Below are 257,235 nucleotides of genomic sequence, written 5' to 3' on the forward strand. Positions count from 1 at the left end.
CATTTTTACTTGGGGGCACTATTAAGTGATTGAACCCAGGATCTCACTCATGCTTGGGCTTTTCTGACTGATTATATCCCCAGACCCAGACTTCCACTCCCTTTTTCTAAAACAGGGCCTCAATAATTTAGCAAGGCTACCCAGAACTCTCAATCTCTATGAAGCATCCGTTGATATTTTTCTTTTCTGTTTCTTCTATAAACATGAGCAATTCAGGCATGCTCTTCTAAAAGAACTATTCTGCCTTCATCTAATTTTTTTTGCAAGTCCTAGAACTTGAACTCAGGGTTTGGGCGCTGTCCCTTATCTTCTTTTGCTCAAGGCTAGCACTCTGCCACTTGAGCTACAGCACCACTTCTGGCTTTTTCTGTTTATGTGGTACTGAGGAATTGAACCCAGGGCTTCATGTATGCAAGGCAAACACTCTACCACTAAGCCATATCCCCAGCCCCTATTTTTTTTTTTTTTTGGTGGTGTTGGGGTTTGAACTCAGCTGCATACTTGCTAGGTGGGCTACCTACCCCTAGAGCCACTCTACAAGGCCTTTTGGGAGTTAATGGTATTTGATATTGGGTCTCACATGAAGCCTATGCTGGCCTGGACTGCAATCCTCCTATTTGTGTTTTCCTATGTCACCAAAATGGCAAGTGCATGCCACCATGAGCATCCATTGATCAAAATGAAGCAAACCTTTTTTTTTTTTTTCCTATACTGGCCTCAAACTACTATCCCCTAATGTCCACCTCTCAAGTAGCTAGGATTATAGGTTGGAGCTACCTGGCCTAGCTAATTTTTCCTTTACAAGATAGACCATTATTTTTTCCTCACTGTTTCCATCAGTGAGAATCATTAAAATTTGGAGTGAAAATTAAGAGAACCCTGAAGCAAATGGGTCTCTTTCTTTAGTGTAATCCTAAACAGAAGATAGAAAGTAAATAAAACTAGACTGTAGGGGCTGGGAATATGGCCTAGTGGCAAGAGTGCTTGCCTCGTATACATGAGGCCCTGGGTTCGATTCCTCAGCACCACATATACAGAAAATGGCCAGAAGTGGCGCTGTGGCTCAAGTGGCAGAGTGCTAGCCTTGAGCAAAAAAGAAGCCAGGGACAGTGCTCAGGCCCTGAGTTCACAGCCTAGGACTGGCCAAAAAAATAAAAAATAAACTAGGCTGTAAAAGGAATACTTAAGCTGGGTGTCAGTGGTTCACTTTTGCAACCCTAGCTACATAGGAGACTGAGATCTGGTGTTCACAGTTTGAAGCTAGCCTGGTCAGAAAAGTCCATGAGACTCTTCTCTCCAATCAAGTACCAACAAAGCCAGGAGTGGAGCTGTGGCAGAAGTGATGAAAGTGCTAGCCTTGAGCAAAAAGCTCAGGGACAGGGCCTGGGCCCTGAGTTCAAGCCCCAGGCTTGTTACAAGAATGAAAAATAAAAGCTGAGCAGTGGTGGTTCACAACTGTAATCCTAGCTACTCAGGAGGCTGAGGTCTGAAGATTGTTTCAAAGCCAGCCTGGGCAGAAAAGTCCACGAGACTCTGATCTCCAATTAACCACTAGAAAACTGGAAGTGGTAGAATACTTACCTTAAGCACAAAGAAGCTCAAGAACAGTGCCCAGTCCCTGAGTTCAAGCCTCAGGATCAGGAAAAAAAAAAAAAAAAAAAAAACAGAAAAGAGGAAGAGGGGCTGGGAATGTGGCCTAGTGGTGAAGTGCTTGTCTTGTATACGTGAAGCCCTGGGTTCGACTCCTAAGCACCACATATATACAAAATGGTGCTGTGGCTCAAGTGGCAGAGTGCTAGCTCTGAGCAAAAAAGAAGCCAAGGACAGTGCTCAAGCCCTAAGTTCAAGACTGGCAAAAAAAAAAAAAAAAAAAGAGGGAAGAGATAAAGGAGGGGAGAGGGTGTAGAGAACAGAGGGGAGGGGGATAGGAAGAGACCAGAGAAGAGACAGGGAGGGAGAAGGGAAGGGGAGGGACAGGAAATGGGGAAGGGAGGAGGGAAAGGAAGCTGAGGGGGAAGGGCAGGAACCGGGAAAAGGAGAGGGAAGGAAAAAGAGGGAGGGGAAGGAGGGAGAGAAAAGAGAAGGAAGAAGAGATGAAGGAGAGAGAGGGAGGAGGAGGGAGGGAGGGAGAAAAGAAAGGGCAGGGAATGAGAGGGATTGAGAGAAGGGGAGAAAGCAGGAAATGGAGGGGGAAAGGGAGGGGTGGGGAGGGGAAAAGAGGAAGGAAATGGGGGGGAAGAGGAAAGGGGAGGAGGGAGAAGCTTGGAGAAGGGAGGGGGAGGGATGGAGGGAAAGGGGCGGGGAAACAAAGGAAAGGGAGAGGGAGGAGGAAGGAGAAGGGAGGGGGATGGAGAAGAGAGGGAGGAAGAGGAAACAAGAGAAAAGGGGAGGAGGAAGGAGGGGGAAGGGAGAGGGGAGGGGAGGGAAGGGCCAGGAAATGCCAGGGAAAAAGAGGAGAGGGGAAGAGAAGGGAAAAAGACTCCTTTAAGATGGACTCTGCTCTCCTTTTGGCATTAAAATCTAACAAGAACTTCTTATTTTCATGCCTAATACTAGTGTTTTATTTCTTCGCAGGGACGCATCCTCCTCTTTGCACAGTGTATGTATACTATTTTTTTTTTTTTGGCCAGTCCTGGGCCTTGGACTCAGGGCCTGAGCACTGTCCCTGGCTTCTTTTTGCTCAAGGCTAGCACTCTGCCACTTGAGCCACAGCGCCGCTTCTGGCCGTTTTCTGTATATGTGGTGCTGGGGAATCGAACCTAGGGCCTCGTGTATCCGAGGCAGGCACTCTTGCCACTAGGCTATATCCCCAGCCCCTGCTATTTTTTTTTAATCCCAACCAATTTTATAAAACATATTTTCAAGTAAGTCCAGGGGCTCTTGACTGCCCACCACAAACCCTGTTCACCCTCAGAAGTGCCCACATGAACTAAATATTCCGCCAAGGCTTATGCGTACACACTCAGAGAAAACTACAGCTTGGGGGGAGGGGGTTGGGAGGGCCAAGAAAGAACCCCCAAGTTCTGTGTCCAAACCCAATAGTTTTCCATCATGGCTGCCCTCGTTCATAAGGCCACAAATGCGGCCGCGGGTGCCCCCACTGTCACATTTCAAATTAACCTTGGGGGTGGGCCCCCCCCAAACCTGCCCTCCGTCCTCCCTGCAATGAGGGGGCTTAACACTGCAGAGTACCCACCTCTCCCCAGGCCGGCCCCCCCCCCGCCGGCCCCCCCCTCCGTCCCCCGCAGCCACTTCTCTTCAGGACAGCCACCCCGGGCCAAGGCCTTGGGCGCCCTGTCGGTGGACGCCCTGTTGGTGGACGCCGACTCCCGAGCCTCGCTTCCCCTGCGCTCCAGCCCAGGGTCCCGGAACCTCGCCCCCCACCCACCCACCCCCCGGGCTCCAATCATCATTTCCCATCCCACTATCCATCTTTTTTTTTTGGGGGGGGGGGGTCTGGGGGTGACGGCACTCCCCTCCAGAGGAGGCAGGGTGAAGTGGCCTGGAGATTCTGAGGTGAAATCTAGGTCGTCCTTCTGAGGAGAAAGTTTTTTTTTCCACAGCCGACAAGTACCGAGACTGGTCGCGTCCACTACTTTCGTCTGCTGCCGAGGGGAAAAAAAAAACAAGTCAGCTACCTTCTGGGGCCAGCCGGGAACTTAAAGGCGAGGAGCAGCCATACCGCAAAGCTCTGCAACCTCGACCTGCTTTTTCCCGCCACTAGGCGAAGGCGCGAGGTCGCGGTAAGCTCCGCCCCCTAGCGGCGAGCTTTCCGCCCCCCCCTTCCAGGACAAGGGCGCATGCGCAGATGGCCGCCCTTCGGCATTTACGCGGCTCCCGTATTTCCACCATCTTCCAAACGAATGCCCGGAGAACTACAAGTCCCATGATCCTCGCTCGCGTCACTTTCATCAGGCGGCAGCAATGCGCCCGATTGTTTATTATAGCACATCTTTCAAACTCTTCTGTCCTCGACTGCCTTTTCCTTACACTCTTTGCATACCGTATTCGTGTTTCTAGCTTTCTTCACGCCTTTCATATTTCGAGACTACCCTGAGCCCTACTTTAGCCGCCACCGGCCCTCAGCCAATCTGTTGCAGGGAGACCTAGCAACTCATCACCCTGGGGAAACCAAGGAAGTCCTGTTTCTTTCTAAGGACCCAAAGCTAGCCGAAGGCCTTTCCCTGCCCATGTGTGATTTGTTTTTTGTTTTTTTTTTCATGAGGCCGCCCAAGGCCGCAGCAGTGTGGATGGAGAAGGGCCAGCAGCTATAGCCCAGGGCAGTGGACGTAGAGGGCCCAGCGGGACTGGGCACGCCAACCGCGCAGGCGCCTGGAGTGGGGCGGGGTGTGGAGGGGGGGAAGAGGCGTGGCGTGTCCAGGTGATCGCAAATAGGGGAAGGCTGAGGAGGGAGAGGACTCGGCCATTTCGGAGGAAGAGGAAGTTGGGCAGTCTCAGCTGCTTTAGTGCTTTTTGTTTTTTTCCAGCAGAGAATATTCTCGAGAAACGGGTGTGTGTTTAAGTGACCTATCGGATTTTACTAGGGACAGCTCGTGGGAAGTCGACTGGTCTCCTTCCCTCTCCCCAACGTGAAGGGTTTTTCCGCTTTCCCAGTAGCCCTCCCAAGTAGGTGGGAGGAGGAGGAAGCGAGCACGCCTCATGAATAATTCACAAGACCCGCCCCTTTCGCGGTGGGGCCGCGCCCCACTGGTCTTGCTGACGCACTCTGCGTGTGTCTAACCTGAGGAAACGACGTCACAGCCCCCGCCCCTCGGACGGAGGGCGGGGTATCATCCTCAACACGTGCTGCATCTACCCGCGCAAGCCTAAAAGGGTGTGCGCAGGCGCTACCCAGTAGGGGGAGGCTGGAGGCGGGGTAGGGAGGTTGTTGGGTTTAGAGCCGGGCGGAGACCGCTGAGACTCATTCCTCAGGAACAAGGGTCGGGTGTCAAGGAGACCTTTTCACACCAGCTCCCCGTCCTTCGCCAACGGTGGGTGGGAACGTGCGGCCGAGACAAAGGATATCAGTAGGGCCGGACCTAGCAGCGGAGGGAAGTAGGTGTCCGTTTGGGGTGGTGGGCTTCTTGGGGGGTAGGGGGGCTTGAGATGGGGGGCCTATATTTAAACTCCCGGAGCCGTTAAGTTGGTTCGTACTCCGATGCGCGCGCAGCCAGGGTGGCGGCAGAGTACGCATGCGTGGCTGCGAGCTGAGCGGAACGCGCGCCGGCCGTGCGCGCTCGCGACGGAGAGGTAGTGGTGGCGGAGAAAGGGGTCGGCGCACGCGCGGTTGAGTCCTCGGCTTGCCCGGGTCTCGCGGGCATCTTGTTTTGGTCTCGCGGGCGAGGGGGACGCGCTTCGGGAGGAGGGGGGCGGGAGGCGCTCGGGCTCGAGGCGAGCGGAGCGGAGCTGCGCGCGCACTCGGGGAGGGGGTGGGGAGGGAGCAGGGTTTAGGAAGGAAGCGGGGAGCCAAACCCCCTGATCCCCCGTCGGTACCCTCGGCCGGGACGCAATAAGGGGAGGAAATGATCGAGATGGCGGCGGAGAAGGAGCCGTTTCTGGTGCCGGCCCCGCCGCCGCCGCTCAAAGATGAGTCGGGCGGAGGGGGCGGCCCCGCGGTGCAGCTGCACCGGGAGACGGTGTCCCGGGAGCTCCGCGGCGGGGAGCGCGGGCCGGGGCCTGGCGGGCTCGCGGCGGGGGCCCCGGCGGCGGGGACCACGGCCGGCCCTCGAGGGGGCGGCCCGGCCCCGGCGGCGTCGCACGGGGAGGCCCGCTCGTCGGAGCCCCCGGGGCGGGCCGCTCCCCAGGACGTGGGGGAGGAGCGCCGGGCAGGGGGCGGGACGGAGCTGGGGCCCCCGGCCCCTCCGCGCCCTCGCAATGGCTACCAGCCCCACCGGCCCCCGGGGGGAGGCGGGGGCAAGAGGAGAAACAGCTGTAACGTGGGGGGCGGTGGGGGGGGCTTCAAACACCCAGCCTTCAAGAGGCGCCGGCGCGTGAACTCGGACTGTGACTCTGTGTTACCCTCCAACTTTCTTCTGGGGGGCAATATCTTTGATCCACTGAACCTGAATAGCCTCCTGGATGAGGAAGTGAGTCGTGCACTCAATGCGGAGACCCCCAAGTCCTCCCCACTTCCGGCCAAGGGGAGAGATCCTGTGGAGATCCTCATCCCCAAAGATATCACTGACCCGCTCAGTCTCAATACTTGCACTGATGAGGCCCAAGTAGTTCTTGCTTCGCCACTCAAGACTGGTCGCAAGCGGCATAGACACCGGGGACAGCACCACCAGCAGCAGCAGCAGGCATCCGGAGGGAACGATAGCCACGCCGCGCTGCCCACAGCCCCCCTCACCCCCTCATTCCACGGGGAGGGCGCCACACAGCAGCAGCGGCAGAAGGGCCAGAACCGCGATGCCCCCCAACCCTATGAACTCAACACAGCCATCAACTGCAGGGATGAGGTCGTGTCTCCCCTTCCATCTGCCCTGCAGGGTTCCTCAGGCTCCCTTTCAGCCCCTTCAGCTGCCTCAGTTACCTCTGCACCCTCGTCTTCCTCCTCCCGACATCGCAAACGTCGCAGGACTTCCAGCAAGTCGGAGGCAGGGGCTAGGGGTGGAGGTCAGGGTTCCAAGGAAAAGGGTCGAGGGAGTGGGGGAGGCCGCCACCACCATCACCCGCTACCTGCAGCGGGCTTCAAAAAGCAACATCGCAAGTTCCAATATGGGAATTATTGCAAGTACTATGGGTACCGCAATCCTTCCTGTGATGATGGGCGCCTGCGGGTGCTGAAGCCTGAATGGTTTAAGGGCCGGGACATCCTAGATCTGGGCTGCAATGTGGGGCATCTGACCCTAAGTATTGCCTGCAAGTGGGGCCCATCGCGCATGGTGGGACTGGATATTGATGCCCGGTTGATACACGCAGCCCGTCAAAATATCCGACACTACCTGTCCGAGGAGCTGCGTCTCCCACCCCAGACTTCTGAGGGGGATACAGGGGCAGAGGGTGAGGAAGGGACTGCCACCATCCGAAAGAGAAGCTGCTTCCCAGCCTCGCTGCCAGCCAGCCGGGGTCCTATTGCTGCACCCCAAGTGCCCTTGGATGGAGCGGACACCTCTGTCTTCCCCAACAATGTTGTCTTCGTCACGGTAAGGATGTCAGAAGGCTGTTGGAATAGGGGCCAGGTATGAAAATGCAGTGAAGTAGAGAAATGTGTCAGGGAAAGGTCAGGACCCAGAGGCATTTCTCTGCACCCACTCCTCAGCAACAGATGGAGAATCTCTGCTGGGTAGATTGCCCTTTCTATAACCTGGACAGGCAGGGTTCATCTCTATCCCAGGTCTTTCCTCATGACCTCAAGGGTAGGGGCTGACTCCTGTTGCCTGTTCCAGCAAGGATTGCAATCCAGGTTGGTCCACTTTCTCTTAAGGGTAACCTGCCACTACTAGGAGATTCGGTCCTGATGGAACCCTAACCTCAAACCAGCTGAAGGAACATGAGACTGTTAGGGAATGTCTTGGGGGAGAGGAAACTCCAGAGGTAGACGAGTATTTGAAGTTTCAGTCCTTTGATAGGGCCTATTTGCATCAGTTGCTTCTATTTCCTTAGATACAGAGTTGATGAGTCAGGGGCCAGGAACCGATCTGCTCAGCATTAGGTCTTCTCCACATTGCCTCTGGGTAGTGGGAGGGAGAAACACAGACTTTTCTTCAGGGAGGGAGAGTGTGTCCCTGACTCTATGTCTCTGGCTGCACACAGCTCCCCCATTAAACTGTCATTGGGCTGGCTGCAGTAATGTTCTCTGCTAGGTCGGGTTAAGCCTGACTTTACAGAAGACAGTGAGGAGCATATCTTCTAGAAAAGGTTTCCTAAGGGGATATGGCTCTTGATTTCTCTAGGAGAAAGGAAAAAAATGGGCCTGACATTTTGCCAGCCCTTCGCTACAGGGGAGGACCCATGGGTCTCCTTGTATAATATTGCATCCCTGACCCATGTCCAGGAGTCCTCCAGCATTTGCTCACTGACAGTTTTGGTGCCAAGTGGGAAAATCTCCTGGTTAATTTACTCAGTTTTAAAATAAAGGCTCCCTTTTTAAGTTTGACTCTACCATAGGAAGAAGCAGGGGCAAGAAGGGAAAAGACTGAAAGGATCTGAGGAGTGGCAGAGAATAAATGTGGGACATGGTCACAAAGCCTCCAGAGCAGTCATGGAGACATGGTTCTTTATATCTTGTTGACCTCATCACTGATTCTTACTCTCAGGGTAACTACGTGCTGGATCGAGATGAGCTAGTGGAGGCCCAAACACCAGAGTATGATGTGGTGCTCTGCCTCAGCCTCACCAAGTGGGTGCATCTGAACTGGGGAGATGAGGGGCTGAAGCGAATGTTTCGCCGGATCTACCGGCACCTACGCCCTGGGGGCATCTTGATCTTGGAGCCCCAACCATGGTCCTCCTACGGCAAGAGAAAGACTCTCACGGTGGGTTTCTGTGGAAATGAAATGTGAATCGTTCTTTGGTTGAGGCAAGACAGACTTTTTTTCTGGTCATGGGACTTGAACTCGGGGCCTACGTGCTATCTCTAAGCTGTTTTGCTCAAGGCCAGCACTTTGGTAGCACTTTGAGCCACAGTGCCACTTCTGGTTTTCTGGTGGTTAATTGGAGATGAGTCTCTCAGACTTTCCTGCCCACGCTGGCTTTGAACTGAAATCCTCAGATCTCAGCCCCCTGAGTAGCTAGACTGATAGCACCACCAGCACTAGCCACCAGCAAGAAAAACATTTTGAGCAGAGGGAAAAGAACCCCCCAGTTGGGCATCATTGGCCAGGGGAGGAGGCAGCAAGCTGATGTATTCCTCTGCCTTTCTCGCCAGGAATCAATCTACAAGAACTACTATCGAATCCAGCTGAAGCCAGAACAGTTCAGTTCGTACCTGACATCCCCAGAGGTGGGCTTTTCCAGCTATGAGCTTGTGGCCACACCCCACAATACCTCCAAAGGTAAGCCTGGCTCATTATTGGGGAGACTGGTCCTAGCTGAGGGTGGAGAGTCCAGAGGGCCTGCCAACCTGCCTCCTTTGTGCTCTTTCCACAGGCTTCCAGCGTCCTGTATACCTGTTCCACAAGGCCCGTTCCCCCAGCCACTAAGTGGCCCCCTAAACAGAAAACACAAAGAGGCTGCCCTTGCTGCTCCTGAAGACCTGGGTGAAAAGGTTTTTTTCCTTCCTAACTCCAAAGTTTCCTTTCCTTGGGTCTGCAAAGAAGGCTTAAGTTGCTGCCCCAGCCTCCTCCCTATCTCCTGCACCTGAGCAGCAAGCCCAGCTGTGCTGGAGTTACTGTCATCTTTCTCTCCCCCAGCCTGCTAGGCTGGATAGCATGGACTGTTTTGCTGACTTCTGTTCTCCATGGGAAGTGGGGGAAGGGGTCGAATTCTCTAGCCCCTTCCTCCTGTTCTCCCAGGAAGATTCCCACTTCTCAGCCTTTGTCCCTAGCTGCATTTCAGTGGACCACAGATACATGGACTAAGGGTTTGAGGGGGAGCTTGGCAGGGAGGCACACAGATAAGATAAAAATTCCTCCTGCTGCTGTCCCCCAGTGGGAGAGGGGACTGGGTTTGGAATGTAAGAACAGCACAATAAACTTGATACCTAGGGCAGTGGCCCCCATACCCTTGTCTGACACTTTCTAGCTGGGGAAGGGATGGTACCTCAGTAGAACCTGTGCTTGCATCCTTGCCCAATCTAGAGTTTCACAGAAGAGGGCAATTTTTTCAGTGATTGAGAAAACTGCTAATGAAATCTATATACAGTAGGTTACACAGAACCCTGATTTATTTTGGTGGCACTGGGAATTGAACCCAGGGCTTTGAGCATACTATAGGCAGTGTATTTTTACCATTTTAGCCTCACCAAAGCAAATTCTGGTATGCAATGTGATTACCAACTTCCTTCCCTGGAAAAAAGAGACTTCACAATTCTTTTTTTTTTTTTTTTTTTTTTTTTTGGCCAGTCTTGGGCTTTGGACTCAGGGCCTGAGCACTGTCCCTGGCTTCTTCCCGCTCAAGGCCAGCACTCTGCCACTTGAGCCACAGCGCCGCTTCTGGCCGTTTTCTGTATATGTGGTGCTGGGGAATCGAACCTAGGGCCTCGTGTATCCGAGGCAGGCACTCTTGCCACTAGGCTATATCCCCAGCCCCACAATTCTTTTTGGATGTTGGTGGTGAACTTTTAAGACAGAGACCTTAGTAAAGTTGCATTTAAGAGCTTAAAAAAATAGGTCCAGAGCCACCAACCTGCTTAGGAGACCCTCCACTCTTCTGTGCTGTGAGATGACTTCAGTGGTATGTGTAGGGTTACTGGAAACCTTTAGCATTTGATAATTACTGAGCAAGCCAGACACTGGTTGGTTCACACCTATAGTCCTAGCTATTCAAGATGCTGAGGACTGTGGTTCAAAGGCAGCCTGGGCAGGAAGGGCCATGAAACTTATCTTTATTTAACCACCAGAAAACCAAAGTGGCACTGTAGCTCAGTGGTAGGGCTCTAGCCTTGAAGAGCTCAGAGACAGCCCAGGCTGACAGTCCAAGCCCCACAACTGACAAAAACTGAGCAATCTCGAGTTATTAACAAGGTGAGCAAGGCCTTTAAAGTGAAAACAAGAAGTAATTTTGTTAACTCAGTACAAGCATTGTCTTACAGACTCCTAGACTCAAGTAATCGCCACATTTGGGGATGGGGTAAGGTGGAGGTTTTTTTTAAGCTTTAGTAAGCACATCATAACAATGGATTGATGGGGTTGTAGCTCAGTAGTAAAGCACCTAGCTAGCATGTGCAAGTCCCTACGTTCCCAGCAACACACATACAAATAGTACATATCAAGTGGAAATCCAAAGGACTTTCAGCTTTTTGTGCTGTAGACTGGATTGGCTTTGTACATGTTAAGCTCACACAGCTCATCTGCCTAGCCTGAGACTTCTTTTTTGGTGTTGGTTCTGGACCTTGAGCTCTCACCCAAGTACTGTCCCTGAGCTTTTGTGCACAAGACTAGCACTCTACCATTTGAGCTACAGCTCTACTTCTGGCTATGTGTGTTTGTGTAATTAATTGGAGGTAAGAATCTCACGAACTTTCCCACCCTGGCTGGCTTTGAGCCACAGTCCTCAGATCTCAGCCTCCTTAGGATAGCTAACCAGAGTAAGCTACCTGCATCCTGCCGATACTTTTATTCTTGCTTCTGGTTTTTTTTTTTTTTTTTTTTTTTTGAGTCTTGCTATGTAATAGCCCAGGTAAGGGCCAAAAAGTTCATCTGGCAGTTTCCAACCTGGGAAGGCCCCTTGGAGCAGTTTTAGTTATGCTTGTGGCTCCCAAAAACAGTCCCATTACCTAACAACCACTTTATTCTGTAAAACGGTTTTAACACAAAAATGTCAAATGGCAATCCAGAGAGCTATGAAGTCTATGCCTCCCACCGCCTCAACGTCCGGTGCATGAGGAAGGTGTCCTCCGAAGGGCGAGGCCGGGCTTGGAGTCGGAGAGGGGGCAGCCCGTCCTGGCTCAGGTGGGGAGATTCGTAGCACAGTGTGTCTAGGTCGCACAGGACGGTCATGTCTGGCCCTAGCCCGGAGGGCTCCTGTTGAAGTTGGGCCCCAAAAGTAAGCTTACACTCTGGGAGGGGGCCAATCCGCGACGGACACGCGCTTGGGGACACGAGGCGGCAGGGCCCCGTCCCTCACCTTCGGGGGCGGAGCTTGAGCCTGCGGCGGCAAGAGCGCCAGCTTCTCCCGCAGCGCCGCGCCGAGAACCTGTTCCTCCGGCACCTGCAAGCTCACCAGGTCTCGGAAGAGCCGCTTGGAGCGCGGCACGTTCAGCCCTGAGAGCGCGGGAGGGGCTGGGGTGAGCAGCTCCGCCTGGCCCGGGACCCCCGCCCGACGGGCCGCTCGCCCCCCTCACCCTCGGCCACGCTCTCCCCCAGGCCGCAGCGGGTCTGGAAGGACTTTCTCAGCTGCTCCTCCACGGCCTTCGCGGCATCAAACTGCCCCGAGGCTGTGGCCCGGGCCGCCTGCAACTCGGCGCTCAAGGCCAGGCTGCTCCGCGGCGCGGGCGCCTCCAGCTCGTGCGCCTCGCTCGGGGCGGCGGCGGCGGCGGCGGCGGCGGCGGCGGCGGTGGCGGCTGCTGCGACGGGCGGCTCGGGGCGGGTTGGGAAGGGCGGCGCCAGGCGGAAGCGGACCTGGAGACACATGGCCGGGCAGTGAGCGGCCGCGCTCAGGGCCGTCCGGGTCCTCCGGGCAGCTCCGGACCCCAGCTCACCTGTCGCCCTCTGCGGGCCGCGCCCCGCCGCCCCGCCCGTCCCTTCCGCCGCCCGGGGCTGGGGCTCCGCGGGTCGGGGCTCACGGATTGCGGGCTCAGGCTCAAGTCTAGACCGGGCTCGGGCACTGGGACGAGAGGTTCCGGGGCTCGGGGCTCTGGGGGTGGTCCCGGGGCCGCCAGGGCATCTCCGCCTCCCAGGGACTCCAGCTCCGACTCCCCGCAGTCCATCATCGCGGTACCAGCGGGAGTGCGAGCGACAAGGCTCACCGCACACGGCCTCGCCCCCACTCCCCCCCCCCCCCAGTCCGGAGCCCCCGACCGGAAACCGTTATCCCTCACCCCGCCAGTGGGGGCTGGGGCCGCCTCTTCCTGCTTCTCCTGACGTCACTTCCTGCCGCGCCCCCAGCTTCCGCTCCACAACTTGGCACCGCCCCGAAGGCCGGTGCAGTACTCCTAAGGGTCCCGTGAGGACCGATTTTCCTTTAGAAATCCCGATATGACGTCCTCGTCCTCGCCGGTGCGGGTCTGAGGGCCTCGGGGTTTTCGTTTTCTGTCTGGAACTCTCAACAGCAAAGCTTTGGCTCAACACTCAGTGTCACCCAAACTTCCCGATTGAGGTGCTTCCGCGGCATTTTCGGGGTTTTCACCATCACAGCCCAGGCTCCCTCCTGGGAGCCAGCCAATCCGGCAGCCTCTTGTGATTTGTTACCTGTGAGAGTTCCCAAGAAGTATTACTAGGTAGAAGTCTAGATGCCTGTATGCTAAGTACAATGTAAGATCGCGGAACTGAGGTGAGACGCACGGGCTCACATGGAAGCCAAGGCTCTGGAGAACCCTGTCGTGGATGGAGATAAGCCAGGACACCGGGCACGAAGGATAGGTTTCCTTAGAGGCATCAACTTTCCCTCCCTTCTCCACCCTCAGGCCAGGGATTGGAGCCCAGGCCTTCCCCGTTGCAGACTTGATGTCCTCTGTTCCTGCCTTGCTCCACTTCCAGTAAATTGGTCCTCTCCCAACCCCATGCCAGCTTCTACCACCCCATCATCAATCTGTCCCAACCTGGTGCTAGAGCCACCCATGAGTGAGTCTGGTGCCCCAGATCCTGCTCCTCACCCCGCCCATTTTCCAGCCCTACAGAATGCCCCTTGTGTTTCTGATCTTCCTTTCAGCCTTTGTGTAGTGTCAGCTTGATTGGATGGATGTGCCACAGGCTGGGAAGGGTCTCCTATGTGGTCTGCTTCACATGGTTCCTCCACCCACTCATGCATCACAAGAATCCCACCGGGAAAATTTCGCGTGCAGGTCCACTCACTCTCTAGAGGAAATCTGATTATTGGACCAGGCTTTATGAGGCAGTGTGGAATCACAACACCAGATTACCAAGGAGAGGAGGAAACATGGGAAGATGCCAGGAAAGCTGCTTTGAGCAAACTAGAAAATATGCTTCTTTCTCAAAGCCCTTTACTGCCATCCAATGGAAAATTGTCCTCATGGTTCTCTGAAGTCCCCATAGTGTGAAGAAAACAACCTTAGAATAAGATAATTGACCTTAGAATAAATCGAAATCCCTTCAGAAGGAATTTGAGGCTCCACCTTTTCTAATGTCGCATTCCTTAAACATCCAAAAGGCAACCTTAACATCCCAAGGCTGGAGCCTCCTGAGCCCCCAGGTGCTTCCATGACATTCCCTCAGTACAGTGCTATAAAATACACAAAGTCTATATTCTTGGTTGAAATATAGATCCCTCCCTACCTCACCCCCAATATCTGGTTTTGCGGCCAGTAATTCTGTGTGTGTGTGTGTGTGTGTGTGTGTGTGTGTGTGTGTGTGTGTTTGTGAGAGAGAGAGAGAGCGATTTTAACTCAGCCTCACATTTCTTCAGCTTACCCAGCTGGCATCCTACTACCTAAACAACACCTCCAGCCTTCCTGGTTTTTATTATTTTTTTATTCCCATACTGGGGCTTGAGCACCAAGTGTGGGTGCCATCCCTTAGCTTTTTTGCTCAGGGCTGGCACTTTACTGCTTGAGACACAGCCCCATCTCCAGCTTTTTGCTGGTTAACTGAAAAAAATCTTATGGACTTTTTTTTTTTTTTTTTTTTTTTTAACCTGAGCTGGTTTTTAACCTCAGTCCTCAGATCTCAGCCTCCTGAGTAGCTGGGATTACAGAGGCATGAGCCACCAATGCCTAACTTAGCCTTGCTTCTTGCTGGTTATTTTGGAGACGGGATCTAGTGCTGGAATCAAACCACAATCCTGTCTCCTAAGTAGCTAGGATTGCAGGCATGAGCCACCAGTACCCAGCTAGAAATACATATTTTTAACAAGCTTGTAGCCAACTGTGATATGGCCTGGCTTTCAAATCCTGACAGTCCACATTCCCATGCAATGTGGCAGTGGGTCGAAAACTTCATTGGGCCTGTTAAAACAGATGTTTGGCTGGGCCCCACCCAAGTCTCTGATCCAGGAGATTTGAGGCACCAATCCTGAGAGTTTTGCATTTCCATGAATCTCCAGAAGATATTGCTACTACCTAGGGACTGCACCCTGAGGCTTTCTTCGTTAGTAATATATGTAACTGGGGGTATGGCTCAAGTGGCAGGATACTTGCATGGAGGCTCTGAGTTCAATCATCAGTACCACAAAAACAAACATGTAGAAACTAGGCACTGCCAGTGGCTCACACCTAGCTACCCAGAAGGCTCCCTACTTAGGAGACAGATCCAGGGATTGTGGTTTGAGGCCAACCTGGATATAAAAGCTCACTAGATTGCATCTCAAACCAGTGACATGCCTGTTCTCCCAACTAGGAGAAAAGCACAATGGCTAGGTGCTAGTGCACCTGTCACCCTTAGGGAGCACAAGAAAAAGAGGAGGATCAAACCCCAGGCTGACTAGGCATAAAGCAAACCCCTCTCTCAGAAACCACCAATGTAGTCTGACGTCAGTGGCTTATACCTGTAATCCTATCTACTCAGGAGGCTGAGACAGGAAGATTGTGGTTTGAAGCCAGCCTGGGCAGGAAAGTCTATGACTCTTTATTTCCACTTAACCCCCCAAAAAACAGAGGTGTGCTTCAAGAGGTAGAATACCAGCCTTAAACTAAAGAAGCTAAGCAAGAACATGAGGCTCTGAGTTCAAGTCTCAGTACTGGTACAAAAGGGGTAGAAAAAGGAAAAGATCAACACAAGTAACTCCATTTTTATTCCAGCAACTTTCACATTTTATACAAATAAGTAAATGAAAGATAATCATATCAGCTACCATTTACTACCATGAAAAAACAAAGCATGGAAAGATGTAAGGTTCAAGGAGGGTTTTCCCCATCTCTGAGTCACATAATCTGGGGAAAGTTCATGAAGAAATGATATGCTCAGAAGCTTCATGGACAAAGAGCACATCATGCCAAATCTGAACAGAATTTCTTGTTTGTCTTTGTGCCTGTCCTGGGGCTTGAAATCAGATCTGAGCACTGTCCCTCAGCTTTTTTGCTCAAAGCTAGTGCTTTACCACATGAGCCACAGCTCCACTTCCAGTTTTTTGGTGGTTGATTGGAGATAAGAATCTCACAGACTTTCCTGCCCCAGATAACTTCAAAGGGATCTTCAGATCTCAAAGCCCTCTAAGTAGTTAGGATTACAGATGTGAGCCACTGGTGTATGGCTTTTTTTTTTTTAACAATGTCTCTGTAGCCCATGCTGACCTTGAACTTGCAGTTCTCCTGCCTCCACTTCCTGAGTGCTGAGTACTGTTTCCTTCCCACCCCGGGAGACTCCACATGTTTTCCTCCTGTCTGGCAGTATCTTCTCTTGCCGCCCCAAAGTCCTTCTCCTGAGCTCTTGGCTGAGATTCCCCAGGACGAGTCAGGAAGGAGGCCAACTAGTTAGACAGTTCCATTCAGCTACCTTTGCCCTCCTACAAGTTTTCCTTCAATTTCCTGGGCCAAGCCCAGACAGGACTGGAGGAGAAGAGAGATGGGATGTACCAGTGGCTCCCTGTGGCTGCTGGCTGAACTCATGCTCCTCTTTCCACATCCCACTGCTATGACGTTGAAAAAGCTAAGGAAAAATGAGAGCAGGATTCCTTTCCATTTGCCCATAGCCTCAGGCCTGGCTGTTTCCTGGGCCTGTAGCTACCTGCAAGATTATTTACCAGAGACCATGCTTTGACCTTCCCAATCCTCTCACTGAAACCTGAGGTTCTCAGTGAACAGGAGCCCATTTCTAAACTTGGAGGCTAATCCTGAATCTCTGATGGTGATAGTGGATGCTACTCCAAGAGTCCCAGGATCTGTTTTACCTCCAGGCTTCCTGGGCCCATCACCAATGCTGTTTGACCCCTGAATGGGTCCTGGCATACACTGGAAATGTAGCAAATGACTGGCAGTTGGAAACTCCAAAATTGAGCCACTATGCACAAATCTACCTTGTAAGGCCTCCCTCTCCTGAAAACCTAATAACAGAAGTTATATTATAATTCATGCCTCTAATCTCAGGATCAAAATTCAAAGCCAGCCAGGGCAGGAAAGTCCATGAGACCCTTAGCTCCAAATAAGCACCACAAAAAGCAGGAAGTAGAGTTGTAGCTCAAGTGGTAGAAAACAACACCGAGCCTTGAGCAAAAAACTTAAGGGACAGTGCCCAGGCCCTAAGTTCAAGCCCCAGGACCATCAGGGAAAAAACTCAGCATCACTCCTACATATAACAGGATTTCCAAACTGGAGTGCCCCATCCTGGCCCACCCAAAGCTCTTCCATTCACAAGCTCACTCATCTACTCAGAAATATCTGATATTTATTAATCAATACTTTGATAATCTTTTTTACAACTTGAATAAACAGAGAAGGGGAATAGGTGGGACTCCCAGGCCTGGCCTTGGGGCTCCCAATGGGAGTTAACTGCATGAAAAATGTCTCCTTACCCACAACTTCTGGCCTGTTGTCCTGACCCCTCTTTATCCACCTTACGTAAGAGTGAGGTGGGGATTTCTGAGGTTCTGGGGCTCCCCCCACCTAGAGGGGACTTTGGGCATCTTGCTTCAGGCCTGGCACCGGGTCAGTGGGGGGAGATGTGTGGGTCCGGATATGATGTCGCCTGCGCCGCTCCTGTCTGCGGGACAGCCGTCGTAGTTGTTTCCGAATGGCCCACAGCACAAGGTATACCTCTCGCAGCATTTCAGCCTCTGGTGTATCCAAGGGGGACCGGACCCTCATTTGAGAGGTAATTGAGGAAGAACTTACAGACTGCAAGAGAAAGAGGTGACATGCATGCAGGCGTGCAAATCCCTAGGTAAGGGTTAAGCTCATTCTGCCTCCTCCATCAGACTCGTTCAAATATACTCCCTCCAAAAAGCCTGCTTTGGTCTGTTTACACTCTCTACTATCTGCCCCACAGTGCCACATGTTATGCACTGTTTATTCCAAAGACTTCTGTTTTGCCACTCATGGAAAATAGCTACCTTTGAATCCCTACTCAAACCTTTGAATTTCATGGGTAATATGTTAAATATAAGATGATAGCTGGAAGTTGATGGCTTATGCCTGTAATCATAGCTACTCAGGAGGCCAAGATCTAAGAACCATAGTTCAAAGCCAACCCCAGGCAAGAAAGTCTATGAGACTCTTATTCCCAATTAAGCAGCAAAAAGCTATAAGTGGAGCTATGACTCAAGTTGTACAGTGCTAGCCTTGAGTGCAAAAACTCAAGGATAGTGCTGGGGCCCTGGGTTCAAGTCCCAGTACCAGCACAAAAAAGAAAAATCTGAAAATGGCTGCTTTTATCAATCACTAGGGTTTGAAACAAGGCCCGTCATCTTTAGTACTTGGTGAAGCAAATGAGTATGGCAAGAGAGAGAGAGAGAGAGAGAGAGAGAGAGAGAGAGAGCTCAACTTATTTGGGCATAGGCACTGCTGGCTCATGCCACCTATCTACTCTCAGGAGGCTGAAATCTGAGGATGGCAGTTTGTTTTGTTTTGTTTTGGTTTGGTTTTTTTTGGCCAGTCCTGGGGCTTGGACTCAGGGCCTGAGCACTGTCCCTGGCTTCCCCCTGCTCAAGGCTAGCACTCTGCCACCTGAGCCACAGCGCCACTTCTGGCCACCTTTTGTGTACGTGGTGCTGGGGAATTGAACCCAGGGCCCCATGTATACGAGGCAAGCACTCTTGCCACTAGGCCACATCCCCAGCCTGAGGATGGCAGTTTGAAGCCAACCTGGGGAAGAAAAGTCTGAGGCACTATTATCTCCAGTTAACCATCAAAAAGCCAGAAGTAGAGCTGCGGTTCAAGTGGTAGAGCTAGCCTTGAGCAAAAAGGCCAAGCAAAAAGCTCAAGCCCAGAACAGATGCAACAACAACAAACAGTCAAATTGTATAACTTGATCATCCACCAGCTTTGTATGAGTTGTCTCTGGGCTCTGGGATTGCTCCACACCTCCCAGACCCCACAGGCCACCTCTGTTCACACCTGCAATTCGCTCTTCCTGGGCCTTCCCTCCCTTTGCTTCCACCTCCCTTTAGCCCCTTCCCAATTCAAATGAAGAAAACTCTTTTATTTCACTTTTTTTTTTTCTGTCCGTTGCAGGGGCTTGAACTCAAGGCCTGGGCATTGTCCCTGAGCTTTTTCATTCAAGGCTAGCACTCTATCACTTTGAGCCACTGCATCATGTTGGGTTTTCTGGTAGCTAATTTGCCCAGGCTGGCTTTGAACCACAATCCTCAGATCTCAGCCACATGAGTAGCTAGGATTATAGATGTGAGCAACAAGTACCTGGCTCACCCTCTCTTCTAAGAGGGCATTCTCTGTGTCCCCAAGTCTGTATGAAGTGTCCCTATCCAAGCACTCCCAGCTCCCTCTACCTCTCACAATACATCCATCTTGAGATACAGAACCAACAAGGCCTCTTATCCTGTCCTTGATAAACCCTGTTCATCATCATCTTTCAGTGTCTGGCAACCCAAGGGGAACAGGAAAGAATTTCTGGACAAATGAATAGAGGGAGAAATGAGTCACTGGAGATTGGGAGGTGGAAAAGTACTCACCTTCCACCTACACATTTGCCAACCAGACTGCAGGGTAGACAACATGAGCGAGGAGATGGACCGGACAGCTGTGCGGGACAGCTGCATGAAGGAGCGGTTCCCATGGCCTCTCCGTGGCTGTTCTGTGGTAGTGGCCAATGCACAGGGTTCAAGCACCTTGGCACACGCATTCCGACTGGGGGTCTCGACAAATTTTGATGTTGAAAGCTCCATGGGAGTCTTCTCTATCTTCTTCGGCACCAGTTTCTTGGAGCTAGATCGTTCCAATAGCATTGACTCAGGTTTGTGTCTCCAGGAGAAAACCTACAAAACAGAACACAGAAAAGGGGTAGCTGTCAGCAACAGCAAGCAGAAGTCCCTAAATCTGACTCACACCTGAAATCCCAGCTATTCAGAAGGCTGAGATCTGATCATGGTTCAAAGCCAGCCATGAGACTTTGGTCTCCAATTAACTACCAACTGGGAATGGAGGTGTGCCTCAAGTGGTAGAGCACCAGCCTTAACAAAAAGCTAAGGGGCAGTACCCAGGCCCTGAGTTCAAGCTATAATCACACACACACACACACACACACACACACACACACACACACACACATACACACACACAGAGGTAACTTTCACTGGCCTCCTCCCCAAATGTCCTCCTGCAGCCCTTTTAATCCTCCCTGCCTCCTATCCTGTCTTGTTTATTCCCAAGAGGCCAAGGGTGAAGGGACATAGGACAGATGTCACTGGCCAAAGCTCTTATCCAAGGCAATGTATGAAACTCACCCAACTGTTCATCTTTTGCCAAACACGCCTAACCCATCTGAAGAACCTAAAGGCCATGACTGGATATAGAGTTGAAAGTAGGGGCAAAGACAGCTCTCGGAGCAGGGAAGGGACAGGCTGCAAGCCAATGGCTGCCAGTGGAAGGGGGCTTGTGGAAGCTGAGGAGCTTCAAATAGAACAGTGAAGGAAGACCCAGGAAATACAAGGGGGAAACTCTTTCCTAGTGACTCGTCCCAGGCTCTTCCTCCCCTCCCTGAGGCAGGGAGAGGAGTCCAAGTGGATGAGAACCTACAGTAAAGGAGAATTCTAGCCCATTGTGAGAGCTGCCAGGACCTGGCCCCAACCCCCACGACCCTTCTAGCAGCCACAGAGCCAGTCATCCATTGCTTTGACTTTACCAACCCCAAATCCAAGAGAAGAAAACAGTAACTGAGCGCTTGTGCCAGGCCTTTCCCATGGATTGATTATACCATGTAAGTTCCCATCAAGGTATGTTTTATGCTCAGTGCCCTCCTACCCATGAGGTGACTAAAAGAATAATCTAAGTTCAGCCAGGTACCATGGCTCACTCCTGAAATCCTACTCAGAAAGTTGAGATCTGAGGATCATGGTTCGAAGCCAGCCCTGGCAGGAAAGTCTGTAAGACTCTTATCTCCAATTAACCACCAGAAAATAGGAAGTGGAACTGTGGCTCAAAGTGGTAGAGTGCTAGCCTTAAGCACAAAAGCTCAGGAACAGTGCCCAGGCCCTGAGGTTCAAGCCTCATGACTGGCAAAAAAAAAGAAAAAGAAAAGAAAAAGCACAGAATTTCCCCCAAGTCACATATCTAAAGACCTGGAAAAAGCTCCAACCCAGGTTGCCCACCAAATACCAGTATCTGAAAAATTCCTCCAGGTCCCCGGAAGCCCTGCTGCTTCTCCCACAGTCCCCTTCCTCCCACTAGATGGCGACCTTCCTGAGTGTCTAGGACCAGAGCCCAGGCTGCCAGGAGGGGCCTGCTCACCCACAGGGCTCATCAGCCAGCTGAGGGATGGGGGGGGGGGGGGGAAGCGGAGAGGGAGCCACAGCAGCAGCCAGCCAGGCCTGGCAAGGGCACCATGTGCTAAGGAGTCTGGCCTACACCCAGACTGGAGACAAGGGGCCCATTCAGGGTCCTCCACCCCACCCCCAAGCCTGCAGAAGGGACACACTGGGAAGCTGGGGGGGGGGGGGGGGTAGATCCTGTACTCTCACCAAAGGCCTCATTGTGTCTCTTTCCCCCATTAGCACGTGGGCAGATGCTGCCCTCACCACACTTTTCTCTGCCTGGCCTGCCTGCCCTTCTTCCCAGGATCCGGTACTAAACCTCTCTGGACCCACTCTGCTTCCACCAACCCTCCCCCTTCACCCCCACCACAGAATGGACGAGATCTTCAGGGAAGTTCACCCTGGCCGGCAAGCAATTCTATACCAACCTCCAAATTCAAGTTTCTTCAGAATTTTTTAATTATAATTCTTACTTTAATAACCACGTGAATCCCAGAACTTCCAGATAGTGTCCATAGTGCCCTCCCCTGGGCAATGGAGAGGTGGGAGATCTTTGAGGGAACAAGGTGTAAGGGGTATCTGCTAAGGAGCCTCCAACTCCTCCTCTCAAGCCATCTACTGGGGGGGGGGGTCCCAGAACACTGATACCTAGGGAGGGACAGGGGCTGGGATCCCTTGTAGAGGTGGGGGCTCCATCTAACACTCTGTTCTGAGCCTTCCTTCCTCCACCAAGGTCTGGGGGACTAAGGGGAAGACTGGGTAGGGAAGGGGGAACAGGCCAACACTGAGCCTTGAACCCCCAGTTTCAGGGATTTGGGGAGGGGGACATTAAAGCTGCATAGAAAGAGGGGGCAGGCGGTTGTGGCAGCCCCCCCACAAAGGCACATTATGAGGGAAAGGAGGCTCAGACAGAGGGCCCGTTGGGGGCAGGGGGCCCAAGCCGAGGGAGCCCCGAAGAAGGCAGCTGGGCCAGCTGCTCAGGGCTGGCCAGGGCTCGTAGCAGTCCGTTCTCCTGCTCCAGTGCTGCGTTCCGCTCTGCCAAATCACGGATCTGTTCCTTCAGCACCTCTACCTCCTCCCGAACTGCAAACATGAGGTGGGACTTCACCAAGTCCTAGGGAGCAAGGAGACAGGCAAAAAAAAAGGTCACAACTATTGGACTACCCCGACTGCATCCTTTACCCCAGTGCCTTGCGAGATGCTTTTGGACATTCCAAAATAGGAGGGGACATGAGGGAGGGGTGCAAGGATGCAGGACCGGGGATGGGGGGCGGGGGTTTAAAGGACCAGGGAGTGGGATTAAGGGGCTGGGTTAGTATTCCCAAGCAATGGGATACACAGAAGTGGACAGAGACTACATTTCCTCTTACCATGGCTTGTTCAATTTTGTTATCAATGCCAACCAGGCTTCCGGAACCACTGGAGAGACACAGGGAGGTGACAGTTGAGAAAGAGGAGGAGCCAGGTGTCCCTACAGCCCAGCTTTCCCTGGAGCAGCCTCCAGCCTGCACCCCATATTACCTGTGGCAGTAGAGAATCAGGGGGAGGAGGCTTTTGTCCATCCCCCGACAGGGTGAGGATCGTTGCCCCAGCCCCCCACGGCCTCGATGGGATGGGGGGCCAGGTGCCCCTCGGATGGGAGAAGCTCCACGTGGGGAGCATGGGGAGGAGACACAGCCCCTTTTCCGGGGTGGCCCTGGAGCCATCCCTACTACTCGGGTCTCATAAGAGGACACCAGAGACTTGACAGAAACCCCTGGCTGAGCCATCCCTGAGGACCAAAGGTCCTCAACCCTCCCTTTAGTATCAGAGCCAGTGCCTGGGGGGCTCGGAGCCCCCCTAGGCAGAGCGGGATTTCACTGGTACCAGGCAGGCAGAGTGGAGACAGGACCTACAGGGTGCTGGCCTGGAAGATATACACTGCCCCCCCCCCAGCCCCAAGGGAAGGTCTGGCTGCTATTGGCTCCCCAGGGACACGGGGACCCCCTCCTCTGGCTCCACGGTGGGCGGGAATTCCCAGACACACACAGTCTGTGCCAGTGTCCCCTTTTCACCCTGGCACCAATCCCAGAAAGGAGGGGAGGGGATAACAGAGGGAAGTCAGCTGGTAGCCTGAGACAGGGGAGGAGCTGAAGGGTAAGAGGTCTGGCTTGGAGAGAGGCAGCAAGGTGAGGCATAAGACAGCCTCTTCTAACCTCTGACCTGCCTGCCTGCTCTGAGCTAACACCAGCCTCTCTCAAGGCCTCAAGAAAGAATGGGAAGGGGAGGCTCTGATGAGAACCCTCCAAAACACAAAGCCTGCATTATGGATGACCCTCTAGGACCAGAGTCATAGAGGGTGTCTCCCTCTCTCCCACCACAAAGGAGAGGAATGGAAATGGTTACCATAGCAACAGAGCCCTGTACATCAAAGACAGCCTGGTAGATCTGAGGCCTGAATCAAGGGTCTTGGAAGGGTTCCAGAACTTTAAGGAGAAGGTCTCAGGACTTTAAGGAGAGGGTAAAAAAGTGAGGCTGGATGTGGGACATTGGGAAGCCCAAGAGAGCATTGAACAGAGCTGGGAGGGGGACAAAAGGGAGTCAAACCAGGAGCAGGTCAGGATGTTTGTTAAATGACCACCAGAGGGCAACACAGGCCTGGCTCAGCATTCCCCACGGCTAGGCTCCCAGCTGGCCCAGGAACACCCAGCTCTGGGTCTCAGAACCTGGCCTTTTCTCAAGCCCCCTGGGACTTGCACCGGCCCACTTGACCTGTCTCACCTCTAAGGCTGTCTCTTGCACACCCAGGTCCCCTGCCCCTCCTTCTGGTCCACCACCCAGCCCAGCCCCCCCAGCGTGGGGACCTTCCACCTTGCTTTTCAGCAAGGTGACAGGCCCTGCCTGCCAGAACAGCCTCAGAGCCCCAGTCCCACCAGCAATGCCCAGCTGCTCCCGGGGGCCCCTCCCTCCTGGCGGTCAGCTCTAGCCAGTCTCCCCGCAGGGGGATCAGCCCTCAGTCCAAGGTGACCCTTGTTGAGGCTCTGCCACTAGGAAGGGAGCGTGAGAGAGCTGGGGATTTTCCATTTCCTGTCCAAGCGTGGGGTGCAAAAGGCACTGACAGGTAGAGCAACCAATGGGGTGACTAGCCCTGAGAGAGCAGAGTGAAGAAGGACACCTGGGCCCAGAGATCTGTCAGAGTGGAGGGCGGGACAGTGTGTATAAAAGATGCCTGTAATCCTATCTACTCAGGAGGCTGAGAGCTGAAATTCAGCTCAAAGCCAGTCCAGGCAGAAAAGTTCATGAGACTCTGTTGTTGGTGATTATGGGGTTTTAACTCAGGCCTGGGCCCTATCCCTGAGTTTCTGTGCTCAAGGCTAGCACTCTCGCACTTTGAACCAGAGCACCACTTCTGGTTTCCTGGTAGTTAACTGGAGTTAAGAGTCTCACAGACTTTCCTTCCTGCATGGGCGGTCTTTGAACCATGATCCTCACATCTCAGCCTCTGGAGTAGCTAGGATTAGTGTGAGCCACTGGTGCCCAGCTTCATAAGTTTCTTGTTTGTTTTTTGTTTGCCAGTCCTTGGCCTTGTACTCAGGGCCTGAGCACTGTCTTCTTTTTGCTCAAGGCTAGCACTCTGCCACTTGAGCCACAGTGCCCCTTCTGGCCATTTTCTGTATACATGGTGCTGGGGAATCGAACCTAGGGCTTCATGTATGGGAGGCAAGCTCTCTTGCCACTAGGCCATATCCCCAGCCCCATAAGTGTCTTATCTCCAATTAACCACTAGAAAACCAGAATTGGGGGCTGGGAATATGGCCTAGTGGCAAGAGTGCTTGCCTGTATACATGAAGCCCTGGGTTCGGTTCCCCAGCACCACATATATAGAAAATGGCCAGAAGTGGTGCTATAGCTCAAGTGGCAGAGTGCTAGCCTTGAGCAAAAAGAAGCCAGGGACAGAGACAGTGCTCAGGCCCTGAGTCCAAGGCCCAGGACTGGCCACACAAAAAACCCAAAAAACAGAAGTGGAGCTGTGGCTCTAAGTGGTAGAGAGTGCTAGCCTTGAGTGAAAGAGCTCAAGGCCCTCAGTGCCTAGGCCCTCAGGTCAAGCCACACAACCAATACCCTTCCCTCCCCCCCCCCCCAAAAAAGCCATCTTCCAGCTATTCTAATCCAGGACACCTGGGTGGAGACTAAGACCACCACAAGAAAACTCAGTGGGGCAGGTGCTGGTGGCTCATGCCTGTAATCCTAGCTACTCAAGAGGCTGAGATCTGAGGATAACAGTTTAAAGCCAGCCTGGGCAGGAAAGTCTAATGATACTCTCATCTTCAGTTAATCTCCAAAAAAGCCTTAAGCAGAGCTGTGACTCAAGTGGTAAAGTGCTAGCCTTGAGCAAAAATGCTCAGAGACAGCGCCCAGGCCCTGAGTTTCAAGACCCAGGACCAGCACAAAACAAAACAAACCCTGAAACCTCCCTACCCCACCACACACACACTAAAGAGGGACCAGCACACGAGGAACACAGGCCCTGCCTCTGGCAGACACTGGGGCAAAGATGCCAAATAAGTTCTTCATCCTTGCCAGAAATAAGGAAGAATACAACAATAAACATTAGTTGGCTGACAGATAACTATCTCCTGTTTGTCTAGCACTGGAGAGTTTTGACAGCACTTACCTTGTGACATTCTAGCATTAACACTTCAAAGCACCAGGACTCCAACAACCCAAGCCTGCCCTTTAAGAACTCAGGAAACTAGCTAGCTACTCAGGAGACTGGGATTTGAGGATCAGGACTTGAAGCCAGTACAGGCAGACAAATCTGAAACTCTTACTTCTAACTAGTAAAATGCCAGAAATAGAAGTATGGTTCAAAGGGTAAGAGCACCAACCTGGAGCAAAAAGGCTGAGAAAGCCCAAGGCTCAGAGTTCAAGCCCCAGTACTAGCACAAAAACAAAACCCACTAGAGGTTTCAGATACAGCACCATACCCCCTGGAATGGTGCCGTGTGGAGCATACAACAGGGAAGTCAGCTCTGCAGGGTTCTTGGGCTCAGGGTGGAGGACAGTCCTACAGGCTGGTCAAATAAAGGTCAAATAAAACAGTTTCCATTTGAAGATCAGATAAAGATGTAGAACTTCTGGGAGAAGTAGGGAGGTTCAGAACTTGAGGACAGGGGTCAGCCCAGCTCCCAAGATGTGTTCTCTGAGCCCCCAGGGAATGGGCTGGAGGCCAAGAAAGTAGCATTCACACTCCCAGTCTACACGCCCTCCCGGATCTGTGGAGCCTGGGAGGCGGAGCCAGGCCAAGAAGGGGGAGGGGCTGGCTTCCAGCCACTCTTGGGTGAGCTGTCTTAGCCTGGCCTGGAAGAAGACATACTAGCCACTGTCTTCCTATCCCAACTGAGAAAAAGTATGGCAGGGGTGGAGTCAGGCTCAGATTTCCTTTGCACTCTAGGGCATTTATGGCTGAGTGACCTTGGACACATCTTTCTAAAACTCTGGAGTCTGTTCTTTTTGTTTTGTTTATCTGGAAGAGAATCCTGTGACTGTTTTTAGAGTTGCTTGAGATTAAGTAGCATCTGACCCCAAGGAAAGCACCAGATAAGAGAAATCTCCCAGGTGATCCATACTATAAAAGCAGGGACCTCCCCGCCCCACAGCCAAGGCCAGTCATATTCTAGGTCATACCTTAACCCTCCCAGCCTCCCATAGGGGTATAGGGAACAGCCTACAGGGACAGTCTGAATTCACCAGGCATCCTAGTCCCCATCCCAGATTTAAGGACTTGGTAAGGTACCCCCAGTTCCCTGGGTACCTCTGGCCCACCTTCCCTCTTACACATTTTTTTTTTTTTTTTTGGCCAGTCCTGGTGCTTGGACTCAGGGCCTGAGCACTGTCCCTGGCTTCCTTTTGCTCAAGGCTAGCACTCTGCCACTTGAGCCACAGCGCCATTTCTGGCCGTTTTCCATATATGTGGTACTGGGGAATTAATTGAACCCAGGGCTTCACATATACGAGGCAGGCTCTCTTGCCAGTAGGCCATATTCCCAGCCCCCACCTTCCCTCTTATATGGGGGAGGGGGGTCCCATGCCATTTGAACCCTGGTCTCCATCCAGCTCCAGCCACAGAAGACAGGTGATATGGGGGCTCCATACTCCATCCCTGGGGTCAGGGGGTGGCCCAACCCAAACCCACAAGCCTAGCAGGGTGGGGCCTGAGCCCCAAAGCTTTAGAACAGGGCAGCCTCAAGTGGAGGCTGGGAGCCGGACCGGTCAGACTAGGGTGTGCAGAGGGGGTGAAGCAAAGGGAGGGAGGGAGGGAGAGAGGGAGGGAGGGAGGGAGGGAGGGAGGGAGGGAGGGAGGGAGGGAAGGGAAGAAAGGAGGGGACAAGCCTAAAGAACAGAGCAGAGGCCTCAGGAGGCAGAACTCTTAAGAGAAAGCTGGGCTGTGAACTCAGGGTGGAGGAGGGGCAGGACATTCTTGGGCCAGGGAACCTCCCAGATGGAAGGGGGTGTGGGTGGGGAGCGCTGAGAATAGCAGCCATGGGGGGGGGGGGGCAGGTGACTCTCCAGGCCCTGGCCCTGGCCGACCTCACACCTCACACATTCCTGGGAGCCAGCTGGGAGGGAGCTCAAAAGCCACCCTGCCCTGCCCTGCCCTGTCCTGTCTGGCACCAGACCCTTGCTCTTCATCCCATGGGCCCCTGGCTTCCCCCTTCTCCTTCCTCCATAGGTACCCACTGTCCCCAGTGCCTGTCCCTTTCCTTTCATTCATGGGCCTCAGTCCTGATTCTAAGGGTGGCACCACTTAGGAGGAGACAGGAGTGACACCCCCCCCACACACACACACCTGGAATGGGGCCCTCCAGCACCCACTCACCACTCAAGAAGCCCCACCCCTTCTTTCCTTGGAAACAGGAAGTCCCTCCCCTCCCAGGCCTCCCACAGGAAGTTCACTGCTCCCTCCCACAGAAGTACTGGCTCCCTCTCCTATCAGTCCACAGCCCGCAACCAGAAGCCTCAAGATTTTGTTCCTCCCTTGTTAGCAGGCTGACATTCCTATGCATGTGGAAACTGTAGCCCTTGAAACAGAAAAGTCCTGCCCACCCTGCCACCCAAAGGGGCAAAGCCAGTAAGTCCTGTCCTTCCGGGCCACCCTGGTGCCCAATGAATGGCTCAGCCCCTATGGTATTCCTAGCCAGGTCTGTGCTCACCACATCCCCTGGGGAACAGAATTTTAGAGCAATACTTTCTTGGTACTAGATGTCCTTCAGCCCTAAAGGAGTCTATGTAGACTATAAAGATGACAACTCACAGCCCATGAAAACCTTAAAGGGTAGGGGCAGAGAGAAAGACAAAGCTGGGAGGAGAGCAATCAATTCTCTATTCTAACACACATGCCCAGTGGGTTCCTAGAGTTGGCTTAAGTGACCTCTCAATCTACAAGAGCTCTGGGAATCAGATAACAATGAGTCCCTTCAAACTCTAAAAAAGCCTCTGGCTTGACAGCCAGGGCAGTCCCACCCAGCTCTTCCCACAGAAAGGGAGTGGGTCCCAAGTCAACGTGGCCCAGTGACTATGTGCCAGCCAAGTCTCGAGTTTCTGAGGTCCTTTCCAAGTTCACCTGGGGGGCAGGGAGCACACCTGCCAGGCAGTGTCAAGCCCATCCCAGGTGTTGACCACATGGACCCAACCCATCTACCTACCTATCGTCATCACTGTCCAGGTGACCACTGATGGCCAGCATGGAACGGGCCAGGCTGAGGCTCTGGGCTGCAGCTGCTCCAAAAGGATCCGGAGATTTGTGAACCAAGCTGGCATCGAAGTAGAGGGCTGGGGAGCTGGGTCGAGAGTCAAGTGGGTGTACCTGGAGGCAGATTGAAAATCATCATATAAAGAGAGAGAGAAAGAGAGAGAGAGAGAGAGATCAAAAGGGGTAGGGGGGCTGGTGGCTCATGTCTGTAATCCTAACTACTCAAGAGGCTGAGATCTGAGGATCATGGTTTGACACCAGCTCAGGGAAGGAAAGTCCCTGAGACTTTTTTTTTTTTTGCCATGGGGCTTGAACTCTGGGCTTGGGTACTGTTACTAAGCTCTTCAGCTCAAAGCTAGCACTCTACCACTTAAGCCACAGTGCCACTTCCGCTTTTCTGGTGGTTAATTGGAAATGAGAGTCTCACGGACTTTTCTACCTGGGCTGGCTTTGAACCATGATCCTCAGATCTCAGCCTCCTGAGTAGCTAGACTTACAGGCGTGAGCCACCTACACCCAGTCCTGAGACTCTTATTTCCAGTCAATCACAAGAAAAGCTCCAAGTAGTACTATAGCTCAAGTAGAAGAGTGCTGGCCTTGAGCAAAAGCAACTTAGGGATGGCGACCAGGCCCAGAGTTCAAGGCCCAGGACCAGCAAAAACAAAAGGGGGGGGGCAGAAAAAGAGAATGCAGCAGCCACCTTACAACTTGCCTAAGCCATCTTCTCTACCACTCCCCCTTCTTCAACTTCCAAGCCACCTCAGAAGTCCCCCCTCCAAGTCCTGTCTTCAGTCCTACTAAAAGCAATGAGCAGATTCTGTGGTGTCATCCTGAGTACTGGGGTTTCAGAAAGGGGCTTCAGTCTGGTAGCCTTCCTTCATCTCAGCCAGGGATCCTAAATTAAAGATTATTCAAAAGCTTATCTGTGCCTTTTTAAGGACGTTCAAATGTCACCTCCTTACAAAGGCAATTCCCTACTCCTTGGTCATCCACTGAACTGTTTTGTTTTGTTTTTTTCTTTTACAGCACCGAATACTAAGTGACTTAAAAGTATTTATTGTATCTCCCATGCTAGAAGGTAAAGTTTGTTCTGTGGCTATTTGGAGAATGAATGAATCTTCAGAAACTGGCCCCCAAGTCCCCTCTCATTCTAAGTCTCTTCTTAAACTTGTCTGGGTTTCAGGTGAAAATTTCAGCACCGGGCTTTGGGGGTGGGGTGCTGTGAAGCTGGAGGAGGGGGCATGAGGCAGAGTTTGGGCGTGGACCCACACAGCCCAACAGGCGCTGGGGGCGCTGCAAAAGGGCGGGGGCGACAGGAACAAGACAAGCCGCCTCTGTGAGGCCCAGGAGGCCCCAGAGGCCCCTGTTTCTCGGAAAGCAGGGAACGGAGAGTCCAGGTTGACTTAGAGAAACAGAGCAAGGGAGGGGGCCCCAGGTGGTGGTCCCAGCTCACCATCAATCCCCCAACCCCGCTCAGGGGAAATTAGAGAATCAAAAACTTTTAGGCCAAGAGAAATAGTGGCATTGCACACAGAGCAGAGCACGCACTGTAGGGGCTGCAGTGGGCCACTGGGTCTGTGGACCCAAGGCGAGACCAAAATGTTAGCGAAGGGGGCTTGCTCTGGAAGGGTCTGAGGACAGGCCCTAGGAAACCACAGCTTCTTGCTTTTAGGTTAGGGACTGAATGGAAACAGTTCCCAAAAAGTGGGGGCAGGGGGCAAGCGAAGAGAACTGGGAGCCAGGAGCCGGTGGGAGAGCCGGTCCTGACCAGTCCTGACAGGGTCCAGACATCCAGGCTCAAGATATTTTTATACTGTGGTTTATGCCCATGGCCAGGAAGGGGGAAGAACCCTCATCCTCACACTGCCTGCCTTCCTCCAGCAGCCAAGGTGTTATTTTCTCTTCCAGGGCAAAAGTATCCAACCCTCAGATCCCTGGCTGTCCCCCTCCCCCCAGCCTACCCCATCCCACCCCAGGGACCCAGGCATCCTGCCCCCAGCCCAGACTTGTTCCTCTTTTGGAGACAGGAAGCAGAAAAAGCAGAGAATTTAACCCCTTCCCTTCTGCTTCTCAGTTTTCTCCTTCACTGAAGTGAGTTCACCCCAGCAGCTAGCAATCCTGAAGAGAGGCCCAGGAGTAGAGGGGTAGAGGGTAAAAGGACGAACCAGCCAAACTACCTCATACCCCCAGGCCTTGTAATGTGTACCCCCCCACACACACACCCAATTTCTCAGTTCCTCAGAGAAACCTGGCTTTGTAACAAACTAGAGATGGAGCAGGGATGGTAGCTGATGGAAGAATGAAGACCACCCCCCTTCCCAGCCTTCGGACAAGGCTGTAAGGCAGAGACTAGCAGTGGGATGCCTACCTTTTATGGCCACTCCCAAACACTGGCAACTCCTCCCCCAGGGGGCCCAGCCAGCCACCCATTGGGGCCTTCAACCTCAGCACCTGAGGGACTGAGACTGAGAGGGAGGCAGAAGGTAAAGGTTGTGGTGGGCAGGCCTTATAAACTACAGACATCATGGAAAGAGTCAAGGCCAAAAGCAACAACTGAAAGGCCAAAGAGGAAGAAAGAAGGTGTAACTGGCACTAGTACCTGGGCGCCTGTAATCCTAGCTACTTATGAGGCTGAGATCTGAGGACCATGGTTTGAAGCCAGCCCAAGCACGGATATCCATGAGATTCATTATCTCCAAATACCCAATAAAATGCCAAAAGTGGATGTGTGGCTCAAGCAGTGGAGTGCCAATATAGAGCAAAAAAAGCTAAAGGAGAGTAACCTGAGTAACCTGGTCCTGAGTTCAAGCCCCAGTACGGATCAGGCATGCATGGGGGCATGCGCACAGGCATGCGCACATGTATGCACACGTGTGTACACACGTGTACACACACACAAAATACAGAATGAAGGGAAGGAGCCAGTCAGCTAAACCAATGGAAGCATACAAGAACAGAGAGAGAAGCCAGGCCCTGTTGGCTCATGCTTATAATCCTAGCTACTCAGGAGGCTGAGATCTGAGAATCAAAGGTAACCCCAGGCAAGTCCATGAGACTTTTTTTTTGCCAGTCCAGAGGCTTGACTAGGGGCCTGGGTGCTGTCCCTGAGCCTCTTTGTGCTCAAAGCTACTCTCTCCCACTTGAGCCACTTCCAGCTTTTTCTGTTTATGTGGTACAGAGGAATCAAACCCAGGGCTTCATGCATGCTAGGCAAGCACTCTACCACTAAGCCACATTCCTAGCCCTCTATGAAACTCTGATCTCCAACTAACCATTAGAAAACCAGAGGTGGAGCTGTGGCACAAAGTGGTAGAGCACTAGCTTTGAGTAAAAAAAAGCTCCGAACAGTGCCCAGGCCCTGAGTTCAAGCCCCACAACATACCAAAAAAGAAAAAAGAACAACAACAACAACAACCAGGGAGAAAAAAAAGTGGGGACTGCGTGACCCACCAGACAGGTAAGTGACAATGGAGGCAGGGAGGACAGAATGGAGGTGGAGGCAAGAAGACCCAGGGCAGGGTTAGACCTCAGACCAAGACTGAAAAGGTGAAGCACAGCCCACCAGGATTCTCCTTGTCCCTCCAATTCCATCAACCTGAAATCCTAATTCTTACCTGTCCTGTCTCCTCCGGGGCAAGCAATTCCACTCTCAGCCGCATGGGTCCATCCTTCCTCCGGGACAATGGAGGGGTGCCCAATGCTGAGCCCCCAGCCTCCATGTCCACCCTCAAGGAGGGCAGGGGTGTGGCTGCCAGGGATATGCCCAAGCTATCACCAATGCCAGACTCTGGGGGGCGCTGCTGGGGTGGGGAGGCAGATAGAAGGGATGTCTCAGCTTTGGCTTTGTTGGCAGGCACAGCCAGCTGGCCCAGCCCCCCAGTGAAGGAGCGGGCTTGAGGTCCAGGGGAGGTGGGAGGTGGACGGAGCCAGGAGGTGGGGCCCTGAGACAGGCCTGGTTGAGGGATTGGGGTGCCCAAGCCCAAGCTGGCCAGTTCCAACCTAGAATCTAAAGATCTGCCCCCAGTGCCCCCTGAGGCCCCTCTAATTCCTTCCAGGAGCCGCCCAAAGCTGGGGGGCTCTAGATCTCTCTCATACACATCCACACAAGTCCACCGGCCACGGCGATAAGGCTCTCCCAGGCCGTGAGGCAGCTTCACCACCCGGAACCGAGAGGCAGGGGCCCCAGGTGGTGGAGAGCCATTCCGGGGGGTGCCTCGGCCCCCAGAATCTGGGCTAGGCTCCCCATTGGGAAGGCGGGGTGCAGATCCGGTAGGGGGATCTGAAGCCACCGGGCTCCCTGGACCCTCATAGTCTGTCGTGACACTGGTGATCTGGAAACTACTCTTCTTCTTGCCCCCACTCATGGTCTCTGGGGCACAGGACTGGGCTGGGGCAGGGTGGGGGGAGGGGCTGGGGTTGTGGAAGGGGTTCAGGCACCCCTGGAACAAGGGGGCCACATGATGGGGACATCAGGACCCCTGGCAGCGTCTGGGTCCGACATGGCAGGTGAAGCCTTCTGAGAGCTGGGGGCGTCTCCGGGCTGGTGACAGGACTGAACAGGGGAGGGGAGGCAGCCAGAGGAGGTGGGGGCCGGGGCAGGTTTTTCCTGCTGCTGTCGCTGCCGAAATCCAGAGCTGAGTTTGCAAACTAGAAAGAGAGAGAGAGAGAGAGAGGGTGAGAGAGGGGTGTGTTGTATCCCAGTCACCAAGGTGGGACTCATAGCCAGACCTGTGGTGTTTTATCACAAATTCAAAGGAGATTCCAAGACACTCAGTTATAGGATTTTATTATCCGCATAGTGTCTGCACTCCGCCCTTCGGGGAGCGATGTGCAGCCCTGAGCTTCAGTAGGCCTGGGTTTTTAGGGGTGAGAACCACATGCTGGTGGTCGAGCAAGTTAAGCAAAGCAAGCAAATACACATACAGAAGCAGAATTGGCGGTTAATGGTTGCATATGATTACAATTCTGATAAACAAGGTAATATTGACCAGAACACATTCCAGGTTTTCCTTTTTGTATCTAAGACCAGACCACACCGGGCCTTTTGTGGGGCGTAATCATAGTCTGGATGTCACAGGAGAGAGAGACAGACAGAGACAGAGACAGAGAAAGGCAGAGAGAGAGACAGAGAGACAGAGAGAGCGCGAAAGAGCAGAGGCCACCTCCGGGCTTCCTCTCAGGGGAGCAGAATAGGGAGGAAGGGGAAACCACCAGAGACCCAGAGACAAAGAGACAAGCGACAGAGATGACAGACATCAGGACGGAGGAGACAGCAGGCACAGAGGGCAGCACAGGACCGGAAGTGGCAGCTAAGACCCAACAACTTTGGGCATCGCTTGCCTGGGACTCAAACTCCCCAGGTCAGAATTGTCCCGGAGCGCACAACTCCAGGGCCTGGTGAACCTGGCTGGCCGGGCTACCCCGAAGGTTCTATGGGGCCTGCAGGGTCCCCCACTTACACCCCGGCTCCCCCACGTCCACGGGGGCAGGCCCCGCCCAGCCCCCGTCTTACCTCTCGGGCCTCGGCGCCGCTCCGAGCCAGGGGAGGGTCCGGGGACCAAGATGTCCGGCTGTACTTTTCCGGGGCCTCCCGAGTCCGGGCCACTGAGGCAGCGGGTCAGGGGCTCTCCAGGCTTCTCCGAGGGCCGCCTCCCGCCCTGCTGGGCATCTCCGTGGAAAAGCTTAATATCCAAAATTAAAAAAAAAAAAAAAAAAGGAGCCCGCGCTTCCCCAGTGGCGGCCCGCGCGCGGCCTCGCACCCGCCGGGTCGCCCGCGGCCGGGCTGGGCGCGGCCCCGAGGTGCGGGCGCGGAGTGGAGTGCGGACTGCGGGGCTGCTCCCGCGTGGCCGCGCAGGGTCGGGGTCGGGCGCTCCGCAGCTCGGCTCGGTTCTGTCTTTTCTCTTTCGGGGCTGTTGACAACCCCCACACCAGGAAGTCCTGCCTCCGAGGGCCGCGCGCCGCTCTCTTCCTCCTCCTCCGCCTCCTCCTCCTCCTCCGCCTCCTCCTCCTCCGGCGGCTGCTGCGGCGGCAGCGGCGGCTGCGGCCCCGCTTCCCCGCCCTCCCGCGCTCCGCCCTCCCGCGCTCCGCCCCGCCCCCCGCGCTCCGCCCCGCCCCCGCGCCCCGCCCCGCTCAGGCTCCGCCCCTCCCGTCCGGGCTCCGTCCCCAACCCTCCGGCCCGGGCTCTGCGCCACCTGGCCCCCAGCCAGGCCGATCCCCAATCGCGGCCTTCACCCCGAGCCTGCCTGCCGGCCGCGCCGGACTTCCCGGGAGGGGGGGAACGGGGGAGGGAGGGGGCGTGGCCCGCGGGGGCCCGGGGATTCCCTGACGTTCCCCAACCCGGGGGCCTGGTGCTGGGTATCTGGTTTTTCGTGGTGACTGCATGAGAATGGTACGATCCCCCCCAAAAAACATTCTATTCTATGGTTTTATTGTTGGTGGTACTAGGATTTGAACTCAGGGCCTCCAGCTGAGGCAAGTGCCACTTGAAACACCATTTATCCCCTGCCCTCCCACCCCCCTAACTCCTCAATCATTTTACATTATTTTTCATTAATTTATTTTAATTTATTTTTATTATTTTTTATGCCAGTTCTGGGGCTGGAACTCAGGGCCTGAGCACTGTCCCTGGCTTCTTTTTGCTCAAGGCTAGCACTCTACCACTTGAGCCACAGAACCACTTCCGGCTTTTTCTGTATATGTGGTGCTGAGGAATGGAACCTAGGGCTTCATGTATAGGAGACAAGCACTCTGCCACTAGGCCATATTCCCAGCCCCTTATTATTCTATTATTATTTTTTTGTTTGTTTGCCAGTCCTGGGGCTTGGACTCAGGGCCTGAGCACTGTCCCTGGCTTCTTTTTGCTCAAGGCTAGCACTCTACCACTTGAGCCACAGGGCCACTTCCGTCCTCTGTGTAGGTGGTGCTAAGGTATCCAACCTGGGGCTTCCTGCATGCTAGGCAACACTCTACCACTAAGCCACATTCCCAGCCTTTTTTTTTTGGCCAGTCCTGGGCTTGGACTCAGGGCCATAGCACTGTTCCTGGCTTCTTTTTGCTCAAGGCTAGCACTCTGCCACTTGAGCCACAGCGCCACTTCTGGCCATTTTCTGTATATGTGGTGCTGGGGAATTGAACCCAGGGCCTCATGTATACGAGGCAAGCACTTTTGCCACTAGGCCATATCCCCAGCCCCCCAGCCTTTATTTTTTAATTTGCTTTTTAAAATTCATTTATTTTGGAGGTATGCAGGAAACTGGGGGCTTACACTCTGGCTCCTCAGCCTTTTCTGCTTAAAAATGGCACTCTACCATTTAAGCCACACCTCCACTTCTGTATTTTTTTTTTTTTTGCTGGCTATAAGCTAGATCTAAAATATTATCAATAATTCATGATAACCTATACAAGACACAATGCATTTACACACAAACAAGCTGACTCAAGGAGCTTGTTTAGGGGTGGGTTGGGAGGGATGGGTGAGAATGTTGAAAGGGGTAGTTAGTCAAGACACACTGTACTGATAAACTGCATTGTTCAATGGCAACTCCCCTTACAGCTACTTAAAGCTAATAAAAATATTTTAAAAAATAAAACGGGGCTGGGGATATGGCCTAGTGGCAAGAGTGCCTGCCTCGGATACACGAGGCTCTGGGTTCGCACCACATATACAGAAAACGGCCAGAAGCGGCGCTGTGGCTCAAGTGGCAGAGTGCTAGCCTTGAGCGGGAAGAAGCCAGGGACAGTGCTCAGGCCCTGAGTCCAAGGCCCAGGACTGGCCAAAATAAATAAATAAATAAATAAATAAATAAATAAATAAATAAATAAATAAAATAAAGAAGGAGGGGGCTGGGGATATGGCCTAGTGGCAAGAGTGCTTGCCTTGTACACATGAGGCCCTGGGTTCAATTCCCCAGCACCACATATACAGAAAATGGCCAGAAGTGGCGCTGTGGCTCAAGTGGCAGAGTGCTAGCCTTGAGTAAAAAAAAAAAAAAAAAAAGAAGAAAAGAAAAAGAAAAAGAGGGCTGGGGATATGGCCTAGTGGCAAGAGAGCTTGCCTCGTATACATGAGGCCCTGGGTTCAATTCCCCAGCACCACATATACAGAAAACTGCCAGAAGTGGCGCTGTGGCTCAAGTGGCAGAGTGCTAGCCTTGAGCAAAAGGAAGCCAGGGACAGTGCTCAGGCCCTGAGTCCAAGCCCCAGGACTGGCCAAAAAAAAAGAAGCCAGGGACAGTGCTCAGGCCCTGAGTCCAAGCCGCAGGACTGGCCAAAAAAAATAATAATAATAAATAAAATAAAGAAGGAAGGGGTGCCAGGTCCTAGTGGCTCATGTCTGTAATCCTAGCTACTTAGGAAACTGAGATGAGGATTGAGGTTCAAAGCCAACCAGGACAGGAAAGTTCCTGAGACTCTTTTATCTCCAATTAATCACAGAAAAAAGCTGAAAGTGGTGCTGTGACTCAGTGGTAGAGTGCTAGCCTTGAGCATATGGGACAACATCCCCACCCAGAGTTCAAGCCCCAAGACCAGCATGCATTCATACATACATACATACATGGAGGGTATACTTAGGTATACAAAACAAAGGCATAACTACTCTGAACAATTATTGAATACGAGGGAGTGAAAACATATTTGGGGTGGTGCAACGGAGGGGCACAGGAATGGAGGAAGGAAAGATGGGCAAATGTCATTATATTCAATGTACAGTATGTAAAAAATCAACTATGTAACTTGAGGGTAGGAACCAGAGGGGGAATGGGGAAGAAGGATCAAGAAGCATTGTACTCACAACTAAACTTAAGGAATTGTAATCTCTTTGTACAACAGCTTAATAATAAATAAACAAATAAATAATAAGTTAAAGAGTCTCATAGGCTTTTCTGCTCTATTTGGCTTCAAGCCATACTCCTCTGATCTTAGCCTCCTGGTTTGCTAGAATTAAAGGTGTAAGCCACAAGCTGCCAGTGCCCACACCTCATTCCTTTCAAAAAAGTAAAAGAGTCAGGCATCAGTGGCTCACACCTGTAATCCTAGAGGCTGAGATCTGAAGATCATGGTTCAAAGCCAACCTGGGCAGAAAAGTCCCTGTAAGACTCTTATCTCCAGTTAACCACTCAAAGACCAGAAGTGGCTCTGTGGCTCAAGTAGTAGAGTGCTAGCCTCAAGCACAAAGAGGCTCAGGGACAGCACCCAGACCCTGAGTTCAAGCCCCACAACTAACAACAAGAAGAGCAAATAAGTGGGCTGGGAATATGGCCTAGTGGTAAAGTGCTCCTCGTATACATGAAGCCCTGGGTTGATTCCTCAGCATCACATATATAGAAAAAAGCCAGAAGTGGTGCTGTGGCTTAAGAGGTGGAATGCTAGCCTTGAGCAAAAAGCCAGGGACAGCGCTCATGCCCTGAGTCCATGCCCCAGGACTGGGAACAAAAACAAAACAAAACAAACAGCAAAAAAGTGAGGAGCTGGGTGTTGGTGGCTCACACTTGTTTGTTTTTGTTTTTTTTTTTTTGGCCAGTCCTGGGCCTTGGACTCAGGGCCTAAGCACTGTCCCTGGCTTCTTCCCGCTCAAGGAAGGCTAGCACTCTGCCACTTGAGCCACAGCGCCGCTTCTGGCTGTTTTCTGTATATGTGGTGCTGGGGAATCGAACCTAGGGCCTCGGGTATACCGAGACAGGCACTCTTGCCACTAGGCTATATCCCCAGCCCTTTTTTTTTTTTTCTTTTTTTGGCCAGTCCTGGGGGCTTGGACTCAGGGTCTGAGCACTGTCCCTGGCTTCTTCTTGCTCAAGGCTAGCACTCTGCCACTTGAGCCACAGCGCCACTTCTGGCCATTTTCTGTATATGTGGTGCTGGGGAATTGAACCCTGGGCTTCATGTATACGAGGCGAGCACTCTTGCCACTAGGCCATATCCCCAGCCTGGTGGCACACACTTGTAATCCTAGCTAATCAGGTGGCTGAGATATGAGATATGCCAGCCCAGGCAGGAGAGTTTATAAGACTCTTACCTCCAATTAAACACCAGTGGAGCTGTGGTCCATATGGTAGAGCATTAGCCTTAACCACAAAAGTTCAAGGACAGCACCCAGGCCGACTTCAAGCCCCAGGATCAGTACCAAAAAAAACAAAAAATCTTTTTGCTATGGAATTTGAAATTAAATCCAAAACATACTTAGATGTTAATTTAATTACATCTTTAGACGTGGAAATTGGGATACAGAAAATCACAAATGTTAGTAGTAAAACAGGAAGATTTTGTAGTTCTTGTCAGATAAAGGGGTGATGTGAGTGAACATGCGTGAGGGTGTGAGCGTACACACGCCAGTACTAGAGCTTGAACTCAGGGATTCTTTCTTTCTATCTTCCATCAGGCTTTTTGCTGCTAAATTGAAGATAAGGATATCAGTTTCACAGTGATCCTCAGATCTCAGCCCCCTCACAGCTAGGATTATAGGTGTGAGCCACCATTACCCAGACATTTTCCCTTCCTTTTGGCACCCCCACTGCAACATTTTGAAGGGAGACTCTTAGCCAGAGCAGAATCTAGCAGGAATGAAGAAGCTATTTTTCTGGCAAGGTCCATTTGTATAGTTATAGCACCATTATGGGCCATCCAGGCATACCGCAAGCATGAGAGAAACTTGGGAGCAGAGTGCTGGTGGCTCACACCTGTAATCCTAGCTACTCAAGAGGCTGAAATCTGAGGATCGTGGTTCAAAGCCAGCCTAGGTAGGAAAGTCTGTGAGACTCTTACCTCCAATAAAACACCAGAAAACCAGAAATGGTGCTGTGGCTGTGGCTGTAGTACAGTGCTAGCCTTGAGCTGAAGAGCTCAGGAACAGTGCCCAGGCCCAGAGTTCAAGCCCCACAACCGACTAGAGACAGACAGACAGACAGACATAGGAGTCTATACTATCATGTACCAAATGGTTTCTTGGGTCTTATACAGCTGCAGCCCAAATATTCTTCATCTCAAAAAGTCTGCATCGGCCTTCACTCCCAAGCTCAGAAGGAGACAGGTTCTAATTAGTTTTCTGTCAAATGGAACAACTTGGGAGTATATTAAAAAGTCCTCAGCTAGGAGCCATTGTGTCATGCCTGTAATCCTAACTCCTCAGGAGTCTATGGATTGAGGTTAGAAGCCAGGCAAGCAGAAAAGTCTATGAGACTCTTACCTCACAATTAACCAGCAAAAAGTCAAGTGGAGCTGTGGCTCAAGTGGTAGAATGACAGACAGCCTTGAGCAGAAAAGCCAAGCGAGAGTGTGAGGTCTTGAGTTAAAGCCCCAGTACTAGCAGCACTCACACAGAAATTCCTCACCTTATCTCATGAGGAAGCCAAGAGGATGGAGCTGTCATTGGAGAAACTGAGGCTTGAAGGTATCCTGTTATTTGCCCAAGGCCTCAGTGCTGGTATTTGGTCTAGTCTACAGCCTTCCCCTCTCCCTTACAGCCCCTACTTAAGCTCAAGGAAATTTCTAACCACTCTTTTATATGTTTGTCCTTTATCTCTGTTAACACTAGAGAGCGGCCTCCCCCTCCAGAAGCCACTCCTCTGCCCATCCCCCTTGCGAAACCATCTCCCCCTCACCCAAGTACTCTCAGGAAGCTCCTCACCCCTACTTCCCAGACTCTACTTCCTTGGTGTTGAATCCTTCAGACTTTCTGAAGGAATGTTTACAGCTGTCCTTTCTCTGCCCCAGACATGGACATGCGGATTTCTCCATATCTGGAGTCTCGGGATGCTGGGTGGGTGCCTGGAGAAATGTTTGTTGAATGAACACGGGGTACATTAATTCACACTCAAGTGTAAACCTGAAAGCCAAGAGACTGGTCTGGGCAACAGCAATCCTGCTATGGTAGTGTGTCCCACGGGCAGTGTGACAGGCCCTGGCCCTCAGCGGGGGGCCTGGGATGCTCCGGGACTGCAGCCCCGCTGCCCGGCCACCGGCCGGCCAGGACCCCACAGCGAGGCCGCCGCCGGGGCCGGGGGCCGTGCGGGCCTGGCTCCGGGGACCCCGCGCGCAGCCACCGCGGCCACAGTCGAGGTCTCCCACGTGCCCTGGGGCCGAGCCGCCTGCCGACGGGATTTTAAGGCTCGGGATTTCTCGGAGCGCGGGTGAGGAAGGTCAAGGGGCGCAGGGGTGGAAGTCAAGGTCAGAGGGGCCGGCCGTGGGGGTCCCGCCAGGCGACGCCCGGCCGCGCGCGGAGCGAAAGTCGCGGATGATTCGGGCCGCCGGGACGGACGCGCGGTTGACTTCGAGCCCGGGCACCTGAACAAGGTCTGGGGACCGGGGAGGCCGGGCCCCGGAGCCGCCCCGCACCTGGGGGCGCGGCCCGGGCCGGGCGGTTGTCGGGGCGCTCCGGGGCGCCGGACCCGCCGAGCAGCCCCCCCTGCCGGCCGCGCGGCCTCACTGCACGCGGGGGCCCCGCAGCCGCAGCCTGGGCCCCGGCCCGACGCAGGGTGCGGGTCGGTTCGGCGGGGCTGGCGCGCGGCCGCGGGCTGCCGCCGGGGGGCGCCGACGCGCTCCGCTACGCTGGGCTCGGCGCGGGGCCTCGGAGACCCAGCCCGGGCCGGGGAGGGGGCGCGGGGCGCGGGCGCGGCGCGGGGGAAGAGCGCACGCGGGCCCCGGCGCCCCGCCAGCTCCCTCCGGCCTCCCGCGCGGGCCTCGGGCGCGCCCCGCAGCCCCCCGCGGCGCCCCGCTCCCGCGCTGTCCTCCGAGGGTGTGGAAGGGTGGGCCGGGGGCCGGGGCGGGCCCGGGGGCGGGCCCGGAGGCGGGGCCGTCGCTGCGGCAGGGCCCGGCTCGCTCCCCTCCGTCTCTCTGTCTCTCCTCCTCCCTCCTCCTGCTCCGGGCGGAGCCCGGCATGGGGGGGCCCGCGCCCGGCAGGCCAGGTACGGTGATGTGGGACCGGGGGGCTCAGCGCGGGGCGGCGGCGACGGGGCGGCGGGGGCTGGCGAGGCCGGCCGGGCGTGGGGCGGAGAAGCCCGGGGTGGCAGGACAAGGGGAAGAGGAGGGGCGCGGAAACCCGGGCCCCTCGGATGGAGAGTGGGGGGGGGGGGGGAGGACGAAGCAGGCCAGGTTTGGAACAAACAGGGGAGAGGGGCGCGTGGCTGTGGGGAGGAGCGCCTGGGGGACGGGAGGCTAGGGCGAAAAGGAACAGTGTGTTTTGGACGCCAGAGCAGGTTTGGAGGCCGCTGCTCAGAAGGTTGTTATGGGGCCGTAACACTGGAGACACCCCCCTTCCCCTCCTCCCTCCCGCCCTCCTGGTGGGATTCAGGGGCGGGACTGGAAGGGGGAAGCCCCGGGTCTCCCTGATCCTGGAGGAAGAAGAAGGTGATTTGAGCCGTCAGCGAGGGAGGGAGGTGGAGGTCTTTGCTGGGGGGGGGGGTGATAGAGAGAATAGAGGTGGACCGAGGCCCAGGACTGGAAAAGAGGAGACGCCAGGGGAGGGGAATGGATGGATGGGTGGGATTCTAGATGCCCAGGTGGCCCTCCTTCTTTCAGCGTCCCCACCCTGTCCTCATAACCCCACCACCACCAAGCCTCAGGGCGTAAGAGGGGGTGGCAGACTGACCACCTCCCCACTTCCCTAGCCGGGTGCAATGTATGCAAGTAGGCCCGGGGCACAACTCCTGGTCTGTAGGTGTGTCCAGTTCTGTAGCAGATTTGTGTGTGTCTGGAGGTCTGTGTGTGCCTGTGGGTGTGTCGGTGGTGTTTGTGTCTCTGTGTGTGTTTGCTGATCCTAGGTTTATGTTTACCCATGCCTCAGTATATGTCTGGTTCTCTGTTTGTAGATATGGGTCTGTGGTTGGGTGGTTTTATGCATCTCAATGTGTGTCTGTGTGGCTTTGGTTGCTCTGTGTTAGTGGGGCTTGTCCGTGTGTGATGAATAAGGATGTATTTACACAGTATGAGAATCTGTGTCAGTCTGCTCTCTCCAGAATGTATATGTACCTCTGAACACCTTTGTCAGGGTGTGTGGCTCTGAGTACACACGGAGGCTATGTCTGTCTTTCTGTCTTGTCTTGGGGGGGTGGGGTGTCCTAGAGGCTCTGTTGGGTTTTCTCTGTCTGTTTTCTTCTCTGAAGCCCCAAGTCATTTCTACTCCTTTTCCCCCCTCTCATTCATTCCTGATCCCCACCCACCCCCATATCTTCCTTTATCTTCTTACCCATCCCCCCCTTAAAGTGGATCCGGGACCCAGGGAGGGCCGCCCCCCGGGCCTGGTGGCACTGAGCAGGGCCCCCCAGCCCCCACCTCTTGCCCCACGACATGAACCTCCTGTATCGGAAAACCAAGCTGGAGTGGAGACAGCACAAGGAAGAGGAGGCCAAAAGGAGGTAAGGCTGGGCCCTAGGCTGTCCCGGGCCCTGTCCCCTCCTGGGCCTGCACACCAGCCCTGTTCTAACTGCAATTCCTGATCTCAGACTCTGTGCTTAATATAGAATGGCTGGAATCACACACATCTGGATCCAGTCCTTGCTCCTGGTCTCCTGGGCAGGTTGGGGGGGGGGGGTCTGGATCTTGAGTACCTTTTCCCCCAGGCCCTAAGGACCCAGATCACTCCTTGACTCACTGCTTGCCTGTGGTGGTCTTCTCCTTTCTATGATTCTGCTGGCTGCTCTGTCACCTGACTTTGTAAGAGGCAGGCCCCACTGTCCTGACAGGTTCAAGGGATGGGGTCACTTCAGAGGCCTCAGAGAGCATGCAGGAGGTCCCCTGGGGAAGGAAGGTAAATGGCCAAGAAGAACAGTCAGGGTTGAGCCAGACTCTGGTGACTCACACCTGTAAGCCTAGTTACTCAAGAAGCTGAGATCTGAGGATCACAGTTCAAAACTAACCTGGTCAGGAAAAGCTGTGGGATTCTTATCTCCAAGTAGTCACCAAAAAAAATAAAAATGGAAGTGTGGTTGTGGCTCAAGTGGTATAGCACCAATCTTAAACAAAAAAGCTAAGACAGTGCCCAGGCCCTGAGTTCAAGCCCCAGGACACACACCAAATAAATAAATAAATAAATAAATAAATAACAGAGTTGGGGACCCTCTAGTCCGCTACTCCTACATCCTTGCTGGCCCTCACTGCCTGCCCTCCCAGGGACCCACTCCTGGTGTCCCCCATTCTTGGGTCATTGTGCTCTTTTCATTGACAACAGAGCCTCTCAGAGCCTGAGTCAGAGCCTCCTCCTGGCTCCGTTCACCCTCCTCACAACTGTGGAGTTTAATTCTTGTTGTTAATTAGATTAATCAGAGCGATCGCTGCAGCGATCTCTCCCTAATGAAGGGTTAGTAGACAAGGCCTTAATGAAAGCCCACCCCATAGCAGCTCTCCTCTCTTCCCTGCCAGCCCTGCCCCCCCTTCACTTGGGACTGTGGAAGGGAATGGGTGAGCCTGGGAGGCTGACAGGGAGGACAGCATGAAGGGAGAAGGAGAAAGGGAGGTAAAAGGATCAGCTGGAAGAGGCTGCTCTGCAGGCAGCACCCCTGCTGCTGGAAGAGGGGGCTACTGGGAAAGGAGGCCTGGGGGAGTGTGCAGGCCACTAGAGTTGGATGATGGGAGGCTAGAGGCTAGATAGGGGCCAGCAGCTGCAGGGCCTAGTGGCAGGTGTGTATGTGTGTTTTATCTGTAAGGTGGCTTTGCCTGAGTTTTTAATCTCCCTCTCCATACTAGTCTGTGCGCTAGATAGGCCCAGGCTGAGATCTGCCAGCCCCAGGGACACTCTTACTGGGTGTTCCTTCTTTCATTTCTGTTCCCCCTACACACACACACACACACACACACACACACACACACACACACACACACACACACACACACAAAACAGCCTGATCTTTTTTTTTTTTTTTTTGCCAGTATTGGGGCTTGAACTCAGGGCCTTACAGTCTCCTTGGCTTTTTCACTCAAGGCTGCTATTCTAATCACTTAAGCCACACCTCCGCTTCCTGCTTTTTGCTGATTAATTGGAGATGAGTCTCAGGGATTTGTCTGCCTGGGGTGGCTTCAAAGTGTGATCCTCAGATCTCAGCCTCCTGAGTAGCTAGGATGACAAGTGTGAGCCACCAGCTCCTGCGTGGTCATTTGTGGCCTGGGGATTCTGCCTGAACCCCTTAACATTTCTGCTTCAGACCTTTCAGGGATTTCTTACTCTAAGCCCTTTCCTCTTGGGGGGAGGGTAGGGATAAGGGGTGGCTACCAGCAGCTTTGAGAGGGCTACCTCCTCTTGGGGACAAAAAGGGAACACTCCGACCTGAATCTTGACCTATTCCATTTGGGGCTTCTTTCCACAGCTCCAGTAAGGAGGTGGCCCCTTCAGGCCCGGCGGGGCCTGGGGCTGGCCCAGGGCCTGGGGTCCGAGTGAGGGACATCTCCTCACTACGCCGCTCCCTCAGAATGGGGTTCATGACAATGCCTGCCTCCCAGGAGCATACCCCTCACCCCTGCCGCAGTGCCATGGCCCCACGCTCCCTCTCTTGCCACTCGGTGGGCAGCATGGACAGTGGAGGGGGAGGGCCTGGGGGGAGTGGTGGGGGCCTCACAGAAGACAGCAGCAGCCGAAGACCCCCAGCCAAGCCCCAGAGACACCCCAGCACCAAGCTCAGCATGGCAGGATCAGGGGTGGAGACACCCCCCAGCAAGAAGGCAGGTGAGATACCTCCCTTACCAGCTTCCTGGGGATGGGGTGGGGCTGGAGGAGCTGGGAAAATCCATTGCAGGCCAAGGGGAGGCATCCAGGAGAGTTCATTCAGGGAAGTGCCAGGGAAGTGGAAGGTTCCATTCCCCAAAGGAATGGGGGGGTTCCTTTAGGACAGACCTCAGATGAACCATTCAAGGGCAGGGTATGCTCCCCAAAGACTTCTTAGGAAAGAGATAAGAAGATTCTGGGGGGAGAGGGCACATGCCAGAAATTTGAGAGCTATCTGTCAGTTGAGAGGCTTGGGAAAAAGTGAAGATGTAGCTACTTCTCCATGAAAAGCTCTGATTATTATTAGTTTATTTATTTTTGCCTGTCCTGGGGCTTGCCCCTGAGATTCTCAGGCTCAAGGTTAGTGTTCTACCATTAGAGCCACAGTGCAACTACTGGCTTTTACTGAGTAGTTTCTTTCTTTCTTTCTTTCTTTTTTTTTGCCAGTCCTGGGGCTTGGACTCAGGGCCTGAGCACTGTCCCTGGCTTCTTCCTGCTCAAGGCTAGCACTCTGCCGCCTGAGCCACAGTGCCCCTTCTGGCCGTTTTCCATATACGTGGTGCTGGGGAATCGAACCGAGAGCTTCATGTGTAGGCGGCAAGCACTCTTGCCACTAGGCCATATTCCCAGCCCTCTGAGTAGTTTCTTAGAGATAAGTCTCATAGACTTTCCTGCCCAAGCTGGCTTTGAACTGGGATCCTCAGATCTCAGCCTCCTTAGTAGCTAGGAACATAGGTGTGAGTCACCAGCACCTGGTTCTGGTCATTGTTGTTATTATTATTTTCTCCTTTCTGGCCTGCCTAGGTTCACAAAAGCCAACCTCAGAGGGCCGAGACGCCAGCCGGAAGGTCCCGCCGCAGAAGCCGAGGCGAAGCCCACATACCCAGCTCTCTGTCTCCTCCGATGAGACCTGCCCCTCAGCCCCCTCAAGTCGAGGGGGGAACCTGCCCCTGCAGCGCCTCAGCCGGGGGTCCCGAGTAGCTGGGGACCCTGATGCCGGTGCCCAGGAAGAAGAGCCTGTTTACATCGAGATGGTGGGAGATGTCTTCAAGGGGGGAGGAGGACGCAGTGGAGGGGTCCTGACAGGGACCCCCCTCGGGGGTGGGGGCCCAACCCCTCCAGCTGGTGCAGACTCAGACTCTGATGACAGCGAGGCCATTTATGAGGAGATGAAGTACCCCCTTTCCGAAGAGGTAGCAGAAGGCCGGGCCAATGGGGCCCCCCCACTGATGGCCACCTCCCCCCCACCCCAGCCCCATGCCCACCGCCGGCCAGCATCGGCCCTCCCCAGCCGGAGGGATGGGACCCCCACCAAGACCACTCCTTGTGAAATCCCCCCACCCTTCCCTAACCTCCTTCAGCACCGGCCTCCCCTCCTGGCCTTCCCCCAAGCCAAGTCCGCTACCCGAACCCCTGGTGATGGGGTCTCCAGGCTGCCTGTCCTCTGCCACTCCAAGGAGCCAGCAGGTTCCACCCCAGCCCCCCAAGTGCCTGCACGAGAGCGGGAGACGCCTCCCCTGCCGCCTCCTCCTCCAGCTGCCAACCTCCTCCTGCTGGGACCCTCAGGCCGAGCCCGGAGCCACTCAACGCCCTTGCCACCCCAGGGCTCCGGCCAGCCCCGGGGAGAGCGGGAGCTCCCCAGCTCCCACAGCATGATCTGCCCCAAGGCGGTGGGGGCGCCGGCAGCCCCCCCTGGTCCCTCCAAGGACAAAGCCGTGTCTTACACCATGGTGTACTCAGCAGTCAAGGTGACGACGCACTCTGTCCTGCCAGCCGGCCCACCCCTGGGTGTCGGGGAGCCAAAGACGGAGAAGGAGATCTCAGTCCTTCATGGGATGCTGTGTACCAGCTCGAGGCCTCCCATACCGGGGAAATCCAGCCCCCACAGCGGGGTGATGGGTGTAGCCCCTGGGGTCCTTCATCACCGTGGCTGCCTGGCTTCTCCCCACGGCCTCCCGGACCCAACTGCAACCCCCCTGACCCCTCTCTGGACCTACCCAGCCACAGCTGCTGGGCTCAAGAGACCCCCTGCCTATGAGAGTCTCAAGGCTGGGGGGGTGCTGAATAAGGGCTGTGGGGTGGGGGCTCCGTCCCCCATGGTGAAGATCCAGCTGCAGGAGCAAGGGACTGAAGGGGGTGCCTTTGCCAGCATCTCCTGCGCCCACGTCATTGCCAGTGCAGGGACGCCAGAGGAAGAAGAGGAGATGGGGGCCACGTTTGGGGCAGGCTGGGCTCTGCAGAGGAAGGTTCTCTATGGAGGGCGGAAGGCAAAGGAGCTGGACAGTGAGTGAGGGAGAGAAATGGGGGATTCTGGGGAAGGTAGGGGTATGGAGATGTTAGAGAGGGGTTTCTTGGAATCTACCACCCATTGTCCTGAAATGGGAAGTTTCCTGGGAGACCAGAAAGATAGAGCTGGGTTAGGGGAATGAAGTAATGGCGGGGGGGGGGGGGGGGAGGGCGGGGAGCTCCCTGTGAGTGTGCCAGGGGGACCAGATGTGAGTGGAGACACAGGTAGACTGCCCACACCTCTCTGCTGTACTCCCTGTCCTTCCCTTCCCCTGGCTGCAGGAATGTGTGTGTGTGTGTGTGTGTGTGTGTGTGTGTTGTGAGTATGCGCACACTAGGAGCTAAACACAGCTGCCTCCCAGCTATCACCATGGCAACCCATCCAGACAGGAGGGAGAGGAGAGGGAGGCCCCTACCGTTGCCTGGTAACACAATGCTCTGCCAGGCCTACTCAGAGATGAGCTTTAGTTCACATGCAGCCCTACCACACACACCCCCAGCCCATTTCCCCCTTTCCAGGCTCAGGATTTGGGATTTTTTTTTCTCCCTATTAGGGCACAGTATTCCTGATTTCTAGGTGTTTGTTCTGGCCAACTGGACATAGTAGGGTTTAGAAGCTAAAGCTAGGGTAGAGGAGGCTCCTCTGAGTAGGGGAAAGGGTTTGGAAGCCACAAATATGTATGCTGCTCAGCCCCAGAGGTTACCAGTGGGCAAAAGGGAAGGTAGCAAAGCTGGGTCCCTCCTATGTGTGTGTCTCATGGAGGAGTGAGAGGTAGCGTCCTTCTGATCTCTGCTGTCATCCAAGCAGAACTGTGTGTGGCTGAACAAGGGGACCCCTCCCACACACAGACACTAAGCTCTCTTTGTCATCCTAGCAGAGGTTGAAGACAGTGCCCGGGCCTGGAACGGCAGTGCTGAGGGTCCAGGCAAGGTGGAGCGTGAGGACCGGAGTCCTATGGCCTCGGGAATCCCTGTGAGGAGCCAGGGGGCAGAGGGCCTGCTGGCCAGGATCCACCACCACAGAGGCGGAAGCCGTACAGCGCTGCCCATACCCTGCCAGACCTTCCCGGCCTGCCACCGAAATGGAGGTGATACCCTACCCACATACCCTGAAAAGAGGGGGAGAAAGATGGGGAATCTCCCAAGGTCCACAAGTGCTGTTCCATCCATGTCCTAGGCTCCTCTAAGCCTCTCCCCACACCTGACACTTCCAATACCCCATACCCAGGTGCTGGGGATAGAGCCCAGGACCTCACACATGCTAAGCAAGTGCTCTACCATGGGCTTACATCCCTAATGCACAGTCCTAAATCTTTGTGTATGTGCGTATGTGTGTGTCTGTGCACACACCAACACTTGGGCTTGAACTCAGGACCTTGTGTTCTTGCTCAAAGGTGGTACTATACAATGTGAGCCCACACCTCCACTTCCAGCTTTCTGCAGATAAATCAGAAATGAGTCTCCTGGATTTGCCTGCTCTTCTGGATTTAAACTTTGGTTCTTATACCACAGCCTCCTGAGTATCTAGGGTTGTAAGCATGAGACTTGGCACTTGGCAGAGCCCCTTAACACTGCATCCCTGTTCTCTTTGTTGTTTATTTGTCCGTCATGAGACTTGAACTCAGGGCCTGGGCACTGTTCCTGAGCTCTTTGGCTCAAGGCTATAGCACTTTGCCACTTTAAGCCACAGTGCCTCTCCCGGTTTTCTGGTGGTTAATTGGAAGATAAGAGTTTCACTGACTTTCCTGCCTGGTCTGGCTTTGAACCATGATCCTCAGATCTATCAGCCTTCTAAGTAGCTAGGTTTACAGGTATGGCCACCAGCACCCAGCTTCTGTTCTTTTTACTCTGATGAGTGAGGGGGAAGGCTAGCTATGACTTTCTCAGGGAACTGGGGGACAGGGGCCCCTGTAGACCCCCTCCTCATTCCTGGTTCTTTTACTTAAGACTTCACAGGAGGCTACCGCCTGGGTCGCTCTGCCTCTACTTCTGGAGTCCGGCAGGCCGCGCTCCATACACCTCGGCCCTGCAGCCAGCCTAGGGATGCCCTGAGCCAGGTAAGGCTTGGTTTATCTCTTATCTGGGTAGGAACAGGTAGAAAAGAAAGGCAGGAAAATGCTGGGTACAGTGGCATGTCTAACTGGTACAAAGGGTACAAAGCTAGCCTGGGCTATAATAGCAAAGATCTTGTCTCAAAGAAACAAAAAAACAAAGCTGGCGCAGGTTGCTCACACCTGTTATCCTAGCTACTCAAGAGGCTGACATCTGAGGATTGTGGTTCGAAGGCAGCCAGGGCAGAACAGTCCATGAAATTCTTATCTCCAGTAAACTACTCAGAAAAAGCCAGAAGTGGCGCTGTAGCTCAAGTGGTAGAGGGCTAGCCTTAAGCACAAATCGACTCAGGGACAGCACCCAGGCCTTGAGTTCAAGCCCCAGGACGGGGGTGGGGGGGAGAAAAACAAAAAGGAAAAGGAGGAGCAGGGCACAAGTGGGATGGGTGGGGGCTGCGCCAGCAGATGAATGGGGACCTGGGACTGAGGGTGTAGGTGTGGGGGGCATTTTCTCAGTAGGGCTGCTTAGGATGGGCAGCAAGGTGGGCACTGTGTGGTTACTTGGGGTCACTGTTGGCCTACAGTGCACGTTTGGAGATTTAGAAAAAGGACAAAAAACAAAGCTGGGCGCAGGTTGCTCACACCTGCCATCCTAGCTACTCAGGAGGCTGACATCTAAGGATTAGGGTTCAAAGCCCCTGGGCGAGGGGAGGAAAGACCCTTGACCCCGCCCCGCCCTGTCTTTTCTTCCCCTCCTGCCGGCCCAGATGCACCCCGAGCTGCCGCTGCCGCTGCCCCTGCCACCCCCGCCGGCCCGCGAGCGCGACGGCAAGCTGCTGGAGGTGATCGAGCGCAAGCGCTGCGTGTGCAAGGAGATCAAGGCCCGCCACCGCCCCGACCGCGGCCTCTGCAAGCAGGAGAGCATGCCCATCCTCCCCAGCTGGCGGCGGGGGCCCGAGCCCCGCAAGTCCGGCACCCCGCCCTGCCGCCGGCAGCACACCGTGCTCTGGGACACCGCCATCTGAGGGGGCGGGGCCCCGCCGGGTCACCGGACCGGAAGGGGCGGGGCCCTGGCGTGAGTGACAGGTGGGCCAGGGGCCACCTGACCCTCCCTCCCAGGGCCCTGGGAACTAGGGACTGCCAGGCCCATCGGTACTTTGGGGTACTGCGCCTACCCCAAGCCATTTGGAGGAAGAGGGTTTGCTGGTGGTGAGAAGGGGGTCTGAGACCCTCTTCTTTTTTAAGAGGATGGAGACCAAGGTGGGAAGGAGGGGAGGGTCGAAGGAAGATGGGGGCGGGTCAAATGAAAGACTGGGATTAGCACCGAGGAGTTGACTGAGAGGGAGGAGAGCCGGGAGTGGGGAGGGCTATTTATTTTATTTATTTCTTAGACAACTCTGGGCCCTTCTGATCTACACCCGAGCAGGGAGTGGAGAATGGAGATCACCCTCTCCCCATGCCTAAATGCCCCCATCCTTCATCTGTGCCCACCCGCAGGGAGGGAGGGATTTTCCTGGGGACTGGCTGTCTGAGGAGAGGAGCACTGGCTGCTTACAGTATTTACAGTTTTGTCAGAATTTGGTAGTGAGCGTGGCCTGCTCTGAAACAGGCGTGTTTCCTTTAGTTCTGGGGTGAGGGTCTAGCCAGGGATGGGTGGGATGATGGGGCAGGAGGGAAATTTTAGTGGGTGTGTGGGGGAGTGGGTGGGCAGGGTATTTATTTAAATTAAAAAACAAAACAAAACACGAGCTGTCAGGAACTTCTTTTTAAAATTTCTTTCTTTTCAGAATGATATATTAAAAGACAAATGGTCCTGCAGCTGACTTCTTAAATTTCCAGGGTCTTCTCTGTTCCTCTTCCTCTCCTCTCTCCTCTCCTTCCTTCCTTCCCTCCTTCTCTTCTTCCTCCCTCCTCTTTCCTCCTCCTCCTCATTCTTTCCTTCCTCCACCCCTTCCTCTTCTTCCTGCTCTTTTTCTTAATATTCCTTTTTCTCCTTTTTTTCTTTCTCCTTCCTGTTCCTCCTATTCTTCCCTCCCCCTCCTCCTTGCCCTTCCTTCCGCCCTTCCTTTCTTCTTTTTCTCCCCCCCCTTTTCTTCCTTCTTTTTCCTCTTCCTCCTCCTCTTTCCCCTAATATTCCTTTTTCTCCTTTTATTCTTTCTCCCTCCTCTTCTTCCCCATCCTTTTTCTCCTCCTCCTCCTTTTCCCTGTTACTTTTTCCTTGTTATCCTGGGTGGGTGGGAGTTGAAGGTTGTTTGAGAAGAAGGTTGTTTATGGCTGTGGTTTGTCACAGGAAGTTACATCATTGAACTAGCACTGTGTAGTGGGCCACAGGCATTTATTGAGGTCCTACTGTGTTCTTGGCCATGTACTTATGGAGAAGGCAGGGAAGTTCAGTAGGTCACACCTGTAATCCTAGCTATTTAGGGGACTGAAAATCAGAGGATTGAGATTCCACATCAGCCTAGGCCAAAAAAGCTCTTGAGAGCCCTTCGAAACCCATACCTGGTACAGTGGTATGCACCAGTCATCACAAGCAATGTGGAAGACGGGGTTAGGAGGATCACAGTTCTAGCCCAACCTGGGAAGAAAAAGTCTGTAAGACTCCATCTCTACAGAAGGAAGCTGGATGTGATGGCAAACACCTGTGACCACAACTCTAGAACCTGAAGTGGGTCTATCAAGACTCAGGTGAGCGCTGGGATGTATGTAGCTCAGTGGCAAAGCTCTTATTTAGCAAGTGCACTGTCCTGGGTTCAGTCCCCAGTACCAAAAAAGAAAAGACAAGGACAAGATTTGGGCTAGGAATATGGCCTAGTGGTAAAGTGCTTGCCTCATATACATGAAGCCCTGGGTTCGATTCCTCAGCACCACATATATAGAAAAAGCCAGAAGTGGCGCTGTGGCTCAAGTTGGCAGAGTGCTAGCCTTGAGCAAAAAGAAGCCAGGGACAGTGCTCAGGCCCTGATTTCAAGGCCCAGGACTGGCAAACAAAACAAAACAAAACAAGACTCAGGTGCATGTCAGGCAGGAAGTGAGACCCTAATTACCAGTAAAAAACAAAACAAAACCAAGGCTGGAGGTATGGCTCTGCAGCGTTGTACCAGCCTAGCATATGAGAGGCTCTGAGTTCAAACTTCTAACAAAGAAACTGGTAACAAAGAGAGGTACCCTTTGGTAACAAAGGGTGGAAAGAAAGCTGTAGGATGGGGCACTCGAATGTTGGGAAGGAGGGGCAAGAAGTATGTTTAAGTGACTAGAAATGAGATATGGAGCCACTACGAGGCAAATGCAGAAAAAAAAATCAGCCTTACCCGGGCGTCTGTGACTGACACCTATAGTACTAACTACTTGGGAGGCTTAGATCTGAGGATACTGGTTCAAAGCCAACCTGGCAGGAAAGTCTGTGAAACTCTTAGGTCCAACTAACTAGCAAAAAGCCATTTGTGGAGGTGTGTCTCAAGTGGTAGAGCACCAGTCTTGAGTAGAAAAAGCTGACAGTGCCTAGGCCCTGGGTTCAAGGCCCAGGATTATCACGTGTTATCATGAGTGCGCGCACACGCGTGCGCACGCGCACACACACACACAGCAGGTGCCAATGGCTCACACTTTCTTCTCAGGAGGATTTCAGTTCAAAGCCAGTCCAGGCAGGAAAGTTCATGAAACTCTTATTAACTACCAAAAATAGCTGGAAATAGAGCTGCTGCACATGTAGTAAAACAAAATAGCTCAAGGACAGTGGCCAAACCCTGAATTCAAGCTCCAGGACTGGCAACAACAACAGCAACAAAAAAATTACCCAGGCGCTGGTGGTGGCTCACACCTGTAATCCTAGGTACCCAAAGGCTGAGATCTGAGGATTGTGGTTCAAAGCCAGGCAGGAAAGTACATGGGATTCTTCAATGAACCAGCAGAAAACTAACAGTGGTACTGTGGCTCAAGAGCTGAGGGACCCCATGACCAACAAAAATAAATAAAAATAGTAAATTAATTTCAAAAAAAAAATCCAAGGCTTGAGAGTGGCTTAACAACAATGGTGAACATTTATGCAGGATGGAAAATGTGTTACATGCTAGAACAGAGTTTTAATACATAGGGGATTTTACAAGAGATGTTTTCAAGTGATATTAACAGCTTTTAAAAACTTTAATAGTTTTGTATTGTTTTATTCATCAGAGAAAAATCATAGTACATAAAAGTGTACATCATACAAACATATATAATAATCTTATGTTGTTAACTGTAAATAACTGTTACATTGTTAATCTTTACTGTACAAATTCAGGTTAAATTTGTTTGTTTGTTTATTTCTTTCTTTGGTTGGTTGTCAAGCTTAAACTCAGGGCCTGGGTGCTGTCCCTGAACATTTTACTCAAGGCTAGCGTTCTATCATTTGAGCCACAGCTCTAGTTCTGGCTTTTTGCTAGTTAATAGGAGATAAGAGTCTCAGGGACTTTTCTGTGTAGGGTGGCTTTGAACTGTAATCCTTACATCTCAGCTTCCTGAATATCTAAGATTACAGGCATGAGCCACCAGTGGCCCAGCTAAATTTGTTTCTTTGGCTTATTTCTTGTTTGTATCCCAGATTTAAATTCCTGGGCTTAATCAATGATCCCACCTCAGTTTCCAACTGGTTGAGATTACAGATGTATGTCACTGTGTCTAGTGAAATTTAATTGTGTGTGTGTGTGTGTGTGTGTGTGTGTGTGTGTGCTTCAACTGGGGGCCATATGCTCTCACTCTCCTTTTCTTGTGAGACATGCCTGTTATCCCAGCACTTGGGAGACTGAGGCAGGAGAATACCAAGTTTGAGGCTGACAGAGTTCTGAGATCTTAAGAGAGAGAGGGATACAGAGAAGAGAATGAGGAAAACGAAAAGAGGAAGAAGAAAGAGGAGAAGAAATAAGAAATAGTTTTCAACTGGACAGCAATGGCTCATGCCTGAAATCCTTGCTACTCAGGAGGCTGAGATCTGAAGAAATGAGATTTGAGGATAGCCAAGTCTGCGAGACTTCATCTCCAAATTAACCAGAAAAAAGCTGGGTTGGAGGCATGCTTTATAGAGTGCCAGGCATGAGCAAGAAAGCTGAATGAGAGCATGAAGCTCTGCCTGAGTTCAGGCTCTAGTACCAGCATGTGCACAAGCGCGTGCGCGCGCACACACACACACAATATTAAATTAATTTGAGCTGGGAATAGTAGCATACAGCTGTAGTACCAGCTATAGGTGGCTCTGGTGAACTCAATATGGCTGGATTTAAGAATTAGGAAGAAAATGTAAACAAGTAGTAGCTTAGTATTTTTCAAAAGAAAACTAAGGAAAGGATGTGTAAGAGCAACAATAACCATAGCATATCTAAGAATAACTTTTAACAAGAAATATATAGGACCTATGTTAGAGAGGACTGCAGACTGGCTGGGGCACAGCTCATGGCTACAGTGCTTGCCTGTATTTATTTATTTATTGCCAGTTCTGGGGCTTGAACTCAGGGCCTGAGCACTGTCCCTGGTTTCTTCTTGCTCAAGGCTAGCACTCTGCCACTTGAGCCACAGCGCCACTTCTGGCCATTTTCTGTATATGTGGTGCTGGGGATTCGAACCCAGGGCCTCATGTATACGAGGTAAGCACTCTTGCCACTAGGCCATATCCCCAGCCCCACGTCTGGCTTTTTCTCTATATGTGGTGCTGAGGAATCGAACCCAGGGCTTCATGCATGCGAGGCAAGCGGCCCACCACTAGGCTATATGCCCAGCCCCTGGCCTGTATTTTTATTCCCCCACCCCACCCTGTGCAGGGTCTGAGCCTTGTCCCTGAGCTTTTTTGCTCAAGGCTGGCTAATACTCTACCACTTGAGCCACAGCTCCACTTCTGGATTTTGCAGGTTAATTCTACATAAAAGTCTCAGGGACTTTCCTGCCTGGACTGGCTTTAACACCATCCTCAGACCTCAGTCTCCTGAATAGCGAGGATTACAGATATGAGCCACTGGTGCCCAGCTTTGCTTAGTATTCTTTTCTTGTTGGTTGTGGGGCTTAAACTCCAGGCCTGGTCACTGTTCCTGAGCTTTTGTGCTCAAGGATAGCACTCTACCACTTTGAGCCAAAGCTCCACTTCCAGTTTTCTGATGGTTCAATCTGAGCTTTCCTGCTTCAAACCTCAATCCTCAGATCTCAGCTTCGTGAGTCGCTAGGATTACAGGTGTGAGTTACCAGTGCTGGGTTGTTCAGTATTCTTAAAGCCCTGGGTTTGAGTTCCAAAGCCACACAAATAAAAAATAAAAAGAAGGAGGTTTGAATAAATAGTAATAACCTGTCCTTAGATAAGATATTCAATATAAGAAGATGTCAGTTTTTCCATAAAATTCAACACACAGTCTCAAATTCCCAAGAGGGTTATCTGAGGAAAGTTGATTTAAAAAAAATTTTTTTGAGAATTCATCCAGAATGATAATGGGAAAAACCAGAACATTCCAAAACAGGAGAATAACAGATGACCTGCCTTATCAAATATGAGACAAAACCAGACCATCGTGGTCCTAGCATAGGACTTATATAAGTCTGTCAGAATAAGAGTGCAGAAATAGCCCCCTGTGCTCATGGGAACCGAATACTTCTGTGATAGAGATGCTATTATTTATTTTATTAAAAAATTTTGGGGGGGCCAATCTTGGAGATTGAACTCATGGCCTGGGCACTGTCCCTGAGCCTCTCTGTGCTCAAGACTAGCACTTTAGGACTGGGAATATGGCCTAGTGGCAAGACTGCTTGCCTTGTATACATGAAGTCCTGGGTTCGATTCCTCAGCACCATGTATATAGAAAATGGCCAGAAGTGGCGCTGTGGCTCAAGTGGCAGAGTGCTAGCCTTGAGCAAAAAGAGCCAGGGACAGTGCTCAGGCCCTGAGTCTAAGGACTGGCACTCTACCACTTGAGCCACAGCACCACTTCAGTCTTTTTCTTTCTTTTCTTTTTTATTTATTAATTTGTTTTTTGCTGGTCATGGGGCTTGAATTCTGAGCCTGGGCACTGTCTCTGAGCTCTTCAGCTCGAAGCTAATGCTCTACCACTTGAGCCATAGCACTACTTAAGTTCTCTGGTGATTAATTGGAGATAAGAGTCTCAAGGAGGGGCTGGGGATATAGCCTAGTGGCAAGAGTGCCTGCCTTGGATACGCGAGGCCCTAGGTTCGATTTCCCCAGCACCACATATACAGAAAACGGCCAGAAGCGGCGCTGTGGCTCAAGTGGCAGAGTGCTAGCCTTGAGCGGGAAGAAGCCAGGGACAGTGCTCAGGCCCTGAGTCCAAGGCCCAGGACTGGCAAAAAAAAAAAAAAAAAAAGAGTCTCAAGGACTTTCCTGCCATGGCTGGCTTTGAACTGTAATCCTCAGATCTCAGCTTCCTGAGTAGCTAGGATTACAGGCATTAGCCACTGACATCCAGCCAGGCTTTTACTGAGTAGTTTTTTGGACATAAGAATCTCAGAGGAAGTGGAGCTCTGGCTTTAGTGATAGAGCACTAGCCTTGAACAAAAAGTTCAGGGACAGGCTCTCAGTTCAAGTCCCATGACTAACACATACATACAAAAAAAAAAAATAAAAGGGCTGGGAATATGGCCTAGTGGCAAGAGCGCTTGCCTCATATACATGAAGCCCTGGGTTCGATTCCCCAGCACCACATATATAGAAAATGGCCAGAAGTGGCGCTGTGGCTCAAGTGGCAGAGTGCTAGCCCTGAGCAAAAAAGGAAGCCAGGGACACTGCTCAGGCCTTGAGTCCAAGGCCCAGGACTGGCCACAAAAAAAAAAAAAAAAAAGAATCTCAGAGACTTTTCTGTCCAGTCTGGCTTCCAAATACAATCCTCAGATCTCAGCCTCCTGAGTAACTAGGATTACAGGTGTGAGCCGTTGATGCCTGGCAAGAGAGATACTGTTGTAAACAGCCTGAAAAAGATTATTCAAGAGGCTACGAATGTGACTTAGTGGTAGAGTGCTTGCCTAGCATGCATGAAGCCCTGGGTTTGATTCCTTGGTACCACATAAACAGAAAAAGCTGGAAGTGGTGCTGTGGATGAAGTAGTAGAGCACTAACCTTGAGTACAAAGAGGCTTGGAGACAGAGCCCTAGCCCTGAGTTCAAGTCCCAGAGAGGCTTGGGGACTGGGCCCTGGCCCTGAGTTCAAGTCCCAGAACCTCAGGGGTGAGGGGGAATCATTTAAGCCCAAGGGGCTGGGACCACAGTCTAAGTAAGTGGACCAGGTGCCACCATGTCCAGATTGGATTTTGTTGTTTGAGATGAAGGTCTCAGTAACTTTGCCTGGGCTGGCTCTAACCAAAATCTACCTATCTCCAACTCCTGTGTACCAAGGATTACAAGTGTGCTTGAAATCAGGATCTGGGTGCTGTCCCTGAACTTGCTGTGTGTGTGTGTGTGTGTGTGTGCGCACGTTTGTGTGCACGCCTGCACACATGCATGCGTGCAGTCAAGGTTAGTGCTCTAGTGCTTGAGCCACAGCTCCACTTCTGGCTTTTGTTGTTGTTGTTATTGGTGTTTTTCAGATAAGAGTCTCCTGTGGCTCAAGTGGTTGAACACTAGCCTTGAGTTGAAGAGCTCAGGGACAGCGCCCAAGCCCCATGACCAACAAAAATAAAATAAAGATTTAATAAATAACTGGGTGCAGGTGACTCACACCTGAAATCCTAGCAACTCAAGAGGCTGAGATCTGAGGACTGCAGTTCAAAGCCAGGCTCTTATCTCTAATTAACCACCAAAAATCTTAAAGTAGAGCTTGTGGCTCAAGTGGTAGAGAATCAGCTTTGAGTGGAAAGGCTAAGGGACAGTGCCTGGGCCCTGAATTTGAGCCCCAGTACTGGTACCACACACAACACACACAAAAGGCCAAAAATGAAATATCACCACCAGATACAGTGGCTTTTGTAGATAATCTCAACTATAGAAGTATAGGTAAGAGAATTGTCATCTGAGGCAGGTCCAGGTAAAAACTTGCTAGTCTAACTGAAAAAAAAAACACAAACAAACAAATAACCAACTAACTAAATAAATAAAGCAAAGGGGAGAGACTTTTTTTTTTTGCCAGTCCTGAGGCTTGAACTCAGGGGGGCCTGAGCACTGTCCCTGAGCTGTTTTTGCTTAAGGCTAGCACTCTCTTTTTTTGTTTGTTTGTTTTTTGCCAGGCCTGGGCCTTGAAATCAGGGCCTGAGCACTGTCCCTGGCTTCTTTTTGCTCAAGGCCAGCACTCTACCTCTTTAGCCACAGCACCTTTTTTCTATATTATGGTGCTGAGGAATCGAACCCAGAGCTTCATGTGTACGAGGCGAGCATTTTACCACTAGGCCATATTCCCAGCCCAGCAGTCTACCTCTTGAGCCACAGCACCACTTGTGGCTTTTTCCTGTGTATGTGGTACTCAGGAATCGAACCCAGGGCTTCATGCATGCTAGGCAAGCACTCTACCACTAAGCCACATTCGCAGCCCTGGGAAGACTATGTTGTAGAGCTGACTCCATCTTGATTGGGGAAACATGGTAGGAAATGTTGGGGAGAATAGAGCTGATTCCATCTTGATTATTAGGTCAACCTGACCCCAAAATTTTGCTTCTGTAAGTGGCTCGCTTAACTTGTTATTTGCTCTACCCCCTGCTTCAACCTCTTACCTCTGTGAACTTACTGTGTGCTCTACCCCATGTCTGTGCTATGCTTTTACCTTTATAAACCCCAGTTTGAGGACTGCTTGGAGCATGGTGGCAGCTCTCGAGTCTGCCCTGTGTCCCTGGCCAGTCAGCCTACTTTTCAGGAGAGTAGTTTCAGCTCCTGAGTCCATGCTGTGTCCCTAGCCGGGCAGTTTGCTTTTTGCTTCACCAATAAACCCATCTTTTTGCTTGAGACTGTCTCTCAGTGGTGGACCTTTGGGGGACATGGAACCTCCCCGCCCCCAGACCCCATAACGTTACCAGGTGCTGAGTTCAATTCACATTATAGCTAAAGAAAAACAATCCCTCAAACAAATCATATATTATTGATAGCAATCTGTGGAGTTTATTTGGATCCTGATTCAATAAAACTCCTTTAAAAATTCCTTTATTATGTTTATGAGACAACTGGGAATATGACCACTGATTGAGTATTTGAAGAAATTAGCAGTTACTATTAATTTTCAGACAAGATAATGCATTGTGGGGGTCTGGGGATATGGCCTAGTGGCAAGAGTGCTTGCCTCATATACATGAGGCCCTGGGTTCAATTCCTCAGCACCACATATACAGAAAATGGCCAGAAGTGGTGCTGTGGCTCAAGTGGCAGGGTGCTAGCCTTGAGCAAAATGAAGCCAGGGACAGTGCCTCAGGTGCTGAGTCCAAGTCCCAGGACTGGCCAAAAATAATAATAGTAATAAAACAAAATAAATATTGTGGTTAATTTTTAAGAATTCTTAAAAAGAGAATACTGAGCCAGGCACGCCTGTAATCTAGCTGCTCTAGAGGCTGAGATCTGAGGATCTTGGATTCAATCTTGCTCAGGCAGGAGAGTTTGAGACTCTTATCTCCAACTACCAAAAACCAGAAGTAGAGAGGAAGAGAAAAGCACAATGCTTTTGTACATCTGATATATGAAATAATATTTATCGAAATGAACTGCAGGACATGAAAGTAAGAGGCCTTTTCTTTTTGGTGTGTTTGTTTTCTTTTTTTCTTTCTGCTTGTTTATATGTTTTGGGGAAGATATGGGGTAGGGGAGGCACAGAAATGGAAGGACAAAGGGTAAACAAAGGAGTGGTGGTGCTCACTAGACCCTATGTTGAAAATGAGCTAATACAACTTGTGGATAAGGTTAGGAAGGAAAAACCGGGAGAGAGCAAGGGAAGGGGTGACATTTTTCAAAAAGAAACGTACCCTTAGCTGGCCACCAGTGGCTCCTGCCTGTAATCCTAGTTACTCACGGAGGCTGAGATCTGAGGATCGTGGTTCAAAGCCAGCTGGGGCAGAAAAGTCCCCATGAGACACTTGTCTCCAATGAACCACCAGAAACAAAGTGGCACTGTGGCTCCAGGGGCAAAGCACTAGCCTTGAGCACAAAGAGGCTTAGAGACAGTGCCCATGCCCTGGAGTCAAGCTCCACAACCAACAAAATTAAATAAATGTAGCCTTTACCTGACTCACGTAACTGTAACCCCTCTGTACTTCACCTTTATAATAAAAAATTCATTACATAATTGTTACAAACAAAAAGAAGCTCGAAATGGACTTGTGACTCAAGTGGTAGAGTGCTAGAGTTAAGTACAAAAGCTCAGGGACAGAGCCCAGAGAGAGAGAGAGAGAGAGAGAGAGAGAGAGAGAGAGAGAGAGAGAGAGAGAGAGAGAGAGAGAGAATACTGAAATATCAATGAAAGAAATTGCCTGAGATCTTTTATTTATCTTTGAGCTGGTACTGGGACTTGAACTCAGTGCCTCTCACATTGGTGTTTTTTTTCACTCATAGTTGGGACTCCAAAACCTGAGCCATGCCTTCAGTCTAGCATTTTATTTGTTTCATTTTCTTTTTTTATTTATTTTGCTGATTAGTTGGTGACAGTCACTTGTTCTTTCTTGCCGAAGTTGACTTTGAACTGTGTTCCTCAAATCTCAGCCTCCTGAGTGAGCCACCAGTGCCTAGATAGCTGAGCTTTTGGACTTGCTTCAAATAAAATGGGAAGGAGAAGAAGCACGGGGGTGGGGGAGGGAGTGGGGGAAAGCCATGCATTAATCATGTGCTGCTCACAAAAGTGGGATGATGGGATATGCCTGTTGGTTAATAGCGTTTTTGCAGGCACATGAGTCTGTTTGAAATTTTCCATGATAAAAAGTAGTTTGGAGCCAGGTGTATGCACTTGCACAGAGGTGGCCCACCCTGAGGTCCGACTCCCATCACTCTACTGTTATCTCCCAACCACTCCCAAGAGAAGGGAAGAGGGACATGGTGTATGGGACTGAGTTAACATGACCTATGCCACCGCCTTGGGGCAATCTTTCCTTGCCAAAAATGGCTGAGAGCCAGAAACCACAGGCTGGAAATACCAGTGATGGTATCACCACCATTTAAAAACTTTTCCACTGACCAAATAGTGACCTTAAGCTAATTGGGTTTGATAGTCCTGCTTTAAAGCCAATGATGGGTGGCCAGGCACTATGTACACATTCCAGAAATTTCAGAGCAATGAGGGGAAACCTGGAAAAATTAGAATGAACAGGGAAAAAAATTAAATACACTCATTATTATTTTCATCCACCGTGAAGATCTTCGGTTACTTTGTTAATCAAGTACCAGGAAATGCATCTTTGCATTTGGGTTATAAACTGCCATGGTTGGTCTGCTTTGAGATGGAAGAGGTTGGGCTGGGTGAATTAAAGTGTTTAGGGGCTGGGAAGATGGCCTAGTGGCAAGACTGCTTGCCTTGTATACATGAAGCCCTGGGTTCGATTCCTCAGCACCACATATATAGAAAAAAGCTGGAAGTGGTGCTGTGCCTCAAGTGGCAGAGTGCTAGCCTTGAGCAAAAAGAAGCCAGGGACAGTGCTCAGGCCCTGAGTTCAAGCCCCAGGACTGGCAAAAACAACAACAACAACAAAACAAATAAAAGTCATCTGGGCTGGGGATATGGCCTAGTGGCAAGAGTGCTTGCCTTGTCTAGTGTTTAGGGCGAGGCAAGTGCCAGTAGCGCATGCCTTTAACCTACCAGCTACTCAGGAGGCTGAGATCTGAGGATCATGGTTCACAGGCAGCCTGAGATAGGAAGTGCATGAGACTCTTATCTTCAGTAAGCCACCAAAATGCTGGAAGTGGGTTTATGACTCAAGTGGTGGGATGGTAGCCTTGAACAAAAGCTCAGGGCTAGCACTCTACCTTAGGAAACACCAATCAACCAACCAAACAACCAAACAAACCAACATATTTAGCAGGGCATCAATGTGCAGCAATCTGGAGGCATGAGGATCATACATTTGAGCTTTCCCCCACCCCCCACATACTGAAATTTTGTCTCAAACAAAAACAAGCACAACTTTGGCATACCCCCTGTGGTCACTGTATGTGATTTTAGTACACTGGATATTGTATATATGCTTATCTGAACTAGGGAAGGGAAAGAAAAATGAGGGGGGGGTAACAAATAAGATAAGAAATGTACTCACTACCTTATTATGTAACTGTACTCCCTCTGTACATCACCTCATCAATAACATTTAATTTTTAAAAAAGATATAAAGGAAACATCATACACACACACACACACACACACACACACACACTCAAAACCAAGCATAAGAAAAGAAAAGAGCAGTTTGGTAGAAAAATACCATTAGCATGAAGCTAACAGTACCTGACTGTTCTAGAAGCTCTAAACTCTCAGACTGGAAAGTCAACTTGAACGTGGTACATTCTGCCTCTCCAGCAAGTGAACAGGCTTGCTTCTCCTTCGGGGACATGGCATACCCCAGCCAGACTATTATCGCATTACAAGACAGAACCCAATTGTTTCGTTTATCTCCCTAACCAGACTTGTGCTCCAGCTGTAGGGCGTAGAATGAAAAATGAAATAAAAATAAAAGGTTACATAAAGGTGCTGGAATTATAATCAAGCCTTGAAGAATGGAGATAATAGATAATTTCAACCGTTCTTCTGGATGCGGAGGCTGAGAGAACTGCAAAGGGGAGGAACAGGGTGATGGGAAAGGGGGGATATAGGGCAAGATCACAGATGCCTGGTCCCCCATGGAGCAAAGGACTTGCATGCATGCCCAGATCAAGCCCCAGAAGTGGGGGCGGATGGGATGTAAACACATGTCACTAGCCAGTGTTTGGAAACCATTAAAAAAGAGTCAATAGGGCACTGTTATGAACAATTGTAATCCAAACTAGTCAGGAAGCTGAGATCTCAGGATTATGGTTTGAAACCAACCTGGGATAGAAAGTCCATGAGACTCTTATCTCCAGATAACCAGCAAAAAGCCAGAAGTGGACCTGTGGCTCGAGTGGTAGAGCACTAGCTTTGAGCAAAAGAAGCTCAGGGAAAGCATCCGGGCCTTGAGTTTCAAGTCCCAGGAACAGAAAGAAGAAGAAAGAAAGAAAGAAAGAAAGAAAGAAAGAAAGAAAGAAAGAGAAGAAAGAAAGAAAGAAAGAAAGAAAGAAAGAAAGAAAGAAAGAAGAGAGAGAGAGAGAGAGAGAGAGAAAGAAAGAGAGAGAGAGAGAAAGAAAGAAAGAAAGAAAGAAAGAAAGAAAGGAAAGAAAGAAAGAAAGAAAGAAAGAAAGAAAGAAAGAAGAAAGGAAGAAAGGAAGAAAGGAAGGAAGGAAGGAAGGAAGGAAGGAAGGAAGGAAGGAAGGAAGGACTAAAATGAATATTCATTACATTGTTCTTTTTTTTTGTCTTTTCTTTTTTGGTACTGGGGATCAAACCCAGGACGTTGCACTTGCTAGGCAAGTACTTTGCCACTGAGCTACATCTCAGCACCACATTCTACTTATTGACTGGTGGATTTGCCAGTGTTTATCCTTGGGCATTGTAATTAATATGCAAAAGATATAATATATATATCTCTTTTCAGCTATGTTATTAAAGTTTTATGCCAGATATTTTATAATACAAAAATACTAGTTGTCAACCCATAGCTTTAGCTACATTCACAACTGTGCTGAATTTCTATGGTTAAAATTAAGGTCTTGATTACCAAATACTGAAATCCTGGCAGTTGGAACAACAATGTCTTTTGAGAATGGGGCTCCTCCAATTCTTTGTACACCCATCTAATTTCTACTGTATTCCCCATTGCCAACCAAAAGTGCTGAATCACCTCAAAATTAGGAACATTTGGTCACAGGAGTTTGGAAATAGCAGGAAACCAAGAGTAATGAGAAAAATCCAGTCGGAGGAAAATAGACTTTGAGGCAATTTTTTCTAGAAAGTTTTTTTTTTGGGGGGGGGGGCAGTTCTGAGGCTTGAACTCAGGGCCTGAGCACTGTCCCTGGCTTCTTTTTGCTCAAGACTAGCACTCCACCACTTGAGCCACAGCGCCACTTCTGGCTTTTTCTGTTTATGTGGTGCTGAGGAATTGAACCCAGAGCTTCATGCATGCTAGGCAAGCACTCTACTGTTAAGCTATGTTTGCAGCCCCTAGAAAGTGTGTGTGTGTGTGTGTGTGTGTGTGTGTGTGTGTGTGTGTGTGTGTGTGTGTGTGTGTGTGTGTGTGTGTGTGTTGGTCTTGGGGCTTGGACTCAGGGCCTGAGCACTGTCCCTGGCTTCTTTTTTCTCAAGGCTAGCACTCTGCCACTTCTGGCCGTTTTCTATATACGTGGTGCTAAGGAATTGAACCTAGGGCTTCCTGTATATGAGGCAAGCACTCTTGCCACTAGGGCATATTCCCAGCCCCAGCTGCCTTTGAACTGCAATTCTCAGATCTCAGCCTCTTGAGTAGCTAGTATTACAGTCATGAGCCACTGGCACCTGGCACAAAATTTTTTAAGAACCCCACTTCTACCTGTATGCCTCTAAGCCACTAGGCCTCCCTCTCATTCAGCAACTACAAGGTTAATGCTTAGAGCAGTTGTTGATCTCCAACTTGGGGCTAACATGGTGTCTGTTCTGATTGGCTGGTAGCCATATGGAAAGCAGCTGTTTATTATTTTGAATATCACCCTAAGCTGTGGCCACAAAAAAAGAAAAGAAAAGCCAAGTAGGTGTGGCATATTCATTGCAAGAAATGGCCTAAGTGCTGAGTTGAGGTTTTTGGTTTCTGCCTGAAGTGTTGGCAAGAACTGCACAGATCTGTGAACCTGGGTTCTGCTTCATTTAAGACAGCAAAATAATGCGTTAGCTTAATGAACAATGACCTAACTTAAGCTGGTGCACTACTTAAGGTCTTAGTTACTCTGACTATAGTCATCTCTGAGGAAGACAGGGTAGGACTGTTTACCTTAATGTTCCCTTGTTTCCTTAATTAATTAATTCTTTTGGATTTTACAATTTTTTTTTTTTTTTTGCCAGTCCTGGGCCTTGGACTCAGGGCCTGAGCACCGTCCCTGGCTTCTTCCCGCTCAAGGCTAGCACTCTGCCACTTGAGCCACAGCGCCGCTTCTGGCCGTTTTCTGTATATGTGGTGCTGGGGAATCGAACCTAGGGCCTCGTGTATCCGAGGCAGGCACTCTTGCCACTAGGCCATATCCCCAGCCCTGGATTTTACAATTTTTAAAATTATCTTTAAGTAGTTGTAAAAGGAAGTGCCATGTAACAAAGCAGTTTATCAATACAATACATTCTGATCAGTGTCACCCCTTCAACATTCTCACCTCCTTTCACCCCACCCTTTCCCTTACTTTTCTTAATTTTGTGGTATATACAATGAATTCTTGACTGCAGTCTTCCCTCATCTCCCACTTCATTCATCTACCCCTCTGGGACCCATCCTCACCTCTTTCCTTTATTTATTTGTACCAATACTGGGGCTTGAACTCAGAGCCTGGGAACTGTCCTTTAGCTTTTTTGCTCAATACTAGTGATCTACCCCTTGAACTTTAATACCCATCCTAGCCTTTTGCCTATTGATTGGAGATATAGTCTCTCTGACTTTTCTGCCCCAACTAGCTTTGAACCTTTGACTCTTTTTTTTGACAGTCCTAGGACTTGAACTCAGGGCCTGAGCACTGTCCCTGGATTCTTTTTGAGGCATAGACCCACTTCTGGCTTTTTATGTGTATGTGGTGCTGAGGAATCGAATCCAGGGCTTCATGCATGCTAGGCAAGCACTCTACCACTAAGCCACATTCCCAGCCGGGGAACAACTATTTTCATATCTCAGTTTCTTGAGAAGCTAGGATTACAGGCATGAGCAATCACTGTTCAGTTAGTACTGGGACTTGAACTCAGGGCCTTGTACTTGCTAGGCACTGTACCATGTAAACCATACTCCCAGCCCTATAAGAAACTGTGTGTGTGTGTGTGTGTGTGTGTGTGTGTGTGCCAGTATTGTGGTTTAAACTCCGGGCTTAGGCACTGTCCCTCAGCTTTTTATGTTCAAGGCTGCACTCTACCACTTGAGCCATAGCTTCAGTTCTGGCTTTCTGCTGGCTAATTGGAGATGAAAGTATCATGAGTACCCAGTCGAGGCTGGCATTGAACCAGGATCCTCCAATCTCAGTCTCCTGATAAGCTAAGATTACAAGTGTGAGCCACCAGTGCCTGGCCTCAAGAAACATTTTATTACATTTGCGTTCTCTTTCCAAGATCCACTTTAGACTCATCATCCCTGGAATTACTGAGTCAATTGTCTGCAACCAAGCAAGACTTCTCAGTAACAGGAATAGGATAGCTAGTCAATCATGGGCTGTTATCATATTTCCTATCCCCTAGAAGCAGCTGGCCTTGGAGAACAATGGAATAGTCTCCTGAAAACTGATCTAGCAGTTTCTAGGAGACCACACCTGTGAGCCTGGGAGGCTCCTGTACAGACAGGGAAATGTGATATGAGCAGTGACGGAACCGCAGTGCCGATTCTTCTTCAGCCAGGACAGAGATCCCAGAAACTGAGGGCTAGAGTGCAAAGTGGCATCTCTCATGATCACTATTCTTATTTATTTATTTATTTGCCAGTCTTGGGGCTTTAATTCAGGGCCTGGGCACTGTCCCTGGCTTCTTTTTCCTCAAGGCTAGCACTCTACCACTTGAGCCACAGCACTACTTCTGGCTTTTTCTGTGTATGTAGTACTAAGGAATCGAACCCAGGGCTTCATGCATGCTAGGCAAGCACTCTACCACTAAGCCACATTCCTAGCCCCACTATTCTCTTTTAAAATATTTGCACTGGTAGCTCACACCTATTAACCTAGTTACTCAGGAGGCTGTGATCTGAGGATCAAGATTTTTTTTTTTTTTTTTTGCCAGTCCTGGGGCTTGGACTCAGGGCCTGAGCACTGTCCCTGGCTTCTTTTTGCTCAAGGCTAGCACTCTGCCACTTGAACCACAGCACCACTTCTGGCCGTTTTCTGAATACGTGGTGCTGGGGAATCGAACCCAGGGCCTCATGTATAAGAGGCAAGCACTCTTGCCACTAGGCCATATCCCCAGCCCCAGGATCAAGATTTTCTTTTTTTTCTTTTTGGCCAGTCCTAGGCCGTGAACTCAGGGCCTGAGCACTATCCCTGGCTTCTTTTTTTGCTCAAGGTTAGCACTCTGCCACTTGAGCCACCAGCGCCCCTTCTGGCCATTTTCTGTATATGTGGTGCTGAGGAATCAAACCCAGGGCCTCCTGTATACGAGGCAAGCACTCTTGCCACTAGGCCATATTCCCAGCCCAGGATCAAGATTTTATTATTATTTTTTTTTTGGCCAGTCCTGGGCCTTGGACTCAGGGCCTGAGCACTGTCCCTGGCTTCTTCCCGCTCAAGGCTAGCACTCTGCCACTTGAGCCACAGCGCCGCTTCTGGCCGTTTTCTGTATATGTGGTGCTGGGGAATCGAACCTAGGGCCTCGTGTATCCGAGGCAGGCACTCTTGCCACTAGGCTATATCCCCAGCCCCAGGATCAAGATTTTGAAGCCAGCCCAGGCACGAAAGACCATGAGACTCTTATCTCCAAGTAACCACCCAAAAGCCAGAAGTGGAGCTGTGATTCAAGTGGGAGAACACCAGTGCTGAGTAAAAAACCTAAGGGACTGGGCCCAAACCCTGAGTCCAAGCCCCAGGGCCAGCACCAAACAAAACAAAAACAAAACATTTGCTTTTTATCCCCCAAGTCACTCAGGTTCTGTGACTTAACTGTGAATGGACAAGGTGTCCTCACCAAAGAACACAGCAAGGGCTCCATCTGGCCATCTGGGGCTCCTGTTACTAGAGTAATGGATTTCCCCATGCTGGCCGTGCTCCCTCTGATTATGAGGAAGAAATACAGTTGTTGTCCCTGATATGACCTGGGTGGAACTGACATGGGAGGAGGATGAATCCTTTAGTTTCCCTTGCTGGACCACACCCAGTGACAAAACTACCAGAAAATCTATCAGAGTTTGATGTATATTCTAATTTTTTTTTCATTCACTACTAGTGTTAGGCCAAGCTTTCCAATTTGTTCAGTCTCAAGATGGAAAGAAATAGTCCTTGACTAACAAGGAACTACAGGAGGGATGGGTAGCACTTAGAAGTTGTGAATTCTGAAAAACATTCAGAAGGAATGTTAAAAAATGGGCCAACCTGGGTTCGATTCCTCAGTACCACATATATAGAAAAAGCCAGAAGTGGTGCTGTGGTTCAAGTGGTAGAGTGCTAGCCTTGAGCAAAAAGAAGCCAGGGACAGTGCCTAGACCCTGAGTTCAAGCCCCAGGACTGGCAAAAAAGCAGCGGGGGGGGGGGGGGCGGGTGGCTAAGATGTCCTATTGCATATCTAGATGTCACTTAGAATGACCATCTTTTTTTTTTTTTTTGGCCAATCCTGGGGCTTGGGACTCAGGGCTTGAGCACTGTCCCTGGCTTCTTTTTGCTCAAGGCTAGGACTCTACCACTTGAGCCACAGCACCACTTCCAGCTTTTTCTATACATGTGGTGCTGAGGAATCGAACTCAGGGCTTCATGCATGCTAGGCAAGCACTCTACCACTAAGCCACATTCCCAGCCCCTGGCCATCTTTTTTTTTTTTTTTTTTTTTTTTTGTGTGTGTGTGTGTGTGTGTGTGAGAGAGAGAGAGAGAGAGAGAGAGAGATAACTGAGGCTTGAACTCAGGGCCTTCATGCTCTTGCTTGACTCTTTTATTCAAGTGTAGTGCTCTACCACTTGAGCCACAGCTCCACTTTCAGTTTTCAGGTGATTAATTGGAAGATAAGAGATTCACAGACTTTACTGTCCAAGCTAGCTTTGAACCCAGTTCTCAGCCTCCTAAGTAGGTAGGAGTACAGGTATGAGGCACCCTTGCCCTTGACTCATGCTTCTTTGTTTTCCATCTGCTTCTCTCCTTTAGAATGTCAGTTCCACAAGGGTAAAGACTTTGTTTCCTTGCTTTATTTCTTCTGTCTAGAACATTCCTGAAAAAAAGAAAAGAAAAGCAGATATTCAGAAGAGTCTGTCAAATGAATAACCAATACTATTCTATAACCATGGTGGTTAATAGCAAAGTTTCTAAGATCAGGAGACTCATTAGACCCACTGGCTGAGCCTTGGGTCTAATCTTACTGTAAAAGGAGGATCCCACCTATGGCGTAGGGTAGTAGTAAATGAAATAGAATTTATAAAGACCTCTCTCCTCCTACTTTCTTCCAGTCTATTCTATAGAACAACTTCTGCTGCTTTGGCTGTCAATCTACGCAGTCCACAGTAAGCTTTGAAATTTGGCGGGAATTATCATGGTGGGGGGGGGGGTAGAGCTGCGCATGCGCAGGACACCGCCACTAGCTCGCCCGCTAACTTTGCGGCCTTGACAGCCAATCAGAGTCAGCCTAGGAACCTTGGTGCCTACAAGTCGCCAATTGAAACCAGGGGGTGGGTCGAAGTTGAGTCGGTGGCGAGAGGGGGCGGGGACGAGGAGCGGGCACGCACACTTCTTGCAGCCGGTGTCTCTACCAGCCAATGGGAGAGGTCGAAGCCCTGAAGGCAGTGGGGCGTGGCGCTGGGGGCTCGGGCAACCGGAGGCCGCCCTAGAGAAAGCCAATCAGAGTGAGGAGGTGGGAGAATACTAGCCAATCAGCGTGCAGGACAGGCGAAGCTGGAGGCGGCGGAGGCTCTCGGCGACGCTGCTGGCTCCGGAGCTTCTGTCAGGGTTGCCGGGCGTGCGAAGGCGGCGGAGGCGGGAAGCGGCCGGCGGTTGAAGGGAGCGATTGCGGACTTGGAAAGGGAAGGAGAGAGACTGAGCAGTGATGGTGATGGCGGCCAAGAAGGGCCCAGGCCCAGGTGGCGGGGTCGGCGGGGGCAAGGCGGAGGCCGAGGCGGCCTCGGAGGTGTGGTGTCGCCGCGTGCGGGAGCTGGGCGGCTGCAGCCAGGCCGGGAACCGTCACTGCTTCGAGTGTGCCCAGCGCGGGGTCACCTACGTGGACATCACCGTGGGCAGCTTCGTCTGCACCACCTGCTCCGGCCTCCTGTGAGTGGGCCGCCGCGGGTTGGGGGTGGGGGTCAGTTCGGGAATGGGAGGACAGAGGACGGCATGGGGGTGGGGACGGGCCTCGGAGGATGGGGGTGGGGGCAGGGTCGGAGGGCTGAGGGCGACCAGGGATGTCCATCAGAGAACACCGCACCTGCGGGGATGTCGTGAGGGGAGAGGAGAGGAGAGGAGGACTGGCTGGAGCCATCGCGTTGCAGAGGTGAGGGTAGGGGGTGAGGACAGACACGGCAGACTTCCCGGAAGGAGGCGAGGCCTACTGCAGGTGGGGAGGGAGAAAGTGGGCAAGAATTGAGAGACCCAGGTGGCAATAGACGGATTTAAGGGACACTTTTAAAAGGAACTTCGTGGATATGGAAAGCCAAAAAGGCGAAGAGTTTAGGTTACCTGGGATTATGGTAGAGTGCCTGTTTTCCTTGGGGCCTCACGAGTTGTGTAGTGCAGAAAGCAATGGGAAAATAGGTGAGTTAACCCAGGTTGTTAGCCTGTTAGTGGCAGATCAGGAGCGTAGGTTCAGGTGTAGATACTATTCTTGCACGGCTCTGGAATGCTAGCACGATTATAGACTTCAAGATGTAGAATGATATGAAAACCAATGGATTATTCTGTAGAGAGCTTAGTTTTTCCAAAGGCCTGGGGATTTCAAGGATCCATCATTTTATTTTTCTTTTACTTTTGTGCAGGTACTGAGGCTTGAAGTCAGGGCCAGGGCGCTGTACCTTAGTTTTTTTTTGTTTAAACTCAAGAGCAAAGCCTCTCTCTCTCTCTCTCTCTCACATTGAAGATAAAAATCTAATGGACTTTCCTGCCTGGGTTGGCTTTTTACCACAATCCTCAGATCTCAACCTCCTTGAATAGCTAGGATTACAGGTGTGAGCCATTGGTACCTGTCTATTTATGCCTTTTAGTTTCTCCTTGCCATACTAAGTCTTGGTGGTAGCCTTCTTGTATTATCTGTCTTGTTACCCCTGGCATTGACACTGTATTTGGTCATGCCAGAGCTACTTTGGAGCATTGACTTTAGTTTTATACTTATAAAGTAAGGACCATCTACTTAGGAAATTATTTGATTAGATGCATAGTTTAACATCTGATGTCAAGCCTACATCTTTTTAGAAGTTTGTCTAGGGTGTTTTTTTTTGCCTGTTTTTTAAAGCATTATTTTAATACACCGTTGTTCTGTTTTAACAAGCAAAGCTCCCTTGTTTTTATATGCTTAGGAGCTGAGAAACAAGCAGTATTGTTCTTGTATGACAGATGGGCGAGCAGAAGCAAAGCAAGGTTTAGTAACTTATCCAGTGCCATATGGGGGTTGCTGTTTTCAACATTTGTTGTTTCATATTAGTTATGATTATGGCAGGCCAAAAATGAAGATCCAGGCCTCTTCTAAGGTACAATTTGAGACTCTTTTTTAAAAAATTATTTATTTGCCAGTCCTGGGCCTTGGACTGTTCCTGGCTTCTCTTTGCTCAAGGCTAGCACTCTGCCTCTTGAGCCACAGTGCCACTTCTGGCCGTTTTCTATATATGTGGTGCTGGGGAATCAAACCCAGGGCTTCATGTGTGCTAGACAAGCATCCTACCACTAAGCCACATTCCCAGGCCTTGAGACTATTTCACTACTCAATTTTTACCTACTTTATCCAGTTTCTCTGGGTGTTATGCCAAATTTCCTGATATGTTCTAAGGATGAACTTGATTTTGATCTAAGTAAAAGCCATTGTGGCTCTTGGGACTGGAATTTAGAACACAAACAAGAATGACATAGATGAGACAGAGACTCAGTTGAAGCAAGAAGACTGAGACTAGGGCAATTACTCTGTGCAGAGGAGGAGACATATAGGGTATTTTATAGAGAAAAGTAGAGAATCTGGGAAAGGAAAGCAAAGCAAGAAGCTTACATTGATGGTCTAGCTGAGATAGGGCCTAGGAGGAGAGTATCAGAAAATAGTGTTAATTCATTTCAGTGCAAATCTGGAATGGTGTAAAAGATAAAACTGCCTAAATGGGAAGGGCTGATGTTGTTCTCATTGTTTTCTAGCTCTTGGATAGAGCTCATAAATAACATTTCCTATCTATGAGGAATGTCCTGCAGTCAGTACAGAAGGAAGGCCAAGGGATGTAGGCTATGTTAAAAACCTGATTTATTTTTACCAGCACACAGTTTGCAAAAACCTTATCACTTTTTCCTGGACTCTTGTTGGGTTCATGGACAGAAAGTCAAACGTGTGATCTGAGCCTACACTGGATGGAAGTGGCTGTGCACAAAGATGCATAGTTTTTTAATAAAGAACCCCAAAAGGCCTGGTTCTTTCAGGTGTTTATATCTCAATCTGGGTGGGGCTTAGTTCCTTGGAGCTTCTGTTCCCCTGGTCTGGAGTGAGAGGGATCTGCCAACCCTTTTGAAGCTTCAAAAGGGGTATTTTTGTTTGTTTGTTTTTGTTTTTTTGGCCAGTCCTGGGCCTTGGACTCAGGGCCTGAGCACTGTCCCTGGCTTCTTCCCGCTCAAGGCTAGCACTCTGCCACTTGAGCCACAGCGCCGCTTCTGGCCGTTTTCTGTATATGTGGTGCTGGGGAATCGAACCTAGGGCCTCGTGTATCCGAGGCAGGCACTCTTGCCACTAGGCTATATCCCCAGCCCCCAAAAGGGGTATTTTTTGGCAAAGAATTTTGTTAAAGCATGAAAATTGCTCAGGGGATGATGTTTGAGGTAAGTTTGGGGGGAATTTTATTTTATTTTATTTTTATTTATTTATTTTTTTTGGCCAGTCCTGGGGCTTCAGGGCCTGAGCACTGTCCCTGGCTTCTTTTTTTTTTTTTTTTTTTTTTGCTCAAGGCTAGCACTCTGCCACTTGAGCCACAGCGCCACTTCTGGCCGTTTTCTGTATATGTGGTGCTGGGGAATTGAACCCAGGGCCTCATGTATACGAGGCAAGCACTCTTGCCACTAGGCCATATCCCCAGCCCGGAATTTTATTTTAGTGTTGAGAAAGTGAGAAGTGAAGCCAATCCCTTTTCAGCAGGAAGAACAGTGAAAGGTCACAGGCTAGACCTGTGAGCCGGCATAGTGGCACACACTTGTAATCCCACCACTTGGGATCTGAGACAGGAGAAGTGAGATTTCTAGGCTAGACTGGACTACATAGGGAGACTGTCTTAAAAAAATAAAAAAAGAGTTGGGCCAATGAGAGCGAGGGTTTCCTTGGCTATAATTTGCCTGGGTTCTGGTGGTACTTTTCATTTGCTAATTGGAGTTCTAATTAGCAGGACTAGGAAAAGGAATATAAATCCTTTGGAAGGGTCTTCCAGTGTTACCTCTGTCATTTCTGTGGGGCCTGGAGGAGCTAGTAGCTGGACCACAGGTGGAAGATGTGATGCAGGAGACACTTCTTGCTTGTTGCTAAGTGAAGAGAACACACCCAGTCCTGTGGGCTGATAGAAATCCAGCCCATAGCAGCACATGGACCACTTAGCATCTTTAGTCCACATGGTTGGTTATGCAAAGATTAGGATGGGGAAAGTAAAATGGTGGCAGGCCAACAACCTGTACTAGGATTCATTCAGTCAATCAACAATTTTTTACTCAGCACCTGTCGAGCTGCAGGTTAAGTGTAAGGAACTGGAGATATGGTAGTCATAAATAAAACAAACAGGACACTGGTCCTACAAACAGGACACTGGTCCTAGCTATTCAGGAGGCTGAGATCTGAGGATCCCAATTTGAAGCTAGCCCAGGCAGGAAAGTCTCTTATCACTAATTAAGCAGCAAAAAACTGAAAGTGGAGGTGTGGCTCAAGTGGTAGAGTACCAACCTTGAGGAAAAAAAAAAAGGTCAAGGGCGAGTGGGAGATCCTGAGTTTAAGCCTTAGAAACTGTGTGTACATGTACACATGCACAGGCACGTTAAATCCTTTTGTGTATACTTGTGGATAGTATGATGGAAAGAAATTATCTTTTTGAAAATTTCCCTCAAGCATCTTGAAGGGAAATTTTGAAATCTTATCTCTATAGTCCTAGCCACGGAAAGGAGACCTCTGGAAGGAGACCTCTGGATTGGTTTTGCTTGTTTGCTTGCTTGTTTTTTGCCAGTCCTGAGGCTTGAACTCAGAATTTGGATGCTGTCTCTGAGTTTCTTTTGCTCCAAGATAGTTTTCTATCACTAGCTAAAGCTCTACTTCTAGCTTTTTTGGTAGCTAATTGGGAATAAGAGTGTTATGGACTTTTCTGCCCAGGCTGACGTAGAACCATGATCCTCAGAGTTCAGCCTCCCACTTAACTACCAATACAGGTATAAGCCAGGTATCTGGACCAATCAGCATTATTTTATTTATTTATTTATTTATTTTTGTCGGTCCCGGGGCTTGAACTCAGGGCCTGAGCACTGTCCCTGGCTTCTTTTTGCTCAAGGCTAGCATTTTACCACTTGAGCCACAGCGCCACGTCTGGCTTTTTCTATATATGTGTTGCTGAGGAATTGAACACAGGACTTCATGTATACAAGGCGAGCACTTTACCACTAGGCCACATTCCCAGCCCCTGAGCATTATTTTAAAGGCAAACTTTCTGAGCCAGCATCAATGGCTTATACCTGTAATCCTAGATATTCTGGAGGCTGAGATCTGAGGATATCGGTTCAAAGCAAACCCTGTCATAAAAGTCCGTGAGACTCTTACCTCCAGCTAACCACCAGAAAAACAGAAGTGGTGCTGTGGCTCCAGTGGTAGAGCGCCAGCCTTGAACTGAAGAGCTCAGGGATAGCGCCCAGGCCCAGAGTTCAAGCCTCATGACCAACAAAAATATAAAAAAAAAAAATGCAAACTTTCTGTAGACTGTCTTAAAATGTGTCTGCCTGTGAGATCTGAGGATTACGGTTCAAAGCCAGCATGGGCAGGAAAGTCCATGAGACTCTTACCTCCAGTTAACCACCAGAAAACCGAAAGTTGTGCTGTGGCTCAAATTGGCCTTGAGCAGGAACGCTCAGGGACGGTGCTCAGGCCCTGAATTCAAGCCCCATGATGGACCTAAATGAATGAATGAATGAGTCTGCCTATTAGGGAGGCGTATTCTGGGGGCGAGTATGCAGAGTTGCCAGGTTCCCCAGATAGTTGAATTAACTGGTAGAGAGCAAAGTTAATTGCTCCAGCCAATGGTACATTTCCACGTGTTAATATTGGTGGATGCTGTGAATATGCCTTTATTCTTACATGGATGATTTATTCTCATTTTTTCAGCCTCCCCCCCCCCCCGCCACTTTCTTTTTTAATGAGAAATATTTTCTCAGCTGTAGCAAAAACCTGTAGCGTTGGTGTGAGGGCTGGAGAGAGGCTGCTGGCTGCTGCCGTTTCTAAATTTGCATACATGCTGCCACATTTGTAGGTCCCAAATTTGACCTACTTTTAATTATTTGGTTTTCTTCCAGTACCTAATTTCCTTAACCTGGATTCATATCCTTTTAATTTCCTCCAATATAAGCATATGCTTGTTTGTTTATAGTTTTAACTCATCTAGTGGAGAAAGAAGCTACTATTTGATGCTTAAGATGAGATAAAACAAGCCATTCACAATGGATGCTGGTGGCTCACACTGCCAATCTTAGCTGAGGAGGCTGAGATCTGAGGACCTTGGTTCAAAGCCAGCCTGGGCAGGAAATCTAATAAGACTCCCTTCCTTCCTTCCTTCCTTCCTTCCTTCCTTCCTTCCTTCCTTCCTTCCTTCCTTCCTTCCTTCCATCCTTCCTTCCTTCCTTCTTTTCTTACAGTCCTGGGGCTTGAACTCAGGGCCAGAGCACTGTCCCTGGCTTCTTTTTGCTCAAGGCCAGCACTCTACCACTTGAGCCACTGCACCACTTCTGACTTCTGGTGCTGAGGAATCGAACCCAGAGGTTCATGTATGCAAGGCAAACACTCTATTTCTAACCAGCCAGAGTAGAACTATGGTTCAAGTAGTAGAATGCTAGCCTTGAACAAAAATATTCAGGGACAGCATCTAGGCCCTGAGTTCAAGCCCCAGCTCCAGCACAAACGACAAGAAAAAAACACTAACCACTAAGCACTATCTATTTCCAAAGCGGTGATTTAAATATTCTTTTTTGTTCTGGTTTGCCTGAATAACTCTATAAATCGTCGTTGTTTTGTACCAGTACTGGAGGTTAAACTCAGGTATTGTGTGCTGCCCCTTAATTTTTTCACTCAAGGCTGGCGTTCTACCACTTGAGCCACAGCTCTGGACCAGCTATCAAGAGATATGCTTTTCTTTTGTGACAAGCTCCTATATTACATATATCCTTAGTTTCTCTGTCTGGCTTGCTAGTAGTGATTGCTAGTTAGAGCTTTGTCTCTCTCTTTTTTTTTTTTTTTAAGTTCTTTTTTTTGGCCAGTCCTGGGCTTGGACTCAGGGCCTGAGCACTGTCCCTGTCTTCTTTTGCTCAAGGCTAGCACTCTACCACTTGAGCAACAGCGCCACTTCTGGCCATTTTCTCTATATGGTGCTGGGGAATCGAACCCAGGGCTTTCAGGTATACGAGGCAAGCACTGTTGCCACTAGGCCATATTCCCAGCCCCTAGAGCTTTGTCTCTTTTTGGAGTGGGGTGAGGTGGGTAGTAGTGGGATTTAAATTCAGGACCTCTTACTTGCCAGGCTAGTGCCCTACTAGGGAACTTTAAATTTTTCCCAGGTTGGTCACAAACCTTGATCCTGGAGATCTCAGCCTCCTGAGTAGCTAGGATTATAGGCCTGAGCCACTGGTACCCGGCAAAATTAGGACATTTTTATCTCTGTGGAAGGAAAATATAGTATGTTGCTTTCAATAATTCAGTACTTTTCCATCTTTCTGGATTGGACAGGTACACGTGTAAGTTGTCCTTGTTTAGTCCTGGTCCTTCTTCCTGCTCTCTTAGCTTCCATACTGGGCAGGTAGACTGACAATTACACTAAATACTGATTTAGGCACTTTACTGTAGAGGTTCATGAATAACTCATAAAACTCCTAAGAAAGTAATAAATTACTGAAAGAAATGGAAAGAGGAGCTGGGAATGTGGCTTAGTGGTAGAGTGCTTGCCTAGCATGCATAAAGCCCTGGGTTTGATTCCTCAGTACCACATAAACAGAAAAAGCTGGAGGTGACGTTGTGGCTCAAATGGCAGAGTGCTAGCCTTGAGCAAAAGAAGCCAGGGACAGTGCCCAGGCTCTGAGTTGTCAGGACTGGCAAAAAAAAAGAAAAAAAAGAAAAAACAAACAAACATAAAAAAGGATTGAAATTGAAACTGGAGAGGAAAGTAGCCAGTAATATCAGGCCTGTACTTAGCTCTACCATGATAGGAAGGCTCGAGAAGCATAGGATATAGGGTGAAGCAGAATTTAGGAAGAGGGCTGCTAAACTTAAGTAGAATTGACCTTGAAACAGGATAAAAGGAGAGGTTTCTTATCCCTAATAGAGACTCTTGGTTTGAGTCTGAGAAAAGAGCTAAACAGAGACAGGAGTAGGAGTCCTAGGAGCAGAGACACAACCCACAGTGTATGAATTCCAACACAAATATTCAGAGGCCAGGAATTCCAAGTTCAAATCTGGTACAAATGAAAGAAATTGGGGTACTAGGTGGAACTGGGTTTTTTTCCACTGTTGACCTGGCAGAACATTCTTATCTGAGCAGCTGAGCAGGTTTGATATTTTTATGAAGCAAAATATAGGCCAGCTTGAGGCTAATGACCACAGAAGAGCAAGTATTTGTGGAAATATTTGTGTGCTTAGTAGAACCAAAGGAGAGGGGGAGAGGAAAAGGGAAATGGGCAGATGGAGCAGGTATATGTGCAAATGATTTCATTTGCCAAGAATTTTGGAGCATGTCAGATTTTTTTGTTTGTACTGGGGCTTGATCTTAGGGTCTAGGTGGTATCCCTTAGTCTTTTTTTGCTCAAGGCTGGTGCCCTACCAGTTTAGTCATACCTTCTGGCTTTTTGCTGGTTAACTGAGATAGGAGCCTTATGGATTTTCCTGCCCAGCCTGGACAGAGATTCTCAGATCTCATCTTCTAGCTCCAGACCCTCAGATCTCAACCTCCTGAGTAGCAGGAGCCACCAGTGCCCTGTGAAAAAGAAACTAGAGAAAGACCACGTGACTTGCTTAAGTAATGTCCTTGCTTTCTTTCCACTGGAAAAACTTGCCCTATTCTGGCTGGGCAAATACCTTTATCTTGGTATTTCCCCTAGCACCTCCAGGGTGGAAGTAACTGGAAGGATTTAATGTGATCACTGAAGGGCATTGCCTCTCTAGCTTTCTCCTCTTTGGAAAACCTGAGTTAACAGTTGGGGGACAATGAATACACTTGGTTAGGAGGGTTGGGTCTTGTTTAATTCCAGACCAATGACTCACATCTGGCCCATCACATGATGCTGGACCAGACCCAAGGAAATGCAACACACCTAGACCATTTGCTTTCAGCTGCTGGCAGGAGAGAACTCCTTTCTAAACTGCTTCTCTCAGCCAGCAATGGCCTCCCTATGATTCAGAAAGAAGTACTCTTGACTCTGACTCATAGGCCATGTCACTAGGCCCTGTTCCTGGGCTACACAGTGTTGCCTTGTCAACTTCTCCCAGCCCCCAAACTGTGGCTCAAGTTATACATAATCCATTCCACAGACATCAAGGTCAGAGAAGTGCTTTTTGTACTGTACTGTGGAAACGTCTTGTTCCATCACATTTCATTTGGCCTAGAGCACTTAAATCATTTCTTATTTCTCTGCCTTGCCTTTCCTTCTGTCACCCTCCTCCCCTCCCCAAACACCTCTCCAGTTCCAGCTCAGTTCTGTTGTTCTAAGCATCTGCTTGTGATTGATTCCTAGGTAAGCCCTCCCCCCATCCCCCTAATAAGGAAGCACACTTCTGTGTACACTTTGCTAACAGTTCCTGATTATCCTTTCAGGAAATGTCAATGACTATCTGGTGATAGGTTCAGAGTCTGTTTTTCTAGTGTAAACATAATACCTTTTGCCAATCCCATGACCATTTCTCTTCCATCCCTCCCATTTCTACATCCTAGAGTGCCATTCTGCCTGGTCTATTGGTGACTGACTAAATGGCATCTTACACACACACACACACACACACACACACACACACATACACACATATGCACACATTATACACACATATCCCAGTACCAGATACTGAACTCAGGGCTTAGAGCTTGCTAGGCAAGTGCTCTACCACTTGAGCCATGCCTCCAGTCTTCTTTTTTCCTTTTTTTTTTTTTTTTTTTTGCCAGTCCTGGGGCTTGGCCTCAGGGCCTGAGCCCTGTCCCTGAGCTTCTTTTTGCTCAAGGCTAGCATTTGAGCCACAGTGCCACTTCTGGCTTTTTCTGTTTATGTGGTGCTGAGGAATCAAACCCAAGACTTCATGCATGCAAGGCAAGCATTCTACCGTTAAGCCATATTCCAGCCCCACTTTTTTTTTTTTAAGTTTACTTTTTAGGTAAGAGTCTCATGCTTTTGCTCTGGCTTGCCTCCAACCATGATCTTCCTGCCTCTACTGCCTGAGTAATTGGGATTATAGACATGTGTCACTATGTATCTGGCAAGAAGCCTTCTTGGTCCTTTCCTTAAGCACCTGGTAGTCAGAAACTAGGTCTTACAATTTTTGTACCCTCCTCCCTGCCCCCAGATGCCTTAACATGATGCCTTGTGTTTTAGCAAAGTAAAGATTTGTTAGTGAGAGGTCAAAGAGAGGACTGAAGCAGGGCACCTGTGGCTCATATCTATAATCTTAGCTTCTCAGGAGGCTAACCTCTGAGGATCCAGGTTCAAAGACAGCCCTTGCAGGAAAGTCCTGAGACTCTTTTTGTTATTGTTGTTGTTTGCTTGTTTTTTGTTGGTAGTATCTTGAACTCTTGACTTGAGCGCTGTCCCTGAGTTCTTCAACTCAAGACTAGCACTCTACCACTTGAGTCACAGCGCCACTTTCCAGTTTTCTGGTGGTTAACTGAAGATAAGAGTCTCACGGACTTCCCTGTCCCCTGCTCGGGCTGGCTTTGAACCATGATCCTCAGATCTCAGCCTCCTGACTAGCTAGGATTATAAACGTGAGCCACTGGATCCCTGAGACTCTTTTTTTTTAAAACCAGCCCTGGGGCTTGGACTCAGGGCCTGAGCACTGTCCCTGGCTTCATTTGCTCAAGGCTAGCACTCTGCCACCTGAGCCACAGCATCACTTCTGGCCATTTTCTGTATATGTGGTGCTGAGGAATCGAACCCAGTACTTCATGTATACGAGGCAAGCACTCTTGCCACTAGGCCATATCCCCAGCCCCCCCATCCCCCAGAGAGTCTATCTCTAATTAACCACCATCACCACCACACACAAAAAAGTTAGATGTAGAGGTATGGCTCAAGTAGTAGAGTGCCATCCTTGAAAGAAAAACCTAAAGGACAGCACTCAGGACAGATTGTAGGGACAGTGAAAGCAACTCTAGCCATGCTTCAAGGAGGCCTGGAGGGGCTGGAGGCATGCCACAGGGGCAGAGTTTCACCCAGTGAGGGAAAGGGCCGGGTAGTGAGTTGGAGTTCCTGTCTTGGACCAGAAAAATAAAAAAGCCTAGACTTTTGGGTGAGGAGAGCTTAGGGGCTAAGGTGAGAAAGAGTAATGGAGAGAGCATAATAGCAGGCTGGCTAGAATTAAAAGCCAAACCCAACCCAGCCATTAATGAGATAGGCCTTAGGAGGGAAAACTGGACGGTCTTAGAAATGTGATCCACAGGGCCTTGAAGCAGATCATATTGAAGAGCTATTGTTTGATATATAGAGTCAAAGACTTGCTCTTGGCTTTCCTGCTCTCCCCTTTCCTTCCAGCACCAGCCCCTTTGATAATGCTTATTTTGTGTGAGAACATTTTGACAGCCTATATTTGAAAATCAAACAGCAGACTTGCTGAGAATGACCCAAAGGTAGCCTCCTGTGTCCTGTCCTTTGTGAGAATCCCTTAGTAAGTAGTTGAGCATCCATAAGAACAACCACCCAAGCTAGGTGCCAGTGGTGCATGCCTATAATCCTAGCTGCTCAGGAGGCTGAGATCTGAGGATGGACTCTTATCTCAATTAAACATCAAAAAAGCCAGAAGTGGAACTGTTGTTCAAAGCTCAGGGACAGCACCCAGGCCCTGAGTTCAGGCTCCAGGATTGTACCCCAAAACAAAAGAAAAGAGAAGCCACCCAACTCAATTCACCCTGTACTGTGTCATCTGCCCCTCCCTCCCCCCATCATTTAACACTGACGTATTCACTGCCTGTCTTCCGAATTTGACCAAGTATCCAGACTATGTAGATCGCCATGCGTACAAATAAGTGTTTTGTTTGCTTCTTCTCTCCTCCTTTTCCCTCTGTGTTCCTCAGGACCCTAGTCCAGGTTTATAGCCTTTGTTCCATACCTGGGTGGTTGGTTATAAGAGCACCTCCACATCGCACACCTGCAGATGGCCAAGTCCCTTACCAGCTTTCTGCTACTTGGTCATTCTGTCCTGTCTTTGTTAGTGTTGTGGGGAATCATTGCAGGCCTCCATTTTAGCCTTTTTCTGGTGTGAGGAACCTTGAGATGTGCTACAAAACTAAAACAATGACAAGGCAGGAAATGGAAGGAGGTCATGTGTCTGAATTCCCAGAAGTAGCCACACAGCCTGAACACCGGACACTCGACCTGTGGGGACTGAGCCAGGCTAGTGGGGATGTGTGGATGGCAGGTTCTGCCCCCTTCTCCAGAATCATCAGAGCACAGTATGTTCCTGACTCTCTTCCCTGGGTCTCATTCAAAGTCTCCAGAATATCCTCTTCTTTCTTGGAATCAGGAGGTAGTGTTGAGTAGGAGTCTTTATCCTCCTTTTCCCTACTTTAGGGACAAAACCCAGGTAAGCACCCCATCACTGAGGTGTGTCTCCAGCCTGGGGAAGGGGGCTGGTTCTGTCAGAAACTTTGCTTAGATGCTGTTCTCCCGATCTCCCTCCCTCTGCCCCTTCCCATAAGCAAACCTGCAGTTCTCACTGCATTGTACTTGCTCTGCCTCCCTCAGGAGAGGCCTGAACCCCCCCCATCGCGTTAAGTCCATCTCCATGACAACATTCACGGAGCCTGAAGTGGTGTTCCTGCAGTCCCGTGGAAATGAGGTGAGCTGCCACAGAGGGCGTGGGTGGCCCACTCTCAGAGAAATGATCAAGGCCTGGGGTTGGAAGATCACAGACACACTCCCTGCCAGCCAGGAAAGTTTTACCTGAGCATTGCAGAAAAACAAAACCAAAAAAAGTTTTCTTTTTTTGGGGGGAGGGGTCCACATTTTTTGAGTATGTAAAGTATCTTGTCTTATGTTTAGATGTATATTTATACAGAATCTTTAGGGGTTTTGTTGTTCTTCTTCAGAGTTGGCACTCTGCCATCTGAGTTTCACTTCCAGTTTTTTTTGGTGGTTCATTGGAGATAAGAGTCTCATGGACTTTCCTGCCTGGGCTGGCTTCAAACCACGATCCTCAGATCTCGGCCTCCCGAGGAGTTAGGATTACAGGTGTGAGTCACCAGCACCAGCTGAATTAATTATTATTATTGTTATTATTATTAATCTAAGACTTGACGTCTGTGAAAAGAGGGATCGTGTCTGATTTGTAGGCATACCCAGATCTTAGACCTGTATCCAAATCCGTAACTCTTTATTGATGAAGACATTGAACATGGCACATTGGGAAAGCTACATTTGGAGCATTTTTCATATTCCATGCTTGTGGACCCACTCCCTTCAGGTTTGCAGGAAGATTTGGCTGGGACTCTTCGATGCTCGGACATCCTTAATACCAGATTCTAGGGATCCTCAGAAAGTAAAAGAATTTCTCCAAGAAAAATATGAGAAGAAAAGATGGTAAGTAGGAGGAAGGACATTGCTGTGGTGACATATTGCTAAGACATGCTTCATCTGGCAGTCAAGTTTCCAAAGTAGGATTTGGGCTTCTCTCAGAGGCCAGCTTTAGGTGAAGACTGTTCTACTCAGATTCAATTAGGGCTACATTCTGACTCTAGAAAAACAAATTGACATGAAAGGACCTACTCTTAGCCACTGACTTTGTTGTTTTTGATGTCTATCCTTTAAAGAGACTATGGACTAGAGTACCAAAGTAGACTTGTGCTAACTAGCTTTGTGGGTTTTAAAAAATTGTTGTTGAGTTTTTTGTTTTTTCAAAATGGATGGATCAAACTCAACCTCACATTGATACCACAGTGTAGCCCCCCAACCTTTTTTTTTTTTTTTTTTTTTTTTTTTGGTGCTGGTCTTGGGACAAACTCAGGGTCTAGGCACTTGCTCAAGGTTAGCACTCTACCACTTGAGCCATCAGCACCCAGCTAGCTTTATGCTATTACCCCATCATTCATTCATTGTTTATAGGTAATCTGTTTTATAGGTGAGGAAAAGAGCAGCTCCATTCTCCCTTACCTTTTCTCTCCCAAAGTTTTCCTTCATGTTGTTTGATCTTTGGGCATGCACTGGTAGGGGGAGGCTTGTGACTGTTAGGTGAAGAGAAAAACTGCAGGAATAAGGAGATTGACATAGATAAAACCACATAATGAGTACTCAGTCAGCTTGTCCCAGAATTAAGATGCTTCTAGAATAGGGACCACAGGTGCTTTGGTAACAAGAGGTTTTATCAGAAGCAGCAGGAACTAGAGGACAGGGTAGGTTGGGAGCACTGAGCGGGAGGCGCAGACCCGTTCCAATGCAATGTAGAAGAAAGAACCTGAAGACACACCAGGAGGGAAAAGAACAAAAAGTTAGGAAATCAGCATCATTGCATGTGTTATCACTTCAAATCCTTTTTTTTTTTTTTTTTTGCCAGTCCTGGAGCTTGGACTCATGGCCTAAGCACTGTCTCTGGCTTCTTTTTGCTCAAGCCTAGCACTCTACCACTTGAGCCACAGTAGTACCATGTCTGGCTTTTTCTGTGTATGTGGTGCTAAGGAATCACCCAGGGCTTCATGTATGCGAGGCAAGCACTCTATCATATTCACCCCCCAGATGGTTTTAAAGTAATAGAAAATAGACATAGTAAGATGAGCACCCGTGGCTCATGCTTGTTATCCTAGCTACTCAGGAGGCTGAGATCTGAGGATCTGGATTGAAAACTAAAAGCTAGCCTGGGCAGGAAAACCTGTGAATTCTTATCTCCAGTGAACCACCAAACGGTTGCAAGTGGACGTATGGCTCAAGTAGATCAGCCTTGAACGAAAAAGCTAGGGGATAGCGTCCAGACCCTGAGTTCACACTCCTGTACTGTGCACACACTAAGTAAATACATTAAAATAAAAGTTTAGAGTAGAAAAGAAAAGATACAACACAAACGAACCAAATGTTTCTGTATGAAATGAACATCAAGACATCCAAGGGGGAATTGGGGGCATGGCTCAGTTGTAGAGTGCTCAAGGCCCCAGGTTCAATCCCCAGCACCTCAAAAAGGGAGACAAAGAGAGACACCCAAGAGTCTGCACAAGGAAAACCTTGGTTATGTTGCTAAATTCCCTTACACCTAAAAGACAAGGAGAAAAAAATCCAGGAAAGCTGGGAATGTGGCCTAGTAGTAGAGTGCTTGCCTGGCATGCACAAAGCCACAGATTCGATTCCTCGGCACCACATAAACAGAAAAAGCCAGAAGTAGTGCCATGGCTCAAGTGCTAGAGTGCTAGCCTTGAGCAAGAAGAAGCTCAGGCCCTGAGTCCAAGCCCCAGAACTAGCAAAAAGAAAAAAAGAGAAAAGACTAACGTGTTTTACCAAACAACTAAGCTGATCATGGTCTGAAGTTTTAGCTGTGTCTTTAGCTTAACTGTTCTTTCTCAAAGGTATGTGCCCCCAGACCAAGTCAAGGGGGCTGCTTGCACCAAAGGTGGGGCCCCCACCCCTGTCCAGGGCTCCATCCCTGGAGGAAAACCCTTGCGTACCCTTCTTGGGGATCCTACACCGCCCCTCTCAGATGCTGCCTCCACCTCAAGTCAGGTAACTTTCTTCCTTCCATGTTTCAGTTGTGATTTGGATAAAGAGACACATGTCCCCTGACTAATAAATCAGACACTCTAGGGGAGTGGCAGAGAATAGGGCCAAAGCTGTAGCACCCTACAGCACTTCAGCCCTGCTGTCGCCTCTGGAACTCTGGGAAGAGCACAACAGGAAGTGACATTGAGAAGAGTCATGAGTATCAACTCCAGAGCTAGGTGCTGGGGCTCACCCCTGTAATCCTAGCTACTCAGAAGTATGAGATCTGAGGATCACTGTTAGAAGTCAGCCCCAGCAGAAAGTCCATAAGATTCTTTTTATTTTTAAATTATTTATTTATTTATTTTTATTTTTTGTCATTTGTGGGGCTTGAACTCTAGGCCTGGGCGCTGTCCCTGAGCTCTTCTGCTCAGGGCTAGTGCTCTACCACTTTGAGCCACAGTACCACATCCAGTTTTCTGGTGGTTAATTGGAGATAAGAGTCTAATGGCCTTTCCTGGCAGGGCTGGCTTTGAACCATGATCCTCAGATCTCAGCCTTCTGAGTAGCTGGGATGACAGGCTTGAGCCACAGCACCTGGCCATAAGATTTGTATTTCCAGTTTTTACCAGCAAAAAGCCAGAAGTAGAGGTGTGGTTCAAGTGGTAGAGCACCACACTTGAGTTGAAAAAGCCAGGGGAGAGTAGGAAGCAAAATGTTCAAGCCCCACTACAGGCACATGTGAGCATGCGTGCACACACAGACACACACAGGTATCAACTCCAAGTATGACCATTTTCCTTCAAGGAAGCACAGAAGGGGCTGGGACATTGCCTACCAGGGAATTGGCAGCCATAGAGCAATGCTGGGCTCATCTATCTGTTGCCTTGGCTAATATACTCTAAAATGTGTGGTTCTTGGAGCTGGGGGCAAGGATGAACTGAGTGTGGAGAGATGCTAAGGTACCTTGTGCTTGGGGAACCACTTAGCTGAAGGTAGTTCCTCTCAGTACTCTCCATTTTCCTGGAAGAATTTAGATAAAAGGGTATGTCTGTCTGTCTGTCTGTCTGGGTCATGGCTGGATTCTAAGTGTTGCTTACAATCCTTCTCCCAGTCTGTCAACCAGTCTCAGACCCGGACAGTCCAGGCCCGGGGCTCCCAGCCCCCTCCTCACTCCTCAGCTAAGAAAGCCAGCATGGACCTCCTGGCTGACATTGGTGGAGACCCTTTTGCTGCTCCCCCAGCAGCGCCAGCTTTTGCCGCCTTCCCAACTTTTGGGGGTAAGTGCTGAGAACCTCCCTCCCACACAAACACCTCTGCCACCAGACTTGGTGGCCTTGGGGGCATCCCACCCTCCCCGGCTCTGGATCTCTTGAACATAAGCAGCATGGCTGGAAGCACTGGGGTAGAATAAGATGACCAGGGTTACACAATTCACAATACACAATTCACAATAGCCAAAATTTGGAAACAACCCAGATGCCCCTCCACAGATGAATGGATCCAAAAAATATGGTACTTATACACAATGGAATACTACATAGCGATTAGGAATGGTGAAATATTGTTATTTGCAGGGAAATGGTCAGAACTCGAACAAATAATGTTGAGTGAGACAAGCCTAGAACACAGAAAACAAAGGGGCATGATCTCCCTGATATATGACTGTTAACAAAGGGAGATGGAGAGACAGTAGAGACCAAGTCTGTGAACACTGTATATGTGCTTGATACATTGTATACTGCATATGGGTCTACCTGACCTAGACAAGGGATGGGAAAACAGGTTGTAAGATATCACAAGAAATGTACACAATGCCCTACTATGTAACTGCACCCTCTTTGCACAGCACCTTGTAAAAAAAAAAAAAAATTTATGTTCAATTGATAATAAAAAAAATAAAATAAAAAAAAAAAACAAAAAAAAAAAAAAACAAAAAAATTTTTTTTAATTTTTTTTTGTAATTTAATTTATTTATTAATTGAACACAAATTTTTTGACAAGGTGTTGTGCAAAAAGGGTACAGTTACATAGTAGGGCAGTGTGTACATTTCTTGTGATATCTTACACCCTATTTTTCTTTCCCTTCCCTAGGTCAGGTAGACATATATACCATACACAATGTATCAAGAACATATACAGTATCCACGTGGCCAGGCCCAAAAAAATTCGCCTAGGGCTTTAAATGTAATGTCGATATTAGACAATATGTCGACAGTACAACAGTAGTCTTATATGAACGTACATACATAGCTTTTGGGCTATTGTATTCCACTGAGAGGTCAATTTTTGACCTTTATATGTTGAGTAGTTGTTTGGTTTTAGTTACATAATGTTGGGTTGCTGCCCCAATCCTGTGGGAAATACCATTTGACAAGCAGTTTTTGGTTTCACAGACCTGGTCTCTACTGTCTCTCCGTCACCCTTTCTTAACAGTCATATATCAGGGAGATCATGCCCCTTTGTTTTCTGTGTTCTAGGCTTGTCTCACTCAACATTATTTGTTCAAGATCAGACCATTTCCCTGCGAATAACAATATTTCACCATTCCTAATTGCTATGTAGTATTCCATTGTGTATAGGTACCATATTTTTGGGATCCATTCATCTGTGGAGGGGCATCTGGGTTGTTTCCATATTTTGGCTATTGTGAATTGTGCCGCAATAAACATGGAAGTACAAATGTCTTTTTGATATCTTGGGACCTGCTGTTCAGGATAGATGCCTAGGAGTGGTATGGCTGGGTCATAGGGTGGGTCTATATTGAGCTTTTTGAGAAACCTCCATACTGTTCTCCAAAGTGGTTGTACTAATTTGCACTCCCACCAACAATGGAGAAGGGTTCCTCTTTCCCCGCACTCCCTCCAGCATTTGTTGTTGCCTGAGTTCAGAGTATAGGCCATTCTAACTGGAGTGAGGTGGTATCTCAGGGTTGGTTTTATTTGCAGTTCCTTTACTACCAGGGATGTTGAACATTTCCTCATATGTTTCTTTGCCATTTTTATTTTTTCTCTTGTGAAGTCTCTCTTTAGCTCCTTTGCCCATTTCCTAATTGGTTTATTGGGCTTGGAGGGGCTTAATTTTTTGAGTTCTCTGTAGATGACAGATATTAGGCCTTTGTTGCTGTGCTGGTAAAGATCCTTTCCCATATGGTTGGCTGTCTTTCTGTTTTGGTGGCTATGTCCTTAGCTGTGCAGAAACTTTTTAATTTGTAGTAGTCCCATTTGTTGAGTCTCTCCCCTATTTGTTGTGCCCTGGGACTCTATTCAGGAAGTTCCTTCCTGTGCCTATAAGTTCTAGCGTCTTTCCTACTCTGTCCTTCAGTAGTTTCAAGGATTCAGGTCTGATATTGAGGTCCTTGATCCATTTTGAGTTGATCTTGGTGCATGGTGATAGGCTTGGGTCTACTTTGAGTTTTCTGCATATGGCTGCCCAGCTCTCCCAGCACCAGTAGTTAAAGAGACTATGTTTATCCCATTGTATGTCTTTAGCTCCTTTGTCGAATATCAGCTGACTGTAAGAGTGCGGTTTTATTTCTGGATCTTCAATTCTAATCCATTGGTCTTCCGATCTGTTTTTAATACCAATACCAGGCTGTTTTTGTTATGATGGCCCTGTAGTAGAGCTTGAAGTCTGGTATTGTGATAGCTCCCGCACTGCTTTTTTTGCCTAGAATTGTTTTGGCTATTCTAGGTCTTTTGCTGTTCCATATGAATTTATGGATTGCTTTCTCTATTTCAGTGAAGAATGTGACTGGGATTTTGATAGGGATTGCATTGAATTTGTATAACAATTTGGGCAGTATGGCCATTTTCACTATATTGATTCTGTCTACCCATGAGCATGGGAGGTCTTTCCATCTCCTTGTGTCTTCTTTGATTTCCCTTATTAGATTTTTATAGTTCTCATTAAATAGGTCCATCACATCCTTGGTTAAGTTGATCCCTAGGTACTTTATTCTTTTTTTGGCTACTGTAAATGGAATTGTTTTCATAATTTCCTTTTCTGTTTGTATATTGCTGGTGTACAGAAAAGCTGCTGACTTTTGTGGATTGATTTTGTATCCTGCTACTTTGCCAAAATGGATAAACCAGGTGTAGGAGTTTGGGTACTGAGTTTTTTGGGTCCTTCAGATATAAGATCATGTCCTCTGCGAATAGGGATAACTTGATTTCTTCCTTGCCGATGTGTATCCCTTTGATGTCCTCCTCTTGCCTTATTGCTATGGCTAGGGATTCCAGCACTATGTTGAAAAGAAGTGGGGAGAGTGGGTATCCTTGTCTTGTTCCTGAGTTTAGGGGGAATGATTTAAGTTTCTCTCCATTTAATATGATGTTAGCAGTTGGTCTGTTGTATATGGCTTTTATTGTTTTGAGGAATGTTCCATCCATTCCTGTTCTCTCCAGAGCTTTTAATAAGTATGGATGTTATATTTTGTTTTTTTGGTTTTTTTTTTTTTGGCCAGTCCTGGGGCTTGGACTCAGGGCCTGAGCACTGTCCCTGGCTTCTTTTTGCTCTGCCACTTGAGCCACAGCGTCATTTCTGGCCGTTTTCTGTATATGTGATGCTGGGGAATCGAACCTAGGGCCTCATGTATATGAGGCAGGCACTCTTGCCACTAGGCCATATCCCCAGCCCTGGATGTTGTATTTTGTCAAAGGCTTTTTGGGCATCGACTGAGATAACAATGTGATTCTTGATTTTAGTTCTGTTTATGTGGTGAATTACATTGATTGATTTACGGATGTTGAACCATCCTTGTGACTGTGGGATGAAGCCTACTTGGTCATGATGTATAATTTTCTTGATCAGTTTCTGGATCCTATTAGCTAATATTTTATTGAGGAGCTTTGCGTCTGTGTTCATTAGTGATATTCGTCTGTAGTTCTCTTTTTTTGTTGGGTCTTTGCCTGGTTTGGGAATGAGTATGATATTTGCTTCATAGAATGAGTTTGGGATTTCTCCCTCTGTTTCTATTTCACGGAAGAGTTTGAGGAGTATTGGTATTATTAGCTTCTCACTAAAGGTTTTATAGAATTCATTGGTGAATCCATCTGGGCCTGGGCTTTTCTTTGTTGAGAGGTTCTTGATTACCCCCTGTATCTCGCTGTAAGTTATTGGTTTATTTAGTTGATTTATTTCTTCTTGGTTCAGTTTGGGCAGTTTATACTTCTCTAAGAATTGATCCATTTCTGTAAAATTATTGTTTTTTAGTGAGTAGAGGTTCTGGAAATAGCTCCTTATGATTGTTTAAATATCGTGTGTACTTGTAATTTTTCCGGTGAAGTCCCTGATTTTATGTATATGAGTCTCTTCTCTTCTTTTTTATGTAAGTCTTACGAGGGGTCTGTCAATTTTATTTATTTTCTCAAAGAACCAGCTTTTAGTCTTATTTGTTGAATGGTCTTTCTATTTTCAATCAGATTTATCTCTTCTTTAATCTTTGTGATCTCTCTCCTCCTAGTCATTTTAGATTCAATCATTTCTTGTTTGTCCAGTTGTTTTAGTTTCATCGTGAGGTTATTCACCTGCTCTGCTTCCATTCTTTTAATGTGAGTGCTGTGGGCAATGATCTTGCCCCTCAGTACTGCCTTAGCTGTGTCCCATAGGTTTCTTTGTGATGTATTTTCATTATCATTGTGGCTTATGAATTTGTTAATTTCATCTTTAATTTGGTCTGTGGCCCAAGTGTTGGATAATAGTGTGGGGTTTAGCCTGTTATTGAGGGTTACCTTTAATCCACTGTGGTCAGATATAATACATGGGATGGCATCAATACTTTTGTATTTGCTGAGGTTCTTTGTGTGGGCTATGACATGGTCTATTTTGGAGTATGATCCATGGGCTGCTGAGAAGAAGGTGTATTGTGTCTCTATAGGGTGGAAGATTCTGTATAGATCTGTCAGATCCATTTGGGATATGGTGTTACTTAGGTCTTCAGCTCCTTTGCTGATCCTCTGGGTGTTGGATCTGTCTCTTGGAGGGAGTGGGGTATTAAAGTCACCCACTATGATTGTGTTTGGGTCTATCTTGTTCTGTAGTTCTGTAAGAATTTGCTTGACATATGTAGGGCCTCTTTTGTTCGGTGAGTATACATTTTTCACCGTGATGTCTTTTGTTTTGTTTTGTTTTTTTAACTAGTCCTGGGGCTTGGACTCAGGGCCTGAGCACTGTCCCTGGCTTCCTTTTGCTCAAGGCTAGCACTCTGCCACTTGAGCCACAGCGCCACTTCTGGCCATTTTCTGTATATGTGGTGGTGGGGAATTGAACCCAGGGCCTCATATATACGAGGCAAGCTCTCTTTGCCACTAGGCCATATCCCCAGCCCCTCACCATGATGTCTTGATTCTGGATTTTTCCTTGTATTAAAATGTAGTGTCCTTCTTTGTCTTTTTGAGTTGATTTTAATGAAAAGTCCAGCTTGTCTGAGATCAGGATGGCTACATCTTCCGTTTTGGTAGGTGCGTTTGCTTGGAAGATCTTGCTCTATCCTTTCATTCGGAGCCTGTTTTTGTCCCTTGCTGTAAGGTGGGTCTCTTTTAGACAACAGATGGCAACTTTTTGTTTGCAGATCCATTCTGCCAGTCCACACCTCTTTATCGGAGAGTTTATGCCGTTTATATTCAAAGAGATCAAGGATAAGAGTGTTTTTTCTCCTTCCATTTTCTTATTGAGCTGTTTTTCCTCTTTTTTTTTTTTCTTGTCTTTAGTGAGCTGCTCTTTCTGTTGGGCTCCTGCTATTGTAGTTTCTTTCTGTTTCTGTCTGTGTCCTGTACAATTTCTGTTGGGTGGGATTCCCCTCTTAGAATTCGTTGTAGGGCTGGTTTTTTATTCACATACTCCTTTAGATCCTTTTTGCTATGGAAAGATCTGGTTTTCCCCTCGAATGTGAACTCCAACTTCGCTGGATATTTTATCCTAGGTTGCATGTTGTTGCCCTGTCGAACTTGGATGGTGTTCTTCCACTCTCTTTGTGCGTGGTAGGTTTGTGTGGAGAGGTCTGCTGTTATTCGGATCCTCTTCCCATTGTAGTAAATTTCTTTCTTCGCTTTGGCTGCATTTAAAATTTGCTCTTTGGGGCTGGGGATATAGCCTAGTGGCAAGAGTGCCTGCCTCGGATACACGAGGCCCTAGGTTCTATTCCCCAGCACCACATATACAGAAAACGGCCAGAAGAGGCGCTGTGGCTCAAGTGGCGGAGTGCTAGCCTTGAGCGGGAAGAAGCCAGGGACAGTGCTCAGGCCCTGAGTCCAAGGCCCAGGACTGGCCAAAAAATAAAAAAAAATAAAAAATAAATAAATAAATAATTTGCTCTTTATCCTTGAGATCTGAAGTCTTGAATATTATGTGCTTTGGGGTGGCTTTTCTGGGGTCTGGCCTGCCAGGTGTCCTATAGGCTTCAGTTACCTGGATGGGGTCCCTTGTGAGATTGGGGAAATTTTCTGCAATAACTTTATTGAAAATATGATGAAGCCCTCTGCTCTGGTATTTGCCTCCTTCTTCTATTCCAATTATGCAAAGATTATATCTCTTGTCTTTGTCCACTAGCTCCTGGATTAGTCTGCCCTGAAGCTTCACCGTTTCTTGGAGTGTGGTAATTTTCTGGTTATCGGCTGCATCATCGTCCAAGAGAGAGATTCTGGATTCCATATGGGCAATTCTTTGTGCTGTAGATTCAATTGCGGAGTTTATGGATGTCAGAGAGCTATTTATGGTTGCCAGATCAGCTCTGATCGTGGAAATTTCTTCCTTTAAAGAGTTGCATTTTAAATCTATTTTTTCATGCATTTACTTGTCATGATGTTAAGGTCTTTAAAGGAGGTTTGCATTGTATCCATTTTTGCTTCCATTTCTTTCTTGGCTTCCTGGATGTCCTTCAAGACTTCCACTCTAAACTCCTGGAATTGTTTTCTGATTTTGTTTCTGACACTTTCCATCATTTCTGTTAACATGGCCTCAGTTGTATTTTTATTCTCCATCTCCTCTTCAGTCTTGCTGCTTTTTGGAGCTGGCGAGTTGGCTTGCCCTTTGATGAACTGTGTTATATTTCTTTGTGATTTGCGCATCTGGAGATCTGTGGGTGGCTTCCCTGGTTTGGTTTTGTGCTGGTTCCCGCTGGTCTGTCAGTGGGAGCCTTGTGTCCTGGTGTCCTGGCTCTGGGTTTGGGTTTGGCTGTTGAACCTTGCTTCCCAATGGGTGAGCGTGTCCTTCTCGGTTGTTGCTGAGGTGGTCACCCTCACTGCACTTGGGGGTGGGTAGGTTCTGTGTCTTTCTCTGCGGGACAGTGTCCTGCCGCTGTGTTGTGCTGACCCTAGCGTGCCCCTGGTGGGGGTTTGCTGGTTGCTGATTCAGCGTGGCGTGGAGGTTTATCTCTTCTTTGGTTCTTTTTTACACTCTGTATCTTGGTCAGAGGTGCTCACCTCTCAGGCGGTTCGCCCTCCTGTGTGGACCGCTCCGGGGCTGGTGTTGTTGAGTGGCGGCCCACCCACTTGTGCGAAATGCGCCAAACTGAGTAGGCACGGCCGCTGGAGAGCTCTGCCCTCCTGTGCAGGAGCGCCTACCAGAACGGGCGCTGTTGTCGGGGGCCCCGCCCACCTGTGCGCTGTGCGCCAACTACAACGGGCACTGCCGCTGTGGCCCTGCCCACCTGGGCGGGGTACGCCTACCAGAGCGAGCCCCGGGTTGTTGGGTTGTGCTTGCGCCCTCCCACGAGCCCGCTGTGAGGGTCGGTATGTGTGGGGCCCAGTGGGATCAACTGTCCAGGCGCGGGTTAGCGCCCTCAGACTGCACCTCCGCTGCGAGGGGGGTGCGTGATCAGGCCCAGGTGTCCCTGCTGGGCTGGTATTGCCGACCAGCACCTGTGGCTTTAGTTGAAAAAGTCCACCAGGAGCAGGCCCCTCAGGTGGGGCTTGCACTGCCTGCAGGGGCGGGGCCGGTGCGGCCAGTTCAGGCTCCTCTGCAGCCTTGGCACTGCTCCGCCCTTCCCCTGTTAGCTCCTGTGTCTTCCCAGGGCCTGATGGGACCTTCCCGCCTGATTTGGGGGTTCTTTGTTCTCTCAGGGTGGGGAGGGGGAGGGAGGAAGGTCTAGCTTCTTTGTAGGGTTTGGGTCTCTGATAGCTGGTCTCCCGTTGGGGGAGTAGGTAATGGGGGACTCACTGGTCCTGGATTGTATGTGCGCCCCGCGCCGCCGTTGGTCCTTCCGTGGTGGAGTGCTGTGGTGTGGTGAAAGGTCGTGGTGGCGTCCCTGGCTCTCCCCTTCTGCACCGCTGGCTTCCCCAGCCACTTACGACTGTTCCCGGTGTGGACCCGAACTTCCCGTCGCTGCCATCTCCGTGTGTCTTGGTCCGTGCTCTCCCTGGGGTTCGTGGAGTCCTGCTGTCTGGACTCTGCACTCCCAGTGTGGGTTTTCGGCAGTCGGTCTGCCATTCGCCGGGTCCCCTTTCCCAGCCTGGCCCTGTTTGGGCCAGGGTTGGCTGGTGGGGGGAGGGTACCCCGGAGATTCTCTAGTTCCGTGCAGGTTATAGGCTCTTCTTTTTTGCTCCTTTTTGTTTCCTGTGTTTCTCCACTGCTCCTGGCTGCTGGTTTTGCTGGGTTCTTGATGGGGTGTTGGGTGCTGGAGTTCCCAGCTCGCTATTCAGTTGGAGCGAGTCGGGGTGCCTCCCTACTGTGGCGGCGCCATCTTCCTCTTCCCGGGGTTACAATTTTGAGTGACCCTAAAGCATTACAGCTGTGGGGCTCCTGGCCCTACCTTTTAGAACATGGAAAGAGCCTACTTTACTTAAAACGGGAGGAAGGCTCGGTGCTGGTGGCTCATGCGTATAAATAAGCCTAGCTCCTTAAGAGGCTAGCCTGAGCAGGAAAGTCCATGAGAGTCTTCTCTCCACTTAACTACCAGAAAATAGAAAGTAGCTGTGGCTCAAAGTGGTAGAGCACTAGCCTTGAGCACAAAAGCTCAAGGACAGAGCCCAGGCCCTGAACAAGCCCCACAACTGACAAAATAGACAAGTTTTGAGTAAAATGGTATCTAGTTTATTTTTTATTTTTTGCCAGCAGCTGGATACTGGGCTTAGACTCTGGGCCCTCGGCTCTCACACAGCTTGCTCATCACACCTCCAGTCAGTACCTTTTTGTCTCTTTCAAGCTCTGTCTCCCACAAAACAATCTTTTTTTTTTTTTTTTTTTTTGCCAGTCCTGGGGCTTGAACTCAGGGCCTGGGCACTCTCCCTGAGCTTCTTTTGCTCAAGGCTAGCACTGTACCACTTGAGCCACAGCACCACTTCTGGCTTTTTCTGTTTGTATGATTCTGAAGAATCAAACCCAGGGCTTCATCCATGCTAGGCGGGCACTCTACCACTGAGCCACATTCCCAACCCTTTTTTTTTTTCTTGAGTAATTATCATGTCAACATATCAAGCCCTCACAAAATTCTTTTTGACACAGTTCTGCCCTAAACTAGGCGCTGACAATAATGTTGGTACCACCTAACGTAGGGATAAAGAAAAAGATGGCCAGGAGTGAATCTGCAGGCCTTCAGATGGCTTTTTCCCTGGCATGGATCTGGCTGGCCTCCTTGGGCCATCTTCCTCTGCAGAACCTGTACAAAGGTAACATCCCATTAACAGTGACTTTGGAGCTGGCTGCTGGAGCTCACACATGTAATCCCAGCTACTCAGGAGGCTGAGGTCTGAGGATCACAGTTCCAGGCCAGCCAGGAAAAATCTGAGAGACTGTTATTTCTAATGAAAAAAAGCAGAAATGGAGCTGGGGCTCAAGTGGCAGAATGCTAGCCTGGAGCATAAAAGTTCAAGGCTCATGCCCTGAGTTTAAGCCCCAGGACTGGCGCGCACACACACACACACACACACACACACACACACACACACACACCTCAAAAACCAACCTGTGGTCTTTGGCCCGCGGCCAGTAGTTACGTAGATGTACATATACCTTTTCTTTAACCTTTATTTTTTCTCTGCCTGTAGTCCAGACACCTTCCCATGGGGGCTTTGCCAACTTTGATGCCTTTGGCAGCAGCCCCAGCTCTTCTGCCTTCGGAAGCCTCCCTCCAGCTGGCCAGGCCCCGTTCCAGACCCAGCCAACCCCTGCAGGTAAATCGCCGCTCCCATTTCCATGCTGCCTTCCAGCCTGCCATCCACATCCATGCATGTCCGCGTTGAAATCCAAGCTGACCTAATAACCTTGCAAAGGAGAGGATGCTTCCAGAAAGGGGAGGCAGAGAGGGTGGGGGCACTGGGGTTTATTTATCATTTTAAGGAAAATGGTTGGGCAGGTTCTATACTAGGAAATTTGTGAGTGTGCACCTATCACCCTAACCAGGAATGGAACTGTGACTCAAGGACTAGAGCCTCCGCCTTGAAAGCTAAACCTAAAGGAGAACTCAAAGTTCTCAGTTCAAGCCCCAGCACACAGACACACACACATGCTTATAAACCCATCTTGTATTGTTAAGAAATTGTAAGAGATGCTCTTTTCCCTTTGAAAGCATTCAGTTTCTCCCTCAGCCCCCAGACTTCAGCCTTCATGGTCAGTGCATTCCCCTCCGGTTGTCTCAGATGCGAGGGAGGGCAGCTGGAGGGCTGTGGAGAGGCATGTGCATGTGTAGGGACAGGCCAATGACTCATGCTCTCTCTCTGTCCCTTCCTCTGCCCTCCCTTGCCCTCCTCACACCTTCCCTGCCAGCCAGTCGGATGCTAACTGGGAGTTACAGCTTTGGTAAGTTCTCTTCCCAGCCCACAGCTTACACGGGTTCCTCCCACAACAAAAGTTTTTGAGGTCTGAAAGGATCCCATTAAAATGTATCCAGCACTGCTGTACAGGGTGTGCTTAGATTGTGTGAGAACCCCGGGTTCAGTCTCCAACACCAAATGATACACAGAGGTAGAAAATCGAGCTGTTTTATAGATGAGGCCATAAAGCAAATTCTCAAGTGGTTGGGCCCACAAAATGGCTGAGCTGAGGCTTCTTGACTCTAACCCTTCTCCACAGCCTCCCACTGGGCCCCAGCAAAATGGTGGGTTGTTCTTATTTTGATTTGATTTTATATTTCTTGGTGGAACAAGAAGAGAAATTTTATATTGATTAAAAAAAGTTTAATGGACACAAAGAAGTTCTTGTAATCATGAGCGTAAGGTAACTGACAACATAACCTTGAGATTCGTAAAGAAGCTGTTAGACACAGAATTTAATGGACTAAGAAAGTTCTATAAATGCCCTCACAAGATTCATGATAAGCCAGGCGCTGTGGCTCACATCTGTAATCCTAGCTACTCATGAAGCTGTCATCTGAGGGTTGAGGTTTGAAGCCACCCCAGGCAGGAAAGTCCATGCGACTTTTTTTTTTTTTGCGGGGGGTGGGGGGGGGTTGGTTGTGGGGCTTGAACTTAGGGTCTGGGTGCTGTCCCTGAGCTTCTTTGTGCTCAAGGCTAGCACTCTACCACTTGAGCCACAGTGCCACTTCCAGTGTTTGAGTGGTTAATTGGAGAAAAGAGTCTCACAGGGACTTTTCTGCCCAGGCTGACTTCAAACTGCAATCCTCAGTTCTCAGCCTCTTGAGTAGCTAGAATTACAGGCTTGTCTCCAATTAACCACCAAAAAGCTGGAATGGAACAGTATTGCAAATGGTAAAGTTCCAGCCTTGAGTGCAAAAGTTCAAGCCCCAGTATTAGCACACACACAAAAAAACTCACTATAAAATAAATTGGCAAGCAAACAAAAGGATGATCTGAATAATTGTTTTGTTAAGTTTGAGCTAATAAATATGACTATAACAACTTTGTAACCAATAGACTATGTATTCTTTTCTTTGTCGGTTGAGGGGCTTGAATTCTGGGCCTGGGCGCAGTCCCTGAGCTCTTCAGCTCAAGGTTAGTACTCTGCCATTTGAGCCACAGCACCACTTCTAGTTTTCTGGTGGTTAAGTGGAGATAAGTCTCACAGACTTCCCTGTCTGGGCTGGCTTTGAGCCATGATCCTTAGATCTCAGTCTCTTGAGTAGCTAGTATTATAGGCCTGAGCCACTGACACCTGGCTGGTATTCTTTTTTTTTTTTTGGTGGCCAGTCCTGGGCCTTGAACTCAGGGCCACAGCACTGTCCCTGGCTTACTTTTTGCTCAAGGCTAGTACTCTGCCACTTGAGCCACAGCGCCACTTCTGGCCGTTTTCTGTATATGTGGTGCTAGGGAATCGAACCCAGGGCTTCATGTATATGAGGCAAGCGCTCTTGCCACTAGGCCATATTCCCAGCCCCTGGCTTGTATTCTTTTCTTTTTTTCTTTTTGCCAGCCTGAGGATTGAACCCAGAGCCTCATGATGGGCTAGGTGTGTGTTCTACCACTGAGCTCCATCTCCATCTCAGAATATATTATTTGCAAACATAAAATCTTTTTATGATTTGACACTATAGGAACCAAAATCTCCACAAATTCCAACAACTAAGAATTGCACAAGTCCTGCTTATGTGATAAAAGATATTCTAAGCTAGGTACTAGTGGCTCATACCTATAATCCTACCTACTCAGAAGGCTGAGATCTGAGGATTGTCGTTTAAAGCCATCCCAGACAGATAAAACTGAGAAACTCTCATCTCTAATTAACCAGTAAAAAAACATAAATGGAGTTATGGCTCAAGTGGTAGAGTGCCAGTCTTGAGTAAAAAGACAAGCTAAGAGAGAGAATGAGGACCTGAGTTCAAGTGTCACCACTGGACAAAGGAGTTCTAAATAAAGTTTAAAGTCATAGAACTGATAAGAAGAAGATAGACCATGGAAAACAGACAAACAATGTCTACAAAATATCTGTTAAACTCCCATAGTTAAAGGATAGAATGCCAGGAGTTGATGGCTCACACCTATAATCCTAGCTACTTAGGAGACAGAGATCTGAGAATCTTGGTTCAAAGCCAGCTGGGGCAGGAAAATCCTTAAGACTCTTATCTCAATGAAGCACCAGAAAGCTGGAAGTGGAGCTGTGGCCTAAAGTGGTAGAACACTAACCTTGAGCAAAAGAGCTCAGAGACAGCATCCAGGCTCTGAGTTCAAACCCTATAACCAATTAGAAAAGAAACTATGCTGGAGGCATGACTCAAGTGGTAACATACTAGCTAAAGAAATAGAAGGCCTTAGTTCAAATTCTGGTACTAGCAAAAATAAAAAATTTAAAAACCCTGATACCTTTTTTTTTTTTTTTGCCAGTCCTGGGGCTTGAACTCAGGACCTGAGCACTGTCCCTGGATTCTTTTTGCTCAAGGCTAGCACTCTGCCACTTGAGCCACAGCCCCACTTTTGGCTTTTTCTGTATATGTAGTGCTGAGGAATTGAACCCAGGGCTTCATGCATGCTAGGCAAGCACTCTACCACTACGCCACATTCCTAGCCCCCCCATACCTTCTGAAATGCCTTCTTGGCACAACTGATTAAAGATGGAGTTCATGGGACAGACCCAAAAAGAAGGGAAGACTTCAGTTGCATAGCCAGAAGGCATTAAACTTACTTTATCCAGTGTCTGGTTGTCTCAAAGCAGATCACCCACAGCCAAACCCAGTGGGCCCACAAGAAAAAAAAATTCCACTTTGTCAGTGGAGAAACCAGCTCATCTCACTGGCCAGTTACTTGGCTGATGTCCAAGTAACAGGAGGCTGAGATCTGAGGATTGTGGCCGGAAGCCAGCTCAGGCAGGAAAGTTCATGAGGTTCTTACCTCCAATTAACCAGCAAAAAGCCAGAAATAAAGCTGTGGCTCAGGTAGTAGAACAACAGTCTTCAGTGAAAAAGCCAAGTGAGAATAAGAGGTCCTGAATTTGAATCTCAGAACCAGCAAAAAAAAAAGAAAGAAAGAAAGAAAGAAAAAATAGTGCTGTTAGTGGTAATGGGAAACCCTATCTATCATCCCTACCCACTATGACCAGAAGAATGATCTGAGTGTGGCATAAAGAATGGTTGGGCATCTGGACGGTGGAACACAAGGCCCTGAGTCTGATCCCCAGCACCAAAAAGCAAAACAAACAAAAACAACAAAAGGCTGGGTATAGTTGCTCCTTCCTGTACAGCTACCCAGGAGGCATATTTGGGAGGATTGCAGTCCTAAGCCCCAGAGCAAAGCAAAATATCCCAAAAATACCAGGCAAAAAGGGTTAGAAGTAGGGCTCATGCGGTAGAACACTTGCCTAACCAGTTTAAGGCCCTGAGTTCAAACCCCAGTATTCCCAAAGACAACACCTCCCTCACCCCCCCCCCCAACAACACAACAAACTTAACTGTGTATGAAGTAGGAAAGATTTTGAGAGGCTGTTATCTCTTCCCACAAGCATGGTTTCATGTTTAAATTTCTGAGGAGCGGAGAAGGCAAGGTTTGAGACTGCAGTTACCTCTGAAACCACTCTAAGGCACATATGCAGACCTAGCTGCAGGAGAGAGGGGCTGGAGGTGTGGGTGTCCAGTGTAGATGGCTAGATTAGAAGAGCCATGGTCCTCCTGGGTGGACTCCCTTAGTGAAAACATCCCTGGGCCTGAGACCTGGGCTACTTGAGTTAGAGACAACTCTGCCCTCTGGTGTCCACAGAGAGGTACTGCAGGCCTGGTCAGCAGATGTATACCACCCTGGCCTTAATGTCCTTGTGGGTGAAAGGATGGGGAGCTGGGCATGCATGTGGGAGGGACATAGCACAGGAGGAGAAGATGCTGAGTAAGATAGAGCTGGTCCTCATGACCAGGCAGCAGGAAGCTGAGATTTGAGGATTGTGATTCAAACACTTATCTCCAGTGAACCACCAGAAAACCGGAAGTGGCGTGGTGGCACAAAGTGGCACAGTGTTAGCCTTGAGCAAAAGAGCTCAGGGTCAGCCTTCAAGCCCCATGACTGACAATAAAACAAATAAACAAAAAAACTAGGGTGCTATGAGAGGAAAATTGAAGCCCAATTCACCCTAGGTCAGGGAAGGCTTGAGCAGGGGGTTGCCACGGTTAGGGCTTCTTGCTGAAGAGTAGGACCTTGTTTCCTTGGGTTTTCACACTCAACAGCCCCCACCGTGAGAACTCTGAGGACCCTCGAGCCTGTCTGCTCTCTTGACCCCTCAGAGCCAGAAGGCATGAATTATGCGTCACACCTTGACCTAGATTTCCAAACCCTCTCACCTATCTCAGAAGGGCTTTAGGACAACCTAAGGCAATTAAACAAACAACAACAACAACAAAAAAGATTCAGGACAGGACAACACTGTGTCAGAATCACACAAAGTGGCAGAGCCACAACTGGAGGGCAGTTCAGCCAATAGCTGTGGATCATCGCCCAGTGGGAAACCAAGGCAAAGTTTGTTTCATTCAGTACCGAGTCTTCCAGCTCTCCTGGTCTCCACTGCCTTCCCCAGCAGCCCGGAGTGGCCGCAGCCTTGATAGAGCTGCATCTGACCCACAGATAAGGCACTTTCCAGAGAAATCCGCCTGTGAGATGAGATTGCATGCAGTTCCTACAACTCTTGTCCTAGGGCTGTTGCCTAAGATTTTGCCCCCTGTGCTTTTCCTGTTGCATATGAAGATGGGGAGAAGGGGAGTGGGCAGTTGGCCAGGCCCCATGAGCTGCTCCTCCCCCCCACCCCAAGCTGAGGTGGCTCACACCTATAATCCTAGCTGCGCAGGAAGCTGAGATCAGAGAATTGCAGTGTGAAATCAGCCCAATTCAAAAAGTCTACAAGACCCCTTCTCCAGCTAACCAGCAACAAGCCAAGCTAGAGGTGTGGCTCAAGCAGTAGAGTGCTAGCTGAGCCAATGAACCGAGTGAGCATGAGGTCTTGAGTTCAGGACCTAGGAAGGAAAGGAGGGAGGGAAGGACAGAGTGCTGATGGCTGGAGACTCAGCAGTCCTGTAGTGTGTGTCTGCTGAGCATACTCAGGACTTGCTGTCCCTAATGCCTCTTCTGTCTGTCCGTCTGTCCCTTCCTATGCCATGTCAATAAATACTTGGGACCGTAGCACTCAGGAGAATGAGGCAGGAGGATCTCGAGTTTGGGGCCAGCCTGGGCTGCAGAGCAAGACCCTGTATCCAACAACAAAGCAGCGGGCCCTGTGTAGAGGAAGAGTGACATGGTAACTGAAGGCAGCAGGGGTCACTTGAGGGGGCACCTGCTTTTACCTGTACCCCAAGCTCAGAGCTCAGGGTTGCTGGAGGAAAGGCTGGGAGTACTCAGTGGCTCAGAAGCCTGGGCCACCTCTCCTGCCATAATTCCATTCTTTCTCCACAGCATTCCACCTCCATCTCCTGCTCCCCCCCCCCCCCACTCACCCCAGCCTTCCCCATTTTGTCTCCTGTGGTGCGCAGGGAGCAGCCAGGTGACCCCATTTGGCACTGTGCCGCTGGCCGCTGCCAGCCAGCCCACCAGCCTTCCGGACGTGGGCAGCTTCCTGGGACCCGGGGTGGCAGCTGGAGGGGTTCCCGGCAGGTGGGTGCAGACATGGGGGGGGCTTGCCTTTTGCAGCCTGGTCCCCCTTCCTGGCCTGCTTGCCTCCCTCTTGCTCCCTGGTCCTGGAAGATAGGCACCCCACTTCTCTCCCTGTACTGCAGCATCTTCGGGGTGACAGGCCAGGTTCCCGCACTCCAGTCTGCCCCAGCCGGCAGCTCGGGACTTGCATTTGGAGGTGAGTGCATCCCACGGGGAGATGCCAACAAGAGAGCGGACCCATGGCGGGTGGGGGGGGGGGCGCTCTGGACAGGGAGGGGTGGATCAGGGAGAAGCATGTGCTGTTTCCAGGGGCGTTTGCAGACTTCTCTCTCCTTGTTCTCTGGGCAGCCTTCACCAATCCCTTCACTGCCCCTGCCGCCCAGCCCCAGCTGCCTTCCACCAACCCATTCCAGCCCAATGGTCTGGCCCCAGGTAAGCCACCAGCCCTTCCCCTATCACCAACCCCCCCCCCCCCCACTCACCCTAGCCCCCCTTCCTCCCCACCAGAGGAGCGCCAGCACTCCCTCACTCCTGACTCAGTTCAAGACACAGCCATTTCATTTCCAGGCCATCTAGTGGGTGGAAGTAGAAGCTCCACCTGATGCCAGTGGCTCACACCTATAATCCCAGCTCCTGGAGAGGCTGAGACCTGAGGATCACAGTTCCAGGCCAGCCCAGGCAGGAAAGTCTGTGAGACTCTTATCCCCGTTTAATCACCAAAAAGCAAGAAGTGAAGAAGATGTGGCTCAGGTGGTAAAGTGCTAGCCTTGAGTGAAAAAGCCAAGCAAGAGCACAAGGCCCTGAGTTGGAGCCACCAGTGCAGGCACACAGAGAGAATAAAAGGGGCTGGGAAGGTGGCTTAGTGGGAGAGTGCTCGACTCGCATGCATGATGCCCTGGGTTCAATTCCTCAGCACCACATAAGCAGAAAAAGCCAGAAGTGACACTGTGGCTCAAGTGGTAGAGTGCTAGTCTTGAGCAAAAGAAACTAAGGGACAGTGCCCAGGCCCTGAGTTCAAGCCCCAGGACTGGCAAAAAATAAAACTTATGAAACAACCAGAATTTTATTTGTTTTGTTTTTGTTGCCAGTTCTTGGGTATGGACTCAGGGCCTGAGCACTGTCCCTGGCTTCTTTTTGCTCAAGGCTAGCACTCTACCTCTCGAGCCACAGTCCCACTTCTGGCTTTTTTCTATATATGTGGTGCTGAGGAATTGAACCCAGGGCTTCATGTATACGAGGTGAGCACTTTGCCACTAGGCCATATTCCCAGCCCACAACCAGAATTTTATTTTATTTTTTAAATGCTTTTTTTTAGTCTTTTGTTCATTCTTTATTATTTTTTTATTATCTTAGTAGATGTACAAAGGGATTACTATTTATCCTGTCAGCTTATGATTACAAGGCATACTGATCAGTGTTGTCCCTTTCATCCTCCTTCCACATCCCTCCAAACTCGACCTAGTCCCTCCATTGTCCTAAATTTCACTCATTCTTTGTTTATTTGTTTTGTTTTGTTGCCAGTCTTGGGGCATGGACTCAGGGCCTGAGCACTGTCCTTGGCTTCTTTTTGCTCAAGGCTAGCACTCTACCACTTGAGCCACAGTGCCACTTACAGCTTTTTTCTATATATGTGGTGCTGAGGAATCGAACCCAGGGCTTCATGTATATGAGGCGAGCACTTTACCAGAAGGCCATATTCCCAGTCCACAATCAGAATTTTAAAATCAGAAGAAAAAAAAAAAGACAAGATGGCTCTAGCCCCTTCCTTTCACCTGTCCAGAAGGTTGTTTTTATGTTGCACCACAAGAGTACAGCAGTTCTACCTCCAGACCCATCTAAGTCCCAGTCAGGCCCTCCTGTGCCCTATGCATAAGCAACCAGGGGCCTCCTGTACCTACCCATGCATAAGCATCCAGGGCCTGAGTGAAACCTCAAACCTGTTCCTTGCCCTGGTCAGCAAGGCCTGGCATCTACTCTGCCCAGCCGCCCACAGCCTCTGCTTTGTCTCAGACTGTTGGTTCAGCAAGAGGAGAGCTGGTATGGTGGTGTGTGCCTGTAATTCAGCTACTTAGGAGGCAGAGCATAGGAGGATCTCTAAGGCTGACCTGGGCAAAAATTTGAGACTATTAAAAAAAAATTTTTTAAGCAAAAGGGCCTGGCTCAAGTTGTATAGTGGTTGCCTAGTAAGTGCAAAACCCTGAGTTCCAAAAAAGAAAAAAAAATATTTAAAAAGAAAAAAAGGAAGGGGAGGGAGCTGAGCCCGGTGAGCCTTGCCAGCGTGTTTTCACAGAGGGTTTATGGGATGGGCACTGTGCCTGTCGTAGAGGTGAAAGAATGGGACACAGGGCCACCATGATGCTTGGGTCTCAGCCTCCTGAGCAGCCACCAGCACCCAGCCGTAGCTCCAGGTCTCTGTCATGGCTGTATTCATAGCGACTGCCCTCAGCTCCCTGACAGGCAGGTGGACGGTAGAAAGTAGGAGCCGACCAGCTCCATGGTGTGTTCGGGGTCCTTCTACTGGGGGCCTATTGTTAGGAAGAAATCCTTTATCCCATTTCCCATTGGGAAGGATTTAGGCAGCCCACCTGCCAGACATTTGCCTGAACCTTCCATCTCTTCACAGGGCCCAGCTTTGGGATGAGCAGTGCCGGGCCTGGCTTCCCCCAGCCAGTGCCACCCACCGGGGCCTTTGCCAGTCCCTTTCCCCCACCACTGTACCCAGCACAGACCTCACTGACACAGAAGAATGGTAAGGTGTTTGGTGTGCCCTCCTTACTCCTGGCTCCCCACCTGTGTGTGCAGGGACCCCAGAATCTGTTCAGCTGTATTGTAGAGAGGCTAATGGCAAGAAAAGATCTATATGTAGTAAACACAATTTTTTTTTTTTTTAATCTTCAAACCGTGGTTGGCACCCTCATAGGCCTCTGAGCCAGTTCCCTCTGTGACCAGTAGGGGGAGCAAGGGAGCAGAAGATCTGCCCCTTGACAGCTCCTTATCCTGGCTGTCCTGCTGGACTAAAGCAATGCCTGTACTCCAGGAAGTGGGGTCTGGGGGGGAGGGGGGCAGGTGTTGAAAACAACAGGAGGGGTCCACTATGTCACCCACTTTACTTCTCTGCTCCCCCAGGCTCTTCCTTCGTGGACTTAGGATCCTCAAAGTTGGGGCAGAGGCCACTGAGCCAGCCAGCTGGAATCTCCACCAACCCCTTCATGGTGAGTACCCCAGTGTGTGATGTTGGGGAGAATCCTAGAGGAGGAAGCTGTGAGCTGGAACCCACACCCCTTCCCTTCTTCATGGAGTTCTCCATTGTCCTAGCCAGGGATGAACGGGTCGGTTCTGGGGTGTCAGCTCTGGCGTCGTGTCCCCTACCCCCACCCCTTTCCATATACTTCTCCCCCTCGGTGCCCCTCTTCCTCAGCTTGAAGATTCATTTTTTTGTTTGTTGGCTTCATTTTTGTTTTGTCCTGGTACAAATGGCTACAATGCATGGACTGGCCATTGTCCCTTAGCTTTTTCCCTCAAGGCTAGTGCTCTACCACTTGAACCACAAGCTCTACTTCTAGCTTTTTGCTGGTTAGTTGGAGATAATCTCATGGACTTTCCTGCCCAGACTGTCTTCAAACCACGATCCTAACCATAATCCTAAATAGCTAGGATTACAGGCATGAGCTACAGCACACGGCCAGCGTGTAGTTTTGAGGGGGAAAAGTCCAAAAGGAGTCCAAAGTGTATTTGTTTCTTCACTGCCTCCAGCAAATCTCCACTCATCTAATGATGTTTTGTTGTTTCTTTACAGACTGGATCTTCACCATTTACCTCCAAACCTCCAACCACCAATCCATTCTTGTAGCACTGTGTCCTGTAGGGGCTCTTCCCTGCTTTCTGGGGCTCCTCTGTTCCCTGGAGCTCCGGTGACGACCATTTGCCTGTGGGCGTATCTGTGGGTCTTAGACAATAATGGGCCTGGTTCGAAGGAGTCCTGGGGAATGGTGGAGGTGCTAATGTTTTGCTTAGGGCTTCCAGAAGACTCAAATCCAGAATTTTCCTCGAAGCTGCCTCCCTTCTCCACCAGCCCCCACCCAGAGGGACACTAGGGAGAAGTGAAGGCAGAGCTGGTCTAGAAGAAGTACAGTAGTGTGCTTCTTAGCAAATGATTATTTTTTTTGCTGGTCCTGGGGCTTGAACTCAAGGCCTGGGTGGGCACTGTCCCTTACCTTTTTTGCTCAAGGCAGGCACTCTAACCACTTGAGCCACAGCTCTGCTTCTGGCTTTTTGGTGGTTCATTGGAGATTGAGAGTCTCACAGACTTTCCTGCCAGGGAGGGCCTCAGACTATAATCCTCAGCTCTCAGCCCCCTGAATAGCTGGGATTGCAGAGATAGGCCACCAGTGCCAGGCAATGGTGATAACCCCTGTCTCCTTCCCCTGGCACACACATACATACATGATGCTTTCTTCATTCTGGACCCAGAAGAAGTTGGCATGGCCTGACTGGGCAGGAAAGAGTTCTTCCCAGCCTTCCAACGCTGTTCCCTCAGCCACAAGTACTGGGAAGAAGGTAAAGACAAGACATCACGTTGACATGGACGGCCTTCTCAGCCCCGGTGTCTGGTGCCTTGAGCGCCCAGTTGGGCAGTGCCCTCTTTTCACCCTGTTGTTTTGCTTTGCCAGCTTCCGCCATCCTGGCGCTCTGGATGCCTAGCTTTACCCGAAGATTCCACATGCGGAGCTCCCGCCAAGCACTTTAGTCAGCTATTGGTGTCGTGTTTGGATACCAGTGTTTTATATTTATACATAGAATTTTCTAATATAGCCTATTATATATGCACATATATATATATATATATATACACACACACGCCATTATCTCTCTGTCAGCTGCTGCTTTTTTTTTTTTTTTTGTGCCAGTACTGGGGCTTGAACTCAGGGCCTGGGTGCTATCCTTGAGCTTTCTCTACTCAAGGCTAGCACTCTACCACTTGAGCCACAGGTCCACTTCTGGTTTTCTGGTGTTTAACTGGAAATGAGAGGCATATAGACTTGCCTGCCTTGGCTGGCTTTTGAGCCTCCATCTTCAGATCTTGGCCTCTTGAGTAGCTAGGATGACAAGCGTGAGCCACCAGGGCCCATTTCTGGCTAATTTGTAAACATGGAGAATGGGATGAACCCCTAATCTGTGTCTGGACCATGAAAGTGGAAAGCCCAGGGGTGGGGGAAGGGCAACTATGTATCCTCACCACCCCAGAGCTACTCCAGGGAAAGGTTTGTATAATTGGCTGGGCCCTTTTTTTTTTTTCCTACTTTTTCTACATCTCCCATCTCCCCCATCACCCCTCCCCCCCAAATCTGCACCAAAGCTCGTTGCAGGCAATGTTGAAAAAGAACTACATTTGAAAGAAAAAGTGACTCAGGAGTCCTTCTTGGGGCCACAGGTGGGGTCAGTGTGACTGACCTTTGGCTAAGTCCTGCCAGTCTGGGCAGAGTGGCCAAGGACAGGACCGAGTGAGACCCTGTGAGCTGTGGGCCCTGCAGAGGGAGGGCTGCCCCGCGGGGGTTGCTCCCAGTCCACATGGTGGGTGCTATGTGGGGAGCAGACTGCACAGATGTGTGGATCAACCCCACACATTTCCACCTGACACTTTCAGACAACAGCCAGGTGTCGGGCTGAGTGTAGCCACAAGACAGGTATGAGGCAAATACCTCCACCTCCCCCAGTGGAACTCAGGCCACAGGCCTGGAAAAGGCCCTTCCCTGGCCTTTAGCTGTTCATTCTTGACATTTTTCTGGGCCTCCCATAAAAAACAGCAAAGGAATGTGAAGGCCAGGGCCCTCCATTTCTTTCCTTCACAGACTTCTGGAAAGATCTCTAGCTGCTATTTGGCCAGCCAAGCTTGTGCTTCCCTGACGCCAAGAGTTGTTGCCATCTGGTTCCTGCTCACCCAGCCTCTCCCCTCCCTGTCTCTCCTGCTTGGGGAGGGTCGGGCTGCACCCTTTGTTCTCTGGTTTTCTTTCCTACTCTCTGTTTCCCTTCTGGTATTTTTCTCTGCCATCTGCTCCCCATGTGGTTCTAACCACCTATTTCCCTTCTCTCTCAGGGACTGGAGTGGCCCCTGGTCTGTGCCTGGACCATCTAAGCCAGAATGCCAGGGGTGTGGGAAGGGCAGCCCCATGTCCGCCCCAGAGCCCCCTTCTTCCTTTCCTAACCCAGAGCAGTGAGGCCCATGGGGGTTGGAGCTGAGGCAGCTTTTGCTGTTTCAGTCACACTAGGCCATGTTCCAGAAATGTCTTCCTTCCTAGGACTCCTTGCAGCCTCTAGCCCCTCTATCCGACATGGACTTAGGCTAGCTCACTGGCCACTGGCTCACTGGATGGCCAGTCCTGAGTTGCACTGGATGGGTTTCACAGGGGAGAAGAGTGAAATGTTTCCCTGGGCACCGGCTGAGCTGAACCACAGCTGCCTTGCTTGGCACTAGCAGCCCCAGCTCCCTCTATCTCCACTCCAATCCAGGTCTGAGGCAAAAGAACCAGGAGAAGCCCCTGGCCTGACAAAATGGCTAAAGGGCTGGAATGGGTATTTTCCTGCATGGCCTGGCCTGGGGTTTGCAGATCTAAGCCCACTGTAGATAGGCACATGCACGCCACACCACACTTCTGGCTGCCTTCTCCCCTGGCTAACGCCATGCCCTGCAGATGACAGTCCTCTGGATCGCTTCGACTTCAACGGAGCAGAGTGCAGCCCCAGGATTCTGTCTACACCGCCTGCCAGATCCGATCTGGGAGCCACAGGCAGAGAGGGAGGGCATCACTGTGTGGCTCTGTACTCACGTGCCCTCCACAGAGGAGAGGTCACGTGGGACAGCCCTGACCCGCCCTGTGGCTTCCTACCCCCCCCCCCCACAACATTCTTCTAATGCTAGCCCATGGCTGCCATTGGAGTCATGGCTCACTCCTGTAATCATGTCTATTCAGGAGGCTGAGAGCTGACAATCTTAGTTTGAAACCATCCTGGGCAGACAAATCTGAGACTTATCTCCAATTCACCAGCATGAAACTGCAAGTCGAGCTGTAACTCAAATAGGAGAGCATCAGCCTTGAGCAAAAAAGCCAAGCACTAGGCCCCAGGTTTAAGCCCCAGTTACACATGTGCATGCATGCATGCATGCACACATACACATGCACAAAATTCTTACACTGGGATATAGAATGTATTGCTCTGGACCTCGCACAGGATGCAAAGATAGAAGGGGAGGGGCCTGCTAGCAGAGCTGAGGCACTGACACTTCCTGTCCCCAGGGGACTATGTGAGTTACCAGGACTATTGACTATATAAATCTTGTTGGGGTAGGACCGAGGGCAGTGTTGCTGGGGCAACTGATACAGGCCACTTTTTTCCCTGGTACCTGAAAAGTCACATCACCTGGTTCTGTTTACTATATCCCCCTCCCCACAACTTCTGTTTGTCCACACTCCAGGCACTGGAATTGCTACCGTTTCCTGCTTTATCTTTTACCCAGTACCTCAGGGCAGGATGACACAAAGTTGTTTGCAGCTGTCTCTGACAGCAGCTGTGATTTCACAAGGACAGGTGTTGAAAGATCACCTGGCTGAGGGAAGCAGGAAGAGAAGGCAGGATGAGGCATTTGGCTAGCTTCAAATCAAGCTTGGGGATAATGAGGCTTCCAGCCCCTAGAGCACCAGGCAGGAGCCCGCAGACATCCTGTTCCTTGAGGTAGCGGGGCGGCTTTGCGACTGCAAAAAGGAGGAATGTGCTGACATTTGCACACAGAAGCCCTGGGGCTTTGCGTGTTTGGGTGACTGATTAGGGATGCAGCATATACCTAACACCCACCTCTATACAGTCACCAAGGCCATCCCGAGACTGCCTGGGCTCTGGGTGGTGCTTTGGTTAAGAGGTACTGGGACCAGGCCCTGGGTAACAGACACCCATTCTTGGGGCGCTGGTTGCTTCTGCTCTCAACGTGGCCTTTGGAAAAGTGTTGGAGGATCGCAGAACCCTCAGGCACTAACTTCTCTAGCAGAGGCCACTGCTTGGCCTCTTTAGACGTCTCCCTGCAGGAATCCTGCATGCCATAGGGATGGGTCATGCTGCATGTCCACTGGGGCCTGTCTGGCACGAAGTGTGCCCTGGCTGATGCCACCCCCGTCCCAACTGAGCCAGCATTCCCGGGCTCGGAATGGGGGTGGGAAAATGTCCAGCACTGTCCGTACCGTTCGGGACGCAAGGCGCCCTCCACTGGGAAGTCCACGTTTTGGTTCTCAGAACATAAACGGGTCCCAGGTGATGAGGAGGGGTTGACCCAAAAGTTTGTCTTAAGACACCTCCCCGCACCCAGATTGGGGGAGGGGGGGGTAATGAGCCTGCAACTCCGACGTTAGCCCACCATCCGCAGTCCCCGCTGGCGAGGGGCTGCGGTCAGCGCGGTGGGGGGGGGGGGGGGGACAGTGGCGGGTACGCAGAGCCGCCAACGGAGGCCCAGGGCCGGAGGGGCTGTCACGGTGGCGGCTTGCGTGGCCACCCTCTAATCGCCAGCTCCAATCGTCAGCTCCATCGGCGGGCCGCTCTCCCGGCAGGCGGGGCCCTTCTCCACCCCCGCAGCCCGGCCGCCCATTGGTGGAGATGACCCCGTACTCCCCGCCCCTTCGAAGACTCGGTCCCCAGGGTGCCGGTGGCCCCGCCAGACTCCCGGCCCAGCTGAGGATGGCCCACCAGCAGGGGAAGTGGGGACTGGAGCCGCGGCCTGCCTGAGAGGCCCTGGGCCGGCCTTAGAAGCCCGGGTGTCCGAGGTCCGGGAGGCGCATGCGGTGCTCGGCACTTGGCCTTGACTTCCAGCAGGGGACAGAAGCCGGGCGCCGCGCCCGACGGCACCGCCCCATCGACCCCCGAGCAGCCGCGCACAGCCGCCCTTCCCGGGCCCCTGCTTCATCTGCCGCGGATCCGGGATGAAGCCGGCGAGCGGCCGCCCCGCGTCGCCCCCGGAGCCCATGTGCACGGAGGCGGCCCCAAGCCCGCCGTCCCCGCCCTGCCCGCCCGACGTGCGGCTCTGCGGCCACCTGCGCAAGCAGAAGTCCCAGCGCCTGCGCTTCTTCGTGCTGCGCGCGAACCCGCCGCGCCTCGAGTGCTACGAGAGCGAGAAGAAGTTCCGCGCCGCGGCCGCCGCCCGCCCCGCGCAGCCCCGGCGCTGCGTCAGCCTGGAGGGCGCCTGCACCATCAGCAAGCGCTCGGACGCGCGCCAGCGCCACCTGATCGTCGTCTACACGCGCGACAGCAGCCTGGGCGTGGCGGCGGCCAGCGAGGCCGAGCAGCAGGCGTGGTACAGCGCGTTGCTCCAGGTGCGCGCCGCCGCCAACGCTGCCGGCGTAGCCAGTGCCGACCCGGCCGACAGCGCCGCCGGAGCAGCCAACGCCGCCAGAGCAGCCAGCGCCGCCGGTGAGGCCCGAGGCCGAGGTCCGGACGTGGGGGGGCCGGGTTCGTCCGGAGCCTGACCCTGACCCCGACCCCCCCAAGTCAAAATCCAAGCACTGAACGTCCTCGGCGTCGGTTTTTGGGGTACAGTGGCCCCCACGTCCCTGACCGGCTCGCTGTCTCCCTAGGTCCGGCCGCCGCCCACGAGGACCCCGGGCCCTGGCTCCCCGCGCCGTTCCAGGACGTGTGGCCCGTGACGCTGCGCCCTAAGGGGCTGGGGAGGACGCGGGGCCTGGGCGGCGGCAGCTACCACCTCTGCCTGGGCTCAGGGGCGCTGAGCCTGCTGCGGAAGCCGGGGAGCCGGCGCTCCCGCGACGGCCTCGCCGCGCCGCCCGTCCTGCGCCTGTCCCTGCTCAGCGTGCGGCGCTGCGGCCACGCCGGCGCCTTCTTCTTCCTGGAGCTCGGCCGCTCGGCGCCCACCGGGCCAGGGGAGCTGTGGCTGCAGGCGCCTGACGCCGTGGTGGCCCGGAGCATCCACGACACCGTCCTGGACGCCATGAAGAGACTGGGCGGCGGGGCCGAGCCCCTGCCCTGGGACCTGCCGGCCGGCCCCCGCGCGCCCCTCGCCCCCACGCCCTACGACGCCCCGGCGCCGGCCCCGGCCGCGCGGCCCCGAGGCCTAGGGGAGAAGGCGCAGGCGACGCTCCGGACCCTGGCGAGGCTGATGCCCGCCGCCTCTCGCTCGGGCGCGCTGGGCCGGGCCGAGGCCGGGGCCGCGGGGGTCCGCGTCCGGGCCCCGGACGACTACGTGCACATGGGGGGCGACGATGGGAGCGACTACGTGTGGATGGCGGGCCCGAGCGACGCCGGCGAGGCCCCCCGGCACGCGGCGGGCGCGGAGTACGTGCTCATGAATCCTTTCCCGCCCACGGCCCCCGCCACGCAGCCCCGGGGCCCCCGCCGCGCCGATGGCTGGTCGAGGCTGGTGCGGGAGCCTGGGCGTGCGGGCCCTCAGCCCAAGGCCACGCCGCCCCCCGACAGCTGCCTCAACTACATTGACCTGGACCTGGTCCCTGCCCTGGAGGTCGGCGGAGGTGCCCCTGAGGCCCACACCCACAACTACGTGAGAATCAAGTTCTAGCACCTTCCCGGGCTAACAGGTGAGAAACAGGGCAAATGGACAACAGAGCCAAAATTACCGAAGTGCCCCCAACCTCCAGGCCGGGCCTAGCGCTCCTCCTCCAACTCCTTCCCCCTCCCGCCGCAGGCCTGGGGCTGGCAGGGCGGGGCTGACCCTGACCCGCTGCCCTTCACTTCCTTTCCCTCCAGCAGTGTGGCTTAATTAGGAGAGCCTCAGAATGCCCCCAAAGCCTGATTCTTTCAAAGAAAATTCTCGAACATTTACACCTCTTCCCCTCTCCCCAATAACTTATACAGGTCTGGTGTATCTCAGGCAAAATGCTGATCCTGCTTCCTTGCAGAATTATTACAGAGCCAGTCGCAGGCTGCCTTTGTGACCAAGATATGGACGAAGAACCGCTCCCCCACCCCAAGCTGGACAACGCTGTCCCCACACCCGGCAGCGCCTCCAGTTAGTCTCTGCTCTTCCAGGTGCTGGTGGCTCACGCCTGTGCCCTGTCATCCTGGCTGCTCAGGAGGCTGCGGTCTGAGGATCGTAGGAAGACAGCCTGGCAGAACCGTCTGTGAGACTCTTGTCTGCAGTTTACCAAGAAGCTGGAAGCGGAGGATCAGCTCAGTGGTGGGGTGCCAGCCTTCACAAAAGCTTAGGCCCTGAGCCTGACAGCACCCAGACCCTGAGGTCAAGTCCCAGGACTGGCATTATAAAACCAAACAACACACCTAACCCTCATCCAGTCCTAGCCAGCCTCGAGATTGAACTCCTGGGACCCCAGGGATCTTACCATGAGTGCCCACTCCCCAAAAGCAGCGTGATCCTGAGCCACATGCCCAGGCTCGCCAGGCCTGGCAGAGCTGATCAAGTCCTTGCTTGCTAGAGATTCCACCCCACCTCTGGACTATGGACTGACTGCTCGGCCCAATAAAAGTGCCCCGCTCAGTGGCCGTGTTATCTTTAGATTTCCCACCCCACAGCAAGGGGGCAACCAGTGAGTAAGAAGAGACTGAATCCCTGCCTCCAAGCCCCCTCTGTTATTTGCCACAGGGAGACTTGAATGTGCATTGCTGTTTTACTGTTAATACATCAGGCTAGGCGAGAGGAAACCACACCAACTGGGGGGTAGGGGGGTGGGGATTATGGGCCATGAGAGTCTGGACCCTGAGTGACAGATGGACTGGTGTTGTCACAGCAGCTCTGACCACCACTAGTCTCCTTAGGGTTGGAGTCAGGCTCTGGAAGGCTGGCAGAGGCTGAAGCTGAGGCCGAGGCTGAGGGAGCCTCCAAAGGGCGGTGTCTCTGCTCTCCCTGGCTCATCTGCAGCAGGCCAGTGAGGGCAATCAACTCCGGCCCACTGAGCCAGGCTGTGGTGGAACTGCCCTGGGGTGTGGAGGGCCTGCCCTGGGGTGCAGAGGTGCTGCCCTGGGGTGCGGAGGGGCACACCCAGGGGGTCATGACAGGTGGCAGAACCAGCAACTTCATGGAGCCCATGGCCTGAAAAGAGAGGGGGACATTGGTTCTATGCAGAGGCTGGAGTGTGTGCATGGAGGGAGGGCGTGTCTGGGCAGGAGAGGGGTTCAATCTCACCTGCTGAGGAGGCTCAGCCAGGTACAAAGGAACACGCTGTCCACGTGGCAGCAGAGGATCCAAGAGAAAGAAGTCTTCCCGACACATCACTGGGATTCCTAGGGAGGAGAGCAAGGTGGGTGGGTGGGTGGGTAGCCTGGGGGAACCCACCCCTGGCTCCCACTGGGAGGCATTGCAGTGGAATTTGTGAGCATGGGGGATGGGGAGGGGAGGGAGGGGGAGTACCTGGATCTCTGGGCATTGGTTGTCTGTTGTGAGGATGCCCTCCAGGGGGCGCTGGGTGAGGACCCCCCCTGCCAGCCACCTCATACAAAGTGTAGAAAGAAGGATGATACACGGTCCGGTTAGAGAATGAGCTGCCTGATCCACAGCTGGGCCCCTGTGGAAGGCAGGGAAGGTCACTGGAGCCTCTGCCCCTTCCCAAGACACCCTAAGCCAGAGCCACAAACTCTCTCCAACTTACCCATGTCACATTAGATCTTGTTTTAACCTCGTAGTTAGGATCCCATGGTGACAGAACAGCCATCCTGGAAGGGGTCACCTCCCAAGCCATCTGAGGGGTAGGTGGGACTGGGGGTGGGGAACATGTGAAAAGATCAGAACAGGCCCACCAGCTACAGGTGGGGCTGAAGGGGTGGAACACAGACTTAGCAGGAGTTGGGCCCTGAGTTCCAACTCCCAGTACCACACATTAGGCCCTGTGTTGGTGGCTCACGCCTGTCATCCCAGCTACTCAGAAAGGTACGATCTGAATACAGAAGTTCATAGCCAACCTGGGCAGGAAAGTCAGTGAGACTCATCTCCAAAAAACCACCAAAAAGCCAGAAGTGGAGCTGTGGCTCAAGTGATACAGGACCACTCACTCTCTCTCTCTCTTTTTTTTTTTTTTTTTTTTTTTTGCTAGTCCTGGGGCTTGGACTCAGGGCCTGAGCACTGTCCCTGGCTTCTTTTTGCTCAAGGCTAGCACTCTACCACTTGAGCCACAACGCCACTTCTGGCCATTTTCTGTATATGTAGTGCTGGGAAATCTAATCTAGGGCTTCATGTATAGGAGGTGAGCACTCTGACACTCAGCCATATCCCCAGCCCCCCAGCACCACTCTCAATGGCGGGGGGGGGGGGGGAAGCTTGTGAGGGAAGTCTTTGCGACTCTAATTAGTAAAAAGCCAGAAGTGGAAGTGTTGCTCAAGTGGTAAAGCACCAGCCTTGAGTGGGAAGAGGCTGGGCAGGGGCAGTGCCCAGGACTGGGAAGGAAAGTGTGAGGGTGGATGGGGTGAGGGTGGTGAGGCCTGAGCCTACCTGGGTTTGCAGGGGGCCGCTGGGTCACCAGATGCGGGGGGCAGCGAGGCAGCAGCTCCTGCTGGACCCAGGGCCCGGCCCGTAAGTGCAAGGGGCCGGAGACCTGAAGATGGAGGCTGAGGGAAAGGACAAAATGCTCTGCTGGGGTGCCCACGGCCCCCACCTTCCCGCAGCGCCACCTCAGGCCTCCCCCGTGGGCCTCCCGCGTGGGCATTCCCACTCTGGGCTCCCTCCGTTGGCCTCCCAACGTGGGCACTCCCCCACCATGGGCACTCTCCAGTGGGCCTTCCCCGCGGGTTTCCCCCATGGATCTCCCCACCAGCCTCCCCCTCTTCCGTGGGCATCCTCCCCATGGGCCTCTCCCCCGTGGGCACTCCCCACGGTGGACACTCCCGTGGGCCTCTCCCCATGGGCCTCCCCCCTGCGGGCACTCTCCCGTGGGCCTCTCCCCTGCGGGCCTCCCCCATGGGCCTCCACGCCCCCCCCCCCCGCGGACCTCTCCCCCGTGGGCCTCCACTCCCCCCCGGGGCCTCTCCCCTGTGGGCCGCCACTCTCGCCCCCCGCGGGCCTCCCCCCTCGCAGACCTCTCCCCTGGGGGCCTCCACTACCCCCGTGGGCCTCCCCCTCTCCCGTGGGCGTCCCCCACATGGGCCTCTCCCCCGTGGCACTTCCCACCGTGGACACTCTCCCGTGGGCCTCTCCCCCGTGGGCACTCCCTGCCGTGAGCCTCCACTCCCCCCCGCGGGCCTCCCCCCTTGCGCGCCTCTCCCCTGTGGGCCTCTCCCCCGCTGGCCTCCCCACCAGCACAACCCCCCCCCCCCCGCCTCCCCTGAGAGCCTCGCCCCCTCCTCCCCACGGGCCTCTCCCCCGTGGGCCTCTACTCCCCCCTGCGGGCCTCCCCCATCACAGACCTCTCCCCCGTGGGCCTCTCCCCCGTGGGCCTCACCCCCTGAGGGCCTCTTCCCCCCCCCAGCACAACACCGCCCCCCCACGCCCCCTCAGGCCTCCCCTGCGGGCCTCGCCCTCTCACCCCCACCCCACCCCCCGCAGGCCTCCCTCACGGCAGCGCCTGTCCTCACCTGTCTGGGGTCCATGTTACCCCCGCCAGCTCTCCGGGACACCAGGCCGAGTTCTGCCCGCCGCTCGCACCCAGCTCCTCCGCGGCCTTTCCCTCTGCGGCCTCCTCCATCGGCTCCTCCACGTCCTCCTGGCCCGGCTCCTGCTCCTCCACGTCCTCCTCCTCTCCTGGCTCCTGCTCCTCCACGTCCTCCTCGCCCGGCTCCTCCATGTCCTCTTCGCCCGGCTCCTCCGCGACCGCCCTGCCTCGCTCCTTCATGCCCAGCTCCTCTGTGCCCCCGTCGCCCGCGCCCTCGAGCGCGGACGGCCAGGACAACATGCCGAGTGCGCGTGAGGGAGGCCGGGTCCGCGCGGCCGAGCCCTGCGTCACGTGGCCTCCCTGGCGTCGCCCCCGCCGAAGCCTACGCAGCTCCCACCTCGCATTTCCCGCCAGGGGCGGCTCCCGCCCCCGCCAACTCCAGCGCGCCCCCTGGCCGCAGGGCTGGAAATGCCTGCGACGTGCGTGCATGCGCGCTAGCCTCACGCATTAGAGCACGCACGCGTGGAGCACGCACTCGTGCGGCCTCACTTGCTAGAGCACGCATGCGCACTGGCTCATTCACAGACAAGAGGGCGCACGCGCTGGTCACTCACAGACACGCGCACACCTGAGGGCCGACCCAGGGCCACAGGCCTTTTATTGCGCTCTCGCACCTGCAGGGCTCCCACCCAGGCCCGGCCCAGCCGCACGGCAGCTGAGGGCACAAGGCGTCCCCGCCAAGTCCTGGTTTCGGGCAGAAGCCTGGCATCTTCCATGCCTCCACCCCTAAGGGCTCTCCAGCAGCGCACGGACCATGGCGGCAACGTGGGGGAGGCCCCCGCCCGGGCCCCCCTCATCTTCCAGGATGTGGCGGGGCTGGCACAGGGACTCCTGAGGGGAGGGCCGGGTCAGGTCCGGGTCCCCTGTACGGGGAAGGAGGTCCCGCCAGACATTGCCCCCTAGGGGCCGAGGTACCACACAGCCAATATAGCACGGAGACTACACAGAGGTCAAGGCGGGGACAGGAGGTCAGGGACAGGTCAGGGACAACAGATCGGGACATGGTCGAGGTCAGGCTGGCACATGGATGCCTGGCACAGCAGGAGCAGACGAAAACACACAGCACACAGCTAGTCTGTACAGTTTATACACAGCTAGGGACCCAGCTTGGGCCCCACTGCATCATCTACAAATATAGAATTCTCTCTACAAAACAGATAATTTAGCCCCCCATAGCAGCAAGTGGGGGGAGAGGGAAAGATTCCAGCGCCCCTGGGGGGCAGAGTAGGCGGGGTGGGAGTGGCCATGAAGGCACCATCAGCAGAGACCGGGAGGGGCTACAGGAGGGAGGCCAGAGATTCTGCCCAAGGTCTGGGCACACCAGAGGAGAGGGCTCTGAGGTCAGTGTTCGTGAGCGGGGACACTAGTGTCTTTGGTAGGGTCTGAAGGCACCACCGGTGGGGACAGGGTTGGTAGGAGTCATAAATAGAAGAGGGGGAGAGGAGAGGTGACTTCAGTCCTAGGAACCCAGAAGCCGAGTGTAGACAACATAGAGCAGCAGCATGAAGGCCATGTAGAAGAAGATGAAGCCGCCCAGACCAGAGGGGGGCCAGACAGGCGGAGGGGCCTTGCTCCCCACCCTCAGTGCAGCCTCCAGTGTGGTCTGTAGGCCCTGGACAGTGCCCTGGAGGAGATCCGAGGGCGAGCAGAGGTCAGCCTGGGAAGGGAGGGCAGGACAGATGGACAAGGACAAAGGACAGTCAGCAGCAGCACCCAGACCTCCCTCCCACCCCCTCACATGCCATGGCTAGAGCCACACCAACACAGACATGCAGGGCAGGACACATGCAGACGGAGCATGCAGACATACTTTCTCTAGGAGCAGACACCCCTGTGAACAGAACCCCACCATCCATGCATGGTGCTCAGCTGAACCCAAGAAACCACCACCCTTTAGAGCCAAGATCAGACCCCATACCTCAGGCACCCCCATTTTTCGACAGGCTTCTAAGAAATTCTCCACATTCTTCTGAGACTTGAAGGCACTGAGCTTTGGCTGGAGGTAGGGAAGAAGGGTGAGGAAGAGAACCTGGGAACGTGGGTGCCACCCCCTTCCTCTTCCCTTGGGCCCCAACTGACCACAGCAGGTGAGGGCACATGAATGAAGGGCACAGAGCGGGGCCGCAGCTGGTTGGCCAGCTGACAGAGGATGACCCCATTGGCCAGAGCCTCGGTGAGGTCCTCGGGTAGGGGCTGTTGCAGCCGTGACTCAAGAACCTGGAAACAGGAGAGAGGAGCATGTGGTGTTGGCAGGAAACACGTACCAGGTGGGTGCCAGGTGGAAAAGAGGGTATTGAAGGAGCCCTGATAAAGGGCACTTTATTTTTTTTTACAGTAATTATCTTTATTCTCAATTTGATAAAAGCATTTTATATATACTTTACAGTATAAACAAATTAAGTGCTATATATTTTGTTTATAAAGTGACATAAATTTCAGACATTATATAATTCAATTTGTACAAAAAAGTAAATTTTTAAATAAACTTTGGTTAGTAGAACTGGTTGTATATACTGTCAAATCCATTTCCAAAGTTGTTTAAAAAGACATAAAGGGCACTTTAAGAGGCTGAGTCCAAGTCTGGAGCTGGTAGCTCACGCCTACAATCCTAACTACTCAGGAGGCTGAGACTGGAGGATTGCGATAGCAAGTCGGCCTGGGCAGGAAAATCTAGGAGACTCTTATCTCCAGTTAACTATTAAAAAGCCAGAAGTGGAACTGTGGCTTAAGTAGTAGAATGCTAGCTTTGAGCAAAAAAGCTCAAGGACCACACCCAGGCTCTGAGTTCAAGCTCCAGAACCAGCACAAAAAGAAGAAGAAAAGAGAAGAGGTTAAGCCTATGCCTGGCCCATGCAGACCCCACCCCTGCTTACCTGGCGTAGTTGGGACATTAATTCTTTCTGGTCCATATCTCGGGGCGACGGCCGAAGTCTCACGGCAGAGTCTGGTGAGGACAGGCCTAGTAGGAAGAGGAGGGCATCACTATCTCCCACCCCACGGCATTGATTAGATGGTGCCCACTGCCTGGCACCCTTTGAGGGGGGACCTGGAGAGAAGTGCAGGTGCAGCTGAGGCAGAGCTGGGGAGGGCAGGGAGACCCACCTGGGCCACTCTGAGAGGACGACCGGAAGAGGAAGCTGTTTGGTCTCTGAATGGAGCTGAGTGGCCGGGGAGCAGGTGCTATCCCTTGGTGGGGGGGACAGAACCATGTAAGAAAGAAAGACATCTTCTCCTCTCAGTGTTCCACTTGTCCCCCACAGGCCACCAATCCCACGCACCCCCATCCTTCCCTCCACATCCCCATCCTACCTGGTCCAGCTATGGAAACAGGCTCTGGGGTGAGAGGAGCAGGTACAGGAGCTCCCTGTCCCCCAGATGCTCCCAGCTGGGTAGTGCTGGGTTTGGGGGGGCCACTGAGGAGACAGAGAGAGCATTAGAGGGTGGGTCAAAGGGAAGGGTGGAAAGCGGGATCAGAGAGGAACCTACTTGTAGGCAGCCTGGGTGGACACGAGTGGGGCGGTGCCTCCCCCGGCAGCCCGGAGCCCCAGCTTCAGGAAACTGGAGGAAGCAGGAGAGGCAGAGTCAGTGCCACTGGGCGAGCCACAGACCCACGCAGCCCTCTCTCTCCAGAGGTGCTCTGGGGTCCCAGCCTCCAGCGGGAGTCCCCCAGGGCTCAAGCGCCCTCACCTGTCCTTCCTGGGGGCTCCCCAGCCCCCACTCTGCTGCTGTTGCCGCCGCTCCCGTTCCTGCCACAACTGCAAGGAGTCTGGGCGCCTCCGCTCCTCCCCGGCAGGCTCCTCTCGCCTGAGGGGGATGGGGTAGTTGAGTAAAGAGGGGGGCCAGGGTTGTGTGTACAGGGTCTAAGTGTGGGCTCAGGGTCTGGTGTACCTGCTGCTTAATGCCCTCTCCCCATCCCCTGGCACAGGGCTTAATTCAGGTGTCTGCTGCTCCTAGAGAGAGAACAAGGGCTGAGAAGCCTGGTTCTCCAGGCCTGCACAGGTGCCTCCCCACCCCAACTAGAGCCCTTGCCTTGAGGAGGGGCATGGCAACATCCTCACCTCAGCAGTACCACGATCTTCCTCCCCAGGAACATGGCTGTCAATGAAGTCAATCTGGTCTGGGTCCCCATCCGCTGGAAGGGCCAGGAAGCATACGTGAGCGAGCAATTGGGGGACTTTAGACCCTCTTTCACACCATCCCTTCTTACTCACCAGAACCATCCTCTTTCCGTTCTCTGGGGCCTCGAGACTCCCGGGCCAGCTCGGAGATCCGGAAGGACAGCTCTGAGAATTCATCTGTTGACTATAAAGCCGGGTGTGTGTGTGTGTGTGTGTGTGTGACTGTGCACTGTAGGGGGCTCCTGGGTGGACTGAGATTGGGGCCTGTGGCTGGGGAAGCCCTTCCTGGGACAGAGATGGGGAAGGAGGTTTTCCAGCTCTCAGCCTGAGATTCAGCTGTATCAGGCAGCTGGACGCTGGTGTCTCACACCTGCAATCCTAGCTACTCAGGAAGCTGATCTGAGGATCAAAAGCCAGCCTGCACAGGCTGTGTGTGAGACTCCTCTCCAATGAACCACCAAAAAAGCCGGAAGTAGAGCTGTGGCTCAAGTGGTAGACAGTGCCCAGGCCGAGTTCAAGCCCTAGTACCAACACACACACACACACACCATGCAAAGTCCCCAACACAGATTCTCTTCAGAATGGATGCCTGGGGAAAGGAGACCTTACCTCATTTCCAGACCACCTCTTGCTGCCACTGTCAACGCTGTGGAAGCCTGAGTCCAGCCCACCATCATATCGACGTCCCGGAAATAAATCCTCAGCAGGACTGGAGCGGCCAGAGAAACCCAGTCAGCCCATGCAAGCAGCGCTTACCCCCCCATAGAGACCAAGCAAGGGTCCTTGTGCCAGGAAGGAGCATGAAGAACTTAGGGTGTCCTTCTTTCCCATCAGGACTTACCAGGGACTGAAACTTGGGGGATGGGAAGGGACCAGGTCCCCTAGAGCAGCCCCCCCACGACGCCCTGCCTCTGTGGACAGGTACTTGAAGATGTGAAGTTTCCCCTTCAGGCAGATCTGTGAGAAGAGGGAGGGAGGGAGAAGGTCCCCTAGGTCCTGCTGCCCTAGCAAAGGGATTGCCCCATACTCCTGTGTAATCCCACCCCGGACCCCAGCATCCACCCAGCCCATACCTCACCTGGGCAGGTGGGCTCTGCAGAGGGTTGCTGTCCAGCAGAATGACCTGCAGGTGCCTGAGGCGGCAGAAGGAGACCGGAATGCGGGAGACACGGTTACAGGAGAAATCCAGGCGGACCAGAGGAAGGTCCCCCAGCTCTGGGGGTGGGTGAGGGAAGAGTCAGGAGCAGGCCAGAGCCAGGGGCCCTATCTTCCCTTCCTTGCCTTCTTCTCTGGCCCGCTAGTCACCCCTGGCTCCACCAGGGGCTTGTGTCTCTTGCCAGGAGCTACCTCCCTGCTGTTATTCCCACTCACATCTGCCCCACCTCTGCATAATGCCTATCTGGAAGCAGATGCAATCCTAGCTACTCACGCTAGGAAATCAAAATCAGCCCAGGCAAGAAAATCTGTAAGACTCTAACCTCCAATTAACTACCAAAAAGCTGGAAGTGGAGCTGTGGCTCAAGTTGCAGAACACTAGCCTTGAGGAAAAAAGCTAACAAACAGCACCAGGCCCTGAGTTCAAGCCCGAGTACTGGTGTACATGCATGTGTACATGTACATACACGCATACACACAATAAATAAACACACACAATAAATAAAATAAGTCCATTGGGGCTCCAGCTCCTGCCCACTTCCCTCCTCATCCATCTTGCAAAGATCAGCATGAGACACAAATCAAATCATGACATCCACTGGTCAAACCCTCCCAAGGCCCAACACCTGGGCCTGGGCTGCTGCAGATAGGTGAGCTGTGCTCTGCTCAAGAGGAACCCACAGACTGCAGTCTCCCTGCCCTGTGCTATCCTTGCGGGAGGCTCTGCCTTACTACTGGGAATGTAATTCTTGCTAATTCTCAGGAAGGCAGTCTGGATTTGTGGTTTCCCTAGACACAGAATACAATGGCAGCCCATCTGGGGTCAAAGCTTTTTCCATCTGGCTCCACTCCCATTTTCCCACCGCACCATCTACCCCTTCCAGTCCAGTCCTTCAGTTTCTGCCCTTCCCACATCCTCTTTACTCAGCTGGGAGCAACAAATGGAAATCCAAGCTACGCATCTTTCAAGGTTCCATTCAACATTTATCTCCTCCTCTATGAGTCTTTCCAGAGGCCCCAGAGTCATGGAATTAATTCTTCCCCTGGGTCCCTGGGGCATTTTGTTGGATCACTTTCCATGGCACAGGGAAAGTGTTGATCAAATATCTGTAACCTTACTGTGTGCCAGAAACTCATGCCTGTAATCCTAGCTACTCAGGAGGCTGAGCTGAGGATCGTGGTACAAAGCCAGCCCAGGCAGAAAAGTCTGTGAGACTTTTTTTTTTTTTGGCCAGTCCTTAGCCTTAAACTCAGGGCCTGAGCACTGTCCCTGGCTTCTTTGTTGCTCAAGGCTAGCACTCTGCCACTTGAGCCACAGCGCCACTTCTGGCCATTTTGTATATATGTGGCACTGAGGAATCGAACCCAGGGCTTCATGTAAAGGAGGCAAGCATTCTTGCCACTAGGCCATATTCCCAGCCCTGTGAGACTCTTATCTCCAATTAATTACCAGGAAACCGGAAGTGACCCTGTGGTTCAAGTGGTAGAATGCTAGAGGGAGAGTATCCAGGCCCAGGGTTTAAATCCCAAACCAACAAGATTGTAACCTCTATGATGGTTGAATGTGTCCCCAAATGTCATGTGTTAGAAACTTCATCACCAAATTCATATAGTTCTTAAAATTAGTACATATTAGTTTTACAAAGGGGGTTTTACACCATGTTATTTCAAGACCCAAATTAATAGTTTGGTGTTTGGAGGTGAGAACTACTCTGAGGAATGGCTGAGTCTCTCCTATTGATGCCTCCAATACAGCAAGACAGCCTCACCAGGGGCCCAGAAGATGCTGGCACCATGCCCTTGGGCTTTTCTAACTCCAGACCCAGAGCAAAATAAAATTCTCGCCCCCTCCCCACCTCTCCACTTTGTGCTGGTACTGGGGCTTGAACTCAGGGCCTAGGCACTGTCCCTGAGCTTTTTTGCTCAAGGCTATTGCTCTACCACTTTGAGCCACAGTGCTACTTCAATTTTCTTGTGGTTAACTGGAGTTAAGAGCCTCACAGACTTTTGCCCACGTTGGCTTCAAACCACCATGATCCTCAGATCTCAGCCTCCTGAGTAGCTAGGATTACAGGTATGAGCCACCAGTGCCTGGCATCAATGACTTGTATCTCGCCACAACAGAAATGGACTAAGACACCTGCTAACTCTAAAGGAAAAGAGAGCAAGCTCAGAAACAGGGTGTGGGGAGACAGAGAAACAGGTGATCACCCCACTCTTCTCTAGCTCTTTAAAATTAGGTTCAACTGGGAACCAGTTGAGTGCCACAGTTCAAATCCAAGTACTGGGGGGAAGAAAGATGCCAACTGGGCACTGGTGGCTCACAGCTGTATCCTAGTTACTGAGGAGACTGAGATCTGAGGATCATGGTTCAAAAAACCAACCCAGGTGGAACTGTGGTACAAGTGGTAGAGCACTAGCCTTGAGCAAAAAAAATTAGGGACAGTGCCCAGGGTCCTGAGTTCCAGTCCTAGGCCAGCATAAATAAGTAAAATAAAATAAATAGGACAAGGGATTTCATTGTGCTATATACATATAATTTAATGGTGTTTATCCCTTACCCTCTCCCCTCCTGCTAGCTCCCACCTCCAAATAGCCCCACCCCTACTCTCACTTACACTCTTGTCATCTTTAAGTCTAGATTCTGTTTTGGCTTGCCTTTCTGATTACATCTGTGATGGACATTGCTCCCTCCCACCTCTCTGGAGGTTCCTCTGCCTGAATGAAGGGTGGAAATTTTTCTTTCCAAGTCCAGCTTGTGCTAGGCCAAAACTTCTGAGCAGAGCCCTGTTCCCCTCTGCCTCCCTGCCCTGTTAAAGCTTCCTGAACTAGCAGTTCCCTATACATACCTCTCTCCCCCCATTAAGCCATTAAGCCCTTGAGAATTGGCTCCAGACCTTAATCACATCAGCAACCTCTACTTGGCCCCCACATAGAACAAAGGGGTACACACACACAGTAACAATGCTGGCTGAATACAAGAAGGTGTGCCTACTTCTCAGCAGAGGCTCTCAAATGTTGGTGTGTCACAATTAGCTCACTGAAATGGGACTGTCAGACTGCCACACAAGGCGCCACTGATTCACAGCGCTGGGGAGGAGGAGCAGGATGTCAACTGACTCCAGGTTGGAGAGCTCCTGATGGGGTACATGGTGATACTGGATGACCTTGAAGGGCCCTTCCAACCTTGAGACTGTACAGAGCCACCCTGCTCACCCCTCCTCCTTCCCATGCCCATCTCTGTTTTTTGTAAAACAGAGCTAGTACTCCCTGCCTTCTTAGCCTCAGAGCTCTGCTATGGTCAAGAGCAAATACAAGCATTTACAGTTTACTTTCAATGCTGTAGAGACCCAGGATTCTTTGATGATCCCTTGCCTACAACTTCTCCAACATAGAGGCATTATGTCTATGGGCCTGAGTCCTCCAGATGCACATGTTGGGGGTCGCAACCCGTAAAGGGATGGTATAAGGAGGTAGGGTCTATGGGTGGTTATTAAGGTAATGAAGGTGGATCCCTCAAGAACAGAATTAATGTCTTATATAAAGAGGGCCCAGCCAGGCACTGTGGCTCATGCCAGTCATCCTAGCTACTCAGGAGGCTAAGATCTGAGGATCCTGGTTCAAAGCCAGCCTGGGCAGGAAAGTCCATGAAACTCTTATCTCTAGTTAACCAGTAAAAAGTGGCTCAAGTAGTAGGGCACCAGCCTTGAGTGTAAAAGCAAAGTGAGAGAGCCCAAGCCCTGAGTTCAAACCACAGTGACAGCACACATACACAGAGAGCCCAGAGAAGTCTCTGTGCTACTGAGGACACAAGACGGTGGTCTGCAGAAGAGTGCCCTCACTAAAACCTGGCCACCCTAGTACCCTCATCTTGGTCTCCTAGCTTCTAGAACTCTGAGAAGTAAGTTTTGGTTGTTTATATGCTACCCTGTCTATGGTATCTTTGTTACCACAGCCTGAGCTTGCACACACACAGACACACACACATCCAGGTCTTTGTTTTCCTTACCATCAGGCAGAGTACTAAGCTGGTTCCTGCGAACATTGAGATCGCGCAGGGAACGGAGGCTGCACAGCTCGGCGGGGAGGATCTGTAGCTCATTGCTGCTCACATCCTAGGTTCGAGAAAACAGCCAGAAGAATCCATGAGAACACAATCATGAGAAAGTACCCTCCCATCTGTGTCTGGCTGCTTGCCTTTGGTCCAAGCCTTTCCCAGAGAATGCTTCCTGTCTGTCCCCAGCCTCCCTCCCTCACAGAGGTCAAGGGTCCCTGCTCCCTAGCCTCACAAGCTGCCGCAGGCTTCCCAAGGTGCCGATGTCGGGAGGTAGGGCTCCCAGCTTGTTGTTGCTGACAATGAGCACTCGCAGGGGAAGCTGGCAGATGTAGGGTGGCAAGGATGACAGCTGGTTCCGGCTGTGGAAGGGAGAGGGGCAGCGGGCTCACTCCCTGGGCCTGGCATCCTCACAGGGCCAGGGAGGGAAGCTCCATGCACTGAGGCCTGGAGACTGGTGGGGATGAGCTCCCCTGTTACCTGAGGTTGAGGTAGGTGAGGGCTGTGAGGTTTCCCAAGGCGGGGTTCAGGCATCTCAGGCAGTTGTGGTAGAGGCTCAGGCCTTCCAGGGACACCAGCTGGCATGCTGCCTCGGGTACCTCGGGAAACCGGTTCCGGGACAGGTCTAGGAGAAGCAATTGTCAGAGTTTGCAAAGGCCCTGTCCCGCATGAGGGGCCCCAAATGACCCCTAAGTCAGCTGGTCAGCTCCCTTCCCATAGCTGACTTACAAGAACCAAGCCCAGATATCTGGGCTCCTTAAGGAGACAATGCAGCCTTCTGCTGGATGACCAGAAAGGCAAAGAGAAGGCAAAGGTGTTGGGGTCACTGACTAAGCAGCCATCAGTGAGTGAGAAGCCCACTGGGGAGTGGGGATATATCATGAATGCCACCTTCAAGTTCACAAACGAAGAGCTATCCTGCTAGATCTTGTAACCAGTGGCTCCTTGAGCTCTGGAATGCAAGGGAAGGTAGAAGGCAAAAAAAAAAAAAAAAAAAAAAAAGTCATAATATGGGGCTGCACTCATAGGAAAAGTCAGGTGGGGGTGGAGGGGGCTCAGAGGAAAGCAAATGCTTAGTATGTGCCCTGGTTTAATCCCCAGCATTGAAGAAAAACAAAAGTAAGGTGATAGGATGGGAGGCGTCCAAGAAGGACTTAGGGACTGCTGCAAAAGTCCTTCCTCCCAATTCAATGTTTTCCTCATGGAAGAAGCCAAGGTCATTCACTATATCCTGGTTCTAGAGATTACATAAAGTTCCTAACACTGGACAACATTTTTTTTTCATCAGGCCCCAGGACCAAGGGACTGTGAAGTTCTAGCTTGCCCAGGAGTGGAGGGAAAAGCAGAAGAATGGGCTAGAGCCTGGGGCTAAAGTTCTCAGACCCTTTCCTTCTTGTCTCCCCTGCCCCAGCACTGGCAGCCTTCCTCTGTTTCCTCCAGATTGACCTGGACCACAGAGTTCAGTCCTCTTGCAAGTATCTTGGATGTGACAGGGAGTGGCGAGGAGGCAGACCTAGGGGTCTGAGCTTTAGTTTCTGTTTGCCCAGCTCAGCCTGCACTGGGAGGGGCCCAGGCCTGCTAAGGGAAGTCCCAGGCAACAGGCCTTGGGGGAGCTTCTTGAGGACTTTCCTTGGGGGGGTAGGGGAAAGCAAAAGGCTAAGAGGAGGGGAGGGGGGACTTATTCCCCAAGGAAATGAATCTTGTGACAGGAAATAGAAGTAGAAACAATCCATCAGATCATGGCTGGTAGGATCTGTTTATGCCTACTCCACAGCGCTGCCCCAGTGGACATGGAAGCTGTAGCTAAAAGACAGTTCCGGAGTCCTCCCATATCTACCCACTCCCCAACCAACACCTGCCTGCCTCCTCTGCGCTAGCATATGTGTTTGCATGTGTCTGTGGATGCAGAGGTGGAGAGCAAATTCTCATGGGGTAAGGGTGGCAGGGCACACTCCAGGGGCGGAAGGGAGCCCAGGCTGCAGGAGGCGGGGCTCAGGGGCACAGGATGTGGGCTGTGGGAGAAGGAGCTATATACTTCTCCTTTGCTACAGTAGCCTCGCCCCTGTCCAAAACTCTTCCTACTAGTGGTCCCAGGGAACAAAGTCCTAGTATCTGGAGCCTGAGCAGGGGGAACTTGTTGGGAAGGCTCAGAACTAGCAGGGAGGTCAGGAGGAGAGGAGAAGCAGAGTGTTGAAGTGTTCAATCTAGGTTGAAGGACAAAGAACAGAGGACAGGGTAGGGAGGACTGTTTGACCACTTCCCCTTTATACTCCAAGCTAGGAGCACTCTGCTTGAAGAGAAGGAACAGAGGAGAGTGATCTGTCCACATGGAACCCAACCTGGTGTAGAACTTGGGTTCTGCAAGGATTGGGGAGGGCAAAGAGCAGGGATTTTCCTTGTTCCACCACCCAAGAGAACCCATGGGAACAGGGGCTGCACCCACAGCAGGAATGCTAGGGAGGTGGCTGGGTGGGGGCAGGGGCTAGGAGGCTCGGGGAGTTCTTGGTAGTTTTCCCCAAGAGTCTACTTCACTGAGACAGAGCCCTAAGAAGTAAAGAATAACATTTGGTCTTTGTCCAAAAAAAAAAAAAAGTGAGGGAGAGGGGAGAAGGAACAGACGGCCAATGTCACACAGCTGCTGAGGTCAATCTGGAGCTGGGGGTGGGGGGAGGCTGGAAGGGTTAGGATTGGCTCAAGGGGGTTGTCCATTTTCCAAATTCACTCATTGTATAGTGGGCAAGAAGAACGTAGTGGTTTAAACTGGTTCTCCCCAAAACAGCAAAAAAGTACGCCCCAGTCTATATAGCCTGAGTGGTTGCATGGGTGTGTGTGTGTGAAGGGGAGCTACCTACTGGAAGAGAAATGTATTCTTTCATTCAACCCCATAACCCCAATTCTGAAGCTGGATGAGAAGCAAAAGACTCTTTATACAACAGCCTAGGCTGGGTGGGGCTTGGGGAATGCGGGTGTTCCCCCCTCAGTCTCACCACCCCCCCATCTGACAGCCCAAGGTCAAAGGAGCAGCTGAAGCTTGACTCACCTGTCACAACAGAGTTCCCAGCACACACACACACACACACACACACACACACACACCCCAAACCAACAGGCACCAGAGTGGATGGGACATGATTAGAAGAATCTTGCCAGTTAGTAGGAAACAGAAGGAAAGTCTCCAGAGGAGACCTCCTCTAGCTAGGAGATCGAATTTCCTTCTTCCCAGTAACTGCCTCGAATTCCCCCCACTTCCCCCAAAGGGAAAGCAGAAGCTGCAATGGGAATGGTAGGATTCTTATGAGGTCACAGGCACCAGTGACCTCACAGACGCAGGAAAGAGGAGGAATCTCAGCTATAGGGGCCAAGGATAATGAGAGGAAAAACTCGGGACAAGAGTTCAGGGAGGTAGATTTGCTTCCTTCCCTGGGTTGGCTGGGTGATTAGTGGGGCCTGGCACCAGAGGGGGCGGGGCTACGACCAAGTCAGCAGAAACATCCGGTTGTTAGGGGCGATACATAGTGGAAGTGGGGTAGAAGTTGGAGACGGACGAGGAGGAAGAGATAGAAACGATTTTAGAGTAGCTGGCGGGGTATGACTTGCTTTTGGGCAACGATCTCAGAACCGAGGTGGAAGGGAACATGCAAATGAGCCCACCAGGTGAGGGGCGGGACCACCGTACAGGTGCACGGTATGCAAATAAAGTGGGCTCTCAAACAGCGCCCAGACAGTCACGCTAGGCAAAACGACCAGTGCGCCCATTCATTGTCCCGCGGTTCCCACAATCGGGAGCGGGTGGTCGCAGGCTACGCCAATCAAGGCCCGAGAGCTCCCGGCTGCTAGGTGAAAGGGCGGGCCTCCCCGAGGGCGGGGCCGGGGCGGAACTATGCAAATGAGGGTCGCGGCCTCCTTCCCCCAGCCCCCATGCGCACTCACCTGCCTGAGTGATGTCTGACAGGTCATAGCTACGGGCCGCGCCCCGGGGGAAGTGCTTCAAGCGTCGGTTAGACAAGTTTAGGGTCCCGGTGGCTACGGCCTCCTCTAGGGCTCGCTCTGCACTACGGCTCCCGGGCAGACCCGGAGACCCTGGTACGGAGATCGTGGCTGCTGCCTCTTCACCCCCGGCGGCGAGAGGAGCCGCCACCGCCGCCGCCATCCGCTCCCGGCGGCTCCCGTTGCCTGACTGACGGGACCCGCCGTCTCTCCCTTCCCCTCCCCCGCCCAGGAGCCTCCGTAGTAGCCTCGAGTGGGAGGGAACGGGGTCCCGGACCCAGCGAACCAATCGTAGGCGAGAGACGCGTCGGAAGCGGCTAATCAAAACCCGGCGGAGGGGTGGAGCCTTCGGCGCCCGAGCCCGGCCAGAGAAGGGCGGGGGAAAGAATGGAGCACTCGCCAACGGCCGACGCTCTGGCCGGCCCGCCCCGCGCAGTCACGTCCAATCACAATGCTCACGGCTGGCGGTGGAGCCAATGAGGGACAAGCAGAAGGCGGGGATGCCGGCACGCCACTAGAAGTGCTTGAGAGTTACAAGGCCGCGAGCCGGAGGCGAACACCAATTGCAAATCAGATACAGGCGAGTGACTTGTCAAGATGGCCAATTAGAACCTCGGAGGGCACCTGCCCCGGCCTCTTCTCTGAGGGACGGCTCTACCGACCAATAGCATGGGCGAGAAGGCGTTCCCTTCGCTAAAGAGGAGGCGGGTGAGCTAGAACTTTTGAGACGGAGGTAAAGAGAGCGAGCGGGCGCCGCGGGCCGGTTCACTGCACGGCTGGCTGGGGACGCTGCTTCCAGCTGGCCTCGATGGGAAGCTAGCCAGCGTCGAGGGTGTGGGAGGCCGAGGGGAGCCGGTGCAAGCGGGGTGGTCCTGGTGTCGGGGGCCATTTTCGCTGCGGAGGTTAAAGGCCAAGCGTGGGTCTCGCGAACCCCCTGGTTAGGACCTGGGCTGACGCACCAGAGGAATTTAGAAAGGACATCAGGAAACTGAGGCAGAGTGAAGTTAATGAGTTGCAGCAAGAGCAAACAGCAAGATCCTACCTAGAATCAGGGGCCGGTGGCTTCACGCCTGTAATCCTAGGTACTCAAGAGGATGGGGTTCGAAGCCAGCCTGGACAGGAAAGTCCGTGAGCCTCTTCAATTAACCACCAAAATAGAGCCGGAAGTGGAGCTGTAGCTCCAGTGGTAGAGCGACACCCTTTTGTGAAAAATCTCTGGGACAGTGCTCAAGCCCTGAGTTCGTCAGCACCTGCACCCTGCACAAAGCATAGCAAAAAAATCCTAGTAACTGGCATCAGCCAGAGATTAATCCTCCACACAGAACTCTTTCCCACTTCATCTTTGGAACCTCTTATTTGCTTTTTTTTTGGGGGGGGGGTGAAATGGATAAACGAGTTCCCCAAATGCAAGATGGAACAACATTTTCTGTCCGCTTGGAGAGCCTAAAACCCTTTGTAATGACTTAAGACCCCAGTAGAATCCACTCGTGCTGATAGTTGACCACTAGTAGCTGAAGTTTTCTCTGTTCTAGGTCACATTTGAGATATCCAAATGTTTAAATATTTATTAAATTGTTAGTGCCAGATACTAGTGGCTCACACCTGTAGTCCTAGCTACCCAGGAGGCTGAGATCTGAGGATCCAGGTTCAAAGCCACCTGGGGCAGAAAAGTCCATAAGACTTAGCTCCACTTAGCCAGCAAAAAGCCAGAAGTGGAGCAGTAGTAGAGTGCCAGCCTTGCCCAAAAATGCTTACAGGACAGTGCCCAGTCCCTGAATTGAAACCCTAACACCAACATATACATACACATAAAGAATTACTAACAGTTCCTTCTTAGGTATTTCTGGCTAGTTGCAATAAAGGAGCAGGAGTGTGGGTGGACAGTCCATTCACTGACAGCTACTACAGTCAATGATTAGACCTGTATTGATGAATGAATCTATAATCCTGTGCAGTATGGACTGGTTGTCTCACAGGACTGGGTTCCTTTGAGCCCCTGAAGAAGCGATTCCCTGATTTATTGCTGTAAATAGACATACTCCTTCATACCTGGTTACACAACAACCTTATCTGTTTGTCCTGGTAATTTTCATCCTCCACAAGAAAAGCTGAACAGCTTTTTAGCTTAGGGAGATTCTAAGTTTTCAGAGCAAATCCATTCCTTTCCCTACATTAACAACTTGTTTCTTGTAAATGAAATGATGTTGCTGGTCACCAAGAAAGCAGTATGCTTTCAAATGTGTCGTCATGAGAATTGTACTAAATTATTTCTGCTTTTATCTGATGAATACACAATGGTCCTTTTTCTTTCCAGCAACTGTCAAAACTGAGTTTATACCTTTCTCTTCTTTCCTTTTTATCCCCGGGTTTATACTCAAGCTACAAATCTCTGAAGGCCCTGGTCTGTGAAGGATTCCTCAAGTGGGAAAAATCTACTTCAAAATGGAGGCTTCCTCTATCAGTAGTTCACACTTTCTTTCTTCAGTAACATACATAGCCCTTGGGCCATCTGGTGGCTAGAGGCTAAGCTAGAATCTAGAATCCAGCTCCTGGGCCAAGTTAAGGAAGATAGATCACAGTGAGCTGAACAGTGAGGTCACAGAGAGGTTTGTTTGCCCCAGACTCCATGGGGGAGGGGCTTAGGAGGGAGAGGGGCCCCAGAGGTCCCCCAAGCCCAGGCAGGGACATGGTGTGGGAAAGACAGCAACGGGGACAGGGCCCTGGAGAGATGAGGGCAGGAGAAGGGAGGGGCTGGTCAGGATGGTGAGGAGAAACTGGAGACAGAAGCCGCAAATATTGACTGGGCTGTGCACATGGGAGGAGGGGCGCAGGGTGAGGGGGTGTCCAGGCAAGGGAAGGGCAGGAAGCTGAGAGCATTCAGAGAGAGATCTGGGGGTGGGCCAGAGGACAGGCAGGCAAACAGGGAGGGAAGGCCCTGGGATCTGGAAGGAGGGAGGACCCAACAGCACACAGCTGCTGCAATTAGATAAGCAGCTAGACAGGAGTTCAGGAAAGACTGATTGACAGCACAGAACAAGAGAGGCGGGATGCACCAAACCCCCATGCTCTCCCTTCTCCTCCCATAGGTAAAGCGGACCTGCCCTTCTTGTGGCCCAGAGCCTAGAGGTGAAGAAAAGAAGGGGAGAGGGAACCCTATTTCTGTTCAGTTGTTCCCCCCAGAGCTGGTGAGTCTTTCATGGGCAAGTATTAAGAATGGAGGGGCAGGGCTGGGGTTATAGCCTAGTGGCAAGAGTGCCTGCCTCGGATACATGAGGCCCTAGGTTCGATTCCCCAGCACCACATATACAGAAAACGGCCAGAAGCGGCGCTGTGGCTCAAGTGGCAGAGTGCTAGCCTTGAGCGGGAAGAAGCCAGGGACAGTGCTCAGGCCCTGAGTCCAAGGCCCAGGACTGGCCAAAAAAAAAAAAAAAAAAAGAATGGAGGGGCAGACTGGGTGCCGGTGGCTCTCGCCTGTAAATCTTAGCTAAGCAACTCAGGAGGCTAAAATCTAAGGATCACACTTCAAAGCTAGCCCAGCAAGAATGTCCATGAGACTCTTACATCCAATTATCCACCAAAAAAAAAGCCAGATTTGGAGCTGTGGCTCAAGTGATTGAGCTTTGAGCAAACAAGTTCAGCGACAGTGCCCAAGCCCTGAGTTCAAAGCCACAAGACCAGAAAAACAACAACAAAAAAGGCAGACCACAGGAGGGACTGCCAGTGACTCCTGCTTCCCCCTCTTGTCCCTTCCCACTAGGTGGAACACATCATTTCATTTCTTCCAGTCAGAGATGTGGTCGCCCTTGGCCAGACGTGCCGCTACTTCCACGAAGTGTGCGACGCTGAGGGCGTGTGGAGACGCATCTGCCGCCGGCTCAGTCCGCGCCTCCGAGAGCAGAGTTCTGGGGTCCGGCCCTGGAAGAGAGCTGCCATTCTGAACTGTACACCTTCCCCAGCACCTCCTCCTCTCCTTGCCTCTGTCCTTTCCTTCCTGGGGGCACTTCCTGCTCTAGAGTTAGTGGATCACCTCTGTGCCAACCTCCAGATTCAAACATTCTTCCACACGCTAAGACTGATGACAGACATGCCACCCACAGCCCTCGTGTTATCCCTCCACACACCAGCTCCTCCAGATCTCACACACAGCACCCCTATTCCACAGTACCACGAGTGTTCCCTTCTCTAAACCAGAGTTTCCAAGCTTCACCATCTTTAACAAGAAAGATCGGTGGCAGGGCGATCTGAGGCATTGTGAGATGGTCAGCAGCTAACAGCTCCTTCTCTAGTTGTGACAGCAAAGCTTAAGACCCTTACTCTAAAATCCTTTTCAGCGGGGCTGGGAATGTGGCCTAGTGGCAAGAGTGCTTGCCTCCTATACATGAGGCCCTGGGTTTGATTCCTCAGCACCACATATACAGAAAATGGCCAGAAGTGGTGCTGTGGCTCAAGTGGCAGAGTACTAGCCTTGAGCAAAAAAGAAGCCAGGGACAGTGCTCAGGCCCTGAGTTCACGGCCTAGGACCGGCCCAAAAAAAAAAAGAAAAAAAGCCTTTTCAGCCAGGTGCCGGTGGCTCGTGCCTGTCATCCTAGCTACTCAGGCTGAGATCTGCCACCTTGGGCAGGAAAGTCCTTGAGACTCTTATCTCCAATGAGCCACCAGAAAACCAGAAGTGGCACTGTGGTTCAAAGTGGTAGAGCATTAGCCTTGAGCAAAAACAGCTCAGAGACAGCACATTCAAGCCCCATAACTAACTTACTTCTACTCCAGAGAGCTCTAACCCCATTACTTCTTTCACAAACAGGGAAATTAGGGAAGAAGACCCACCCACAAAGCAGATCCTCAGCTGGGGGTGAGGGGAGGTTCCTGACCTTTCCAGGTCATTCTTTTCTTCTTTCTGCCTCTCTTTATTTATTCTTATATTTCCTTGATGTCTTGGATGCATGGTTGCACTAAAGAGATGCTAAGAAGCCTGTGGCTGGCCCTTGGCTGAGGTGGGGGCAGATCTAAGCTTTCCACAGCTACTTAGTCCTGGGGATAGGGTAAAAATGCTGAACACCAGTGTGTCTGAAAAATCTAGCTTGCCCCAAGCCCTGAACCTTTGCCCTCATGTCAACTGGCATCCCTTAAACCTTCCATCTCCTTCCATTCCCCAGACACCAAGGGCCTGTATTTCCAAGCATTTGGAGGCCGCCGCCGATGTCTCAGCAAGAGTGTGGCACCCCTGCTAGCCCATGGCTACCGCCGCTTCTTGCCTACGAAGGACCATGTGTTCATCCTTGACTACGTAGGAACTCTCTTCTTCCTCAAAAATGCCCTGGTCTCCTCCACCCTTGGCCAGATCCAGTGGAAACGGGCCTGCCACTACGTTGTGTTGTGTCGAGGAGCCAAAGATGTAAGCAGCTGAGAGCCAACTCCCTCTTGCAGAGCCCAGTCCCTAGGGCCTTCCTTAGGAGAGGTGTCAGCACATGTGCCCTCTCCTGCCAAGAACCTAAAAACAAGGACCCAAGTCTCCCAGCTCCTACTCCAGGATTCACCTTCCTTCCTCCCTCATGTTGGCCCTTGCTCTCACCTCTGGCCTTTCTCCACAGTTTGCTTCAGACCCAAGGTGTGACACTGTTTACCGTAAATACCTGTACGTCTTGGCTACTCGTGAGCAGCCAGCTGTGGTAGGCTCAACTGGCAGCCAAGCCTGTGACTGTGTTGAGGTCTACCTGCAGTCCAGTGGGCAGAGAGTCTTCAAGATGACATTCCACCACTCCATGAGCTTCAAACAGATTGTGCTGGTTGGTCAGGAGACCCATCGTGCCCTACTGCTGCTCACAGGTATGGTACAGAAGCAGTGGTTGGCAAAAGTTTCCAGCAGATTCCTCAAGGCAGGCTGTGTGGTAGAGAGGAGGGCCATTTGGGGTTCTGTGTCTAAACATAAACAGTCTGCCACTGCTGGTGTGTGTGTGTGTGTGTGTGTGTTGGTCCTAAGACTTGAACTCAGGGCTTGGATGCTGTCCCTGAGCTTTTACACTCATAGCTAGTTCTCTAGCACTTGAGCCTACAACTGTACTAATGGCTCTTTGGTAGTTCATTGGAGACCAGAGTCTCATGGACTTGCTCCTGCCCAGACTAGCTTCAAACTGTGATCCTCAGTTCTCAGCCTCCTGAGTAGCTAGAATTAGAAGCATGAGCCACTAGCATCCAGCTAGTTCTGCTTCTATCCATCTCCCAGCCTAGAATTCTGAATTTGAAGAATCCCTGCTACAGGGCTGGGGATATAGCCTAGTGGCAAGAGTGCCTGCCTCGGATACACGAGGCCCTAGGTTCGATTCCCCAGCACCACATATACAGAAAACGGCCAGAAGCGGCGCTGTGGCTCAAGTGGCAGAGTGCTAGCCTTGAGCGGGAAGAAGCCAGGGACAGTGCTCAGGCCCTGAGTCCAAGGCCCAGGACTGGCCAAAAAAAAAAAAAAGAATCCCTGCTACAAACAAACAAAAAACAGTTTGGAAACCACTGCTCTCATAAAAGCCTGATTTTTAAAAAATTCTAAATCTCCCAGCCTCTATGCCAGGTACCTCACTTTGTACCCTAGACTGCCTCTCAGTTTCCCAGTATCCTTTCCATCAGCTTACACCCCCAAGGCTTGAGAGCCTCTGGCCTTCTGAATGCCACATGGATTCACCCTGAATTCTCAACACCTTTATTAGACAGCTACTGTTTCTCTCCACCACCTCTCACATGGAAGTACTTCCTTGGTTTAGTTGGGAGCCCAGGGAACCCTTTTTCTTCCAACCTCCCTTTAGCTGTCAATGCTTCATCCTCTGTAGCATGGGAAGGAAAGGGTGAGTGACTTTAACACAGATATTGTCCCCTTCCCCAAATGCCTGCCCCCTCTTGTCCCCAGAGGAAGGAAAGATCTACTCTCTGGTAGTGAACGAGACGCAGCTGGACCAGCCACGTTCCTACACAGTCCAGCTGGCACTCAGGAAGGTGTCTCGCTGCCTGCCCCACCTGCGGGTAACCTGCATGGCTTCCAACCAGAGCAGCACCCTCTACATCACCGGTAAGATGGGCCTCGCTGCCTCTTAAGACCCCATGTCCATGTCCCGGGGAGGGGGGGGCATGGACAGACCTTCCAAATGGTGACACCCCTTGCCCTTATTCTAGCTCCAAAGTGGGAAGTCCTTATGGGATCCTAGTGAAGAGATGGCGGTAGGCTCCCCGGGGTGGGGGTGGGGGGGACAGAGCTGCTATCTCTCTCATCCTATGTGTTGAGACGCCTTGAATCTCACAGCTTTCATCCCAGGTGGGGGCTTGTGCTTAGGAAATGGGTGCCCAAAGCTGCTGAGCTGAGGGCTCCCAATCCCCCCAGACCAGGGGGGAGTATATTTTGAGGTGCACACCCCAGGGGTGTATCGTGATCTCTTTGGGACCCTTCAAGCCTTTGATCCCCTGGACCAGCAGATGCCGCTTGCTCTTTCACTGCCTGCCAAGGTAAGGTGCTGGGGGTACAGGCAGAAGGGGTGGAGCCTGAACCAGGGGTGGGAATCAGTTGATCTGGGTCGAGGAGGAGAGCAGGTGAGAGGAAATCAGCTGGGGGAGATGGGGTGGGGATGGAAGATTCCCAGTTGGTTGGGTCAGGAACTCCAGCATTGCTTTAAAGGAAACCGAGTGCCCACTGATCCTCCTGTCTCCCCTCCTAGATCCTATTCTGTGCTCTTGGCTACAATCACGTTGGCCTGGTGGATGAATTTGGCCGAATTTTTATGCAGGGAAATAATAGATATGGGCAGCTGGGGACAGGGGACAAGATGGACCGAGGAGAACCCACCCAGGTAAGAAAGGCTCTCTCCGCTCTTTACTTTTCCAGTCTCTGTGGAGCACTTTTGTCTCCTCTGTGTGCCAGGCCCTCAGGCAGGGCTGACACTAAGGAGGCCCGTTCTGTGGTTCTGTGCATTCTACATCGTGTTCACAGTGGGGATGTATGGGGGGGCGTGGCCAGAGTAACAACAAGACATGGGCAGGGCCTGGTGGGTTACACAGGATTCAGGTAGGGCTAGGTAGGGAAGGGTGTCTATGCTGTGAGGATGGGGTTGGTTGGTTGAAGCTTGCTTGTGGCTGCCTGGCTGGAAGCAGAGGATCCCTGGAGATGGGTGAGATGGGGGTTCACAAGCCAGGAGCCATAGTGATCTCTCATGGGTGACGGAGCAGGTCAGCTGGTCCTCGGGCACAGGAGGCTGGTGAAGGCCAGGGGCTGATACGTGGCAGTGAGAATGGAAAAGAGTGGCTTTAGGACAAGGTTGAGGGGAAAATAAACAGGCCCCTCCAGACTAATTACTGGCTTGAAGAAGAGGAAAGAGTGGGAATTTGACCTTTTTTTTTTTTTTTCTGACAGTGAGAGAGAGTAAAGGGCTAACTTGGAAACTGCCTAGCTGGCACTTCAAGTCCAAGGTGGGACAAGATTGAAATGACAAAAGCAGAGACAGAGGGGCAACAGGGGCCATAGCCACCATGGTCAGCAAGGGACAGGTATCATGACTGTCCATAGTGTATTCCAGAAGCTATGGATGGAAGGGGGGACAGTGTAGGGGATAGTGGTGGCAGTGTGAAAATGGAGAAGTGACGTAGTTTTATCTTGTTTAGGTGTGCGTGTGTGTGTGTGTGTGTGTGTGTGTGTGTGTGTGTATGCTGGTACTGGGGCTTGAACTCAGGACCCTGGCACTGTCTCTTAGCCTTATCTCTCAAGGGTAGCATTCTACCACTTGAACCACAGCTCTACTTCTCTTGCCTGTGTCTTTGGAACTGGAGTGCCCGTACACTTGAGAGAATAATCACAGAGCAAAGGCTCTGGAAGTTGGCAGCTGGGTAACCAGATACCTTCGGATTGAGCATGTCAGGAGTGTGCTAGGAGAAAAGCCACATCACAGAGAGCTTCAGGAAGGACTGGCTGTTGCAGGGAACAAGAGTACAGTCAAATCTGGGTGCCAATGGCACATACTATAATCCTAGCTACTCAGGAGGCTGAGATCTGATCAAGGTTTGAAGCCAGCTGGGACAGGAAAGTCCATGAGACTCTGAACTCCAATTAGCCACCAAAAATCTGGAAGTGGGGCTGAAACTCAAGTGGTAGGGCGCTAGCCTTGAGCAAAAGAGCTCAAAGACAGTGTCCAGGCCCTGAGTTCAAGCCCCAGGACCAGCACATAAATAAATATATCCAGGGACTGGGAATGTGACCTAGTGGAAGAATGTTGCCTAGCATGCATGAAGCCCTGGGTTTGATTCCTCAGCACCACATACATAGAAAAAGCCAGAAGTGGCTCTGTGGCTCAAGTGGTAGAGTGCTAGCCTTGAGCAAAAAGAAGCCAGGGACAGTGCTCAGGCCCTGAGTTCAAACCCCAGGACTGGCAATAAGTAAATAAATCCATACATACATAAATAAGGATAGATTGAGGGAGTCTGCATCCTGCAGGTACCCATGTCTTCCTTCCATTACACTCTGCCCTAAGCTTCTGTCAACCCTCTCTGACTGAGGAGTCACCTGGTGCTCCCTGCTCAAGGCTGCTTCCATGTGTCTGCAGGTACATTACCTGCAGCGCCCCATTGCCCTGTGGTGCGGCCTCAACCATTCCCTGGTGCTGAGCCAGGGCTTGGACTTCAGCAAGGAGCTGCTGGGCTGTGGCTGCGGGGCCGGAGGCCGCCTCCCCGGTTGGCCAAAAGGAAGTGCCTCCTTCGTCAAGCTCCATGTCAAGGTCAGAGCCAGGGTCATGCAACAGGGCCCCTGGGGAGGGAAACAATGCATGGCCCCAAGGACTGCAGCTAGCATTCCTTCCCTTTCTGTTGCTCCCTTTTCTTTCTCACTTTATAGACCAGGCTGGTCTCAAAACTTGATCCTCTACCTGGCTCACCAGACTGAGACTCCTGCCGGGACCCAGAGGTTCCATTTCTCTAGGACCACACCTCTCTTCTCTTCCTGCCAGGCACATAGATACCCTTGGCTCTCCCTTAGCAGACCCCTTGTTAGACCTTACCCAGCCCTGGCACCTAGCCAGGTAGAGCTCACTTGCTGTCCCAGGGCTGATCTGAGAAGGGACCCACATAACAGTTGGATTCAGCTGGGCACTTGTGGCTCGCACCTGTCATCCTAGCCACTCAGGACACTGAGATCTGAGGATCCTGATTCAAAGCCAGGCAGCAGAAATCCATCTCCAATGAATGATCAAAAAGCTGAAAGTGGAGCTGCTTTTCAAATGGTTGATCACCAGCTGTGAACAAAAGAAAGAGAGAAAGAAGGGACCCCCTCCCCCCAAAAAAGAAAGAAAGAAAAGGAAAGATGGCAGCTGGATCGCTTCTTGGGACCCTTGCAGCTTGATCCCCTCAGCCTTCCTCCTTCTCTCCTCCCAGGTCCCCCTGTGTGCCTGTTCTCTCTGCTCTACCCGGGAATGCCTCTACATGCTGGCCAGCCATGACATCGAGCACGGCCCTGCCTATCGGGACCTACCACCTAGCAAGGCAGTGGGGAGCCCGGAGCCAAGCCTGGGGGCTGGAGCTCTACAGGACCCCGGGGGGACAGCCCGGGCCTGTGAGGAGTACCTCAGCCAGATCCACAGGTGCCCTACATTGCAGGACCGCATGGAGAAGATGAAGGAGATCGTGGGATGGATGCCCTTGATGGCGGCACAGAAGGACTTCTTCTGGGAGGCCCTGGACATGCTGCAGAGGGCTGCTGGCGGGGCTGTGTCAGACCCCTCGACCCCCGAGAGCTGACCCCCTCCCTAAGCCTCAGCCCTGGAGGAGAGATGGTGCGGTAGCATGGACACTGTGGGTGCCTGTGGGAAGGGGCTACGGGGTGGGAGGGGTTGGAGATGGGGACTCTTTTGTAAAAGGTTCAGGGGCTGCCCAGCCTGACTATCATGGACAAGAGATTTGATGGACAAATAGAATAAAAGGCTGAAGTGAGGCCTGCTTTGGAGCCCTGGGGCCTGGAAGGATGGGGGTAGGAGATGGGGGTACAATGACTGTCCCAGTGGATGAAGGAGCACTCAGGCTCTTAGATGAGTGCTGAGCCCCCCAACTCACTTTCCCTTCCCAACTCCTAAAACCTGTTTTGTGTTGTTTTCCTCAGTGTGGGGCTTGAACTCAGGGCCTGTGTGCTGTCCCTGAGCTTTTTTTTTTTTTTTTTGCTCAAGGCCAGTACTCTTAACACTTGAACCACAGCTCCACTTCTGGCTTTTTGGTGGCTCATTGGAGCTGAGTCTCACAGACTTTCCTGCCCAGGCTGGCTTTGAACTGTGATCCTCAGATCTCAATGTCAGATACTGAGATCTCCTGAGTAACTAGGATGACAGTTTGTGGGCCAGTCTTTTTGGCTTGGGAGCCCTGGCCCCTCTTTCTGGAACAATTCATCACATGTACTACTTGGCTCCCCAGTTTGAGTCCTCTCAACACGTCTCATCCTGATAGGCCACTGCCTCCTGACTCTAGAAAGCTCCATGCTGCATTGCCCTCATTCCAGTGAAGGAACACCTACCTCTTCCTTCACCAGGCCTGGTCTCCTCTGACCATCTTTTACTTTAAAAAATTTTTTTAAATTTTTATAAAGGTGATGCACAGAGGGGTTACAGTTAATAAGTCAGGTAAAGAGTACATTTTTTGTTTGAACAGTGTCAGCCCTTCCCTTGCTCTCTCAGTTTTTCCCTCCCATCCCTGCCCACAAGTTGTATAGTTCATTTTCAGCATAGTGTCTAGTGAGTGCCACTGCTGCATTGGTTCACCCTCTGTCCCTCCATTTCTGTGTGTCCCTTTACCCTCCCAAAGGCAGATGAACAAGACAAAAAGAAAATAAAAACAGCAACAAAGGAAAAAAAAACTCGTTTTCATTCCTGGAGTTCTTTTTTTTTGCGGGTGGGAGGGGCAGTGTCTGTCATGGGGCTTGAACTTGGGGCTTGGGTACTGTCCCTGAGCTCTTTTGCTCAAGGGTAGCGCTGTACCATTTGGAGCCACAGTGCCACTTCTGGTTTTCTAGTGGTTAATTGGAAATAGTCTCACAGACTTTCCTGCCCAGGCTGGCTTTGAACTGCAATCCCTAGATCTCAGTCTCCTGAGTAGCTAGGATTGTTGGCATGAGCCACCAGTGCCCAGACATAGAAAGATACTATTTTCTGCCAGTCTTGGGGCTTGAACTCAGGGCCTGGGCACTGTCCCTGAGCTTCTTTTGCTCAAGGCTAGCATTCAACCACTTGAGCCACAGCGCCACTTCTGGCTTTTTCTGTTTATGTGGTGCTGAGGAACCAAACCCAGGGCTTCACGCATGCTAGGCAAGCACTTGACCACTAAGCCCCATTCTCAGTGAAGTAAATATTTTATATGATCAGATGCACATAGGCATTACACCTTAGTGTTCCTCCCCTAAGAGTATCCTCCTTGGGTCTCATTGTGTGTGGATGCCTAAAGTCTTGTATGGTTTATCATGTCCTGTGAATTTTATTTTTTTAATTTACTTTATTATTTTAGAGGTGATATATAGCAGGGTTACATTTGCATGCGTCAGGTAATAAGTACATTTCCTTTCATACAGTGTCATCTGTTCCCTCATTCTCTCCCATCCCCACCCCCCCATCTCCACTCTCAAGTTGCATAGTTCACTTTCACCAATGTCCAGTGCGCTCCATTGTTGCACGTTTCCATCCTTTGTCCACCCTCACTTCCTCATAGGAGTGAAAACACTGGGTGCTAGTTTTTCCTAAGATAGGGAAGCACGCCTACAGTGTCAGGATGTCAGGTACACACCATCATACCCAGATTCTTCTCTTGAGATAGTCTCTTGTTGTTCTGCCCCAGCTGGCCTGGAACCACAATCCTCCCTATCTCAGCCTCCCAGGGATGAGAGGAATCACCAACACCCTGTTGTCATCAAATAAGATGACAAGAGATGGAAGAGAAAATAGGCAAGGAGAGTGCTTCCTCCTTGCTCTAGCCTAAGGATAGAGGAAAGGAGGTAGAAATGTGCAGTGGGCACCAGACAAGGGGATACACCTGTAACTACAGCACTCAGGAAACTGAGGCAAAAGGATCAAGTCTCAGATCAGTCTAGACAACATAGCAAGAATCTGTCTACAAATGGAGGTGGAAATCAGGATTGGAGCTCAGGCAAAAGGTTCTTGAAGGGCTGGGGATATAGCCTAGTGGCAAGAGTGCCTGCCTCGGATATACAAGGCCCTAGGTTCAATTCCCCAGCACCACATATACAGAAAACGGCCAGAAGTGGCGCTGTGGCTCAAGTGGCAGAGTGCTAGCCTTGAGCAAAAAGAAGCCAGGGACAGTGCTCAGGCCCTGAGTCCAAGGCCCAGGACTGGCCAAAAAAAAAAAAAGGTTCTTGAAGTCTGGGCACTGGTGGCTCATGCTGTAATCCTAGCTATTCATGAGAATGACATCCTAAGGATCAAAGCCAGCAGACAAATCTGAGACTCACGTCCAATTAACCAGCAATAAACGAAGTGGAGGTGTGCCTCAAGTGATAAGAGGAGCCACCTTGAGTGAAAAACCCAAATGAGAGCCCAAGGCACTGAGCTCAAGTGCCAGTACTGGCACAAAAAGGAGGAGGAAAAGTTTCAAGACAGTTTTTAAACACAAAATGCTGAGAGAGGGATTCAAGGCAGGTTTTTTTTTTTTACTTTGATTTTTAAAATTTGTGATGTAGGTTTCCCGTGCCAGAATAGGTTTGGGGACTGTTTCATAAAATAGAAAGGAAATGAGGCTCACTTAGTCTTCCATAGACACATTAACATAAAGAATGGAAAAGAATCACATGTTACAGTGGGGAAGAACAGAAGTGTAAGATGGTTCTCATGTGACAGACCCTAGGCAGCCTTGTTCTGCCTTTTCTAGCCAAGCTTGCCTTTCCAGGCGTGGTTCACCTTTATCAGCCTCTATCTTCTTGGACTGTTTTTCATCTTCAGAGATGGGAACTCTCTAGATTTCTGAGTGCCTGTCCTGTTCTCTTCCTCTGTCCAACTTTATCTTAGTTTCCCTTCTGAATATATTTGTCCACCGTCCTGGCAGTAAAAGACCCTCTATACTTGGTATCAGTGGACAAGCAGTCTTGTTTCTTGCTTTCTTCCCTTACTTGACATGTCACCTATGTTTACCAGGTTTTCTTCTTATTAATTGTCAAGGTGATGTACAGAGAGGTTACAGTTTCATACATTAGGCATTGGATACATTTCTTCTACTGTTTGTTACCTCCTCCCCCCTCCCCCTCAAGACAGTTTTTAAACTCACAAAATGCTGAGTGTGGGATTGCACACCTGTCATTCCAGGTACACAGTAAGTATAAATAGGTGGATCACAGTCCAGTGTGTTGGCCCCTGGGAAAAAAAATTGGACCCTACTCAAAAAATAAACACCAAGTCAGGCACTAATGGCTCACACCTCTAATTCTAGCAACACTAAAGAGACAGAGATCTGGGAATGAAGATTCAAAGCCAGCCTAGGCAGGAAATAACCAATGATTATTTAGAGATAAGTGGTCAAGAGCCAGCCATGAGTGAAAAATTAGAGAGCAGGAGTCCAAGCCCCAATACCACAAAAAAGAGAAGGAAAAAAAAAAGTGTAACTCAGCAGTAAAATGCTTTCCTAGCATACCTGAGGCTTTAAGTTTCATCCTCAACACTGCAAAGCAAAACAAGAAAAAAAAAAAAAACAAGGAAATGAAGTGGAAAATGGACTGGGGTAGAGGTGGCAGAGGCTAATGACTGACTGGGGTGGGGGTCTGGGAAGTGCAGGGAGGAGTAGGGTAGATCTGCTCACGAGGCCCCTAGTTCCACCCCCTTCTTGGGTCAATATTTATGTGTCCTGGCCTAGACAGGCTCCCTGGCCTTGCCACTGTCCCAGATGTCTCCCTGTCCCGCCTTCCCCACCGACCGCCCAGCTGGCCGGTCCCCACGCCCACACACCCCGGCTGCTTCATCTGGCACTGGTTATCTTGCCACTGCTGCTGCTGCTGCTGCCGCTGCCGCCGCTGCTGCTGCTAAATCCAGTTGTTGCTTCCTGCAGGCCAAGACCCAGAACCCCCCACCATGCTGCTTACCATCCCAGCCTCCCTCCTGGGGCCCTTCCTCGTGGCCTGGGTGCTGCCTCTTGCTCAGGGCCAGACCCCCAACTATACCAGGTAGGTCTTTAGATGGCTCAAGTGAGTTTCAAAGCCCTGACTCCAGGTCAGGCTTCCAGATGTTCAGGGGTATTCTGCCAGGTCCCCCCTATTTCCTATCTCCCTTTCTCTCCGGTTCCCAAGTCCTCCCCATTCTGCTGCAAGACTAAGCAGGACTCTTGCAAGACATTCCCCCACCCCCCACACCCTTCTCCCTCCACTCAGAACCATGGTCCTCTATGCAGCCTGAAGGGAGAGAGAGTCAAGACCTTGAACTTGCCTGGCAGCTGATATCTGGGTTCCAGGAAGAAATGTGAGATGGTGGGGCGAAGAGGGGACAGCAAGTGAAGACTTGGGATTTGGGGGGGGGGTCAAATAGCTGAACAAGAAGCAGAGCAGAGATGGAGGCCAGGGAGCCCCATCTCTAGGTCCAATTGCAGGCCGCCTCGTGGCTTCTCCACATCTGGAAGCAGTTAGGCTGTTAGGCGGCTCCTGACTCCTGGCAGGCAGGGTAAAACTGAGGATTCCCGGAATTCCTGTCGGGTGGGGGTGGGGCCCATGGAGACCCAGGGATGCAGTCGTTGCTAGTCCCACTTTTTTTTTAAATTCCCTGCATGAATCCCTTGACCCTCAATGCCAGTCCCTACGGGCCTTCCTCATCACCCCCTTCCCTCATCACCCCATCCCCAGCTCTCTACTGCTCCCCCCACCCCACCCCAGCTCTTGATGAACCCCTTTTATGTCCTCCAGACCTGTGTTCCTGTGTGGAGGGGATGTGACGGGGGAGTCTGGTTACGTGGCAAGCGAGGGCTTCCCCAACCTCTACCCCCCAAATAAGGAGTGCATCTGGACCATCACGGTGAGAAGGCCCCTAGCCCCTGACCTGAGTCAGTCTCCCAGGCCAGTGCCTGTCTGCTGAGGGCACCATCTTCTCAATCCTGGGAAGGCCAAGCTGCTACTCTGCTGCTCACTGGAGGCTAAAGCCCCTACAATAACAAGGGCCCTTCTGCACCTTAATCTCTGTCTGTCTGCCTCTGTTTCTTTCTCATTCTCCCTGCCTCCACCTCTCATCCTGGGGCTTGAACTCAGGGCCTGGGTTCTGTCCCTGAGCTTTTTTTTTGCACAGGCCAGTGCTCTACCACTTTGTGCCACAGTACCACTTCCAGTTTTCTGGTGGTTAATTAGAAATGAATCTCACAGACTTTCCTGCCCAGGCTGGCTTGAACCACAATCTTCAGGTCTCAGCCTCCTGAGTAACTAAGATTGCAGGCGTGAGCCACCCACTGGTGTCCAGTGCCCTGAGCTTTTTTACTGAAGGCTGGTGCTCTACCCCTTGAGGCACAGCTTCCCTTCTGGTTTTGGTAGTAGAACCTCCTGGACTTTCTTGCCCAGGCTGGCTTCTAAGTGCAATCCTCAGATCTCTGCCTCCTGAATCACAAGGATTACAGACATAGGCCACTGGCTCCAGGCTCTCTCTCTGTCTTTGTTGCACTGTCTCAGGCAGTGTATAACCCATACTTGAACTCATGATCCTCTCCTCCTGCTGGCATTACAAGCAATTACAGGCCAATGCTAGCATTACAGGCAAGCAACACCACGCCCATTCCAGTCTCTGTCTTTCTCTCTTGTCTGTCTGTCTTTCTCTTTCTTTCTCCACCCCTCCCCAATCCTGGGGCTGAACTCAGGGCCTGGGCACTGCCCCTGAGCTTTGCTCAAGGTTGGTGCTTCAACACTTGAACCACAGCTACATTTTCAGTTTTTGTGTGTGTGCTTAATTGGAGATAAGAGTCTTGTGGACCTTCCTGTCCAGGCTGGCTTTGAACCATGATCTTCAGATCTCAGCCTCCTGAGTAGCTAGGATTAAAAGCATAAGCCACTCCCATTAGTCTAGGCCTTACTTCTTTTGTGTGTGTGTGTGTGTGTGTGTGTGTGTGTGTGTGTGTGTGTGTGTGTTTTCAAATCCTGGTGCTTGAGCTCAGGGCCTGAGCACTGTCCCTGTTTGTTTGGTTGGTTTTTTTTGCTCAAGGCTAGCACTCTGCCCCTTGAGCCACAGCGCCACTTCTGGCCGTTTTCTATGTATGTGGTACTGGAGAATTGAACCCCGGGCTTCATGTTTATGAGGCAAGCACTCTTCCACTAGGCCATATTCCCAGCCCTAAGCCTTACTTCTTAACTAAACTCAAATCCTGATGCTCAAATCCCAGCTTCCTTCCTGTTCTCTATCTCTGGAACCCAGGTCCTCTGGGCTACACCGGCATGGGGTCCCTTCCAGTGGAGGCTTCTGTAGGGAAGGCTTGGGGAAAGGGGGCTGCCCTCCCTCAGGGCGGTGTGCAGCTCACTTCCTGGGTGTCTGGGCCCCATCTTGTCTCAGGTCCCTGAGGGCCAGACTGTGTCCCTCTCCTTCCGAGTCTTCGACCTGGAGCTGCATCCGTCTTGCCGGTATGATGCTCTGGAGGTCTTTGCTGGGTCTGGAACTTCGGGCCAGCGGCTCGGCCGCTTTTGTGGGACGTTTAGGCCTGCCCCCGTCGTGGCCCCCAGCAACCAAGTGACCTTGAGGATGACCGCGGACGAAGGCACAGGAGGGCGCGGGTTCCTGCTCTGGTACAGCGGGCGGCCCACCTCTGGCACTGGTGAGCGCCCCTGGCCTGCACTTCTCCCTCTCCTGACCCCGCCCTGCACCAGGCCCCCCACACCCCCTAACCTTGACCCCCAGATGTCTCCCCCATCCCCCAGAGCTCAGGGCCACCACTACTCCCTCGCCCTTTCTTCTCACTCACCGCCCCTCCAGTCCCTCTTCCCCATCTTCTCTCCCCCTCCTGCTCCTGCCCCCCCTCTTCCAGGGCCCCCCCCAGGCGCAAGGCGGAAATGGGTCATGGACCCGCGGGTGGAATGGGCGGCCTGGGGTTACTGGGACGGTGAGTAACTGCCCGCCCCCCTCCGCAATCGGGCGCCCGCTGACGGGACGCACGGTGTGGGGGGCACCCCAGGACTGGGGGGCTACGTTTCCCCCACCTGGAGTCCTCCACACCCAAGCCCTAGGTTCTCGATTGCGGTCCCATCACCCCCTCCCGGCAGAAAAGTCGCTTTGAGAATGTTTCAGGCAGGCTCCCCCCCCCCTCACCAAGGGGCCGGTGGAGGACCCGCTTGCCGTGCAGGGGGCTTCCATGGCCGCACAGACTTTCCTGCCGGGCCGGGGAGATGGGATCTGCCAGGGGAAGGGGTGCGGTGTGGCGGCGGGCTGGGGAGGGCCAAGAAGGGAGTGGTCCAGCCAGCTCCTCCCCATCCCAAGCCCTCTCCTCTTCCTCCTCCGGCTAGCCTCCCCTCTTCTACGTCCCCCCATCCTGAGACCCAGGCACCCTGCTGCCAGCCCGGCCCGGCACCCGCCTTCCCCAGGGCTGACCGGGGTCTCCACTACCCCCACCCTGCCTCTCTCTCCCCTTCCCAGAGCACCAGTTTTGTGGGGGGCGGCTGGAGAAGGCACAGGGAACCCTGACCACGCCCAACTGGCCCGAGGCCGATTACCCCCCAGGCATCAGCTGTTCCTGGCACATCATCGCGCCCCCAAACCAGGTACCGACTCCCTGCTGACCGAGCTCTGGGTTCCCTCCCACCCCGGGTCCTGAGCGCACACCTGTGGAGACCCAAACCAGACCTGGAGCCCGTCTGCACGCAACCCCAACATTGTAGCTGTAACACTGTGGTGGAGCTGGCGCGGTGGCTCACGCCTGTAACTCCGCCTACTCTGGAGGGTGAGATCTGAGGATCGCCTGGGCAGGAAAGTCCAAGCGGCCCTTGTCTCCAATTAATCACCAAAACCTCCCAGAAGTGGAGCTGTGGCTCAGGTGGTAGAGAGCCAGTCTTGAGGAGGGAAAAAAAAAAAAAAGCTTGGATAGCATCTAGGCCCTGAGTTCAAGCCCCAGGACCGGAACCAAAAACAAAAACGGCACACCCCAGCAGGGTCCCCTTGAATGAGTGCGGGAGGTAGGTGGCATGGAGGGGTGCAGGGCACCGGGGCCCTGTTCAGCCTACGTCTGGGCGGCCGACAGGTGATCGCGCTGACCTTCGGGAAGTTCGACGTGGAGCCGGACACCTACTGTCGCTACGACTCTGTCAGCGTGTTCAACGGAGCCGTGAGCGACGACTCCAAGAGGCTGGGGAAGTTCTGCGGGGACACGGCGCCTGGGTTAGGGGCGGGGCCTAAGACGGGGGCGTGGCTCGGAGGAGGGGCGGGGCCTGGGCTAGAATAGGAGCTTAAGTCAGAGGGCGTGGCTCGGAGGAGGGCTGGGGTCTTTGGCGAGGGGCGAGGCTCCAGCCAAAGGGCGTGGTCTTTGGTTGTGTGGGTGGGGCTGGGGCGGGGCCTAGGCCCGGGGGCGGGGCTGGGCAGATTGGGCGGCAGCCGAGCACAAGGATTGCACAGCAGTTGGCCGGCTAGGAGGCCTGGCACCTAGTTTGGGGTCAGTGGAGTAAGAACCATGTGAGGGTCACCAGTGTGTAATCCTCGCTATTCAGGAGGTTTAGACCTGAGAATCACGGTTGAAAGCCAGCTGGAGGGGAGCACAGAAATCCGACTCAAATAACTAGCAAAAAGCCAGAAGTGTAGATGTGACTTAAGTAGTAGAGTTCCAGCCTTGGGCAAAAAAAATAAAAAAGCTAAGTGAACTAAGTGAAAACGCCAGGCCCTGAGTTCAAGGCCCAATCTGAGCACAAAAAGAACCAGAAAGGGGTTCTATGATGTCAAGAAGTTAGTGCAAGCCACCAAAGGCTGGAAGGGGAAAGGGGTGCCTTGACACCTCCCCCCAACCACTGCCACCCTCAGCACCATCTCCTCAGAAGGGAATGAACTCCTGGTCCAGTTCGTTTCGGATCTCAGTGTCACCGCCGATGGCTTTTCTGCCTCCTACAAGATGCTTCCACAGGGCACTGCTGAAAAACAGCCAGCCCCTAGCCCAAGAGAGGATGTCCCCAAAGTCAAGCCGCCCACCAAGCCCAAGGTCCAACCTACCAAGAAGCCAGTGGCCTCCCCTGACACTCATGAGACTCCAGTGCGCCCAGGTGAGTCTGGGAAGGAGGTAGAAAGGGATTGTGTCAAGAAATCCTTTCTTGAGCCTGGCACCTGTAATTCCACCTTAGGAGGCTGAGATCTGAGGATCTCAGTTCAAAGCCAGCCCAGGAAGGAAAATTGGTGAGATTCTTATCTCCAATAAATCACCAAAAAGCTGGAAATGGAGCTATAGATCAAGCTCAGATGGTGCTCAGGCTCTAAATTTAAACCCCAGGACTGGCACACTCTCTCTCTCTCTCTCTCTCTCTCTCTCTCTCTCTCTCTCTCTCTCTCTCTCTCTCTGTTATTCAGCACTCACTATGCCTTCTTCCTCCCAGCCACTAGATAGAGCTGTCTGAGGAGCTGTCTACTAGCATGCATTTGCTCCCTAGCAGCACAAAAGGGGGAAAGTGGTTCTTCCTCCTTTCTGGGTTGTTGTTATGGTTGGTGAACATCTCTCCCTCTCATCCAGATGCACCAAGAGCTCCCTGCCCAGTTCCATGCCGCAGGACAGGCACCTTGCAGAGCAACTTCTGTGCCAGTAATCTGGGTAAGCAGCTCTTCCCCTAATGCAAGAGAGAGAAGTCCAGCCCTGGTCTCCTGCCTCTTCACCTCTCACTCCACCTTCCCACAGTGGTGACCGGGACAGTGAAGTCCATAGTTCGGGGCCCAGGTGAAGGCCTTACCGTCACTGTCAGTCTCATTGGTGCTTACAAAACCGGAGGACTGAATCTGCCCCCTCTACCCACGGACAAGTCCTTGAAGTTTTATGTACCCTGCCGGCAGTGCCACCCCATGAAGAAAGGTAATACAAATAGACTATGGGGAGACGGGATGCTAAGACACACCAAAATGAGAAGAGGTGTAGAATTGGCCTGACACTGGTGGCTCAAGCCTATAATCCTAGCTGCTCTGGAAGCTGAGCTCTGAGGATCGCAGTTCAAAGCCAGCCCAAGCAGAAAAGACTCTTTATTTCCAGTAAACTACTCAGGAAAAGCTGGAAGTGGTGCTGTGACTCAAGTGATAGAGTGCTAGCCTTGAGCACAAAGAGGCTCAAGGCAGCACCCCAGGGCCCCTGAGTTCAAGCTCCAGGAATAGAAAAAAAAAGTTGAAGTGAAGGTGTGGCTCAAGTGGTAGAGTGCCAGCCTAAAAGTAACAATGCCTAGGCCCTAAGTTCAAGCCCCAGTACTAGCACAAGACTCAGTGATATAAGCCCTCAATTTTCCCTTCCCTCTGTTTTCTTCGAAGGATCCAGTTATCTGCTGATGGGTCAGATGGATGTGAGCAGAGGTCCCATCCTTCCTCCAGAAAGCTTTGTGGTACTCTACCGGGCCAACCAGGATCAGATCCTCAAAAATCTAAGCAAGAGGAAGTGTCCCTCCCAAGCTGTTCGGGCTGCTTAAGATCCAGGCCCAGGCCTTGGATCCTTTGTTTTCCCCAAATAAATATATGTTAACTGAGAAAGGGGTCAGATCTCCATTTCTACGGTTTAGTGGCCCATCCTCAGAATTTTATGAGCTCATGAGTTTCTTCCACAGATTTGAACTATTCAGAATATTTTGAAACTGTTATGTGAGGTCGTGTGTGTGTGTGTGTGTGTGTTCTGGGACTGGGGCTTAAATGCAGGGCCTTCCACTCTTGCTCCGACTTTCTGAGGCGAGCACTTTTACCACTAGGCCATATTCCCAGCCCTTGCTCGGGTTTTCCCACTTAAAGCTGATGCTCTGCCATTTGAGTCACACCTCTGCTTCCTGTATAGCCTATCCTATAACCCCCTTTTGCTTAAAGTTCTCTCCATAGTTCTCATAATAAAATCCAGAGTCTTATGCTGGGTACTTTTTGGTGATCTTTCTAATCTCTGCCATCTACGTAGCTAGGATTATGGATGTGTACCATCACATTCGGCCTTATAGTAGGATCTAAGACTTTGTACTCCGCATCTTCTCTCATACTTCCTCCTCATGGCTTACTGTTGCCTGCCTGTTTTCCTTCTTGCTTTTTAAAAAAAAAATTATTTTATTTTTTTCTGTTTCTAGGGCTTGAACTCAGGGTCTGGGTGCTGTCCCTGATTCCCCCCACCCCCCCCACACACACTCAAGGCTAGTGCTTTACCACTTGAGCCACATAGCCCCACTTCTAGTTTTTTGTTTGTTGGTTGGTTTTTGCTAGTTCATTAGAGACAAGAGTCCCACAGCCTTTCCTGCCAGGGCTGGCTTTTAAACCATGATCCTCGGCTGCCTGAGTAGCTAGGACTACAGGGTGAGCCACTCACACCTGTCTTTATTTATTTTATTTTGCAGGTACTGGGGCTTAACCTCAGGGCTTTTCACTTTTGCTCAGCTTTTGTGTTCATAGATGGGTGTTCTACCACTTGAGTAATACTTCCACTTAGGCTTTTTTTTTTTTTGCCAGTCTGGGCCTTGAACTCAGGGCCTGAGCACTGTCCCTGGCTTCTTTTTGCTCGGCTAGCACTGTGCCACTTGAGCCACAGCACCACTTCTGGCCTTTTTTTTTTTTTTTTTTTTTTTTTGGTGGCCAGTCCTGGGCCTTGGACTCAGGGCCTGAGCACTGTCCCTGGCTTCTTCTTGCTCAAGGCTAGCACTCTGCCACTTGAGCCACAGCGCCACTTCTGGCCGTTTTCTGTATATGTGGTGCTAGGGAATTGAACCCAGGGCCTCATGTATATACAAGGCAAGCACTCTTGCCACTAGGCCATATCCCCAGCCCCTTTCTGGCCATTTTCTATATATGTGGTGCTGAGGAATCGAACCCAGGGCTTCATGTATATGAGGCAAGCACTCTTGCCACTAGGCTATATTCCCAGCCCCACACTTAGGCTTTTTGCTGGTTAATTGGAGATATGAGTCTCATGGACTTGGCTTCAAAGTGAATCTCAGATCTCAGGCTCCTGAGTCACTGGGATTAGAGGTGTGAGTGCCTGGCTCCACCCTCTTTTTTTCTGGGATCTTCTGTCCTCATTCTCCTGAGTCCTCGGATTACAGACCTCCACTTTTCCATTCCAAATAGCAGGCACTATTTTAAATGCTGAAGAAAAAAGAGAAAAGAAAATGAAGTTTCTGCTCTTTTGGACAGGAAAGACTATATTGGAGGAGAGGGGGGAATTTTTTTAAAATTTATTTTTGGCAGTACTTGAACTCAAGGCCTCAAGCTCGCTAGGCTGGCAAGCTACCACTTGAGTCACACCTCCAGTCTTACTTTTCTTTTGCTGGTTATTGTGGAGATGAAGTCTAGGAAACATTTCTGTCCATGATGGCTTTAAACCATGATTCTCTAGATCCAAGCCTCTTGAGTAGCTAAGATTACAGGTGTGAGTCACCAATGCTCAGCACAAAATAGGATTTTTTTGGGGGGGGGGGAGGTTGTGGGGCTTGAACTAAGGGCCTAACATTTTTGCTAGCTCCACTTTTGGTTTTCTGGTGGTTAATTGGAGATGAGTCTCATGGGCCAGGTGCTGGTGGCTCAGGCCAATAAGCCTGGCTACTCAGGAGGCTGAGACCTGAAGTTCACCATCTGAAGCCAGCCCAGCAGAAAAGTCTCCGTGAGACTCTTACCCCACAAATAACCACTCAGAAGCCGGAAGTGGCACTGTGGCTCAAAGTGGTAGCAAAAGAACTCAGGCACAGGGCCCAAGCCCTGCTTGAGTTCAAGTCCCACAAAAGCAACCAAAAATAAGTCTCGGGAACCCCCGCCCCCTCGGCTGGCTTGGAACCAAGATCCTCAAATCTCAGCTTCCCAAGCAGCACCCGGCCTGAGAACTCCCCTCTGCAATTCCAGCTACACGGGAGATGAGATGTTAGCAAGACCCATCTTTATAAACAAGTGAATACTTGTCAACCTCAGCCTGCTTGGCAGCAGGCCCCAAACTAAAATAAAACGTCTTCATCGGACCAAAAAAGAAAAACGCTAAAGCAAAAGGGCCTGAGGTGTGGGTGAAGTGGTAGAGGCGCACTAGGTCTTGAGTTCAAACCCCAGTACCAAACGAACAAACCAAAAGAGGCGGGCAAGGAGGGCTTTTTTGTATTATTTTGTGCTCAGGGAAGGTTTTCCCGTCAGACCCATTTGACTTTTGCTACGTTCATTGTGTGGCCTGGAGTGCTAACGGTCATCGCCGTGTAGAAGCGTTTTCCTCATAAGTAACCAGAGTGAAGATGCGGTGGCCGGGCTTGCGAGTCCCGATTGGCTCGGCAAACGGGGGCGCGTCCCGGCCCTGGCGGGAAGGAACAAACCCGGAGTGTGTCCCGGAAAGATGGAGGAATCCGGCAATCTCCAGAGACCCAGAGAACGCGGCAGGGTTACTTCCGGACTTCCGTAGGCGCTTTAGTACAGCCCTTAAGAAGCTTGCGTCATTGAAATCCAGCCAATCACCATCGTCAGAAGGCAGGTCTTTAAGGGCACCAATCAGGGCAAACTTGAGCGGAAGCGAGACCACCTTGACCAATAAGGGGAGACATACGGCAAGTGTAGGAGAGACTCTCAGGAAAATGGCGTCACCAGCCTGGCCACAAGCTGATTGGCAGGTGTTTTGACCACAGGGTGATTATCTGGGCACGAGGGTCCCGTTCGGAGACCGAGCACGAGCCGAGCTCAGGGAGGGACTGGACACAGACTCAGGTGTCCGGATAGCAGGAAGAAGGCAGCGTAGCACCAGAGGAGGCCGCCGCGGAGGGCGGAGTCTGGCGGGAAAACGGGGCGGGAGGGCTGAGCCTCCCGGAAGGGGCGGGGCCTGGGAGAGGCGGGGCCTACGGAGCTCCGGGCCCGGGCTGAAAGAGAAGGCCCGGATTGGGAGCACCGAGGTGGGCGTGACTGTCGGGTAGAGACTTGGGGGCGGTGTCTACAGGACGGCGCTGGGGAGTGGGGCCGAGCTGGAAAGGAAAAAGGTTTAGGTGGGGGAGGGGGTCCTGGGTCTTTGCGGGGTTCAGAGGCAGCGGTGCCACTAACCCAACCCAAGCCCGGCCCCCCAATCTCATCTCATCCCCTTAAGACTCCAGGCCGTGCCCCCTTAAGCTCTGCCCTCGGATGTCCGACCGCCCAGAGCCTGCATGCGCCGAGGGGCGCCCCAGGACCAGGAGCTGGTGGGTCCGGGGGCCCCTGGGCGGGGGTCCCGGGGCGCCCCTCCTCCCGCGGGACTCGTGGTCCCGGTGCTGGTCTTTCCACCGGATCTAGTATTCAGGGCGGACCAAAGGAGCGGACCCCGGCAGCTGCTGACTCTCTACAACCCTACGGGAACTGCGCTCCGCTTCCGAGGTGCAGGGGTTTTGCCCTTCGACCTAGGGATCTGGGGGGAGCGCGGTGAGGGGGGCTTGGAGGAGACAGAGGAGCCGGGCTGGATGTCTAGCGTTGGAGCCGGGACAGCCCTGGGGTAGAAAGGCAGAGGGGCTTCTGATGTCCCACCGTGAGTAAGTCTTGCTTGGGGTCTTTTTTCGGTATGTCTTCTTTCCAGTTCTGTGCACAGCACCTGCCAAATATACGGTGTTTGACGCAGAAGGGTTCGTGAGGCCTCAGTCCTGCATTGACATGTGAGTGAGTTGGAAGAGTTGCGGGGGGGGGGGGGCGGGAGGCGCTGGTGGAAGCCTAGGGTTAGGGCACCTTGTTGTCTCAGGTCTGAGATCTTCTCCTCTTCAAACTGTTTCCCTACCCTCTATCTGCACCCTAAGTGAAAGGCCCCTGGGACAGGGACAGACCTGAATTTCCCTGGATAACTGCCTCCCAATCACCTCTTTCTTATCTTGGAGTTAGAGTGATTCGCCATGTGGCCCCCATTCCCAGCCACTATGATGTCCAGGATCGCTTCCGCATTGAGCTGTCTGAGGAGGGGGCTGAGGGCCGAATGGTGGGACGGAAGGACATTACCTCCGTACTGAGGGCCCCAGCATACCCCCTTGAGCTTCAAGAACAGCCTGAGCCAGCACCTCACCCAGGACCACCTGCCTGGACAGCACCACTTCCAGCCAGACAGTTCCAAGACAGTGAGTTAATGAGGATTCTTGAGTTCTGTGTGTGTGTGTTTGTGTGTGTGTGTGTGTGTGTGTGTGTATTTTATGTGCCATTACTGGGGCCTGAACTCAGGGCCTCCCTCTGTCCCTTAGCTTTACCACTCAAGGCAGCACTCTTAACACTTGAGCCACAGCTTCATTCACCTCTTGCTTTTCAGTGGTTAATTGAAAATGAGAGGCTCATGAACATTCCTGTCTGGGCTGGCTTTGAACCAGGGTCCTCAGATAGCATCCTCCTGCATAGCTAGAATGAACAGGTGTGAGCCACTGGTGCCCAGTTCTTGATTTTTTTTTTTTTTTTTGTCAGTGTGGGACTTGAACTCTGGGCCTGGGTGCTGTCTCTGAGCTCTTCAGCTTAAGGCTAGTGCTCTACCAATTGAGCCACAGTGCCACTTCTGGTTTTCTTTTCTTTTTTTTTTTTTTTTTTTTTTGCCAGTCCTAGGCCTTGAACTCAGGGCCTGAGTACTTTCCCTGGCTTCTTTTTGCTCAAGGCTCACACTCTGCCACTTGAGCCACAGCGCTCCTTCTGGCCATTTTGTATATATGTGGTGCTGGGGAATCGAACCTAGGGCTTTGTGCACATGAGGCAAGCACTCTTGCCACTAGGCCATATCCCCAGCCCCCACTTCTGGTTTTCTGGTGGTTAATTGGAGGTAAGAGGCTCATAGACTTTCCTGCCCAAGCTGGCTTTGAACCATGATCCTCAGATCTCAACCTCCTGAGTAGCTAGGGTTACAGGTGTGCGCCACCAGCACCTGTCTAGTTCTTGAATTCTTTTTTTTTTTTGGCCAGTCCTGGGGCTGGGACTCAGGGCCTTAGCACTGTCCCTGGCTTCTTTTTGCTCAAGGCTAGCACTCTGCCACTTGAGTCACAGCGCCACTTCTGGCCATTTTCTATATATGTGGTGCTGGGGAATTGAACCCATGTATATGGGGCAAGCACTCTTGCCACTAGGCCATATCCCCAGCCCCCTAGTTCTTGAATTCTTTAGGAAGGGAGAACTAGCAATAAATCTGCAGATGAGCTAAATTTGATTTAAAGAAGTGTTTTTGCCTTCTGGTTGAGATACTCCTAGTTGAGATTTTTGTATCAGGTAAGGGAAGGAACTGCAATTTCCTTGGTATCTAGTTTCTGTTTAGAGGAAAATATTCTTCCTTAGCTTTAGCTGCGATACTTCTTATCGGATATCAGATAACTGCAGTTCATACTAAGCAGTTAAGTTGTAGAGTTGGTTGTTGGGTTTGGGAGATAAAGGGCTCTGCTCATCAGATGGGTACACAGGCCAGTAAAGAAGGCAGTTGGAAGAGAAGATTTCCTATGCCTGTGGGGTCAGAGGCTCCAGGGAAGAGAGGACACTCACAGTGTGCCCATGGGAGGCAATACAAGTAGATACATAAGCTGGAGACTGGTGGCTCACACCTATCACTCTAGCTGCTCAGGAGGCTGAGATCTGAAGATCACAGTTTGAAGCCAGCCTGAGCAGGTGAGTCCATGAGACTCTTATCTCCAGTTAACCACCAAAAGGCCCGAAGTATAGTGTGGCTCAAGGTAGAGTGCCAGCCTTGAGTGAAAAAGCTAGAGAAGAGGAGCTGGGAATATGGCCTAATGGTAAAGTGCTCACCTCATATACATGATGCCCTGGGTTCAATTCCTCAGCACGACATATATAGAAAAAGTCAGAAGTGGCGCTGTGGCTCAAGTGACAGAGTGCTAGCCTTAAGCAAAAAGAAGCCAGGGACAGTGCTCAGGCCCTGAGTTCAAGCCCCAAGACTGGCAAAAAAAAAAAAAAGAGAGAGAGAGAGAGAGAAAGAGAGAGTACCATGGCCCTGAGGGCAAGCCCCAGTGCAAAAGCTGATGTATCCTCAGCCTTACCTTTGGAGGATCCTGGGTGGGGGCTGGACCAGGGGCAGCCATTGCCGATGAACTTGTTTCCCAGACCCCCGCCAGCAACTGGCCACCAGCTCCTTCCTGCTCTTCTTGCTGACGGGCGTAGTCTCTGTGGCCTTCCTACTGCTCCCGCTCCAGGATGAACTGGGCAGCCAGCTGCCACAAGTCCTCCATGTCTCCTTGGGACAGAAGTTGGTGGCAGCTTATGTGTTAGGTGAGCCCAGTGAATCCAGGCCCACTTCCAAAGATGGGGCACCAGGGGGCAGGGGAGGACTGCTGGCAGGGACTCACTGTTTCCTCTCCCCACCTCTAGGCCTCCTCACCATGGTGTTCCTCCGGACCTGAGCTCCCTGCTCAACCCAGCCCCCCTCTCCTCCCCAGGCAGGGACCTGAGGTGGCCACTGTGATGCTCATACCTAGCCTCGACTCTCTTCTACATCCTGACCACCCCCTCAGCTTCACCCCCACCCCCAAGACAAACATCCAGGGATTTGTACTCATTTTCCAAGTTGAATAAAATGCATTTTTAAAATCAAAATGAGAGTATTTGCCCCTATCTTCCGATTTCGTGTGTGTGTGTGTGTGTGTGTGTGTGTGTGTGTGTGTGTGTGTTGGTCCCTGGGGCTTGAATTTAGTTTGTGTCTGGGTGCTGTTCCTGAGCTTTTTGCTTGAGGCTAGCAGTCTACCACTTTGAGCTTTTTGACTTGTCACTGGGCATTGGTGACTCATGCCTATAATCCTAGATACTCAGGATGCTGAAATCTGAGGATCACGGTTCAAAGCCAGCCTGGACTGAAAACTCCCTGTGAGACTCTTATCTTTAATCAAGCACTAGAAAACCAGAAGTGGAGCTGTGGCTCAAAGTGGTAGCACACTAGTGTTGAGCAAAAAGAGCTCAGGGACAGTGCCCAAACCCTGAGTTCAAGCCCTACAATCAACCAAAAAATAAGTTTCTCTGATTTGCCTACTCAGGCTGGCTTCCAGTCTGGATCCTTGGATCTCTGCCTCTGAGTAGCTAGGACTACAGGCATGAGTACTGCCACCAGGCTCCCCACTTCCCTTACCCAGACAGCCTCCTCCATTCCCAAGGAGCTGAGGGACCTGGGACAGAGAGAAGTCCAGTGAAGACATAATAGTATGTGACAGTGAACAAGTCATCTAGGTTCTCAGAGCTCTGCTTTCAATCTCTAAAGTGAAGACTGAACGCAGAACCTTGCACATGCTAAGTACACACTTTACATCCTTATCTAGGTTGATTCCAAATCTTTCAGGGCTGGGCTTGGTAGCTCACACCTGTAATCCTAGCTTCTTGTGAAGCATAGGTTGGGAGAATCTTGGTTTCAGGGTAGACAAGGCGAAATGTTGGAAAGTCTCCATCTTGAGAGATGGCTGTCATCACAGCTACATCAGGAAGTTTAAACAGAAGGACAGGGGTCCTGAACAAAAAAGGGAGACTCTAGTTATCAAAAACAACCAGAGTGGGGCTGGGAATATGGCCTAGTGGCAAGAGTGCTCACCTCATATACATGAAGCCCTGGGTGCGATTCCTCAGCACCACATATATAGAAAGTGGCCAGAGGTGGCGCTGTGGCTCAAGTGGCAGAGTGCTAGCCTTGAGCAAAAAAGAAGCCAGGGACAGTGCCCAGGCCCTGAGTTTAAGACCCAGGACTGGCAAAAACAAAACAAACAAACAAAAAAAAGATCTCAGGCTCAAGGTTCAAAGCCAGCCTGGGCAGGAAAGTCTATGAGATGCTTATCTCCAGTTACATAAAAGCCAGAAAGGGTGCTGTGGTAGAGCACTAGTCTTGAGCACAAAAAGTCTGGCACAGTGCCCAGACACCGAGTTCAAGCCCCAGCACTGACCAAAAAGAAAAAGAAAGGGTGTTGGAGGCACAACTCAGCCTGTTCAGTAAGTGTGAAGTTCTGTGTTCAAAGCCCAGTAACAGTAACCAACAGCATCACAGATGGGGCTGCGGTAGCTCATGGAAGGATGGGTAAGGACTTTCCCCAGTTTCAATCCCCTGGTTTCAATATCAGAAAGTAAATAAAAATAGCCATTTTATTCTCATAACTCAAAGGATCAGAACTCCAAAATTAGTCTTTTGGAGCTAAAAATCAAACTGGTTACAAGGCTGAGTTTTTCTGAGAGGAGCAAGGACAGAGTTGATTTCTTTGTATTTTTCAGCTTTTCCAAGCCATTTATGGTCTTGTCTTTTAATTTTTTTCTATATTTAAATGCAAAGCTGGGCACTGGTGGCTCACTCCTGTATTCTTGTAATTCTAGCTACACATATATATTCCTAGCTGAGATCTGAGGATCTCAGTTTGAAGCCAGCCCAAGCAGGAAACTAAAACTTACTAAAAAAAAAAAAAAAAAAAAAAGCCAGAAGTGGCACTGTGGCTCAAGTGGTAGAGTGCTAGCCTTAAGCAAGAGAAGCACAGGGACAGAGCTTGAGTTCAAGTCCCAGGACTGGCAACAAAAACAAAACAAAATAAACAAAAGCAAGTACCAGACTTGAACTCAGGCCTCTCAACACTGGCACTCTACCACTTAAACCATGCTGATTGATTGGAGTCTTTCTAGAAGTTTTTTTTTTTTTGTTTTGTTTTTTTTTTGCCCAGGCTGGGTTTGAACCTCAGATCTCAGCCTCAGGTGAGACTCTTCAGCTGACTAGCAAAAAATCAAACTGGACATGACTCAAGTGACAGAGTACCAGCTGTAAGTGAAAAACCCAAGCAAGATCTTGGAGCCCTGAGTTCAAGCTTCAATACCAGTGCGCACGCACATGCACACGCACACAGATTGTCAGGAAGAGGGTACTAGTGGCTCTTGCCTGTAACACTAGCTACTTATCCTTAAGCCCATGTCCACCCTGGGGTAAGCAGGTAAAAGCTTGTGTGACTGGAGGGGGGGGCGGGGAGGGGGGGAAGAAGGTAGGTGTCCACCATTAATGTTACACTGGCCCACCAGATCTCACTCCCAAGATGTAAATTCAAAGATAAAACTGTTAACAATTGTCAAATGGCAACCACAGAGAAAAAGCTTAGGGAAAAAAGCTAAGCAACAGTGAGACCCTGAATATAAGCCCCAGTCAGGTCTAGGCACCTGTGCCTTTCTTACCAAGCTGAACAGCAGAAACCCATATGCTTGGGAGGGTCTGTCCCTCACTCCAAGGTCCCCTATGCTCAAAAAAAATAAGACTTTTTGTTGTTGTTCAGGTTCCGGGGATTGAAAAGGCTCTGGACCTGTCCTTGAGCTCCTTTTTTGCTAAAGGATGGGTCTCTACTAAAGTCACAGCTTCATTTCTGGCTTTCTGGTAGTTAATTGAAGGTAAAAGTCTCAAGAATATTCCTGCACTAGCTGGCCTCAAACCAGGATCTCAGCCTGAGTAACTAGGCTCACAGGCATGAGCTCCCAGTGACCAGCTCCAGCTTGTTTTTTTTTTTTTGTTTGTTTGTTTGTTTTTGGCTAGTCCTGGGGCTTGAACTCAGGGCCTGAGTACTGTCCCTGGCTTCTTTTTGCTCAAGGCTAGCACTCTGCCACTTGAGCCACAGCGCCACTTCTGGCCGTTTTCTGTATATGTGGTGCTGGGGAATCGAACCCAGGGCCTCATGTATACAAGGCAAGCACTCTTGCCACTAGGCCATATCCCCAGCCCCTCCAGCTTGTTTTTTGTTGTATTGTTGTTGTTGTTTTGGTGCTGGTACTGGGGCTTGAACTTGTGGCCTGGGCTCTGTCCCTGAGCTTCTTTTGTGCAAGCTTGTGCTCTACCACTTGAGCCACAGCTCCTTGTCTGACTTTTTTGGTAGTTTACTGGAGATGAGAGTCTCGCAGACTTTCCTGCCCAGGCTGGCTTTGAACCAAGATCCTCAGATCTCAGCCTCCTGAGTAGCTAGGATTACACGGGGTGCCCTGCTCAGCTCGTTATTTTTGAGACAGGGTTACACGTGGTGCAGGCTTACTTCAAACCCCAGATCCTCCTTTCTCTGCCTCTTAGGTGCTGGGATTACAGGGAGGAGCCACTATACCTGGCTCTGTGCAAATTCTGTCTGCAATCTCAGGTACCAAAGCCAATCTGCCCTCCAACCCCCTACATACCTCTGTGACCATGTTGGAAGAACAAGCCTTCATTACTTGCCAAGGCAGTTTCCTTAGGCACTTGAACAGCTCAGCTTTCCCCAGGCCTCCCAGTGGTCAGTATCCCTTCTGTGTCCACTCTGGTCCCTGGTGCCCACCCTTTCCTTAGCGCTCCAGGGAGGGAAGCCAGGTGGGGAGGAGAGAGAGGAGGAAGCAATGAGCTCTGGAGCCACAGCTGTCAATCACCAGGTGGTTTATTGGTTCCGCCCCCCTCCCCCGGGAGAGGGGGGGGGGGGACTGTGACAGATTCGCTCACAGCCCGAACACCACATTTACTGAAGAAGCGCCGGGGTCCCCGGGCGGTGGGAATCTACCTCCGGGAGCGGCGCGGCGCGCGGGCCAGTACCACGCCCGCCCAGGCGGGGTGTCCCGGGGACGCCCCGAGAGGGCGCGCCCTCAGAAGTTGTTGTCGATGTTCCAGACGTCGCCGCCCAGCGCGTTGGCCGCCCCCTGCAGCGTCCAGGTGAGCAGGGCCAGCTGGCGCCGGAAGCGGCTCTCCTGGAAGCCGGGGCCGGCCGTCCACCCCGCGGCGCCGGCCGCGGCCTCCGCGCCGGCCGGGCGCAGCAGCCGCAGGTGGTCCAGCAGGGCGCCCAGGGTGTGGTCGCCGTGGCCCAGGAAGATGTGGCGGAACGGGAAGTCGGCCGGCGACACGTACTGGGACAGGAAGTAGAACTCCACCTGCACCGAGACAGGGGGTCAGGCCGGGGCGTAGGGTAGCCCGAGTCCGAGGTTCCAAGCACCCCACGGCCCACACCAGCGAACCCACCGGGTTCTTCCATTCTAGCGGCGGCGTCCGGCCCGCCCTCGGGATGTCCAATCAGAAGCCACCGTCCCTTACGTCACCAGTAGCCGGGCAGGATTCCTCCTCCAGCTAGGCTGGGTTCTACTTCCTTCAGGCGGGCCTCTGGATCTCCCCAGTTCTCGCTGACCCAATGACATTCTAGCTAAAGCCTCCAAAAGTCATCTGTAACCCTGCCTTGCCACTTCTTCATATCATACCCCTGCTACTGCTCTCAATGTGGAGTCGGAGGTCAAGGGGAGTCAGGGGCCGGTGGCTCACACCTGTCATCCTAGTTAATCAGGAGGCTGAAATCTGAGGACTGCTGTTTGAAGCTAGCCTCAGCAGCAGTCAGTGAGACTCGTATCTCCAATTAACTAACAATAAACCAGAGTGGAGCTGTGGTTCAAGTGGTAGAGAGCGCCAGCCTTGAGCAAAAAACGCCAAGTGAGAGTGTGAGGCCAACTCGGGCATCAACACACACAGGACAAGAAAGAACAAGAAAGTTCAAGGAGCCATAGATTGGGGGTCTGGCTCAAAGCATAGCAATCTAGTTTCCATTTCTTGAAACCAACGGATTGGGGAATTGAGTTTTTAGGGTAAAGAAGAATGGAAGGATGGTGGATCGTGGATGGTCTGCGTAGTATTCAAAACTAATCAGAAGAGACTGCCAGGGTATAAACTCCTAACTCTCACCCCACACTTCCTCCAGGCAGCCTTTCTGGATTCCATTTATCTTGTTAACAAAGGAAATGAAGCTCTCTATGCCTTTATTATTATTACTATTATTATTATTTTAGGTAACCTCACTAGATAGCCTAGGCTATTCTCACCCTCCTGAATGCTAAGATTCTAGGCCTGTTCATCATTATAGGCGATTACCATCTACATTATTATTTTTTGTGCTAGTCCTGGGGCTTGAACTCGACCTGGGCGCTGTCTCTTAGTGTTTTTTGCTTACCACTTTTTTGCTCTACCACTTATTTGTTGTTGTTGTTTGTTTTTGGGTTTTTTTTTGTCCAGTCGTGGGCCTTGGACTCGGGGCATGAGCACTGTCCCTGGCTTCTTTTTGCTCAAGGCTAACACTCTGCCACTTGAGCCACAGCGCCACTTCTGGCCATTTTCTATATATGTGGTGCTGGGGAATTGAACCCTGGGCTTTATGTACCTAAGACAAGTACTCTTGCCACTAGCCCATATCCCCAGCCCACTCTCTACCATTTGAGCTATGCCTGCAGCATAACTATTTTGCTGTTTAGTTGAAGATAAAAGTCTCTGATTTGTCTGCCAGGGCTAATTTTGAACCATGATCCTCAGATCTCAGCCTTCTGAGTAGCTAAGATTATAGGGGTGATCCACCAGCTCCTGGCCTATTTCTGTACTCTTTTGCATTTCTCCTCCCCCAAGTCGCCTGGAAGCATCTTGTGCAGGTTCTCCCGATGTGTCCTCTCATTTCTGTGGAAGAAGAGGCTATACCTGGTTGTCTTGCTGGGACAGGGAGGGGGCTGGGGGGAAACCTGTGCTCCCTGTGGACCTGCTTTGTCTCTCCATGGCCGCTGCGCTGGCCAGGCTACTGTGACTCTCCCTGTCCATTTCATAACTCTGCATGGCCTCCAGCCTAGCTGGTGTATCCAAATGTGTGAGTGACAGCTGAGGGTGCAGAGCATTGCACCGATTGCACCAGAGCAAAGGAAGGAACACACATTCCCACCCTAGGCCGGAAGTGGGCGTGGCCGGGGCGTGGCCTCACCCTCATGATGCGCACGTTGTACATGCGCGTCAGCCTCTCGTCGCTCTCCTCCGAGCTGTAGATCTCCTTCCGCAGCTTCTCGGCCGCGCGCATGTAGTCCCCGCGCGCCGAGTATACCCACTGCAGGGTCAGCCCGCGGGCCTGGGGGCGGAGCGGAGGCTGGGATCGCGGGACCCCGGCTGGGACGGGTGGGGTCGGGGGACTGGGATAGGGACCGGGCCGAGGCAGCTGGCTTGGCAGGCTGGGGAGGTTTAGGGTAGGGAGAAGGCTGGGGACCCTGGGTGGATCGGGCTGTGTGGGAGGGAGATATAGGGGGGCTTGGGTAGTGACTCCCCCAGGAGGCAGGCGTAAAAGGGGGGTTTGGATCTCAGGGATGGGGCGGGGGGGGAGTGGGACCCCTGGGATGAGACTCCCCCTTAGCCCTCAGAGGCCAGGGTGGGCATCTTGGACCTTGAGGTCCCCGGAGTACTCGTTGAGGGTGCCCATGTGCCGGAGTACCACGTCCCCGTAGCGGCCGAAGTCGAGGGGCAGCAGGTGGTCGTGGCTCAAGCGGATGAGGAGCAGCCCCACGAGCTGGGCCACTGCCTGGGCCACAGCCGGCAGGCGTCCTCGAAGCATCCTGTGTAGGTTCTCGTACGTGTCTTCCTTCGTGTGTAGAAAGGGATATGCCTGGTCGTCCTGCCGGGACACGGAGGGGGCTGGGGCAGGGCTGTGGTGCAGGCAGGCCTGGGGGCGGGCACCCTGGGGCCGGGCCAGGACTGCTCACCTCCAGGAAGGAGAACTCCACGGCCGGGACCCCCGCGAAGGCCGTGAAGGAGTAGGCGCTGCTGTCCATGGACAGAGGCTGAATCCTGAGGGCGGGACCGTGAAGGGCTCGGTCAGCTCCCACTCACCATAGCCCCCTCTGTAGACCCCCATCTTAGCTCCACTTACACCTCTGCATCCCAGCTGGTGTTGACAGGCATCACCTGCTCGAACAGGGTCTGCCCACTGTGATTGGGAGAGTCCACCTGGACAGGACGGGGCACCCGTCAGATTCCGCCTATCAGATCCCAGGGCGGGGCGTCCATCAGGCCCCACCTATCACCTCCAGCTCCAGGGGCGGGTGCCCGCCAGACCCGGCCCATCCTCTCCCGGAGGCGGGGTTCCAGCCAGGCTCCGCCCACCCCCTCCCAGAGGCAGGGTTCTGGCCAGGCTCCGCCCTTGCCACCTCCCCTTCCTCCCTGTCCTGGACTGGATCTTGCCTGCTTCAGGACACTCTCTATAAGGTTGATGAGAAGCGGGCTGGTCTTGGCGTGGAACTTGTCATCTCCTGAAGAGAAGCAGAGGGCAGAGGAGGGATGACAGGCTCATCTTCATCCCTGGAACTCCAGGGGTGAGGCTAGGCCTGGGGCCCATCCCAGCTCACCCAGCACTGCGTTGTCCAGGCTCACGTAGGCTACGGCTTTGAGGTGCAGTATGCTGAGGTAGCCCTGTAGTTGGGAGGGGGAAAACATGTGGCGATAGAAGCCCCCCGCCTCTCCCCACTGTCTGGCTACCTATCCAGACCCCAAATCACCTCCAGCCACTCGGTGGAGCCCACACTGCCAAAGTCGCCTCCATCCCAGCTGATAAAGAGAAGACTCCTGCGGGGCCGGAAACCTGGGTGCAGAGGGAGGAAGGGGTGGCTCTGCTGGGGGCCACCAAAGACACCTCCCCAGGGGTCACTGCTTCTATCAGCAAAACACCAACCCAGCCCATCTCACCATGGGTGTGTGCTGGCTCAGTCATAAGGGGGTGCTCTCTATAAAATCGCTTGCTTAATTGTTACTCACACCTATGGCTATTTGTCCTTTTCTTTTGTGCTGGTCCTTGAGCTCAGGGCCTGGATGCTCAAGGCCTGGTGCTCTACCATTTGAGCCACAGCTCTACTTCTGGCTTTTTTTTTGAGTGATTAATTAGAGATAAGAGTCTCTTAGACTTTCCTGACATGGTTAGCTTTTTCTTCCTCCCCTGGTTGTGGAGTTTGAACTCAGGGCCTGGGCTCTGTCCCTGAGCTCTTTTGCTCAAGGCTGACGCTCTACCACTTTGAGCCACAGCTCCACTTCCAATGGCTGGCTTTGAACTGTGATTCTTAGAACTCAGCCTTTTGAGTAGCTAGGTTTATAGGTGTAAGCCACTGGAAACTGAATTATTTCCTTCCTTCCTTCCTTCTTTCCTTTCTTCCTTCCTTCCTTTCTTTGGTGGTACTGGAGATTGAAGTCAGAGCCTCATTCAAGCATTCTACCACTTAAGCTACCCCCTAGGCCTCTTGCTTTTCAAATTAGATCTCTTGGTTTTGCCCTGACTAGACTCAGATTATGATCCTCCTCTCTCTACTTCCCAAAGAGCTGGGATTACAGTAATATACTACCACACCTATCCATCACTTTCATTATCAGATGAGAAGATGCTCTTAGCAATGAAGCAACTAGAGCAGGAGAAGCTGGGTGTGGAGCCCTGGTCCTAGTGGCCTCTTTCCAAGTCTGTGGTCCCACTGCCTCTCTGCCTCAGCCCTGGATCCAGCCCCAGCTCCACCTCTGCCAGGCCTGGTTGCAAGACCTCACCCTGATCTTACCATTGCTCACCATGGAGGAAAATGTCCGCACCAACTCCAGCAGTATGGCTGTCCCCACGGCAGATTTGGCTGCTCCTGGACCCCATGCATCCCTCTGGGCCCCAATGACAACATAGTGATCTGGGTAGGAAAAGTGAGGGACATTTACCTTTTACATGGGCAGTACCCAGAGTTTCCCTCTGCATTCTGGAGGGTGGGTGCTCTCCAGGACCCCAGCAGCCTCCATCAGAGCCTCCCTTCTACCTCAGATCTGCAATCCCTGCTGTCCCAAAAGGCAGTACTCAAAGAAGATGCTTCTTGGCCCCCTTTGTGTCACATGCTCCTTCATGAGGTGCTGGGGGACCTTGGGACTCTACTATCACGTGTCCAATTTGACTTCACCTTTTTTTTTCCTTTTTCCTTTGGGCAAGACGAAGGTTTGAACTCAGGGCCTTGTGCTTGCTAACCAGGTACTCTACCACTTGAGCCACTCTGCAAGCCCTCTGGTCCTCTTTGGCATGGATTGTTTTCAAGATAAGCTCTCACTTTAGTCCTTGGGCCAGCCTGTAGTGCAATCCTCCCTTGTGTGTTCCCTGCTTCGTTAGGATGACTTGAAGATACCACCATGTTCCATCCATGATTTTTCCCCTGCAACTTGGAGTGACAGATGTATGCTACCATGCTCTGCCGTTGGTTGAAATGGAGTCTCATAAACTTTTCTGCCTGGGCTGGCCTGGAGCTGAGATATTCTGATCTTTGTCTCCCAAATAGTTAGGACTAAAGGCTTAAGCCACCATGCCTGGCCTGACCTGACTCTAATGCTTGAATTTCTGTGATCACATTGTCTCACCTTGCTCACCTCTAGACTTGGGAACTCAGTACTCGCCATACTGTCCCTGCTATTCCTGGATGGACTGGAGCATGTGGGCTCCTCACTTCTGCTCCGGAGTCCCAGCACAGCCTCCACTTGCCGGGCCCCCTCCCCTGAGCACCACTCCTGCCCTCTCTCCACCCTCTTTTGTACCAGCCACAACAGGCCAGGCTCCTTAGTGCACACCTGGCTCAGCCACACCCTCAATGCAGCCAAAGATGTTCCTAATGGGAGTAGAGGTTCTGTGGTTGTTGACTTCTAGATACACAGCTGGCCCAGGGCCCAGAGGATAAGGGAAGCTTGAGAGGGCTCCCTGCCATTTGTGGGGGGCCACAGGGCCTTTGAGCTTCCTGGAAAAGGGTGGAGAAGAAAGGGTTGGTAGTGGCAGAGCCCCAGACTACAGAAGAGTCCAATGTTTCCTCCTCACTTTTCTGTTCCTCCCACCCTCTGCCTCAGTGGCCTCTGTGGAAGGCAGGGCAGCAAGTCTGCCTTGGGCAGTGCTGTAAATTCTGCATTGCTCCAAGGGTGTTCAGCAGAAGGAGAAATGCCACCTGGTGGGCCCTGACAAAAGACTGTCTTTCTTGTTTGTTTGTTTGTTTGTTTGTTTGTTTATTGCCAGTCCTGGGGCTTGGACTCAGGGCCTGAGCACTGTCCCTGGCTTCTTTTTGCTCAAGGCTAGCACTCTGCCAACTTGAGCCACAGCACTACTTCTGGCCTTTTCTATGTATGTAGTGCTGAGGAATCGAACCTAGTGCTTCATGTATACAATGCAAGCACTCTTGCCACTAGACCATATTCCCAGCCCCTTGTTTATTTATTTTCTTAATTTCATTTTTTTGCTGGTCGTGGGACTTGAACTCTGAGCCTGGGTGCAGCCCCTGGGCTTTTTCACTCAATGCTAGTGCTCTACCACTTGAGCCACAGCACCACTTCTGGCCTTTTCTGAGTGGTTTATTAGAGATAAGAGTCTCATTGACTTTCCTGCCCAGGCTGGCTTCAAACCACAATCCTCAGATTTCAGCTTCCTGAGTAGCTAGGATTACAGACGTGAGCCATGGGCACCTGGCTAATTTTTTAAAATTTCTGGTTCATCAAAAGGTTCCCCTGGCTAGCTGTAGGCCCCTGCCTCTCCCTCTTCTCTCCTAGCTCTCCCCTCCACACCTTACCTGAGCAGTTGGTCAGCAATGGCTGCACTTATGGGCTGGGCGGGTATGCTGGGGAGGCCTGAAGATGCGACTGGAGGGAACTGAGTTTGATTGAAGGAAGGAAACCCAGGCGTGTAGGGGTCCCCAGTTCCCAGATGCACCTGTAGGGAAAGGAGTGTCCATCCTGAAATGGAGTTAGGCCAGCTTTATTCCAAGGATATGTGGCATGGACTCCAGAAAGGTTCTGCTCACGTGTCCATACACAGCCTGGTGTCTGGCCAGGCCTGGCTTGTGCGGGTCGTGGGAGAAGTCTGCTGGGTCAGGGTAGATGAGCACGCCTCGGGCCCCAGAGTCCTGAGCACTGGCCACCTGGGGAGGGCAGGGCACAAGAAAAAGGGAGCTAGGTCCTGGTAGCTTATGCCTGGGATCCTGTAAATCTAGCTGTTCAGGAGGCTGCGATCTGAGGATCATATTGTGAAGCCAGCTCCCACAGGAAAATCTGGGAGAATGTTATTTCTCATTGACCAGCAAAATGCCAGAAGTGGAACTGTGGCTCAAGTGGAAGTGTGGCAGTCTTGGCGGGGGGGGGGGGGGGGGGGCTAAGCGACAGTGCCCAGGTCCTGAGTTCAATCCCCAGTATGGGCCTAAAATAAAATAAAAATTGGAGAAAAGAAAACGAACTGCCTGCTTTGACCTCAGAGTCTCGTGCTTGCTGAGGTAAGCTGGAGTGCCCCAGTCCAATCCAGGGACCCTCACCTTCTGGGCAAAGCTGGTGACCCCTGCTCGAACCAGCAGGAGGTGTCCGGCTGGATCCACGCCCCTGGCCCGCAGCTCGCGCAAGTCCTCGGGCCGCCCATAGTGAGCGTAGACCAGGGACCCCTGAGGACACGGGGGGGCGGGGGGGAGAGCACGACAGTGAGGCCAGGCTGGGGGTTCCCCGTGTGGGGATGGGGGGACAAGGGGTGCTCACCGTGACGTTGCCCGTGGCGCTGTAGGGGCAGTAGACGTCGGGGTCCTCCAGTTGCAGCTGCTCCCCCATCTTCCCAGCCTCATCCACCCAGTGTAGAGTGTTGGGGTGCTCCCTGGGGAGCGGACGTGGTGAGCTCCCCCCTCCCCTCCTCCGCGCCCCCTCCACGCACGCCCCACACTCACCGGTCCGGGAACTGGAGCCCCACATAATGCGTGTCGGTCCACACGTGGTCCAGCCTGTGTGCGGACAGCGCGGCCAGGATGTCCTGGGCCAGCGCGGCCATCCCCGCAGAGCCCGCCACGCGCTCCCGGAGGCTGGCTTGCCTGAGGGGGGAGAGGTGGGGTTGGGGCCCAGGAGAGGAGGAGGCGGGGACCTGGAGGGCCCAAAGGCTGCCAGAGCGGCGGCTGGCTTCAAACCTTAGCTCTCTGCCCACAGTGGGGGACACGACTGTCATCCCGGCCACTCAGGAGGCTGAGATATGAGGGTCACAGTTCAAAGCCAGCGTGGGCAGGAAAGTCCGCAAGACTCTTATCTCCAATCAACCACCAAAAAATGAGGCTGTGGCTCAAGTGGTAGAGTGTCAGCCTTGAGTGAAAAAGTTCAAGGACAACCTGGTCTTCAGTTCAAGCCCCCTAGGACATGCCACGCGTGCCCTCCCCCCCAAAAAAAAGAGTTGGAGGCTCAAGCAATAGAGTATCACAATTCAAATCCCAGTACAGAGACAGAGAGAGAGAGAGAGAGAGAGAGAGAGAGACAGAGACAGAGACAGAGACAGAGACAGAGAGACAGAGAGAGACAGAGCGAGATTCAAGGATTCCAGCTGGGTGCTGGTGGCTCACATCTGGAGTCCCAAATACTCTGGAAGCTGAGATCTGAGGATTGTGCTTTGAGGCCACCCCAGGCAGGAAAGTCCGTGGGACTCTCATCTCCAATTCACCATCAAGAAGGTCAGAAGTGGAGCTGTGTCTCAAGTAGTAAAGTGCTAGACTTTTTTTTTTTTGCCAGTCCTGGGGCTTGAACTCAGGGCCTGAGCACTGTCCCTGGCTTCTTTTTGCTCAAGGCTAGCACTCTACCACTTGAGCCACAGCACCACTTGTGGCTTTTTTGTCTATGTGGTGCTGAGGAATCGAACCCAGGGCTTCACGTATACGAGATAAGTACTCTATGACTAGGCCATATTCCCAGACCCAAAGTGCTAGTCTTGAGAGAGGAAAAAACCCCAACAGGTACAGCAGCCAGGCTCTGAGTTCAAGTCCTAGAACTGACACACAGAAACGGTTATTGTGAAAGTCAGGAACTAGGCAAAGATGCCTATCTTCACTGGCATTTAATATCCTTTCCAATGCAGTCTTTAGGAATTTTTTTTTGAGATGAAGTAATTACATATGTTTCACAGTATATATTTTAACCTTCACAATAATGAAAATCACCATTCTAATCTACAAAGCTTATGAACTCTATGAACTTTAACACTAAAACCTTAATCGGGTGATATGTACGTTTCTTTTTTTTTGTTTAGTATCAGCTGTTCCCTCTTTCCCTAAGAACTTTTTATTTTTTTAAGCTGAACACTGGTGGAATCACACCTGTAATTGTAGCTACTCAGGAGGCTGAGGTCTGGAGGATCAGTTTGAAGCTAAGCTGGGCTGAAAAATAACAGTGACACCATCTCTAATTGACCAGCAAAATGCTGGGCTGGAGATGGTTCAGGTGGTAGAGCACCCAGCAGTGAGTAAGCTGGCAAAAGCCAAGCAAGAGCCCGAGGCATTGATTTCAATCCCTGCTGCTAGCACATATGAAAGAGACGGGGGGGGGGGTGAGGGGTATAAAAGGTATAATCACTGGAAAAGAGATGTCTCTCACTGTCGGTAGTTTATATGATTAGCTACTTAGAAAACTGGGGGCGGGGGGGGGTGCCTGGGAACATGGCCTAGTGGTAGAGTGCTCGCCTGGTATACATGAAGTCCAGGGTTCAATTCCTCAGCGCCACATATATAGAAAAAGCCAGAGGTGGCGCTGTGGCTCAAGTGGTAGAGTGCTAGCCTTTAACAAAAAGAAGCCAGGGACAGTGCTCAGGCCCTGAGTTTAAGGCCCAGGACTGGCAAAAAAAGAAAACCCGGGAGGACCCACTGTGAAACTCAGATGCAGGTGGGGAGAGGCCTGGCTCCCTCTGGACCTCTCTTGGCAGCTCCTTCGCAGTAGAGCAGTGACTGTGGCAGAATGGCTCAGGCCGGCTGGCCCTCTCTGCTGTGCTGCAGGCCTAATCGGTCTGGGCTAGGCTGGTATGTAACCACGATGGAGGTGGAGTTCTGTGCCCACAAATGCATCTGCTTGCTTCTTTCTCTGATTCTCTAAAAGGTCCTTTCTCAGAACTCCCTGCTGTTGTGGGTCCTTAGCCAGGCTCCTGAGTTCAGCATTCAGGGTGTTTCTGGGGTGTTCCTGCCTCATGTTGAGTGCTAGATGTGTGTGTGTGTGTGTGTGTGTGTGTGTGTGTGTGTGTGCGTGCGTTCACAGTACTCATGGTTGAACCTAGGAACTTGTGCATGTTAGACAAACATTCTACCACTTGAGCTATGTCCTTAGATTAGACCCTTTTTCATTTGCTCGCTTTCGAGACGACATCTCCCTTCACTTTGCCCGGACTGGCTTTGAACTCTCAATCCTCTTGCCTGTGTATCTGAAGTAGCTGGGATTCCAGGCATGCACTTCCATGCTCGCTTGTACCCCGCTGTTCTCATTCGGCCAGCTCCTCCATGTCTCAAATATGCCGCTCTTAGAACCTCAGCCCCTGAATCTCAGCTGTGTTTGTCATTCTTCCCAGAAATGCTGAACAAGAAAGGTCACTGAGGCATGTGGAAGGTGAGAAGCAAGGCAGGGTGGGGACCCTGGGTGAGCAGGAAGGAAGGCCAGTCTGAGTGGACAAAGAAAGAACCCTGCAGGGCCAGGAAGGGCCAGGCTGCCCTTACCTGATGGTGTCCTCCAGGTGTCCCTTCCCGAGGAGCCTCAGGAACATGGCCTGGAGGTCGCTCCAGTACAGCGTGCCCTGGCGGGAATCTGGGCCGGGCTCATAGTTGCCATCCTCGCTCACCACCAACACTGAGTCCCCACACGCCTGGCAGGACCCTCGGAAGGCCACATAGCCCAGGAGGAAGGCTGACAGATGGCAAGATGAGGATTCTGTGTGCATTCACTCTGAACCCCTGAAGAGTCCCCAGCCCAGTCCATAGCTAGGAAAGGGGTGGGAGGGGATGGTCCTCACCCCCAGTGAAGATCAGCAGGGCTGTCAGGACCAGGTAGGGCGCTGCCCTTCTTCCTGCTTCTGCCCAGGGTATGTGGACTGGGAGCCCAGGTCTAGAGCCCAGAGGTTCGGGGCCCTTCAACTCCATAGGGCAGAAGTGGACTGGCAGCTCAGGCCCTTCCTCCCTGTCTTCCTCTTCTTCCTCCAGGCGCCCCTGGGAGGGGCCCTCCACACGTTTGTAGATGGTTTGAGAGGGTTGTGGGGACCACTGCTGCTGTGGGGGGTGGGCAGGGTAGACATGAGACTGGAAAAGGGGGTGGAGAAGGATCTGGAAATAATGATCTTCGGGGTGCTGATAACTATGAGGTAGGTAGAGAGTTCTGAGAAGGAGGCTGTTTGGGGTGTGACTTGAGAAGAAAGGGGGTGAAGGAAAGGCCATGACAGGGCACTGGCCAGGAGGGGACAGCTGGATGGGTTTGGGAGGGGGCTAAGGATCTGAGGGAAGGTCTAGGGTGTCCCCCAACCACACTGGTCTTACCGCTCTCTGGAGTAGACCCCGAAGCCGTTCCATGCTTGATCCCCCTCCTGAACACTGTGGGCTACCTGCCCCCACCCCACCCCAATGATAAACCGTTTGTTGGAGCCCCAGAGGGCCTCTTATCAGCCTGGGCAGGCTTCTGCTCAACCTCCTCCCATTCTCGCTCTCTCTCTCTCTCTCTCTCTCTCTCTCTCTCTCTCTCACACACACACACACACACACACACACACGAGGATGGGGGCACAGTGCTGGTCTTGGCCAGCACCCCCTAAGCCCGACTAGAGAACTAGAGACTGTACCTTCTCTCTGCCAATCCCCTCCCCAGTCCCACTCTCGCCCCTTCTCGGCAAAACAATCAATCTTTTTTTAAACCTTGGGGTAGACTTTGGCCTTTTGGTTCCTGGCAAGGATGGGGGAGGGGCACTGAAAGTGAGGGGAGGAAGGGGGACTTCTGGGTATCTCCCTCTGCCCTCCTGTTTCCACCTTTCTTAGAATCCCCCCTTTCTAAGCCCTCCCAGTTCATTGTGGAAGTTTACTCCTCTCTGTATCTGGCTTATGGGTCTCCCAAAACCCAGACTCCTCCAACACAGGGGCTCTCCCTGCCCTGATGCTGTCCACCATGCTAAGATGGAGGCAGCTGGGTGGTATGGGGGTGACCAGGGGCTCGGCCTGGCCCAGCAGATGTCTGTCTGTTTGGTAAAGGGGGGACCAGTGAACGTCCAGGACCAGGGGTCCTGGAGGAATTAGAAGGCGTCCTGGCCATGTGCCGGCAGGGCTGTGATTCCTGGAACAGGGCCACCAGAGGACTTGGATGGGGTGGGTTTTGACCTCGTTGGGGCCTGGAGGTAGTCTGAGGAAAGCTCAGATAGCTTCCTCCCCGAAACACATCACAGTCCCAAAGCACAAAGCTTTTCCCTCTGATGTCACAGGGCGCAAAGGACCCCAGCACAATCAGCTCTGAATAGAAAGGCTCAGGGTCCGGGCAAGGCCCCTATACTCCCACGCTGCGGAGGTCCAGAGAAAAGGTCTGAATCCTCCGGGCTCAACTGTACCCCAGTCTCCACCCCATGTCTGTGAAAGTCAAGAGCCCCACGAAGAAACAACAGCGCAGGCCCCGCTCACCTGAGCTGCAGGTCCTGGGTACAGGAGCACAGCTCCCTCGAGCCCTGAGCCCTGCGCACAGGCCCCGCCCACCACGACACGGCCACCAATCAAACCCCCGGGATCCGCCACGCCCACCGCAGGCCCCGCCCCCTAGCTCCTCCCCCGGGCGGGCAGTCCTCCAGTGCTGGTGCTCTTGGAGTCCCGGCCAGACTGGACCCTGAGGAACCCGTGCTTCCTTCCAAGACCCCGAGACCACTCCTCGCCCCCAAGAAGGCCAAACTTTTCTTAAAACTTTTCTTTACTTCTTTTAACTCAGAACTATCACAACCTAAGAGGACCAGGGGAGAAGAAGAGATGGTGGGGGTGGGGTGGGGGAGGGAAGGGCATAGATCCGGCAGGTAGGCGAGGGGTGCCCTCAGGGGCACTTCCGCTCCACGCACTGCTTCCCACCCTCCTCGTACTCCTGCTTGGAGATCCACATCTGCTGGAAAGTGCCCTGGGTGGAGGGGAGACACCGGGGGTGGGCGGGGGGTGGGTTCACCAGCCCCCAGCACCCTTACCTTCCTTCCCAACCTAGCCGGTCCTCCCTTGCCTGCCACCTTGTTCCTACAGAGGGTGAACGACCTCTGCCTGTCAGTCAAGGAACAACCAGCAGCTGTTCCTCTTAGGAGCTGTGGGCCCCCTGGGCTGCGGCCTGGACATACACTTCACCCTATACCTCATTGCCACCCTCTCCCTGCTGAGACCTGCTGGCGGGGTGGGGTGGGGACTTGGGCCTGTGTTCAGTACTGGGGCTTGAACCCAGGGTCTCATGCTTTCTCACTTGGCTCCCCCCCTCTTCAAGGCTGGTTGCTCTACCACTTGAGCCACAGCTCCACTTCAAAAAACTTGGTGGTTAATTGGAGATAAGAGTCTCACAGATTTGTTGGCCCAGATTCACTAAAGTGTGTGTGTGTGTATGTGTGTGTGTGTGTGTGTGTGTGTGTGTGTGTGTGTGTGTGTATGCCAGTACTGGTGTTTGCCTGAGCACTGTCCCTTAGCTTGCTCAAGGCTGGTACTCTACCACTTGAGCTACAGGTCCACTTCCAGCTTTTTGGTAGTTAATTGGAGATTAGAGGCTCACAGCTTTCCTGACTGAGCTGGCTTCAAACCTAGATCCTCAGATCTCAGCCTCCTGAGTTGCTAGGATGACAAGCATGAGTGGCTAGCTTGCCCCCTCCATTTTTATTCTTCTCAACTTGTGCTCCTGCCAAGCTGGATTGCATTATTTCTGCACTCTTCATGGTGACTTCCTGTTTCATTGTCCCTTGCCAATCACATGACTCCCTTGCTCCTGATCTCCAGGATGTACCCTCTGTTCACTGAAGGCTGTGGGTGCCTTTCTACAACCTCATCTAGACCAATCTCTCCAGCTTCCTCTTCTCTGCCCCTTGTTTTGTGTCCTGATGGAGAACTTCCTAATAGTCCTTTCTCAAAAATGTTTGTTGGATGGATGGGTGGATACATGCATATATGGAGGGATGGAGGGATGGATGGATGGTGGACGGACAGGTGGACAGATGGATAGACAAATGGACAGACAAATGAATGGATGAGGAATCAGGCAAGGTACAGAGCTGTCTGGGTTTTCCCCCTCCTCATAATCAGTGAGAGGCCCTGTCCCTTTCCTCTCACCAGGGAGGCCAGAATAGAGCCCCCAATCCAGGGGCTGAACTTGCGCTCCATGGTGCTGTTGCTGGCGATGAGCTTCAGACGCATGCTCTGGAGGAAGAAAAGGGCTGAGCGATTAGGCAGGCATGGAGGATCTGTGAGCTCGGGCTCGGGATGTAGGGGAAAGCCACAGAACAGGAGGCTGGATAATTTGATTTGGGGAAGGCAGAAGGACTTCATTTTTTTTTCCCCTGGTACTAGTGAGGATTGAACTCAGAGCCTTGTGCTTGCTAGGCCATGACTCCACCTTTTCACTTTCCTGATAGGGTCTGGCTTTATGCCCCCACTGGCCTGGACTTCAGTCCTCCTGTTTATGCTTCCCTCTGTCCCTATACCCAGACATTGTAGGAGATAGAATCACTTCCATTTCTTTTTGCCTCATCTGACTTTGAATCTTGGCTCAAGATTGCTAGGATAACAGGCTTCAGCTACCATGCTGGCTGGCTGGAAGGACTTAATCTTGAGAATAAATTGGAATTGAAATCCAGGGTTCTGAGTCAGGGGGTGAAAGCCTGCCTACCGGTGGGGTCTTCTGGGAAAGTTCTCGATTGAGCCGGTCAGTGAAGCCCTGGAGCAGCGTATTTCCACCGGTGACAATGACACTGCCATACAGGCCCTGAGAGCAAGGAAGGACCAGTGAGGCGGTAGGAAATGATCTTTCCCAGGCCCTCCTCACTTCTCCTGGGCTTCTTTGTCCCTGCCTCAGCCTCAAGCTCTCACCGGCCGAATGTCGATGTCACACATGCCGATGCTGGTGGTCACCACGTGGCCCACGCCTAACATGGTGTTCCCGGACAGTCCCTGTGGACAAAGGAGACCCGACTCCCCAGTCATATCCACCTTCCCCCCTCAAGATCCTTCCCAGATTTCCCCCCCACACACACACACATGGACCTCAAGGTCCGAGGACTCCAGCCAGTCAGTGGTCACCTCCCAGCCAAACCTTGACATTGGAAGGGTCGAAGAGGCCCTCGGGGATGCGCAGGCGCTCGGCACCGTAGTCTGTGTTGTAGCCATTGGGCATCTCATAGTGCACGGTGGGCATTTGTGCAGCCACTCTGCCCAGGAGGGAGCCAGACTCTACCTGGGGCACTCACAGAGGGCCTCGGGGCAGGCAGATGCCACAGGTCCCCCACCTCCACCCCCAGCCCCCTTACCAACCTCTTCCCACCTCCCGGTGCCCAGCCCTGCTCACTGTTCATCGTAGGGTGAGTCTGAGACCTGCAGCACTGAGGCCTGGAAGTCCTGGATCACTTCCTGGGAGCCAAAAGGGGGGAGAGGCTAGCCACCCCCCCCCTCCACACTCCCAGCCCCCTTCTGCTTATTTTCAGAGTTCTCATCCTTTTGCTCAGGGCCAGCCTCAGACCACGGTCTTCCCACTTCCACCTCCTGCATACCTGGGATTATAGGCATGCACCCCTACAGCTGGTTCACTTGGTCCTGGGCCTCTCTCTGAGCACCTTACGCCCACCTTACCGCCATTCAGGAACTTTGTCTCTCCCTCCCCTTCTGGCAGAGGCACAGGAGATGGGGAGGGAAGCAGTTTATGGGAACCCACGTCGGAGTCTTACATTGCACATGTAGTTATGCCAGGACTTGGAGACTTGGGGTAACTTCTCCTTCTTCTTCCAGTTTGGAGGGGCTCCCTCTCGGACAGGTTCCTGTGGGGGCACAGGGGCAGTCTTTTCCAGCTACCTGAGCACACCTGAGCAGCACATCAGGGGAGGTGTGCGCTGTTGCCTGGGAGATGACAGCAGGGACGGCCTGGCCTGCAATACTTGTCACAGGCACAGGTGTGAGGAAGGGTCACAATCAGAGAACGGCAAGGGCACACAGCAAGGACCTTGTTCCTGTTCTTCCCAGAGAAGACGCCAGCATGCAAGGTCTTTTTCTTTTCCCCCTTCTTTTTCTTTTTTTGGTGCTGATCCTAGGGCTTACACTCAGGCCCTTCAGTTCTTGCTTGGCTTTTTCACTCAAGGCTGGCATTTGAGCCACAACTCCACTTTTCCACTTGTGGCTTTTTTTTTTTGCCAGTGAACTGCCTATCAAGCATAAGGCTCTGAGATCAAACCCTAGCGTTTCACAGGCTTCTCTACCCACGCTGACTTTGAATCTCCATCCTCAGATCTCAGCCTCTTAGGTAGCTAGGATTCCAGGTGTGAGCACCAACATCCAGCTCGCAATGCCATTTCCCACTCACATTGTCATTTTAGTCCCAGGAAAGGATCTGGGCCACATAGCTTTGATGTGACAGAGGCAGAACGGGAACGTGGGGTGAGTGGGACCCCAGAACCCACCACACTGGCCCTTGCGATCTGATCCCAGCTGACAGACCGCGAGACCTCAGCCATATCCCTCATCTTGCCCTGATGTCCCAATTCCCGAAGAAGGAGTGGACTCGTGATCAGCAGCCTGCCTTCTCATGGGTCAGTGGGCCCACGGGGCAGGGTGGGCACTGAGAACTGCACGGTGGCACTGCAATGCCCACCTTGGCTGCAATCATGTATGGGGGGATGATGTCAATGGCCATCTCCTGGAAGAGCTCCCGGCACTGCATGGAGATGAAGTCCCCTGCCAGGGGCGACTTGACGATACCTGAAGGGGAGGCAGTGTCAGAGCCTGGCCTTCCCGAGCCCTGCTTCCCCCATCCCCATGCGCTGAGGCCCCACCTTGCTGCAGGACATAGCCATCGTGCACGGGGATGGCCGTGGTGTGTGTGGCCCCGCTGTCCAGCACAAGCCCTGTGGAGCGTCCATTTGCAAAGCTGGTGTGGGATGGCTCAGTTAAAGAGATGGTGGCAGCCACGGAGCGGGTTGGGACCTGGGTCTAGTTGGGTCCCCTGTCTGCTGTCCCTGGGCCTCCTCATCCCAGTCTGCAAATCTTTCTGTGTCCTGGAGATTGTTCCTGAGTCCCTCTATCCCTTCCACTTCTTTTCCTACTAAGCCACACCCTCCTCCTCCTCTTTCTTCCTCCTCTTCTTTGCCAGTTCTAGGGTTTGAACTCAGGGTCTGGGCACTGGAGCTCTACCACTAAAGCCACCACTCCATTTCTGACTTTTTGATGGTTAATTGGAGATAAAGAGTCTCAGGGACTTTCCCGGCCAGGCTTTGAACTAAGACTCTCAGATCTCAGCCTCCTGAGTAGTTTGAATTACAGACATGAGCCATTGGGGCCTCGCCCCTGGTCTCTCTTTATTCTTGATTCTGTGTTTTACAGTTCCCCTGAATTAGAGCTCTTATGCAAAGCAGATCCTGAATTAAAAAGCAATGAAGAGCAGGGCACCAGTGACTCAAAGCCTGTAATCCTAGCTACACAGGAGGCTGAGATCTGAGGATCACAGTTTGAAGCCAGCTCAGGCAGGAAAATTTGTGGAACTCTTTTTTTTTTTTTCTAGTCCTGGGGCTTGAACTCAGGGCCTGAGCACTATCCCTGGCTTCTTTTTGCCCAAGAGCTAATACTCTACCACTTGAGTCATAGCGCCACTTCTCGCTTTTTCTTTATATGTAGTGCTGAGGAATCGAACCCAGGTCTTCATGTATGCAAGGCAAGCACTCTACTACCAGGCCATATTCCCAGCCTATGTGGAACTCTTATCTCCAATTAACCCCCAGAGAACTGAAAGTGGTGCTGCGGCTCAAAGTGGTAGAGCACTAGCCTTGAGAGATAAAGCTCAGGGACAGAACCCAGGCCAAGTTCAAGCTCCACAACTGACAAAAAGAAAAAAGAAAGCAATATTGAGCCATGTGTGTTGCCTCTCAGCTACTCTGGAAGCAAAGATCAGGTTCATGCTCAACCTGGGAAAACCCCCATCTCAACCAACAATCCAGGTATGGTGTTACCTAACCTGTAGTCTCAGCTATGCAAAGGGCAGGTAGGAAGATCAGAGTTTGGGACTGGCCTCAGCCAAGAAGATTAAAGTGATAAGTGGTGTAAACACCTGCCTCTCAAGCCTATTAAGGCCTTGAGTTGAAATCTTTGTACCACCAAAGATTTAAAATAAAGATTTTAAAAAACAATGGAGGTTGGCTCTGTGGGTAGGAAAGGCTTCAGGGTGGGTGGTTAGCTCTTCCTCAGTTCAGCCCCAGGCTCTGCTGTCTCCTTACTTCCCAGCTTTCTCTGTTCGATCAGATGCAGGGAATAAAAAAGTATGCTGGTCTGGGCTCTACCCATATCCCAGCCCCTCAGCCCCTGTGCTAATGAGGTTAAAGAAGGCGTCTCCTGGGGCTGGCTTAGCGGTAGAGTGCTTGTCTAACATGCATGAAGCCCTGGGTTTGAGTCCTCAGCAGCACATAAATAGAAAAAGCTGGAAATGGTGTTGTGGCTCAAGTGGTAGAGTGCTAGCCTTGAGCAAAAGGAAGCCAGGGACAGTGCTCAGGCCCTGAGTTCAAGCCCCAGGACTGGTAAAAAAAAAAAATCTCTCCCCACCCGGGACACTGATTTCCAGAGAATCAGGTCCTTCACCCCACCCGGTCCTCCACCCCAGTCCTCCACCCAGGTGGAGCCGCTCAAGCTGAGGATACGCAGTGAGCACGGCCGTCTTGCATAAAAAGAAGGCAGGAATGTTGTATTGCTCGAACATCAGCTCTGTCAGCTTCTCCCTCTTGGCCCGTGTGTTCCACTGCAGAGAGAGTACAGGAGAGAGTCAGGATGGAGAGGCCCAGCCTGGGCGTGTGTCTGTGTGCACACTCACACTTACATGCATACTCCCACACACAGACACACACAGTAGACATATGTACACACTCCCATAAGGCACACACACGCTCATGCTTACCAACACATGTAGGCACATGCACAAACATACATATATGTTCACACACTCATACATGCATGCTCATACCATATACACACATGCATTCATACATGCATGTAAATACACCACACAGAGATATACATATTTCCATATGCAAACACACACATAAACATAACTTGGATTGGGGAACAGAAGTCAGATCCATTGACTCCCATTTAATATGAAAACCTCATGCATGGTAGCTCACACCTGTAATCCTAGCTTCTCCAGAGGCTGAGATCTGAGGATTGTAGTTTGAAGCCAGTGGAGGTAGTAAAGTCCAGGGATTCTTAGAAATAGAGCTGTTTCTCAAGTGGTAGAGCACTAGCCTTGAGCACAGAAGCTCAAAGACAGTATCCAGGCCCTGAGTTCAAACCCCAGTACCAGCACACATACAAAATATAAACCTTTAGTTCCTTGGTAGGTGGAGATTAAGATTGAAGTTTGAAGTTAAAAAGTCAACAAGACCCCATGTGAACCAATGAGCCACAAATAGTGGCTGACACCTGGAATTCCAGCTATTGAGAGCCATAGGTAGGAGAGTCATCATCTGAGGCCAGGCAGGTGCAAAAAAAATTAAGACCATATCTGACAAATGGGCTGTGGGCATGGTTCAAGTGGTAGAGTACCTGCCTAGCAAGCACAAGGCCTTGAGTTCAAACCCTGGTAGGCCAAAAAAGAGAGAAATATAAACCTACAATAGCCAACAAGCACATGAAATACTAATCAAACATTGTCAACTCTTAAGGAAAGGCAAACCAAAAGCATAGGGAGAGCAGTGTTAATTATTAAAAACCAGAAAATAACAAGTGTTGACAAGGATGTGGAAAAGTTTGAATGCTGGTGGAATTATAAAATCATTCAATAACCACAAAAAATAAATAAAAAACAGGGCTGGGAATATGGCTTATCGGTAGAGTGCTTTCTTTGAATGCATGAAGCCCTGGGTTGGATTCCTCAGTACCACATAAACAGAAAAAGCCAGAAGTGGTGCTGTGGCTCAGTGGTAGAGTGCTAGTCTTGAGCAAAAAAAAGCCAGGGACAGTGCTCAGGCCCTGAGACCAAGCCCCAGGACTGGCAAAAAGCAAGCAAACAAAGATAGAAATATCAGCAATTCTGCTCCTAGTTACAGACCCAAAGGAATGGAAAACAGATGCTGAAACAAATCTGTACACAAATACTCATAGCATAAACTATTCAGAATGGCTAAAAGCTAGTCGTTAGTTATCCTAATGTCCATCAGAGAATGAATGGATAAATACATTTTGGTATGTCTGTGCCATGGAACATTATAAATCCATGATAAGGAATAATGGTGATCACAAACTACAAAAACATGCTAAATGACAGAACAGAGACACAGGACTGGGAAGGGGAGACTTCAATGCCATCACACAAAAAGAAAAGAGAACAAAGGCACAAAAAGCCATGAGTGGTGTAATTCCATTTACATGAAAGATCCAGAACAAATATATCCATAGCAGAGTGATGATTGTGAAGAGGTGGCGTAGAGGGGAGTGACTACTGAAGAGAAAGCCACTGGGAGAGAGAAATGACTTTCCCTGGGGGTGATGAAAGTTTTTCACTGGACAGACAGGGTGGCTGAGCAGTGTGAATGATTTAAGTGCCATGGAATTGTTAACTTTAACAAGATCAATTTTAGCTAGGAGCGGGGTGGGGGGTGTGTGATCACGCCTGTAATCCTAACTATTAGGAGGCTGAGATCTGAGGATTGTAATTCAAAGCCAGTTTGGGCAGAAAAGTCCATGAGACTCTTATCTTCAATTAACTACAAAAAAACAAAAACAAAAACCCAGCTACAAATGGTAGAATGCCTTTTTAGCTCTCCACCCCAAGAGAGCCCATGACAGGTAGCACGACTTCTATTTCAGGGGTTGTGGAGGGGGAGTAGATTTCTCTTGAGATGGGAGATCTCAGAATAGCAGCTGCTTGCCTGGTGTCAAGATTTAGCATAGCAAAGTAGAATAGGTCAATGTATTCTTGATAAATTTCTTCAAGAAGGTGAAATCAGTAGAATAGCTAATGTAATTAACATCTTGAGAAAAGACATAGACCAGTGATGGAAAACTTAGGTCCACATTAATAAGCAGATAGTAGAAAACGAAGCAAAATAAAAATCAAGCTGGGCGCCTGTGGCTCACATCTGTAATCTTTGCTACTCAAGAGGCTGAGGATCATGGTTCCAAACCAGCCCGGGCAGGAAAGTTCCTGAGACTCTTATCTCAAATTAACCACTAAAAAACTGGAAGTAGTGCTGTGGCTTAAGTGGTAGAGCACCATCCTTGAGCAAAAAAGCTCAGGGGTAGCAATCAGGCTCTTGGATCAGCACATACACACACACACACACACACACACACACACACACACACACGTACTCAGAAGACACTATGTTGAAAATGAACTAAACAACTCATAGGTGGAGGGAGAGGAGGGAAAAACTGGGAGAGAGAGTGAAGGAAAGGGTGATATTGCCCAAAAAGAAATGTACTTATTATCTGACTTATGAAATTATAAACCCTCTGTATATCACCTTTATAATAACATTTTTTTTGTCAGTTGTGGAGTTTGAACTCAGGGCCTATGCACTGTCCCTTAGATTCTTTTGCTCAAGGCTAGCACTCTACCACTTGAGCCACAGTGCCACTTTGGGCTTTTTCTATTGTAGTAAGGAATCAAACCCAGGACTTCATTCATGCTAGGCAAGCATTCTACCACTTGAGCCACATTCCCAGCCCTATAATAACATTTTTAAAAGTTCTATAAAAGAGAGGAAGAAGGAAGGAAAAAAGATTATTTTCAGTTCAAAAGAACATTAAGTTTCAAAGGAAGGAAAAAGTAATGGTAATGTAATTCTGGCTTAGTTCTGATTAGCCTACCTGGTAATAAAAGAGTATAAGTTGAATATTGATCCTTTGGAAAATCTGAAATACAACTATACTTCAAGGTGGAGAATGAGAAATATGTGTGATATAATCTGGGGGAGGAAAGAACTACTCATTAATTTCCTTTCTTCCTTTCTTCCTCCCTCCCTTTTTTTCCCTCCCTCCCTCCCTTCTTGCCTTCCTTCCTTTTGTACTAGTTCTGGAGCTTGAATTTAGGACCTGGGCACTGTCCCTCAGCTTTTTTGCTCAAGGCTAGTCTTCTACCACTTGAGCCACAGCTCCATTTCTAACCTTTTATTCATTAATTAGAGATGAGGCTCACCGAATTTTCTGCCAGGGCTTCCCTTGAACCACAATCCTCAGATCTCAGTCTCCTGGAGTAGCCTGGATTACAGGCATGAGCTACCAGCACCTAGTGACATTCATTTCCTACAGTAGAAAATTCATAGATAATGCCTAAAGCAAAAAACTCCATGTTGTAACTTAAACGTTATATTCAGAAATATGGAAGGAAATATTTTTTTAATTAGCTAAAGAGGTGAAAAACAGTTATCTTTGGAAGAAGATGGAAAGGAGAGTAAGAAGTGCGGTTTTTTTGTTTTTTGTTTTTTTGTCAGTCATGGGCCTTGAACTTGGGGCCTGGGCACTGCTCATGAGCTCTTTTGTTTAAGGCTAGTGCTCTACCACTTTGAGCCACAGCTCTACTTCCAATTTTCTGGTGGGTTAATTGGAGGTAAAGAGTCTCACAGACTTTGCTGCCCAGGCTGGCTTTGAACAGCTATCCTCAGATTGCAGTATCCTAGCAGCTAGGATCACAAGTGTGAGCCATCAGCACCCAAATCAGATTTTTTTTTTTAGTCAATACTGGGCACTGTTCCTTAGCTTTTGTGCTCAAGTCTGGTTGTTTATCACTTAAGTCATATCTCCACTTCTGACCTTTTGCTGGTTAATAGGAGATAAGAGCTTCATTCCTGCTCAGGATGGCTTTGAACCATAATCCTCAAATCTCAGCCTCCTGAGTAGCTAAGGATTACAGGAGTGAGCTACTAGAGCCCAGCAATGGTGCAGAATTTTAAATACATTTTAACACTTACAAGGAAAATGGATAATGTACGTGTATATACAATACTGACCAAACGTCTTAAATGACTGGGGATGGAGACTGGGGGGAAGTGAATGGAAGCCAAGTAGATAGAGCTGGCAGAAAGAAGGAAGGTCTAGAGTGAAGTTGACAAGGTTGGAAGGAGAATCTGAAAAAGGGCAATAAGGTGACTGATGATGCCATTTGATTCCAGGTGAGGCAGATGGTGGACAGGTTGTGCCAGGGCTGAACGTGGTTCTGGATGAGGCACTCACCGGAGCCTCGGACATGAGCACCGGGTGCAGGTTTGGCTCAGACTTGACATGTTTGCTGTACGTGTGGTCCAGGATGGCTCGGAAACACTCCCAGTCCTCGACTGGGGGTCAGGGAAGCAGCATGGAGAGATGCAGGCAAGAAGTCAGGAGTCAGAGGCAAGAAGGACAAGAAGGACAGATAGGAAGGCCAAGTCTAGGGAGGGGTGGGTGAGGCCAGCTTTCAGCAGATAAACACCCCTATTCCTAGGAATCCGGGAGCTCTTGGACTGGGAACCCAATACTTATGGGACACAGTGAGGAAGTCCCAGACAGTGGTGAGAAAGTCTGTGGATGTGGGGTGCTGTGTACCCAGTTATGGAGGGGGCTCAGAAGGGGGCAGATGGGGTCCTCTTACTCATGCCGTTCTTGAGCGGTGACATGACCTCTGCTCCATCCCGAGGCACATGCAGGGCATTCGTGTCAATGTGGAAAATCTTCCCTTTCTTCTCCTTCTCCCCTTCCAGCTCCAGCCCGCCCCCCTCCTCTGCAGCCAGCAGCCCCACTGTGGTGGGGAAGTCAGCCTGGGATGAGGATGGGAGAGACAGAGACAGAGAGAGACAGAGGAAGAGAGAGAGGCATAGAAAGAGACAGGGAGGGAGGGAGAGAGAAACAGGTATCACCCCCTTGCCCCTGTGCACCCCCATGCAATTTACTCAGCTCCATCCCTGGGTCCACCCCCATGTGTCCAACTCAGCAGAACTGAGCACCCTGGGTCTTGGGAAGCATTGGTGTGGAGTTCAGAGCCCATGAATTTGGGGAGGGGGGAGAAAGTCTCACCTTGGGACAATCTTCCCCGGCATACCCAGCTCGAACTGAGAAGGAGCCAATGTCAAAGACCAGCGCCCCCACCTCATCTGTGGGGGATACAGCAGCATGAGGGGACACCCCCAAACTCTCTCCCCCTGGGAAGCTTCCAGGAGAGCTCAGGGCACAGGCAGGGGACACCTCCAGCAGGAGTTGGGGACAGATGAGAGGGAGCTTGGCCTGGAGTTGGGGGGAGTGTCTTGGGAGTTGGAGCATCAAGCCACCCAAGTTCCCTCTTGCCCAGTGGCCTGAGCAAGTGGTTGGTAAGGAAGAGTACTTGTTTGGGGACACCTGGAGAAGGGGCACTAGGCTTGGGGGCACCTGGAGAAGGGGCACTGGGCTTGGGGGCACCTGGAGAAGGGGCACTAGGCTTGGGAGCACCTGGAGAAGGGGCACTAGGCTTGGGAGCACCTGGAGAAGGGGCACTGGGCTTGGGGGGACCTGGAGAAAGGGCACTGGGATTGGGGGGACCTGGCGGCCATGGGTTGAGAGGTCGTGGGTTGCACCTTCCAGGGAGGACCCCAAACCTCGGGCGGGACGGGCGGTGACGGGCCCCGGGGTGCCCTGGGCTGGGGCTGCGGGCCCGACCCCAGCCCCAGGCCGGCTCACCTCCGCCATAGACGCCCCCGCTCATAGTGTCCCCCGAACGCGCTTGCGGCCCGTGGGCGGCGGCGGGATCAGCACCGAGGCGGCCGGACAGCTCCCGGGGTCCAGGCGGGGCGGGGCGGGGCGCGCGGTGGCCAATCAAGAAGCCAGATTCCCCGCCCCCAACGGCGCCGCTGATTGGCTGCGAGGCGAGACAATAACCAGGCCGGGGGCCGCTGCTTTAAAGGGACAGGCACCTCTGAGCGTGGAAACCGGCCCCAAGGAGCCAAAGTGAGGAGGGGACCGGGAACTCCGCTTCATCCAGAGACCTGGATGACTGGGTGACTGATTGGGTCGGTGTTGCCAGAGTTTTCTTCTTCCTTTTTGTTTTTTTTCCTGAATGAAGTTGGGGGACAAAGCACCCCAGCGGCAAACTGTCATCCATCCTTAAGACTCCTTGGTAGCATTCAATCTATCACCACCAGGCCTGAATGTAATCAAATGGGAAGATAAAAAAAAAAAAAAGTGAGGGAGGGTGTCTTGATCTCCCCTCATTTCTTTCCACCTTTGTCTTGTGTGCGCCCGTGTGTGTGTGTGTGTGTGTGTGTGTGAGAGAGAGAGAGAGAGAGAGAGAGAGAGAGAGAGAGACCACGCACGAGCACGCACCCCCAAGCTCATAGTTACTGGGGTACTGGGGTGTGAACTTAAGACCTACTGCTCTCCTTGAACCACGCCTCCAGTTCCAGCTTGGCTTTTGCTAGTTATTTGACAGGAAGACTGTCACTGATTTGTCTTGCCCCAGGCTGGCTTCAAACTGGAATCCTCAGCTCTCAGCCTCCTGAATTGCCAGAATTCATAGGCTTGCGGCACAGATGCCACCTTTGTCTTTGTAATTATAATTTTTCTCCCAATGGTCCCCTGATGCACCTGGGCCTTCTACATACAAGTGCTTACAGAAGTTCACACATAGGCACTCAGTGAACCAGGTTTAGTGTCCATTCCTCTCTAATCAGACACCTGTTCTCCTCAGGTAACATTGACCAAGACGGGTTTCTGAAGGGCAGGCAGGGTGGCTCACTCCGGTAACCATAGTGCTCAGGAGGCTGAGGCAGGAGGACAGAGTTTGAGGCCAGACTAGGCTACACAGTGAGATCCTGTGAGGTCTTCAAGCTGCTCTCTTAGCTTTTTCTACTCACGATGATACTCTACTACTTGAGCCACACCTTTACTTCCCACATTTTGCTGGTTAATTGGGAGTCTTTCCAATTTGTCTTCCTGGGCTGGCTTTGAATCTCAATCCTCAGATTTCAGCCTCCTGAGTAGCTAGAATTAACGGGTGTGGGCCACCAGCTCCTAGCTAGATCTCAGCCTTCTGAGTTACTAGGATCATAGAGCCACTGACACCTTTATAAATCGGACAAACCCCTTAACTTCTCAGAGCCTTCATTTATTTTTCTTTTCTTTTCTTTTCCCTTCCTTCCTTCCTTCCTCCCTTCCTTCCTTCTTTCCTTCCTTTCTTTCTTTTTTATTTTTTTTTGCCAGTCCTGGGCCTTGGACTCAGGGCCTGAGCACTGTCCCTGGCTTCTTTTTGCGCAAGGCTAGCACTCTACCTTTTGAGCCACGGTGCCACTTCTGGCCTTTTCTATATATGTGGTGTCGAGGAATCGAACCCAGGGCTTCTTGTATATGAGGCAAGTACTCTACCACTAGGCCATATTCCCAGCCCCTTTTTTCTTTTTGTTAAGATTTTTAAAATTAAGCCAGGTGCCAGTGGCTCACACCTGTGATCCTAGCTACTCAGGAGGCTGAGATCTGAGGATTGAGGTTCAAAGCCAGCCCAGGCAGGAAAGACCATGAGACTCTTATCTCCAATTAACTACCCCAAACTAGAAGTGGTACTATGGCTCATGTGGTATAATGCTAGCCTTCAGCTGAAGAACTCAGAGACAATGTCCTGGCCCAGAGTTCAAGTCCCACAACCAACAACAACAAAAATTTAAAAAAAATATGTACTGGTTGTACAGGGTGGAGGGGATCCCTTGTGACATTTGCATTCATGTCTGCAGCATATCCATGAACCTCATCCTAACACTCTCTCTCCCCCACCTCCCCTCCCTTTTTTTTTTTAAAGAATTTCATCAGGTTTCATGGTACTATTCTCACACACATATAAAGTTCTTCAACCATAGTTGTCCTCATATGCTTGTCCATTCATCCTCCTGGCTCCCACTGATGGCTGCCTCCCCATGGTATTTCTATTGTACATAGACTATATTTTAATCAGGATGATCCCCTCTATTGTGCAGGACCTGTCTTTCTTCTTTCCTCCCTACCTCCCTTCCTTCCTTCCTTCCTTCCTTCCTTCCTTCCTTCCTTCCTTCCTTCTTTCCTTCCTTCCTTCCTTCTTTCCCTCCCTCCCTCCCTTCCTCTCTCTCTCTCTCTCTCTCTCTCTCTCTCTCTCTCTCTCTGTGTCAGTACTGGGGCTTAAACTCAGGGCCTAGGCTCTGTTCCTTAGCTTTTTTGCTCAAGGCTGGTGCCATACCACTTGAGCCACAGCTCCACTTCTAGACTTTTGCTGATTAATTGGAGAGAAGAGTCTCATGGACTTTCCTGTCAGACCTGGCTTTGAACCACAATCCTCAGATCACCGCCTCCTGAGTAGCTAGAATGACAGGCGTGAACCACCAGAGCCTGGCCTGAATATATATCTCCATGCTTCAAAATTCATAGAAGAGGGCTGGGGAGATAGCCTAGTGGCAAGAGTGCCTGCCTCGGATACACGAGGCCCTAGGTTCGATTCCCCAGCACCACATATACAGAAAAACGGCCAGAAGCAGCGCTGTGGCTCAAGTGGCAGAGTGCTAGCCTTGAGCGGGAAGAAGCCAGGGACAGTGCTCAGGCCCTGAGTCCAAGGCCCAGGACTGGCCAAAAAAAAAAAAAAATACAAAATTCATAGAAGAAATCGGTCCTCACTTCTTATAAGGCTCCCCCTTTCAATTCCTGTGGCCCCTTTTCCCTCCCCATCCTCAGCCCTCAGGGACTTAGACACTTTCCCAGTTAAAAGAAACCTAGTTAACAAATCCTGGATCTGACACCCCGATTTCACAAGGGTTTCCCCAGAGAGAAGCCAGGCCGCCTGTCTAGAGTCACACAGCTCATTGGGCTGGAGCCAGGGCTAGAGCTCACATTCCTGATGAGCCAGTTGAAGGCTGACCTGTTTCATAACACCTCTGTGTTCTTCTCCTGGCTTTGCTGTCCCTGTCCACCTCATAGACTAACAATCAGATGCCAGAATCAAGTGCTTACCCGGAGAGCTTGACACAAAGGACTACTGAATAAACATTGAGGAAGTCGAGACAGAGACCATTGAAGTTCAAGGTCAGCCCAGGCCAAAAATGTTAGCAAGATTGTCAATCTCAGTCAATAAGCTAGGCAGAGTGACATGACTGTCATCCCAGCTCTTAGGGAGGTCTTCAGTAGAGGATTATAGTCAGAGGTCATCCTGCAGCAAAGGCAAGAAACCTTCTATGAAAATTAGCTAAAGCCACACCTGTAATCCCAGCTACTCAGGAGGCTGAGATCTGAGGATTGTGATTCCAAGTCAGCCTGGGCAGGAAAGTCTGTGAGATGCTTTATCTCCGATGAACCACCAAAAAGCCAGAATTTGAGCTGTAGCTCAAGTGGGAGAGTGCTAGCCTTGCATGAAGGAGCCAAATGAGAGCACAAGCACCAGACCCAGCACACATACAAAACACCACCTAGAGGTTCTCATACTTCATGACCAAACCTGAGCCCTTGGTAGTGACACCTGAGAGGCCTAAAGCCATCTCACACACACCTTGGAAATGACTGTGCATCTTGTAAGGGTCTGTTCGTGGCTGGCAGGGTGCTTTCCTGGGCCTCTGCCAGATAAACCAAGAGCTTTGGCTTTACAAGGAGCCCTTGGCCCAGTACAGGTGGCAAGAAACCAGAAATGCCCCAGTCTAAAAAAAACCAACCTGCAATCAGAAGAAGCCAGTGCCGCAGTGGGCAAAAATACCAATATACACAAGGAAGCAGTAGATAAGCCAAACCCCAGAAAATGACCTGCAGTTTTTCTAGCATACCCACTCAAAGTGGAGTTGGAGTGTGTGTGTGTGTGTGTGTGTGTGTGTGTGTGTGTGTGTGTGTGTAGGTGGGCAGAAGGCAATCTGAGTTGAAGAAACAAGACCTGACCTAGGTGTAGTGAATACTTAGTCTCTTCTTTTAGCTGTGTACCGGTGGCTCACACCTGTAATCCCAGGTACTCGGGAGGTTGACATCTGCAGATTGCCTCTGAAGCCAGCCCAGGCGGCAAAGGCTGTGAGTTCCTATCTCCAATTAGCCAACAAAAAGTAAGAAAGTGGAGGTGTGGCTCAAGTGGTAGAGCACTAGCTTTGAGTAAAGGCAAGTGAGAACGTGAGACCCTGAGTTCAAGCTCCAGGACTGGCAAAAAACAAAAACAAAACAAGAATCTCAGAGACTTTCCTGGCCTGGCTGGCTTCAAACTATGATCTTCAGATCTCAGCCTCCTGAGTAGCTAGGATTACAGGCCTGAACCACAAGTGCTTGGCTAAAGATCTCTTTGTTATAGCAGCTTTGACTATACTCTTTTTTTTTTTTTTTTTTACAGTCCTGGGCCTTGGACTCAGGGCCTGAGCACTGTCCCTGGCTTCCTTTTGCTCAAGGCTAGCACTCTGCCACTTGAGCCACAGCGCCACTTCTGGCCATTTTCTATATATGTGGTGCTGGGGAATCGAACCCAGGGCTTCATGTATATGAGGCAAGCACTCTTGCCACTTGGTCAAATTCCCAGCCTCTGACTATACTCTTACTTTTTGTGTGTGCTGCTCTGGAGCTTGAACTCAGGGTCTGGGGTTTGTCCCTGAGCTTTTTTGCTCAAAGCTAGAGTTCTACTACTTAAGCCACAGTTTAATTTCCAGCTTTTTAGTGGTTAATTGGACATAAGAGTCTCATAGATTTGCCTGCCTAAGTTGGCTTTAAACTACATTTCTCAAATCCCTAGCTATTTCTCCCAAATAGCTAGGATTACAGGCCTCAGTAATAAACATTGGTCTTTTCTGTTTTCCTTCCTTCCTTCTTTCCTTCCTTCCTTCCTTTCTTCCTTCCTTCCTTCCTTCCTTCTTTCCTTCTTTCAGTGGTACTAGGGTTGGAACTCAGGACCTAGAGCTTCCTAGGCAGATGCCCTACTGCTTGAGCCATGCTCCCAATCCAATGAGCCTTTGAATTGCGCACTGAGGGTCTGGGATGCTCCTGGGTGGATGGTGTCAACTGGACCATGAGATTCACAGAAGGTGGAAGGCTCATTGTGCAGGGCACAAGGGAAGGCAATTAGAACACACTGAGTGTTAGGTGCATCTGAAGGAAATATTTTAACACCCAGCTCCTTGGTAACAAGAAGTTCTGACTGAAGTATTTGCTGATTCCAGTAATGTAAATACTGTTATTATTTTATTTTGCCAGTCCTGGGGCTTGGACTCAGGGCCTGAGCACTGTCCCTGGCTTCTTTTGACTCAAGGCTAGCACTCTACCACTTGAGCAATGGCGCCACTTCTGACTTTTTCTGTGTATGTGGTACTGAGGAATCGAACCCAAGGCTTCATGCATACTAGGCAAACACTCTACCACTAGGCCACATTCCCAGCCCTCCCCAAATACTCTTCTTAAGATTGATTTCAACTACGAAAGTGATCTCAAGTTTGGACAGTCCTCCATGATTTCAGTGAACAAGGAGTTAGGGAGAGAAATGGACAATGAATTCTTGTGAGGTGGTACGTGCTGGCACAAGTTGATGCCATGAGCATTGTTGTCCAGGAGCATCTCTGTAGATATTTCTCCCTGCAGCTGACATACATGAAGTCTGAACACTGGGAAAAGACGTCTGTGTTTTCGGAGTTATGAAAAATTCAGGGGTAAAGGCATAGTACGAGTCAGGTGCCGGTTGCTCACACCTGTAATCCTAGCTACTCAGGAGGCTGAAACTTGGAGGATCATGGTTTGAAGCCAGGCCAGGCAGGAAAGTCTGTGAGAATCTTATCTCCAATTAACCAGCAGAAAACCAGAAGTGGTGCTCTGGCTCAAGTGGTAGAATGCTAGCCTTGAGCGCAAAGAGGCTCAGGGGCAGCACCCAGGCCCAAGTTCAAGCTCCACAACTGACAAAAAAGGAAGTGTCTTGGTGGCTAATCAGACATATCTGAAGTGAGCCTCAGGGAGGGCTTCTGTCTTCTTAGACATTGGTCATCTCCTATCTGTCATTCACTTCTCTTTCTCCTTGCTACCCTTCCCATTAGCATCTAAACAAGTTCTAGTAGATGGCATAAAAAAATCAAATATCAAAAAAAATCAAATATCAGAGCCAAGTGCTGGTGGCTCATGCCTGTCATCCTAACTACTTAGGAGGCTGAGATATAAGGATCAAAGTTCAAAGCCAGCCTAGGCAGAAGTCCTATGACTCTTATCTAGAATTAGCCAGCACAAAAGCTAGGCATGGCTCCCATGATAGATGGCCAGCCTTAAGTGAAAAAGACGAGGGAGAGTATGAGGCCCTGAGTTCAAGCCCTGTAACTGGTGCGTGAGCACAAGTGTGCATGCGCACACACACACGCATGCACACACACACATTCAGGGACTCAGCACAGTGGCTCATACCTGTAGCACATCAGACCTCAAAGTGGCCCTCACTGCTTGTGCCACACCTCCAAGCCTATTCTTTTGCTATTTCTGAGACAGGGTCTTGAAAATGGCTTTTCTGCCTAGCCTAATCTCAGCCTACTTAGTAGTTGGGATTAGAAGCACAAGCCACTGTGTTTAACTCACTCACTCCTTTCCTTCCTTCCTTCCTTCCTTCCCTCCTTCCTCCCCCCCCCCTTGTTCTCTCTCTCTCTCTGTGTAGGCAAGTACTGGGGTTTGAACTCAGGGCCTAGTTACAGCTCCTGAACTTTTTTGCTCAAGGCTAGTGCTTCGTCACTTGAGCCACATCTCTACTTCTGGATTTTTTTGGGGTGCCTAATTGGAGATGACAATCTCACAGACTGGCTTTGAACCTTGATCCTCAGACCTCAGCTTCCTGAGTAGCTAGGATTACAGGTGTGAGTCACCAGCGCCAAGCACCAGGCTTGCCTCTTTGAGACAGATTCTTGCGATGTTGCCCACACTGACCTCCAATTTGAGATTCTTCTGCCTCTGCCCCCACCATGGCTGGGGATTACATGTGTGCACCCTGATACCAGGAGTCCCTTCCAAACTCTTAATGTCTAAATGACATACTAGCTGGGTGGCTCACACCTGTAATCCTAGCAATTTAGGAGGCTGAGATCTGAGGATCAGGTTTCAAAGCCAGCCTCGGCAGGAAAGTCTATGAGACTCTAGTTAACTACCAAAAGCTAGACATGACACTGCAGTTCCAAGTGGTAGAGCGCTAGCTTTGAGCACAAAAGCTCAGAGACAATGCCCAGGCCCTGGGTTTGAGTCTCAGAAATGGCAAAAGAAGAGAGAGAGAGTGGGGGGTGGGGGGAGAGAGGAAAGAAAAGGGAGAAAAGGGAAGAAAAAGGAAGAAAGGAAGAAATCAATGACATATTATTTATTGCTAACAGGTCCCTTGAATTGTCAGGTGCATCTACATAAGCTTTATGCATAGTTATCACTTCTCTTCATATTTTCTTTATAAAGCTATGTGGGTTTTTTGTTTTGTGCTAGTGGAGCTTGGTCTCTGGGACTTTTTTAAAATTTAATTTATTTATTAATTGAACACAAATTTTTTGACAAGGTGTTGTGCAAAAAGGGTACAATTACATAGTAGGGCAGTATGTACATTTCTTGTGATATCTTACGCCCTGTTTTGTCTCTGGGACTTTTGATCTTCCCTTTCACTCACTGTGGATGCTTCAACACCTGAGCTACACCTTCATTACCTGCTTTTTGCTAGTTAATTAGAGGTCAAAGTCTTAGGTTTGTCTGCCCTGATTAGCTTCAAACTGAAATCCTCAGGTCTCAGCCTCCTGACTAGCTAGGACTAACTTTAGGTATCTGGCTTAAGCTCTGATTTAAGAACTACTTATAACACCATTACTTGCCAGAGATTAAATGAATAATGTGCTTTGGTACTTCAAAATCAAGACGACTCCATAAAGCTATTCTTTTATTTCCTTTGGTGGGGGAGGGTGCCAGTACTGGTGCTTGAAACTCAGGGCCTCACTTTGGCTTGGCCTTTTTGCTCAAAACTGGCACCTTACCACTTGGGGCACATGTCCACGTGTTTTGTTCCTGTTTAATTGACGATTAGAGTCTATGGGACTTTTCTGCTCAGACTGGCTTCTTCCTGAGTAGCTAGGTGTGAGCCACCAGTGCCCAGGTCATGGAGGCTATTTGTGAATCTTCCAAAGCATTTGCAGATCTACAATGATGGATCTCTTTTTGTTTTTTTTTTTGGCCAGTCCTGGGGCTTGAACTCAGGGCCTGAGCACTGTCCCTGGCTTCCTTTTTGCTCAAGGTTAGCATTCTACCTACTTGAGCCACAGCACTACTTCCGGCTTTTTCTATATATGTGGTGCTGAGGAATGGAACCCAGGGCTTCATGTATCCGAGGCGAGCACTTTACCATATTCCCAGCCCCGGTGATGGGTCTTTTAACTATCCAAGAGACGGTCAGGAGCAAGGGGCCTTCAACACACTCATTGAAGAGATGTGGAAACAGGCCTGTTGTCATTCCTTCAGGAGGGTCTTCTACAGCAGCAAGCTGCATTGCGGAGATTCGTATCTCAATTCTGCAGCCTGGCTTTGTTTCCACTTCTAACAAAGTAGGATAAAGCTCATACTTAATTGCACAGCATTGGCCAATAGCAATGATAATAAATACATAGCAATGATACGGAGCACAATAAACACACGTTATGACAGCAGCATGCAGCCTTATACTAACGTCCACTGGGCAACGTGGAGGAATCCGGACGGGCCTCCTCTCCAGGGATTCCTAGGAGTTTACATTACCCGGGATCTTTCCTAAGTACGAATTGCTGTTTTGCTTTTTTTTTCCTTCCGGCAGCCTCCAGGCGAGTCCCGTCCTGCGGCGGGTCTGGACCTCTCCGGCCCCGCCTCCTGGAAGGGGCGTGGCCTCGGCGGGCAGGGGGCGTAGCCAAACGGAGAACCAGGGCTTCGAGCTCCGGGTCTGTAGCCGCCCAATCTGAGAGGGGGCTGGGGATTGGTCACGTGACAAGCCAGAGGGTGGGGGAGTTCACCCTCCTTTCCCCCTCAAGCCGGTACCATCTGTATCAGCCTGAGGGGGGGGTGTCTTGCTCCTTTTCTTGAAGCAAACCATTTCTTTTAGTCCTCTTGGTGTTTTAATATCGCGAGGTTGTGGCTTTATTGTAAGTCAGTCTGTCAATCTGCACCCCTGAAGTGGCGTTTTTCTCTCCTAGGCTCCCCCTCCCCGCTGGGCAGTTGGTGTCGCCCAGCCGGGTCCTGGGCGCGGCGGCGGCGGCGGCCGCGTCACGGGCGGGCGGGATCCCTCCGCTCTAGGGAGCGCAGCGCTGGACGGTTGAGTTGGGGTGACTGAGGAAATCCATCCGCGCCGCCGCCGCCGCCGCCGCTGCCGCCTCCGCCGCGGAGGAAGACAGGACCTCCCGCGCTCCTCCTGCGACCCCTTGGCAGAGTCCCACCGCCACAGGTACCTCCGCGGGCGAAAGGAGTCCTCCTCCCCCCAGCCCCAAATTCCCATGGTGGGGGGAGTCTACCTCCTGTCTCCCGAGTCTGGCCTCTCGGGAGCGGACGTAACTCTCCAGACCTCCCCTCCCTTCCTCTGGCCCCGGCGCTCCCAAACCCGGAAGGGGAACCGGGGGCGACCCTCGGCCCCAATACTGCATGCGCTCCCTTGAGCCACCAGCAGCGTTTCTCTGGCCCCAGACCCCGTCCCAGCTTCGCCTGCCTCTTGCTCCCTTCATAGTTGGGGGGCTCAATCCCGGGTTTCTCCTAAGGTCCCGTCCCGCCCCCTTCCCCCCCGCCTGCCCCTGGGTTACAGTACCCCAGAGTTCCCCAGCTCCTTACCCCTGGCGGCATTCGTCTGGCAAAACTCTAGAATGCTGAGAGAGATCGGCCAGGCCGCGGGGCCACCCTCGCCTCCGTCTCCACCCCGTGCTCTCGATTTGGGCTCTGCCTTCCCTTGGTGTCCTCCCCCCTCCCCCCGCAACCATCAACTGGACACTGGACACCCTTTTTCCTCCCCAAGTCCGAAGCCCAAGCCTACCTAGCTCCTGGGAATCTGCCCCCCTCCCCCGCCTGGCTCTCTTTGGGGCAAAATGGAGGTCGAGGGGGCCGGAGAGCCAGGCCCACTTGTGCTTCGTAGCGCGGCTCCAGCCTGTGCCTCCAGCTGCCAGATCTGGGGACCCTCTCCTGTCCCCTCCCTTTTGCCCCGCCAGGCCTGAGGAGGCGGTGGCAACCGTGTTGCTGTTTGGGTCTCGGATTGCTGTCTTCCCCAGAACCCGGGGGGCTGCCAAGGCGGCCGAGGAGAGTGGTGGGAACCGAGGGCTGGAGCGCGGCCCCCGCCCCCAGCAGCTTCCTCCTGGCCGGCTGCCTTCTGCGCCGGGCCTCGGGCGCTGCCGCCCGTCCTTGGCCGCTGGCAGCTGCAAGGATGGGGCTTTGTCACACCTGGAGTGGGGTGGGGTGGGGTAGGTTCGGTGCTTCCCCCCCATTCTGGAGGGACATCCCCCCCAGTGCTGGCGTCGAAAGCTGAACTTGGAGAGGGGAAGAGGAACGCCCAGCATCGGGGGGGAAGTGCGAGCTGGGTGGGGGCCGCTGCGGGCCGGCCGGGTGTGGGGTGCACGGCCGATCGCACAGGTGTCCAAGTGTGTGTGTGTGGGGGCAGGACACCGCGTCTTGGAGCGGAGCCAGCCAGGCCCCGAGAGCCCCGGCGCCGAGCCCCAGGACTGGGCTCCCGGGGGCGCCCGGGGCCACTGCCAGCGCCTGGGAGAGAGCAGCTCGGCGCCTCGGGGCCGGGGGCCGCTCCTCGGAGCCCTAATTACTCCTGAGCGGCTCCCACGGGCTTCGTGCGGGCGTGGCGGGGCGGGCGGCCTCGGCGCGGGAGGGAGCAGCGGCTCGGGCTGCTTTCCTCGCCGCTCTTCGCCCCCACCCGCACGGGCCGAGGGCTAATGGGGCGCAGCCGGCCCCGGGATTATCCGGGGTGAGCCTTTCCGAACCTATTAGTGCCCAATCGGCTTCCCCAAATCCTGTAAACAGCCACCCGGGCCGGTTCAGAGGAGAGGCGGGAGGCCGGGTCGGGCGGGGGCGCCGGGGCCGGGGGTGGGGTCACCCACCCTACAGGTCTCTGCCGTGGATGCGGTTGCCGTGGCAACGGGGCTGGGGTGGGAGCACTTCTCCAATGAGGTGCTCTCAGTCCGGGTGACGGTTGCCTAGGCAACCCCACGAACAGCCCTGCTTCCCCCTCCCTGCCCCCCGCCGGCGGAGCTGGGGGTGTGCGGCTGTGGGGGTGCGCTCTGAGAGGCCCCGCCCCTTGTTAAATTAAGTGCGGGGAGGGCGGCGCCCCGCGGGCTGGGGCGGACGCCGGGTCTGTTTTCGAAGGGACCCCCCCTCCCAGTTCCTGCCGCGGTGTCCCGCCCGGGCCCGGGCCGCGGCTCGAGGGAGGGGCTCCCCGCGCTTCCTCTTGCACTTCCCGCTCCGCTTCCGGACCGGGAGGAAGATTGGGGAAGTCTATTCCTTGGCACCGGCTCCTGGCCCGACCCCGGCGCAGCCCTGGGGACCACAGCCCCCTCCCCCTGCCGGGCTTTCCTCTTCCGGGCTGCGCTTCCACCCCGCCTTCCCCTCCGCTTCCGCGGCGGCCTTGGGGCCTGACGTCAGCCCTGCACCCCCCAGGCCTCGGGCCAGCGGCCAGGAGCTGCCTCCCCCGGCCCCCGTCCCGCGGCTCCCCGCCGCCCCCAACCCCGCCCCACGGGCCCGGCGCCATGAGTGAGCTGGAGCAACTGAGACAGGAGGCCGAGCAGCTCCGGAACCAGATCCGGGTGAGGGCCTGGGGCTGGGCCGTGCCGGGGAGGGGAGGCCAGGCCAGGCCAGGCCTGGCCGGCAGAGCCAGGCTATTGCAGCCGGCTGCTCGTGGGGCGCCTGGGGCTTTGAAGGCCGGGAGACAATTTCAGTGTCTCATTCTCTCCACCCCTTTGTCTCCCACTTTTTTCCTCTTGCTTCTCCTCCCCCTCCCATCTTTATTCCTGTCTCTTTCTGGCCTTTGCTTACAGGATGCCCGAAAAGCATGTGGGGATTCAACACTGACCCAGGTGAGGAGGCCCAGACGGCCTGGGGACTCGGAGGGGCCAAGTGAGACTGTGTGTTTTCCTGGTCTACCTGAGCCCCTTCTGTCTCCACCTCCAGATCACAGCTGGGCTGGACCCAGTAGGGAGAATCCAGATGAGGACACGGAGGACCCTCCGTGGGCACCTGGCAAAAATCTATGCCATGCACTGGGGGACAGACTCAAGGTGTGTGGGTGGCAAAGCTGGGGCGCTGCTTGTGCTCCGGGATGATGGCAGTGGTCAGGCAGGCAGTCTGGGGGAGCAACGGCAACCTGAGGTCTGGTGAGGTGCTCAAGGTGCATTTCCGCGAGGAAATCAGGGCAACCCCAGAGGACCAGGGAAAGATCATTTGCAGGACTGGGGGCTGCTGCTAGGTATCAGCTCAGAACATCTCCCCCAGATGGAAGGGAGAGGGGGTATCTGTCTCCCCAACGGGGCCTCCAGACCCTCATCTCTTTGCCTCTGCCACTACCAGGCTGCTGGTCAGCGCCTCCCAGGACGGGAAGCTTATCATCTGGGACAGCTATACCACCAATAAGGTAGAGCTGGCACCTGGCGTGGGGGGCATGGGGCTGCAGAGCTCAGGCTGACTCCATCTGTGCCTGTGCCTCGCCTCCCCAGGTCCATGCCATCCCGCTGCGCTCCTCCTGGGTCATGACCTGTGCCTACGCGCCCTCAGGGAACTTTGTGGCCTGTGGGGGTTTGGACAACATCTGCTCCATCTACAGCCTCAAGACTCGAGAGGGCAATGTCAGGGTCAGCCGGGAGCTGCCTGGCCACACTGGTGAGGGGTCCAGCCAGGCAAGGGCACCGGGGCTGAGGGAGTGCTGCCCTCCCTGAGACTTGGCTCACCAGCCCTCTTCCCCAGGGTACCTGTCATGCTGCCGTTTCTTGGATGACAACCAAATCATCACCAGCTCTGGGGATACCACCTGGTGAGGCCCTTCCAGGGCTGGGTGGGCTGGGCTGGGCTGCGATGTGCTGAGCAGGCATGATGCACCTGGGCAAAAGCAGCCTGAACATGAGCCCCTCTCTGGGTGGACACCAAGGGGTTCCCTCCCTCCATAATGCCCTGGCTTGGGTCAGGATAGCTTACTGGACTCCCTCCACAGACCCTTACTGAGGCCTGGCCCATGTGGTGAGAGGGGGCAGAGGGCAAGGGAACCTGTCCTCTACCCCTATTTCTGATCCTTCTGTGCCCTCCCTCTCCAGTGCCCTGTGGGACATTGAGACAGGCCAGCAGACTGTGGGGTTTGCTGGACACAGTGGGGATGTGATGTCCTTGTCACTGGCGCCCGATGGCCGCACCTTTGTGTCGGGTGCCTGTGATGCCTCCATCAAGCTGTGGGACGTCCGGGATTCCATGTGCCGGCAGACCTTCATTGGTCATGAGTCTGACATCAACGCTGTGGCTGTGAGTTGAGGGCAGGCCGGGCTGACCTGTCCCTTCCCTGCATCCGGCCCTGACCCACCCCTTGCCACCCCCTTTACAGTTCTTCCCCAACGGCTACGCCTTCACCACGGGTTCTGACGATGCCACGTGCCGCCTGTTCGACCTGCGGGCGGACCAGGAGCTGCTCATGTACTCACACGACAACATCATTTGCGGCATCACCTCCGTTGCCTTCTCACGCAGTGGCCGGCTGCTGCTGGCCGGCTACGACGACTTTAATTGCAACATCTGGGATGCCATGAAGGGCGACCGCGCAGGTGAGGCCGGGGGCTGTCTGGCAGGCAGGGGTCATTGGCCTAGGCCAGCCAAGTTCAGGTGTCCCTCTTGCTCCCAGGTGTCCTCGCTGGCCATGACAACCGAGTGAGCTGCCTTGGGGTCACTGATGACGGCATGGCCGTGGCAACAGGCTCCTGGGACTCCTTCCTCAAGATCTGGAACTAACTGCCCCAATCCCAGCTGGGCCCAGGCCGGGAGGGGCCCTGCCCATGCCCACACTACAGGCCGGGAGCTTTGGGGCCGAGTGTGCACACCGAGCCTCCCTCCCTGGGCCACAGGGCCTTGGGTCCCTGCTCCCCCACCCAGGTTTGGTTCCTCCCGGGGCCCCCACTGTGGAGATAAAGATGGGGATGGAATGGGGGACAAGGAGGGGTGGAAAACCCTCCCTTTGCTGCCCTGGGGTCAGGGCCTCACCCCTCTGGAGGGCCAGAGGCAGGAGGTGGAAACTCCAGGGGCTGGCTTTTTTAAAACTGGTTTTATTTTAATTTTTATTATATTTTCAGTTTTTCCATAAAGGAACCAATTCCAACTCTGTACCCGGTCTCTCCTCCCTTGCTATGTCTTGGTAGTCTTTGCGGCCTGGCCCCACCAAGCCAAGCTCTGGACCAGACGGTTGGGGCCAGTGGTTCTCAGATCCACACAACGTATCTAGCTGTACCCCACCCCAGTCAGTGCCTTAGGTCCCAGTGCCTAGCCACACCACTTATTCCTTCCCTTCCCGACCTCCACAGAAGCCAGCAGGCAAGCAAAGAACACACACCAAGTTTTATTGGGGCAAGTATTTACAGGGGCAAGTAGAGAGGAAATCACACAGGGTGAAGGGAGTAGGGGAGACTGAATACAAGGATGAGGGAATAGAGGATCCCTGTACCACCCCCAAACCCCAGGAAGGGGGCAGCTAGGGCCCAGGAAGACGGGTAAGGATTGGATAGGGGTCTGAGTCCCTGGGCTGGGGGCTCAGAACTTGTAAACATTGATCACTCTCAGAGGGGATGGGGTAGGAGAGGGCTACCCCTAAACTTCCTCATGGGGGTTAAGGCCTCTCCAGGCTCGTGGACCCCCCCAAGTTCAAAGTCTCTTTAGCTGGGGGAAAGGGCCAGGAAGAGACAGGAAGTGCCCCCCTTCCCCTGCATTGGCTGTGGCAGGGGCAGGGCGGTTACATTCAGTCACAACAGGTGTCTCCCCCACCCTCTCATGTCGCCACACTGGCAAGAGGGGAGAAAGAGCTGGGGGCCAGCAGCAGCAAGACATCCCCCCCCCGGCCCATCACCCCCTTATTGCTTTAGAGAGAAAATTGTCTTTTCCCCGTCGCTAACACTGTCAAAAACAAGGAGGAGCAGGTGGACACTGTCCACCTGGGAGCCAGCTTTACCCCCAACACTGACCCAGTTGCCACTTTGGTGCCAAAAACAAATCAAAAAATGAACAAAACTCAAAGTCATCTCTCCAGGGACAATGGGTAAAAACCTGGGGCCCCTCCCCTCCCCGGGGCAGGAGGAAATACATTCATGGAGGTGGCAGTGGCGGTCTCGCCCCAATACTGCACTCTAGCAATGAGGTTGATGGAGAAGCTCAATGAGAAACCCAAAAGAGGAAAAAAAAAAACTTGAAAAAACCCAGATCCCATGGAGCCCAGTGCAGGCAGGGGCAGCCTAGGCGCCTCTCCGTTCCTCCCTGCCAAGAACCTAGAGGGGAGAGATGGCCACGTCTCCTGCAGAGGGGTCAGGCACAGGGCCCGGGGTCCACACCCCCACAGACTGGCTACAGACTACAAGGGGTCCCTTCCGATAGCCCCCTGCACTGCAGTGCACAGCCCCTAGCCGCCCATTTCCAGCCTTCAACACCCTTCTACCTCCCAGGAGCAAGGACTTGGCTAGAAACGGTGCCACTCGCTCCTGAAAGAACAGCCCACTCCTCAAAGGGGCTGGGGCAGGGACTGAGGGCTAGAAAATACATTCATGTGGCAAGGCAGGGAGCTGGGGCTGTGTCACCCAGGCTGTCCCCCAAAGTGGCAGCAGTGGGGGGGAAGTCCCTCAGCAGGCCTGAGTCTTTCCACCCGACAGAAGGCTGGCACCAAATGGCCCTTTCCATTTGCCCGTCAGGGGGCGCAGAATGGCAGCTGGGGGCTGAGGGGAGCTTGTCCGATTTGTGCAACTTTCCCCCAAAGCAGCGATGCCAAGGGGCAACTTTGGCCCCCATTCCGGACACCTCTGCCACAGTCACAGCAATGGGGGGCTGTTCACAGCGGGTCGGCAGGCAGGGCTCCGAGGGGGCCATGCTGTGCAAACTGCTGGCCCCCAACTTCCAGTTACCCCAGTGGCCCACGTTCAGGGGCAAGGGGGTACATGCAGCCTCGGGGCTGGCAGGACTGGTCCAGAGACTGCGCCCCACAGCCCCAATAACAGTGTTTCTCTTTCAGCCTAACTTTTTTTTCTTTTTTCATCTTTTTCTTAAAAACAAAACAAAACAAAACAAAAAACGTTTGTGGACCTTCCACTGTGTACCCACTCTCCCCGAGGGGGAGGGGTGTTAAGAGTACCAGCTCTCCCCGAGGGGGAGGGTGCTAGAGTCTAGTTCTTAAAGGACACTGTCTCTCCTAACATTTTCTTCAGTCACTTTAAAAAAAGGAAACCCCCTTCCCCCCAATCCATAAAGTGCCTCGTGGTGGGTGAGTTAAGGTGCATCGTGTGGTTTGTAACAAGTGCTGGGGACTCTGCCCCTGCTTCCTCCTCTGCTCCCGGCTGGGAGCCTGCAGGCTGGGGACCCAAGGATCCATGCCACTGCCGTTGCTGCTGCTGCTGCCGCTGCCACCACTGCCGCCCTCGGCCTTCACCCAGGCAGGGGCTGGTGGGACTGGCTGGTCAGTAGTCATCCACGCTCTCGATCTCACCAGAAGGGCCGTGCAGGGCATAGCCTGCAGCAGGGGAGAAGCATGTTCCAGCTCTCCCAGAGTCGATGTAGCCTGCATGGAGGAAGCCCAGCTCCTTCCCAGCCCCCCAACTCACCCAAGATGCTGGGGTCCGAGTGCAGCATCAATGCCCGCCTCTTGGCCTTGCTGCCCTCCCCAGGGCCGAGTTTGGTGCTGTGGTTGGCCTGGAAGGCCGTCTGCAGGGAGGCGCTGCTCAGCCATGCTTCCTGAGAGAGGAGGGTGTGTCACACAGGCCCGGGGGCCCCTTTCCCCTCCTTGGGGCTCCAGCCCTTACCTGCTGCTGCTGCTGCTGCTGCTGTTGTCGCTGCTGGCTGGCTTTCTGCTTGGCTCTCCGCTCCAGGAATTGTTTGGCAAATTCTTTGGCTTCCAGCGTATCCCCCAAGCAGGAACGGATATAATCGTGGACATCGTAGGGGGACTCCACTTCCTTGAGGATGGCCACGGCCATGGGCACATCCAGGCTGCCCGCAGCACTCAGCGTGTGCAGCATCTGCTCACACCACTGGGTGAAGCCGTCCTGGGGCCTGGGGATCCCCTGCAGCAGCTTCAGCAGCTTCTCCTCATCCTCCGTCTTTTTGCGGACAGGCCGACCTGACAGGTGGCTGTACGAGTCACTGAGGGTGGTAGCATGGGAACCTGAGATTAGTGGGGGGGTGGGGGGGCACTTGGCACTCCCCGGCCCCCCAGCTTCACAGGCAGGCACCCACCCGAGAGATGGGCTGCTCCGGCTGTTCTTCAGGCCCAGGCTGCGGGCCAGGCTCCCGCTGCTCTTCAGAGTGTCCTCCCAGAGCCCAAGCCCGCCACTGCCACTGCCCCCACTCTTGTCAGGCCCACCCCACAGTGGTCCAGCCTCAGATACCCACTGGTTCAGGGGGTTCGTGCCCAGGCCCCCAAGTTGCTGCAAAAGGTAAAGAGTGAGTCAGAGGGCTCCGCCAAGAGACCTGAGAAAGCCAGGCAGGGGCACAGGGAAGGGAGGAGGGTGGGAGCCAGGCAGGCACGCAATGGTGGCTTAGGGGCATTCCAGACGTTTCCTAGGGACTTGCCTGGGCCAGGGGAGTCTTGTTCAGCTTACCACTCGGTGGTTGGAGGCCTGGGCCCTCAGTGCCTCGCGGGCCATGGGCTGTTTGTGCAGCTGCCGCTCACCCTCCAGCTGGAGCTCCAGCAGCGTCTTCATGGACAGGCCCTGTTTGGACAGCCCGGCCCAGGGCGGAGGCGGGGAGCTGGGCGCCGCAGGCACCGGGGCCTGCGCTGCCTGTTGCTGCTGCAGCAACTTCAGCAGCAGCTCCTGCTGCCGCACCTGTGCCAAGAGACAGCGGGTGAGGGTGGCTCCCTCCACTCCCACCCCCACCCTGCGTGGGCTCCATTCTGGGAGAGCAGGAGAGCGGGGACACCAGCCTGCTTGCGCCGGAAGAGCTCTTCCTCCTCCTGCCTCCGCTTCTGCTCCTCCTGCTGCTGCTGGCGCCGCTTCTCCTCCCGCCGCTTGCGCTCCTCCTCCTCCCGCTTGGCCCTGAGCTCCGCTTCTCTGCGTTCCTGGAACTGCAAGCGCCAGGGGTTCGGTGCCAGGCCCTGTTGCCTGTGCCCGGCCCGCGTCCAACCCCAGCCTCACACTCACTTTATGCTGCAGCTGGAGTTGTTCTAGAATTGGACCCTGAGTCGAAGAGTTAATTGGTATGTCCCAAAGACTGGTCTCACCACCTGTGTGGGCAGAGGCAGCTGCAGAGGGCACAGAGGCCCGTGGCTCCCGCCCAACGTAGGGAGGGGGTGGGGGTCCACTCACCGGAGGGTGATGAGACTGAGGTATGTAAATCCCAGAGGGGGCCGGAATCTGGCACCGACAAGGAGCGGCTCATAGTCGGGAGCAGGTTCTGGTCCCCGCCTCTGAGGAGCAAAGGCTGGGTCAGGTCTCGGCCTCAGGGCCTACAGGGACCCCTCAATTCTCGCTCCCTCTCCCACCTCCCCTGAGGGGCTACATGCGGACCTGGGGGATTTGAGAGCCTGGAGCTGCTGCAGGAAGGCGGTGAGCTGCTGCTGCTGCGGCGGCGTCAGGTCCCCCATAGCTGCCTTTTCTCGGGGCGCACACTGCGGGAGCTGGCGGCTATGGGCACAGGGAGCATGGGCAGCACCTGAACGGCCTCACCACCAGCCCAGAGCCCGAGGCCTGCAGCCTGCATACCTGCCGACAAGCTGAAGCAAGTGCTGGTGCTGCAGCTGCTGGTACAAGGTGGCCGCGGCCAGCTCCTGCTGTTTCTTCAGCCGCTCCTGATCCATGCTCCCCTGGGGATGTGAGCACCCAAGTGAGCAAACCCAGCTGGCAAGGGGGTCGGGGCCACTGCCATCCTCATCCCCTTGCAACCGGCAGGGCCCGAGCTCACCAACAGCGGGGGCGGCGAGGGGCCAGGGCCAAAGGGCACACGGCCCCACATCTTGATGACCTCTCCCAGGGGCTGGAAGCCCTCGTCACAGCCCCGCTTCACCAGCAGGGACATGGAGAAGTAGCCGGCCTGGAACCACTCCGCCATCTCCTGGGTGGTGAAGGGGCCTGCACCGAGGCAGGAAGGGACAGCGGGAGAAAAAAGCCAACTGGGATCAAAGGGCCCACCAGAGTCACTTGAACAAAGCCCAGTCCCAGTGGCCCTGGCTTCCGTGGCTACCTTGGATCTCCCCCTGGGGGTCCTTGTAGAACCACTTCCGGGCAGCGCCATGGCTGAGGGGCAGGGCAGGGGCAGCTGTGCAGTGGCGCAGGCCCTGGGCCTGCATGGCAGCTGTGAACTGCTCCTCCTCCAGGGAGCTGTCCTGCAGCGATGCTACCAGCTTCTCTGCCTCCTGGAAGAGAGGTACAGCAGCAACCCAACCCCACCAACATCAGGTCAAGGACAGAGTGCCAAGGATGGACTCTGGGGCAGGGACTGACACAGTGGTGCACTGCACCCTGAAGGAGCCTCACCTGCTGCAGGTGCTTCAAGCCTTCCTCATCCTCCAGGTCTCCTGACGGCCCTGCGGGGGAGCCCACCCCAGGACTAAGAGGAACATCATTTCCTAGGAGCGAAGACACATGAGCAGGGAGGTGAGGAAAAGGGGATAGGGAGCACACATCACCGTGCCAGGCACACACACGCACGGCCCATCTACCTTCAGTGGCAGGGAGCTCTTTCTCCACAGTTTCATCAGCAGCCCCATTTGCTGCCCAGAGGGGACCCAAGGTGGGCAGTGGGGATGAGGAGCTAGACTTCTCCTCTGGAGGAGGCAGAGGGGTCAACTCCTTCCCACCTGGAAGAGAAGGATTATTTCCAGAACTCAAAACTGTAAGGGAGAAGGCTGGACATGGTAGCTCATGCCTGTAATCCTAGCTACTCAGTAGGTGATAATTGGGAGGCTCATGGTTTCATGGTTCAAGGCCACCACAGTGGGGATTGGGGTGGGGAATTAGCAAGAGCCTATCTCAACCAACAAGCCAGTCATGGTAGGTTATGCCTGTGATACACAGGAGGTGTAGACAGGAGAATCAAAGTCCAAGGCTGGCTTAGGTAGAAAGGCAAAATGCACGGGGAGAGCCTATTTGGAAAATACGCTCAGCGCTGGAGGCATAATTCAGGTGGTAGAGCACTCTCATAACAAGCACAAAGGCCAGAGTTTAGACCTTAGCACTGCATATAAAAAAGGAACAAGGGCTAGGCACCAGTGCCTAATGTCTATAACCCTAGCTATTCTGGAGGCTAAAATCTGAGGATTATGGCTCCAGGCCAGCTTGGGAAGGAAAGTTCAAAAGCGTCCTATCTATAATTACTAATAAAAAGCTCAGTCAGGCACCTGGGGCTTCTTAAATCTGTAATCCTAACTACTCTGGAGGCTGAGATCTAAGAATTTGTGGTTCAAAGTCGGCCCTAGAAGGGAAAATCCACGAGACTCTTATCTCCTATTAACATTAAAACAAAAAAAAAAAAACCCTAAGTGGAGCTGTGGCTCAAGTGGTAGAGTGCCAATCAGTCATGAGTGAAAAAGCCAAGCAAGAACCCAAGGCCCAGACTTTACAAGCAGTGGTACTGCCCCCTCCCCAAGCTGCCACCCAAGTGCTGGGCAGTGTATATGCACCCTTTTAACTGGTGCTCATGCAGTGGAGCTGGAAGCTGAGTACCACTGACTCTCCCATGATGCTCCCACACTGTGAGACACCAGGGGACCTGCAACATCACACAGGGCTGTGTGCAGGTCACTGAGTGCCACTCAGGCTACAGAGCCAGGGAGTTTCAAAGGTCACATTGATTCAGCTTCTCGCCTGGTGTTCTGCTCTAGGTCCCTCCCCACATCTAAATATGTGCTTGCTCTGCTGTGTTTCTAAGCAGCCCAAATTCACAGGTAGGTAGGCAGTCAGTACAAGCCCAGCAACACAGCCCAGGGCCTCCTTCGTGGCCAGGCCTTGCAGCCTTACCTGCCTCAGGGACCTCTCCATCCAGGCCTTCCGAAGTCTCTTCCTCTTCCTCCTCCAAGCCCTGGAAGTCAAGCTCTTGCTCCTCAGGAATGGACTCCTTGGGGCCCTTCTGTGTGGGGAGGGGTGGAGAGCACATGGTGGGAGGGGAACAAAGGACCCAGGAGGGCTCCCAAAGACCTCTGCCCAGCTCTCCCCAGGGCTGCACAGGTACCTTGAGAGGTAGGAAGGCCCCAGAGGCATCGAAGGTGCCCATCTCCTCATCCTCATCGTCCAGACACCACTCTGGGAGCCCATCCTTGTCGTCATCAAAGCCATCTGGCCCTCGGCACCTCCGGAGGTGAGAGCTGCCTCCCCCACCCCGCCCGTCCTCTTCACCACACCCTCCTCTCTCCCCTCGCAAATCAAAATCAAACTTGCGTCGCCGCTCCCCATGTTCCCGCCAGCCAGCAGAGCGAGGGCCACCATCTAGAGGAAAAGTTAGAGAAAGAAAATCAGCCTCCTGTCAAGCCAGAAGCTCCCAGAACCAGCCAGGACCTCTCTCACTCGGACCTACCCCATGCACTTTCTGCCATCTCCCTTATTAAGAGGGCCACCTACCCTAGGACACTTCCCGAACCCCACCCTACCCAATCTTACCAGGGCTGGCAGAGCGCCAGCGATCACCATCTCTCCGAGGTCCTGCCCCAAGTCTCCAGCTGCCTTCCTCCTCCTCCTCTTGCTCTTCCCGAAGTGAACGCCAGTTCTCGCTATCTGAGCGAGTGTGCTCCTTCCTCAGGCCAGCCCCTCCCTCTTCAAACCCAGAGCGAGCTGGGGGTGGGGCAGACAGACAGTGGATGCTGACAGGTAAGGACTGAAGCCTGTTCTGCCTTCCTCCTGACTCCACCGGGGCCACCCACCCCGGCCATCCCACCTCTGACCACCACCCCACAGCCTCATACCTCCATCCCTCCGTGCTGACTTCTCAAAGCGCCTCTCACCTCTGTAGGAGAAATGCATTGGTTGGACACAGTCGAGCCTCCTCCCTACCCTTCAGAACCAAGACCAAGGGAGAAGCAGGCATGGGAAAAGGGCTCCAACGGGGTACACTGACCATGGGGACCCTAAGACAATCACGAGGAAAAGGGCAGGCAGGGCCTGAAAGGCATTGGCCAGAGCTTAAGGGAAGTGCTTGGTCATCTTGCACTGAGCAAGCCTGCACCATTTCCTTCCAGTCCCACCTGTCATCCCAACTCTGGCTTCGCTGGATCTCCCTGGGGTTCCGTCCAAAGGCCCCTTCGCCTTCCTCGATGCTTCTTTGGTAAAAGCAACTGTCACCACGGCCACGGCCTGGAAAAGGTAGGGAGGACACTTGGATGTGACACCGCCTGGTGTCACGCCTCCCCCTTGTCACGGCAGACTGACTGCACCCACTCCAGAGACGTAGTCCTCTACCTCGGCTTCGTGTGCTGCCCCTGCCACGGGGGGTAGTAGCCAGAGGGGGCCCGGCCCCTTTCCCCATCAGCCTCAGCACAGCCACACTGTTCACTGACAGGGAGAAGTTTCTCTGAGGAGGGAGCCAGGGGTGGGAGTTAGGACCCCATCTTCCTGACCACAGTCCCCACCGCCAATCCCTGCCTGGCCCCTGGCCTCTGCCTGCTCCACCTGCTCCTCCTCGGTCAGAGGCTCCAGGGCGAGGGGCTGCAGCGGCTCCTCCTGCAACACAGCGGAAAACTCCTTGTCCTGCAGCTCCTCAGGGACCTGTGGGGCAGAAGACAAACACTCAGGGGCCTCTGGCTACACAGGTGGGCCCCACCCCCACCCCGCATCCACACACACCTTGTTCTCCTTCACATAGAGGGCCAGCATCTCCTCCCGTCCATAGCGGTAGTCGGCCAGCTTGTACTTGTACTTGGGCATGGCAGGGGATGGAGGTGGGGAGGCCACGCTGCCACCACGGGAAAGGGCCCTCAGCCTAGCAGACACATGGGAGGGAGGAAAGGAGGAAGGGAGGAAGGGAGAGAGACCGGGTAAGGGGTTCTGCTCTTCACCCCAGCTCCTCCAACCCAGCCAGAGCAGTGACTCACCACTCAGGCCCGAAGTTGAGTGTCTCTGCAGCCATTGTGGCCCTAGTGGTGCTTCCCGGAGGCTGGGTAAGGAGAGGGGAGCCCTCGACTGTCCCAACACCTGTGGACACAGGAGCAGGGGCTGACGTGGCCTCTGCAGGTTGGCCGTCGTCCTGGCCCCCACCTCAGTGGACACCATCACAGGGCTCACCGACGCCAGCCACATGGCCTCTCACACCATAGGGTAGCCGAAGCTCAGGCAAGGTGGGCGAGGGACCTGGCGGACAGAGAGGAGAACCGGGCGAGCTCAAGCCCCTTCTCCTCCACAGGGCACCGCTCACCTGGGGCCTTGCCCGGGAAGAGGGAGGGCCAGACTCTCTTCAGGCAGGAGCTGGTGCTGGGGTGAACCAGGGGCCCAAGACACTGGCTACTGGTCTGGCCTCAGCAGCGTCGTGGGAGACCCTTCACATCTGGGGAAGATCCTCAGGGAGAAGGAGAAGGAAAAGGAGGCAGTCAGTCCCCACCTCTGTCCGGCTCAGCTGGATAGGCCTGGAGTGCTCGTGACACACATGGTAGGCCAGGTCTCAGGTCACCAGTGTGCCCTTCACGGAAAGAGATAGGTCACACAGAATCTAGTCAAAAAGCAACTGAGGCAGGCACAGACCTTCTGAGCATGTAACAAGTGAACAAACTTGCTGGAACCTCCTCATTCTGAGAAAGATTAGGCACAAATCTGGGATGTTTACCTAAATGACTTTCCTCAAGTAAAATTACCACAGCCAGGCATGGCACCACACATCTAATTTAAGCACGTGGGAGGCCAAGGCAGGAGGACTGTGAGCTTGAGGCCTGCGTGGCTGCACAAGCAAGACCTTGTCTCAAAAACAAGCAAACCAAGGCTGCTTGACTGCTTGGACAGTGAATCCAAGAATCCAAGGCCTAGGTCTGGGAAAGAGCCCAGTGAAAAACAGCAGACAGACACTCATAGAAAGCATGAGAAAGTTCCCTCACCATAAAGTGGAAAGCAAAGTCACTGGGGCCTAAGAGGTGGCGGCAATAGTAATGGGATCCTCTAAGGAACAGGGGAGGAGATCCTTGGGAGGGGGCTCATCCAGGTGGGCAGGCAGGAGCACAGGAGAAAAGAGATGTGTTCAGGTACTCAGGCGTCTGTCACAGGGCAAGGTGGAGGCTGGAGCAGCACCTCTGCAGGCCGTCCACTCCAGGACGCCAGGAGTCTGGAAGGAAGGAGGAAGAGGTTTCCACCAGGGCCTAGGAAAATGCTCTCACCTGTAATTGAAGCAAACCCTGTCAGGCAGTGGAGCCACCCCGGGGACTAGGGTGATGGCACTCAGTACCAGGGCACCTCATCCTCAAGAGCCTGGAGTTCAGAGCACTGAGAGGCCCACAGGAAACTCATGGCTCTTCTTCCCACTGCATTCCACAAGGCCTCCATGGCCACAGAACAAGACTAACATTCTTATATTAAGCCCAGGATCTGATCACTGCTGGACACGATGTCACAACACACACACCAAACTACCTCTACAGGGCCCATTCACAGAGGCAGCAAGGGCTGCTGGCAGGTGACGGAGGGGCAGGAGGTGATGCATATGTCCAAGGTTTTAGCCAAAGAAAAGGAAAAAACTTCTGGAGATGAATAATAGTTAAAGCAATACATTTTATGGCCACAATTTCTAAAAGACTGCAGTGGTGGAAGCACCTATCTGTAATTTCAGCTACTGAGGAGACAAAAACTCAAAGAGAAACTTGGTTCCAGGCCAGTCCAGGTAAAAAGTTACCAAGGCCCCCATCCATCTCAATTAACAAACTAGTGGGTGGTCCATGCCTGAAATCCCAACTAAGAAGGAGGTATAGGTAAGTAGACCACAATCTAGGGCTAGCCCAGGGGAAACCCTAAGACACTACTGAAAAACAACTAAAGCAAAAAAGGGCTTGGGGTGTTTGTAAGCACCAGGATCTGAGTTCAAACTCCAGTACCAGCAGAAAAAACCTCACCAGCACTGAGTGAGGGGCCAGGGTGTGGCTCAGTGGTAGAGTGAGTGCTTGGCACATCCAAGGCTCTGGACTCCATCCACCCTCACAGGAAAAAGGTATTGGGGACAAGCACTTCCACCTCAGCCCTCCCTACCCTAAACACCACAAAGGCCTGCCTTCCTTCATATAGCTTCAGGACAGCAGTTTCAGCTTCCTTTGTTCACTCTGTGGGACACACTAGACCTGCAGTCATGGGAGGCTGCTTGAGTTAAAGGGGTGGAAATGGAAGGGGTGACCCTCCCACCTCTCCCTCACAGAGGAAGAAACAAGCAGAGGGACATGGCAGAGGCAGGGGACAGGCAGGGGGAGAAAAGGCAGAACAACCCAAGACTCCCATATTGGAGAAACAACATAAGACAAGTCTCTGGACTCAGACACAGATATCCCAGGGACAGGAGCTGGGGGCTGTCTAGCTTCTTCCTCAGACTGAAAGGACCAGGCAAGCAGTAGGCAGTGTCCAGCCCTGATGACAGGTATGCCCTGGCCCACATGCCACCTCAAAGCCAGTTCTTACTGGAGGTGGGGGATGATCCTGCCCCCAAGGGGCATTTTGACAATAGCTGTTTACAACTGGGCAGAGGATTGCCACTGGCATCCAGGGCTCCCATCAAGAAGCATCTGGCAGGGGGCTGGGGATATAGCCTAGTGGCAAGAGTGCCTGCCTCGGATACACGAGGCCCTAGGTTCGATTCCCCAGCACCACATATACAGAAAACGGCCAGAAGCGGCGCTGTGGCTCAAGTGGCAGAGTGCTAGCCTTGAGCGGGAAGAAGCCAGGGACAGCGCTTAGGCCCTGAGTCCAAGGCCCAGGACTGGCCAAAAAAAAAAAAGAAGCATCTGGCAGATCCACAGCACTAAGACCAAGATCCCTCCTCTCCCCACAAAGCCTCTTCAGTGTTTATCAGGGAGTAAGAGAAACCAACATACACTCCTTCATTTACATACACCACCCCAGGAGAATCTGCAGTCCTGCCAGAGGGAAATCCCTGAGAAAACAAAGTAAAAACCCAAAACTCACAACCAGCAATAGCAATGGTCTGATGTTTGTGCATCACACACTCAATGCCTGGCATTTGGTCACCCTGCAATGAAGATAAGCCGGGACTAAGGATGGCATCCTTTCCTCTCACCTTCTCCTGGCGGCCTGGGCCACCCAGCTTGTCCCCCAGCCCTTGGCTCTGCCTCAGTCTGCCCACCTCTCACCTCTGCCCCCCTCCCCTCACATTAGAAGTGCTATTAAAAGACTGCCCCCTGCTGGAGACAAAGGGAGCGGTCACAGCTGGTCCTGCAAGGTCCCAAATGGCTTGAGGGACAGGCAAGGAGCCTGTTGGCTGGGTTTGGGAACATACAGAATAAGTGTTCCCAATACTAAGTTCAGAGCGTGAATTCCTGACTACACTCCTAAAATTAGTTCCCATCTGGAGCAATGTTAACAGAGGCAGAGTCCAAAATGCCCCAAGATTTGGGGCAAGTGACCAGAGGTGACTCTGCCCTGTCCCAGGATGGAAACAGGAGGAAGATTGTAATTGATTAAAAGAGCAGCAGGCAAGCCAGATGCCAGTGGCTCAAGGTTGTAATCCTAGCTACTCTGGAGGATGAGATCTGAGGATCGCCGTTTGAAGAGAGCCTAGGCAGAAAAGTCCCTGCCTGAGACTCAACTCCAATTAACTGCCACAAAAGCCAGAAGTGGACCTGTAGCTCAAAGTGGTAGAACAGAAAGCTCAGGGACAATGCCCAGGCCCCCTGAGTTCATACCCAACACTGACCAAAAAAAAAAAAAAAAAAGAGCTGCAGGCCCCGAGTCCCCCCCATCCCTCCCACACTGCCTCCTGGACAAATGTCACCCACCACTTGGTGACTAGTCTAGTTTTCAAAGCACTTTCACACTTTATTTCATTTGACCCCTTGTACTCATGTACACAGCCTGAGTTCTAGTGAAGGAAAACCAGGAAGGCAGGCTGCAGCTCCCCACAAGGGTCCCCTATGCCAACACTATCCAAGAATGGAGAAGATCCTGTATGAGTTAGGAGCCCCCATTTTTACTTAAAACTTGTTCAATCTTCCATGAAGCCGCTGCTTCTCTCCTTGAAAGTGGGAGCTACCATCCCAAACTCCAATCAAGAGTCGAAGCAAGTGCAAATGGGGGTCCCTAGTGCATCAAATGACACACAATACAAACGTGCCCCCTGGATGACAAAAGCAGCCCAGCAAACCACACAAACCACCTGACTGTAATTACCATCTGGGACCCACCAGGCTCCCACCTCCCTAGTCAATGACAAACGCCAAACCCAGAGCAGTCTCAAGTCCTTCCCAAGCAGAGGACCAAGACCAAATTCCTACACTACAGAAAGTAAACCATGCCACATGCTGGTGGCTCACACCTGTGATCCTAACTACTCAGAAGGCAAAAGGACTCCAGTTTGAAGCCAGCCTGGGCAGAAAAGTCCATGAGACTCTTACCTCTAACCATTGAAAAGCCAAGAAGTAGCGTTGTGGGTCAAGTGATAAGAGCACCAGCCTTTGACTGAAAAAGCTAAGGAACAGCACCCAGATCTTGACTTCAAGCCCCAGTACCTGCACACACAGACACACAAAGTGGAACTAAAGGATGGAGGCTGGACACCCTGGGGTTGCATGGATGCATAGAATAGAGAGGAGGGTGGGTGGCTGCAGCTTAGTGGGTCCAAGCAGGGGTTTTTTTGGTAGGAGGGCGTGTCTGAATGGAAGTTGGCATGAGGTGGCTGTGTGGTGGTGGCCTTTGAAAGGCAAGCAGTGAACTTGAGACTTGAGCTGCGTAGAGCTTCGTGGAAAGAACCAGCCAAGAATTTATTTAGCGTCTCCCAGCGCCCAGCACTGGGAAAAAACAGATGTGGAACTTGACTGGGAACTCTTGTAAGGACTTGGTGAAAGAGAAAATAAATAATAAAGCTCTCTTTCAAGTTTCTTGCAAAATAACACCACAGAAACCCTCGCAATGAAATGTACAGAGGCCTTGGATGCATCAGGGGACCGGAGCTGGAAAGGGCCTGAAGTATGGTGACAGACGGGGCAACAGCCCGTGTAAGGCAAGTGTTTCGCGCGGCTGGACAATGGGCAGAGGAGGAGGAGGAGGAAGGAAGGGGGACCCCCTCCCGCCCCCGATGACCAAGCACTAAGGTGATCGCCTGTAAGGTAGGAGACGCAGATGCACAGCCCAGACGGGGTGCACGGACCGAGGGGCAGCTTCCATGTTGGACCAAGAGCGGATGCGATTTGCAAGGCCCAGCTCCACTAAGAACGCGGCGGCACATTGGGGGACCCCATCGGGGACCGGGGGGAGAGCGCGGGGCGCGCACGCACGGCGCGAGGGGGGCACCCCAGCATCGAGGCGTGAGAGGGGGGAAGCGCCGGGGTCGGGGCGCCCGGCTGGCGTGGAAGGGACCCCGCGGGGGCGACCGTTGGGGCGCAGGGGTGGAGGGCGCGGGCCGGAGGACGGCGCGCCCTTCAGGGGGCGCCAGGTGCGCGAGGCGGGGGCGCCGGGGCCGCGAGGCCCGGCCGGCGGGGAGGGCTGAGGGGGGCGGCCTCCGGGGGAGCGGGAATCGCCGTGGGACCGGGGGGCGGGCCCGCTCCGGGGCGGGGTGCAGGGGGAGCGCTTACCGCGGGGGGACGGCACGAGGGTCCGGTCCCGGGCGTTGGTGGTGGCTGTGGTGGCGGCGGCAGGCAGCGGCGAGGGGCGCGCGGCGGGCCGGGAGAGAGGAGGAAGAGGAGGGGGGAGGCGAGGAGGAGGAGGAGGAGGAGGAGGAGGAGAAGGAGGAGGACGAAGAGGGAGAGCGGTGGTGGCGGCGGCGGCGGCGGCGGCGGGGGGAGGGGAGGGGGCGCTGGCGCTCCCGCGGCGGCCGCTCCTCTGTGTTTGTGTTTGTAGCAAGATGGCTGCCCGCCTTGTACCACGTGACGCGGACGCGGGGCCGCCCCCTCCAACGCCGCCGCCGCCGCTCCGGCCGCACGCCCGGCCACGCGCGTGCCCGGGAGGCGCGGCCCCGGCGCCCGCCAGCCTCCCCGCCCCCCTCGCCTTCTCCCTCCTGTCCGCACCACGTGACCTCCGTGGTCGTCACGTGACGCCCCGCGCCGGCCGCGTCCGGGACGTCCAGGGGAGGGCAGGGGATGCGGATGGGGGTGGGGGAACTGGCCCCATCTCTGTCCCGGCCTCCTTCCTCTTCACGCCCTTTGCGTTGTACACCGGATACCCAGGTGGGCCTTGAACCCACAACCGTAAAGTCACCAACACTCAGTGAATCCGGCCAGGAGCCTTTAGCTGTGCACTGTGTCTGTCCCTCACTATCAGGATGGTGAAGAACAGCACTGGGCTTCGGTAGGGCTGGGTTTTTAAAGGAAAAAATGGCAAGTACCCTGCAGGTGGTAGTGCCTGCGTCTCACACTCCCCGCAGGCCTTCCAGGCCAATCCGCAGCCTCCAGGGAGTTCACACGGATTGCAAGAAAGAGACGAAATAAAATTCAGAACTGCAAACCGAGCAGCAATGGCTCACACCTGTAATCCCAACTACTAAGGAGGCTGAGAACCCGGCCGAAGCCAGCCTGGAAAGGAAAGCCCATGAGACCTTATCACCAGTGAACCAGCGAAAAGCTGCAAGGGGAGCTGCGGCTCAGGTGGTAAAGCTCCAGCCTTGAAAGAAAAAGCTAACAGAGAGAACAAGACCCTTAGTTCAAGCCTGGTGTAGGTCCAGTAGCAGAGCTGCTAGTCTAGAACCACTTAGGCCCTAAATTCAATTCCATGTACCACTTAAGTCAATAAAATTGAAGCTTTAGTCAGATAATACTTCTAGAATAGTCTATAAGCTCACAGTAGCTTTTTTTTTCTTGACCCAAAAGCTTCTATTGTTTATTTTAGGTATACTGAGGTTCTTAGTTAATTTAACTTTTTTTTGTGGGACTGGAGTTTGAACTCAGATTTTTTTTCTCCTTGGTAGGCAGGTAATTTACCACTTGAGCCATACCTCTTGTCCAGCATTTTGCTGGTTCATTGGAGATAGTCTTGCTGACTTGTCTGCCCTCACTAGCTTTCAATCTCCAGAATCCTCCATCATTACAGGGGTAAGCTGCTAAATCTAGTTCCCCACCCTTTTTTACTAGTACTAGGGTTTGAACTCTGGCCTTTCACTACCACTTGAGCTACACCCCCAGACTCCCCCACTCTTTTGGTTTTTGTTTTTATCCTGAGTAAGTCAAGAGATAATGCCTTTGGGCTGGGAATGAGGCTTAATGGTAGAGCACTTGCCTAGCATACATTTAGCCCTGTGTCTGATTCCTCAGTACCATATGAACAGAAAAGTCCAGAAGTGGTGCTGTGGCTCAACTGCTAGAGCGCTAACCTTGAGCATAGAGAGGTTCGAGGACAGGGTCCAGGCCCTGAGTTCAAGCCCCAGGCCTGGAGTGGGGGGGGGAGAAAGCAAAAAGACTGTCCAGTAAAGAGCCTTTATCAACTACCGAAGTGGCAAACCTTTATGTGAATTTGCATAGCAAAGGTTTTATGGCTGGGGTGTCCAAACAAGCCCCAGACCCTGACTTCCAACTCCAGAATTTTAAGAAAGAAAAGTTTGCAAAACATCTTTTATAAGATTATCTAGATGCATTATATTCATAATCTAAGTTGCTGAATTGAAATCCCTTAGTACAACTACTTAAAATTAAAAAAAAATAAAATATCCCTAGTCAGGAGTAGCTCACACCTGTAATCCTAGCTACTGCGGAGGCTGAGATCTGAGAATTTGGGTTGGAAGCCAGCTCAGCCAGGGAAGTCCATGAGACTATCTCCAATTAATCACCGAAAAAGAGGGGCTGTGGCTGAAGCAGCAGAGCATGATCCTATCCATGAACAAAAAAGGTTTCAGAGACAGCACTCAGGCTCTGATTTCAAGCCCCAGGACCTGCACTCAAAAAACAAACAACAAAAAATACATTAGGGGCTGGGGATATAGCCTAGTGGCAAGAGTGCCTGCCTTGAATACACGAGGCCCTAGGTTCGATTCCCCAGCACCACATATACAGAAAACGGCCAGAAGCGGCGCTGTGGCTCAAGTGGCAGAGTGCTAGCCTTGAGCGGGAAGAAGCCAGGGACAGTGCTCAGGCCCTGAGTCCAAGGCCCAGGACTGGCAAAAAAAAAAAAAAAAAATACATTAAAAAACAAAACAAACACATCCTGAGTCAATAGTGAAAATTTGTTTAATTTTGCTAGTCCTGGGGCTTGAACTCAGGGCCTGAGCACTGTCCCTGGCTTTTTTTTTTGTTTTTTTGCCAGTCCTGGGGCTTGGACTCAGGGCCTGAGCACTGTCCCTGGCTTCTTTTTGCTCAAGGCTAGCACTCTGCCACTTGAGCCACAGCGCCACTTCTGGCTGTTTTCTATATATGTGGTGCTGGGTAATCGAACCCAGGGCTTCATGTGTATGAGGCAAGCGCTCTTGCCACTAGGCCATATTCCCAGCCCCGCAGTAGTGAAAAATTATAACCTGTGTGTTGTTAATGATCCAACATTAAAAAATAATTCCATTCCATTAGCAGTGTCTGTTGGGAAAATGGAGGAGAACAGAAAAGGAATAGGCAGGACTCGATCCTCAACAGGCAAGGACTGTTTATTGAGGAACAGTGAGGAGCACAGACCTTCCTGTGAGTTTGGAGGTGTGACTGGGTTTGGGGGTGAGCTTATATAGGGCTTAACAACAAAATAGAAACCAGAAAATGGGTTCTGGTCCCAGGGTGATGCCCTTGACCTGCCCCACAGTGGAATGCTCCACCTGGGGTGAGGGGGTATTGTCCCTGGGGATCAAGGGTGGTGTCCTTGGCCCAGCCTAGATTGGAATAACCAGCCTGATGACAGGCATGTGATCAAGCTTTTTGTCTTGCTTGATCTTGGGGGATAAGGCAGGAATCAATCCTTCATATTCCATCTTTGGATACATAGAAAGAATGGACCTAGAAGGGAAAGTCTAGTAATCAATCCTTCATATAGTGTCTTTGGACACATAAAAAGAATAGGTTGAGAGGAGAGCAACGCAGAATTATGAGAACAAAGTAGATTCCCTGTTTGAATCCCTGAATGAGTATAAAACATTGAGGGACGTCGTGGTCTTTTCTGGCTACTTCCTGCTGGCATGGGGCATCGAGGAGTCACTGGGGCTGGGCCCTTTGGGGTCCAGGTCTATGCTGGGAAGAGCAGGAAGGTGTAAGCAAAGCCTCCAGTTGTCTGCAGTAATAGGATGGCCATGACTTACTCCCAGGTAGTGTCCTGACAGAGGGCTGGTATCTTGTTAGAGAGAAACTTGAAAAAGGTGAGATCAGGCAAAGGCTGACAAGGTGGCAGGACCAGTTAACATAAATGGCACAGGAGAACACACCTGAGCCATAAGCCAGAAAAGTTCCATTTGGAGCATGAGCCCATAACTGGTCAGAAGATAGGGCTGGATTGGGGTGGTTAAGTGCCCAGTGAGAGGCCGTGATCATTTCCTGCAAATATCAGGTAACAAAGGCAAGAATGTAAGTTCCTGTCCAGTTAGAAGGTAGTCAGCTATAGGTATTAGATGGCCAAGCAATTTACTATTTCTTTTTATCTCCTGGCTCTGGTTAATTTTGAAAGGGCAATTCTATTTAGGATGTGATATACCATCCCTCTTACTCAGGGACTAGCCATTGTCCTGGGCTCTAGGTGCTTGTTGCTGGGAAGGGTTTTCCCAACTGACATCTCTTGTCAGTCATGGGGTTTGAACTCAAGGCCTGGGCACTGTCCCTGAGCACCTCTGCTCAAAGCTAGTACTCTACCATTTTAAGCCACAATACACTTCCAGAATTCTGCCACAGCACCACATTCAGAATTTTGCTGGTTATTTAGCCATGCTTCCAACCTTGCTGGTTAATTGAGGATGGAGTCTCAAGGATTTCCTCTGCCCCAGCTGGCTTTGAACTGTGATGAAAGGAGTCATTCTTTGCCACAAAAACCCTTTATCTCCAATGAAAGCAACAAGGAGATCAAATAGAAATATAGTTATTCTGAATTGCATATAATACTTTTAGGATATTAATTGAAGTTAAGACATTGTAGGTATTACTAAGCCTTTGTGATTACAAGGAAGAATGCAGGGGTTGGTGTCCTTTTAGTTCTGTATCCAAAGCAGCTTACATATTAAACAGGGAAAACTGGCATTTGAGTTAAAAGGTATTCATTTGAAGGACCCTGACATAACTAAACACTTAAGTGAACTTTGGCTAACACAATTACTTTCATAGATGGGACATAAAGAATAGTTTCGCTGTTTCATTGGAGAAGTGTTTAAATTAGTAAGTAAAACCAAAGGTTTAGAATGCAGGCCAATGGTGGCCATGGTTTAAGTGAGGCTAGATTGTGGTAGGCAAACAAGTCAGTTTTCTTTGACTGTAAATCAGTCAGCCAAGAGTCTTAAAGTTAGACCATAAGCATGCCCATGGGGCATCTCTGGGAGACAATTTGCAAAATTTGGTAGGAATGGGGCTGGGGATATGGCCTAGTGGCAAGAGTGCCTGCCTCGTATACATGAGGCCCTGGGTTCGATTCCCCAGCACCACATATACAGAAAACGGCCAGAAGTGGCGCTGTGGCTCAAGTGGCAGAGTGCTAGCCTTGAGCAAAAAGGAAGCCAGGGACAGTGCTCAGGCCCTGAGTCCAAGGCCCAGGACTGGCCAAAAAAAAAAAAAAAAACCCCCCCAAAATTTGGTAGGAATATGGAGTCTGTCACACTGCTTCAGGTGTCCCCGAGGCTTTGGGAAGGTAAATGGAAGGAAAGATCCCAATAATTAGGAGAGGGCGTCCCCAAAGTCCTAATTAAAGGGTGTCAGAGTGTCAGCAATGGGTGAGACTCCTGGAGACTCAGGACCCTACAGACAGGAAGGTGGGGTATTCCTGGAGTCCCCAGGTCCGTGTCGGGGTGCCTCCACCCGGGACCTGATGGTTACCTCATCCTGAAGGCTTTTAGGTGGTGGTGGGCAGAGTTGGTCAAACGGCAAAGAGCTTCCTAACCTGGAGACCAGAATCCAGAGACAGGTGAGGGAGAAGGAACAGGGGGAAAGATGAGGCCTTTTCTGGGTTTATGCAGGGGGCCAATAATACCTCAAGCCACGCGGGGTGGCCATCCACGAGGCATGCACTGCTTACAGAGGTAAAGGCCACGAGGTCAGTTCAGGCAGCTGTTTAGCCCAAAGTAAGCTCCAAAGGCTCTGCGCTCCCAATGGAGAAAGGCCTTGGAAAGAGAAGGGAAAAGGCTGGATGAGAGGCGGCCAGGAGGTGGGTGGAGGGACCCAGTCACTCCAGACGCTTTTTCCTCTCCTGGGTTTCGGCGCCATATGTTGGGAAAATGGAGGAGAACAGGAAAGGAATAGGCCAGGCTTGATCCTCAGCAGGGGAGGGCTGTTTGTTGAGGAGCAGCAAGGGGCACAGACCTTCCCGCGGGTTATGCTGCTGACTGGGTTTGAGGGTGGGCTTAACAAGAAAATGGGTTCTAGTCCCAGGGTGATGCCCTTGACCTGCCCCACAGTGGAATGCTCCACCTGGGGTGAGGGGCTATTGTCCCTGAGGATCAAGGGTGGTGTTCTTGGTCCAGCCCAGATTGGAATAACCTGCCTGATGACAGGCATGTGATCAAGGTTATTGTCTTGTTTGGTTTTAGGGAATAAGGCAGGAATCAATCCTTCAGTGTCACCAATGAGCAATTGTGGGGCACACCTGGAAGTCAACTAGCTGGCCCCGCCTGTTTCTTAGTCTTGGGGCCACGTGTAGCTAAGATGGCAGCACCTAACAACAATGCGCAGCTGCTACAAGTGTCTTTGGTTATAACCCGGAGGCAGTTCTGTGGGCTGTGATGCCCTGGCTCTTCTGCCCTTGATGGACAGCTCATCCCTCCCCTTCCTGCCGATCTTAGACCTGATTGGATCCTGTGCCTCATATTAGTGGCACGTACTTCCCCAATAAACGAGACTTTGTGCTGACTTGTCTCCCAGGCCGTCTGATTGTCCTCCGGTGAGGTGGGGCTGGGTGCAGGCGGCCTGCTGGCCCTTTCCTTTCTTGGCTCCTCCGGGTCGGGGCGTGCCTTCCCCATCTCTCCTGCGGGTCGGAGTGTTGGGCTCTGGCTATAGCTTTAAAAAGGGGCAGTCCCAAGAGACCTGCCTCTTCTCCTGCCCTGGGGCCGCGTGGCTGTTATCCACGCCTACCCTCTTCCAGGTCTGGAACCTGAAGGGGAGGCTCTAACCAGCCTTGCCTCCTGCCTCAGACCGCGTGTATGCCAAGATGGCAACGGACAGAACCCAGGGGGCGGTCCTGTGGGATGTGACCTTAGCCCATGGGAGAGGTCCTATGATGCCACTCTTGGATGGACAGCTCATATCAGCCTATCACTAGTGTCTACCTAGCCACTCCAAATTCCTCCCCTTCCTGCCGCCATTACTGCTATATAAACCCCACCCTGGAATAAAACCTTGGATTTTCCGCCTGACAGATCCCAGATGCACCTGGTATCCTGAGTCCGTTATTTAAACATAAGGGGACTGGGTGGGCGTTATCCGCGACTACACACCGTCCATAACTTCTCACACTAGGGCATTCCCCAGATACTCCACCCGTGGGACATGAGAGGACGTGCTAGGGAACGAGGGCCCTGCACAGGGGAATGTGGGGGGGAGGGCTAAAAACCCTGACAAGCAATGACAAAGTCACATATAACCAACCTTGTAGGATCTGTTCCAGCCTGGGAAAAAATGGTTTCTTCACCTGCCTGTGTATTGCCTGGATTTTTCTTTTTTCTTTTTTTTATTTTGCCAGTCCTGGGCCTTGGACTCAGGGCCTGAGCACTGTCCCTGGCTTCTCTTTACTCAAGGCTAGCACTCTGCAACTTGAGCCACAGCGCCACTTCTGACCGTTTTCTACATATGTGGTGCTGGGGAATCAAACCCAGGGCTTTATGTATACAAAGCAAGCACTCTTGCCATTAGGCCATATTCCCAGCCCCTTGCCTGGATTTTTCTTACATCTCAAGTCTCCTGATAGCAAGGATTACAGGCCCAAGCCACCAACATCTGGCTCATTTCTCAGTTTTTGTGTTTTTTTTTGTAATTTATTTATTAATTAAACACATTTTTTGACAAGGTGTTGTGCAAAAAGGGTACAGTTACATAGTAGGACAGTGTGTACATTTCTTGTGACATCTTACACCTTGTTTTTCTTTCCCTTCCCTGGGTCAGGTAGACATATATACAATACATAATGTATCAAGAACATATACAGTTGCCACGTAGCCTACGCCAAAGAAAATTCGCCTAGGGCTTTAAATGAAATGTCGATATTAGACAATATGTCGACAGTAGTCTTATATGAATGTACATACATAGCTTTTGAGCTATTGTATTCCACTGAGAGGGCAATTTTTGACCTTTATATGTTTGTTTTGTGGTTTTTTTTGCTAGTCCTGGGCCTTGGACTCAGGGCCTGAGTCCCTGGCTTCTTGCCACTAGGCCATATCCCCAGCGCCAGTCCCTGGCTTCTTTTTGCTCAAGGCTACCACTCTACCACTTGAGCCACAGTGCCACTTCTGGCCATTTTCTATATATGTGGTGCTGGGGAATCGAACCCAGGGCTTCATGCATGTGAGGCGAGCACTCTTGCCACTGGGCCATATTCCCAGCCACTGACCTTTATATGTTGAGTAGTTGTTTGGTTTTAGTTACATAATGTTGGGTCGCTGACCCAGTCCTGTGGAAAATACCATTTGACAAGCAGTTTTTGGTTTCACAGACCTGGTCTCTACTGTCTCTCCGTCACCCCTTCTTAACAGTCATCTATCAGGGAGATCATGCCCCTTTGTTTTCTGTGTTCTAGGCTTATCTTGCTCAACATTATTTGTTCAACATCTGACCATTTCCCTGCGAATAACAATATTTCACCATTCCTAATCGCTATGTAGTATTCCATTGTGTATAGGTACCATATTTTTTGGATCCATTCATCTGTGGAGGGGCATCTGGGTTGTTTCCATATTTTGGCTATTGTGAATTGTGCCACGATAAACATGAAGTACAAATGTCTTTTTGATATCTTGGGACCTGCTGTTCAGGATAGATGCCTAGGAGTGGTATGGCTGGGTCATAGGATAGGTCTATATTGAGCTTTTTGAGAAACCTCCATACTGTTCTCCAAAGTGGTTGTATTAATTTGCACTCCCATCAACAATGGGGAAGGGTTCCTCTTTCCCCGCACCCCCTCCAGCATTTGTTGTTGCCTGAGTTCAGAGTATAGGCCATTCTAACTGGAGTGAGGTGGTATCTCAGGGTTGTTTTTATTTGCATTTCCTTTACTACCAGGGATGTTGAACATTTCCTCATATGCTTCTTTGACATTTTTATTTCTCCTCTTGTGAAGTCTCTCTTTAGCTCCTTTGCTCATTTCCTAATTGGTTTATTGGGCTTGGAGGGGCTTAGTTTTTTTAGTTCTCTGTAGATGACAGATATTAGGCCTATGTCTGTTGCTGTGTTGGTAAAGATCCTTTCCCATATGGTTGGCTGTCTTTCTGTTTTGGTGGCTATGTCCTTAGCTGTGCAGAAACTTTTTAATTTGTAGTAGTCCCATTTGTCGAGTCTCTCCCCTATTTGTTGTGCCCCTGGGGCTCTATTCAGGAAGTTCCTTCCTGTGCCTGTAAATTCTAGCGTCTTTCCTACTCTGTCCTTCAGTAGTTTCAAGGATTCAGGTCTGATATTGAGGTCCTTGATCCATTTTGAGTTGATCTTGGTGCATGGTGATAGGCTTGGGTCTACTTTGAGTTTTCTGCATATGGCTGCCCAGTTCTCCCAGCACCAGTAGTTGAAGAGACTATGTTTATTCCATTGTATGTCTTTAGCTCCTTTGTCGAATATCAGCTGACTCTAAGAGTGCGGTTTTATTTTTGGATCTTCAATTCTAATCCATTGGTCTTCCGATCTGTTTTTAATACCAATACCAGGCTGTTTTTGTTATGATGGCCCTGTAGTAGAGCTTGAAGTCTGGTATTGTGATAGCTCCCGCACTGCTTTTTTTTGCCTAGAATTGCTTTGGCTATTCTAGGTCTTTTGCTGTTCCATATGAATTTATGGATTGCTTTCTCTATTTCAGTGAAGAATGTGACTGGGATTTTGATAGGGATTGCATTGGATTTGTATAACAATTTGGGCAATATGGCTATTTTCACTATATTGATTCTGCCTACCCATGAGCATGGGAGGTCTTTCCATCTCCTTGTGTCTTCTTTGAATTCCCTTATTAGATTTTTATAGTTCTCATTAAATAGGTCCTTCACGTCCTTGGTTAAGTTGATCCCTAGGTACTTTATTCTTTTTTGGCTACTGTAAATGGAATTGTTTCCATAATTTCCTTTTCTGTTTGTACATTGCTGGTGTACAGAAAAGCTGCTGACTTTTGTGGATTGATTTTGTATCCTGCTATTTGCCAAAATGGTTTATTAGGTGTAGGAGTTTGGAGACTGAGTTTTTTGGGTCCTTCAGATATAAGATCATGTCATCTGCAAATAGGGATAGCTTTATTTCTTCCTTGCTGATGTGGATCTCTTTGATGTCCTCCTCTTGCCTTATTGCTATGGCGAGGGATTCCAGCACTATGTTGAAAAGAAGTGGGGAGAGTGGGCGTCCTTGTCTTGTTCCTGAGTTTAGGGGGAATGATTTAAGTTTCCCTCCATTTAATATGATGTTAGGAGTTGGTCTGTTGTATATGGCTTTTATTGTTTTGAGGAATGTTCCATCTATTCCTGTTCTCTCCAGGGCTTTTAATAAGTATGGATGTTGTTTTTTCTGTTTTGGTTTGGTTTTTTTTTGCCAGTCCTGGGGCTTGGACTCGGGCTGAGCACTGTCCCTGACTTCTTTTTGCTCAAGGCTAGCACTCTACCACTTGAGCCACAGCACCACTTCTGGCCGTTTTCTGTATATGTGGGTGCTGGGGAATTGAACCCAGGGCCTCACGTATATGAGACAAGCACTCTTGCCACTAGGCCATACCCCCAGCCCCTAGATGTTGTATTTTGTCAAAGGCTTTTTGGGCATCAACTGAGATAATGTGATTCTTGATTTTAGTTCTGTTTATGTGGTGAATTACATTGATTGATTTACGGATGTTGAACCATCCTTGTAACTGTGGGATGAAGCCTACTTGGTCATAATGTATAATTTTCTTGATCAGTTTCTGGATCCTGTTAGCTAATATTTTATTGAGGAGCTTTGTGTCTGTGTTCATTAGTAATCTTGGTCTGTAGTTCCCTTTTTTGTTGGGTCTTTGCCTGGTTTGGGAATGAGTATATTAGCTTCATAGAATGAGTTTGGCATTTCTCCCTCTGTTTCTATTTTGCGGAAGAGTTTGAGGAGTATTGGTATTAGCTCCTCACTAAAGGTTTTGTAGAACTCGTTGTTGAATCCATCTGGGCCTGGGCTTTTCTTTGTTGGGAGGTTTTTGATTACCCTCTGTATCTCACTGTAAGTTATTGGTTTATTTAGTTGATTTATTTCTTCTTGGTTCAGTTTGGGCAGTTTATACTTCTCTAAGAATTGATCCGTTTCTGTAAAATTATTGTTTTTTACAGAGTAGAGGTTCTGGAAATAGTTCCTTATGATTGAATATCGTGTGTACTTGTTGTAATTTTTCCAGTGGAGTCCCTGATTTTATGTATATGAGTCTCTTCTCTTCTTTATTTTTGTAAGTCTTGTGAGGGGTATGTCAATTTTATTTATTTTCTCAAAGAACCAGCTTTTAGTCTTATTTATTTGTTGAATGGTCTTTCTATTTTCAATCAGATTTATCTCTTCTTTAATCTTTGTGATCTCTCTCCTCCTAGTCATTTTAAATTTGATCATTTCTTGTTTCTCCAGTTGTTTTAGTTTCATCGTGAGGTTATCCACCTGCTCTGCTTCCATTCTTTTGATGTGAGTGCTGCGGGCAATGATCTTGCCCCTCAGTACTGCCTTAGCTGTGTCCCATAGGTTTCTTTGTGATGTATTTTCATTGTCATTGTGGCTTATGAATTCGTTGATTTCATCTTTTTTTTTTTTTTTTTTGCCAGTCCTGGGCCTTGGACTCAGGGCCTGAGCACTGTCCCTGGCTTCTTTTTGCTCAAGGCTAGCACTCTGCCACTTGAGCCGCAGTGCCACTTCTGGCCATTTTCTGTATATGTGGTTCTGGGGAATCGAACCGAAGGCTTCATGTATACGAGGCAAGTGCTCTTGCCACTAGGCCATATCCCCAGCCCTGATTTCATCTTTAATTTGGTCTGTGGCCCAAGTGTTGGATAACAGTGTGGGGTTTAGCCTCCAAGAATGTGTATAGCCTCTGTGGTAACCGTTGTTATTGAGGGTTACCTTTAATCCACTGTGGTCAGATATAATACATGGGATGACGTCAATGCTCTTTTTTTTTTTTTTTTTTAGTGGCCAGTCCTGGGTCTTAGACTCAGGACCTAAGCACTGTCCCTGGCTTCTTCTTGCTCAAGGCTAGCACTCTGCCACTTGAGCCACAGTGCCACTTCTGGCCGTTTGCTGTATATGTGGTGTTGGGGAATTGAACCCAGGGCCTCATGTATACAAGGCAAGCACTCTTGCCACTAGGCCATATCCCCAGCCCCGACGTCAATACTTTTGTATTTGCTGAGGTTCTTTGTGTGGGCTATGACATGGTCTATTTTGGAGTATGATCCATGGGCTGCTGAGAAGAAGGTTTATTGGGTCTCTGTAGGGTGGAAGATTCTGTATAGATCTGTCAGATCCATTTGGGATATGGTGTTACTTAGGTCCTCAGCTCCCTTGCTGATCCTCTGGGTGTTGGATCTGTCTCTTGGAGAGAGTGGGGTATTAAAGTCTCCCACTATGATTGTGTTTGGGTCTATCTTGTTCTGTAGTTCTGTGAGTATTTGCTTGACATATGTAGGGCCTCTTTTGTTTGGTGAGTATACATTTATTACCGTGATGTCTTGATTCTGGATTTTTCCTTGTATTAAAATGTAGTGTCCTTCTTTGTCTTTTTGAGTTGATTTTAATGAAAAGTCCAGCTTGTCTGAGATCAGGATGGCTACACCTGCCGTTTTGGTAGGTGCGTTTGCTTGGAAGATCTTGCTCCATCCTTTCATTCGGAGCCTGTTTTTGTCCCTTGCTGTAAGGTGGGTCTCTTTTAGACAACAGATGGCAACTTTTTGTTTGCAGATCCATTCTGCCAGTCTGCACCTCTTTATCGGAGAGTTTATACCATCTATATTCAAAGAGATCAAGGATAAGTGTGTTTTTTCTCCTTCCATTTTCTTGTTGGGCTGTTTTTCCTCTTTTTTTTCTTGTCTTTAGTGAGCTGCTCTTTCTGTTGAGCTCTGGCTATTGTAGTTTCTTTCTGTTTCTGTCTGTGTGTCCTGTACAATTTCTGTTGGGTGGGATTCCCCTCTTAGAATTCGCTGTAGGGCTGGTTTTTTATTCACATACTCCTTTAGATCCTCTTTGCTATGGAAAGATCTGGTTTTCCCCTCGAATGTGAACTCCAACTTCGCTGGATATTTTATCCTAGGTTGCATGTTGTTGGCCTGTCGAACTTGGATGGTGTTCTTCCACTCACTTCGCGCGTGGTAGGTTTGTGTGGAGAGGTCTGCTGTTATTCGGGTCCTCTTCCCATTGTAGTAAATTTCTTTCTTCGCTTTGGCTGCATTTAAAATTTGCTCTTTATTCTTGAGATCTGAAGTCTTGAATATTATGTGCTTTGGCGTGGCTTTTCTGGGGTCTGGCCTGCCAGGTAGTCCTATAGGCTTCTTTTACCTGGATAGGGCCCCTTGTGAGATTGGGGAAGTTTTCTGCAGTAACTTTGTTGAAGATATGTTGAAGCCCTCTGCTCTGGTATTCGGCTCCTTCTTCTATTCCAATTATGCACAGATTATTTCTCTTGTCTTTGTCCACTAGCTCCTGGATTAGTCTGCCCTGAAGCTTCACCGTTTCTTGGAGTGTGGTAATTTTCTGGTTCTTATCGGCTGCATCATCGTCCAGGCGAGAGATTCTGGATTCCATATGGTCAATTCTTTGTGCTGTGGATTCAATTGCGGATGTCAGAGAGCTATTTATGGTTGCCAGATCAGCTCTGATTGTGAAATTTCTTCCTTTAAAGAGTTGCATTTTAAATCTATTTTTTCATGCATTTCACTTGTCATGATGTTAAGGTCTTTTTTAAAGAAGGTTTGCATTGTATCCATTTTTGCTTCCATTTCTTTCTTGGCTTCCTGGATGTCCTTCAAGACTTCCACTCTAAACTCCTGGAATTGTTTTCTGGTTTCGTTTCTGAAGCTTTCCATCATTTCTGCTAACATGGCCTCAATTGATTTTTTATTCTCCATCTCCTCTTCAGTCGTGCTGCTTTTTGGAGCTGGCGAGTTGGCTTGCCCTTTGATGAACTGTGTTATATTTCTTTGTGATTTGCACATCTGGAGATCTGTGGGTGGCTTCCCTGGTTTGGCTTTGTGCTGGTTCCCGCTGGCCTGTCCATGGGAGCCTTGTGTCCTGGTGTCCTGGCTCTGGGTTTGGCTGTTGAACCTTGCTTCCCAATGGGTGAGCGTGACCTTCTCGGTTGTTGCTAAGGTGGTCACTCTCCCTGCACTTGGGGGTCAGTAGGTTCTGTGTCTTTCTCTGCAGGACCATGTCCTGCCGCTCTGTTGTTCTGACCCTAGCGTGCCCCTGGTGGGGTTTTGCTGGTAGCTGATTCAGCGTGGCTTGGAGGCTTTTCTCTTCTTTGGTTCTTTTTTCCACGCTTTATCTTGGTCAGAGGAGCTCACCTCTCAGGCAGTTCGCCCTCTTGTGTGGACCACTCCTTGGCCAGTGTTGTTGAGGGGCGGTCCACCCACTTATGCGAAATGTGCCAAACTAAGTGGGCACGGCCGCTGGAGAGCTCTGCCCTCCTGTGCGTGCACGCCTACCAGCGTGGGCGCTGTCGCCGGAGGCCCCGCCCACTTGTGTGATGTGTGCCCACTGCAGCAGGTGCTGCCGCTGTGGCCCTGCCCACCTGTGCCTACCAGAGTTATCCCCGGGTTGTTGTGGTGTGCTTGTGCCCTCCCGCGAGTCTGCTGTGGGGTCGGTATGAGTGGGCCCCAGTTGGATCAAGTGTATGCAAGGCCTAGGCACCTCGGGTGGGGCTTGCAATACCTGCCGTCCCCGGACCCCTGTTGGGAAGGGGGCGGGGCCGGTGCGGCTGATTCCGGCTCCTCTGCTGCCTTGGTGCTGCCCCACCCTTCCCCTGCTAACTCCTGTGTCTTCCCAGAGCCTGATGGGATCTTGCCACCTGATTTGGGGGTTCTTTGTTCCCTCGGGGTGGGGAGGGAGAGGGAGGGAGTTCTAGCTTCTTTGTAGGGTTTGGGTCTCTGATAGCTGGTCCTCTGTTGGGGGAGGGGGCAATGGGGGGAGTCACTGGTCCTGGATTGTGTGTGTGTCCCACGCTGCCGTTGGTCCTTCAGGGGTGGGGTGCTGGGTTGTGGCGAAAGGTCGTGGTGGCGGCCCCGCCTCTCCCCTTCTGCACCACTCGGTTTCCCTGCCTCTCATGTCCGATCCCGGCCATGCGGTCCCGAACTTCCTGTTGCCGCCATGTGTCTTGATCCTTGCTCTTCCTGGGGTTCATGGAGTCCTGCTGTCTGGACTCTGCACTCCCGGTGTGGGTTTTCGGCAGTCGGTCTGTCGTTCGCCGGGTCCCCTTTCCCAGCCTGGCCCTGTTCGGGCCAGGGTCGGCTGGTGGGGGGAGGATACCCCAGAGATTCTCTGGCTCTGTGCAGGTTATAGGTTCTTATTTTTTTGCTCCTTTTTGTTTCCTGCGTTTCTCCACTGCTTCTGGCTGCTGGTTTTGCTGGGTTCTTGATGGGGTATTGGGTGCTGGAGTTCCCAGCTCACTATTCTGTTGGAGCGAGTTGGGGTGCCTCCCTACTGTGGCGGCACCATCTTCCTCTCCCTGTTTTTGTTTGTTTGTTTTTGCCAGTCCTGGGGCTTGAACTCAGGGCCTGAGCACTGTCCCTGGCTTCGTTTTGCTCAAGGCTAGCACTCTGCCACTTGAGCCACAGTGCTACTTCTGGCCGTTTTCTATATATGTGGTGCTGAGGAATCACCCAGGGCTTCTTGCCACTAGGCCATATTCCCAGCCCTCATTTCCATGTTTTATGGTTTCAGATTTTAGATTCATATCTACCATCTGCTTGTATTATTGAACTTCAGTTCTTGGTCTACTTAAAAGTGTTATTTCACAATAGCCCAAAAGCTATGTACATACGTTCATATAAGACTACTGTTGACATATTGTCTAATACCAACATTACATTTAAAGCCCTAGGCGAATGTTCTTGGGCTTGGCCACGTGGATACTGTATATGTTCTTGATACATTGTGTATTGTATATATGTCTACCTGACCTAGGGAAGGGAAAGAAAAACAGGGTGTAAGATATCACAAGAAATGTACACACTGCCCTACTGTGTAACTGTACCCTTTTTGCACAACAACTTGTCAAAAAATTTGTGTTCAATTAATAAATAAATTAAATAAAAAAATAAAAGTGTTATTTCAGTACCATTGTTCAACGAAATCATCCCGAACCAGGCACCCATGGCTAACACATATAAACCTAGCTACTCAGGAGGCTGAGATCTGATGACCACAGTTTGAAAGTAGCTAGGGCAGGATAGTCTGGAAGACCCTTATCTCCAACTAGTCACCAAAAAGTGTAAAGGTAGAAGCAGAACTGTGGCCCAAGTGGTACAGCAGTAGCTTTGAAGACTTGGACTTGCCTCCCCCACTCTTGGCCCAGTTCCTTTTATGTATCTAAAGAGGGAACATGAAGGATTGATTGTTGTTGTTGTTGTTTTGCCATTCCTGGGCCTTGGACTCAGGACCTGAGCACTGTCCCTGGCTTCTTTTTGCTCAAGGCTAGCACTCTGCCACTTGAGCCACAGCACCATTTCTGGCTGTTTTCTATATATGTGGTGCTGGGGAATTGAACCCAGGGCTTCATGTATACAAGGCAAGCACTCTTGCCACTAGGCCTTATTCCCAGCCCCGAATATGAAGGATTGATTCCCGCCTTATTCCCTATGATCAAACAAGACAACAGGCTTGATCACATGCCTGTCCTCAGGCAGGTTATTCCAACCTGGGCTGGACCAAGGACACCACCCTTGGTCCCCATAGGACAATAGCCCCTCACCCCAGGTGGAGCATTCCACTGTGGGGCAGGTCAAGGGCATCACCCTGGGACCAGAACCCATTTTCTGGTTTCTATTTTGTTGTTAAGCCCTATATAAGCCCACCCCAAAACCCACTCAGCAGCATAACCTCCAAACCCACAGGAAGGTCTGTGCCCCTCACTGTTCATGTGTTGAGAAACACGTCCAGCCCATTCCTTTTCCATTCTCCTCCATTTTCCCAACAAGCCTAGAGCAAAAGAACTCCAAGACAGCACCCAAGACCCTGAGTCCAAGCCCAGGCCTGGCTAGCCCAGCACTTTTGGCTCACACCTGTAATTCTAGCTACACAGGAGGCTGAGAGATCTGAAGATTGAAGGTTGAAGCCAGTTCATATAGGAACATCTAGAAGACACTTACCTCCAATTAAGCAGCAAAAAGCCTGAAGTGGAGCAGTGGCTCAAGTGTTAGAGCTCCAGCCAGCCTGAAGTGAAAAACCCAAGGGACAGTGCTCATGTCCTGAGTTCACGCCCCAGCATGAAAGGAAAACAAGTTTGCAGTACTTATGTTTCTGAGTTGTGTACTTCACCTGTCTCTGCCAATAACTTTTTTTTTTTTTTACTTAGTCATGGGGCTTGAATTCAGGGCCCAGGCGCTGTCCCTGACCTCTTTTGCTTAAAGCTAGCACTCTACCACTTTGAGCCACAGCTCTACTTCCAGTTTTCTGGTTAACTGGAGATAAGAGTCTCATAGACTTTCCTGCTTGGGCTGACTTTGAACTGAGATCCTCTGATTACAGGCATTACAGGCATGAGCCACCAGCACCTGGCTCTAATAACATACTTTTTGGGGTGTGTACTGGGATTTCATCTCCAGGGTTCAAGATTAATTGGCTGGCTATCACTTGAGCAGCACGTCTAGATTTTCCTTTTTCTAGTTATTTTGGAGATGGAATCTCAGACTTTTCTACTTGGGCTGGTTTTGAACCTGGATCCTCCAGATCTTCAGTTTCCAGAGTAGCTAGGATTATAGGAATAAACCAGTGATACCCAGTTATACTTTGCCAATTTTTATATTTTGGTTTGAACTCAGGACTTGCTAGGTAAGCACTCAGTCACTTGAGCCACTTTTCAAACCCATTTTGCTTGTAGGTTATTTTTTATATAGGTTATCCTATTCTTGCTTTGGCTGACTTCAGAGTGGAATTTTACTGATCTCTATGACCCATGTAGCCAATATTACAGAGTGAAGCACTGCACCTGGCCCTTAATAAATACATTTATAGATATCCCCCTCTCTATTTCTGGTGTAATAAGGGTACTGGAGCTTGAACTCAGGGCTTCTCATTTGCAGTGTTTTCACTCAAGGCTGGTGCTCTACCATGTGAGCCATGCCTCCACTTCCTCTTCTATATGTATATATAGATGGTTGTCTTAAAATCTACAACTATTTCAAAATTGTTTTAGCTTTTGCCTTTCCATAAGAAAATTGTGATCCAGCTGGGAATATGGCCTAGTGGCAAGAGTGCTTGCCTCCTATACATGAAGCCCTGGGTTTGATTCCTCAGCACCACATATATAGAAAACGGCCAGAGGTGGCACTGTGGCTCAAGTGGCATAGTGCTAGCCTTGAGCAAAAAGAAGCCAGGGACAGTGCTCAGGCCCTGGTTTCAAGGCCCAGGACTGGCCAAAAAAAAAAAAAAAAAGAAGATAAAGAAAGAAAGAAAAGCGGGCTGGGGATATGGCCTAGTGGCAAGAGTGTTTGCCTCGTATACATGAGGCCCTGGGTTCAATTCCCCAGCACCACATATACAGAAAATGGCCAGAAATGGTGCTGTGGCTCAAGTGGCAGAGTGCTAGCCTTGAGCAAAAAGAAGCCAGGGACAGTGCTCAGGCCCTGAGTCCAAGCCCCAGGACTGGCCAAAAAAAAAAAAAAAAGAAAGAAAGAAAAGAAATTTGAGATCCTCAGATTTCAGCCTCCTGAGTAGCTACGATTACAGGCCTGAGCCACCAGCACCTGGCTCTAATATCATATACTTTTGGGGGCTGTACTGGGATTTACTGTGTCCATATCCATCGAAATTGCTGAGACTTTTCCATAGGAATTGCATTAAGCCTGTGGACTGATACCCCTATTATGTCAAGTTGTTCTATCTCAACAGACCCCCAAAGATGTCCATCAGAAAGAATCTGAAGTGAAGGAAGAGAAAACTACAGGATGTAGGCGATGCTGAGAGTGAAATTGTCTTTCCAACCTATGGTCATGTGAGACTCCTCTCTGGACAATGGGAAGAGAGAGCTCACATAGGGCATCACAGCCCCACAGGGTGCCTATGCCACTCTGGGCCCCAAAGGCCTGCAATACAACAGCCCCTCCTGAGTGAGGTGCCCCAGCCCTCCCACCCTAAGGGCACATGTCCCTGGCCGGAAAGAGGGTTTCGGTGACATTGAGGGTGGGGAGCTGATGGTTGAGAGTTGTGGTCATCCCTCCCTGCACAGAGGGGGAAGGGGTGGGTTCCCTGAACTAAAGGGTCCCCTTAGAGCAATCCTTCATCCTTGGTGGGTATCTGGCCTTTATCTGTTTGTTCCCATTCGGTTCCTAGGCTAATTGATGGGCTGGAGGCTAGCCCTGTCCAGGCCGCTGAGGTGGATCAGAGTACTGACTTCCTTCAAAGCTCCCCTGCACGACCGCTGTCTCCTAGACCCGCTCAGCCCGCTGACCAGACCCCCACTTCCAAGGTCCTCCACGACCCCCATGGACTAGAACCCCACTTCCACAGTCGTCCATGCCCCCACCCCGTGGACTAGAATCCTACTTCCACGGCCCTCCACGGCCCCCCACCCCCCGCGGACTAGAACCCTACTTCCACGGTCCTCCATGCCCCCCATGGTCTAGGACCCCACTTCCAATGTCTTCCATGCCTCCTGCGGACTAGAACCCCACTTCCACGGCCATCCACACCCCCACCCCCGCGGACTAGAACCCCACTTCCACAGTCGTCCATGCCCCTCCCGTGGACTAGAACCCCACTTCTACAGCCCTCCACATCCCCCCGCCCCCCAACAGACTAGAACCCACTTCCACGGCCCTCTACAACGCCCACCCCCGCCCAAGCTTCCTGCCTGGCCCTGCCTCTCCGGAATCGCTCCGCAGCGCTGAGCGTAGATTGGCCCAGCGAAGTAGGCATAGCCCTCGTGACCACGCCCATTTCACGTATCCACGCCTACACCACTTAGCTCCGCCCCCAGAGCGTGCACCAAGGCCCTCGCTATGTAGCCCCGCTTCCTGGGGGCGTGCACATATCGATTGCGTCACGCCCGGAAACCTTGCTGTGCTCACCACTTCCTTACGCAATCTCGCGAGCACTCAAGAAGGGGGCGGAGAGAACGGTAGCCCGGAAGGCAATTGACAGACTGCGCTGGCCGGGAGGTCCGGCGCCGCTGCCGGGCGCGCGTGCGCATTGCGCTGCTGAGTTTGCAGCCGCGATCCGGGGGTCCCTGCGGCGGAACCCCTCTTCTCCCTGTCTTCGAGGTCTGGCTGAGGCGGGCCGCACCCTCCGCTTGGACGGCGCGGCCCAGCGAGGAGCCTGGCAGCGACAGGCTGCGTACTCACGGAGCCCAGACACGGCGCAGCGGAGAGGGTGGGTGCTGGGGAGACGGGGAAGGGGGCGGAGGAGGGACGGGGAGGGGCGGAGGAGCGAGAGCTAGGGGTGAGGAGAGCGGAAGATGGTGGCGGGGGTAGGAGGGAGGCCAGAGGGGCGTCCAGCGTGCCCTCACCCGGAGGCCAACCCGCTGTGATCCCCCTTTAATCTCGCCCCTCGTCCGTGCCAGGCCACTCGGCATGGCGGAGAACCGAGAGCCCCGCGGGCCCGCGGAGGCCGAGCTGGACCCGGTGGAATACACCCTCAGGAAACGCCTTCCCCACCGCCTGCCCCGCAGGCCCAACGACATCTACGTCAATATGAAGACTGACTTTAAGGCCCAGCTGGCCCGCTGTCAGAAACTGCTGGACGGAGGGGCGCGGGGCCCGAACGCGTGCTCGGAAATCTACATCCACGGGCTGGGCCTGGCCATCAACCGTGCCATCAACATCGCCCTACAGCTGCAGGCCGGCAGCTTCGGGTCTTTGCAGGTGGCCGCCAATACCTCCACCGTGGAACTCGTGGATGAGCTGGAACCGGAGTCCGATGCGCGGGAGCCGCTGACCCGGATCCGCAACAACTCAGCCATCCACATCCGGGTCTTCAGGGTCACACCCAAGTGATGGAGGCCAAGCTGGGTCCCCTACTCCACCGACTCCCCTGGTGACAAAGCTAGGTCCTGCTTGACGGCAGGTCGTGTTCTGGGTTCTGTCATGGAGTGGCCCCCTCAGATCCATGTAAGAAAAGCCCATAAGGACTCTGGGTTGAGGACAGAGAGGAACTGCCTCTTCATGGGCCCCGGCAGAGGATCGTCCTCTGTTCTGTACAATAAAAAGTACCACTGCCTCCACCTCACCCAGTGTATTTTGTGTCTACCTGACTAGGGAGAATAGGAAACAAGGTTTTCTTTGGTTGTTGTTTTTTTCCCCCTCCCCATTACCCCCCAGGACTGGGGCTTGAACTCTGGGCCTAGGTGCTGTCCCTGAGCTGCCTTTTTTTCTTTTTATGCTCAAGGCTAGTTAGTACTCTCTACCACTTGAGCCACAGCGCCACTTCTGGCTTTTTCTGAGCAGTTTATTGGAGATAAGAGTCTCACCCACTTTCCTGCCCCGGCTGGTTTCCAACTGCAGTCCTCAAATCTAAGCCTCCTTTATAGCTAGGATTACAGGTGCGAGTCACTGGACCTGCTTGCTTGAGTTTTGTTGTTCTTTTGTTCTGGGACTTGAACTCAGGGCCTGGATGCTGTCCCTGAACTTTTTTGTTCAAGGCTAATGCTCTACCACTTTGAGTCACCGTGCTACTTGTTTTTCTGGTGGTTAGAGAGAATAGTCTCATGGACTTTCCTGCCTGGGCTGGCTTTAAATCTCCATCCTCAGACCTCAGCCTCCTGAGTAGCTAGGATTGATTATAGGTGTAAGCCACTGGCACCTGGTTGTGATGTGTGTGTTTGCCAGTCCTGGGGCTTGGACTCAGGGGCTAAGCTGCTTTTTTTGCTCAAGGCTAGCACTCTACCACAAGCCACAGCACTACTGGCTTTTTCTGTTTATATAGTGCTGAGGAATCAAACCCAGGGCAAGCACTCTACCACTAAGCCACATTCCTAGCCCTTTTGGTTTTGGGGTTTTTTTTGGTTGACAGTCCTAGGGATTGAACTCAGGGCTTCTTGCCAAAGCTCTACCACTTGAGTCATGCCCCCAATTATTTTGCTTTAGCTCCCCACCCCCACTTAGGGTTTTGTTGTTTTGCCCGGACTGCCCTCCTCATTCCTTGATCCTTCTATCTCAACTATGGGGCCCAGATTTTTGCCAGGTGCATAGACAGCATAGATTATGCTACAGACAATGAATTTAACGTAAAACATTCACTATCAAGCAGAAATCCAGCAGTCTGCTTTAAACATTTTCCTTTTTTTTTTTTTTTTCCAGACCTGGGGCTTGAACTCAGGGCCTGAGTACTGTCCCTGGCTCCTTTTTGCTCAAGGCTAGCACTCTACCACTTGAGCCACAGCACCACTTCCAGCTTTTTCTATATATGTGGTGCTGAGGAATTGAACTCAGCTTCATGTATAGGAGGCAAGCACTTTACTAGGCTATATTCCCAGACCTGTTTTAAACATTTTCATGTTCAGTCTGGTGCAGTGGCTTAAGCCTGTAATTGCAGCTACACAGGTGGCAGAGAGCATGAGGATCTCAGTTCCAAGCCAGACTGAGCAAAAAGTTAGCAAGACCCCCATCTCAATAAGCCTGGTGCAGTGGCGCGTATCTATGGCCACTGCTATGCAGGAGGCAGCAGATTGGAATGTCTAGGCCTGGGGCTGGCCCCAGGCAAAAAATGAACCTAGAAGAGTGCTAGTGGCTCACACCTAAAACCTACCCACTTCAAAGGTTGAGAATTAAGGTTTGAAGCCAGCCTGAGCAGTAAAGTTCATGACTCTTAGTTCCAATTAAGCATCAAAAAAGAAAAAAAAAAGGGGGGGGGCTGGGGATATGGCCTAGTGGCAAGAGTGCCTGCCTCATATACATGAGGCCCTGGGTTTGATTCCCCAGCACCACATATACAGAAAATGGACAGAAGTGGCGCTGTGGCTCAAGTGGCAGAGTGCTAACCTTGAGCAAAAAGAAGCCAGGGACAGTGCTCAGGCCCTGAGTCCAAGCCCCAGGACTGGCCAAAAAAAAAACAGAAGTGGAGCTGTGGCTCAAAGTGGTAGAGCCTGGAGCAAAAAGAGCTCAGGCACAGCACCCAGACCCTGGTTCAAGCTCCAAAGCTGACAAAGAAAATGTATAAATAGGCCGGGTGCCTGTGGCTCACACCTATAATCCTAACTACTCAGCAGGCTGAGATCTGAGGATCATGGTTCAAAGCCGGCCCAGGCAGTAAAGTCCGGGAGACTTATCTCCACTTAACCACCAGAAAACTGGAAGTGGTGCTGTGGCTTAAGTGGTAGAGCACTAGCCTTGAGCTGAAGAGCTCAGGGACAGCATCCAGGCCCAGAATTCAAACCCCATGACCAACCAAAAAGAAAAAAAGAAATGTATAAATAGGAAGTTATAAAGTTTTCATGCTCTCACATAAAGATTTGGCAGAGTGGGCTGGGAATATGGCCTAGTGGCAAGAGTGCTTGCCTTGTATACATGAAGCCCTGGGTTCGATTCCCCAGCACTACATATATAGAAAACGACCAGAAGTGGCGCTGTGGCTCAAGTGGCAGAGTGCTAGCCTTGAGCGGGAAGAAGCCAGGGACAGTGCTCAGGCCCTGAGTCCAAGCCCCAGGACTGGTGGAAAACAAACAAGATTAGGCAGATAAACTGTACTACAATCACTTACTGAGATGAGCTCCTCTTTGAGGATGGTTTCCAGGCAAAGGAAAGGTGAGTTTCTTTTTTGTTTTCTCTTTCCTTTTCCCCTTTTCTCCTTTCTCCTTCCCTTCCTGTCAGTCTCTCTGTCTGTCTCTCTTTCTGTACTGGTGCTTGAACTGAAGGTCTGAGCTCTGTCCCTTACCTTTCTCTGCTCAAGGCTTGCTGGTTCTTTACCATTTGAATCACAGTTCTACTTTTTTTTCTGGTTAATTGGAGATAAAAGTCTCACAGACTTTCCTGTTAGGGCTGGCTTTGAATCTTAATCTTTGCATCTCAGACTCCTAAGTAACTAGGATTACAACCATGAGCCACCAATGCTTGGCTACATTTTTTTTTTTTTTTGCCAGTCCTGAGGCTTGAACTCAGGGCCTGAGCACTGTCCTGGCTTCTTTTTCCTCAAGGCTAGCACTCTACCACTTGAGCCACAGCATCACTTCTGGATTTTTCTGAGTAGTTTATTGGAGATAAGAGTCTTCCAGGCTTTCCTGCCTGGGCTGGCTTTCTTTTGTTTTGTTTTTTGCCAGACCTGGGGCTTGAACTCCGGGCCTGAGCCCAGTCCCTGGTTTCTTTGTGCTCAAGGCTAACACACTACCACTTGAGCCACAGCACCACTTCTGGCTTTTTCTGTGTATGTGGTGCTGAGGAATGGAACTCAAGGCTTCATGTATGTGAGGTAAGCACTCAGTACCACTAAACCACATTCCCAGACCCTCCCCCCCCCCCCCCCAGGCTGGCTTTGGAACTTCTATCCTCAGATCTCAGCCTCATGAATAGCTAGGATTACAGGTGTCAGCTATGGGTGCCTGGCTCTAAGCTTAATTTTTTTCCCCCCAACAGTCCTGGGGTTTGAACTCAGGGCCTAAGCACTGTCCCTGGCTCCTTTTTTTGCCCAAGCATAGCACTCTACCACTTGAGCCACAGCACCACTTCCAGCTTTTCCTGTATATGTGGTACTGAGAATTGAACCCAGGGTTTCATGTATACAAGGTGAGCACTTTACCACTGGGCCATATTCCCAGCTCCTCTATATTTGTTGATTTGGATCTCTTCTCTCATTTTTTTTTTCAAATTAGCATTTTATCAATCTTATTATTTTTTTTGCCAGTCCTGGGCCTTGAACTCAGGGCCTGAGTACTGTCCCTGGCTCCTTTTTTTGCCCAAGCATAGCACTCTACCACTTGAGCCACAGCACCACTTCCAGCTTTTCCTGTATATGTGGTACTGAGAATTGAACCCAAGGTTTCATGTATACAAGGTGAGCACTTTACCACTGGGCCATATTCCCAGCTCCTCTATATTTGTTGATTTGGATCTCTTCTCTCATTTTTTTTTTCAAATTAGCATTTTATCAATCTTATTATTTTTTTTTGCCAGTCCTGGGCCTTGAACTCAGGGCCTGAGTACTGTCCCTGGCTTCTTTTTTGCTCAAGGCTAGCACTCTGCCACTTGAGCCACAGCACCACTTCTGGCCATTTTTTATATATGTGGTGCTGGGGAATCGAACCCAGGGCTTCATGTATACAAGGCAAGCACTCTGGCCACCAGGCCATATTCCCAGCCCCTCTTATTTTTTTTTTTGAGAATTAGCTTTTTGTTTGTTGATTCTATGTATAGTCTTATTAGTCTCTAATTCACTGATTTCTGCCCTGATCTAGTTTGGGGTTTGGTTTGCTCCTGTTTTTCTAGAAGCTTTAGTTGCATTGTGAGGTTATTTACTTGAGCTTTTACTTAGAGCTATGAACTTTCCTCTCAGTACTGCTTTTGCTGTATGTTAGAGATACTGATATGTTTTCATTTCACTTTCTGATTTCCTCATTTATTTCTTCAGTGCCCCAGCTGTTATTTGTTAGGTTTTTAAAGTAGGTAGCCGGTAAAGGAGAACGCCACGCGGTATTCAGGCAGGAAAGAAAGTTTATTACCGAACTGCTGGCCTGTGGCCAAGATGATCCATGGCCGGAGAGAAGGGAGGGAGAGAGAGAGAGAGAGAGAGACCCCCACCCAGCCCTGCTTTCTTTAGGGCAGGAGCAAGGGGTGTGGCCAAGTGGATTAGGAGGTGACCTCAGGGAAAGGGGAGGTAACTGCCTCCAGGTCTGCAGGTTACCCAGGTAACTGGGTGGAGACTTAATGAGGTGGGGACATCTGCATGTAGCCCTCAGGGAGAGGACCTAACATTATTCAACACTGTGTTGTTCATATTTTATGCACTTGTTTTCTGTGTATCTTTTGCTATTGAAATCTTTTTTTTCTTTTTGGCCAGTCCTGGGCCTTGGACTCAGGGCCTGAGCACCTTCCCTGGCTTCTTCCAGCTCAAGGCTAGCACTCTGCCACCTGAGCCACAGCGCCCCTTCTGGCCTTTTTCCATATATGTGGTGCTGGGGAATCGAACGGAGAGCTTCATGTGTAGGAGGCAAGCACTCTTGCCACTAGGCCATATTCCCAGCCCGCTGTTGAAATCTATTTTAATTCCATTGGGATCAGATAGGGTACAGGGACCTATATCAAATTTCTAAATACTTGCTTCTTTTAAGAGTCCTGGCATATGATTAATTTTCAGTGTCCTGGGATATTATTAATTTTGGAGAAGGTTCCATGGGCTGCTGAGAAGAATGTAAATTGTGTGGTTGTTGGGTGAAATACTCTGTAACTATTAAGCCCATTTGAATTGCGATGTCATTTAATTCAGAGGCTTCTTTGCTGAGCTTTTATTTGGCTGGCCTGTCCTTTTGTGAGAGTGGGGTGTTAAAAGAATACCACTATTGGAATCTATCTGTTTTATTAAGTTTAAGATTTTTTTTTTTTTTTTTTTTTGGCCAGTCCAGGGGCTTGGACTCAGGGCCTGAGCCCTGTCCCTGGCTTCTTCCTGCTCATGGCTAGCACTCTGCCACCTGAGCCACAGCACCCCTTCGGGCCGTTTTCCATATATATGGTGCTGGGGAATCGAACCGAAAGCTTCATGTGTAGGAGGCAAGCACTCTTGCCACTAGGCCATATTCCCAGCCCCTAAGAATGTTTTTTTTTTTTTTTAATGGGGGGCAGGGAATGTGGTTTAGTGGTAAAGTGCTTGCCTAGCATTCATGAAGTCTTGGGTTCGATTGTTCAGTGCCACATACACAGAAAAAGCTGGAAGTGGTGCTATGGTTCAAGTGGTAGAGTGCTAGCCTTGAAAAGAAGCTCAGGGACAGTGCCCAGGCCCTGAGTTGAAGCCCCAGGACTGGCGAAAGAAAAAAGAAATAAGAAAGACAGACAAACAAACAAGTAGACAGAAAGAAAGAGTGTGTGTTTAATGTATTTGCGTGCTCTACTATTTGGCACATATATATTTATACTTTGATTTCTTCTTAATGGAACATTCCCTTTCTTGACATATAGTGATCTTTGTCTCTTCATACTGATTATAATAAGAAGTCTACTGTATCAGATATCAGTATGGCTGTTCCTGCCTTCTTGCAGGATGCATTTGCTTGAAAGGCCCTTTTTCTGGGCTGGGAATATGGCCTTGTAGCAAGAGTGCTTGCCTAGTAGACATGAAGCCCTGGGTTCAATTCTCTAGCACCACATATACAGAAAACGGCCAGAAGTGGCGCTGTGGCTCAAGTGGCAGAATGCTAGCCTTGAACAAAAAGAAGCCAGGGGCAGTGCTCAGGCCCTGAGTCCAAGCCCAGAGTGGCAAAAAAAAAAAAAAAAAGAAAGAAAGAAAGAAAGAAAGAAAAAAGAAAGGTCTTTTTCCATCTCTTCACTAGGAATTTGTGTTTATCTCTTTTTTTAATCGGTTGGGGGCTTGGCCTTAGGGCCTGTTCAAGGCTAATGCTCAGGCTGGGAATGTGGCCTAGTGGCAAAGAGTGCTTGCCTCATATACATGAAGTCCTGGGTTCAATTCCTCAGCACCACATATATGGAAAATGGCCAGAAGTGGTGCTGTGGCTCAAGTGGTAGAGTGCTAGCCTTGAGCAAAAAGAAGCCAGGGACAGTGCTCAGGCCGAGTTCAAGGCCCAGGACTGGCAAAAAAAAAAAAAAAAAAAAAAAAAGGCTAACTCTCTACCATTTTGAGCCACAGCTCTGCTTCTAGTTTTCTGGTGAAACTGGATGAGTCTCACGGACTTTCTTGTCTGGGCTCACTTTGAACCATGATCCTCAGATTTTGGCCTCCTAAGTAGCTAGGATTACAGGCATGAACCCCCAGTGCCCAGCTTGGATCTTGTTTTTTGATACAGGCTGCTGCTGTACATTTTATTTTATTTTTGCCAATCCTGGGGCTTGGACTCAGGGCCTATGCTTCTTTTTGCTCAAGGATAGCACTCTACTACTTGAGCCACAGCACCTTTTCTGGCTTTTTCTGTTTATGTGGTGCTGAGGAATCGAACCCACGGCTTCATGCATGCTAGGCAAGCACTCTACCACTAAGCCACATTCCCTGCCCTTGCTCTACATCTTTTGATGAGAGAATTGAATTGGACCCCTATTATTATGGAGAGATGTTTGTTTGTTTTTGAGATGGAGTCTCCATGTAGCCCAGGCTGTCCTTAAATTCTCAATCCTCCTTTCTCAGCCTCCCAAGTGCTGGGATTCCATGTGTAAACCCACTGCCTAGCACAAACAGTGCAATATAAATGGTCATCTTTAACTGAAGCTTTCTCAGTTACGTATACATAGCCAACTTTGCATTCACAGCTCTGTATTCACATATTCAATAAAAATAATAATTGACCTGAGTGCTTGTGGCTCATGCCTGTAATCCTAGCTTCTCAGGAGGCTGAGATCTAAGGATCAAGGTTTGAAGCCAGCGTGGACAGAAAAGTCAGTGATTCTCTGATCACCAATTAACCACCCAAAAGCAAGAAGTGGAGTTATGGCTCAAGTGGTAAAGTCCTAGCCTTAAGCAAAAGAATCTCAGGGACAGCACCTATACCCTGAATTCAAGCCCTTGGACTGGCACAAAAATAAGTAAGCTGGACACCAGTAGCTCACACCTGTAATCCTAACTTCTCAGGAGGCTAAGATATGAGGATTGAAGTTCAAAGCTGACCTGGGCAGACAAAGCCAAGAAACTTATCTCTAACTATAAAAAAGTAAAAAAATGGAGACAAGGCTCAAGTGGTAGAGTACCAGAAACAGCCAGTGAGAGCTCAAGGCCATGAGTTCAAACCTCAGTACAGGCAAAAATAGTAATTAAAAATTCATGTCTATACTGCACATATACAGACTTCTCTTGTCATTATTCCCTAACAATATATTACGGCTTGCATTTTTTTTTTTTTTTTTTTTTTTTTTTTTGGCCAGTCCTGGGCCTTGGACTCAGGGCCTGAGCACTGTCCCTGGCTTCTTCCCGCTCAAGGCTAGCACTCTGCCACTTGAGCCACAGCGCCGCTTCTGGCCGTTTTCTGTATATATGGTGCTGGGGAATCGAACCTAGGGCCTCGTGTATCCGAGGCAGGCACTCTTGCCACTAGGCTATATGCCCAGCCCCAACGGCTTGCATTTTTACTATTATTATTTTTTGATGGTTCTGGAGTTTGAAATCAGGGCCTCCCAATTTCACTCAGCTTGCTTGGCTGGTGCTTTACCACCTGTACCATGCTTCCAACCCAGCATTTATATTTTGATTAGGTATGATAAGCCATCTAGAGATGGTCTAAAGTGTGAGGAGGGTGAGGGTTTATTTCAATGTGTGTCTTGCCCTTTGTTGTTGCTTTATTGTGAGGTGGTCTTGCCATGTGGCTGCGGATTGACCTCTAACTTGCACACACCTCCTAAGCTCTGGCATTACACGTGTGTACCACCATGCCTAGCTCATTTCATTTACCCATTCTTTTTGTGTGTGTGTGTCAATACTAGGGCTTGAACTCAAGGCTTCCTGCTCTCAGTTGGCTTTTTTGCTCCAGGATGTATCTTTACCACTTGGGCCACAGCTCCACTTCTGGCTTCTTGCTGGTTCACTGGAGGCAAGAGTCTCCTGGCCTTTCCTGGCTGGGCTGGCTTTGAATCGTGTTTCTCAGATTTCCGCCCCTGAGTAGCTAGGATTGTAGGTGTTAGTCACCAGTGTTTGACTACTGATTCTTTTTTTTTTTTGTCAGTTGTAGGGCTTAAACTCAGGCCTGGGCACTGTCCCTGAGCTCCTCAGTTCAAGGCTAGCACTCTATCACTCTGAGCCACAGCACCACTTCTGGTTTTCTGGTGGTCAATTGGAGATAAGAGTCTCACACACTTTCCTGCCTGGGCTGGCTTAGAACTGCAATCCTCAAATCTCAGCCTCCTGAGTAGCTAGGATTGCAGGCATGAGCCACTGGCACCCAGTCTGAAATATCTTTGGAAACACCCACCTCTATCAACCTTCCCTGCAAGGCTTTGTGCCCTGGGGGCAGCAGGGAGTGGGGTGGTCTATGTGTTTCTCTGCACGTATGTGTCATGTGTCTATGTTCCTGGCCTGCGCCCAGCTGCGGCAGTGGCAGGCAGCCCTTCTGTGTTCGGTTTGTTTTGGCAGCTCCAATTCCAGCTTATTTGTTGTTTCTACTCCATGTTTCCTTGCTGCTTGCCAGCAGGTTTTCCCTCAGTGGCAGTAGTGCAGAAATAGCCCTTATATGTTGCTACTGAAGGAACACAGTGTTTGGGGGTGCATTACTAGTGAGAGGGGGTAAAAAGGGGTATGAGCCGGACCTCTGCCTCTTGGGGTCCAGGCAGGATGAGTCAGGTAGGGACACCCTGTATCCTGGTCTCCTTGGTAGGAACCTCAACAGACAGCGCAACTCCAGTGTCCTCAAAGCCTAGCCAAATACAGCAGGGATGGCGGCAGAAGCTGTGTCAGGCAGGCCTCAGTAGCTGAGGCCTGACATCCTAGCTACTCAGGAGGCTAAGATCTGAGGATGGTGATTCAAAGGCAGCCTGGGCAGGAAAGTCTGCAAGAGTCTTGTATATGAGGCAAGCACTCTTGCCACTAGGCCATATTCCCAGCCCCTGCAAGACTCTTATCTCCAGGGCTGGGGATATGGCCTAGTGGCAAGAGTGCCTGCCTCATATACATGAGGCCCTGGGTTCGATTCCCCAGCACCACATATACAGAAAATGGCCAGAAGTGGCGCTGTGGCTCAAGTGGCAGAGTGCTAGCCTTGAGCAAAAAGAAGCCAGGGACAGTGCTTAGGCCCTGAGTCCAAGGCCCAGGACTGGCAAAAAAAAAAAAAAAAAAAAAAAAAGACTCTTATCTCCAATTAACCAGCAAGAAGCCAAAGTGGTTCAAGTGGTAGAGTTCCAGTGTGAGTGAAATTGCCAAGAGACAGTGCCAGGCTCTGAGTTTAAGCCATGATATCTCCACAGAGGAAGAGAAAGAGGAAGGGGAAGGGGAAGAGGAGGAGGAGGAGAAGGAGAAAAGGAAGAAGAGGAGGAAGAGAGAAAGAAAGAATGAAAAAGAGAAGAAAGAAGAAGAGGAGGCAAAGGAGGAAGAGGAGGAGGAGGAGGAAAGAAAGAAGACCTATGTCTAAATGCAGTACCCTCTCATGAGGCACAAAGCCCCCTGATGAATGGGAAATTACCTCCTACTTCAGAAACAAAACCACCAATGCACATTCACACACAGCTGTTCCTCTTGTAGGAACATACAGGCCTAGCTTGGCCATCATAGCTTGGCTTTCCTAGCATTTATTAGTGTTAGGTGCCAGGCTTGCTAGAACAGTTATAAATCTTATAACCTTATAAAGTCTAATAGAAAGCAAGGCAGACAGTTTATTTTTGTTTTTGAATGGGAAAGGGTCTTGTTATGAATGTAGCCCAGTCTGGCTACAACTTTACAACCCTCCTGTCTTTACTTCCTGAGTCTGGGGTTACAGGCATGCACCATCATACCAGACAAGATATAGATTGTGTGTGTGTGTGTGTGTGTGTGTGTGTGTGTGTGTGTGTGTGTGTTGGTCCTGGGTCTGGAACTCAGGGCCTAGGCCCTGACCCTGAGCCTCTTTGTGCTTTAGGCTAGCACTCTACCACTTGGGCATAGCACCACTTCCCACTTTTTCTGAGTAGTTTACTGGAGATAAGAGTCTCACAGACTTTTCTGCATAGGCTGGGTTTGAATTGTGATCCTCAGATCTTAGCCTCCTGAGTAGCTGGGACTATAGGTGTGAGCACTGGCACCCAGCCTGTATTTTGGTGCTCATGGGCATGATTTCAGGGTCTATGTACACTGTGGCCTCTGGGCCTTGGCACTCCCCATGGCTCCCTACATACCTGCCTGCATCCTGCCAGCCTAGCCCAGGAGGACATCGTTGTTGGTGTGAAGGGAGTAGAAAGGACAGAAGCACTTTTGAATACAATAACCATCTCTGCCACAACATTTTACCATGTATTCGCTGGCATAAATACAGGCAGCTTTCAGAGCTGTTTGTTTTCATCTGAGATCACATGGGAAGTCATCTACTTTTTTGCCTTCTTCAATCCCAGGTAGCACCAGGCCGAGGCAGTGACCCCATGGCGATGCCAGAATCTCCTGTGACATGCCAAAGAAAAAGAGGTGTTTATTTAATTTTTGTTCTGTTTTTTTTGAGACAGAGTCTCACTATGTAGCCCAATCTGGCCTAGAAATCTTCCTTGACCCTCCTGCTTTACCCTCCCCAGTATTGGGATTACAGGTATGCACTACCATACTAGCCACCCTGCTATTTTTATTTCTGTCAGTTGTGGGGCTTGAACTCAGAGCTTGGGTGCTGTCCCTGAGCTTTTTTGCTCAAGGCTAGCACTTTATCACTTTGAGTCACAGTGCTACTTCTGGAATAAGAGTCTCATGGACTTTTGGGCCCAGGCTGGCTTTGAACAGTGATCCTCAGATTTCCGTCTCTTGAATAGCCAGGATGATAGGCTTGAGTCACCAGAGCTCAGCTTACTCCACTATTTTGATGACCTTTTTCAGTGAGTTGCATGCTCATGTCCACTACATTGCCAGAGATAAGGGACCATAAATCTGTCCCCAGCTCCCAAAAGGGAAGAGCAGAGGATGATGGAGGAAGAGCTGATGAATAATAGGAAAGACAAATGGGAAAGTAGTATATACTCATAGTTAGTGTTTACTAGCCAGAGTTGGTTGCTTGTGGCTCACGCCTGTAATTTCAGCTACTCAGGAGGCTAAGAGATGAGGACTGTAGTTCAAAGCCAGCTTGGGTACAAAAGTCCATAGACTCTTATCTCCAATGAAACAGCAAAATACCAGGCTGGAGGTATGGTACAGATGGTCAAGTGCCAGCTGTGAGTAAGCTAAGTAAGGCTCTTGGGTTTAAAGCCTGGAACAAAAACAAACAACCAAAGAAATGTTTACTGGTTGCTATGTACCACAGCCTTGGAAAGCAATTCTTTTTTGGGGGGATGGAGGGGAAGGACTCAGGGCCTCATACCCTTGCTTGGCTTTTTCACTCAAAGCTAAGCTTTATCACTTGAGCCATAGCTCCCCTTCTGTCTTTTTGCTGGATCACTGGAGATAAGAGCCTCATGGACTTTCCTGCCCTGGCTGCCTTTGAACCTCAATCCTCAGATCTCAGCCTCCTGGGTAGCTAGGATTACAGGTGTGAGCCACTGGCACCTAGCCCAACTTCACAATTCTTGCTTCATTCCCAGTTCCTTAAGGGCCTGGAGTCTACCACCCACCCCCACTCCTGGGGCCTCCTGCCCCCTCCCTTCCCAGCAGAGAAGGTCTTCTGGGGTGCTAGCTGAACTCCTGAACTGAGAAGCCACCCTCAGAAAGGAGGGAGAAGAGGGGCCTCCAGGCAGCTGGGCTCCGAGCTGCCTGGGGTCAGCGCAGCTCAGGACGGCTATAAACTTAACTTACTTCCCCTTGGATCTTCAGTCTCCATTATGTGTAGAAGCAAGCTTGGTCTGCCCTGGCCCTGGCCCTGTCACCACAGTCCCTTTCAAGCCTGGTTCAGTGGTCACAGGCTCAGATTCAGGACGGTCAGGAGCGAAGTTGGACAGGTGTTCAACCTCAGAGACCTTGCATAGTCTGGCTGAGCGCCTGGCATCCAGGGCCATCCATATGGCTTGAAGGGCTGCTGTGTTCGCGTCTGTTCGTCCCCCACCCCACACTCAGCAACGCCACATGAGTGCCTGGCATATGGCGTGCCGCCCTGGGTGCCAGGGCACCTGTGCAGCTGCCAGAGGCTCATGCCTGTCACCCTGGCCACTCAGGAGGCTGAGATATGAGGATCACAGTTCAAAGCCAGCTTGGGCAGGAAAGGTTGTGAGACTCTTATCTCCAATAAACCCCCAAGATGGTGCTCAGGAGACTCTGAATTGAAGCCCCGTACTATTACCACCAACAACACAAAAAAAGATACCATTCCTGGCAGAAGTTTTTGTTCTTTTCTTTTTTCTTTTTTTTTTTTTAACTTTTTTATTTTTGCCAGTCCTGGGCTTGGATTCAGGGCCTGTGCACTGTCCCTGGCTTCTTTCAAGGCTAGCACTCTACCACTTGAGCCACAGCGCCACTTCTGGCAGTTTTCTTTATATGTGGCGCTGGGGAATTGAACCCAGGGTTTCATGTATACAAGACAAGCACTCTTGCCACTAGGCCATATCCCCAGCCCCTGTTCTTTTCTTTTTTTTTTTTTAGGTCCAAGACTGTGACTCAAACTCAGTACCTAACATTTCCACTCACTGGCTAGTGCTCTACTAACTGAGTCATGCTTCTAATCCTGATGCCTTAAAAAAAAAAAAAAAAAAGGATACCTCCTGGATTTGTGCAGTGCCCAACCTTGATAGATGCATCTGGTGGCAGCACAGAGGGAAGGAGACAAGTTCCACCTGGGGGATTCCAGGAAGGCTTCTTGGAGGAGGAAATGTGTGAGTAGGGGGCGACAGGGAGGGAGAGCCAGCTGGAAGGGCAGGCCACCAACGTCTACCTGAGAACAGGTAAAGGGAGGATCAGGCACGAGCAAGGTGGGAGGATGCCCGTTCCCAGAGGGGCACACGGGAGGTCTCAGTTCTGAAGCCATGTGAGCCATGGCCAGCTCCTCCTGGAGGGCAGACATGGAACACAACTAAAGAGCTGTGTTACACAGTGATTGCGTGTGTCTGGCATGGGGTCAGCGCATGCCCAAGGAATGCAAGCAGGCAGGTGGGGGAGACACTGGGGGAGGCGGGGTGGCTGTGGGGTGGGGGAGCCCCAGGAAGAGTCTCCTGTCCCTTGCATCAAAGCCAGATAAGTGGAGCCTGCTGGGCAGAACCCAGAACACGGGGTTTTAATCAGGCTGCACCCCATGACTGCAGCATTAGCACTGTGGGGTAGTCCAGTAGCTCCCTGTTTTCCCCCAAGGGGTAATCTAAAGACCCCAGGGGACTGGCTGCCAGATCCAGGAGGCTTCAGCATTCAGGCTGGGAATACTGGCCTATATCTTTTGCTCCTCCTCTGGTGGGCAGGGGACTGGGGTCCTCCAAAAGAAAGAGAGAGAAAGAGAGGGAGAGAGAGAGAGAGAGAGAGAGAGAGAGAGAGAGAGAGAGAGAGAGAGAGAGAGAGAGAGACCCACTGCTCAAAAGTCTCCTCCCTCAACTCAGTCTGTCTTCCCTGACCCCAGCTGCCCCCCTCCCCCTCCCTTAGGTTAGAACAGTGACGCAGGAGTCAGGGGCCCTGGACAGCACAGGGAGTGGGCAGGTCAGCGCGCACGTGCAAAAGAGCGTAGACTGTGGACGTGTGGACATGTGTGTGTCCCACAGCCAGCCCCTGTGAAGACAGCAGAGCCGGCCCTGGACACTCTGGATGCCGAGTCAGGGAAACCGGCTCAGGGAGGGCCTGCCGGGGTCAGGACTGAGAAGCCAGAGAGTGGGGTCAGAGGGTCAGGCCAGGATTACTTCCAGCTTCTGTCCCCCACCTCTGGTGCATTCTTTCATCTCTCCACACTCCTCCTGGGTCATCTATGCCCGCCCCCCCCAACCCTTAGGGGTCTCTCTTTGGCACCTGGAATGGTGGCCAGGTGGCCACCTCACTGGTCAGTGCAGCCTGCGGGGCCTTCTCTCCTGATTAGTTCTATTTGTTTTATGCTGTTTTGCTTTTGTGCTGGTCCTGGGGCTTGAACTCAGGGTCTGGGCTCTGAGCCTGAGCTTTTGTGCTACGGCTAGTGCTCTACCACAGGCTTTTTTTTTTTTTATGTTTAACTGGTGATAAAGAGTCTTGTGGATTTTCCTGTCTGAGCTGGCTCTGAGCCATGATCCTCAGATCTCAGCCTCCAGAGTGGCTTGAATTACAGTTGTGAGCCACTACATCTGGTCCTTTAGTTCTTTTTCGTTATTATTTTTTATTTCTATTGGTCATAAGGCTCGAACTCAAGGCATGGGCATTGTCCATGAGCTCTTTTGCTCAAGGCTAGTGCTCTACCACTTTGAGCCACAGTGCCACTTCCAGTTTTTTGGTGGGTAACTGGAGATAAGAGTCTTATGGATTTTCTTGCCTAGGCTGGCTTCAAACCATGATCCTCAGATATCAGCCTCCTGAGTAGCTAGGATGACAGATGTGAGCTACCAGGGCCTGGCTGTTCTTTAGTTCTTTATCTCTTTTGAGACTTGATATTTGCCTTTCATTCATTTGTTTCTACAGGGCTGGGAATCAAACCCAAGGCCTCACAAATGCTAGAGTGTTCCACCACTGAGCCTCACCCCCAGGCACTTTCATTTGTGTGTTCAGAGTCTGTCTTCCTGTTAGAATTCAGGGTAACCAGGGCAGGCATCTTAGTCTGTATCATTCACATCTTGATTCCTAGGTCCCTGGTCATGTATGTACGTACTCCTTTCCCCTCCTTCTCCCTTTTCCTTTCCTCTCTCTCCTGCTCTTTCCCTTTCCATAGGGTCTCACTATGCCACCCAGCCTGGACTTGAACTTACCATACAACTGGTCTCATACTTGTGATCCTCTTGTTTTGGCTTCCAGAGTTCTGGGGTTACAAGCATGTACCACCAAGCCCGACTTTCCACAAACATTTCCTAAATGAATGAACAACGAATGTTTTCTGTTTTCCACTCTTCACAGACCCCACCCCCATCCAAACTCTTCAAAGTGGTATTCAAGACCTTTCACAACCTGATTCTGCACCCTAGAATGTTCTGGCCTAAGCTTTCAGCTCCCTTCTCCCCTGCCCCTCAAATCAACTGGTGCTCCTCCCCTACCTCTCGTTTCTCTTCCTACAGAAGCTCCGCTTAATCTTCAAAATGGAGCTCAGAGTCACCTCTGCTATTCAATCTGCTTTTTCCCCTAGTTGGACTGAGTTTCCAGCATAGATCTGCATGCTTCAGAGTGTGTGTGTGTGTGTGTGTGTGTGTGTGTGTGTGTGTGTGTGTGTTTGTGTGTGTGTGCGCGCGCGCACATGCGCACCAGTTCTGAGATTTGAACTCAGGGCCTGGGTGCTGTCTCTGAGTTTTTTGGCTCAAGGCCAGTGCTTTACTACTTGAGCCACAGCTCCATTTTGGGCTTTTTGGTAAATAATTAGAGATAAGAGTCAATCAGACGTTCCTGCCCAGGTTGGCTTCAAACTGAGATCCTTAGATCCTGATTAGCTGGGATGACAGGTATGAGCCACCACCATGGCTCATGGCTATGCTCCTGTCTTTATTTTATTTTATTTTTGCCAGTCCTGGGGCTTGGACTCAGGGCCTGAGCACTGTCCCTGGCTTCTTTTTGCTCAAGGCTAGCACTATGCCACTTGAGTCACAGCGCCACTTCTGTCCATTTTCTGTATACGTGGTGCTGGGGAATCGAACCCAGGGCTTCATGTATACGAGGCAAGCGCTCTTGCCACTAGGTTATATCCCCAGCCCTGCTCCTGTCTTTACATAGGGCCCTATGTACTCAATTCAGCTCAGCACTTGCTCCACATAAATTGTGGAGGAGCAGGGGCCAGAAGTCAACATCTTTTTTTTTTCCCCCAGCAGCATACATAGTTGTCTATCACATCCCTTGTTTGCAGCAGGTTCTAGAGGGGTGGAACTCGGTCGGCACTTGCCAGGTCCTTGGTTCTACCCTTGGTACTGCAAAAAATTAACAACAGGGTCTGGGAATGTGGCTTAGTGGTATAGTGCTTGCCTAGCATGCATGAAGCCCAGGGTTCGATTCCTCAGCCAGCACCACATACACAGGAAAAGCTGGAAGTGGTGCTGTGGCTCAAGTGGCAGAGTGCTAGCCTTGAGCAAAAAGAAGCCAGGGACAGTGCTCAGGCCCTGAGTTCAAGCCCTAGGACTGGCATAAAGAAAACAAAAGAAAAAATTGACAACAACAACCACAAAGCCCCACCAAAACCCACAAAGTGAGCACGGAACATGAGCATAAGATATCTCTAATATTCAGCCAAGAACCAGTGCCTCCTTCCCCGCTACTGAGGAGGCTGAGATCTGAGGATCCTAGTGAGATCAGGATCCTAGTGTTGTAAGGTAAGATATACCTTAAATCAGACATAAGACCTTAGAGAAGTCACATCTTGGAGGTCTGAATTGTGGAGTCTTTATTGGGATGCCAGTGGTCTGAAGGCAGGCCAGTTACAAAACCCTGCAGCCCTGAACAGAGCATGCACCAAGCTTTTAAAGCCAGAGGTCACCAGCGGGGTGGAGACCCAGCCTCAGCAAAGCCTAACACCTAAACACCTCCGGAGGAATAGGGCTCCCCTGGGGCTAAACAACACAAGGTATTTACGTAGTCTCCAAAGCTAGGCCCTCCAGGCTCTGCTCATTGAGGCAGGCATCTGCAATTCAAAGGATGGCTTGTCTCACTTCTAGGCCTTGGAGCTGTGTGGGCACCCCCTCCCCCATCTCCTAGCTCCCAGGATGTCTGTGAAAATAACATCTAGCACCTGGCCAGGCAAGGGAGGGCTGTGACTCAGTTTCCGCGCTACTAGAAAGTGAGGTAAAGGGCTTTAGGGTATGACCATCCAGTTTTTCAACGTGGTCACTACTGGCTTTGACCATAAGTTCTGGGATTGCAGAAGGAAGGTCATCCAGATCTTTCCAGACTCCAGACCCCAAGAAAGCCACGACTTGCAGCTCTGCCCAAGACTGGACAGGAAAGAGGTGTTTATGGGGGAGGTCCCCCAGTCTGTCCCTAGCATTCTGTCTCATCTGGATTTGTGTACACCTCAATTTTGAACTAGATTCCACACACTTTGGAGGTGGGGGGCTCCCCCACCCCCAGCAGCCTCCAGCAGCCATGATCCCGCCCTGGAGAGCCCCAGGCGTCCTGCCCCCTGCTCTGACCCCGGGTGGCTCCCAACCCCTTGGCGACCCCTCACGCACACAGTCTCACCCCCACCCCCACCCGCGCACGCACACAGACTGATAACAGCCCCGACCCCCGGCGGGAGCCACAGTGTCCCCAGCCCAGCCCCAGGGACAGCTCATTACATCCCGCTCGCTGTCCTCCCGGACCCTGGCCAGGGCCACTGAGAGCTCTGACGTTCCTCCAACCTCAGGCTCAGCCGCCCCCCACTCCTGGACAGCAATCCCCCCTCTTCTGAGTCCTTGCAGTGATCCTATCCCCACCGTACTTCCAAGGATGAGGGATCCCGGAGGAGCCCCTGGTTACTGAGGGTCCCCCCCACCCCCTGCCTCTGCCAGGTTCGGAGATGGGAGTCTGTGGTGAGTAACGCTTGTTTGAAGAAGGAATTAGCTCTGGGGACAATTGGCCAGGAGGTGGCTGGGTTCAAGGACCTGTGACTGGCCAAGGATCCGGGAAGGGAGAGGGGGGTGGGGCAGCGTCCACGTGCCAAGCAGACTTTGGGGACTCCTGCTTCTTTGAATGGTAAGCCAAGGCCAAGGTTGGGGGGGCCTGGGGGGAGAAGAGAGACGCTGCGCTATGAGGTGGAGAGAAAGTTGC

At 51.6% G+C, this 257,235-nt stretch overlaps 18 protein-coding genes across 35 annotated transcripts; 9 read left to right on the top strand and 9 right to left on the bottom strand.

The window, feature by feature from the left end:
* The first annotated feature begins 5,409 nt into the window (after positions 1-5,409).
* On the top strand, positions 5,410-9,661 carry Mepce (methylphosphate capping enzyme). The gene is made up of 4 exons (XM_048368214.1): positions 5,410-7,145; positions 8,259-8,477; positions 8,870-8,996; positions 9,091-9,661. Exons 1-4 carry the CDS (start codon positions 5,523-5,525, stop codon positions 9,141-9,143), a joined length of 2,022 nt encoding a protein of 673 aa, XP_048224171.1. The 5' UTR covers positions 5,410-5,522; the 3' UTR covers positions 9,144-9,661.
* Positions 9,662-11,258: 1,597 nt separating this feature from the next.
* Ppp1r35 (protein phosphatase 1 regulatory subunit 35) lies at positions 11,259-12,657 on the bottom strand. Its single transcript, XM_048368231.1, has 4 exons — positions 12,302-12,657; positions 11,945-12,221; positions 11,728-11,864; positions 11,259-11,624 (listed from the first exon to the last, which is right to left on the bottom strand). Exons 1-4 carry the CDS (start codon positions 12,530-12,532, stop codon positions 11,451-11,453), a joined length of 819 nt encoding a protein of 272 aa, XP_048224188.1. The 5' UTR covers positions 12,533-12,657; the 3' UTR covers positions 11,259-11,450.
* Positions 12,658-16,950: 4,293 nt separating this feature from the next.
* Spacdr (sperm acrosome developmental regulator) lies at positions 16,951-28,814 on the bottom strand. 2 transcript variants are annotated; one of them, XM_048368239.1, is made up of 3 exons: positions 27,173-28,814; positions 19,339-19,641; positions 16,951-17,545 (listed from the first exon to the last, which is right to left on the bottom strand). In XM_048368239.1, exons 1-3 carry the CDS (start codon positions 27,266-27,268, stop codon positions 17,315-17,317), a joined length of 630 nt encoding a protein of 209 aa, XP_048224196.1. In that variant the 5' UTR covers positions 27,269-28,814; the 3' UTR covers positions 16,951-17,314. The 2 variants fall into 2 exon arrangements, with proteins under 2 accessions (XP_048224196.1, XP_048224199.1); XM_048368242.1 differs by lacking the exon at positions 27,173-28,814 and adding an exon at positions 20,110-20,717.
* Tsc22d4 (TSC22 domain family member 4) lies at positions 21,571-34,849 on the bottom strand. The gene is made up of 5 exons (XM_048368223.1): positions 34,380-34,849; positions 32,482-33,514; positions 28,821-28,981; positions 22,506-22,554; positions 21,571-22,249 (listed from the first exon to the last, which is right to left on the bottom strand). Exons 2-5 carry the CDS (start codon positions 33,229-33,231, stop codon positions 22,040-22,042), a joined length of 1,170 nt encoding a protein of 389 aa, XP_048224180.1. The 5' UTR covers positions 33,232-33,514; positions 34,380-34,849; the 3' UTR covers positions 21,571-22,039.
* LOC125350658 (basic proline-rich protein-like) lies at positions 33,297-43,146 on the bottom strand. Its single transcript, XM_048345449.1, has 4 exons — positions 43,130-43,146; positions 40,819-41,905; positions 34,380-34,524; positions 33,297-33,514 (listed from the first exon to the last, which is right to left on the bottom strand). Exons 1-4 carry the CDS (start codon positions 43,144-43,146, stop codon positions 33,297-33,299), a joined length of 1,467 nt encoding a protein of 488 aa, XP_048201406.1.
* On the top strand, positions 41,648-51,566 carry Nyap1 (neuronal tyrosine phosphorylated phosphoinositide-3-kinase adaptor 1). Of its 3 annotated transcripts, XM_048368252.1 has the most exons (7): positions 41,648-41,763; positions 43,061-43,212; positions 45,157-45,512; positions 46,356-47,834; positions 48,713-48,925; positions 49,785-49,894; positions 50,656-51,566. In XM_048368252.1, the coding sequence occupies exons 2-7, from the start codon at positions 43,145-43,147 to the stop codon at positions 50,911-50,913; spliced, it is 2,484 nt and encodes an 827-aa protein (XP_048224209.1). In that variant the 5' UTR covers positions 41,648-41,763; positions 43,061-43,144; the 3' UTR covers positions 50,914-51,566. The 3 variants fall into 3 exon arrangements, with proteins under 3 accessions (XP_048224209.1, XP_048224205.1, XP_048224211.1); XM_048368248.1 differs by lacking the exon at positions 41,648-41,763 and having other exon boundaries at positions 41,852-43,212; XM_048368254.1 differs by lacking the exon at positions 41,648-41,763 and having other exon boundaries at positions 41,852-43,212; positions 48,716-48,925.
* A 19,046-nt stretch (positions 51,567-70,612) lies between these two features.
* On the top strand, positions 70,613-107,632 carry Agfg2 (ArfGAP with FG repeats 2). 2 transcript variants are annotated; one of them, XM_048368301.1, is made up of 13 exons: positions 70,613-70,973; positions 83,040-83,133; positions 83,758-83,873; positions 85,841-85,994; positions 87,085-87,250; positions 96,953-97,078; positions 97,671-97,703; positions 103,297-103,417; positions 103,540-103,613; positions 103,766-103,849; positions 106,041-106,166; positions 106,544-106,629; positions 107,214-107,632. In XM_048368301.1, exons 1-13 carry the CDS (start codon positions 70,753-70,755, stop codon positions 107,265-107,267), a joined length of 1,455 nt encoding a protein of 484 aa, XP_048224258.1. In that variant the 5' UTR covers positions 70,613-70,752; the 3' UTR covers positions 107,268-107,632. The 2 variants fall into 2 exon arrangements, with proteins under 2 accessions (XP_048224258.1, XP_048224265.1); XM_048368308.1 differs by lacking the exon at positions 97,671-97,703.
* Positions 107,633-112,397: 4,765 nt separating this feature from the next.
* On the top strand, positions 112,398-114,387 carry LOC125367642 (insulin receptor substrate 1-like). Its single transcript, XM_048368325.1, has 3 exons — positions 112,398-112,801; positions 113,029-114,000; positions 114,322-114,387. Exons 1-2 carry the CDS (start codon positions 112,420-112,422, stop codon positions 113,979-113,981), a joined length of 1,335 nt encoding a protein of 444 aa, XP_048224282.1. The 5' UTR covers positions 112,398-112,419; the 3' UTR covers positions 113,982-114,000; positions 114,322-114,387.
* Positions 114,388-115,033: 646 nt separating this feature from the next.
* On the bottom strand, positions 115,034-118,446 carry Sap25 (Sin3A associated protein 25). The gene is made up of 7 exons (XM_048368319.1): positions 117,941-118,446; positions 116,862-116,977; positions 116,026-116,132; positions 115,788-115,941; positions 115,563-115,660; positions 115,398-115,469; positions 115,034-115,355 (listed from the first exon to the last, which is right to left on the bottom strand). Exons 1-7 carry the CDS (start codon positions 118,444-118,446, stop codon positions 115,113-115,115), a joined length of 1,296 nt encoding a protein of 431 aa, XP_048224276.1. The 3' UTR covers positions 115,034-115,112.
* A 120-nt stretch (positions 118,447-118,566) lies between these two features.
* Lrch4 (leucine rich repeats and calponin homology domain containing 4) lies at positions 118,567-131,555 on the bottom strand. Of its 2 annotated transcripts, none has more exons than XM_048368267.1 (18): positions 131,275-131,555; positions 127,825-127,969; positions 127,580-127,706; positions 127,300-127,405; positions 123,214-123,350; positions 122,977-123,092; positions 122,745-122,844; positions 122,229-122,319; positions 122,076-122,149; positions 121,906-121,967; positions 121,705-121,821; positions 121,504-121,575; positions 121,327-121,430; positions 121,120-121,203; positions 120,891-120,976; positions 120,097-120,234; positions 119,936-120,013; positions 118,567-118,848 (listed from the first exon to the last, which is right to left on the bottom strand). In XM_048368267.1, the coding sequence occupies exons 1-18, from the start codon at positions 131,492-131,494 to the stop codon at positions 118,744-118,746; spliced, it is 1,962 nt and encodes a 653-aa protein (XP_048224224.1). In that variant the 5' UTR covers positions 131,495-131,555; the 3' UTR covers positions 118,567-118,743. The 2 variants fall into 2 exon arrangements, with proteins under 2 accessions (XP_048224224.1, XP_048224220.1); XM_048368263.1 differs by lacking the exon at positions 118,567-118,848 and adding an exon at positions 119,089-119,674.
* Positions 131,556-131,950: 395 nt separating this feature from the next.
* Fbxo24 (F-box protein 24) lies at positions 131,951-142,389 on the top strand. Of its 2 annotated transcripts, none has more exons than XM_048368279.1 (10): positions 131,951-132,039; positions 134,418-134,516; positions 135,089-135,272; positions 136,485-136,723; positions 136,920-137,154; positions 138,224-138,382; positions 138,692-138,813; positions 139,023-139,154; positions 140,898-141,068; positions 141,721-142,389. In XM_048368279.1, the coding sequence occupies exons 1-10, from the start codon at positions 132,001-132,003 to the stop codon at positions 142,081-142,083; spliced, it is 1,743 nt and encodes a 580-aa protein (XP_048224236.1). In that variant the 5' UTR covers positions 131,951-132,000; the 3' UTR covers positions 142,084-142,389. The 2 variants fall into 2 exon arrangements, with proteins under 2 accessions (XP_048224236.1, XP_048224247.1); XM_048368290.1 differs by lacking the exon at positions 131,951-132,039 and adding an exon at positions 133,799-134,163.
* A 3,897-nt stretch (positions 142,390-146,286) lies between these two features.
* Positions 146,287-152,969, top strand: Pcolce (procollagen C-endopeptidase enhancer). Its single transcript, XM_048368334.1, has 9 exons — positions 146,287-146,485; positions 147,215-147,323; positions 148,836-149,094; positions 149,910-150,034; positions 150,511-150,647; positions 151,281-151,516; positions 151,978-152,055; positions 152,140-152,310; positions 152,754-152,969. The coding sequence occupies exons 1-9, from the start codon at positions 146,394-146,396 to the stop codon at positions 152,906-152,908; spliced, it is 1,362 nt and encodes a 453-aa protein (XP_048224291.1). The 5' UTR covers positions 146,287-146,393; the 3' UTR covers positions 152,909-152,969.
* Positions 152,970-155,967: 2,998 nt separating this feature from the next.
* On the top strand, positions 155,968-159,937 carry Mospd3 (motile sperm domain containing 3). 5 transcript variants are annotated; one of them, XM_048351085.1, is made up of 6 exons: positions 155,968-156,059; positions 156,508-156,770; positions 156,967-157,042; positions 157,263-157,492; positions 159,456-159,620; positions 159,720-159,937. In XM_048351085.1, exons 2-6 carry the CDS (start codon positions 156,566-156,568, stop codon positions 159,749-159,751), a joined length of 708 nt encoding a protein of 235 aa, XP_048207042.1. In that variant the 5' UTR covers positions 155,968-156,059; positions 156,508-156,565; the 3' UTR covers positions 159,752-159,937. The 5 variants fall into 5 exon arrangements, with proteins under 5 accessions (XP_048207042.1, XP_048207076.1, XP_048207049.1 ...); XM_048351119.1 differs by lacking the exon at positions 155,968-156,059 and adding an exon at positions 156,063-156,137; XM_048351092.1 differs by lacking the exon at positions 155,968-156,059 and adding an exon at positions 156,083-156,176 and having other exon boundaries at positions 156,506-156,770.
* A 3,827-nt stretch (positions 159,938-163,764) lies between these two features.
* On the bottom strand, positions 163,765-175,474 carry Tfr2 (transferrin receptor 2). Of its 2 annotated transcripts, XM_048368353.1 has the most exons (18): positions 175,410-175,474; positions 174,893-175,145; positions 174,600-174,786; positions 171,816-171,956; positions 171,634-171,745; positions 171,420-171,542; positions 170,916-171,032; positions 170,685-170,824; positions 169,705-169,868; positions 168,669-168,788; positions 167,631-167,713; positions 167,481-167,544; positions 167,317-167,384; positions 167,006-167,082; positions 166,839-166,923; positions 166,523-166,750; positions 166,073-166,213; positions 163,765-164,222 (listed from the first exon to the last, which is right to left on the bottom strand). In XM_048368353.1, the coding sequence occupies exons 1-18, from the start codon at positions 175,440-175,442 to the stop codon at positions 163,941-163,943; spliced, it is 2,418 nt and encodes an 805-aa protein (XP_048224310.1). In that variant the 5' UTR covers positions 175,443-175,474; the 3' UTR covers positions 163,765-163,940. The 2 variants fall into 2 exon arrangements, with proteins under 2 accessions (XP_048224310.1, XP_048224302.1); XM_048368345.1 differs by lacking the exon at positions 175,410-175,474 and having other exon boundaries at positions 174,893-175,370.
* Positions 175,475-176,836: 1,362 nt separating this feature from the next.
* Actl6b (actin like 6B) lies at positions 176,837-188,838 on the bottom strand. The gene is made up of 14 exons (XM_048351133.1): positions 188,727-188,838; positions 188,091-188,167; positions 187,669-187,834; positions 187,275-187,375; positions 182,744-182,841; positions 180,893-180,987; positions 180,712-180,818; positions 179,795-179,884; positions 179,419-179,480; positions 179,167-179,281; positions 178,944-179,024; positions 178,744-178,839; positions 178,188-178,274; positions 176,837-177,009 (listed from the first exon to the last, which is right to left on the bottom strand). Exons 1-14 carry the CDS (start codon positions 188,749-188,751, stop codon positions 176,929-176,931), a joined length of 1,281 nt encoding a protein of 426 aa, XP_048207090.1. The 5' UTR covers positions 188,752-188,838; the 3' UTR covers positions 176,837-176,928.
* Positions 188,839-198,225: 9,387 nt separating this feature from the next.
* Gnb2 (G protein subunit beta 2) lies at positions 198,226-203,296 on the top strand. The gene is made up of 10 exons (XM_048368416.1): positions 198,226-198,402; positions 200,601-200,746; positions 200,978-201,016; positions 201,111-201,217; positions 201,507-201,570; positions 201,653-201,815; positions 201,900-201,966; positions 202,244-202,445; positions 202,525-202,741; positions 202,819-203,296. The coding sequence occupies exons 2-10, from the start codon at positions 200,690-200,692 to the stop codon at positions 202,923-202,925; spliced, it is 1,023 nt and encodes a 340-aa protein (XP_048224373.1). The 5' UTR covers positions 198,226-198,402; positions 200,601-200,689; the 3' UTR covers positions 202,926-203,296.
* Positions 203,297-203,506: 210 nt separating this feature from the next.
* Positions 203,507-218,029, bottom strand: Gigyf1 (GRB10 interacting GYF protein 1). 7 transcript variants are annotated; one of them, XM_048368407.1, is made up of 26 exons: positions 217,852-218,029; positions 213,169-213,392; positions 212,499-212,639; positions 212,179-212,278; positions 211,931-212,066; positions 211,757-211,852; positions 211,547-211,658; positions 211,333-211,441; positions 211,054-211,094; positions 210,752-210,922; positions 210,327-210,580; positions 210,116-210,224; positions 208,819-208,956; positions 208,634-208,725; positions 208,341-208,512; positions 208,062-208,228; positions 207,863-207,963; positions 207,668-207,784; positions 207,467-207,567; positions 207,302-207,384; positions 207,085-207,225; positions 206,762-206,986; positions 206,397-206,587; positions 205,976-206,303; positions 205,766-205,898; positions 205,432-205,674 (listed from the first exon to the last, which is right to left on the bottom strand). In XM_048368407.1, the coding sequence occupies exons 4-26, from the start codon at positions 212,211-212,213 to the stop codon at positions 205,622-205,624; spliced, it is 3,105 nt and encodes a 1,034-aa protein (XP_048224364.1). In that variant the 5' UTR covers positions 212,214-212,278; positions 212,499-212,639; positions 213,169-213,392; positions 217,852-218,029; the 3' UTR covers positions 205,432-205,621. The 7 variants fall into 7 exon arrangements, with proteins under 7 accessions (XP_048224325.1, XP_048224333.1, XP_048224318.1 ...); XM_048368401.1 differs by having other exon boundaries at positions 205,970-206,303; XM_048368392.1 differs by having other exon boundaries at positions 205,766-205,895; positions 205,967-206,303.
* A 19,814-nt stretch (positions 218,030-237,843) lies between these two features.
* On the top strand, positions 237,844-238,910 carry Pop7 (POP7 homolog, ribonuclease P/MRP subunit). Its single transcript, XM_048351147.1, has 2 exons — positions 237,844-238,068; positions 238,259-238,910. Exon 2 carries the CDS (start codon positions 238,269-238,271, stop codon positions 238,689-238,691), a length of 423 nt encoding a protein of 140 aa, XP_048207104.1. The 5' UTR covers positions 237,844-238,068; positions 238,259-238,268; the 3' UTR covers positions 238,692-238,910.
* The last annotated feature ends 18,325 nt before the right edge of the window (positions 238,911-257,235 follow it).

The sequence above is a fragment of the Perognathus longimembris genome, chromosome 1, assembly GCF_023159225.1.
Source record: "Perognathus longimembris pacificus isolate PPM17 chromosome 1, ASM2315922v1, whole genome shotgun sequence".
NCBI lineage: Eukaryota > Metazoa > Chordata > Mammalia > Rodentia > Heteromyidae > Perognathus > Perognathus longimembris.

Bases quoted from the DNA above. Each gene is read 5' to 3' on its own strand.
- Spacdr (XM_048368239.1), bottom strand. From the start codon at position 27,268: ATGGAGCCCCCATATCACCTGTCTTCTGTGGCTGGAGCTGGATGGAGA. The intron at 19,642-27,172 runs GTGGGGGCTGGG...TCTGTTTTGTAG, and splicing joins TCCCCCATATAAGAGGGAAG to GTTTTCTCCTGGAGACACAA. The intron at 17,546-19,338 runs GTGAGTACTTTT...TTTCTCTTGCAG, and splicing joins GGCAAATGTGTAGGTGGAAG to TCTGTAAGTTCTTCCTCAAT.
- Pcolce (XM_048368334.1), top strand. From the start codon at position 146,394: ATGCTGCTTACCATCCCAGCCTCCCTCCTGGGGCCCTTCCTCGTGGCC. The intron at 146,486-147,214 runs GTAGGTCTTTAG...TATGTCCTCCAG, and splicing joins CAGACCCCCAACTATACCAG to ACCTGTGTTCCTGTGTGGAG. The intron at 147,324-148,835 runs GTGAGAAGGCCC...ATCTTGTCTCAG, and splicing joins AGTGCATCTGGACCATCACG to GTCCCTGAGGGCCAGACTGT.
- Fbxo24 (XM_048368290.1), top strand. From the start codon at position 134,092: ATGGTGAGGAGAAACTGGAGACAGAAGCCGCAAATATTGACTGGGCTG. The intron at 137,155-138,223 runs GTATGGTACAGA...TCTTGTCCCCAG, and splicing joins TGCCCTACTGCTGCTCACAG to AGGAAGGAAAGATCTACTCT. The intron at 139,155-140,897 runs GTAAGAAAGGCT...ATGTGTCTGCAG, and splicing joins ACCGAGGAGAACCCACCCAG to GTACATTACCTGCAGCGCCC.
- Mepce (XM_048368214.1), top strand. From the start codon at position 5,523: ATGATCGAGATGGCGGCGGAGAAGGAGCCGTTTCTGGTGCCGGCCCCG. The intron at 7,146-8,258 runs GTAAGGATGTCA...TCTTACTCTCAG, and splicing joins ACAATGTTGTCTTCGTCACG to GGTAACTACGTGCTGGATCG. The intron at 8,997-9,090 runs GTAAGCCTGGCT...CTCTTTCCACAG, and splicing joins ACCCCACAATACCTCCAAAG to GCTTCCAGCGTCCTGTATAC.
- Ppp1r35 (XM_048368231.1), bottom strand. From the start codon at position 12,532: ATGATGGACTGCGGGGAGTCGGAGCTGGAGTCCCTGGGAGGCGGAGAT. The intron at 12,222-12,301 runs GTGAGCTGGGGT...ATGTGTCTCCAG, and splicing joins CGGCCCGCAGAGGGCGACAG to GTCCGCTTCCGCCTGGCGCC. The intron at 11,625-11,727 runs GTGAGGGACGGG...CAACTTCAACAG, and splicing joins CTCAAGCTCCGCCCCCGAAG to GAGCCCTCCGGGCTAGGGCC.
- Pop7 (XM_048351147.1), top strand. From the start codon at position 238,269: ATGGCGGAGAACCGAGAGCCCCGCGGGCCCGCGGAGGCCGAGCTGGAC.
- Actl6b (XM_048351133.1), bottom strand. From the start codon at position 188,751: ATGAGCGGGGGCGTCTATGGCGGAG. The intron at 187,376-187,668 runs GTAAGAGGACCC...CCTGACCCCCAG, and splicing joins ACCGCTCAAGAACGGCATGA to TCGAGGACTGGGAGTGTTTC. The intron at 179,481-179,794 runs GTAAGACTCCGA...TTTGGCTCCCAG, and splicing joins GGCATAACTACATGTGCAAT to GAAGTGATCCAGGACTTCCA.
- Tsc22d4 (XM_048368223.1), bottom strand. From the start codon at position 33,231: ATGAGTGGGGGCAAGAAGAAGAGTAGTTTCCAGATCACCAGTGTCACG. The intron at 28,982-32,481 runs GTAAGAATTAGG...ATCTGCCTCCAG, and splicing joins CCCCGGAGGAGACAGGACAG to GTACACCCACTTGACTCTCG. The intron at 22,250-22,505 runs GTAAGAGGAAAT...CTTGCTCCCTAG, and splicing joins ACAAAATTGAACAAGCCATG to GACTTGGTGAAGTCCCACCT.
- Lrch4 (XM_048368263.1), bottom strand. From the start codon at position 131,494: ATGGCGGCGGCGGTGGCGGCTCCTCTCGCCGCCGGGGGTGAAGAGGCA. The intron at 121,822-121,905 runs GTACACCAGACC...CATCCCCCTCAG, and splicing joins GAGAGGGCATTAAGCAGCAG to GCGAGAGGAGCCTGCCGGGG. The intron at 121,204-121,326 runs GTAGGATGGGGA...CCCCCCACCAAG, and splicing joins TGTTTCCATAGCTGGACCAG to GGATAGCACCTGCTCCCCGG.
- Nyap1 (XM_048368252.1), top strand. From the start codon at position 43,145: ATGAACCTCCTGTATCGGAAAACCAAGCTGGAGTGGAGACAGCACAAG. The intron at 43,213-45,156 runs GTAAGGCTGGGC...TTCTTTCCACAG, and splicing joins GAAGAGGAGGCCAAAAGGAG to CTCCAGTAAGGAGGTGGCCC. The intron at 48,926-49,784 runs GTGATACCCTAC...CTTTTACTTAAG, and splicing joins GGCCTGCCACCGAAATGGAG to ACTTCACAGGAGGCTACCGC.
- Mospd3 (XM_048351085.1), top strand. From the start codon at position 156,566: ATGCGCCGAGGGGCGCCCCAGGACCAGGAGCTGGTGGGTCCGGGGGCC. The intron at 157,043-157,262 runs GTGAGTGAGTTG...TCTTGGAGTTAG, and splicing joins CCTCAGTCCTGCATTGACAT to AGTGATTCGCCATGTGGCCC. The intron at 159,621-159,719 runs GTGAGCCCAGTG...CCCCACCTCTAG, and splicing joins GGTGGCAGCTTATGTGTTAG to GCCTCCTCACCATGGTGTTC.
- Agfg2 (XM_048368301.1), top strand. From the start codon at position 70,753: ATGGTGATGGCGGCCAAGAAGGGCCCAGGCCCAGGTGGCGGGGTCGGC. The intron at 70,974-83,039 runs GTGAGTGGGCCG...TGCCTCCCTCAG, and splicing joins ACCACCTGCTCCGGCCTCCT to GAGAGGCCTGAACCCCCCCC. The intron at 106,167-106,543 runs GTAAGGTGTTTG...CTGCTCCCCCAG, and splicing joins CTCACTGACACAGAAGAATG to GCTCTTCCTTCGTGGACTTA.
- Gigyf1 (XM_048368368.1), bottom strand. From the start codon at position 212,213: ATGGCTGCAGAGACACTCAACTTCGGGCCTGAGTG. The intron at 212,067-212,178 runs GTGAGTCACTGC...TGTGTCTGCTAG, and splicing joins CTCAACTTCGGGCCTGAGTG to GCTGAGGGCCCTTTCCCGTG. The intron at 208,513-208,633 runs GTGAGGCTCCTT...CCTCTCTTCCAG, and splicing joins GCTTGAAGCACCTGCAGCAG to GAGGCAGAGAAGCTGGTAGC.
- Sap25 (XM_048368319.1), bottom strand. From the start codon at position 118,446: ATGCACGCACGTCGCAGGCATTTCCAGCCCTGCGGCCAGGGGGCGCGC. The intron at 116,978-117,940 runs GTGAGGACAGGC...CCTTTCCCTCAG, and splicing joins GTAACATGGACCCCAGACAG to CCTCCATCTTCAGGTCTCCG. The intron at 115,942-116,025 runs GTAAGTTGGAGA...TGCCTTCCACAG, and splicing joins CAAGATCTAATGTGACATGG to GGGCCCAGCTGTGGATCAGG.
- LOC125367642 (XM_048368325.1), top strand. From the start codon at position 112,420: ATGTGCACGGAGGCGGCCCCAAGCCCGCCGTCCCCGCCCTGCCCGCCC. The intron at 112,802-113,028 runs GTGCCGACCCGG...CTGTCTCCCTAG, and splicing joins CAACGCTGCCGGCGTAGCCA to GTCCGGCCGCCGCCCACGAG.
- Tfr2 (XM_048368345.1), bottom strand. From the start codon at position 175,310: ATGGCCTTTCCTTCACCCCCTTTCTTCTCAAGTCACACCCCAAACAGC. The intron at 167,083-167,316 runs GCAAGATCCAGT...CGTCCTGTCCAG, and splicing joins TAGAGAGTGTCCTGAAGCAG to GTGGACTCTCCCAATCACAG. The intron at 166,214-166,522 runs GTCCAAGATGCC...CTCCGCCCCCAG, and splicing joins AGTACTCCGGGGACCTCAAG to GCCCGCGGGCTGACCCTGCA.
- Gnb2 (XM_048368416.1), top strand. From the start codon at position 200,690: ATGAGTGAGCTGGAGCAACTGAGACAGGAGGCCGAGCAGCTCCGGAAC. The intron at 201,967-202,243 runs GTGAGGCCCTTC...CTCCCTCTCCAG, and splicing joins AGCTCTGGGGATACCACCTG to TGCCCTGTGGGACATTGAGA. The intron at 202,742-202,818 runs GTGAGGCCGGGG...TCTTGCTCCCAG, and splicing joins CATGAAGGGCGACCGCGCAG to GTGTCCTCGCTGGCCATGAC.
- LOC125350658 (XM_048345449.1), bottom strand. The intron at 34,525-40,818 runs GTGGCCGGGCAG...GATGCCCAGCAG, and splicing joins TGTGGGGTCCTGGCCGGCCG to GGCGGGAGGCGGCCCTCGGA. The intron at 33,515-34,379 runs GTAAGACGGGGG...CTCTCTTTCTAG, and splicing joins GCGGCGCCGAGGCCCGAGAG to TTTGCAAACTCAGCTCTGGA.